Below are 272,184 nucleotides of genomic sequence, written 5' to 3' on the forward strand. Positions count from 1 at the left end.
TCTACAAGGAACTCAAACAAATCAGCAAGAAAAAAAAGAACCTCATCAAAAAGTGGGCTAAGGATGTGAATAGATAATCCTCAAAAGAAGATATACAAATGGCCAACAAACACATGAAAAAAAATGTTCAATACCACTAATGATCAGGGAAATGCAAATCAAAATCACAATGAAATACTACTTTACTCCTGCAATAATGGCCATAATCAAAAAATCAAAAAATAATAGATGTTGGCATGGATGTGGTAAAAAGGGAACACAAGGGTGGGAATGTAAACTAGTATAACCACTGTGGAAAACAGTGTGGAGATTTCTTAAAGAACTAAAAGTAGATCTACCATTTGATCCAGCAATCCCACCCAAAGGAAAAGAAGTCATTATACGAAAAAATACCTGCACACACATGTTTGTAGCAGCACAATTCGCAATTGCAAAAATATGGAACCAGCCCAAATGTCCATCAATCAATGAGTGGATAAAGAAAATGTTGTGTGTGTGTGTGTGTGTGTGTGTGTGTGTGTGTGTGTGTGTGTACACACAACATGGACTACTCAGCCATGAGAAGGAATGAAATAATGGCATTTGCAGCAACCTGGATGGAATTGGAGACCATTATTCTAAGTGAAGTAACTCAGGAATGGAAAACCAAGCATTGTATGTTCTCACTCATAAGTGGGAGCTAAGCTATGAAGACTCAAAGGCATAAGAATGATACAATGGACTTTGGCTTCTTGTGGGGATGGGTGGGAGGAGGGTGAGGGATAAACACAAATGACTACACACTGGGTACAGTGTACACTGCTCAGGTGATGAGTGCACCAAAATCTCAGATCAAAATCTCAGAAACCACCACTAAAGAACTTATTCATGTAACCAAATACCACTTGTCCCCAAAAAACCTATTGAAATTTAAAAATAATAGTAAAATTTTTAAATAAAGTCTATTTTAAAAAGAAATTTTCGAATTATTTAAATAATGAGAGAGAAAATAACAAATACTGAAGACAGTCAAAGAAGATTCAAAATATGGGTAATAGGAGTCTCCAAAGAAGAAAACTAAAACAAAAGAACAAAACAAATGCCAAAATACTGTAATTTAAGAAAACTTTCTTCAAATTAAAAATAAAAGCTCTGAAACTATATTTTAAAAGAACACACCATGTTGGATTGCAAAAATATAGTTAGATAAAATGAACAAGATCTAGCTGTTGATAGTACAACAGGGTGACTATAGTCAATAATAATTTATTGTGTATTTAAAAATAACTAAAAGAGTGGAATTGAAATGTTTGTAACACAAAGAAACAATAAATGCTAAGGTAATGGATACCCCAACTACTCTGATGTGATTACTACACAGTGTATGCCTGTATCAGAACATCATGTGTGCCCCAGGACATATACAGCTATTATGCACCATGATATTTTAAAAAAATTTTTTTGAGATGGAGTTTCACTCTTGTTGCCCAGGCTGGAGTACAATTGCACAATCTCGGCTCACCGCAATCTCCACCTCCCAGGTTCAAGCAATTCTCCTGCCTCAGCCTCCCGAATAGCTAGGATTACAGGCATGTGCCACCACACCTGGCTAATTTTGTATTTTTAGTAGAGATAGGGTTTCTCCATGTTGGTCAGGCTGGTCTCGAACTCCCAACCTCAAGTGATCTGCCCGCCTCGGCCTCCCAAAGTGCTGGGATTACAGGCATGAGCCACTGCCCCTGGCCTTAAAAATAAAAAAAAATAAAAAAAATTAACACGCCATGTAGGCCAGGCATGGTGGCTGACACCTGCAATCCCAGCACTTTGGGAGGCTGAGATGGGAGGATCACTTGAGTCCAGGAGTTGAAGACCAGACTGGGCAACATGGTGAAACCCTGTCTCTACAAAACATACAAAAATTAGCCACACGTAGTGGTGCATGTCTGTGGTCCCAGCTACTCAGGAGGCTGAGGCAGAAGGAGTGCTTGAGCCTGGATGCAGAGGTTGCAGAGAGCCAAGACCGTGCCACCATACTTCAGCCTGGGTGACAGAGCAAGACCCAGTCTCAAAAACAACAACAAAAATACCCAAAAAACAAAACAAAACAAAACACCATGTACCTGAGAATATTGACCCAGAATGACCAATATCACAAAATATTCAAATAAAATTACTATAAAGAAAAAAAGAAAAATCCCTTGACATCTAATCAAACAGTGAATAAGTTATAAGAGAAAGAAAATTAGATTATTCTGAAGCATTTCTATACCAGTGTTTCTCCAGAAGCAAATGGAGCACATATTTAAGATACTCAAAGAAAGAAAATGCAAGCCAAGGATTGTATATGCAGCAAAACTGACATTCAAGCGCAAAGGGCATAAACTGTTATCAACATATGCAAAAAAAAGTTGGGAATATTGGTCCCATGAACCCTTTTTGAGAAATATACTACAGAATGAGCTTCAGCCATGCAAAATGACTAAAGAAAACATTTAACATAATGACTGGTGATGAGTAATAAACATGCAGTTACAGTATTAGTTATATAACAAATACTAAATGAGAGCTAAAAGGGGAAGATTATAGTATACAATGGCTGATGTTCAAACAGTGTAGATAATTATTCTTAAACGGGGTAGAATGAGGATACAATATGCAGCAATGTTTTGTTTATTTGTTTGCTTTCTTTTGAGGTTTTTTATTGTTTTGTTTTGTTTTGTTTTTTGAGACAGTCTCACTCTGTCACCCAGGCTGGAGTGCAATGGAGCAGTCTCAGCTCACTGCAACCTCCACCTCCTGGGTTCAAATGATTATCCTGCCTCAGCCTCCCGAGTAGCTGGGACTACAGGCGTGCACCACCATGCCCAGCTAATTTTTTTGTATTTTTAGTAGAGACAGGGTTTTACTATGTTGGACAGGCTGGTCTCTAACTCCTGACCTCATGATCTGCCCACCTTGGCCTCCCAAAGTGCTGGGATTACAGGCGTGAGCCACCGTGCCCGGCTGCAAAAATGTATTTTAACTGCTCTCAGTAATAACATTGGTGGCAGCGGTATTACTATTATTCTGAGGGTATTTCATGTAAACATGGGATGAAGTAAATGATTATGGCACATTCTATCATGTCTTATGTCCTTGAGAAACAAGATTCTTGGTGAAAAAGAAAGGAGGTACAAATGTGATATAGAAGAGGTTGAATTTTATAACTCTGTGGTTATGAATTAGACGTGTCAATCTGAACTCAGAAGATACAGTCATGCACTACATAACAATGTTTTGGTCAACAACAGACCATATGTATAATGAATGTCCCAGGAGATTATAATGGAGCTTTCATATCATATTTCTACTTTACTTTTTCTGTTTGGCTACACAGAAACTTACCACTCTGGTACAACTGCCTACAGTACTGAGTATAGTATCATGTTGTATAGGTTTATAGCTCAGGAGTATTATCACATGTCACACAACCTAGACATGTGTCCATTTCACATAGCCTAGGTATGTGATATGTCCAAACCTAGGCTATACCATTTAGGTTTGTGTAAGTACACTCTGTGATGTTCACACAGTGATGAAATAGCCTAAAAACTTTTTCTCAGAATGTATCCCCATTGTTTAAGAGATGAGTAATTGTATTTTATCTCTTTTTTGGTTTGGATTTTGTTTGTTTGTTTGTTTGTTTTTTGAGGGAGTCTCGCTCTGTCACCCAGGCTGGAATACAGTGGCGTGATCTTGGCTCACTGACACCTCCACCTCCCAGGTCCCAGCGATTCTTCCACCTCAGCCTCCTGAGTAGCTGGGATTACAAGTGTGCACTACCATGCCCAGCTAAGTTTTTGTATTTTTAGAAGAGACAGGGTTTCACCACGTTGCCCAGGCTGGTCTGGAACTCCTGAGCTCAGGCAATCCACCCACCTTGGCCTCCCAAATGTATTTTATCTTTTAAAAGGAAAAAAAATGTACACATACATATAATATCTTAGCTCTGTTCACTAAAGGAGCCTGAAGATGATGACCAACCTAATAGCATTGATTATCCCTAGCACCCAGATTGGTTGAAATACTATTTTCCACTAAATAAAACTAAGACTTCTTGGGGAAATTGTTGATTCCTGATTTGGGGCAGAAAATGTGGAAAATGGGCCTGGAGCATTTTCTTACACTGGAAAAGAAGGAGTTACCAAGCTACTAAGGTGTAAAAAGGACTCAGTGCCAACTTGAAGGGGCTCCCATCAGCCAGAGATAGGAAAATTTGAGCTTCTAAAGGATAATAATTGCAATTGATTAAAACCCATCAATCAGTGAGTTAATAATGATATTTAAAATGATTTTTTAAAAACTAATGGGTAACCTTGAGAGAATGATATGAAACCAATTCATTATCTTAAATGAAGCATTTACTCTGCCTTCCTGTATAAACCATACCATGGGTAATCAAATACTAATGACGATATGTGTCTCTTTATAAAGGTACTCTATCTAATAAATGAAAAAATTAAAGAATTCAAATACCACCATTTTTCCATCCCTGATGAATTAATAAATGTAGGCATGTAGAATTAATGGCTGCTAGTATTACAAAAAGAAAGATAATCAGAAATTATGTGCCTCCTGATGAAACAGCACAGCAGCCCTGTAGTCCTGTCAAAGGTATTGAACCCCAGTCTAACCGAACCTCTGTATTCAGCTGCTCATTTGCAAGAAATACAAAAGACTACAACAATGTGTTGAACTGCACTGCAAATGTGCATCAGCAAATTCCAGACAGTGGGAAACTATAGGTCAAATGGTACAGGTCTTCAATAGATAAAATGAAAGAAAAAGAAAGGGATGGAGAAGGATTCTGTATATTAAGAGATTTAAAAGATAAATAATAATTTTTAGTAGGCGAAACTAAACTACAGTGCCTAGAAATGTACACTGATGTGATAAAACTACAAAGTAACATAAGGAAGTGATCACTGTAAAAAGTCAGGATAAGGACTTCTGCTTCTGATTAGGATGCAATACAGGGACCAGATTACCTTCCTGCTCAAAAGAACTAAAATACTAGACCAAATACATGGAAAGAAACAAATCTCTGTTTTCACACATTGGATATCTGGCTTCAAATAATACTGATCCCTGAGAGAGGGGTAAAATTGCCCCAGCTTACTCCCTGGAGAGAATATTCAGGCCAGAACACAGAGAAGGGGGACCCAACAGTCTCCTTGAGTTGAGAAGGCAAAGCTGGGAGTTCATGGAAGTCATGTGGCTAGGGTCCACCAAGCAAAGTACTGGTGAGGAGAGAGGTGCCCAGAGAGAGCTCCAGAGATGTGCATGCGACACCCCTTGTGTATTCATCAGCACATGTGTGTGAGGCAACTACCCAAAGCTTGGAAAAGAACCACTCAAAACAAGTAAGATAAACATTTCTGGAGGTTGCATAGAACCAGAAAAAGTCCATAGTCTCCTCTATCAGAGTGGACAACCTCAAAATTCATGAGGCATTGAGTAGTGAGGCAAAATCAGCCCTAGAACAAAAGCTGCTCTGATCCCACCTAACAAAACTTAAAAACAAGCATCAAAATAATTAAACTGTTTCCATAATGAGTAGACAGAGAAATGACACAAAAAATGATAGAATTAGTAGATAAGGACATAAAACAGTTATAATTATAGTCTATATATTCAATGATGCAGAAGGAAGATTGAGCATATAGAAATATGAAAGATTTTTTTATAAAGATCCAAATGAATTTCTAGAGATGAAAACTACAACAGAAGAGATTTTTAAAACACATTGGACCAAATGAACAGCATACTAGACACTGTAAAAGAGTAATGAACTTGAGGATATAGCAATTGCAATTATGCAAAACGAAACACACAGGAAAAAAAGACTGAAACAAATAAATGAAGCATCACTGAGCAGTGGGATAACTTCCAGCAGCCTAAAAATGGAGTCCCTGAAGGACAGAAAACAGGAGGAAGTAGGGCCAAAAAAATTTTTTTTAAAGAAATAATGGCTGAAAATTTTTCAAGTTTGGTTAAAATTACTGAACCCACAGATCCAAGAAGCTCAATGAACCCAAAGCACAAGAACCTCTACCAAGGCATATCATAGTCACATTGCTTAACACTGGTGAAAAAGATAAAGTCTTATAAACAGAAGAGGAACAAAGGTAAGAATATAGCTGACTTCTTGATAATAAATATATCTTGAAAATAATACATTCCAGAATACAATGAAACAACTATTTTTAAGTACTAGAGGAGGGAAAATAAGCTGTCATCCTATAGTTTTATACCCAGCAAAAATATCTTAAAAAACAAAAGTGAAATAAAGACTTTTTCAGGCATAGAAAACTGAAAGAATTTACTAGCTGTAGACCTGCACTTCAGGAAATGTTAAAGTCCTTCTGGAACAAAGACAATTATAACAGACAGAAATCTGGTCAATACAAAGAAATGCAGAGCACCAGAAGCAGTTAATATGTGGGTAAATATAAAAGTGGTTTTTAAAAAATCTCTTTAAGAGATCATTGACAGTTTAAAGAAAAAATAATAACAATGTATGATGGGGCCTATAACATATATGTAGAAGTTATAAATGATAAAACATGAACCTATGATAAAAGCCAAGGCAGTGACTACTCATTTGGGAAGCCAGGTGGTTTGAGCTGGTGATAGGGCAGATTCAGGAATTCCTGGAATGGCTGACAAGGTTCTATTTCATGTGGGTATTGGTTACAAACGTGTTCACCTTGTGATAACTCATGTTAAGCCATACATTTGTGTTGTTTTATAACACAAAATCTTTAAGAGCAATTGAAAGTGAATCATTTCATTTTTGTGAACTATATAGATGTGTAGAAGAAAATACAGAAAGGATATGAAATAATAGTAGTTATTACATGGGTATTGAGATTAAGGATGAGGACTGCTTTTCTATTTTTTCCAAAATGCCTATATAAATATTATTTACTTCTCTAATGAGGAAAAATAAGTAAAAACAAATATTCTCAATGGAAATACTTTCATTGTATATGTTTCCTTGGAAACAAAATTTATACCTTTGCACTTACTTCACTACCTTGTCTTCTTTGCTTCCATTTTTACATCAGTCCTGTCCATCCCTATCTGCATTGCTCTGTGGTATGTACTAGCAACCAGAATTAAGGAACTGGCAGGCATTTTTAAAATTTCGTGTACAGTCTAGGCACAGTACCTCATGCCTCTAATTCTAGCACTTTAGGGAGCCAAGGTGGGAGGATCACTTGAGGCCAGAATTTTGAGACCAGCCTGGACAACAAAGTGAGACCCTACCTCTACAAAAAATAAAATTATTAGCTGGGCGCAGTGGCTCACATCTGTAATCCTAGCACTCTGGGAGGTGTATCACTTGAAGTCAGGAGTTCGACACCAGCCTGGCCAACATGGTAAAACCCTGTCTCCACTATAAAATAACAACAACAACAAATTAGCTGGGCGTGGTGGCGTGCGTCTGTAATCCCAGCTACTCGGGAGGCTGAGGCAGGAGAATTGCTTGAACCCAGGGGATGGAGATTGCAGTGAGCCGAGATTGCGCCACTGCACCCCAACCTGGGTGACAGAGCGAGACTCCATCTCAAAAAATAAAAATAAAAATATAAAAATATTAGCCAGATGCAGTAATGCATGCCTGTAATCTCAGCTACTCAGGAGGCTGAGGCAGGAACATCGCTTGATCCCAGGAGCTCAAGGTTGCAGTGAGCTATGATTGCACCACTGCACTCCAGCCTGGGAAACAGAGCAAGACCTTATCTCTAAAAAAAAATAAAAAAATTAAATAATTAAACTTTTATGTACAGAATCAAAATAAAAACAGCTACAATTACACTTTTAAAGAACTTCTTGTTCTAGCTGATAATAATGTTTGGCTGAGAGACGGGAGGTGAAGAACAGTTATCTCGAAGCCAGTGTGCAATCTGCTACCCTGGAGATTTCTTTGGGAGACTTTGCATGGTTCAGAGGATCTTGTGATTGTTTTGTAAGCAAGGAGGTGCTGCATTTACAAATGCTGTAGAAACAGCTTTGTGTTTTTAATATTCTAAACAGAAATATAGAGTGCCTCTAAATTTCATCTGACAGAAACCTTATGCCTATATTAGCTGTATCCAAAAATAAGAACAAGCCTAAATGAAGACTGCTACAAACCTTTAGCATCAGCAAAAGGCTGTATCTCAAGGGAGAGAATATCAGCACAAGGAAAATACCAGGTTTAACTAGAAATCAGAGGACCTGATAAAGACATATCCTACTGCACAGTTAATTGCTCAGAGAGCAAGCAGGAAAGTGAAAAATATACCACTAATGTCCGTTGTTTGTGAATGGCTAGGGTTGGGTCAAGTAAGGCTAGCCATGTAGAATATCAGCCCTACTATTGTTCCCAAGAAAACACCGCACACATTCTAAAGATTAGCAAAGGGACTACAGCACACTAAAAAGGGGGGGGTGGTGAGAATGCCTCGTTTGATCGTTGATTTTCTTTTAATTTACAAATGTGAAAAGGAGTATAGTATGGTACATGGGATGTCATGTATTGTAAGTATATATATTGCAGGGTCTGTTTCATGGTAACAGAATTCAAAAATTAGGATTTTATCTAACCTTTGAGCAATGTAAGAAAATTTTAGGCCTGGTGCAGTGGCTCACACCTGTAATCCCAGCACTTTGGGAGGCTGAGGCAGGAGGATCTCTTGAAGCCAGGAGTTTGAGACTAGCCTGGGCAACAAAGCAAGACCCCATCTCTACAAATAAAGAAAGAAATGATAAATTTAAAAAAAAAATTGAAACTAGTTCCACAAGAGGCATTGGGGGCTATTAATTTAATTGAATCATTCACAGATATAACCATTTTAAGGGTATATCGGTGTGAGCTAAAGGTTATCTGGACACTCATTCTGTTTGGAAAATAGAAACATGTACACGTGAGAGTTACTCTAAGGGTTTATTCTAAAAAGAAAAAATCTGATGGGTGAACATTTGCTTCCTTGGGTTATGTGCCATAATGTCCCCAACATAATTTTCCTGAAAAATGACTATATGGGTTACCAAAACAAACATATACATCACTGCAACACTTTGTAGTAACATATGCAGTGCTTTAAGCCAACTCAAAGATGTATAACGTAGAACTGGAATCATTTCCTAGACAGAAGACCAATAGCAATAACCCTTAATAGCCCAGGGTCTCCAGGGGCACATTTAAAGCAGGATTCCTAGAGGCTGCATTTCGGCAGCCACTGTGGAATGAAATAAACACTTTGGAGCAGAGCAGGAAGTCCCGCTGTTCAGCACTAGCTGGTTTCAAGCCAACGGTTCCTAATCTCAATGAGCAGCAGCTGTCATAGCCATTCTGCAGGGATGTCTTTTTGAAAGTTCTTAAAGATCTTAATTGTGACCTTCCCCTCTGGCTCTAAGTAAGGTTCTTCTTGCTCACCTGTCATATAATTGGGAGCACTCAATTTCATGATCAGCAACACAAAATGAAGTGGAGAATACTCTCATCAAATAAGCTGGAAGAAAGGGACAATCAGAGAGACAGGCAGCATGATGTACTAGAAAGAGAAGTGGGCCTCCTGACAAAACCTGACACAAGGGACAGGCTGCTGCGACCTTGTACAGATAACTCATCGGTAAATCTACTTAACATGCCTGTTTGAAGAGTATTGTCTTAGTCCTTTTGAGCGGCTATAACAAAATGCACTCGTCCCTTGATATCCGTGGGGGACTGGTTCCTGAACCTCCTGTGGATACCAAAACTCGATGATGCTCAAGTCCCTGTTAAAAAATGGTGTAGTATTTGCATATAACCTAGGTACATCCTTCCATATAATTAAAATCACCTGTAGATTACCTATAAAACTTAATACAATTTAAATGCTAGGTAAATGATCATCATACTGTGTTGTTTAATGAATAATGACAAGAGAAAATTCTGTACATTTTTAGTACAGATGCAATAATTTTTCCAAATATTTTTGATCCCTGGTTACTTGAATCCACAGATGCAGAATCCACAGATATGAGGGGATGACTGTACCTTAGACTAGGTAATTTATAAACAATAGAAATTTATTGTTCACAGTTCTGGAGGCTGAGACGCCTAAGATCAAGGTGCCAGCAACTTCAGCGTCTGGTGAGGGCTTGCTCATCAGAGATGGCACCTTCTTGCTGCATTCTCACATGGCAGAAGAGAAGACAAGCTTCCTCCAGCCTCTCAAAAGGACACTAATCCCATTCATGAGGTCTCCGTCCTCATGATCTAATAACCTCCTAAAGACCCCACCTCTTTTAGTACTATTGCATTGGAGGTGAGGTTTCAACATATGAATTCTGGGGGATACAAACATTCAGACCACAGCAAGTGTCTTTTTATGAAAATAAGCATGTGTAAATAAGGCAATCGGGCTGTGTTAACTTCTCAACATAAAGCACACTTGCAAAAATTCTTAGTTGAATCACTTTGGAGTCTATTCAAGATAATTTCTCATATTAAGGCCTCAGCCTGCCATTCCAAAGATACCTTCCTGTGAACCTGCTCTCAGGCACTGAATGAACAGCTAGGCTGGCACAACAGCCACACCCCCACCTGGCCAACTTCCAGTCTCTGCCTCTAATCCTGCCTTCTCCCATCTCCACCTACTGAAATCCCATGCAGCCTTCCACATTCAGCTCTAATGCCATCTTCTTTATGAAATTTTCTATCAAAGGGGTGGGAGACAGAAAAGGGAGAGGGATGAGAGCCAGGGAGAGATTTGCTGCCACTTGATGGCTTTAGCTTTGCAAAGGCAGCAAGAAACACAGGGGCTTGAGTCTGAAAACCAACATTGTTGAGATTTCCCAACAGTGGCACAGGCACTAGAAAAGCAGTGGAAGCTTAGCCAGTGAGGTGTTAAAACACAGGCGGGGTGACCATCTGTCCAGGCTATCACAGACAGAATTTTCACCCTGGGTGGGGTTTACAAGGGATGACCCTACATCCCTTCCATGATTCTACGTTGTGTCATGGCCATGGGTTCCAAACAGTAAGTTTCAAGTTAGAGGCAAATCTTGTTGAAGTGAACGTTCAGTTTATGATTCTCTAATCTTACCTGCCCATTTTCTTGATACATTTTTTATTTAGAAAGAAATACAGGCTGCAGACTAGCTACTTGGGAGGCTGAGGTGGGAGGATCGCTTGAGCCCAGGAGTTCAAGGCTGCAGTGAGCCATGATTGCACCACTATACTCCATCATGGGGCAACAGAACAAGACTCTGTCTCTTAAAAAAAAAAAAAAAGAGAAAGCAACATAGCAGCATAAGAGCAAAGGCTTTAAAGTCAGCCTGCACATGGATATGAATCCTTGTCTTAGACAAGTTACATAACCACTGCTGGTCTCACTTTCCTCACCTGTGAAGTGGGCTCAATAATAGAACATCATAAGGGGTTGATGTAAGCAGTATATGAGCTAATACACATAAAGCAGTTAGTGTAGTATACAGCATATAGCATATAGCAAGCATGCAATAACAGTTCATTACTGTCAACATCACTACCATTATTAAAGTGCTTTGCAGGTCCTGACACATGGAAAATGTATAATAAATAACAGCTATGAAGATTTTAAAGTTTTTTTTGTATTATTATTATACTTTAAGTTTTAGGGTACATGTGCACAATGTGCAGGTTAGTTACGTATGTATACATGTGCCATGCTGGTGTGCTGCACCCATTAACTCGTCATTTAGCATTTGGTCTATCTCCTAGTGCTATCCCTCCCCCATCCCCCCACCCCACAACAGGCCCCAGAGTGTGATGTTCCCCTTCCTGTGTCCATGTATTCTCATTGTTCAATTCCCGTCTATAACTGAGAACATGTGGTGTTTGGTTTTTTGTCCTTGCGATAGTTTACTGAGAATGATGGTTTCCAGTTTCATCCATGTCCCTACAAAGGACATGAACTCATCATTTTTTATGGCTGCATAGTATTCCGTGGTGTATATGTGCCACATTTTCTTAATCCAGTCTATCATTGTTGGACATTTGGGTTAGTTCCAAGTCTTTGCTATTGTGAATAGTGCCACAATAAACATACGTGTGCATGTGTCTTTATAGCAGCATGATTTATAGTCCTTTGGGTATATACCCAGTAATGGGATGGCTGGGTCAAATGGTATTTCTAGTTCTAGATCCCTGAGGAATTGCCACACTGACTTCCACAATGGTTGAACTAGTTTACAGTCCCACCAACAGTGTAAAAATGTTCCTATTTCTCCACATCCTCTCCAGCACCTGTTGTTTCCTGACTTTTTAATGATTGCCATTCTAACTGGTGTGAGATGGTATCTCATTGTGGTTTTGATTTGCATTTCTCTGATGGCCAGTGATGAGCATTTTTTCATGTGTCTTTTGGCTGCATAAATGTCTTCTTTTGAGAAGTGTCTGTTCATATCCTTTGCCCATATTTTTCTTTTTTTATAGAGATGGGGTTTCCCTATGTTGCCCAGGCTTATCTCGAGCTCCTGAGCTCAAGTGATCTGTTCACCTCAGCTTCCCAAAGTCCTGGGATTACAGGCATGAGCCACTGCCCCTAGCCCATCAATAATATTATAATACATATAAGTTTATATATTAAATGCCATTCATTTTAAGTAAAATAAATAATCATTCATTTTAAAGATTAATTTTAGATTCATTGTAAATAAATGAATTTGTAAAGCAAATATTTAAAGACATCATTACAAAAGTAGAATTTGGTATACAGCCCCCCTCTGGTTAAGGGATAATAGCGGTTAGCTATTATCATTTTGTAGATGATAAAACTCAGAGATTCTATTAATTGCCCAAGGTCACACAGTGGAGAAACTAAAACTAGAACTGAGTCTTTGGTTTCTAAGCTCCTTCTTCCTTCCACGAACCATGCAAATAAAAATAAAATAAATTGGAAGTATGGTAGCACGCCAAGAGTTCATCTATTCATCCAGCTGAGAGATATGTTTCTTCCTCCACTGTTTAACATTTTTGAGGCTTTTATTGCCTTTATGTGAAAAAGACAAGAAATCTTTATTCTACATGTAATGAAGGATCTCCTCCAGTACAACTTGGCAGATTAAACACATGTAATGGATTAGTCAGGATGCAGATTCTACTGATAATGAATGAAATAAAATGGAGTTGTACTTCTCTTCCATATTACAAGAAGCATTAGAAGGCCTAGATGGCCAGGCATGGTGGTCCACGCTTGTATTCCCAGCACTTTGGGAGGCCAAGGTGGGAGAACTGCTTGAGGCCAGGAGGTCTAGGCCAGCCTGGACAACATAGCAATAACCTATCTCTTGAAAAAAAAGGCCAAGGCTAATAGGGTACCCTACAATGTTGGAAACTCATATCCTTCCCTTTTGGTGCTCAGCCTTTCCAGGATGCCACTCTCTTCTGCATGGTTGAGGCTAGCTCATCACTATAGCCATGTTCCTTCCAGGCAACAAGACATGCCTCTTGCCTTTAAGAGCATGATTTAGGGCCAGGCACAGTGGCTCATGCCTGTAATCACATCACTTTGGAAGGCCAAGGCAGGCAGATTGCTTGAACCCAGGAGACCAAGGTTGCAGTGAGCTGAGATCTCACCACTGCACTCCAGCCTTGGTGACAGAGTGAGACTCTGTCAAAAAAAAAAAAAAAAACACCTAATACAAACAGTATTTCACTGTAGCAAGCTGAAAGGATATGCTGCCAGGAATGAAGGAAAGAAAGATGTCAGCTGTTTGGGGTAGGAGTTGAGGGTGGCTCCTCAAATTTCCAGGTCCTCACAGGAGGCATGCTCAAGGTGGTGAAGACCTTCTACTTGCCTACAGTAACATCCTGCAGGAAGCCTAAAGGGGCATTTGCAAAGTCTCTGCTGCTTCCAGTCTGGTCATCCTGAAACTTCAACATCATTAGTATACATGATTGCAAAACCACCTTGCATAAGTTGCAGAATCTAACATCTAGGTCAAGGGTACAACTTCATACCATACCACAGCTCCATCTTGCTACACTGTTACCAGTTATACTGAAAATGACAGGCATCACCCATGCATAGTTGTATGGCAGCATTGTAGCAATATTACTAGGCACAGTTACCTCCAGCATTACATGGCCTGGGAGGTTGTGAACAGGATCTGCCAAAAAGCACAAAGATAGTTAAGCCAAAGTGGGTAAAAGGCAATTATTATTTTCAGGAAAAACAAATATTGGACAAGATAGGAAGTATAGTATACTATATGGCTCTGCTGCAATAACTATATGATCACAATCATATTAATTTAACCAAAAACTATGATATAACTATATCAAGGGGATAGGAAAAAAGGAAGTGGGAAGAAAAGAAAGAGTGTAAGAGAATTAATCCTCATTTCACAGTAATAAATCACTAGGAATAGTGCCTCAAACTGATAAGTCAAGAAACAGTGTTACATTCCTTTTTCTTTTCTCTTCTTTGTTTCTTCCCTTCCTTCCTTCCTTTATTTCTTTCTAGATGTATGTAGATAAATATCAGAAGAAACAGCTAAGAATTTACAGTGCTTACCTTTGGAGATGAGCAGTGGAACAAGAAAAAAGTGGAGCAGGAAAATGCTGTTTTTTGCTAAAAGCCATTTAGGATTATTTGATATTTAAAGCAAGAGGAAGAGGAGAAAACAAATGAGTATAGCATAAGTTGTGGTGAGTACTACAAAGCAAAGGTAAATGATGGCCCTAAGAACAAATTTAGCCCACAGACTATTTTTGTGCAGTACATAAGCTAAGAATGATTTTTACATTTTTAAATGTTTCAATAAAAATAAAACAAAGAGGCCAGGTGTGGTGGCTCCCACCTATAATCTGGGCACTTTGGGAGGCAGAGGCAGGCAGATTGCTTGAGCTCAGGAGTTCAAGATCAGCCTGGGCAACATGGCAAAACTCTGTCTCTACAAACAATGCTAAAAAATTCGCCAGGCATGGTGGTGCAAGCCTGTGGTCCCAGCTACTCAGGAGGCAGAGATGGGAGGATCACTTGAGCCCAGGAGGTTAAATCTGCAGTGAGCCATGATCATGCCACTGAACTCCAGTCTGGGTGACAAAGCAAGACCCTGTCTCCAAAAACACTTAAAAATAAATAAAAAATAGAAAAATAAACAAAGAATATTTGATGACACATAAAAATTAGGTAATATTCACATTTTATTTTTAAAAAATTAATATAAAAAATTCATTATTGTCCAACATTAATAGATGAACATTTATGATCAGTTTTGATTATAGCAAACACTAAATTTGACTTCCAACTGAGAGAAATGTTATAACCTCTAAAACAGAACTCCATTATTCTCACTGGTAGGCCTGTACTACAAAAAAAAATTGTACTCCATTATTATTATTATTATTATTATTATTATATTTAGAATTTTATTAATAAAAATGGTGGAAATTTGTTTTCTCTTGTAATGTAAGTACTTACATTATTTTGCCTCTTGGCTCACAGATCTAAAATATTCACAATCTGGCCCTTTATGTAAAAAGTTCGTCCATCTCTGTTGTAAAGGGAGGAATGAAGTTTCTCAGAGCACATAACAAAGGAACTAGGGCTCGGCTGTTAAGAATGGGAGACTGGGAAGGTCAGGCATGATGGCTCACGCCTGTAATCACAGCACTTTGGGAGGCCGAGGCGAGCAGATCACCTGATGTCAGGAGTTCGAGACCAGCCTGGCCAATATGGCAAAACCCCATCTCTACTAAAAATACAAAAATTAGCCAGGCATGGTGGTATGCACCTGTCGTCCCAGCTACTTGGGAGGCTGAGGTAAGAGAATCACTTGAACCCAGGAGGAGGTTGCAGTGAGCGCCACTGCACTCTAGCCTGGGCGACAGAGTGACACTGTCTCAAAGAAAAAAAAAAAAACACAGAACGGGAGCCTAGGGAAAGGCAAGAAGATGAAATGATTAGCTACCTTAAGTAGTGGAAATCCCTTTGAGAACCTGCCAAAACAAAGCATAAGATGGATCTTTTCAACAGAAATGCACATACATTCAACATTTAAGACCCTTAGTATCTTCCAAGAGCCCTAACAGATCTCAGTGGATCTTTAAGTGTCCAAGAGCCCTAGTAAGGGGAAGGAAGGAAGGAGGGAGGGAAGGAAGGAAGGAAGGAGGGAGGGAGGGAGGGAGGGAGGGAGGGAGGGAGGGAGGGAGGGAGGGAGGGAGGGAGGGAAGGAAGGAAGGAAGGAAGGAAGGAAGGAAGGAAGGAAGGAAGGAAAAAGATGGAGGCATAAACCTATGTGACAGCAAAGAATAACTGAGCTTCCTTTGTTGCGGGAAGTCAGGGACCCCAAACAGACAGACCGGCTGAAGCCATGGCAGAAGAACGTGGATTGCAAAGATTTTATGGACATTTATTAGTTCCGCAAATTAATACTTTTGTAGTTTCTTATGCCTGTCTTTACTGCAATCGCTAAACATAAATAGTAAAGATTTCATGGACACTTATCACTTCCCCAATCAATACCCTTGTGATTTCCTATGCCTGTCTTTACTTTAATCTCTTAATCCTGTCAGCTGAGGAGGATGTATATCGCCTCAGGACCCTGTAATAATTGCATTAACTGCACAAATTGTACAGCATGTGTGTTTAAACAATATGAAATCTGGGCACTTTGAAAAAAGAACAGGATAACAGCAATTGTTCAGGGAATAAGAGAGATAACCTTAAACTCTGACCACTGGTGAGCCGGGAGGAACAGAGCCATATTTCGCTTCTTTCAAAAGCAAATGGGAGAAATATTGCTGAATTCTTTTTCTCAGCATGGAACATCCCTGAGAAAGAGAATGCGCACCTGGAGGTGGGTCTCTAAACTGGCCCCCACCTGGGGCATGGTCGTCTCTTATGGTTGAGGCTGCAGAGGTGAAATAGACTCCAGTCTCCTATAGTGCTCCCAGGCTTATTAGGAAGAGGAAATTCCCGCCTAATAAATTTTGGTCAGACCGGTTGATCTCAAAACCCTGTCCCCTGATAAGATGTTATCAATGACAGTGGTGCCCGAAACTTCATTAGCAATTTTAATTTCGCCTTCGTCCTGTGGTCCTGTGATCTCGCCCTGCCTCCACTTGCCTTGTGATATTCTATTACCCTGTTAAGTACTTGATGTCTGTCACCCACACCTATTCGCACACTCCCTCCCCTTTTGAAAATCTCTAATAAAAACTTGCTGGTTTTTGTGGCTTGTGGGGCATCACGGATCCTAACAACGTGTGATGTCTCCCTCGGATGCCCAGCTTTAAAATTTCTCTCTTTTGTACTCTGTCCCTTTGTTTCTCAAGCCGGCCGACGCTTAGGAAAAATAGAAAAGAACCTACGTGATTATCGGGGCAGGTCCCCCAATATCCTTTGATGTGCGCTCTCTCCCCCTCATCTGAGTACTCTTCCCCAACCCAAATAAAACCAAAAGACCAATCCGGTGAGGTGAGCAGTGCTGTGTAGAGGCCCAGGAACAGAGATAGAAATTCCTGTATAAAAGGTAGGAACAGGGTGCAGGTAGAGAAGTTGCTGAGAGCCATACCTGCAGCAAATATGGAGAAGGCCACAGCTGAGTGGCTGCAGGAAGCCATGGGCTGCCTCCCATCCCCATTATTTCTGAAACCCATGCTCCCAGGGTGCCTTGGCCACATCAGTCTCCTATCCATGCAGCCCCCAGGGCAGTGTATGCCCTGGCCCACTACCCTCAGATACCCCAAGGGCTGAGCTGAGGCCCAGACCCCAGATGGAAAGGTTGGCAGCCCAAACTAGAGAGCAGCACTCCAGATGCAGGTGACCCTGCCTGTGGACCCCATGTTTCAGAGGTCCCAGGTAGACATGACTTTGGATGTTATCCCAGCCAGGATCCATCACATCATTTCTGATGCTTTTTGCAGCAGGGAGCTTGGGGGTCCACAGGCTTAGTCCAACTGTCCTGAGACTTGTCCATATAATGGGCATCCTGGACAGTGCCACTTCATCTCTGGCACCACTGCTGGGAGTAGCATTTTTGGGAAATAAAGCAGAATGGCATCTGGGCATCCACAAGGATGTATCAGGAAGAAAGGAAGGGTCCTCTTATCTTCAGAGCTATAAGCCTGAGACCTAAAACATATTTCAGTACCAGCTGTGTCCCTGGGTTGCCCCCCATATGAGCTTCAACTTATGCCATGGGTGGGAGGAATTGGCAGGATTTCTAGATCTGGACATGGAGATTTTTCACTTTGCAGGCCCGGCAGGAGATCCCACAACCATACGTTCACCAAAGTCTCACTCTGAGCCTCTGCATCCACTCTTCTGCCTGAGACCTCACAGACAAGAAGTAAATATGCTGTCTTAAAAATCTGTCTCTTGACGGATTCAAATCTTAAGACTCCCCCAAAATCCCCCAGAGAAGAAAAATAAGACCTCTGTCCACAGGGAGAAACATGGGAGATAAATATGCACTTAGAAGAACATAGAAGAAACTGTGAACTTTGGTCACCTTAAAAAGGACAACTGGTTGCCTGGGAGACTGATATAGTTTGGATATTTGTCCCTGCCCAAATCTCATGTTGAACTCTAATCCCCAGTGCTAGAGGTGGGACCTGGTGAGAGGTGTTTGGGCCATTGGGGCAGGTCTTTCATGGCCTGGTGTTGTCTTCAAGACAGTGAGTGAGTTCTCATGAGATCAGGTCGTTTACAAGTGTGTGGCACCTCCCCACCCTCTCTTGTTCCTGCTTTTGCCGTGTGATGCATAAGCTCCCGCTTCACCTTCTGCCAGGAGTGAAAGTTCCCTGAGGCCTCCCCAGAAGCAAAGAGATGTGGGCTCCATGCTTGCACAGCCTGCAGAACCATGAGCCAGTTAAATCTTTTTTTTTTTTTTTTTTTTTTTTTTTTTAGTTTTTAAATTTTACTTTAAGTTCTGGGATACATGTGCAGAACGTGCAGGTTTGTTACATAGGTATACATGTGCCATGGTGGTTTGCTGCACCTGTCAACCCGTCATCTAGGTTTTAAGCCCAATGTGCATTAGGTATGTGTCCTAATGCTCTCCCTCCCCTCGCCCCCCATCCTCCAATGGGCCCTAGTGTGTGATGTTCCCCTCCCTGTGTTATCATTGTTCAACTCCCACTTATGAGTGAGAACACGTGGTGTGTGGTTTTCTGTTCCTGTGTTAGTTTGCCGAGAATGATGGCTTCCAGCTTCATCCATGTCACTGCAAAGGACATGAACTCATTTTTTTGATGGCTGCATAGTATTCCACGGTGTATATGTGTCACATTTTCTTCATCCAGTCTCTCATTGATGGAAATTTGGGTTGGTCCCAAGTCGTTGCTATTGTAAATAGTGCAATCTCTTTTCTTTATAAATTACCCAGCCTCAGGTATTTCTTAATAGCAATGTAAGAATGACCTAATACAGAGACATAAGAGAAAGGGTCCCTTGGACTGTCTACCTTTGTACCATGTTCAAGTATTACTTATGTTTTTAAATATTTGAAAAGCAAAAATAAATAAAAAGCAAATAAAGTAAGACATCTGAGGAAGAAACCTGGTTTAGCTGATCTTAAGAATGGTTCAGAAAACTTAACTTAAGAAAGATGTTAACTTAAGAAAGATGTTTGGAGATAACTACTGACTCTTGTTAACCACTTTTCATGGACAATTTCAAGGGGATTTGTCTACCTATCACCAAGCCCTGAATTATCAGGTAGACCGCAAGTTTCCAGAGAGAAGAAGGCATGGGTTTTTGTACCTCTCCTGTGAACTAGCCAAGCCTCTGGAAGAGAATATGTACTTGAGAAATATTAGGTCCCATTCAAAAATAAATATTCCAAAGTAAGTAAATATTTAATACAGTAAACTGATCTTTGACAAAGGTGCCAAGAATATACAATGGGGGAAGGACAGCCTCTTCAACAAATGACATAGGAAAAACTGGATATCCACATGCAAAAGAATGAAGTTGAGCTTCCATCTTACACTACTCACAAAAAATAACTTGAAATAGATTAAAGACTTCTATGTAAGACCTGAAACTGTAAACATGTAGAATAAAACCTAGGAGAAAGCTCCTTGACTTTGGTCTAGGAAATGATTTTTTTGGATATGACCTCAAAAGCAGAGGCAACAACAACAACAAAAATAAACAAATGGGATGGCATCAAACTAAAAATCTTCACAACAAAGGAACAATCAACAAAATGAAAAGGTAACTTATGAAATGGGGAAAATATTTGCAAACCATATGTCCCATTAGGATTTAATATCCAAAATACATCAGGAACTCCTCATACAACTCAATAGCAAAATAAATAAATAAATAAATAAATAAAAATTAAAATTAAAAAAACCCTCATTTAAAAAGGGGCAAATGACCTGAATAGACATTGTTCCAAAGGCAGATAAATGGCCAACAGGTACATGAAAGGTGCTTAGCATCATTAGTCTTCAAGGAAATGCAGATCGAAACCACAAGGAGATATCACCTCGCCTCCGTTAGGTTAAGCTGTTATCAAAAAGACAAGATTAAAAGCATTGACAAGGATGTGGAGAAAAGGGACCATTGTAAGCTACTGGTGAAAATGAAATTTGATAGGGCCAGTATGGAAAACAGTATGCAGGTTCCTCAAAATTTTGAAAATAGAACTATCTTATGATCCAGCAACCCATCCTCTGGGTATATATCCTAAGGAAATAAAAACAGTAGCTTCAGATATATCTGCACTCCTATGGTCATTGCACCATTATTCACTATAGCCAGGACATGGAAACAACTTAAATGTCCATTGATGAATTAATGGATAAAGAAACTGTGTGTGTGTGTGTGTGTGTGTGTGTGTGTATGTATATATTAGGTTGGTGCAAAAGTCATTGCAGTTTTTGCCATTATATACAGTCATTAAAAAGAAGGAAAGAAGGAAATCCTGCCATTGGTGACAACATGGATGGACCTTGAGAGCATCATGCTAATAAGTGAAACAAGTCAGACAAGGAAGGAGAAATGTATAAGCTCACTTATATGTGGAATCTAAAGAAGTCAAACTTGGCCAGGTGCGGTGACTCACATCTGTAATCCCAGCACTTTGGGAGGCTGAGGCGGGAGTATCACTTGAGGTCAGGTGTTCGAAACTAGCCTGGCCAGCATGGTGAAACCCCATCTCTACTAAAAATACAAAAAAAATTAGCTGGGCATGGTGGTGCATGCCTATAGTCCCAGCTACCTGGGAGGCTGAGGCAGGAGAATGGCTTGAATCTGGGAGGCAGAGGTTGAAGTGAGCCGAGATCGCACCACTGTACTCCAGCCTGGGCAACAGAGAAAGACTCTAACTCAAAAAAAAAAAAAAAAAAAAAAGCCAAACTCAAAGAAACAGAGTAGAATGGTGGTTGCCAGGGGCTGGGAACTGAGGGAAATGAAAAGATGTTGGCCAAAGAGTGCAAACTTTCAGTTATAAGGAACACATTCTGGGGATCTAATGTACAACATGGTGACTAGAGTTAATAATACTGTATTGTTTACCTGAAGGTTGCTAAGAGAGTAGGTTTTAAATGTCCTCAGTGCACACACACAAAGGTAACTATGTAAGGTGACTGTGTTAATGATTGTGACAATAATTTCACAATATATATGTATATGAAAGCATCACATTGTATCCCTTAAATACATACAATTGTCCCTCAGTATCCACAGAGGATTGGTTCTAGAAACTTCTGCAGATACCAAATCCGAGGATGCTCAAGTCCCTTATATAAAATGGTCCATATTTGCATGTAACCTATGCCCATTATCTCTAGATTACTTATAATACCTAACACAATGCAAATCCTATGTAAATAGTTGTAATACTGTATTTAGGGAATAATGATAAGGAAAAAAGTCCCTACGAGTTCAGCACAGATGCAACTATTACAGGCCTAACTACATTTTCAAACCGTGGTTGGTTGAATCCACGGATGCAAAACCCATAGAAATAAAGGGTCAACTGCTGCCATCCCATTACTGGGCATATACCCAAAGGGTTATAAATCATGCAGCTATAAAGACACATGCACACGTATGTTTATTGTGGCACTATTCACAATAGCAAAGACTTGGAACCAACCCAAATGTCCATCAATGATAGACTGGATTAAGAAAATGTGGCACATATACACCATAGAATACTATGCAGCCATAAAAAAGGATGAGTTCATGTCCTTCATAGGGACATGGATGAAGCTAGAAACCATCATTCTGAGCAAACTATCACAAGGACAGAAAACCAAACACCGCATGTTCTCACTCATAGGTGGGAATTGAACAATGAGAACACTTGGACACAGGGTGGGGAACATCACACATCGGGGCCTGTCATGGGGTGGGAGGAGGGGGGAGGGATAGCATTAGGAGATATACCTAATGTAAATGACGAGTTCACAGGTGCAGCACACCAACATGGCACATGTATACATATGTAACAAACCTGCACATTGTGCACATGTACCCTAGAACTTAAAGTATAATAATAATAATAAAAAGAAATAGAGGGTCAACTGTACAATTTTATCTGTCAATTATACCTCAGTAAAGCTGGGGGTGGGAGTCCAGGAATAAATAGATAAACAGATAAATAGTTTGAGTATCTCTTTTCTGGCAGGGGTCAGGGGCTGGGGAGAAGTGGAGATAGGGCAGAGAGCCTTCCCTTCTTTTCCATTTCAATTTCTCCTAGCCTAGAATCTTCTTTTCTTTTAGTATTAATAGAAAGTTCTAATTTTTAATGAGGGCCATCCATGGTGCCTAGAGATAAAGTAGCCATGGTCATTCAAGAGTGATTCGTCCCCTTGTCCTCCAGAAAACAATCAAAGGCTTGAGATCAACCCCATGGGCCTATATCTACCCAATCAGAACAGTGAGTTATCACAGAGCCACAGCTCTATGAATGCTTTACTTGGATTTTTTTTTCCAGAAGGAACATGTTTCTCATGCAGCAATCTTAATAAATGCAAGTGGGCTCCATTTCTTGGCTTTGAGGTAATGAAAAATTAATTACCATACTTTACAAGTAATAGATTCCACTCACAGCACTCCTTTAGAAGTAAATATATCATAAATAGTTACTATTATACCAATGGTTGGTGGATTGGGCAGCCTGTCGTCCATAAATCTTTTTTCAACAGACATGTTATTTCTTCTGGGGGAACAAACAGATTTGTTTTAGATCAGAGAGTCAACTGACAGATGGCCTTTGTAAAAACACACCATTTGTATAAATAAATTATAGTTTCACTATGGTATTCTGCATTTGTGGATTTGGAAAATCAATGCCCCCATTCTCCAGACTGGGCCTAAACTGTAAAGAGCAATTTTGTTTAGGTGTGAGGTCACATTGCACAGATCTGCCAACACAGATGCTAAAGTCCAAACTCTCTGGATACTTGCTGCCACTTCTCATCACAATTGTCACAAAGAACTCTGCCTGGAGGTAACAGGATGATCTCCCAGAGAGCTCCGTAACCGATCAGAGCAAGTTACCAACTGGCACACTCCCCTTAGCTCTGGGCTCTGTTTCCATTAAACGTAATGATACCACATGCCTTATTTTCCTAACCACAACTTTGCATAATTGGGACCGACAGTGTATTTGTCTTAAAAACCTGAAACACTTCATTTTCTTTTACAATACAGTTCATCAGTTAAATACTAAACATTCGGTAGATTTCTTTAAAATCCAAACCAGCCCTAACTCTGAGCACACTGGAATCTCAGTCATTACTCATCTTACAAGGTATACACATGTAACATATGCATCAAATATTTCTTGATTCATATATAAATGTACATATCTAAATATGCATCTATACACACACATACCTACTCATGCAAATCCCCTTTCCCAGAACCAAAGAGTCAAGACTTAGTATCAAAAAAGACATAGTTTGTCACTGTTTTTAAGAACCAGGACTAGTAAAATGTTTCTTTTGGTAGGAGACCAAGACATTCATTTTAGCCAGAAATTATAAGCATAGTCTTTGTTGGCCTAATGATTGCCTGCGTGTCCTTTTTTTTTAAGGATATTATTCCCCCTCCACACATGATTAAGATCCTAAAGTCATCAGTCGTGATCAAGGAAATAAAAGTTTAACACCAATCATGTTCACTATTCAAAATATAAAAACAGGAAAGACTTTGTAAGTTTCCAGCTTAAACAAAAATTTGTGTGTCAAATTGCCCAGTATTTTCCTAGCTACAAGGTACTTTTGGACGCTGTGTTTATTCTTTCACAGGGTGGGATACTGTTAGTCTGGTGCTTTGTCTGCATTCATAACCTCAAGCTCCCACATTGCTATTTAGAGTTATACCAGTTGGTGCCTTGATAAAATTAATACAGTGTCTAGAGTTCCTAACTTACATCCAAAGAAGTGCATAAACCAATGATTTCCATCTGTTTCTATGACACTCCCAGGGAATCTCAGGTTACTTCAAAGGAGATCAGAAATTCCCAAATAAAATTAATTTAGATCTACAAATCTTACACATATACTTACATATGCCAGATATAAAAATATACCTACATGCACATAGTACTTCTGGAAGATGCAAAGTCAGGAAATTACTAAGGTAATTGCATACTAAGATCCTAGGAGGGTAAAATGATCACAAATTATAATATGTATCGTAAACTGATTAGAACTAATCATGAAAAATAAAAGTCCACTCAGTTTACACAAAATCACAAATTTGGATCAAGAAAAAGGGTTTGGGGGGTAAATCAATGAAGCTATTTTTGAAGTAGATGATTTTGTGGATGAATTACTAGCAACCCAATAGGATACAAATCTGATTGGATGACTGATTCATTTGATTCTTTTTTTTTTCATCTCTAAATTATGTACATGCCTCTCTCTAAATGGAGAAGTGCTTCATCCTGCATCTCAATAAAATTATTAAAGACATGTTTGCTGTAATGGAGTCAACTCACAATCAATACCTGTATTCATAATATTATGCACACATACAGGTCAAGGGTTAAGAAAATGTTTTCAGTGCAACTGTAATCAACCAACTCTCCTGTAATTAGGCTGTTTGCTGACTCCTTAGGGACATTTATTGGGAGGGGCCCAAGGGCCCCTCTTAGACTCAGATCATGTGACTGAGTGCAAAATTCCTTTGCTTAAAACAAATGCACTTCTCCACCTTCAGATTAAGGCAGTGATTAAGAGCATGGATCTGCCACTTCCTAACTCTATAACTGTGGGAAAGTTTCTCATCCACTCCCTGCCTCAGTCTGTAAAAAGGAGAAAATAGTGCTTGCCCCATACAAGTGTTGAAAGGATTAAATAAGTTAGGATAAAGTGCTTAGTACAGTGCACATAGTAAACATTCAATAAGTGTAAGCTCTTATCATTCTTTATTATTCAACTTGTCAGAGGTTCCCCGAGCTAGAGACCACTGCGGAACTCTAGATTACTTATCAACTTATGATCATGTTGACTTTTTAAAATGTATTTTAATTTTATATAATATTATATGATACTATCTCAGTGTTAAATTTTTATGTGTTAAATGTTTGGTATTAAACACACATAATTCAACTAGATCTGCATATTAAGTGGCGTATTTGTCCCCTATACATCCTGAAAAGTTTGGAATTGGCGGAAACTGCATTGACTGGGTATCTGGACATGCATTGGAGGATCTCCCACTAATGTCCTGCGAGGCCATGGCTGAGTCATTTCACCCTTCCAAATACCAGATTTCTTCCTATAACAAAGGTTTCGACTAGGTGAACTCTAAGAACCCTTTTATCCTAAGAATCAGAGTATTTTGAAGCTGACCTCCTCCTTGATTTTCTGAGTTATGACAGCATCATCTGTCTGAAGAAACCAACCAGTATGAAATGGGAGAATCCTAACCAGTAAATTTACTAGATCCAGCCTCTCTCAGGATAGCACATAACAAAATGCTAGAATGAACTATTATATAAAATTCACATAAAAATGACCACATATGCCACTTTTATTGGGAAATTACAAGGAGAATGTGAATCTAATATCTACTGATGAATTATTCAACTATATTTCAGTCAGCCTGGCTGACTGGATGACAGAGTATGAGTATTTTTCAAGCACTCATAGAAAACTCCTGAACTCTCTTGAATGTTGGCCTGATGGTTATTTCTGGTGAAGAATGGACACCTGAATGTATAAGAAGAGAGACCCTTTCTTTAGGAATGGGAAAGGACATCATTATGGGATGCCCCAGGGGATCATTTGAAACCCTTTAAATATACATCTTGGGGAAAGAAGACTTTATCCTGACTGGATATCTGACCTGGAAAATACCTTCCAAGACAAAGAACAGTGAGGTCATACACAGAGGGCGTGAAAGGCTTAGGAAAAGAGTAAAGGAAGCCCCAAGAAACAGAGACTGTTGAGTCCAGGGGAGTTTGAGAAGCCATAGGAGACTGAAATAGAGGTTTATGCATATGTTGATGATATATGCATGATTTGGAGGAAGTCAGAGAGAAACATGGCTGATTTCTCAGCAAATACACTTTAAAATGCACATGTTCTAAACCTAACCCGCTATCTATAAACGCCAGCAATAGCCATGATTAACTAACTAGTAGAGACGCAGAGGGTGGTAGGCATGAGTTCTTCCCACTCAGGCACTGGGAGGCTTTCAGTCACTCCAAAGTCCCCACTGCCTAAATAGTTACAAGTTTGTAGTAGCAAATATACACAATATTACCAAATGTAACAGCTTTAAAAATCAGCCATTTGGCCAAGGCTGGAGAATTCTGTTTGCATCGGTTTCTCTTTTTGGAAGGGATCAAAATGTTGCCTCTCACAGTCCTTTGACTGTAGGAGAAATCAGAGGAAACCTGGATGGTCCACAGCAAGTTAGTATTTCCCACTGAAATAAACACATTCTTTTGACTCCCCTCCAGCCATGGAGCCCTGGCCAACAACTCACAATACAAAGCCGAGACTGGCTTCCACTAGGAACACAGCAACTGCTAATCCCCATTATCACACCCGACAGTGTCCACCACACCCCCATAAAGATGCATTTTCTAGTAACTAATAAAAACTGGTCCTGAAGACAATAGCCTCGCGCTCATCTAAATACCCGTTGGGATATTGCAAATTAACACCTTGTAAAGCAACCCAATTAAAAATTATGCCCATACACACAGTCTCACCCACCAAAACATACATCTGCCTCTCCAAATATTATGCAACGCTGGATTCTAAATCGGTCTTAATTTCTAAAAAGCCTACAGGCACGGATATAAATTCTCAGTTCTCGTGGCTGTGGCCGCCCTATGCACTCTTCCCAGTGGTGGACACAAACGTTAATGTACTTGTTATTATTTAAGGACACAAAAATATAGAAGGTGGCATTTTTCGCTTTCCCCTTCGAAGACTCTCCCCAGAGCTGCCAGATGAACGCCCACGCCACCTTCTCCCACCAAAGGTGGATCCAGCTAACAGGAGACTGGATCGCGACCATAGCGCGTTTGTGCCCAGTTCTGGGGAAAGCCTCATCTTAGCGAGCGGCCCTCGGCTCGTCTCGCAGATCGGCCAAGTACGCGGAGGCCGCGCGGTTTCACCATTAATGCTCCTGAAGGACAATAGCTCATCAAATCCCACCGAAAGCCCCGGACCCGTCGCGGAGCCTGGGCTGGCGGGGGATGAGGCTGAGCAACTCCTCCTAGAGGTGGTTATGTGGAGAAGGAGCAATCCCTTCTCCCTCCTCCTCCTCCCCCCGCTACTATCCGCGGCCCAGAGAACTGCCGCTTGCCGCCATTGACACGCACAGATAGAACCCAAAGAAAGGCAAAGAGTCCTGCCCGGCACCGGCGCCGCGTGGGCCAAACCTGCGCCCGGGGAGGGGCGCGCAGAGGGCACCGGGCGCCGGGAGCAGGCGGCGCAGCACCAGGTGAGCCCGCCATGGCGATGGCATTATTGTTTAGGGTGCTCCGGGGTCTGGAAACAAAACGCGCCGCCGGGGCAGTGCAGGGGCCGGAGAGAACCACCTCTGCCTCTCCCCCGAGCCCCTGCGGGCGCACCCTCGATAGCCGACCCACCCCCTGCAAGAACAAATTCTTAAATCCAGCTGCCCAACTTGCTTCCTTGGGCGATAAAGGGGGGGCTGCTAAAGAAGTGGTCAAATTCCTGCGGCCAGCGAGGGGCCGGGGGCGTCGAGGGTACTGAGAGGGGAAGGAGGAGGGATGCGAGGTTCAGCAGCGGGCCCCAGGCGAGGCTGGACCCGGAGGAAGCGGAGGTCTCCTGGGAATGCGGAGTTTCGGGCGCAGGAGCGGGAGGACGGAGGCGCCCGGCCGCCGATGGGCACGGGGCGATGGGTGGGGGGCTGCGCAGGGCCCGAGGGAGCCCGGGGAGGGCCCCTCGGGGGCCTCTGAAGGTGCCCAGGCAGGGCGCCGGCGGCTCCAGGCTGACAATGGAGGGGGCGCGGAGCAGCCGGGCGGAGGTTAGGGACCCGAGTCCGGGGGCGGGCCGCGCCGGGGAAGGTCAGGTCGGGGACGCCGGGTGGCGGGGCGAAGGCTGGGGGTTGCTGCGCGGACACCCGGGCGCCGCGGGCGGGCGTGCGCCCCGGGGCCGGCGCGGAAGAGGGCGCGAGGCCGGGCACTCCCCTTCGGTTCCCTTTCCGGGGCGCCCGGTGCCGACGCGCGCTGCGCTTTCACCGGGAAATGGCGGCCCGGCCGTGGCTCGCCTGGGCAGTCTGGCTCCCGCTTTGCGCGGGAAAAAATAATAATAATAAAAATATCGAAAAAGGGAATAAAAGTAAACTGGCTGCGGCGCAGGAAAGGGCTCTGCCGGGCGCCGGACGCCGTGCGTATCGCTCGTGGGGCGCGGCGGTTGGGGACCAGCCCTGCCTCCCCCGGCTCCCAGCCTGCAGCCCCGGCTCACCTCAACCCCAGCCCGGCCAGCTCCCCGGATCGCCCGTGGGTGTCCTCCCCCGCCTTTCCTTGGGGGGGCGCCCTCAGTTCTTGCCCTCTTTGTTCCTTACAACAATGGCCAAAGGGGCATTGGTTCCCCAAGGGCCAAACGAGCTTCCTCCAGGAGTTTCCCGTCGCGTGCAGTGGACCACCGTGGGCCTGACTGAGGCCTGGTCCTTGCCAGGGTTTTTTGGCAACGGCCCTGGATGAGTGAAGGGATGAAAGGCGCGAGAAGAAATGGGCTGAGAAACCAAAGTGCGGGGCCCTGAGTGTTTGAGGGGACGCGATGGGAACCGTGGCTCCACTGCCCTGATTTCAAGGGCAGTTACCCTATCACAGCCACGCTGGAACGGAGGTGTCCTTCCAGCCTCTGTCCACCTCAGAGGAATTCAAAACAAGGGCCCAGTTCTAAGCCCCACAGACCCCAGGATCCCCTAGGGGCCATTAGTCCACCGCGGCAAATGGTTTCCTCACTTTGCTCATTTGTGTTTGTTTTGAAATCCAATTGTCACCTCACTGGGCTGCACAGTTGCTACTGAAACGGTTCAATAGGTGAGAGAAAAAGAAAACATTATTAAGAGCGAGAACATGTCTTCGTGTGTGTTGTTTTGAACCACAAACTAAGCTACACATAATTCTCAATCCGTTTTAACACACTTTTTATTTTCAAACTAAATGTTCAGAGCTCCAAGATTTGGAAACATACTGGTGATTTTTAGAATTGTTTTAGCCTAAAATTACATATAAATAAATAGAGGCACTGCCCGGCGGAAAAGTTTATCTTGAGTCGCATAATTCACATCTTCATAACCCCTCTTTCCTGTAGCCAAATTTCCTTTTAAAACATGCCCAGTTCTCCTCTTCTCTGGTTTTTCCTATCCTACCACAGTTACACCTCACCTGGATCCATTAATTGTCAGACTTTACACATTATTAGTGGTTTCCTCTATATCAAAACTGCATAAAAGAATTTACCTCCTTGAATCCGGAGTGTCCCTATGATTCTGACCCTACTCCCTCACCATTCCATCTTCTGTCTGGTTCCCAGGATTTTTAAGGCGCCTCTGGTCTGCCATTTCCCAGTGGGTGGGACACCCTGCTAGCTATTGTCTGAGACAACCACATCTGTTTTCACTGCCTCCTGCCAGCAGAACAGGAGGTGAGTCCTGTCTTAGGCAACTTTAAATGAAAGGTATCTGTAACTTGTTACTGGGGAGGGATGTGCAAAAATTCAGCCAACTTTCTTAAGAATGTTTTTCAACCTTAAGAAATAACCTCCAAGTTAGATGCAGTCTTGGTAAATGGAAAGTACATTGCACAGAGATTAACAAAGAACTTGTGGTTAGAGATCATTCAACAAACACTTATTGAGCACCAATTCTTTTGTTGTTTGTTTTGTTGTTGTTTTGAGATGGGGGTCTCGCTATATTGCTCAGACTGGTCTCGAAATCCTGGGTTCAAGGGGTCCTCCCGTCTCAGCCTCCTGAGTATACACCAATTCTTAAACACCTCTAGATAGGGAAAGAAATGAAATAAAATATAAGGAAGTCATTGGGCCCTTCTCTCATAAAGCTTACAACCCCAAGCCTAGGAGATAAAATATACATGCAGGTAAAACAAGGTAAAAAGTGATTTTGGCAAGCTAGTGGGAAAACAGGTACTTTCATATACTGCTGACTGGTGTGTAAATTGATATAACCAATTGGAAGAGCAGTTTGGCACTATAAAATTAATAATGCACACATTCTGTGACTCACCATTCCATTTCTCAGTATGTCACCCAAAGAAGCAGGCATCCGTGAGCTCAGCATGTATAAGGATGTTCATTGCAATTTTGGTCATTCTGAAGTAGAAAACAACCTAACAGCCATCAACAGGGAATGGCTAAATAAACTCTGGTGCATCTGTCTTCTGGAATATTAGGCAGCAGTTCAAAAGAATGAAGCAGATCTATACATACTGAGACAGAAAAAGATCACCAAGATGTACTATTAATGAAAAAAGCAAATTGCAGAACAGTACATACTATATGGTACTATTGATATTAAAACGATATAAAATTATACATCTCTATAAGTAAAAATTCATACAAAATGGACAGAAAAAGTATAGAAGATGCCCACTAAGAGAGACAAGAACTAGAGGAATTGTCAAGAAGGGCTTTAGCCATATCATTATTGATACCCATCCATAACCTTGTTACAATATTTGAAGTTCTGTAATTTGTTTTTTTTGTTTGTTTTGTTTTGTTTTGTTGAGATGGAGTATCTCTTGTCCAGGCTGGAGTGCATTGGCACAATCTAGCTCACTGCAACCTCCATCTCCTAGGCTCAAGTGATCCTCCTGCCTCAGCCTCCCTAGTAGCTGGGACTACAAGCTTGTGCCTCCCAAAGTGCTGGGATTACAGGCGTGTACCACCATGCCCGGCCAAGTTCTGTAATTTGAATTAATGTATGTCTTGCTTGGATAACTAAATACAAGTAATAATTTTAAAGTGATTGATAATACATAATGATAATACGTAATTAATACATAATGATATACACAAAAAATTTACTACAACAGTTTGTAAAGGGAGAAGAGAGTTTTGGACTTGAAGGGAGGGTGTTGGGCTAGGCTTCATAGTGAACGTGGCAGGATTTGGATGAAGAAGGGTAAGGGAGCGAGGCAGGTGGAAGGAAGCTGGATACAGATGCTGTGTTCCAGCTAGTCCTCATTCTTCAACATGATTATGAGATTCCCTTGCAAGGCTGAGAGTCCTGGCCTGGCCTACCCTGCCAAGGTTCAGGTTGAAGGATGAACTAAAAGAACCCTCACAATTTTTTTCATTGCCATTTAAGTCTGTGACTACCTTAAATTCTATATATAGAAGAAAGAGAAAAACAGCCAGTAGAGAAGTATATGAGTTCCAATATAGTATTGGAAGATCATGTTTTTAAAAGGAGTGTAGTGAAATCTTGAAGATAGAATTTTTTTCCCCAATATACACTGGGATGTATATTGGGAATTAGGTTGGAAGGAAAGATAAGTGTTTGGGAGGATAATTCATTTCCCCCAAAAAATCACAAAAGAGACCTTTTGAAACAAAATATTTAAGGCTGGTTTCATTTATTCAAACACTAGTTGAAGGAATATTTATTGAATATCAACTGTGACCTAACACTATGCTAGGTGGCATCTGGGGGTAAAACATGCAATAGCATGTTGGAAGAACAGCCCAGTTGCAGCAGTTGAGGTAAGGGGGCTGGTTCTAGTTTGGTCTCACAGGCCATGGACAAGTCATTCAATGAGCACGTTCCCTTCCAAGCCATTCCTTTCATTGTAGCTACATTTGGGTGGGGGTGGGGAGTGGGAGAATGCTAAATGATTGATCACTCAAGTCCCTTTCAGTCTTAGATTATGATTTTGTGAAATCCTGTGATTTCCAACATTGCAATGACTGTGAATTCAGGCAGATGGAATTTGGAGACTACAGGATTAGACCGAGGGGATCTGAAAGTGCCCAGCCTTGGGAAAAACAAAACTATTTGCTGTCATGAGGGTTCTCAGCAGATGATGTGGCTCTCAGGGTTTTCCTAGAGTTAAACTTTCATTATTACCCCTTTACACACATACAACCTCAAGTACCGTACTAATTGTAGCGGTTGGTTTTGAAATAGAGTGGACAAAGAGGCAGAAATATGCCCCAGAAAATGTCAGACTGAATTTCATGAAAATAGTTCTCTATAATGATTTCTTTTGTGGAAATAAATCACAGTAGTTAATGTTTATTAAATGTCTGCTACCTGCCAGGTACTGTTCAAGCACCTTACATGTATTAACCCATTTAATTCTGACAGCAGCCCTATAAGTAGGTACTATTACTACACCCATCACAGGAAAACGAAATGGTGGGGGGATGGTGAAGAACATGCCCCAAAGTCACCACACAAGGGACTCCAGGCCAGGCAGCCTGACCCCAAAGCCCTACATCCTTATGCCCACATGGTAAGAGCAAGGAGCTGGTAGCTTTCCAATGATTCTCAGATGATACTCAGCTTAATGTTTGTGTAGGCAAATTTTTATTTTCAAAACTTATTTGTCTCACTACTTTATCCAACTGTGACAAATGAAAGAAAGAATATGAGACTGAGCCACAGAACTCTGTACTTTAAACTGTCTTGTCACAAAGTATTAAATAAGATAAATTTGGTGGTTTCTCTGAAGCCCTTACTGTTCATTTATCCATCTCACCATCCATCATACTTTGCCCGATTTATTTGACTGGCATTGCCAATTTGGACTTGGAATGGAGTAAGTAATTCAAGTCAAAATTCTCATGCTTTGATAGAAATGTGTGTGGAAATATGCATAGACCACCAGTGTACAGACATTTACTCCAACTGATTCTGAAATGTCAGAAGGGTTAGATACATTGACCACATTTATTCACTCAAAGTTACAACACATGATCTGGCCAAAGATTTAGGGGTTGTTTCTGGATATGAAAGGCGGTCCTGATGATAAGAGTTTAGATGCCCAAATTTGGGATATTTCTATGACAACAGGATAAAAACAGCACAAGATAAAATCAAACTTACCCTGGAACCCAGGCCCCATGCTGGCTGGGCTGGCACTGCCAATTATATATATATATATACACACACACAGAATTTTGTAACTTGTATTTTGCGCTCCTGCCTTCACTGCTCAATAAGACCATTAAAATTCAATAGTGGTGGTGGACCACAAAGAGGCAAACCCCAATAGCTTATACAATATGCAACATAAACTTTTAGGTCAGGTGGTCATTCACTGGGTTGCTCATCCGAGTGGTAAACTTCCAAATTGAGCTTTCTTGCAGAATTTCAATGAAGTGATCATTGACTTAAGTCCCCCGTCCCCCCACCACCCCGCCAACAACCCTATCACGACTAAACTGAATTTTCACCTCAGCTGTTCCATAGTAAACAATGTAGATTATTGTTTTGGGGTGAAGAAAAGGCAGTCCTAGATATAAAATCAAGCAGATTTTTTCAGGTCCAGTTTTTCTTTTCTGTGGTTATCCTGGGTGAAGAAATAGCAACTTCAAAGGACAGATCCTGTGAATGTGACTTATTTATCCTGGTTGCTCTATCTCTGTGAATGTAAGTGACAGGTGGGGCTCAGAGGGAGTCTGTTTTGAGCATCTTATAGGTTGGAGAGGACCTCAGAGGTGAGCTGGTGCAATGGTTCTCAGGTGGGGCTCCACAGAACCCAGTGCTCCTTGGAGGCCCAAGGCAGGAAAGGTGGCGACCAAGCTGTTGAAGTTCCCAGGCACTTGCCCACTCCAGCCAGGACAGCTCCCCTTGCATCTGTTTTATATATTACAGTATAATTTCTTTTTTTTTTTTGAGACAGAGTCTCACTCTGTCACCCAGGCTGGAGTGCAGTGGCGTGGTCTTGGCTCACTGCAACCTCTGCCTCCTGGATTCATGATTTTCCTGCCTCAACCTCCTAAGTAGCTGGGATTACAGACATGCGCCACCACACCTGGCTAATTTTTGTGTTTTTAGTAGAGACAGCGTTTCACCACGTTGGCCAGGCTGGTCTCGAACTCCTGACCTCAAGTGATCCTCCCACCTCGGCCTCCCAAAGTGTTGGGATTACAGGCGTGAGCCACCACGCCTGGCCTCCTACAAATTTTTGTTCAAGCAAAAGGGGAACCCTACAAGGTCTACTGATTTGCCTACAGGCCACAGCTAGTCACAGCCAAACTGGAGGCTCCCTCCCCATGGTCCACCGCACCTTCCATTCTACCACCTTGATGCCCCCTTGAACTTTGGCAGGTTTCACCCACAGAGGGGATGGTGTGGTGTGGCCAGTGGCTGGTTACACCCACAGAGAGGATGGTGTGGTGTGGTGTGGCCAGTGGTAGCCCTTAGCTGAAGCAGCTGATACAATGTGCCGGGGCCCAGGAGCTACAGGGGACCCACACGTGCATAACCAGGGAGCAACACTGCCTGTCAAGAGCACAGAACATAGAACTGCAGCAAAAGACCCAAGCCACTTGTCCCCACAGTGCAGCCACTGCCTGAGGACTGACAGCAGGGCCAGGTGCGGTGGTTCACGACTATAATCCCAGCAGTTTGGGAGGCTGAGGTGGGTGGATCACTTGAGGTCAGGAGTTGGAGACCAGTCTGGCCCACATGCTGAAAACCCATCTCTACTAAAAATATAAAAATTAGTGGGGCACAGTGGGGGGCGCCTGTAATTCCAGCTATTTGGGAGGCTGAGGCAGGAGAATCTCCTGAACCAGGGAGGCAGAAGTTGCAGTGAGCCAAGATCGCACCACTGCACTCCAGCCTGGGCGACAGAGCCAGACTCTCTTAAAAAAAAAAAGAAAAAAAAAGGAAAGAAAGAAAAAGAAAAAAGGACAGACAGCAAGAAAAAATGGGTAGGGAGGTGCAGGCAGAGAAAGGGATGGAGGAAGAGGGGTTCCAGAGCAGTCTGTTGTTCTAGCTTTGAGAGCAGACAACTGGCCCCACTGATGAACTCAGTTGCTCAGCAAACATGGATGTCTCTGGAAGCCCCTGGTGGATCAGGCACACCAAGGCATACAGTCCACCTGCTGTCTGGTATGGAACATTCACTCTAGCCCCTAACGGTGCTCCTGCACACCTCTACTCCCATTTGGGAATCTCATCTTGGCTCAGACAAAGCCAGTGCCCTGCTCAGAGAAGTAAAGAAGGTGCTGCTTATAACAATAAACTGCATTACTAATTTGGATCTGTTAGATTTGCAGAAAACAAGATAGTTTAACCACTGTTATACTTGATAAAGAACTTATTTAAATTAAAAGAAAATCTTGGTCAAGCTGGTCTCAGTGACTCATGCCTATAATCTCAGCACTTTGGGAGGCTAAGGTGGGAGGACTATTTGAACTTAGGATGTCAAGGCCGCAGTGAGCTGATTGGGCCACTGCACTCCAGCCTGGGTGACAGAGACTCTGTCTAAAAAAAAAAAAAGAAAAAAGAAATATTGGTTTAAAGAAACCAGACTACTTTGTCTTTTTATGAAGGCCATCAGCATGTTAAATCAAGTTTATCCTTTCTCCCCAAAAGCAATTCATTCAATAAGGGCATGTGCTAAGGGGTTTTTCTTTCTTTCCTCTCCTCCCTTCTGAGATCCCAGTATAATTTTAAATATTGTTTATGGAAATCCCACTGTTCCTATTTGTCAAGCCTCAAAGAACAAAAAGACAAGAAGAGACCAGGCTGGACCCAGTGAGGGTGTTTTTGTTTTGTTTTCTGTGGATGAATAGATTCAGGAAGGCAAACTGGTTCATTTTCTGGTTGGCTTTCTTTAGGAATGCATTGCTAACTCAGATTCAAAGAAAACTAAAATTATTTTTATTCATTTCTCATCCAAGTACCACAGGTGGCCAAACGTATTTATATTAGAAAATAGCATAAGGCTAATAATAAAGAAACAAGCTACAGTATAGATCAACAACTTCTGCATTTCTCTTTTTTAAAATAACCACAGCTCAGGTTCAACAGAGACCACAAAACATGTTAAAATGTCTTAGTATCCTGCAGTAGCAGCAGATATCCTAAATCTACCCCTTAAATGCCCCTACCCCTTGTCCCCAGCTCCTCTAGAGTGACCACACGTGCTCTGCCTCTGAATGACAAAGAATGTGCCGGCAGTTGAACTTCCCACTACACGACGTGACTTGAAATACTTTTTTTAAAGGGAATGATTTGTTATCCAATAGTATAATTTAAATAAATTGGATTAATGCTTGGTTCTAACATTCATGGTTGGTTAATTTGGTTAATTTGATCTGCATGTCATTTTGATGAAATTGCATTTGATATAGCCCTTTACGTTATAAATTGTTAATGTGCTTTAACATATATGACGATAAAATTATTGACTATTCTCATTCACTTAAAGGTGGCCTTGAAAGAAAATGGTTTGGAAAGTATTATACTATAATGATTTGCCCTTGGAGTTCATAAATGGAAGTGTAATAGAGCCAGTGATTTAGCTCGTATTACTGAAAATGGTTTTTACAGCTACAAAATAATGCTAACAAACTATTATTATTTTAATACAGTACTTAGGGTAACACACCAAAATACAGTCAAACTCTATTAGGTGGGAAGCTAAGATTTTTTTCATACCCTTTAAAATATATTTCAATGTATAGTTAATATATTTATATTGAATCCCCTCATTTCCTACCTAGTTTTGTTTTATTTCATCTCAATGTATTCTCCCAAAGGATTATTCTGAACTGACAAAGATGCTTCATTGCAGTGTCTCCATCACTTTTCATAAATATTTGCAATATAAAATATTCTGAAGCACAATACCACAGATTAGGGAAATATCATAGAGGATAAAAATGAATAAATTGAATAAATTTCAGCAATTTTAAAACAGTACATGAGTCCATTAGGGATGACACTGTGAATTTCGTGTTCATGAAAACAAAGTTTAAAGATTTTTTTAAATTTCAATTCCATCATTAAAAGCTCTAAGATCTCTTATTTCTAGATTTAAAATAATGTATGATGAAAGCATTTTGATTTGCATACTTCTGAAGAGAATGATCTCGAAAGAGTGCTTTAAAATAAGCCGTCTTGTGAGTCTAGATCCTTTGTCAAGGTGATTCATCGGTGTGACCGAACCCCACCTGTGACACCCTGGCCTGTAATTATAGCTCCCAATCCTCAAATTACTGACTGCTGTGTCTTTTTCAAAGCCTCGTTGTAGAAGCTTGACTGTAGAAAAAAAATGGTCATTTAAGTCAGGATGCTGTTGTATGTTCTCACCCAGAAGTGGAAGCTAAACTATAAGGGTACAAAGGCATCAGAATGACATAATAGACTTTGGGTACTCAGGGGAAAGGTGGGAAGAGGATGAGCGATAAAAGACTACAAGTCAGGTTCAGTGCACCAAAATCTCACAAATCACCACTAAAGAACTTACTCATGTAGCCAAATACCACCAATAAAAAATTTAACAAAAACAAAATAAATAAATAAATAAATCAGGATGCTGGAGGTGTCTAATGGCCCACCTTGCTGGCTGGCCGAGGGTTTGTTGCAGCCCTCCACAGTTTACAAAAAAATAAAAATGTGAAAAAGTTGAAGTGTAAAATGTGGCTCACTGTATATCAGCTCCTTATACTTGATAAAGAAATTATTTGAATAAAAAGAAAATATTGGTCTAAAGAAACCAGACTATTTTGTCTTTTGATGAAGGCCGTCAGGGTGTTAAATAAAGTTTCCTGTTTCTCACCAAAAGCAACTCATTCAATAAGGGCACATGCTAAGGGGTTTCCTTTCTTTCCTCTCCTCCCATCTGGGATCACAGTATAATTTTAAATATTGTTTATGGGAACCTCATATGCTGCAATTGTGCAAATACAGACACACTGAGTTTGATTCTATTCTATTAAGGAGTCTTTATCGTCTCTTGATGCAAAATTTTATATTCTTCAATTATCTCAAGACCGGTTAGTTTTCAGTGACTCACCTGGTGATGAATGTGATCTTAATTTTTTAACACGACATTATTACTCAATTATAAAACAGTTGAGCTGTTTCTCCTCAGCAGCATACTCATTTCTAGGCTGATCCACAAATGACGTTTGTTAAAACGTTAAAGTAAAATGACATTTTCAGTTTCCAGTTCAAAATGATGGACTGAGCACATGTGCTTTCCTTCAAACCCCTCCTCTCCAGAGCCACAGAAATAATGGTAAAGAAGTACAAATAAAATAAACAATAACAAAGGGGTAGGGGCTGGTGTGGTTAGTCAACAGCAGATGGGAGATTTCAGGAAATTTCCAGAAGACTGAAAGTGCATAAGAACGTATGCACGTCACAGGGGAAGCCACAGCTGAGAGTAAAAGCAAGAGGGAACTGTGGCGAAGGTGGGGAGCGTGATAAGTGGGGACTCATTGAAGGCCTGTTTCCAGGACAGTTCGGTGAATTATCCTTTCTCCCTCCTTTACTACTAGAAGAGTTTCCAGCAATTTGGTGTTTAGCCCTTAAGCTAACAATCTGAGAGTTCTTCTCTAAAGCAATCAAACAACTACAAGAGGCTGGGCATGGTGGCTTATGCCTGTAATCCCAGTATTTTGGGAGGCCGAGGCAGGCAGATCACCTGAAGTCAGGAGTTCGAGACCAGCCTGTCTAACATGGTGAAACCCTGTCTCTACTAAAAATACAAAAATTAGCTAGGCGTGGTGGAAGGCTCCTGTAATCCCAGCTACTCAGGAAGCTGAGGCAGGGATAATTGTTTGAACCCGGGGGACAGAGGTTGCAATGAGCCAAGATTGTGCCACTGCACTCCAACCTGGGTGACAGAACAAGACTCCATCTAAAAAAAGATTAAAAAACTACAAGGCACACGTAGAATTTCTAGGATAAATATCACACCACAAAATAAACCTCCCTGCTCATTCTGGCATTTGGGGGTTCTCAGTTCCTAACTGGACACCCTAAAGCCATGCCTGCTGATGTGGTTTGGCTGTGTCCTCATCCACATCTCAACTTGAATTGTGTCTCCCAGAATTCCCACATGTTGTGGGAGGGACTCAGGGGGAAGTAATTGAATCATGGGAGCTGGACTTTCCTGTGCTATTCTCCTGATAGTGAATAAGTCTCACGAGATCTGATGGGTTTATCAGGGGTTTCTGCTTTTCCTTCCTCCTCATTTTTTTCTTGCCGCTGCCATGTAAGAAGTGCTTTTTGCCTCCCGCCCTGATTCTGGGGCCTCCCCAGCTATGTGGAACTGTTAGTCTAACGAAACCTCTTTTTGTTCCCAGTTTTGCATGTGTCTTTATCAGCAGTGTGAAAATGAACTAATACAACTAGTTCCTAACTGGACACCTAAAGCCATGCCTGCTAATTGAATGCATGCCCTGCACACACACCCGGAGATCCCAAACAGGAAGCATGCCCACCAACCAATGGTTGAAGAATTCAAGAAAGCTCTTCTATCTGCCTATAATCATCAACCTTGTCCTTCATTCTTTTTTTTTTTTTTTTTTTTTTTTTTTTTTTGAGACAGTCTCACTTTCTCGCCCAGGCTGGAGTGCTTGAAAAAGGATCGTTGCAGTGGCAGGACCTTGGCTCACTGCAACCTCTACCTCCCAGGTTCAAGTGATTCTCCTGCCTCAGCCTCTCGAGTAGCTGGGATTACAGGTACAGCCTCTCTAGTAGCTGGGATTACAGGCACGCACCACCACGCTCAGCTAATTTTTGTATTTTTAGTAGAGGCAGGGTTTCGCCATATTGGCCAGGCTGGTCTCGAACTCCTGACCTTAAGTGATCTGCCCACCTCGGCCTCCCAAAGTGCTGGGATTATAAGCGTAAGCCACCGTGCCCGGCCTTGTCCTTCATTCTTAAATACAAACGCATAACCAAAGATCACCAGACATTTAAGAAAAGCCTACATGGAAGTGAAAGATGAAAATCAATCAATCAATAAATAGAACAACTGCCTGATAAAATAATTTAGAGGACAGAAGATAAATTTAACACATTCTAATTAGTTTCAGAGAGATTTGAAGACATGGTACATTCATTAAAGTACAGGATGCTATACAAAAGGAATAATCTGAGAACAAAAAGAGCTCTTGGAAATTAAAAATATGATTACCAAAATTAGATAAAGACTGAAGAAAAAATAGAAGAAAAAAGATAAGAGACTTGGACTATTAATCCAGGAGATCCAATACCTGGTTTACAGGAATCTCAGTAAGAGACAAAGAAAGGGGGTATTGGGAGAAATAAAGAAATTGGCAGTGGGTTGAGGGGGGAGGGATAATCAAAGACATAATAGAAAAAAAAAATCCATGTTATAAAAGTCTAAGTTTTCAGGTTGAACCAACTTATTGCCAAATGCTGAGCAGGGTTCAATGACTTCAAAATATTGAAGCAAAATGATTTGGACACTAAAAATGATAATACTCTACTAAATGATAACCTAAAGATCGTTCAAGTAAGATAGTTCTGTTTCTATAAGAAAACAAAGTTTAGGCCAGATGTGGTGGCTTATGCCTTTAATGCCTGCACTTTGGGAGGCTGAGATGGGAGGATCACTTGAAGCCAAGAGTTCACAGGCGGGGGGATCACTTGAGGCCAGGAGTTCAAGACCAGCCTGGGCAACATAGTGAGACCCCCATCTCTACAAAAAAATCAGCTGGGTGTGGTGTACACCTATAGTCCTAGCTACTCAGGAGGCTGAGGTAGACGATTGCTTGAGCCCAGGAGGTCAAAGCTGCAGTGAGCCGTGATTATACCACTGCACTCCAGCCTGGGTGACAGAGCAAGAACTGTCTCAAAAAAAGAAAGAAAGAAAACAAAGTTTACTTCCCTGTCCTGTTTCTGAAGAGTTACATCAGGCGGATACCAACAAAACAAGGGAGAAAACCAAGAAAGAGGAAGTCATAGGGCCAAGGATGAACAGAGAAGATAGGTCCCAGAAAGACCAGTCCCAGGAAGACCGCTGGCTAAAACACTCCCATTCCAAACTGGAGCTGGAGGTCAGAGGGCTTTGAGAATAACCCCTCTGCAAACGGTTCTCTGGGAAAAACAGGGTCTCTACAAAGAACAATGTGATTGAGAAGCTGAGTGATTTTGAGGACATGGTAAAGGAACATCTTTTGTCAACACAGAAAAATATGGCCCACGTTCCTATTTGTGGATCCTATATTTGTGAATTTGCCTACATGCTAAAATGTATTTGGAGCCCCCAAATCAATACTTGTGGCACTTTCACGGTCATTCTAAGACATGCACGTACACAGAGCAGCAAAACATCTTAGTCGCCACAAGCACACCTTCCCCGCTGAGATTGCACCGGGTGACTGCCTTCTTGTTTCAGCTCACAATGCAATCAAGTGCCCTTTCCATGCCCTATTTAGTGCCATGTTTTTCACATGTTTGTGCTTTTTGTTGGTGATTTTGCTGTTTAGAATGGCCCCCAGGTGTAGTGCTGAAATGATGTCTAGCATTCCTAAGTGCAAGAAGGCAATGATGTGCAAGCTTCCTTCAGGCACGTGTTAACAGTGCTGTTGGCCAGAAGCTCAATGTTAATGAGTCAACAATATCTATTAAACAAGGTGTCTTTGAACACAAACACACATAAAACAAGGTTAAGTATTGATTAGTTGATGAAATCTTGTGACCAGAGGCTTGTAGGAGCCTAACCCTGTATTTCCCCTAAGCGCAGTTTTTCAGTTTTTGCTAATTCTGTGTTTCTGACTACTTTATAGAACATAACGACCGCACATATTGAGAATCAACTATAGTTAATAACTTCAGGGTTAGAGAGGAGCTATACAAGAAAGACATGGTCCAAATGTGAAGCCACGGAAAACGTGGAATGCTTTTGAACATTAGGTTTTCAGAAAAAAACAATTCATCTTGACATGAGGACTCAAGGATTCCGATGCTGGACCACAGAGAAGAAACTGTGATGCTAGCATCACACTTGATTCTGCAGAAAATATTTACAAATGTGATGAGCACTATACTCAGTTCTGCAGGGAACAATATTTAGAAAGTCTTAACCATGTAAATGGAGTTTAACTTTCAAAATAAATCTAGAGTCAAAATGTGAATGATTTTATTGTGATTATAGAATAAAATATATATGTTATGAATAGGACAATAGCAAGTATAGAAGACAGAAGTAGAGCTTAGGGAGGTGATGTAGGGAGGAGAGGACCTGGGAAAGATTAGGGCGCTCATATCCTCCTCTCATATGATGATGACATGAGAGATAATCCCCAAAGTTGATGAAGTCAGAAACAGAGATTGGAGTGTACAGTATTACTTCAAGTTTCCAAGGCGATCAGTGGAGGAAATAAAACTGAAAAAATAACTGTCAACAATTGAAAAGGGAGGAGGAAGGTGGGTTAAGGTCTCATCCTTCTTCGGCACAGATAGAGACTGTCTAAAAATGAAAATAGATCAAGAAGTGGAGGTATAAGCATGAGAGTTTTGGAGGTAGCCACCAGAACTGAAATTAACCCTTGTTGCCTGTACTTGTCTCTCTCAATGAGACCAATGAGTGAGAAACTGTTGCTCTTCATTTTATACATTTTGATTCCTTTTTGCTTTTTTTTTTACTATGTGCAAATATTCCTCAGATTTAAAGATAAACTCAAAATATTTAAATAATTTCTTTAACTTTCTTATTTTCCTTACTTTAGGGTAACCTTGAGCAAGTCAGAAGTATAGGTTTAAGCTTGTTGGTGGTGGGCCCTAGCATAGAAATTCCCTCACTTTCTCAGAGTTCTTAATGTCTCCAGCATGTTCTTGATACCACTAGGGCAGAGGAAATGCCTGCCTGTTCCATTTATGAAGTGTTGAGGTCCAAACAACTTAATAAGTATTCATGTTCTAACATCGTACTAGCCATATGGGAAAATAATACACATGAATTAAAAGGAAAAAGTATTCTTATTCTGTTCTTAAATAACCACAATGAATTACAAATAGGATGTGTACAGCTGTTGGGCACTGCACAGGTACCCAGACCTTGGAGTCAGATTGGACACTGCCACCCTCATTTTCTGTTCTGTATTGACTTTCACCCAACACTCGCTTTTAATCACAGCAACAGCCAAAAACCCAGCTTTGCAAGAAAAAAATGGCATCATCTAAAGGAACATAGTGCACCCTACTGTTGAAACTGAACCATCGGGAGCTGGTAGTGGTGGGGTCCCACAGAGGCCAACTATGGCTATATTCAAGGGAAAGCTTAAACCTTCCTGCAGTGCTTCTGTGGGTTTGTTGATTGCCCCAGTGTACCCTGGTGCACAGTTTGGGAACCATGGCTCTGACATCTATTTGAAACTTCATTTTGGTCTGTCAGGCAACTTCATTGGAAAATATTGGAGGACAAGGGTCATATAAATTTAACAACATCTAATGTAGTTTCTTGTTCAATAATAAATGCTCCATAAATACTGTCTTAGATTGAATCTATGATGGTATCGATTGCAAGATGCATACCAACTTCTAGAGACAGTAAAATGTTAAAAAATAAAAGTGCATCATAAAATCAGTGAAATACGGTAGTTATTTGAATAGTCTGGTGTGAGTTTATTGCCCATGTCTGAGTCAGTGCTGCAACTTCATATTTACCCGGTGTTACATATAAAATCTAACCTGTCGGTGTTGTTATGGGCTTAAAAGCCAAACCTAGAAATAAATTCTGAAACAACAGAGTCTGAATACGCCCTCTTCCCCAGCACACACAAGACCAACGATGTGCTTCCCGTTGCTGTGCTCCTGGGGGTTCGGGGGAACGAGCCAGGAGCCCTACATTCTCCCTCTTCTTCTCTGAGTCTGGAGTTTTACCTCCCTGTTTCTCACCGTTAACATGCTTGAAATGCTCTGATCCACTCTACGAGTAATTATAAGACTGTATACCTTGGTCTTTCTGCTATGAAAGGACAGGTACATTGCAGATTCAGGGTTTGTCTGGTTTCCTCTATAGCCCACGTGCATCTGGGAAAATGGGGCCACCTGAACAGAGCCGCGTGGCCTCCAGGGATTGCCCACATGGTGTCTCTGAGGACACCAAGAGCTGCGTCCAGCCATATTCTCTCCAAACATGTAAACTTAGTGTATTGTAGTCCTTAAGCTTTGCCTAATCAGAGGGAAATTGTCTTAGAGCAGAAATTGTTTCCTTCAGGCTAATACTTAAATGTAAACATTTAATATTAGCCTGAAGAAAACAAATTTTCACCTTGCAATGGTTCTTTTTAGACAGTAGGCCTACACCGAGACTCCAATTACCAGGATGTGGATAAAAACCCATTCAAGTTTTTGACTCCTGACTTCCCAAGATGGAATAGAGTTGGAGGAAAGGGTGGCCTGGGAAAGAAGGAAGTTCAGGGTTATAATTTATCATAACTCCAGGCATAATCCAGCACAGGCTTTGGGGAGAGGTGGTCTTTAGAAAGCAGGGTCTTCTCTGGAGTGGCCCCAGAGGCTCAGCACTTCCTCCCGTCGGTGGGCTCTGGTAGATGTAACATGTCAGCTCCATAAGCCCCTCCTTGCTTCCCCTAGGGATTCCTGGATGTGCTCTAATTCTTACTGTCTGTGCCCAGGGACCTCACAGCCCTGAGTCCCCAGGAGGGCCTGGGAGATAGGTGCCTGGCTGCTTAAATTCCGCACAAGACCTGAAAAGATGGGTTTGGCAGGCATAGAGAACTCTCCAGTCCTGCTTAAAATACATGCGTAAGTCAGTCCGTCTCACACTTAGACTTCAGATGGAGCTGCATCCCCCACCCAGGGGGATTTCCTCTAAGGCCCTCACTTAGAGGGAAGTCTGGAAGCCACAGAGGGAAAAACTTATTATAAAGTACCATGTTCAGGATGATTCTTACATTTAGGTACTTTTTTACAATGTGCAGGTGGTATGTTTCTCTACTTGTTCCTACTTTGATCTTCCTTACTTGGCTATTTTATCTTCATGAGTGTTGAGTTTTGTTTGTTTGTTTGTTTTTGAGACGGAGTTTCGCTGTCGTTGCCCAGCAGGAGTGCAATGGTACAATCTCGGTTCACTGCAACCTCCTCCTCCTGGGTTCAAGTGATTCTTTTGCCTCAGCCTCCAGAGTAGCTGGGATTACAGGCACCCGCCACCACACCCGGCTAATATTTTGTATTTTTAGTAGAGTCGGGGTTTCATCATGTTGCCCAGGCTCAAACTCCTGACCTCAGGTGATCCACCCACCTTAGCCTCCCAAAATGTAGGGATTACAGGCGTAAGCCACCACGCTTGGCCTCTTCATGAGTGTTTTAGGCATCCGTCCCCTAAAGTCACTTGCTTTTCTTATACTCCTAGTCCTAAGTTCCAATTTTTAGGGCAATTTGTGACTTCTCTTGGCAGCTAATAGTAGGAAAGTCCCTAAATGGCTTTATCCTGCACACCTAGTCATTCTCTGGCTGTTTTGAGGAAAGTGTGTGTGTGTGTGTCTGTGTGCATGTGCATGTGTGCATGTGTGTGAGCGCGTGCGTGTATGCGTGTGCACGTGCATGCGTGTGTGTGTGTGCGCGTGTGCACGTGCATGCGTGTGTGTGTGTGTGCGCGTGTGTGCACAGGGGGTGTCCCTGCCCTTGTGGTGTTTGTACTTCATGCAGCATTCTCTGGTGGAAGCATGGTAGGGAGAGATTAAGACCAGCCAGCACACACCATATTCACAGAGCACGTCCACCCTGTGATGGGCTTTTCAGGTGGTTTTCTTGACAACCAGACTTAGTAATCATCCTCCAATCCCACTTACCATTAACTGAGAAAAGCACATAATTGGCTTAGGAGAGTCACTAATGCACCTTTATGAGCCTGTGTAGGCTCTTAAGTCTTTAGAACCGACTGCTTAAAGAGCCTAAGCTTCTCTACCAAAATCATTGAAAAGTGCCTTTCAGAAAAATCAGGATGTTTAAGAGCAGAACAACTGTAAGGATGTTAGCCACCTGCCCTGTTTTACAGAGAAGGCCACTGAGGTCCAAATAAATAACATACGAAGCTCACATAACTACAGTCATGCATCACTTAACGAAAGGGGTACGTTCTGAGAAATGCATCGTTAGGTGATTTTGTCATTGTGCAAACAGCATAGAGTGGACTTCACAAACCTAGATGGTACAGCCTCCTGTACACCTAGGCTATAATCCTATGATCTGTTGCTTCTGGGCTACAAACCTGCTCAACATCTTACCATACTGAATGCTGCAGGCGATGGTGACACAATGGTAAGTTTTTGTGTCTCTAAACTTAGAAAAGGACAGTAAAATACAGTATAAAATGTAAACAGCAGTACACATGTATAGGGCACTTGCCATGAATAGAGCTTGCAGGACTAGAAGTACTCTGGGTGAGTGAGTGAGTGGTGAGTGAATGTGAAGGCCCGGGACATTATTGTACACTACTGTAGACTTTATACCGTACATGTAAGCTACTACATTTAAAAGAGAATATTTTCCTTAATAATAAATTAACCTTATCCAATAATAAATTTTCCAATAAATTATCCAATAATAAATTAACCTTAGCTTACTGTAATTTTTTTTACTTTATAAACTTTTTAACCTTTTTAAACTTTTTGACTCTTTTGTAATAACACTTAGCTTAAAACACAAATACATTGCACAGCTACTACACATATTTTCCTTCTTTATAGCCTTACTCTATAAGCATTTTTCTTTTTTTATTATTATTATACTTTAAGTTTATAAGCATTTTTCTATTAAAATTTTTTTTAACTTTTTAAACTTCTGTTAAAAAAAATAAGACACATACACATTAGCCTAGGCCTACACAGAGTCAGGGTCATCAATAACACTGTCTTCCACCTTCACATCTTGTCCACTGGAAAGTCTTTAGGGACAATAACACGCACGGAGCTGTCATCTCCTGTAATAATAATGCCTCCTTCTGGAATACCTCCTGAAGGATCCATTTAAGGCTGGTTTACAGTTTACTTTGTTTTTAATAAGTAGGAGTACCAGTAACATAGTCATTTGTTATCAAGTATTATATACTATACATAATTATATGTGCTAGACTTTTATATGACTGGCAGCACAGTAGGTTTGTTTACATCAGCATCACCACAAACACATGAGTAAGGCATTGTGCTACGCCGTTAGGATGTCACTAGGTTGGCCAGGTGTGGTGGCTCACACCTGTAATCCCACCACTTTGGGAGGCTGAGGAAGATGGATCACTTGAGATCAGGAGTTTGAGACCAGCCTGGCCAACATGGTGAAACCTCGTCTCTACTAAAAATACAAAAATTAGCCAGGCATGGTGGTGCACACCGATAGTCCCAGCTACTTGGGAGGCTGAGGCAGGAGAATCGTTTGAACCCCAGAGGCAGAAGTTGCAATGAGCCGAGATTGCACCACTGCACTCCAGCCTAGGGGACAGAGCAAGACTCCTTCCCAAACAACAACAACAACAACAACAACAACAACAAAAAGATGTCACTAGGGCATAGGAATTTTTCAGCTCCATTATGATCATACAGGACCACCGTCATATGCGGTCATTGTGGGGTGCATGACTGTAGTTATGTAGAAGCGGCGCTATGCCCAGGACTTTCTGTTCCGCAGTGCTGGGCTCCTTCCACTATAGCAAGAGCCACCTCCATTTAGAGCACCACAACCCAGCTAGCAAACACGTGCTATGTGAGGACAGGGACCACTTAGCAATGCTGTCTGTTTCCCCTCTTTCCTGCGACAGGGCTGACTAACAGCAGGCCCTCCATACATTTACCTAACACATAGTTGCTTGCTTCCTCAAAGAGAAAACCCCTACAAGTGGATTTATGAGAGTGAGCAGCCACAGACAGCAGCAGCACGGCAAAGGTGGGAGATCTTGTTTCTTCCAGATGAAGAAACAACGTGATAAAACAACATGGCAACATTGCCTGATCCCTGGGCCTTGCAGTCAAAGAGATAATAGTCTAAGGCACTTCTCTCATCTTTGCTTGTACCTAACTGATGAATAGCTACATCCTTTGGTGGCAAAACGACATATGAAGTATAAAATAGGGGAGTAGTAAGTACATATGAGCATTTTAAATAATGTATATGAAGTATATACTAAAATGCCCCAAACTTGAATCATTCACCTCGGGGACAGGTGAGAGTTGAGAAAGGGCTTTGTTGCTAATTTCAGAGCTTTTAATATAGTCTCCTTGGTCATAATGGAGTTATCAGATGCTTTAGAAAATTGAAATCTGTTCACTCTTTCACCTAGATTAAGTAAATCCTGGTTTTGTATCTATTTCATATTAACCAAGCATTCATTTAGTATCTTCTTCTGTCATATTTAGCGACTTTCTTGGACCCTCCTTTCCTTTGCCATCTTGCCTGTTGGTATGATGACCTAACCAGGATCAATGGATAGAACCAATTTCAATTTGTTCCTGACTTTCTCATTTTTCATCTCCAGAGGAAACGGCCCCTGAGAACGCCATTGACCTTGGGGAAGAGAGCTTTGATATATTAACACATTTCCTAGAAAATGTCATTTTCCTTTTCTTTGCTCCTGACCGTTTGTCCCTTGTAATTTGCTTTTACTTACTGAAGATTATATTCCATTTGTCGGTTACGGTACCCTGTCAACCAGCAGACCAAGCCTACCCAAGATCTACTACAATTTTCTAGATTGTGGGTGGGCTTACAAAGACTCTGTCCAGGAATATGTGATTATTTTGTCTTCACACAAAAGATAGCTTCCTTAAGCAACAGTGAATGTTTCTCTCTTAGTTCCTGGTGCTGAATTCACCTCTTTGTGCTGACTGTGAAGTTTCTCCCAAAATCAACCTGGATTCCTCATTCCAAGGAACAGACGCTCAGGCTGCATTATGGCTTTTCATTTGCTATGTTTGCATACCACACATATTCAGTAAAACTGCCTCTTCTGGCCTGTTTCCATTTCTAAGAGTGCTACATTATTGCAGGATTTAGAAAAGTGTCTAAAAAATACACATCAGCTCTCAGTTATGTCTGTCAAACCTAACGGATGGTTTGACTGTGTCCCCACCCAAATCTCATCTTGAATTGTAGCTCCCATAATTCCCACATGTTGTGGGAGGGACCTGGTGGGAGATAATTGAATCATGGGGGTGGTTTCCCGCATACCATTCTCGTGGTAGTGAATAAGTCTCACGAGATCTGATGGGTTTATAAGAGGAAACCCCTTTCGCTTGGTTCTCATTCTCTCTTGTCTACTGCCATATAAGACGTGCCTTTCACCTTCCACTATGATTGTGAGGCCTCCCCAGCCACGTGGAACTGTGAGTGCATTAAACCTCTGTTTCTTTATAAATTACCCAGTCTTGGATACATCTTTATTAGCAGTGTGAGAACAGACTAATACACTAACCATTATAATGGGCAAAGTCATATAAGCCAAGAGGAATTGTATTCGTTTTCTTATTGTTGCTGGAACAAATTACCCCAAACTTAGTGTTTAAAACAATACAAATTTATTCTCTTATAGTTCAGGGGTCAGAAGTCCAAAATTAGCCTTACTGGGCTAAAGTCAAGGTATCAGCAGGACTAATTCCTTCTGATGGCTTTGAGGGGAAAATCCTTTTCCTTCTGTTCTCACATCTCTTACTGCCCACTCTGACCCCCTGCCTCCGTCTTCTAAGGCAATTATGTTAGCCCCATCCAGATAATCCAAGATAAACCTCCCCATCTCAAGACCCTTAGCTTAATCTCATCTGCAAAGTCTCTGTCATATAAGATAACAGTCACAGGTTCTGGGGATGAGGAAATGGACATCTTTGGGGATCATTGTTCAGCTGACCACAGGACCGAGACCTCCCTATTCAGTGACAGTTTTCTGTGGCCTTTCCTCTTGAGGTCAGGCTGCTTTGGTGGGGGAGGGATGTTTGTGGGTGGGCTTGCCCATGCCCTTCAGAGACCCCATGCCTGACTCCGTGCCTCCTGCACCTGCAGTAGCAGCCAGGTTTCAGCTGCCTCCCCAGGGCAGTCAGAGGTGTCACAGTGGTGCCCAAGGGCCATGCCACTGTGCCCAAGATGTTTGCCAACTACCCTTCCTCAACTCTGTCTTCTTTCCTTTTTAGCATTTTGTTAGTGCCGGGAGGCCACTGTGTCAGCAAGCTGAGAGGGAAACTGAAGCAAGATGTCGGGCCGGAGTGGGAAGAAGAAAATGTCCAAGCTGTCCCGTTCAGCCAGGGCAGGTGTCATCTTTCCAGTGGGGAGGCTGATGCGTTATCTGAAGAAAGGGACGTTCAAGTACCGGATCAGCGTGGGCGCCCCTGTCTACATGGCAGCAGTCATTGAGTACCTGGCAGGTAATGAGGACACGCAAAGGAGACTGCCTGCTCCCAGGTCCCCACCCTCCCCTGGATCCCCCTCGCAGGCTGGGGAGGGATGCTCCAAATTGCCTTTTGGCTGGCTCGAGGCTACTGTGGGTGGTGACAGGGTTGCAACTGGCCTGCTTGGCTAAAATCAACTTCTGCAGACTTTAGGGGAGAGAAGAGGGTATAGGAAGGACAGGTGATCAGCATGGAAGGCAGAGAACCCACAATCAAGTAAGTGGCCCTCCTAGACCAGTCCTGCAAAAGATATGTCTTGCTTTAAGCGAATGCAATATGTAAATATCTAAGCTCCTGAAGAAAATAAACTGCAGGGAGAATGGGGGATTTGATATTCATTTTGTAAAAGGGAGTCTTTTTACATCAAATTGCTCATTAAACATTAGTTTTCCTGGTATATTTAAACTGGGACTCAGGGTCCATAAATAACATTTATCTCATCATTAAAAGCATCTTTCGGGTGCTGCCATGAAGCCGATGTAATGTTCTAATTTTGCTCTCCTTCACTGAGGTGATTCTCATCTAATAGGGGTGCACAGAAAATAGTTTCCCATATTTGTTGTTAAAGTTAATTTTTTTACTGAAAGATGAGATTTTGCTGTGTGTGTTCTTTATCTTAGTAACTTTCTCTTTAGCTTTTTTGTTGTTGTTCTCTTATGTCATAGTTAAATAGAAACCAAACTTTACAATATCAGGGGTGCTTTTCAGAAATATTTACAAATAAAATATATAAATATATATGTACAATAAGTATGATTTAGTCCCTTTTTGGGTAATAGCCACGAGCAACAATGTCTCTGACTTTGCCCAAGGTTAACAAATTCCCTAGACACCAAGGTTAAGTTCCTTGGAAATTCTGCCAGGTTAAAAAGCAAACCTCCCCAGATGGTCTAACACTGGGGAGGCAAGCCTCACTGCATGAAATCCTCTGGGCTGTGGCAGGGCTGGTCCTCTCTTCTGTCCCCAGATTCCTCTTTTCTGCTGGTTTTTCCTCTTTAGATGCTCAGTCCTGCCCTGCCGTCTTAGTCCCCATCGCCCACCAACCAACATTTATTGGTGAAAGGTTTTCCTTGATCCACGGATCCAAGGAGGAAATGTCCTCCCCCGAGAGCTTCCACCAGGCAGACCTCTGCATCATGAGCCTTCCTCTTATGAAATGAAAGCCTTGCTCCTGAGCTAAAAGTCCTTCCCTCCTTTAGGAGGTTGGGGAGAGCTGGAGGGCTCTGAAAAGCAGTTCTTTTCCAAGTGGGGTCACGCAGGGATCTTGTTGACAAGGGCAGGGTGGCACCTGAGACTCCATTCCTCAAACTCCCAGGTGATAATGATGCTGCTGGTCCAGGGACCACATGTTGAATAGCAAGATTGTAGCCAGCCTTTTAACCTCAAGCCAAAAGATGTGGGGAATGCTTGTTTCAAATGCAAGTTCCCGCCAGGCACCGTGGCTCACACCTGTAATCCCAGCACTTTGGGAAGCTGAGGCGGGTGGATCACCTGAGGTCAGGAGTTCGAGACCAGCCTGGCCAATATGGTGACACCCCATCTCTACTAAAAATACAAAAATTAGCCAGGCGTGATGGCAGCTACCGGGATTACAGGCCGGTAATCCCAGCTACTTGGGAGGCTGAGGCAGGAGAATCACTTGAACCCAGGAGTTGCAGGTTGCAGTGAGCTGAGATCACACCACTGCACTCCAGCCTAGGTGACAGAGCGAGACTCCATCTCAAAAAATAAAGGCCGGGCGCGGTGGCTCATGCCTGTAATCCCAGCACTTGGGAGGCCAAGGTGGGCAGATCACAAGGTCAGGAGATCGAGACCATCCTAGCTAACACGGTGAAACCCCATCTCTACTAAAAAATAATAATAATACAAAAATAAAAATAAAAAATAAAATGCAAGTTCCTAGATACACTCTCAAAGGGTCTGATTCACTGGATCTGGAGTGAGGCCAAGGAATCTGATGGGAAAACCTCCCAGCTGAGACAGGGAGAGAATAGACTTTGAGAAGAGTTTATGAGGCTTTAAAACAACCTGTTAGGTGTGTGTCACCCACTGGGACTGGAAGACACTGAGTTAACTCCAAGATCCCACAGCTTCCAGATGGGGAACTAGGACTCCCCCACGCCCTCGACCTCAAGCCACGCAGTTTTGCTGCCCTACACTACCCCAATATTTGTGTGATGAAAATAACTAAGTACTTCCTGTGCCTCCATTTGGCAAAAGTCTAATCCGTGCATATACAAAATTTGGCCTTTGGAATCCCTGGCATCTCTGTTAGTCTTTGGTTCAGATGTGTGAGATAAACGAAGCTTACCTCTTCCTGTTCGTTCATCCATTCAAAGAGCATTTGTTGAGCATCTCCATGTCAGCACACACAGTAAGTCCTTAGGCAGAGTTCCCGCAATAGAATTGGGCCATTTATACAGTGGGTTGAACATGGAGAGGATGAGCACCTGCAAGGGTGCCATTGCCAAAGTCCTCCTGCCCCCGGCCAGTCCCAGTGTCCGGACCATCCTGGGCCACGTGGAGGAGGAGAAGGTGACATTGGTGTCCTGAGGCCCAGGCCTGTCCTCTGTGTCCTTTCCCTCCCTTCTTTGTGCCCTTTCTCTCCCCCAAAGGCAGGCAGGCACTGAGTGCAGGCTCAGATGTCGGTTCCAATCGGGATGACTCATTGACCAGCTCTGTTACCTTAACCTCTCTGAGCTCCAGGTGTTTCCAGAACTAGCTCTTTTAACCTCATTCAATGAGCTAATATGTGTAAAACACCTGGCGTATAGGATGCACTCAATAAATGGTAATTCTTCTCCTCCCCCCTCTATTAAGAGCTGACAACATCATTCAGGACAAAGTATAAATGACTAATTCCATTAAGGTGGTGTATTTTCAGGCTGAATTTGCATTTTAATGAGACAAGGTGTTTTAATCCGAGGGAATGAATCATATTAGTGGAATTGCAAGCTACTGTTGAGTAAATGACATGGGGGATTTTAGTCTGTTTTTTGGTTTGTTTGTTTTTTAAATAGGTATCCATTGATTCTGTTTAGGGAAGGGGGGTCAAAGTGTGGAAGCCTCCTGTCACCCTTGAAATGACTTCCACATTCATGAAACAAATCTAGACTGAGTGCCTCATTTGAATCAGGTCTTGAAGATACAGCAGAAAACCAGCTAACTTGGTCCTTCCCATTGCTGGACTTAGAGCCTAGTGAGGAGGACAAGAAGGAAACGCCTCACAATAAGATCAGGTGCTGTCGGGCAGGGAATGAGAGGAACTTTGGGAAGTGCGGGTTGGGGGAAGGGCTGCCTAATCTAACAGAAGTGTTGTTAAGATCTAAACAAGGTTGTCAACCCTGCATTTTCTCATATCGATTGATTTCAAATCCTGATGCCTGGGTCCCACCCCCGAGACTCTGGGGTATTTTCTGTGCATCAGGATTCTTAAAAGCTCCCCCAGATGATTCTGATGGGTAGCCAGGTGGGGAAGGGAGTCAGCCAGATTCAAATGGGGGGGGGCGGGTGAACTAGGGGAAGATAGTAAGGGAGGTGGGGAGTAAGGGAGAAGACTCCAAGTTTAAAAGAGTGTGTGGCCCTTTCTAATGTGCCGAGAGCAGAGCTTGGAAATGGGAGGAGTGAGAGATGAAATGGGGGCAGGGCAGCAGGCGCTAGACTGTGACGGCCCTTGAAGGCCACGTTGAGGGTTTGCGCGCGCGCACACACACACACACACACACACACACACACACACACACACGGCAGAGGAGGCATCAGAGAGGTGGCAGCATCTGCGAGGCATCACTCTGGCTTTAGGTAGAGATCAGTTGTCAAGGAGCAAGATCAGATTCCAGGAGACCAGTGGAGTTGTTTTAGTGTCACTTTGTGAGGAACTGACAGTGGCCAGGACCAAGGGTGCACAGTGGGGATGGTGAGAAGAAATGGAAAATCTGGGAGCTTTCTGGAGGGCGGAGTCAGCTCCACTCCATAATGGATTGGATCCACAGGGAGGGGCATCAAGGATGACATGAATCTTGTAGGTGTGGACTAGCTACTTTCTCTCAGGCCACACTGCCATGGGGTGAGAAGTAGATTGAGGTGTGGACTTGGAGACAAAAGGAGTAGGGAATGGGTAAAAGAAGTCTGACCAGCTGGACGTGGTGGCTCACGCCTGTAATCCCAACACTTTGGGATGCAGAGGCAGGCAGATCACCTGAGGTCAGGAGTTCGAGACCAGCCTGACCAACATGGAGAAACCCCATCTCTAATAAAAATACAAAATTAGCCGGACGTGATGGTGCATGCCTGTTATCCCAGCTACTCGTGAGGCTGAGGCAGGAGAATCACTTGAACCCAGGAGGCGGAGGTTGTGGTGAGCCGAGATCGCGTCATTGCACTCCAGCCTGGGCATCAAGAGCAAAACTCCATCTCAAAAAAAAAAAAAAAGAGTCTTGCCGAGAGGAAGGAGAAGAGAGAGCAAAGCAGCTAGTGGATGGAGAATGGTGCCTGTACCTGAAGTAGGGAGCAATGGATGAGAACCAGGCTGCAGCAGGAGGGGCTCAGTTTGGGACCTGTTGAGCTTTGGTGTCTATAAGATGTCCAAGAGGGCTGGGCAGAGTGGCTCATGCCTGTAATCCGAACACTTTGGGAGGCCAAAGTAGGAGGACCACTTGAGTCCAGGAGTTCCAGACCAGCTTGGGCAAGATGGTGAGACCTCGTCTCTACAAGAAATTAAAAAATTAACCAGGTGTGTGCTGGGCACGGTGGCTCAAACCTGTAATTCCAGCACTTTGGGAGATCAAGGCGAGTGGATCACCTGAGGTCAGGAGTTCAAGACTAGCCTGACCAACATGATGAAACCCCATCTCTACTAAAAATACAAAAATAAGCCGGGCATGGTGGTGCATGCCTGTAATCATCCCAGCTACTTGGGAAGCTGAGGCAGAAGAATCACTTTAACCCAGGAGGTGGAGGTTGCAGTGAGCCAAGATCACACCATTGCACTCCAGCCTGGGGAACAACAGTGAAACTCCATCTCAAAAAAAAAAAAAAAAAAAAACCTAACTGGGTGTGGTGGCATGTTCTGAATAGTCCCAGTTGCTAGGGAGGCTGATGTGGGAGGATTCCTTGAGCCCCAGGAATTTGAGGCAGCAGTGAGCTATGATTCTACCACTGCACTCCTCAGCCTGGGTGACCAAGCAAGGCCCTGTCTCTCAAAAAAAAAAAAAAAAAAAAAAAGATGTCCAGAAGAGCAGAGTGGATAGAAATGCTGGATCCAGCCAGGCCTGAACCTAGATTCTGGTTCTGCCACGTATCAGCTATGAACCCTCAGGATCATTGCTTTACCACTCATGATGTTACTGTGAGGATTACATAAAATAATGCATGAAAAGTGCTTAGCACCGCTCGGCACACATGAGCAACTCCATCCATGTGGCTATTGCTCTTATTGAGTGAAGACCCCCTAGGTGTGTCAGGAGCTCAGGAGGGAGCTGTGAGCAGGAGGTTCACATCGGTGTGTTAAGGCAGTGGAAGTGAGGGAGGTCACCCAGAGAGAGCACAGGACCCAGCATGAGTGATACCAGTGTGCCCAGTGGGCCAGGGAGAGGGGGAAAGGATGGCAAAGGAGGCTGAGGAAAGCCAGAGGGTAAGGAGGAAAGATGTGAGCGTGTGACGCATCAGAGGCCAAGGGAAGGGAGGGAAGGCCAGGAGCCCCTAAGGGTCACGCTGATAAAAATCAGACAAGGACAACAGATCTAGCCACCTCAGGGTCATGGTGACCTTGGCAAGGACGGCATGGGAGGTCAGAACCAAACCACAGTGAGTTGAGAAGTGGGAGGTATGGACTGGGAGACAAAGGGGGTGGGGACTCTTCACACTCAAAGTAGTTATTAGAGCTGCCACCAGATCTTATGAATGAATGAAATGTAAAATGGTGCAGCCTATAGTAAAAATAATGTAATTGTACATTTTTAAATACCTAAAAGAGTATAATTGGATGGTTTGTAACACCAAGGATAAATGCTTGAGAAGGAAACCCCATTTTCCATGATGTAATTATTACACATTTAATGCCTGTATCAAAATATCTATGTACCCCATACATATATACACCTACCATGTACTCACAAAGATTAAAAATAAAAATGTATTTTTAAAAAAGAGTGCAGCCACTGTGGATAACAGTTTGATGGTTCCTAAAAAAGTTAAACATAGAATTACCAATACAACCAAGCAATTCCACTCCTAGCCATATACCTAAGAGAACTGAAAGCAGGGACTCGGCCGGGCGCAGTGGCTCATGCCTGTAATCCCTGCACTTTGGGAGGCCGAGGTGGGCGGATCACCTGAGATCGGGAGTTCGAGACCAGCCTGACCAACATGGAGAAACCCCGTCTCTACTAAAAATACAAAATTAGCCGGGTGTGGTGGTGCATGCCTGTAATCCAGCTGCCGGGGAGGCTGAGGCAGAAGAATCGCTTGAACCCGGGAGGCGGAGGTTGCGGTGAGCCGAGATTGTGCCATTGCACTCCAGCCTGGGCAACAAGAGTGAAACTGCGTCAAAAAATAAAGAAAAAAGAAAAGAAAGAAAGAAAGAGAGAAAGGACGCAAACAGATATTTGTGCAACCATGTTCTTAGCAGCATTTTTCACAGCAGCCGAAAGGTGGAAGCAACCAAGTGTCGATCAACAGACGAATGGATAAGCAGAATGTGGTATCTTCATACAATGGGCTGTTATTCAGCCGTAATATTTCAAAAAGGAATAAAATTCTGGTACATGCTACAACCTGGATGAATCTTGAAAACATTATGCATGTGAAGGATGGCAGACACAATAGGGCAATATCGTATGGTTCCATTTATATGAGATACCCAGAGTAGGTGATACCTAGAAGAGGTGAATTCATACAGACAGAAAGTAGAATAGAGGTTACCAGGGGCTGGGGAGAGGGAGGGAGAAAAGATGAGTTATTGTTTAATGGGTACAGAGTTTCCATTTGGGATGATGAAAAAGTTCTGGAAATGGATAGTTATGGTTGTGCAACATTGTGAATATACTTAATGCCATTGAATTGTATCCTTTAAAATGGTTAAATGGTAGATGTATGTTATGTATGTTTTCTTTTTTTTTTTAATCAAACACCTTGTTCTGCGAAGAGTTGTTGGGCCTCACCAGACCACCAAAGGGATTCCCAGCACCAACAGGGTATAGCCCCCCTGCAGGAGGGGGAGAGCTGGAAACACAGAGACAAGGAGCCTGGTGGGAAAGCTGAGCCCCCGGGGTCTCCAGAGCTGGCTGGAGGCCTTGGTCCCAGGTGGGGAGGCACCTCCTCCAGCTCCCAGAACAAGGGCTGCTGGGGACTGATGCAGACACTGCAGTATGCCCCTAGAGACAAGCAGCCCCCAGATACCTTCTTCCCACACACAGGCACAGCCTCTCTAAGTGACCCTCATTACACAACTCTTAAGTGACAGTATTCCACTCTTCTCTCCCACCCAAATCTCTGTGGCAAGCAGTGCTCTTCACCCCCACATGAACTGGATTCTCCTGCTGATGTCCTGGGGGCCAACGAGCCACCATCAGTAGGCTTCCCCTGGCCAGTCTACTGCTCCTGTCAGGTTTATGTCTGTGGTTTCTGAAGGCCCTCTCTCCCACACACTGCCTCTGGAAGGCAACCTGGGGCCACAGGCATGGCCAGGAAGAGAAGGCTGGGGACAACACAGTCAAAAAAGGAGGGCACAAATTCTCAGCCACACTGGGTGAGAGACAGCAGCCTGCCTCACCTGATTCTATGGACTGACTGACTGGCTAGCCCCAGGTTCACATGTGATCATGATGCCAGAGCCACAGTGTCTCTAGCCCCAACCTGGTGAAGGAGGGTGCACAGTTCCGCAAAGAGTGCATGCTCAGCTGCTCATCTAGAATGCCCCATTGACCTCCCAGAACGGTTATCACGTTCCTACTTCAGTTTCTTGATCTGCGGAATTGTGATAATGTTGGCCCAGTTCACATCTCCAATGTAAGTGAGGAAAAATGGACTGAAAAAACAAGCCCCAAATTCTGCAGTAGCGTTTTGTATGTGCTAACAGTAGATATTGATAGTATTGAGAAGGAATTGTTTATAATCATTTTGATGATGAGAAAATGTTCTGTCATATAATACATTTTCAACTGACCAGAACAAGTAGGTCTTAAAATAGGGCTGAATTTCAGGACATCCCATGAAATCATTGTGTATCATAGACACTTGTCATTTACATGTCATTTCCAGATAATTGGGTCTCACCACTTAACACCAAAAATTTTCTTATCTAATGATTCTCATTTATTGCATTTGTGTTTTTAAAAGATTACTTTGACCACCAGCACATGTGGCCGTGCAGGTTGTACACGGCACAAGAACACACATTTAAGGGAATATCATTCAAATCCTAGACTACAAAGATTTGTGTATTTATTATGAGAATTTCCAGCAGATGGTAGTAAAGAGTTTTGTTCTAACAAAATCCAGAAAGTAAAGCATCTTGCTGGGCATGGTGGCTCACCTTTGTAATCCCAGCTACTCGAGAGGCTCAGGCGGGAGAATCACTTGAGCCCAGGTTAAAACTGCAGTGAGCCTTGAGAGCACCACTGCACTCCAGCCTTGGTAACAGAGCAAGACTCCGTCTCTAAATATAAAAAGTGTCTTGAGGCAGGATTGTCTTTTCTTTCTTTTTTTTAGAGGCAGGGTAAGTTTTTGTTGCCCAGGCTGGAGTGCAGTGGTGTGATCACGGCTCACTACAGCCTAGACCTCCTGAGCTCAAGCAATCCTCCTGCCTTAGCCCCCTAAGTAGCTGGAACTACAGGCACATACCACCAAGCCTGCCTAATTTTTGTATTTTTTGTAAAGACGGGGTTTCGCCGTGTTGCCCAGGCTGGTCTTGAATTCCTGAGCTCAAGTGCTCTGCCTGCCTCTGCCTCCCAAAGTGCTGGGACCACACCCGGTTAGGAGCATCTTTTTCTAATTTGCACAAAGGTACCTATTGGGTCACCAGTGGCCTTGCTGGCATGGATCTGGAGAACAACAAAACTAGGGATGGGGAAACCATCTAGACACCCAATACAATTATCTGGGCTGGAAGAGAAGAGAGTTTTAACTCAGGCGATGGCAACAAGAAGGCCAAAAGTATGTGAGATTGATGAGGCTGGATGGACCCCATGTGGTGACTGGAAGGAGATGGGGAGTGGGAGAGGGAAGGATAGGGAATCACTCCCAGGTCTCTGGTAGGAGCCATGTGTGGATGGAGCTACCAGTTCTAAGGGCGACGAGAAACGCAGGTTTAGGGAAATGATTTTGATTTGGGGACTGATTTTGCTTTACCTGTGAAGCCCCCAGGTGAGGCTATCTGGGTGATATCATGGGAGGGCTGGAGGTGCAGATTCAGTAGTACAGACGGGTGGGTAGAAGCTGGAGCCATGAGTCCAGTGGGGTTTTCCCCAGAAGATTGCATGGCCCTAGCAGAGCAGAACGCACAGACAGAACCCCAGGGACACCGCCAAGCAGTGGGCAAGTGGACAAGGAAGAAAGGGCCTGGGAAGGAGACAGAGTCTTGCTCACTCCACCTCACCTGTCCCAACCCTATAATTAATGTGCTATTTCCCATCTTCTGTGGGCTGGAATATCCACTGTTGGTTTAAATTGTATACAAAATGAAAGGACATAGACTCTTCCAAAATAATGTGTATGAGCTTTACAGCATCCCTTTTGGCTAAAGAAATTCTTTTTACTGCTAGATACTCAGCTGTATTCCAGATGGTTACTATTGCTAGAAGTGTGACTTGTGAGAAGTGAGGGATTTGCCATAGAAGTCCCCACCACTTAACAGAATTATGATCTTCCCACAACATTTGCAGTAGAGTAAATTTAGTGCTGTATAAATCCAGTTTTCCTATTGATTGCCAATATAAGGATTTGGCAGGATTAATAAAATCCCCAAGATCAATAAAGTCACTCAAGAATGTAGCAAACTTTTATAGTTCATGGGACTATATTTGCCATAATAACATTTGAAACTATTAATGATGATTAATGTTTTTCTTGTTTCATTTGCTTTGATTTTTTTTTTTTTTTTTAGAGGCAGGGTCTCCTCTGTCACCCAGGCTGGAGTGCAGTGGCACTATCACAGCTCACTGCAGCCTTGAACTCCTGAGCTCAAACGATCCTCCCACCCCAGCCTCCCAAAGTGCTGGGGTTATAGGCATGAGCCCTGTGCCTGGCTAATGATTAATGTTATTACAAATATTTAAATGGTGAAGTCCATGTCTCAAGGATGTCCAGACTAAACATCCAAAAGAGATAAGAACTATTTGATGTAGATTTTCTGTGATGTATTATCTTTTTCTCTCTAAGGAAAAAAAAAAAGTCCTACCACTGCTTTTGCACTAGAACACATAATCAAGATTTTCTTTCTTATAGATTATTTCAAAAGAGTTTGTTTAAGAGCCCAGTTGCATGATCCCCAAGCATCATCTGCATTCCCTGAATTGTGCTGCATGCTGAGTCTCTGCCTTCAGTCTCGTCCTATGCTACGTTTGATTCCGGCAGATTTTTTTGTCTGTGAATGTCTGTGCATCTGTCTGTCAAGCTGAAAATAACCTGACCCTCATGGGCTTCCTGAAGACTCCAAATATGTAGTGCTTCCCATGGCCCTGCCTCTTATTGCTGACAGTTAATTTGATGAACTTGGGGAGGGCGCTTAATTTCTCCCTCTAAATGCAGGTAACAGGAGGCAGGAAAGTAATGATCCAGGATGCTAAATTCAATTCAGTTGCTCAGAAGCTTAAAATTGGGAGGCTCATTAACCCCCAGACCCATCTAGAAAAAGGGATGAGTGGAGTGCTTCTTCCTCCCATGTGTACCCCAGAAATGAGAGTCCCTTGAGATGGGCAGGGGCAGCACACTTCCCTTCACTGTGCACAATGGAGAGCTGCACATTTTAACCCAGAGACATAAAGCAAGCCTGCCGGGAACAGCGGCTCACGCCTGGAAATCCCAACACTTTGGGAAGCTGAGGTAGGAGGACCACTTAAGCCCAGGAGTTTGAGACCAGCCTGGACAACAAAGTAAAACCCTGTCTCTACAAAAAAATTAAAAATTAGCCTGGCGTGGTCACACAAGCCTGTGGTCCCAGCTACTGAGGAGGCTGATGGGGGAGGATCACTTGAGTCCAGAAGGTTAAGGCTGCAGTGAGCCATCACTGCACTCCAGCCTGGGTGACAGAGGTGAGATCCTGTCTCCAAAAATAAAGTCTATTTGACAGCTTTATAATTCCATTTTCTTTTCTTTCTTTCTTCTTTTTTTTTTTAAACAGAATCTCACTATGTCACCCAAGCTGGAGTGCGGTGGCCCAGTCTCGGCTCACTGCAGCCTCCACTCCCAGGTTCAAGTGATTCTCCTGCCTCAGCCTCCCAAGTAGCTGGGATTATAGGCGCACGCCACCAAGCCTGGCTAATTTTTTTATTTTTAGTAGAGATGGGGTTTCACCATGTTGGCCAGTCTGGTCTCGAACTCCTGACCTCAAGGGATCCACCTGTCTCTGCCTCCCAAATTGCAGGGATTACAGGCATCAGCCACCATGCCTGGCCACTCCATTTCCTTTTAATGGGCATCCTTTTGAAGAGAAAGCAAGGATTGGGCAACAGCCTGAAAGCACAAGCCTGCATATCTAATACCGCATTAATTTCATTTTTCCAGTATAATCCGTGGGTTCACAGACAGCATTAATTTCAAATACCCTATCCCACTGTCCCAACACACATGCTCACACTCCTCAAATTTTAGTGCCCCAATCTTTGATTCAGAAAACACGGTCACTGCATAAATGAATTGTTGGCAAACACAATATTCATTGCTTAATAATCTGGAAAAGATGTGAGAATGAATTTACAGTGATTTAGCACTTTTCTTTATGGAAATGCCTATGAATATTTAACTGTAATGTTTATTTTATTCTAATTTTTTTGTTAATCACATGTGCTTAGTTAATACGGCATATTTATGTCAAGTTTTTGTGATTGCCGTAGATTTTATGAATGATGGCAATTTCATGTGCTCTTTTATTTGAAATTAGGTTGATTGCAAAGACTCATACAAAGTCATCTGTTAATTTTAGGGCTTAGTATTTGTGCCATTGTATCAGCATATCCTCCCAGCACATACCCACATGCACACGCACACATATGCCTGCCTGCACACTCACACACACACAGTACATTCACGCACACACACACGCACATATGCCCGCCTGCACACTCACACACACACAATACATTCATGCACACGCACACACGCACACTTTCCCCCCTCATTATCAGTGAGACAACAACACATTGGCACATTCCTTCTAGCTTTCTAAGGGAAGGAATTTTTCTTTAAAGGCTCATTCGTACTTTTGAAGGCAAATTTGATTTAGCAGAACATCCTTCTAAAATTGAGGAAGAAACAAAATTAACAAAATAAAACAGAAGACGAAGGGGGAAAGCATATAGATAGTAGAAACCAATTCTACAGATTTCTTTTTTTACCCCAAGGTTTTAATAGCATGTGAAATAGCTTTAGGAAAATTTCTTCTTATCAATTTTTTCACATTGGCCAAGTGGCGTGTTTGTTAAAGTCAGCCATGCTAAAGTTTTGGGAAGTATGTGGAAGACCCCCAGGCTCTATGTGCTTTCCCACGCAGGTCTCCTGGCATTCCCTTTAGGAATTCACTTTTTGGGTTAACCATTTCCTCATCACAGAGTGTAAGTCAGTCCTTCCATCCACTTTTCTTTTAGGACAGGGAGGACCTAGGGCATTGAGCAAAGAGGAAAAGGAGAGTCAACCAGGCGCAGTGGCTCAGGCCTGTAATCCCAGCACTTTGGGAGGCCCAGGCGGGTGGATCACCTGAGGTCAGGAGTTCGAGTCCAGCCTGGCCAACATGGTGAAACCTCATCTCTACTAAAAATACAAAAATTAGCCAGGTGTGGTGGTGTGCGCCTGTAATCCCAGCTACTCAGGAGGCTGAGGCAGGAGAATTGCTTGAACCCAGGAGGCGGAGGTTGCAGTGAGCCAAGATCATGCCACTGCACTCCAGCCTGGGCAACAGAACGAGCAAGACTCCGTCTCAACAAAAAAGAAAAAGACAGTCTAAGAGAAGTCCAAGTGGGCACCCAGAACAGACTTTACCTACATCACTATTCTCTTCAGAGATGGCCCTGCGCCCCACAGACTGAGAGGAATTTAGGTTCTATAGCAGGATTCTGTATTGGTCAGGATTCACTTCTATAGACAGTGGCTTCAACAAGAGAGTTTATTTCACTCTCATACAAAAGAAGTCTAGAAAAGACCGTCTAGATTTGTAGAGACTCAGTTTCCTTCTGTGCTCTTGCTCTAGCATGCACAACTTCTTCTTCTTGGTCAAAGATGGCTGCCCAAATTCCAGCCATCGTGTCCTCAGCCTACCATTGGAAAGGAAAGAAGGGCACAGCCCCTTCATTGGTGGACACTTCCCGGAAGGACCAGACAACACAACGGCTTGCCTTCGTTGGCCAAATATTGGTCACAGAACCACACTTATCAAGGGAAATATAGTTTTCCTGCAGTTATGGGCTTGGCAAAAAAAAATCAGAAGTCCTGTACCAAGGAAGAAGAGGAAGAGGGAGAACCGATGCTGAGGGACAACCAGGAGGCTTTGCCACAGGATCGGATGACATCTTGCTAAAATAGCTTACTTCTCTGTGACCTGACTTATTTTTTCTTTTTTAAAATTTTTTAATTTTTTTAAATTTTTTTTTAGAGACAGGGTCTCACTCTGTTGCCCAGGCTGGGGTGCAGTGGCACAATCATAGCTCACTGCAGCCTTGAACTCCTGGCTGGGCTCAAGCGATCCTCCTGCCTCGGCCTCCTGAGTAGCTGGGACTAACTTGAGTTCTCTTACGCTTCCTGGATTTCTTTCCAGGCCGAGACATAGAAATCACAAATGAATGAATGTGATCAAACTTGAAGGCCATTTCTAAAGAAAAGCTTTAGCTCAGACCCCATTCTGTGATTGCCTGTTAATGCCTCCTTGTAATTTCAGCGGAAATTCTAGAATTGGCCGGCAATGCCGCGAGGGACAACAAGAAGGCCCGGATAGCCCCGAGACACATCTTGCTGGCAGTTGCCAATGACGAGGAGCTCAACCAGGTATGTCTGAAGCATTGAGGGAAGCCGTAGAATGGGTTTGCCAAACATGCTAACGTGTGGGCCTGGCTGGCCATGAGTCACTCCTGCTACAGTTCCCAATTACATTTATACAAAAAAAACTCAGGCCATATAAAAGAACAAATTCTGCTAGCTCTATCATTCAGATTCAAAATAAAATTGCCTCTGGCATAGATCTCATTATATATTCTAGGTCTTATCAGACCTTTCTTTTCTCTTTGAAGACAAGTTCTGTGTGTTGCTGAGGAAGGTGTGGCACAAATGTTATTCTCTTCACTTTCTTCACCCAGACTTAGTTGACAGTTTTTTCTGATGAAGGCAGAAGACTCTTTATATTTTAGAACTGACCCTTTATATTCTGAAACTGACTCCAAAGTCAAGCGAATACCCCCTTTTCACCTACAGTATATGTAAGGTGGTAGGTAAATAGTATAAGAATTTTTATTTCTGTTTCTTTTCATTTATGTTTATTTTCTAATCCCATTCTTCTCAAACTGTAGTGAAGAAGCCGTTTTTATGGCCAATCCATCATGGACTGATAATTTCCAAAAATGTAATAAAAATCACTAGAAAAATTAAAAAGCAAACTACAAGCCATAATTTTTTGTTATCAGATTCAACAGATATACAATAACTGTCAGTTTGCTGTGAAAGTTTCTAGATGCTTACTATACTTCTGTTGTCACTGATGGGTAACTACCAGTTCATGGGTGAGCTGTGGTCACAGACCATGCTTGGGGTAGTGTTGGTTTCGAATCTGCAGAATATATTAGTGGAGTAGTACGTGTCTGTTCTTTGCAGATAAATTAACTTATATTGATTGGGAGGAGCATGGCCAGACATACTTTACTGATGGAATGTATGTGCAAGCTTGTGGAGACCACTGGTTCGTCAATAACTGGGTCTAGTCTTTGCAATGACCTTTGAACCTCATTTTCTCAAGCTGCGCTCCCCACATGGGAAGCTCTTTATCCTGTGTTGTGTCTGGAATTCCAGAGCCCTGGGCAACATCCCTGGTTTCAACTTCTGTGTCCCTTCTATTTTGCTTTACTTCGTTTTGCTTTCTGTACAACATCACAGGATGCCTTGTTAACCTACAGAGAAATGCTCTACAACTGAAAGTGGGAAAAGCCAATTAAATGGTGTATTACGCAGTTTCTTTAGGAAAGCGGAGGCCACATTTAACAGTTAGAACTGTATTAAGTCCAGGCCAGGCGCAGTGGCCCACGCCTGTAATCCCAGCACTTTGGGAGGCCAAGGCAGGTGGATCACCTGAGGTCAGCCGTTCGAGACCAGCCTGGCCAACGTGGTGAAACCCTGTCTCTACTAAAAATACAAAAATTAGCCGGGGTGGTGGCAGGTGCCTGTAATCCCAGCTGCTTAGGAGGCTGAGGTAAGAGAATTGCTTGAACCTGGAGGCGGAGGCTGCAGTGAGCCAAGATGGCGCCACTGCACTCCAGCCTGGGTGACAGAGTAAGATTCTGTCTCAAAAAAAAAAAAAAAAGAACTGTATGAAATTGGGAACTCACAGGCTGCTTGCTACATGAGCGCATGCATTTCTCTCTTCAGCTGCTAAAAGGAGTGACCATCGCCAGTGGAGGTGTCCTGCCCAGAATTCACCCCGAACTGCTGGCCAAAAAGCGAGGGACCAAAGGCAAGTCGGAAACGATCCTCTCCCCACCCCCAGAGAAAAGAGGCAGGAAGGCCACGTCAGGCAAGAAGGGGGGGAAGAAATCCAAGGCTGCCAAACCACGGACGTCCAAAAAGGTAGGCCGAGGCTGCGTGTCCTGAGCCAGGCACTCCCACTGCAATGGTCTGAATGTCTGTGTTCTCCCACAATTCATATGTTGAAACCTAACCCCAGAGGCATAGGATTACGAGGTGAGGGCTTTGAGAGATAACTAGATCATGAGGGCAGAGTCCTCACGAATGGGAACAGTCCCCTTATAAAAGAGGCCTGAGGGAGGCAGAGGGACCCTTCTGCCATGTGAGGACACAGCTAGAAAGCGTCATCTACCAGGAAGTGAGCCCTTGCCAGACACAGAACCTGCCTGCTCCAAGGACTTCCTGCCTCCGGAACTATGAGAAACAAGTTTCTGGGCCAGGCACAGTGGCTCATGCCTGTAATCCCAACACTTTGGGAGGCCAAGGCAGGAGGATGGCTTGAGCCCAGGAGTTAGAGGCTGCAGTGAGCCATGATGGCACCACTGCACTCGAGCCTGGGTGACAGCGCAAGACCCTGTCTCGTAAACAAAAAAAAAAAGTGGTTTCTGTTGTTTGTGAGCCAGCCAGTCTATGGCATTTTGTTAGAGCAGCCCAGACAGACACTAAGACACTCACAGAACGGGAGGGAAGTTTAAAGATGAAACAATGACTTCGTAGCAGACACCTCTGAAGGACCGAGGACTCTTGCAGCTTGGTGCCGGAAGAAAATGACAAGAATGTACAAGTAAAAGAATAAAGGGCCTTTGAGGTTAGAGCTGAAATGGGTCTTCTCTAGGTTTCCAAACCCTAAGCAGGGATGGTTTTCAGATCCCTTTTACTACCCCCAGCAAAATCTGAAGTGAGCGATGATAGCCGGGAACCTGCATTTTATTTCTCTGCAGAGCTCTGTGTTGCTTTCCAAACAGCCTCTAGTCTCCTGCAGGCATTCCCTGAGTTCCGCCAGTGGAATTTCAGGTGTTTGGAATATACTTGATATACTAGGTGTTTGGGTTAGCTTGATATACTAGGTAGCTTAGCTCAGAGATGCCACTGATAGAATAATGTTTTCCTATGTTGCCCAGTACAGTAACCACTGGTCACATGTGGCTTTTTTTTTTTTTTTTTTTAAGAGACAGGGGTCTCACTCTGTCACCCAGGCTGGAGTACAGTAATGCAGTGGCGAGATCATAGCTCACTGTAGCCTCAAACTCCTGGGCTCAAGCGACCCTCCTGCCTCAGCCTCCCAAAGCATTGGAATTATAAGTGTGAGCTAAGGCACACAAGCCAAGGCTATTTGGATTTGAATTAAAACTAAATCAAATTTAAAATTCAGCTCCTTGATTGTACCAGCCACATTTCAAGCACTCAGCAACATTATCGAGGATCAAGACGAATATTTCCACAATCACAGAAAGTTCTATCGGACAACCCTACTGTAGAAGTTGTGGATGTTTCATTCCACACTGCCTCTGTGCCCCGAGAAATCCTGGGGAGAAAGAAGGCTAAGCAATGGGCTATCAACGGCCCCACCCAGCTCCGATGCTTGTCGTCGTGAGCTGCAGGCATTGAAATGAGCAAGGACAATGTGCTGGTGAACAGGGATAGGTGAGGACTGCAGGTATGTGTGAGCCCTTTAACACACTTTCTATTTTGCTATTTTGCGGTACCCTTTTCTTTCCTTATATTGCTGACTTTTGCTTCCCTCCTTCAAGAAACAGCAGAACACATCACCTAACCACTTCCTTTCATATTCAACTTGGTGGCAGCCGTGAGAAGAGCTTAATAAAGGCACCTCAGGCTTTTTCTGGATTGGTTCTCATCTTGCCTTTTGATTTTTACCGACAGTCCAAACCAAAGGACAGCGATAAAGAAGGAACTTCAAATTCCACCTCTGAAGACGGGCCAGGGGATGGATTCACCATTCTGTCTTCTAAGAGCCTTGTTCTGGGACAGAAGGTAACAAAGAGAATTGCCTTGTGCTATATTAAAACACTACTGTATTTTTATAACCTACTGTTTACAAGCAATGATGCCTCCTTTCCTCCCCTGATAATGATTTTCACTGCAGTCTTGAATTATTCATTTTTAAACTAAAGAGCTGTGGCAGTGTCAGCACTGTGAGAGTGAGAATTGTTCTTTTTTGCTGAGAATTGTTAACGCTAACGTTGGTCAGACAAGGGTGAGCATGGAAGCTCTTTCTGGTCAGTAGATAGGATGGCATTACTGGTTTTGCTGGGAATTCCCCACACCCCAGTTATTTCTACATCTGCCAAAAAAAAATCCATAGCTAACTTTCTCAGACAGCTTCTGAGAGGCCCATCTTACATGGTTCAATGTAATTTATCCAAGAAAGAAAATAGAAATATATGTTTCCCAAATATCCTTGGTATTAGAAATGAATTATTTGCCAATAATTCAGTCTGCCTGCCTTCCTAGGCTTTAGAAAGTAAACAAACAGGGCTATGCATTTGAACAGTCTTCAGCAACACAACAGCAGCCCAACCAGACATGCAAATAATTCATTCCTACAAGTGTAAAGTTTACTGAGCAGACAATTTATCTACCAAGTCAACTGGGGCTGAAATAAGACACCCAAGGAAAGAGTCAGTTAATCATATCTCTGGTAGCTGAATGTTTCCATCTTGACAACACAGTAAGCCTCCATTCAAAGAATTGGGAAGAGTATGTTCTAAGAAGAGCATCGGTGTGGCTGGTTGCTAATTCATCACTGATGAAAGCAGGGAAACAAAGAGGTGGAATTTATGTCCCGTCTCTGGCCTGTTCACTGTTACATGACGATTAGCTTTCTCTCACTTAGCTAAGGGAACATAAAGGTCTTGCTCACATGGGCCAACAATAGAGAATGCCCTCCATTCCACTCTACTATGAACACATAGGATAGCAATTCCCAATGGTAGCCCCAAGACTGTGGTCTCCAAAGGGCAAGGGAGCCAGACACCCCCAGGTCAGAATCCCAGAGCCCATTACTTCTCTCCAGCAAGGTTATTGGCTTCAGAGCCCTGCCCCACAAATTTTGGGTTCTTCTAGGGAGAATGCAGGATGCTGAGGGGAGAAGAGAGAGCAAGCCCTGGGCTTCCTTGCAGGAGCTGGTCAGAAGATATATCACTGAAAACTAAGGCCACCAGGGTTGGGAACCAAAGGCATGAGCTGTAAGGGAAAGAAAGAAAGGAGAGGGGGCCAGGCGCGGTGGCTCACGCCTGTAATCCCAGCACTTTGGGAGGCAGAGGCGGGTGGATCAAGAGGTCGGGAGATCAAGATCATCCTGGCTAACACGATGAAACTCCGTCTCTACTAAAAATACAAAAAATTAGCCGGGCATGGTGGCAGGCGCCTGTAGTCCCAGCTACTCAGGAGGCTGAGGCAGGAGAATGGCGTGAACCTGGGAGGCGGAGCTTGCAGTGAGCCGAGATTGCGCCACTGCACTCCAGCCTGGGAGACAGAGTGAGACTCCGTCTCAAAAAAAAAAAAAAAAGAGAGAGGGGAGGCCCTGTTCCAGGGAAGAAGAAATGGATTTGTTGCATGCTGCCAGCCCCAGAGTGGAAAGCAAATCCACTGAGCTCAAAGAGCTTGTTGCAAGCCAAACACCTGGGAAACTGGAGGTTGTCACTCTCTATACAGCCCCTATGTTGACATTGGGTATGAATAATTAAAGAGAATTAATGAATGCAAGTAAAATATGAGATTTTTCAACAGAATTTTATCTTTTCCACATTCACCACCTTTTCTTCCTAATGCAGCTGTCCTTAACCCAGAGTGACATCAGCCATATTGGCTCCATGAGAGTGGAGGGCATTGTCCACCCAACCACAGCCGAAATTGACCTCAAAGAAGATATAGGTAAGGTCCTGAGACTTCAGTAGAAGTGCCATAGAATAGGCCACTGTTCAGGCAAGTTCTTGTGAAGCTGATCATTGTCAACTGGCTATCCCTCCACTGGGGTCCCATGTCAAGCTCTGTCTTTATGTGTAGTTGAACAGTTTCACTAGAGAGAAGCTAACTTTGTTTTAATTCTGCATATATTTTTGAAATTTTTATTGGGGTATTGTGAAAAAGCAAATCATGAGCATAGAGCTTGATGAATTTTTCTCAAAGTGAACCCCACTTTGCAACCAGCACCAAGATCCTGAAGCAGACCCTTACCAGCACCCCAGAAGTCTCCCTCAGCCCCACTCCCAGTCAGTATTTCCTCCAAGGGTAACCACTGTCCTTTCTTATCAAAGCAGAGATGGGTTTCATCTGTCTTGAATTTTGTAAAAATGAAATCTTGTCCTCTTCTGGGTCCGACTCCTTTTGCTCAACTTAGTATTGTGAAATCTATCCATGTCGTTGAGTATGCTTGTATTCATTCATTTTCCTTGCTCTGTAGTATTACACTCTATAAATATATGACAGTTTATTGATCTATTCTACCACTGATGACATTTGGGGTAGTTTCCAGTTTGAGCTATAGTGAATAGTGCTACTATAAATATTGTTGTACATGTTTACATATATCGTAAGCTTAAATACTGAGAGTGCTATTGATAAAAGGGAAATGGACATCTAGAAAAAAATTAGGTTGTCCATTAAGCTATGAGCATTGAGTTATTTTTGCCTGTGGTTTGCCACCTGTCCCACGAGTAGCAGAGGGAGCTGTTAATAGCCAGGGTGGAGGAGCTTGGGAGGGTAAGCTGTTATGGGCGCTGGAAATAACAGCATGCTAACAGTCCCCATCCCATCCATTTTTACCAAGCAGAACTGCCTTAAACTGTCCACGGAAAGGGTAAAGTGAGCAAAGAAGGGGCTTTGTCTCTAGGGTACAGGGCTTGCCTGTGAGGGAGGCAATTTGAGGTAGATGCTAGTAGTTCAGCCCTGGGTGGTAGCACCAGGGGCCCCAGGCAGCTGGGCTCACTCAGGGCTTCCTCCTGGCATCAGAGGCCACTTGCTGTGCTGAAAAGGAGATAGGACAGCCCTGGGAAGAGTCAGCATTACAGAGAAACAGGTCTCCTTCCACTCTCCATGGAAGGACGCCCTCTAGTAGCCTTCATCTGGAGCTCTTTTAATAGGTGTCCTGCCTCTCACTGACACATTGCAGTGTTCATACTTCACACATTTCTATACTAATGAAATTCTTATGTCAGAAAAATAATATGCTTCTTTTTTTTAATTGGCATGGTGGCAGAGTAGAAAGAGCACCGGTCTGGGAGCAAAAATTCACGCTCAGATCCCAGCAGTGGATTCTAAGGCCAACCGCTTCAGGGTCTTGGGAGGAGAAATGGGCTAAAGGCAGTCAGGTGGTTAAGAGGGCAGGTTCCAGGTCGGCCTGCCTGGACTGTCCCAGCTTTTCTGAATTGCTTCCTAGCTGTGTGACCTTTGGCAGGTTTCTAAACCTCCCTGAACCTCCGTTTCCTCCTCTGTAAGGGAGGATAGCAATAGTACCTGTCCCATAGGGGTGCTGTGATGGGGCTTAGCACAGTGCTGGGCTCCTAGGCAGTTAGTCATTGACAGTTGTTTTATTGCTGCTGTGTTAGGAGGAGTCCCTCCCGTTACGATTCCATTTTCCACCACCATCACCCAAACTAACCATCCCAGCAGCCAAGGCCCTGCCTTACTCTTTTCAAAACATTATGTTATTATGAGAAAAGTCAAGCATACACAAAAAATAACAGAAAAGTATAATGAAACCCTATGCAATCAGATGCAATAATCACCACCCATGGCCACCTTTGTTTCAGCTCTTACCCCCTCCACATACTTCCAGACATCATTTTATCTATGAATATTTCACAATGACTTCTAACAGATAAGGGCTGTTTACTAACAACACAGCCACAATACATTATTGTACCTTTAAAAAGATAGCAATATCAACAAATTACCAGTGTTCCAATTCCAGTTACATCATAAATGTCAAGTTTCTTAAACATTTGTTTAAACCAGGCACAGTGGCACACTCCTGTAGTCCCAGCTACTTGGGAAGCTGAGGCAGGAGGATCGCTTGAGCCCAGGAGTTTGAGACCAGCCTGGACAATATAGTGGGACCCTCATCTCTTATAAAAAAGGGGGGCCCAAGTACGGTGGCTCACACCTGTAATCCCAGCACTTTGGGAGGCTAAGGTGGGCAGACCACTTGAGCTCAGAAGTTCCAGATCAACCTGGGCACATGGCAAAAACCCCATCTCTACAAAAAATACAAAAATTAGCCAGGCTTGGTGGCATATGCCTGTGCTCCCAGCTAAGGTGGGAGGCTGGGGTGGGAGGATCACTTAAGCCCAGGAGTTCTAGGCTGCAGTGAACTGTGATCATGCCACTACACTCCAGCCTGGGCCACAGAGTGCACAGAGTGAGACCATGTCAAGAAATTAAGAAAGGAAAGAAAGAAAGAGAGAGAGAGAGAGGGAGGGAGGGAAAGAAAGAGAAAGAGAGAGAGGGAGAGAGACAGAGAGAGAAAGGAAGGAAGGGAAGGTAGAGAAGGAAGGAGGGAGGGAAGGAGGGGGAGAGGGAGAGAGAAAGGAAGAAAGGAAAGAAAGAAAATTTGTTTATTTGATTTTGGATCCAAATCAGTCCACGCACTGCAGTTGGTTGATGAGTCTCTTATACCATAGGTTCCTCCTTCATCTCTTTCTTATTTCTTTGCAATTCATTTGTTGAGGAAGCTGGGCCATTTGTCCTATAGGGTTTCATGCAGTCCGGATTTTGTTGATTATATCCTCCTGGCATCATAAAACATGTTTCTTTGCTTTTTTATAACTTGGTGGTTGGATCTAGAGGTTTCATGAGGTGTAGGTTCGAAAACTTTGCCAAGACTCCTTGGTCAGCGGGGAGCGCTCGTGCCCGAGGAGGCGCGTCGTGCCTGGTTGTCTGTATTGGTGTGATGCTGGTGGCCATTGATGCCTCTTCTCTAGATTCCGCCATTTGTTAGGAGTTGCAAAGCTGTGGTATTCTCATTCTAGCATTGCTCCTTTCCTTCTTGGGAATGCTTCTGTAGAGAGAAACTACCTCTCTCCAGGATGCTTTTTTCTTAAAAGGCTTCAGTGAGGAGGGTGGATTCCCCTTGCCTTCTGCACATTCCCATTTGGCCCTTGACCTGAATGCAGAGGGCGCCAGTGTAGACCTAGTCCTCTGCTTCTCAACATGAACTGGCTACCAGCTTCAGTTACCCGGCCTTCTCCAGGCTTCTGGACCCAATAGATCAACAGTGTCCAGGGATCTGGGGGCCAGAAAGGAGTCTCAGAGGTACTGGGTATAATGCACAATCACCATTTCTCAGTTGCATCATGGAAACCCAAGAACATTAACAAAGAAAACCCCTCTGCACGCCCTCCCCCAGTGGACAGTGACCACTGGAATAGACACTTGTCCTAAACCAGCTGCACAGTGTACTGTGGCTGTCCACATATACTTGAGGCTCGAGTGTGGAGTGGGGAAGCATCAGCACCCAGGCCCTGGGGAAGACCATGAACTGAACCATAATAATAATGATGATTCATAAAGAGAGAGCTGAGACTTGCCGCAGACATCCAGATCACCAAGTTCATTCAAAGATGAAAACATCTGAAAAATGCCTCCTCTGCTGCCCCAAAGCTGCCGTCATCCCAGTCTGGACAAAACACCCATGTCATCTCAGAGACATGAGAGCTGGATGCACTGGTGCACACCGACAGGGTTTCTGTGGGGTCAGAGGTGGTGTCCTGTCATCTCCCAGGGGTTCCACTTGGCCTGTGTAGAAGTAAGAGCTGAGGTAGGAAAAAAAAGAAAGAGTGGGGCATTCCCCTAACATCAAAGGTTCAGGGCATCTCCCAGCAGGAAAGTCCTTAGAGATTAGCCTCTCTGCATTTCTCCATTGCAAACTGAGCACCGGGTTGGGGGAACAACATGCCAGGCTGCCCTGGGCCTCTGTCTGTCCTTTGACTCAAGCACGTACAGTATGTTGATGGCACTGTGATGGGACCAGGACTTCAGAGCTCTCCACATGAGTACTAAACCTGTGGGACACAACACTAGAATCTCAGTTTTTTGTTGTTTTGTTTTTAAATCATCTACAAGACTCAAGCCATGAGACCGCTTTATGGCCAAATCACCCCTTAAAAGATCCTTGGTAAAAGCTTGCCAATCTAAGTCTGCTAGACTGAGGCCCAGAGTCCCCTGCCTCCCCTGACCACTGGCAAACCAGGATAACAATTGGGAAGTTCAATTCCTAGTTTCTAACAGTGCTTTTGTTTTCTCCTGGCCTACTACAAATATGTCAAACAGTGTAATTAGATTGAAAAAACAACCACAGTGGCTTCCCATTGCTCTCCTTTGCAGGTAAAGCCTTGGAAAAGGCTGGGGGAAAAGAGTTCTTGGAAACGGTAAAAGAGCTTCGCAAATCCCAAGGCCCTTTGGAAGTCGCCGAAGGTAAGTGTGGAACTAGGCTCCTGTCACCAGCATGGCCTCACCCTCCTCTCTGGAGTCTCCAGCCTCACGTGCCTCATGCCTATTCAGCTTATGAGTCAAAGTATGCCATAACTAATCAGAAAGCTGTTTTAGCATCTCAGGTAATTTGGGCAGGCCCATAGAGATCCTTTCAGATGTCCTGGGGACTCCAATATGTTTGAATAATTCAAGTCAGTTTGCATCAGATCCCCCAAAATGGTCTAGAGCCATTGGGTGAACTTTGCATGTGTGTGATAAAATACACATACCATAGGACTTACCACTGGAACTATGTTTTGTTCTTTTTTTTTTTTCTTTTGAGAAAGAGTCTCACTCTGTCGCCCAGGCTGGAGTGTAGTGGCATGATCTCAGCTCACTGCAACCTCTGCCTCCCAAGTTCAAACGATTCTTGCGCCTTAGCCTCCCGAGTTGCTGGAATTACAGGCCCATGCCACCATGCCTGGCTAGTGTTTGTATTTTTAGTAGAGATGGGGTTTTGCCATGTTGGCCAGGCTGGTCTCAAAGTCCTAACCTCAAGTGATCCACCCGCCTTGGTCTCCCAAAGTGCTGGGATTACAGACATAAGCCACCACACCCGGCCGCTGGAACTATTTTAAAGCGTATAAGTCAGTGGCATTAAGTACTTTTACAGTGTTGTGCAGCCATCACCACCACCTAGTCCAGAGCTTTGATATCACCTCACAAAGAAACCCTGTTGGGTTGATCGGACTCAACACCAGGTCATGGGGGTGACAAAGTCCAGCGGAGTCAAAGGAATGAGAAAAGATAGTTTGAGAGAGAAAGTGGGTCCAGGGGGCTGTCACTAATGTGTGGAGGTTGTGAAGGCCCCGAGCTCTGGAAGCCCAGGCTATTTATTGGTGATCAAACAAAGAAACAGGTGATGAGGATGTGGGGGTCGAAAGGGCAAGCGCATGATCTACAGCTGTGACAGTTTAGCATTTCCTTTGAAGCATTTGGAACATATTCTGCTACTTGAGATAATGGAGAGCAGGTTCTTTTAACTCAAGATACAATCGATCCTGGGAGAGCAAGGAGCAAGAAGCCAGCAAGTCTAGACACATTCAGAGCCACGAGCCCTGGATTCTATCCAAGCCACGAGGGGTTTTATGCCCTGGGCTTAGATTATGGTGTGTCAGGGTGGCCTTCCACCCTTTGGCACAGAGCTTGGTGTTCCAAAGGCCACAAGGGGTTTTCGAATCTGGACCCCGGACATGTTCCAAGACTCTTTTACATTATGTCAGACATGCAAGCCCTGCCTCAGCTTCTCTCAACACTTAGCTTTTCCCCCAACAAACCCCCTAACCATTAAACAGTCATGCCCAGTGCCCCGTCAGGCCCTGGCAAGCACTAATCTACTTTCTGTCTCTACGGATTTGCCTATTCTGGACATTTCATATAAATGGGATCATGCAATATATGACTTTTCTGTCTGGCTTCTCTCACTTAACATTTTTTTCAAAGTTCATCCATACTGTAGCATGGGTCAGTACTTATTCCTTTTCATGGCTGAATAATATTCCATTTTGTTTAACCATTCATTTACTGATGGACATTTGGGCTGTTTCCGCCTTTGGTGATTGTGAATAGAGCTGCAGTGAACATCTGTGCACAAGTTTTTTTTTATCATCTCTTGTCCAGGATATTGGGCAACTTTTTGACAGGTGGATTCAACCTCAGATCCATGTTCCCACCCACACGACTCCCAATCAGTTCACTCCTTGTACCCTTAGTCAGTGCCAAGTGCCGCAGGGCTTCAGAAGAAAATAAAACCCACCACTGCCCTCAGATGCATAATTGGGGCACAGAGCAGGAGCCACGACCTCAGTGTAGGGGAGCGTGGGAGGACTGCAGTGAGGCTGTGAGACCCCTTGGGGGTGGGACACAGAGGGCAATAGGAGCACTGCATGCGAGAAGACGCGTGTCTTACATGAGCAGGGAGTCTTGGGTCAGCACGTGGGAGGAGAGAAACAGCAGCCAAGATGAGTCTGGGCCTGTGGGCTGTGCGAAGGGGTCTGGATCTGACCCTACATGGACATGAGGGCACTTGGAAGTTTAAGCAGGGGGCTGTCCAGATTAGACTTGATTGTTATAAAAGTAGGGCCCAGGCACTGTGGCTCATGCGTGTAATCCCAGCACTTTGGGAGGCTGAGGCAGGCGGATCACAAGGACAGGAGTTCAAGACCAGTTTGACCAACATGGTGAAACCTCGTCTCTACTAAAAATACAAAAATTAGCCAGGCATGGTGGTGCATGCCTGTAATCCCAAGCTACTCAGAGGCTGAAGCAGGAGAATCACTTGAACCTGGGAAGTGGAGGTTGCAGTGAGCCAAGATCGTGCCACTGCACTCCAGCCTGGGCAACAGAGAAAGATTCTGTCTCAAAAAAAAAAAAAAAAAAGAAGAAGAAAAGAAAAAAGTAATGGGGGCTTCCAGTCCAGAAAGAACAAGAGCCCACACTTTAAATCTCCACCCACTACTCCCCACAGGCAAAGCAGTAATAGATGCAGTGTCTCTTTAAAAACCCTAAGAGCCACACTCAAATATAAGATAAGCCTCCATGTAGACAGAGACAGGAGGGCTGCAGCAGCACCTGCAGGAGGCTGCCGCCCCAGGCCTGGGCTCCAGGTCTATAAGATGCAGAGTCGCTTCACTTTATACAGAGTATAAAGAGGGCCAGAGCCAGACTCACTGCCCAAAGCAAGGGGCTGCATGAGACTCTCGCGGCCTTTACAAGAAGCCAAAGCTCTAGCCACCACCCAGGGCTACAACTTCTATAAAAATCTGTCTTTCTAGGGTAGCAGAAGGGAGAAGAGAGCCCCTCACCTAAGCCCAGGGCCACATTGCCCACCGACTCAATGTTTGGCTCTACCACATCCCCGATATAACCATGAGACCAAGCCCCAACTCAGTCATCTAAGACGGCATCAGGACTGGGGGCCTGGGTGTGGGGAAGGTTCCCCAGAAACTGCCTGATAGGGTGCAAAGGAGAGGAAAAATAGCTGCTCTACACAGAATGAGAAGCTCCAACACACTTCTTTTTTAAATTATTTTTTAAATAGAGATGGGTTCTTGCTATGTTGCCCAGGCTGATCTTGAACTGCTGGGCTTAAGTGATCCTCCTGCCTCAGCCTCCCAAAATGCTAGGATTACAGGTGGGAGCCACCGTGCCCAGCACCAACACACTTCTAAACAGAGTTCCAAAGGCAGAAATAGAAAGTAGAAAAGCATTATTTAAGGAGATCGTAGCTGAGAATTTTCTAGGATGAAGCACGAGCCCTTAAGCTGAAAATATCAAGCAAAATACATGAAAATAAATCCAAAACCTGGAGTGTTGTGGTAAAGCCTTAGAAATTGAAAAATCAAAAGAAACCTTCAAAGTAACCCGAGAGGAGAGGCAGATCATTTGTAAAGAAATGATGGCTCTTCTACTGACAGCAGACTTCTCATCAGCAAAAAAAAAAGATGTGTAGAAACAGGAAAGAAATACCTTCAAAGCACTGAAGGGAAAAAAAACCTGTCAACCAAGAATTCCACATTTTGCTACACTGTCATTCAAGAATGAGGACAAAAGATGTACAATTTCAGACGTGCAGAAGTTGAGAGGCAGCAATCCAGACACTAGCTGGAAAGAATACAAAAGTCTGCACCAAGGAAATAGACATGAACCTGGAAGGAAGGAGAGGGCTACAGGACACAATTTTGAGCTAAGACATTGGTGCAAATATGTTAGGTGTAAGAAGCCATGGCCTGGGGCCAGTGAGTGTTAGCACCCTGGGAAAAATGGAGAAGGGGAGATGGTTCGCCACTGTCTAACACCACATTGCATTTCATTTAAAAACACCATCAGTTGTTAAGATATACTCTTATTGTATGTAACATTAAGAAAAATTAAATTTCCAAAATAAAGTGTCTAATAGGAGGCCCCACATAAAGCTGGGGCACATTAGTATAACAGCAAGCAAGACATGAACCCACCACGCAGAAAGGAGGAGCAAATATCTTGACCTTGGCATCCAGTGGACAGAGAGGAAAAAAAAAAAAAAAGCCTCACTAAAGAATTTGGCCAGGCATGGTGGCTCACGCCTGTAATCAAAGCACTTTGAGAGGCAGAGGCGGGTGGCTCACCTGAGGTCGGGAGTTTGAGACCAGCCTGACCAACATGGAGAAACCCTGTCTAGTAAAAATAGAAAAATTAGCTGGGCGTGGTGGTGGGTGCCTGTAATCCCAGCTACTTGGGAGGCTGAGGCAGGAGAATCACTTGAACCCGGAAGGCAGAGGTTGCAGTGAGCCAAGATCACGCTATTGCACTCCAGCCTGGGTGGCAAGAGTGAAACTCTGTGTCTAAAAAAAAGAAAAAGAATTTGAACCACAAGCCAGTGCTCCTGAAGATTTGCAGCCAGATCCAGTGCAGCTCAAAACCTGAGGCAGAGAAGAGAGTGAGACATAGCCTTAGTTTGGTAGTGTCCCCAGGTGACATAGAAGGAAATGTAATTTCTTTCTGGAAGAACTCAGCTCCAGGCTGACAGCAGTTCTAAGATGCTTCCTGATTTCAACAATATTAAAATGTTTAAACAAAAAAAAAGTGCATCTTAACATGGTTAAAACAGACCAACTGCAGTGCAGGCCCACCCTGTGGCAGGGGGTCAGGGAGGGTGGATCAAGAAAATATTTCAGGTGCAGAGTCAGTGAGAGGCAGCGATGCTGCATGTTCAGGGAGGCAGAAGCTGGAGCTAGGTAAGTCCAGGGTTTCCAGGGCTGAGCAAACTGATGAAAAGTCAGGACTTTCATTCATTTGTTGAATATTGGAGCACCTGCCTGCCAGTGACTGTGGCAGGAGCCAGGCAGCAGCAAGGAATACAAAAGTGCTTCAGTGAAGATGTCATCTGGGGCAGAACCAGTTCACGTTAAGCATCTACGGTGTGTGCTGTCGGGCGCAGGCATCGGGATGTGGATGTGATTGTAGGCCCTGAACACTCCTGAATTTTACAACCAGGCGGGGACCCCAGGGTAACACAGTACATCACTTAGCACAGCTGGCTGCTGAATTGCATGGCAGAGGCCCGGAGAGAATGGGCGAGGGAGTCAGGGACAAAGGAGGATAGCCAAGTGTGGAGACAGAGGTGCAGCCAGACCCATGTGTGCAGTGGACTGAGCCCACTGGCTGGTGGACGACTGGGCATCCAGAAAGAGCAAGAAATGGATAGACTCCAAGGGGAGAGGGGCCGACCATGAAGGGAGCCTGGGAGGACTGCAGTAAGGCCAGGGGGCAATCAGGAGCAGTTGCAGATTCTGAGTTTAAATGTGGAGTTTAAGGACCTTGGCTCCAGCAACCGTGTGGAGGATGGTTTGGCAGACAGAGGGCTGGGGCCCGAAGACCATCAAGAAAGCTGTATTGGATGAGGGTGGGGGTGGAGTGGGGGTGAAAATGAAGCACATGGGCCTGAAATGAGACAAGGCAGAGGAAACTGATGGTGTCTGCAGTGACAAAGAGGGGAAAAGGGGAATCGGGTTTCAGGAGTGAATGGCCATTTTACTGGGCACGTGTTAGCCCTGGGGCCCCAGAAAGGTCATGAGGTGCAGGTCCCTGTTGAAAGCTAAGGAGGAAAATGGCTTGCAGATGGCTGCTTAGGAGGTGGGGCTGCAGCAGAGAGAAGAGCACTGGGCCCAGACACGCAGGAAGAAGAGAGGCCATTGTGGGAAACTGAGGTGCTGTTAAAAGAAAACCCACAGTGTCACGGAAACCAGGCATCAGCAGTAGCAGCCTCTCAGCAGGACAAGGGGCCAACCTAGAGTCCCCTTTTGCTGTGGTGACTCCCAAGAACTGTGATGGCTCACCTGGGGGAAGGTTCTAGAAGCTCCCAGCAGCAGCACTGCCACCCTCAGAATGCAGGTCTTCACCAGGCAACATCACATTAGGTAAGAGAATGCCCCTAGTCATTATGTGGATAGGTGCTTATACCAAATACCAGGGTCACAACCCTTGAAATAACTTGACCCTCATCCTTGACACCTCTGGAGAACATTACAAAGCATTATGGCTACAAGCTGTGTTATTCATTTCCAGTTGCCATGAACATACTTTGTTTTGGACTGAAATGTCATCGTGCACTACCCTGAAAGTCATTTTTTACTTGATTGGATGTTTGACATTGCCAATAGGAACATATTCCTTTTATTTAAAAATGACTTTTGGCTGGGTGCAGTATAATCCTAGCACTCTGGGAGGCCGAGGTGGGTGGATCACTTGAGGTCAGGAGTTCAAGACCAACCTGGCCAACATGGTGAAACCCCATCTCTACTAAAAATACAAAAAATTAGCCGGGCATGGTGGCGGGTGCCTGTAATCCCAGCCACTTGGGAAGCTGAGGCAGGAGAATTGAATCGCTTGAACCCGAGAGGCAGAGGTTACAGTGAGCTGTGATCGAGCCACTGCACTCCAGCCTGGGCAACAGAGGGGCATCCTGTCTCAAAAAAAAAAAAAAAGACTTTACATTAGAGGAATACCATTCTGCTAGTAACATGATTATACTTTTAAAATATATGAAATAAATCAGCCATGACTGTAACAAGCCAAACTCTGTCCAGCATACAATAGCAGCCAGGTGCTCGGGAAGATGGCACCATGCAGGCAAGGCCCATCTCCAGGGTCCTTGGTTCTCAGCAGAGCAGCCTCCAGTTTTAGGGGCATCATTGTTCAGTCCAAAGAGGGACACTCTGCTTCTGGTGCACAAATATACGTGGTCGTAGAGTCAGCACGCATGGCGGGCCCCTACCCAGGGCCTCGGTGTATTGTGTGGCCTGGGTCCTGCACTCAGGCGTTCACGTGTGATGACACTGAGCCCCGTCTAGGCACTGGAAGGCAGGGAGCCTACAGCCTCCCCTGATGGACGAAGGGGTCCCTTGGATTTGGCTTCCACCCATGCGAGGAAGTGCAGTCAGTACTTCCCTGACACTGTGGACATTGCCAGGAAATACTTATCATAAACTAGGTGGGCATCATAGATTTCCAGTCAGTCTTTCACCTCAACCCCACACACAGCTCTGGAATACGGCGGACACACGTTTCTGTTACCAGTGCTGCCCCTAGTGGCCACGGACCCTTGCTACGCCGATTCCTGGGTTCCTGGAGGGGCATAGGGCGTAGACGGGCAGCGTGGGGGCAAGCATGGCTCATGGCTGAAGCTGCAGCTGCCTCAGGCAGATCCGAGGGAACTGCTCCCCTGGGGAGTCCCACAGGGACTTCCCTCGAGCTTAGCAGCCACGGGGCTTTATCAACTCTGTCACCAATGGGAACCACATTTAGGGGAGTAAACAGTAAAACAAAGGAGTATGACAGAAATTGTGCGACAAGGCTGGCCTAATTCAATTTCACAGCCCGCTTTTGAAACCCCACTCTCTGCAGGGCATGTGGAGATCATCAAATGGCAGTCCCTGTCAAGGAACTACACAATCAAGTTCAGTGGTTCTCAACTCATAGAAGGTCCTAAAATCACATAAGCATAAGCCCCTGCACCAGGCCTACTGAGTCAGGACCTCTGGGTGGTCAGTACCCTGACTCTGTGGGGCCCAGGCACAGCTATTTTTTAAAAGCCACAGTAGGCCAGGTGTGATGGCTCACGCCTGTAATCCCAGCACTTTGGGTGCCTGAGGCAAGAGGATCACTTGAGCCCTGGAGTTCAAGACCAGTCTGGGCAACATAGCAAAACCTCATCTCTATAAAAAAATTTTAAAAATTAGCACATGCCTGTAATCCCAGCTACTCGAGAGGCTGAGGCACTAGAATCACTTGAACCCAGGAGGTGGAGGTTGCAGCGAGCTGAGATCGCACCACTGCACTCCAGCCTGGGCGACAGAAAAAGACTCTGTCTCAAAAAAAAACTAAAAATAAAAAAATAAAAATAAAAGCCACTGTATTCATTTCCTGTGGCTACTGTAACAAATTACCACAAAGTTCGTGGCTTCAGACAACACAAATTTGTCTTACAGTTCTGGAGGCCAGAAGTCCACAATGAGTTTTAAGAGTCTAAGATCCAGGTGTTGGCAGGGCTGGTTCCTTCTGGAGGCTCAGGGAAGGATCCCTTCCTTGCCTTTTCCAGCTTCTAAGCTGCAACATTCCTTGGCTCCTGGCTGCATCGTTCCAATCTCTGTCTCCTTCATCCCACGGCCTTCTCCTGCCTTTGACCTCCTTGCCTCCCTCTTATCAGGTCCCAGGCTCACCCAGACAGTCCAGGATCATCTCCCCATCTCAAGAGCCTTCACTTAATCACATCTGCAAAGTCCTTTTTGCCATGTACGGGAACACCCACAGGTTCCAGGGAGGAGGACGTGGATGTTTTGGGATGCCATTACTTTACCTACCACAGCCACCAGAGAGGATCTGACGTGTCCCTTTAGCTAGGAACCATTGTGAGGAGGTAGCCCAACCCAGGGACTACTTGGCAGACCATATGAAAATGGCGCATCAGAGCAGCATTAAACGCTTCTACCCAAAGCTTGTGCTAACTGTGCAAAGCGATCCAGCCCAGCTCTTGCTCTCGTTAAACATAGTCCACATCAGGAGCACAGGATGCTGCCCAGCCAACGTCTCTATCACTGCCTTATCTCCAGATCTAACAGGTACCTGATGAGGTTAGGCTATAACCTAGGAAACCTTAGGAAATAACCCGAGGCATTTTCTCTCCTATGTCCCAGCCGCCGTCAGCCAATCCAGTGGACTCGCAGCCAAATTTGTCATCCACTGTCACATCCCTCAGTGGGGCTCCGACAAATGTGAAGAACAGCTTGAAGAGACCATCAAAAACTGCCTGTCAGCGGCGGAGGACAAGAAGCTAAAGTCCGTCGCGTTCCCGCCTTTCCCCAGCGGCAGGTAAGATGCAGTTCCCCTGAGTTGATTCCTCCGGCTTTTTCCCTGGAAATCAGCTGCTCCCCCACTTACATCTCATCTGGGTGTTGCCAAGGGCTGCCAGCACAGCCAAGTATGCTGACCAGATGACGGGGCAGGAAACCCGGTTTTCATCCTTCAGAAACCATGGGGAAGCGAGCCCACTGGCTCTTACGCAGCAGGTCTTCCCCGGCTGGGGCCAGCCCCAGTGCCTCCTTGATGTTAAAGCCCCAGGAGGAAGGCAGCCCAGGGGAGGAGCGGGAGGCAGAGGCCAGCTGGTGTGTTATTTTTTGAGAGCTTTCCAGGTTCAAAGTCCATATTCCCACCAGCTGTCCATGTCCAGGACACATGATCAGAAAACGCCAGGCTCGAAGGCCTTGCTACTCAGAGTGTGGTCCATAGGCAGCAGTGACCGATGTCAGAATGCAGAATCTCAGGCCCCCCATCTCCGACCTCTGGCTCCAGAATCCCCAGAGAATTCCATTGCTGCTCTGGGAGACTGCAGAGCCAGGAGTTCAAGGCTTTGATGAATACACCCAGAGAAGTGAAAATCTGTCCCCGAGTGATTGCTGAAAAGGAGACTGGGCAATGACTGGATTGTCACAGATCCCAGCTGGGCATTGTTTCAGATACGTAATGAGGATATCTGCTGTCACATAAAACATATCCTTTCCCTTCATGCCCCTAGCCAATCTATTGCTTTAATTTTGAACACCTTCTCACCTTGAGAGCTGTCCTTTATAATATAGCTATGGTTCATAGCTGTGTCCTGGGAAGCCCAAGAGGAAAATAATGAGACCTAGGTTCCTGCTGTAATCACACATCAACCTAGGCAAGCAGCATTGAGTCTCAGCATTCCAGGCCCAGAGATGCTGTGAGATGCATTCTTTCATCAGTGGAACCACGGCAGTGCTGTTCTGTGCTGGAATACATGCGATGGGGAAGAATTCCTATTAACAGGCCCCTCCTGGACCTGCTCCAGGGGTCTCTGTGGCTGACCCCTAACGACCATTCTGGCTGTGTCCCTGGAAGCTGGTGCTGTGGCCCAGCCTGGTGGATGGCACTATCAGTAGCTCCCTGGAACCTGGGGCCTTTAACAAACTTTCATTAACCCCGCCATGCCTGGAGTCACAACGCTGAAATTACATGGGCCTGTGCCTATGAAATATTAAGTGCATAAAAAAGGACTTACGAAGACAGGTTTGGAGCATACATTTTTGCCCTTTACTAAGCAATTGGGTTAGTATATAAACCAGTTTGGAGGGAGCCAATAAAACTTCTGTTTGCTTTTTTGAAGACCAGGTATTTTTAATGCTGAATGGCTAGCATTTTTAAAGCCAAGCTTGACTTGGTCAGGTGACATAGAATCAAATACAGGGAGATGGCACGGTGGCTCACACCTGTAAATCCAAAAGCTTTAGGAGGCTGAGGCAGGAGGATCACTTGAGGCCAGGAGTTCGAGACCAGCCTGGGCAACATAACAAGACCCATCTCTACAAAAAATTTTAAAAAAAAATTTTTTTATAGGCACGCGCCTTTAGTCCCAGCTACTTAGGAGGCTGAGGCAGAAGACAGATAGCTTGAGCCCAGAGGTTTGAAGCTGCAGTGAGCTATGATCACACCACTGCACTCTAGCCTGAGTGATGGAGCAAGACTTTGCCTCTGAAAAAAAAACTAATTTAAAAAAAGTATAATAAAAAATAAAATACGGGGCACTCTTCACTTGGCCAGCCCTGTGACCTTGACTAAAATCACTGTGCTTGGCAGGGCACGGTGGCTCACACCTGTAATCCCAGCACTTTGGGAGGCCGAGGCAGGCAGATCACCTGAGGTCAGGAGTTCAAGACCAGCCTAGCCAACATGGTGAAACCCCGTCTCTACTAAAAATACAAAAATTAGCCAGGCATGATGGTGCACACTTGTAGTCCCAGCTGCTTGGGATGCTGAGGCAGGAGAATCGCTTGAACCCGGGAGGTGGAGGTTGCAGTGAGCCGAGATCGCGCCACTGCACTCCAGCCTGGGCAACAGAGAGAGACTCCATCCCAAAACAAATAATTTAATTAAATTAAATCATTGTGCCTCTCCGAGTCAGTGTGACACCTATAAAGTGGGGGGCAACATGCCCCACCTGCCACCCCCAGGCTGTCCCTTTGGCTAGGGTCAAAGGAGATCATGCATGGACTAGCCCTGCACACAGCAAGGCCGCACACAGCAAGGCCCCACCCAGTAAAAACAAAGGCACTTCATGCTCCCATGGGTCCCAGGGACCAAAATGACATCAGCTCTTCTTTTGCTTTGGCACAGAAACTGCTTTCCCAAACAGACTGCGGCCCAGGTGACCCTCAAAGCCATCTCAGCCCACTTTGATGACTCGAGCGCGTCCTCGCTGAAGAACGTGTACTTCCTGCTCTTCGACAGCGAGAGCATCGGCATCTACGTGCAGGAGATGGCCAAGCTCGACGCCAAGTAGCCGCCGCACTTTCCAGCAGGGATCGGAGGACGACCCGAGTCCCAAGAGTGGGGTTTTGCTTTTTAAAAGGAGAGAGGAGGGGTGATGGCAGGGGAGTGGAGGGTGGCCGGGCAGGTCCTGCCGGCGCAGGGAGCCCTCTGCCCTTCACACTGTCCTCCAAAAGAGCCTCCATCTGTAAGGAAGCAGGTCTCCGCGAGGGGTTTCTTTCCATGTGTTTTCCTCCTGTTGTTTTAGAACTTTTTTAAAAAAACAGACCTCGTTTTAGATTTATAGCATTGACTTTTACACACATTCACACAAGAAAAAAATCCTTTCAAAATTCTTAAATCTTCTGTTCCTCCTTTTTCCAAGGGAAGAGGGCAAAAAGTGGCCTGGGCTCTGTTGGTGTGCGTGTTCCGTGGCGGAGAGAAGAAAATGGGAAAGACATCTCACTGGTGCTTTTCTCTTTTGTTTTAGTGCCCCCCGCCCCCATCCCTATAATATCTGTAACTACTCCTAAAAAGGTTTTGATTCAGGCTTTTTTTTGGTTTCATTTTGTTTTTTTAAGAAAAAGAAAATGAAAGGAAAAAAATAAAAGATCCAGTGTCTTTCTTACAACATATTCTTTTATTGCAACATTTTCCTCAGTTTGGAAAACTGTGTCCCCACACGTAGGTCCTTCTAGAATATTGTAAGTCAATAGAAGAAGGCCTGTCACTCACACACTGGGATTCCCACCTCGCTGGACCCCAGGTCAGATAGCACCAGGGCCTGTGTTTCTTAGGCCGAAGGTCCTGCCTCCGGGAAGGTGGGCTTCCCTTCGTGGTCCATAAAGACAGATACTTGGATGCAACCACCAGGGGAACAGCCATCCTCCAATAGAGGCACACGACTCACTTAGGCCTGGGCGACAGCCCCAACGGGATGGCCTGAGAACCCCAGAGAGGCTGGTGTCCCAAGGACTCTGCCCGAGTACCCAGAGGCCACCATCAAAAGGGAGCAGGGAGGGGCAGGGTGGGGAGTTGGGGCCTGAATTTCTTCAGATGAACTCATCAACCACTTCTGCTATGCAGATTTAACCCAGGCAGTCCAAGAGGGGCTCCTCTGGATTGGAAGATCTCTCCCAAATAGAGGAATCATTTATATACCGTAACATAGTCGGTGGCAGACATTAGTGCCCAGCTGGGCCTCCAGACAAGTGACCCTGGGGTTGGCCAGGAAACCAGAAGCACAAAACCACAAAGTCCCTCGAGGGCCCTCTCCCCATTCCCAGCATCAGCTGGAGTTTTGTCACTTACAAATCTGCCCATAAGTAACCTAGAAATATGCTGGGGGTCACCCGCAGAAACCCCCTCTGCTCGCTAATGGGTAAGCAGACGGCACCCCGCAAAGAGTCACATTATCTGCCCTTCCTTAAACACCTCCAGTGGCTGGCAGACCAGGCTGCAGTCTCAACCCCTGCTAGCCGTGTAAAAACGCACTCTGTCAGGGTGGGGTAACCAGAAGAGCACATTCATCTAGCTCTTTCTTCTTCAATGAAACCTATGGTATGGAGTAGGATCTAAAAGTGGAAATGTGCTGGCCGCAGTGGCTCACGCCTGGAATCCCAGCACTTCGAGAGGCCAAGACGAATGGATCACCTGAGGTCAGGTGTTCGAGACCAGCCTGGCCAACACGGTGAAACCCCGTCTCTATTTAAAAAATACAAAAATTAGCCAGGCATGGTGGCACGTGCCTGTAGTCCCAGCTACTTGGGAGGCTAAGGCAAGAGAATCACGTGAACCCAGAAGGCATAGGTTGCAGTGAGCTGAGATCGTGCCACTGCACTCCAGCCTGGGTGACAGGGCGAGACTGTCTCAAAAATAAATAAACAAACAAACAAATAAAGTGGAAATGTAGGAAGGCCATGAGGCTTAAGGAACACAGGGATTATGCACCTGTTAGCAAATTGAAAACAAGGCTCCTGTGAAGTCCCTGGTTGTTGCAGAATGTATGGGCTCCCCGACCGTGTGATGGCAGAGATTTGGGGTCCTGGGCCTCTCTCCACCTCAGGTCCCTCCTTTGTTCTCAATGTGCAGCTCTCCTTCCTGCCCTCACAGACAGACACTGGCCACCAGAGCCCAGCAATCTGCCCTGCTCTGAGAGCTCTAAATGGCACACGTCGTGACCACAAGCACGTACACACACATGCACATCCCAGAGGAGGCAGGTGCAGAGGAAAGGCTGGCTGTGGCCTCCCCAGCACCATGCAGCCAGCACACATGAGCCGCTCAGCCAGTACCACAGCAAGCACACCTTCCAAACCCAGAAAGTATCCTCTAAGGGGGGTATTTGTTTAATGCCTCTCTCTCTCCCATTTTTGTTTTATACAAGTTGCATTTCTAGCCACCACATCATTGGCATCTTATTCCAGAAGAATAGCATTAGTTCTAGCACTTGCCAGGCGGGTGCCATGCGCCAAGCAGTCCGTACGCCCACCTGCTGCGGTAGTTCTCCCGCCTGGCCTCTCCATCAAGGTGGAGACTGCCTCATGGTTTTCCAGCTCGTAGAGACGAACAGGTCCCGGCTCTTGGTCAGCCGAACCATGAGCCGGCCCACATAGAAGCCACTGATTTGGCCCACGCCGTCATTTCTCCCCATGGACAGGAGGAACGTCAGTGCACCTGCAAGCAGAGACACAGAAACAACCAGAACCTCACTGAACCTCCTGGGGCTGCACCTCCCAGAGTGCCGATCCTTCCCGAGGCCTTCAGACTCAGGGCCGGAAATGTGAAATTGCTTTAGGAAGGTGGGTGAGACCCTGATTTTTTTTTGTTTGTTTTTTTGAGACAGAGTTTTGCTCTTGTTGCCCAGGCTGGAGTGCAATGGTGTGATCTTGGCTCGCTGCAACCTCCACCTCCTGGGTTCAAGCCATTCTCCTGCCTCAACCTCCCGAGCAGCTGGGATTACAGGCATGCACCACCACACCTGGCTAATTTTGTATTTTTAGTAGAGACGGGGTTTCTCCATGTTGGTCAGGCTGGTCTCGAACTCCCGACCTCAGGTGATCTGCCCGCCTCGGCCTCCCAAAGTGCTGGGGTTACAGGTGTGAGCCACCGCGCCCGGCCTATTTTTAAAGAGCTCTAAGGGGATGTTTCCATCACCAGCTTGGAGAGTTTGTTCTAGTGGCCAGGTATGGGATAGCCCAAAAAGGCTTCCCCATGTTTAACCCCAAACTCTATTAAAACTGCAAAGCACATGGGGCCTCTCTTACCCGGCTTGTAGGCCTGGAGAGGCCGCTGCTTCACAGAGTTGACGATGTTGGCCACGGCGATGTTGGCGTGGAGGCCGGCAAGATAGGCCATCTTGGGCGTCCTCACGTCGGCACAGTCACCAATGGCGTAGATGTTGCTGTGGCCCTCCACCTGGAGGTGCTCGTTCACTCTCAGAGCACCACTGCTGGCCAGTCTGCTCTCTGCCAGAAGAAATGACACCGAAACCAAGACACTGAGCTGCTGTGTTAAGTGGCCACCAGGAGGAGGAGAGGGCGAGCTCTAGACGCTGGTCAATAGGTGCTGGTCAGGTCACCCTCCTGAGGCATGACCACCCCCTGGAGGTGCCTGCTCTAGAGGCCACCCTCCCACCTAATTTATTCCCCCCTGAAGTCTCTACCTCACAACTCTTCCTGCAGAGGCAAGGTTGCCAATGCCAGAGTGGAAATGGGTCAAAATACCAACAGGCCTCCTTTTAGAAATGTACATAACTCTCAACAAGTTACAATGATCAGCTGAGTCTTGAATTGACTTTTGAATGTAAGTGAGATTTTAAAAATAAATGCAGGCCAGGTGTGGTGGCTCACGCCTGTAATCCCAACTCTTTGGGAGGCCGAGGCGGCCAGATCACTTGAGGCCAGGAGCTCAAGACCAGTCTGACCAATATGGTGAAACCCATCTCTACTAAAAATAGAAAAATTAGCCGGGCTTAGTGGCATACAGCCGTAATCCCAGATATTCGGGAGGCTGAGGCACAAGAGTCGCTTGAACCCAGGAGGTGGAGGTTGCAGTGAGCCAAGATCACGCCACTGCACTCCAGCCTGGATGACAGAGCAAGACTCTGTCTCAAAAAATAAAAATAAAAAACAAAACTGAAGCATTAAAAATAAATGCAGAGCTTTAATAAATGGCAAACTGCTTTTTTAAAGGGACTTTTAAAAACTTGTATTTGAAAATACAACATTAGGACAATTTGGTATTAAATTCTGGGATCTCTGTCCATTATAAGCCCTCAATCCCACTGCTACACACAGCCTGGACTGGCTTCCTTTTCCTGGGATTGGATCATTACTTCCTGCTGGACACAAGGCAGGAACTCCTTGTCAGGGAAGGGCATTTGGGAGTAAATGACAGGGAATTGAGGACACAAAGCAACCACCAGGCCTGGCCACTGAGTCTCCTGCTCACAAATGGAGGCTTAAACACACATCAGTCCACCTCTGCCACCTCCAGCCAGCTAAATACGCAAATACTGAGCTTTAAGAAACGAGGCCATGTTACCAACCCCACTCCCCGGTCAATCCAAGCTCAAGAGACCAAATGTTTTGATCTGGGTTTGGGGGCAGCAGCACGCCTGCCAAGAGAGGAAGGCCTGACCCTGAATTTCCTCTGTCCTCAGGTGAGGGGGAAAGAAACACCACCAACCTTTGTCATCTCTCTGACGCCTGTTCCCATCTCTTACCACTAGGGGGCGGCCCTAATTTCAGAAGATTCTGGTCACCTTGGCCACCTTGGCCACCTGGGGCCGAGCCATGGTCACAGCTGAGGAGAGCTCAGCAAGGGTGGACCCTCACTGAATTTAAAGTCTGAGCTGTTGGGAAGAAAGGGGGAAGGCAGCAAGGTGTGGACTCCTGGGGGCAAGCACTGCAGGGCATTCAGAGGGTACTGGAGAGCAAGGAGGCACAGGGGAAGCCCGGCTGGGCACCTGCTCACCAAACGCTTTGCGGTAGGCGGAGCTGTTGATCTTGATGCCGGTGCAGAGAATCACCAGGTTGGTGGCCACCTCTGTGCCTTTGTCCGTCTGCACTTTGATGTACTCTCGATACTCATTGAGAGGCAGCTCCTCCAGATTGCTCACCCGCTCACCTAGAAGGGGGTTCATGACCAGGAGGCTGGTGGGGACAGGGACCCCATCAAGCCTGGACCCCAAGCCAAGGCTAACCCTGGGGAGGGCCTGGACCTCTGGGGCCCAACTGGGCAATGGCTGCACCCTGTCTTCCCACCATGCCCCTCCCTCAGTCCACTCTATGCCCCACAAAGCTGATCTGGACATCTGGCCCCGAGGGGTCCCTCTGGAGAAAAGTTCCAGGAAGCCCCTGGAGGGAAGTGAGGCTGTTTCCCAAGAAGTTCTCAGAAAAGCTGTTTAATGGAAGACCTCAGACGCGCCTCTTATGAGTGCCAGCCGTGCCATCCTAACTAGGCAGGACGAGCGCTCCAAGTGCACCACGACAAAGGGGAAAGCCAGAGAAAGAGAAGCCAGCTCGCTACACTCACTGCCTAAAGTGACAGTGACGGCAGCACTCCACAGCCAGTTACCAAAAGGAGGCTGAGGCAGCCATGCGGGCCCTTCACAGGACAGGTGCCTCACCCTCCCGCAAACAGTGAGGGGGCTGGGGCCCCATGCAGTGAAGTGTAGGGGCCACAGCGCTGGAAGAGAATCTCACTTTCCAGCATTTGCTGGGTGGGTCTCGTCCCCTGCTCTACAAGAAGGCCACACTCCTCACCACTCTCAAAACATAAACCAATAAACCTATTCCCTCGACCACAGAGACATCCTATTTGGGGCAAATCCTTCAGATGCACCCAAGAAAAATCATTCAGCAGACAGGCATCCCACCATCTGCACTGCATCCAAAGCAATAACCAGGACATGGAAATCCCGTAAGTACCAGGCCCTCTTCCCTGCCCAGGGACGGGCACAACTTCCAGCTGGTCAAGGCTCAGATGGGCTTTGATGTTCATGGCCTCTTCTGAGCGCTTCATGCTCCACCCCAGGACACAGTGGAAAAGAGAGAGCCTGGGGTGGACCGTAGCCACCCTCCTGCTGGAAGCAGTCACCAAGCCTCCAAGCCACATCTCACCAGGCCAGGGCAGGGCAGGGAGGGAGGTGAGGGTGCACGTACTCAGCAGCAGCTGCACGCCCTTCCGGAGGAGGATCTCCCTCACTTCCTGCCGGACGGAGGGCAGGAGCTCCTTGTCAGCCAGGGCCACTTGGGAGTGAATGAGAGTGACCTGAGGACAAAACGACCACAGGGCCTGAGAAGGAGCCCCCAAGTCTTCAAACACAATCATTGCACGAACGTCCACCTCCACTCATACCTCCAGGTTACAGATGAGGAAACTGAAGCTCCAGAGAAGTAATCTGTCCAATGCCAGGACCAATTAGTGGTGAGCTGGGCTTAAGCCCACATGTTCTAGACTAGGACTCTTTCAGTACCCTCCTGCCACACCCAGGCCAGAGGACTACCAATATGCCAACATGTCACAACCTACACCTCACCTAGGGCCACCTGGAAAATTATCTTCAAGCATCCTTGGGCACTTATAATTATACAAGCCATGGGCATTCCAACAGTCAATCAGACTGATGTCAACATTAAAGCTTGTTTAAAATTAGTGCTTCCAGGCATGTCTACTTGCTGTCTGGGACAACACAGGGAAGCGTCCCGGGCACCTCATGTTGCAATCATGTTCAAAGCCTGGGCTTTGGTATCAAATTGCCTGGGTTGAAATCCCATCTCTGATACTCACTTGGACACCTCCCAAAGGCTCACTAACATGGGCACAATAGCCCCACTCATAGGAATTTTGTAATGATGAGCAAAAAAATACATACAAAGCATGTAACTCAGCACATATTAAGTCCTTAATAAAGGGTGGCTGCTACTACCCTTACTGTCTACAAATCCTAAACATGTGGATATTTTACTGAGTTACTTGAACTTTTTTACTACTTCAGACTGGTCTGACCCCTGTGAAATAAGAAGAAAAGTATATATTGGTCTCTGCCCCCAGTTCCTGATGCAGAGCTCTTAAAACCCTTGTAAATTGGGGTACTAAGAATCATTTGTTCTAATATTTGGTCCTCATTGCCGGTTCTTGATACAGAGCTCCTGAGATCTTTGTAATGTCCTGAGTGATGGGAGGGTCTGACGTAGAGCTCCTAACTCCTTGGATGCTCCTGGGTGATGGGAGCATCTTTTGTTCTAATGAAGCTACTCCTGATGGGCTCCTGGATGATCGCTGGTCACCAGAGAGACCAAGCCAGCTTAGAAGTCTGGAACTTTCAGCTCCAGGGACGAGAGGGGGCTGGAGATTGAGGTCATAATCAACCTTGCCTACCTGATGAAGCCTCCATAAAAATCCCTAAAGTACAGGGTTCAGAGAGCTTCCAGGTTGGTGAACATGTCCACATGCCAGGACAGTGGTGCACCCCAACTCCATGGGGACAGAAGCCCCTGTGCTCAGGACCCTTCTAGACCACGCCATATGTGCCCCTTCATCTGAATGTTCATTTTTATCCTTTAAAACATCCTTCGTCATAAATCAGCAACAGCAAGTAAACTGTCTCCCTGGCTTCCATCAGCTGCTCTAGCAAATTATTTAACCCAAGGAGAGAGTCATGAGAATCTCTATCTTGCAGCCAAGTGGGACAGAAGCGTGGGTAAGCTGGGGACCTATGGACTTGCAACTGGTGTTTGAAGTCGGGGCAGGATCGTGGGACTGAGCCCTTGACCTGTGGGGTCTGCACTAACGCCAGGTAGTGTCAGAATTGAATTGAACTGTAGGACACCCAGCTGGTGTCAGAGAATTGGTCAGTGGGGGAAAAACCCACACATCTTATCCCAGAAGTGTGGAGTGAGTAGAGAGAAAAACAGTTTGGTTTTTCCCTATAGAACCTTCATAAATCAAAATGAATGAATGTAACTAGATCAATCACTCATCATAATTTCCAACAATTTGTCAGAGAACAGCCATATAATTAAGTTATCCTCTATTGATTTTTCTTTTCAAAACCAACCTGCCTTTCCCTGAGGAAAAAAGATCCATTCAGAGGCCCCACATGGCTCTCAGAAGCCGATCTGGCTTCAACCGCAAGCAAGCTCTCGCCTAGAGGACCTGTAATGACGTTTATCACTCAGCCCTTGCCAAGCCTGGACAGGGTGCCAGGATTTCCTCTTTCTCGCTAGGTTGCCCGGTAGGATCTCTGTCTTTTGAGCATGAGAAAGCAACAGGGCAGGCTGATGTCCCCTCCCCGTTCCCACCCATGGGCCGAAGGCAGTGCTGTTCAGTCATTGCCCAGCGTGGGCAGAAAGGGCTGTGCTGCAGGCTCCCCACCACCATGGGGCTGCTCAGAGCAGGGGCTACCATATCAGGCAGAGACCAAAGCAACAACTGAAGGTGTCTTTGTCCAAGCTGGTTGCCAGCAAGAGGTAATCAAATATACATTTGTATCACAAAGGCCTGAATTCTGAAGGTGACACAGAAGTTCCGCTTTTGCAAGGTATTGCCCCTGGGCTTGATCCTCCAAGTTGGAGCAGAGGGCAGGACCTTTCCTTGAGAAAGGACACACCCTGAGCAGCTCCGTAAGGTCAGGTGCAGCAGGATCCCAGCTCTGCAGGAAAAATCCCCTATAGAATCGCACCTTGGCACAAAACAGAAATATACACTCCCAGTTTATATGAATAGAGCTCCAGACTTCTCTGCCCTGAGCAAATTCCTGATGTTCCTAAGATAATGCAGAAAAAAGCCAACCACTTAGAGCTCCAAGGCAAGGCAGCCTGGCTCACCTCTTTCTCAGGATATTCTGTTTTAATCTCTGCTGCCATCTCCACTCCAGCCGAGCCTCCTCCCACCACCACGATGAACCGTGAGCGCTGGACCTGGAGAAGAGGACATGTGAAACAGGGACATATGAAACACACCTACACATCCACCTCTGTCTGCTGGTTCAGCCTGTGGTGTGGCTCCCTGGGCCAAAGGAGGGCAGAGAACCCTTTCCACATTTTGAGTCCAAATGTGCTTCCTCCCACCCACCTCGCAGAATCGCTGTGGAAGATCGTGGATCTAAGCCTGCTCTACAAAACAGAGCCTTATGAAAACAGGAGTGGAAGGGACCCGTGAAAAGCCCCAGGAGAGGAAAGTCAGAGACATACCAAGGGCAACATGAGCAGGTCTAGGGTGCTCACATCCTGGCTCCAGCAGCAAGTTCAAGGTCTCTTCCCAGGAAAGTCTCTTCCTAGTGACTCTCCAACTCTATGGCTACAGCCAGCAGCTCTGAGTACCCCCGTGGCCTCCCAGCTGCAGGCCTAGGCATCCCCAAGGCTGTCCCTCCATCTGCCCACACTGCCCCATGCCTTCAGTGCACAGCTCACCTGCCTCACCATGTCCTCATAGGCCTGGATAGCAGCCTGCTGGCTGGAAACCTCATTAAACTTGCCTGGGAAGGGCCCAGTGCTGCCCGTGGCCAGGATAAGATGAGAGAAGGGCAGGGCCTGAGAGAAACCAAAAAAAAAAAAAGATGAGGGTAGGGCAGGGTAGGGCAGGCCTAGGCCTCTGCATCCTACTCCCGGCCTGCCAGCCGGGACAAACCAGGCAAAGAGGCCCCTCTAGGCACCCGAGGCAGCCCCCATGGGAGGGGGTGAAACCACCATACTGGTTAGCCCAAAGGATGGCACTAGAACCTGGGGAAAGACCTAAGGAAGTAGAGTTTACCTCCGCGTGGAGAATGTGGGGGCAACTGGAGCCACCCAGCATGGCAGTGGGAGGGGTGCCTGGAAGCAGGAGGCAGGGCTGCAGGATAGGACACTGCCCACGGGAGTTAGCTCAGAACCTCCCGGGTGTTTTAGAAGAACCCTCCTCCTGCCTCCGCCAGGAAGAAAAGAAAGGGAAAGAAAGAAAGACTGATCAGTAGTGGCATCACATCTGTGAACAGCCACTGCACTGAGCAACATACCAAGACCCCATATTAATTTAATTTTTAAATTAAAAATAAATAATAAAATAATTTAATTTTTATTAAATATTTTATTAAAAAATAATTTATTTTTTTTAATTAAAAATAAAAAAAATTTTAGGCCGGGCACAGTGGCTCACACCTGTAATCCCAGCACTTTGGGAGACCAAGGCGGGCGGATCACCTGAGGTCAGGAGTTTGAAACCAACCTGATCAACATGGCAAAATCCCATCTCTACTAAAAATACAAAAATTAGCTGGGCGTGGTGCCATGCGCCTGTAATCCCAACTACTCAGGAGGCTGGGGCAGGAGGATCGCTTGAACCTGGGAGGCAGAGGTTGTGGTGACCCGAGACCATGCCATTGCACTCCAGCCTGGGCAACAAGAGCAAAACTCCGTCTCAAAAACAATAAAAAAAATTTTTTTTTAATTAAAAAAATTGTAAACAAAGAAAAGGAAATCTTGTTTGGAGCCTAAATATATAAAGTTGACAAAAACAGAGCTGCTCCAATGGGAGGGGCTGGAGGGCCTGGACTCCACTCAGCCCCTACTTTCCCCTGAACCTCCAAGATGCCCTCATGGAATCTTCCAGGGCTCTGAAACGCATGGCTGGAGACTGCAGGACTAGGGGACACTCAGTAATCTTTCCAACCAGGAAGCTATCTGGCCCCATTAATTCAAGAAGGGCTGGGTCACACTAAATCACAACTCATCAAGCAAAGGAATTGTGTTTCCTTTTGTCAATGCCCCCTTAGCTTCAAACACCAAATGGGGCTGGGCTGGACGTGACACTCATCCAGAGCTGGTGGCAGCTTGTCGATGGAGCTGAAGTCATGGCAGGTGTGTTCCAGGCTCCATGATGCACATGTGAGGTGGGGGAACACACAAATGAGTGAAGGGAAACCTCTGCCCCAGTGACGTCCCGATCTGGGGGATGTGGGACCATGCGTGTGCCTTTTTGTTCTAGACAGAGCCGAGGGCTGGCCAGGCCTGGGAGTTGTCTGGGACGCTGGCTTTTAGAGCATGGGCTCTGGGCTAAAATTGCATGGGTTCAAATCCTAGTTCAGTCTCTTACCAGCTGTGGGATCTTAAGCAAGCCATTTAACCCTTTAGCTTCTCTGTAAAATGAAGTTATACCACCTTCACCATAGAGGCACGGTAAACATTCATGAGACTTACGTAAAGGCTACAAACAGGGCCTGGCATGCAGGAATTACACAAGAAATATCTGCCACCATATTCTTGTGGTTGCTGTGGTCAAGCCTTTGTTTATGAGGAATCCGCTATCTGCCTAGCACCAGGCAGGGCTTGGGGCTCACAGACAGCATTCTCTTTTTTTTATTTTTATTTTTTGAGATGGAGTCTCTGTCTGTCACCCAGACTGGAGTGCAGTGGTGCAATCTCAGCTTACTGCAACTTCCACCTCCGAATTCAAGCAATTCTCCAGCCTCCTGAGTAGCTGAGATTACATGTGCCCACCACCACGCCCAGCTAATTTTTGTATTTTCAGTAGAGACAGGGTTTTGCCATGTTGGGCAGGCTGGTCTCAAACTCCTGACCTCAGGTGATCCGCCCGCCTTGGCCTCCCAAAGTGCTGAGATTACAGGTGTGAGCCACCGCCCCCAGCCTAGCTCTCTCTTGACCCTGGAGGATCCCGCCCAGGCCCTGCAGAGGGCCCTTGAGCCAGCTGGCAGCCGGGCTGGCCCTCACTCACCTCGCCGCCCTGCAGCAGCACCGTCTGGTTCTTCAGGTCTATCCCCACTACTAGCCCCTGCCGGAAGTTGTCCTTGAAAGTCACCGAGTAAGAAATGAATGTCTTTTTGGCGAACCCTGGGGAAGGGACACAGAAGAGGTCATAGGGCAGAGCCAGGCTGCCCACGGGAAGCCAGAGTGACTCAGAACCTTTCACGAGCTGCAAACCAACAGGGGTGCCCTTGACCAAAGCGTCGGGCCATTAGGTATGCCTGAGGTACCCCTACTTCCTAAAATGCCAATCTGGGCCTCAGACCCTCAGAAAAGCTCAAGCTTTTACTTCTAGGGTCTCATTATGGTGGCTACTTAAGACCAAAGACCTTGAGCTTCTCCAGAACTTGTCTGACAGTGGAATGCAAGCACTTGGCCCTAAATGGAGAAAACCACCCCCAGCCCTAAAATCAAGCCCCAGAGCAGAGACAAGACCCCCCTCACAGAGACAGCCCCAGACGGGAGCACGTTACCTGTCTCCACGGAGGCTCGGAGGGCAGCCACATTGTGGTGGAAGGAATCCTTCATGTCCACCAGCATGAAGGGGACGTTCAGGGCCTGCAGCTGGCTGGCTGCTGCGATCCCGCCAAAGCCCCCACCCACAATCACCACGTGCAGAGCTCCCGATTCCACCGAGACCTGGGACCCCATCTCGAATCAGGCACTGCTGGGAAGAAAGAGGAGAGCATATCAGAGTCAGGGAGGCTGGGAGGGCTGGGAGGACCCACAGTGAGAGAGGCCTCGATCATGAATTGACCTTTTTAGATGAGGTAAATCTTGGATTAATTAAACTCCAATTTTATAAAATTTGAATTAAATTCAGAAGGAACAAGGGGGTATCCCACTTCCAGCCCATTCCCCAAACACCAAGTTCCCTTCTCCAGAGGCATCCGCTGTTATGTAACAAGTTTGGATGACTCCTTCCAGAGATAGTTTATGCAACTATAATCACGATTATTTTTTGCACCCATTAAACAAAGTGTTCTGCACATTTGTTTTTTACTTGATATATTCCATCAAAGACTTTTGGGAGAGATTGCAGTGGGGCAGGAGGAAAAAAAAGACTTTTGAAGAGGGGAATAATGTTCACTCAACAACATATATGAATTGAACTCCTGCTTTTTGACATGCTCTGTGTTGTGTATCCTGTGGTCAGACAGGCAGATATGGTCCCTGCCTTTATAAGGGCAGACCTTACAAAGTCAAAGAACCAGGTGGGCAATGTCAATGACGTAAGAAGCTGGGAAAAGGTGCAATAACAAGAAACAGTGGGCACACCTGTGGGGAACCGGCAAGCATAGGCCACATCTAAAAGAACAACAAAAAACATTCTTTAAGCACTGCACTAAACAAACACCGCAACCAGATTCAGCCCAGCTCACAGGTCACCAACTTAAGATCCAGGTCTAAGGAGGTCAATTAGCAGGTTACAACAAGAATCCTGCAAAATTCTGCTGCTAGGGTTTGAATATGTCTCCCAAAAAGGAACAGTGTTGAGAGGTGGGGCCTAATCGGAGGTGTTTGGGTCATAAGGTCTCCACCCTCATGAATGGATTAATACCAATTATAAAAGGGCCTCTGAGGCTGCAAGTTTAAGCTCTTCCTCTTTCTCACTCTCTCTTTTGCCTTCCACCATGGGATGACTCAGCATGAAGGCCCTCACCAGACACTGGGCCCTTGATCTTGGACTTCCCAGCCTCCAGAACCATGAGCCAATACATTTCTGTTCATTATAATTACCTAGTCTGTGGTATTCTGCTGTAGCAGCAGAAAACAGACTAAGACAAATGTGGTGTGAACTAAGACTGTGATCATGGAGTAGGAAGGAGGGGCCACAGCCGTATGCTACAATGCCTGGTTAATTTTTTAATTACTTGTAGAGATGGGGCTGGGTGTAGCAGCTCACGCCTATAATCCCAGCACTTTGGGAGGCTGAGGCAGGAGGATCTTTTGAGCCCAGGAGTTCCAGACCGGCCTGGGTAACATAGAGAGACTCTGTCTCTACAAAAAAAAAAAAAAAAAAAAAAGCCAGGCGTGGTGATGGGGACCTATAGCCCCAGCTAATTGGGAGGCTGAGGTGGAAGGATCACTTGAGCCAGGGAGGTCAAGGCTGCAGTGAGCCGTAACTATGCCACTGCACTCCAGCCTGGGCCACAGAGTGAGACCCCATCTCAAAAAAATAAAACAATAAAAATAATAAATATTGGTAGAGATGGGGGTCTCCTTTTGTTGCCCAGGCTGGTCTCAAACTCCTGGGCTCAAGTGATCCTCCCACCTCAACCTCCCAAAGTGCTGGGATTACAGGCATGAACCACTGCACCCAGTCCCCATTTCTTTGTATGACCTCAAGATGGTATATAAGCTTCTGTACCTCTTTTGGGGGTCGGGTCTTCCTTCTGAAGGCTCCTGTGTACACACACATTAAATAAATTTATACTTTTATATTTGTATAAAGTTGCCTTTTATCCAACTCAACAGCCTTGGGCCCTACAGCAGCAAAGTTGCCTGGGCTCCCCAAGCCAGCCTGGAAGGCTGGTAAACAGGGTTACCTGTGCATCCCAGAGTCTGCCCCAGACAGAGGAGGGCCCAGGGGCTGGCCTGGGGCTGCACCAGAGGCCTTGCCTCCAGCCCAGCAGAACCCCAAATTAGGATGCTTGCAGTGTTGGCCTCAGGCAGGCAGAGGGCTGCTGGTGTGGGAGGAGCCGCACAGCCCACTGAGGGGCACTCTTGACTGCAGCTGAGACCCTGAGAGGTGACAAGCAATCAACCCTCCTCCTGGCCTGTGCTGAGCCCTAAAGAGAGGCAGAAATAAGCCAGGCTGCTGGGGGGAGATGCTGAGAAAAAGAAACAAAGCTCACACTATACAGAAAGCAGCCCCAGAGGCTCAACAGCTGCTGTGGGCTTCAGGAAGGGGGACTGGAGGGGGTGTCAGCGAAGGAGGAAGTAGACTCTGAGGCCAGCCTTCAAGTATAGACATCAAGCCACTGAACAGGCTCATAAGGAAGTGTGTTCCAGCTCATCTGGGACCCTCAGGCCGCTGGAAGGCCACTGCACTGCCCTGATCATCTTTGCGGGTCTGGGACACAACCCCTTCCCTCTCTGGGCCTCAATTTACCCCCTATAATGGGAGGGGACTATAAGGCCCAACCGGCTATAATATCCTGAGATGTCCTTATACACACTGGTTTCCAAGACATGGTGGTGGTTCCCCAAGACGGTCCCCAAATCATCCCACACTTATGGGGCAGCTTTTGGTTAGAACTCCGGGCACTGTTCCCATTGGTGTTCAAATGCCCACTGCCTAACTTCTCCCCTGGGGGCGGACAGTATAGCGGACGGAGGGCACTGACACAATGGATTGGAGGGAATTTAAAGTTGTTTCTCGTGGGTCAAATGGTCCCCAAAGCATTGAGGCTTGAACATACCCATTTCATAGATGAGGAGGCTGAGCCCTCGTAGTGATTAGGACCCAAGACAAGTCCCCCAGCAGGCAGGGCCACCCTGGCTCCTCTAAGCCCTCAGAAGGGTTGTCTAGAGCTAATCCCAAGCGTACCTCAGGCTGAATCTGCCAACTGGGCCAGAAGGGAATGTCTCCTAGAGACCAGGACCCAGGAGGGCCCACAGGCCCAGCCAGAGGTAGCAGTGCACACCAGGAGCTGCGCAGGGCCTGAGAATGTAGGCAGTGATGAGGCAGGCCGTGGGTGGCGTGTGTTTCACCAGACCCTGGCAGCGTGGAACCCTCTGTGCTGGGTCTTACCCTTGGGGCTGTCAGCCAGGGATGAGGTCAAGAAAACACCCAGAAAGCCCCACTTCCAAGTTAGCTGGGCATGGCCCCTGAGAGGGGCTACGCAGCTGGCCGGGGATAGGGACAGGGGAGCCCACTGTGCGTCAGGTCACACTGGAGCACCCAGGGACACTCAAAAAGGACAGCCTAGAGCCCTGAAAAAGAGCTGAGATCAGGGGGCCTTCCTAGCAGAGGAAACAACTTGGGCCAGAGGCCCAGTGGCAGGAAGGGAGGAGGCAGGTAGAGTTCAGGGCACCTGTGGCAGAAGGTGGAGAGGCTTAGAGGACAGGTGACAGGGGCCGACAGACAGACAGCCTGCCATGCCAGGGCAGCTTTGACAACCAGGTGGACATACAAGCCTGCTCCGGGCCCTTCATGGGATTTCCTCCAGGGAAAGAAAGTCTAGTGACCCCAGAGTGGACCTCAGGGGCAATGAGTTGACCAAAGGAGCCGAGCCCTTGACCCCCAGGCCCCTAGTATCATCAACCTGCTTCCCCGAAAGGGCAAACTCTTGCCTCACCCAAGGAAGGCAAATTGCTTATCTGGGGTTCCCTGTGAAGGGCCTGGGGCCTGAGGGGACACCCAGACAGAGCAGGGCCAGGGAGGGGAGGCACTTTTCCTCTTCATGCTGCCTGAGGCCTCTCCTGCAATCTGCTCTCTCTCTCTTCTCTCTCCTCTACTGACCCCTGCCACCCTTACTTGTGGAATAGGGAGGCCAGTGACTCTCCAGCAGATTTCACCCTGCCTCTTTGGCAGCCCCTTGCCCAATACTCTTGGACATGCCGACTCTCTTTGGCTCTGCCAGTGTCGGTTCTTGCCTGGCCCCAGAAAACAGTGAACTCCCCTCTGCTTGGCCATGATCTACTTGGCCAGACACCTAAAGCAAGGGCTTAAGCCATGGAGCTGCATTTCCAGCCACACACCCTGTAGGAGATGAAAATGCACGTATGGAATTAGTGGATGCCCAGTTGTATGTTCTAACATAGCAGTAGTGCTGTGCAAACCTCCACCTGTGTGACACTCCATCAATCAATGGAAACTGCCACCAATGAGAGGCTACAGGATAAAATATTATAAACCCATACAATGCAGTACTGTGTAGCCAGTTGTTTTTAAAGGGTGAGTGATGTTTTGTTTTGTTTTTGAGATGGAGTCTCACTCTATTGCACAGGCTGGAGTACAGTGGCTCAATTTCAGCTCACTGACTGCAACATCTGCCTCCTGAGTTCAAGCAGTTCTCCTGCCTCAGCCTCCCAGGTAGCTGGAACTACAGGCATGTGCCATCATGCCCGGCTAATTGTTTTTTGTATTTTTAGTAGAGTCAGGGTTTCGCCGTGTCGGCCAGGCTGGTCTCGAACTCCTGACCTCAAGTGATCGGCCTGCCTCGACCTCCCAAAGTGCTGGGATTATAGGTGCGAGCCACTGTGCCCAGCCTGTGAATGATGTTTTTATACAAAAAGTCTGTCCATGAAAAAGTCAGGCAAGGGCTGGGTGTGGTGGCTCCTGCCTATAATCCTAGCACTTCGGGAGGCAAAGGCAGGAGGACTGCTTGAGCCCAGGAGTTTGAGGCTGCAGTGAGTAACTTTACCTTTGCTCCCTCCCACAACACACACACACAAAGACACACATACACAATCTGATTTACACAAAACATGTTTTCAAGGTTCATCCAAGTTGTAGCATGTATCAGTGCTTCATACCACTGCACTTCAGCCTGGGCAACAATGTGAGACCCTGTCTCAAAAGTAAAAAAAAGAAAAGAAAAAGTCAGGCAATATTTATTTATTTACTTATTTTTAATTTTCTTAGGGACAGGGTCTTGCTCTATCACCCAGGCCAGAATGCAGTGGCATGATCATAACTCATTATAACCTTGAACTCCTGAGCTGGCTAATTTTTTTTTTTTTTTTTTTTTTTTTTTTTTTTTTGTAGAGATGAGGGTCTCACTATGTTGCCTAGGCTGATCTTGAACTCCTAGCCCCTCAAGGGATCCTCCTGCCTTAGCCTCCCGAAGCACTGGAATTACAGGTGAAAGCCACTGTGATTTCGAGCTGTAGAAAAGATTCAATGAGATCATTTATGTAAAGCATTTTAGCATGGTGCCTGGCACACAGTAGCAATGAATACACAGCAGCCACATTTTATATATATATATATAAAATATATGTTGCAGATTAGTTTGCCCAGTCCCAAAAAGTCAGGCCACAGAACCACATGAAAGATCTAATCCCATTTATGGCCAGTAAGACACATCCACCTCAGTATGTATACACATATACAGGTAATGATTACAGCAGTTAGCATCTGTTGCACTTTTGCCCATATCTTCGATTTAAGGTATGAGTTTTTTCTCCTTATTTTGGAAAAAAGTTCAACAACTTGCCCAAGTTCAATTCTCAACACATCAAACCTGCTCTCTGAACCAACGTGCTAATAGTGGTCATAGATGATGTTTTCATTTTCTTCCTTAAGCTTTTGTATTGTTTGAATTTTTTTCAAACAAGCATATGTCATTTTTGCAGAAATAATGTCTTTAATAATAGGACAGACCGCTTACCATCTAATTTTTTAATCAAAATAGAATTCACATATACAATTTACCACTTAAGATGTAAGTTCACAGTGAGCTATGATTGCACCACTGCACTCCAGCCTAGACGAGACCCCATCTTTAAAAAAAAAAAAAAATGAGATGTAGGCTGACTCACACCTCTAATCCCAACACTTTGGGAGGCCAATGCAGGCAGATTGCTTGAGCTCCGGAGTTCCAGACCAGCCTGGGCAATATGGTGAAACCCCATCTCTACAAAAAATACAAAAATTAGCCAGGCATGGTGGCACATGCCTGTGGTCCCTGATATCAGGAGGCTGAGGTGGGAGGATCGCTTGAGCCTAGGAGGTCGAGGTTGCAGTGAGGCATGATCATGCCACTGCACTCCAGCCTGGGCGCCAGAGCAAGACTCTGTCTCCAAAAAAAAAAATTTTTTAATTTAAATTTCAAAAAAGATGTAAGTTCAGTGGGTTTTAGTGTATTCACCAGGTTGTGCAACCATCACAACTATCTAATTCCAGAACACTTCCATCACCCCCAAAATAAATCCTGTACCCCACCTACCCTAGCCCTGGGCAGCTACTAATGTTCTTTCTGTCTCTATAGATTTGTCTGTTCTAGATAATTCATGTAGATGGAATTATACACTATGTGGCTTTTTGTTTGTGACGTCTTCCACTGATCATCATGTTTTCAAGGTTCATCCAAGTTGTAGCATGTTATCAGTGCTTCATTCCTTTTCCTGGCTGAAAAACAGTCCATTACTGGTGTATGAATAGACCACATTTTGTTTATCCACTCATCAGCTGACGGGCACATGGGTTGTTTCCACCTTTTGACTATGTGAATAACGCCACTATGAACATTTGTGTACAGGTTTTTGTGTGAACCAGTCTTCAGTCCTCTTTAGTATATATTTAGGTATGGAATTGCTGGGTCATACAGTAACTTGAAGTTTAACTTTTTGAGGAACTGCTAAATCCACCATCTGATTTTGAACTGAACACCAAAGCCCCAGTGGGAATCACAGAGAATCTTAACTATGTCTGTCTAGGTTCAAGAATGTTAGCTTAAAAGAAGGCCTAAGAGAGCGGAACAAACCCTGATTGTCCAGGAACTCCTCAGTAACTTTACCTTTGCTCCCTCCCACAACACACATACACACAGACACACACACACAATCTGATTTACACAAAAATGTGCTCAGTCAATCCTGTTTTCTCTGCCAAGAGCATCCACCCTGATCTCAAGGGTATTATTCCACAATAAGCAGCCCATAGGACTACTGAAAAACCAGGAAGTTACATTTATGCCAAAGCTGTTCAGAGGTTGTGCCTCAGAAGACACACAGCAGGAACCGTGTGGGCTCTGATCAAAGCAAGAATGTCATCCCAGAGTTGCTCCAGTATTGCTTCACAAATATTACAAATAAAACACGATGCTTTTTGAGTCGTCATGGCTCACACAAAGGGTAGGTTTCAACATCAGCCTCTGGAGAGCCACATTCCCAGAGTGGCCGTCCCGGATAAGAAGGCCACTACAGCACGACTCACAGCACCATGGAGGTTTCCTCCACCTGCGGGACACAGCAGGATGGAGAGGGTTGGGCGGCCTCCCTTCCTGGGACACTCCATGGCCAGCCCCTCAGGGACTACTTGAAGAACAGAACCCCCAAAAGACCAGTTTCTGAAAAGGGACTCAAAGTCTAAGGGAGGCAGCCTCCTTTTATCCCCAGGGGAGGGCAGCTCTGGGGCAGACAGGTTCATCTGGATGTCATATTCACTCCCGCACAGAAAACCTAGGCCAAGCAATTTGTCCATCCTCCTCAGAGCCAGTTTTGTGGTCCCCATGGTCTGCCCACCACCTGTACCCGGACGCTGGCTTCATTTGGCCACCAGACAAAAGTCAGGCTGGCCCTGGAGTCCACCGGCCTGCCCAGCCCATCACTTCTGGGCTAGGTAGTGCTAAGCCTGCCCAGCCCACCCTGGCTGGGGCTCAGTGACCTCTTCTTGGTGACACACTGTGCTCCTTGGAGAACTCCTCTCTAGGTGCTGGGGTGAGGGCAGGTGTGATCTGAGATCCCGGGGCTCTCTGGCAGGTGCATGCACGCACACTGGAACCTGATACAGGCTTTTGAACACAGGTGCACAGTCCAGAAACCTGCAAGTCCCATCCCAAACTATATCTGACTCTCTGCCCTATGCCTGTCCTCCTACAGGATCATCAGCCCCCAAGAGACCTCACCCCTCCCCATCCTCACCTTAAATTCCAGGGTCAAAAAGACTCTCCTTGTAGGGAAAGGCAGTGTGTTGATCAGGTGGTATTGGAAGGAGAGCCCCAATATAGGCCACTAATTCAGTTCCAGGTGGACTGCACGCGTCCCATCAGAGTTAGTTTACTCACCGCTTGTCTTTGTCCCTGCAGCACCCAGAGCTTCGGGAAGGGAGAAGCAGTCTTCCTAGTGCTGCACCCCCTAGCTCCCCCGAGCCTATGGGCACTGGGTTGACTCCAGTTTCTTTCCTCTTAGAGACTGAGGTTTCTCCCTTTCCTCTCACACCTGCTTCTGTCCGGACCGGCCGCTTCTACCCAGCGGACCCTCGGACGGTCCTCGCAAGATCCGGGTTACACCCGCCCCGTGTTCCCTCTTCCCCGGTTAGCCCTTCCCGGCCTAAGCCCATCTTCCTTAGGAAAACTTAGCAGGGATTTAGGGGCCAAACCAGGAGGGTGGAGTTTTCTTTGCCCTCGGCCAGGAGCAAATCTCCCTGTTGCGTTTTTTGGGGGAGACGGAGAGGGGCGGGCCTGAGCCGAGTATACCTCTCCTCGCAGCGCCACAACTGCGCGCACCGACCTCCCCACGCCAGACGCGGCGTGAGCCAGGCCTCTGATCCGCTCGCCCCTCTTCCGGGTCCCCGTCCCGCCCGGGGCGCCCGGGGTCTCGAGAGCCCGCCTGGCGGCGCGATCTCACCTGTCGGCCGCGCCCGCGCGCTCTCGCTCCGGCTCCCGCTCCCGCTTGGTCGTCTTCCCGAGTTACCGACCCGAGGCGCTCCCGGGCGGGGCGTGACTCAGCACTCGTGCTGGTCCCCGACCCCGCGGCAACGCCCCGGCCAGGCCCCGGAAACGGTCCTGGCACGCTGGGGCTGGTCTCCGAACGGCCCGCCGGACTAACCTTGACCCTGAGCGAACGGCCTTGAACTTTGAAACAAATGCTCCCATGGCCAGATGTCGCCTCTCCGGCTCCTGCCAGCACCCGCGCCCCAGTCCTGCCGAGCCATTCAGACTTGGTTTAAAGTGTCCTTTCAGCATACTTTAAAGCAAAAAGAGAGAGAGAGAGAGAAAGGGAGGGAAGGAAGAAAGGAAAACAAGCGTCCCCCTGTTCCTCTGATTTTCTCGAGGACACCTTTAAAGCCACTGGAACCTTGGAGAGTGGGGCTCCCCTCACACGTTGGGCGCACTGCCAACATCCTTCCTTCAGACATACACATAATAATTCCGCAAACCCTGTTGAGCTCCTACATATGCCAGGCACTGTGCTAGGCGTTGGAGGGATAACTTGAAGAGAAAACAGACAAGGTTCCTGCTTTCATGGAGGCGACAGTCTGGGAAAAGACAGATATTAAACACACCACCAAAAAATACATGTATAGAGAAAACCAAAACCATGTATCACCAACTGCAGTAAGAAAGATTGGGCATGGCCAGGCACGGTGGCTCATGCCTACAGTCCCAGCACTTTGGGAGGCCAAGGCGGGAGGATCGCTTGAGCCCAGGAGTTGGAGACCAGCCTGGGCAACATAGCGAGACCTACAAAAATTAGCCGAGCTTGTTGGTGCACACCTGTAGTCCCAGCTTCTCGGGAAGCTGAGGTGGGAGGATTGCTTGAGCCCAGGAGTTTGAGGCTACAGTGAACCATGATCATTCCACTGCACTCCAGCCTAGGTGACTGTGAGATTCTGTCTTGAATAATAATAATAATAATAATAATAAATGAAATGAAAAAATAAAAAAGAAAGACTGGGGGCAAAGGAAGGGTGCAAATACTTCTCTCCAAGGATGAGAAAGAGGTAGATTTAGGTAAAGAGGAAGGAAGTGTGGTCTGGATGTGCAAAGACCCACAGGCAGGACAATGACCTGGAAGGCAGTGTATTGCCAGCTCAAATCAGACCAAGCTAACTCAGCGAAAGATAAGCCATCTCCATCTACTTACTGCAAATATTAGCACCTACTTTAAGAGTTGTGGATAAGGGCCAGGCACGGTGGCTCACGTCTGTAATCCGAGCACTTTGGGAGGCCGAGGTGGGTGGATCACCTGAGGTCAGGAGTTCGAGACCAGCCTGGCAAACATGGTAAAACACTGTCTCTACAAAAAATTAGCCTGGCATGGTGGCACATGCCTGTAGTCCCAACTACTCAGGAGGCTGAGGCAGGAGATTCACTTGAACCGGGAAGGCAGAGGTTGCAGTGAGCGGAGGTCATGCCATTGCACTCCAGCCTGGGCAACAAGAGCGAAACTCCATCTCAAAAAAAAGAAAAAAAGAGTTGTGGAAAGGCCTCAATGAGATCATTTTTATAAAGTGTTTTAACATGGTGCCTGGCACACAGTAGCAATGAATACACAGCAGCCATTTATTATAGATATTTTATATTGCAGATTATTTTGCCCAAGGCAACCAGAATGATTTATTTCTGATGAAAAATCCTACTCATCGTCTTAGAAAAACAATAAGCTAATATTTATTGATCACGAACTAAGTGCTTTGAATGCCTTCTCAAGTTTTTTTGTTTTTGTTTTTTTCACAAAGGTCCTGCAAGGTAAGTTTTATTAATCTCCATTTTGCAGATAAGGAAATTTAGGCTCCTAGAGGCTAAAGAATTTAGGCAAGGTCCCTCAGCTAGTAAAGCAAGGGGGTGGGCCTACAATGGAGGTCTGAACCATGACCCCTTTTTTGGGGGTAGGGGGACGAATCTGGCTCTGTCGCTCAGGCTGGAGGGCAGTGGCATGCTCTCGGCTCACTGAAGCCTCCACCTTCCAGGCTCAAGCGATTCTCATGCCTCAGCCTCCCAAGCAGCTGGAATTACAGGCACCTGCCACCACGCCCGGCTATAGTAGAAACGGGGTTTCACCATGTTGGCCAGGCTAGTCTCAAACTCCTGGCCTCAAGTGATCTGCCCACCTCGGCCTCCCAAAGTGCTGGGATTATAGGTGTGAGCCACTGCGCCCAGCCTGAACCATGACCTTAAAGCCAGGAAACCCCTCAGCAAGCATCATCCCTAAGGAGCCAGAGGGCACTGCTCAGGCAAAGCAGAATCTCAGTTGTGGGGAATTTACTGGACATGTACCCACTAAGATGTGACACAGAGAGGTGAACAGAGAGGCTACAGCCTGCCCACTGCACGGAATCAGCCCTGAGGCTTGGGAAGGTCATGGAAGGCTTTGTGTAGAAGGTAGGCGTGCAAGGATGAAGGGGATGCCAGCTGGCAGGATGCAAGGAAAGGACTCCAGAAAGAGCAGGACAAAGATAAAGCTGGAAGAGAGGCGAGAGAGGTGTGAGGTGGCCCAACACTGGGCTCAGGTGTGCCAGGGCTGGTGTGGCCCATCTCTAAGGACCTGTCCCAAACCATGAAAATCTTTTTTTTCCTTAAGACCTGCTACAAAGCAACAAACCATGAAAATCAAGGAATTTTTCTGATTATCACTCTATACTTTCTTGGCAACCAGAAGACACCTCCATCCAGGAGAGGGGACATGGTCTCATGCAACCCCTCCAGGTAGCTCACTGCACACCACTCCTCTGGTCCCACCCAGCAGTGCCCATAGCTTTGGAACTGAAAATCAGGGCTCGCTGCCTAAAAAAGGGCTTTTGTCTCTGAAATTCCAAGTGCCAGAGGTAGCAGGTGGTTAGGATGCTGAAAAAGTGGCAAGTTCATTCCATGGAACTTTGACGGTTAGTGGGGAGAGCAGGCAGATTGTCTAACATGACGGAATCTAAGAGGAGGAAGCGTTGCTGGCTCTCTGCTGTAATGAGCTCAGCCAGGCCTGTGGGTACTTCCTTACAGACAACAGGTGGCTTTTCTGCTGGCTCCCAGGGCTGGAGGAGCTCCAAGGTACTGGGTCATCTCAGGAGCCCATAGAAACAGAGGCAGTATGCCCACTTGAAGAACAGGCAACTCTTAGATCTGAAGAGCCTGGTAAATGTTCTCCTTTTTCCATACGTAGTTCCAACGAAATTTGTAAGCTTCAAAGAAGAGAGGAATATCCTCGTTTCTTCCTCTCTCCCCCAACACATGGTTTGGTATAGTGTTCCCAGCTAGGGAGAGGCTATATTAATGAAGGTAAGTTCTGCTGCAATGACCAATAGATTCCAAATGTAATGGCTCAAACACAACAGAAGTGCATTTCTTGCTAGGGCATCAGTTCCAGGCCAGTGGACTGGTTTATGAGGCTGTCTCCCTTCACACAGGCATCCAGGGACCAGGCTAACAGGACATGGCAAGTGAGTGCCACTCATGGTCCCAAATTAGATATTTGTTTTTCTTTTTTAGAAACAGGGTCTCCCTCTGTCACCCAGGCTGGAGTGCAGTGGCATGATCATAGCTCACTGCAGCCTCGAACTCCCATGCTCAAGCCATCCTCCTGCCTCAGCCTCCCAAGTAGCTGGGACCACAGGTGTGCACCACCATACCTGGCTAATTTGTGTGTGTGTGTGTGTGTGTGTGTGTGTGTGTTTGAAGAAACAGGGTCTTGCTATATCGCCTAGGCTGGTCTCAAACTCCTGGGTTCAAGCCTCCTAAAGTGCTGGGATTACATGCGTGAGACACAGCACCTGGTCTCAAATTAGGGAGCTCGTCAGTTCTACCTCCTGTGTTGTCACTTGATCTCACCACCACCAGTCCTGCCTCAGCCATATTCTCTCTCACCAAGCCACTGTAACTGGTCCCTGGGCCTGTCTTGCACTTTTCCAATTTTCTCTCCACAAGGAAGCTGTGCCACACTTCCTTGTCCCAGCTCCTGCCACTCTCAGCCTGGAACACTCTGTTTCCAGTCCACTTGGTAAACTCTGAACTCTCTTTTCATAGTTCAGAGCCTGAATCACCTTGAAGCCTTACCTGACCCACCCCTTCTGGGCCCCCAGACATACTCTTCCCTGGACAGAGCTTCCCTGCTTATTGCACTAATGGGCTGACACATCAGTCTCCCCAGAGTAGCCTGTGGGTGCCTTGATGCCTGTATTAGTCCGTTTTCACGCTGCTGATAAAGACATACCTGAGACTGGGATGAAAAAGAGGATTAATGGACTTACAGTTCCACATGGCTAGGGAGGCCTCCCAATCATGGCAGAAGGCAAGGAGGAGCAGATCACATCTTACATGGATGGCGGCAAGCAAAGAAAGAGAGGGCTGGTGCAGGGAAACTCCCACTTTTAAAACCATCAGATCAGTGAGACTTATTACGGTCACCAGAACAGCACAGGAAAGACCCAGCCCCACGATTCAATTACCTCCCAACAAGTTCCTCCCATGACATGTGGGAATTGTGGGAGTTACAATTCAAGATAAAATTTGGGTGGGGACACACCCAAACCATATCAGTACCCACACGTGCAAGAATAAACCCTCCTCCCCGCCCACCGCAACCCCCTCTCACAGCAAAGTCAGACCTCAGATCTAGGATTCTGCTACCATTAACTTACTGTAGAACTTCTCTTAAACTAGCCATGACCTCTGGACCCATACCTAATCTGTAAAGGGAGGAACAACCATCCCAGGAGTGTTCTGTGATTGCCCCGTGTTTTAGGAAAAACTCTCCTCAAATCGTGTTTTTCCTCTACTCTCATGCCATCACAATCATCAACACAGAAGACTTCAGTGACCAAATGTGTGTGGGGTTTCCCCACCAAAAGCAGTGGACATCAGCCGGGTGTCCTCTAATTCAGTTCCAACACTATCTACCCAGAGACATTGTCAGACCCCACAGGTTGAGGGTTCAGTCTCCAAGACTGCCCCCCTCAACCACACCAGGCACAAGTCTAGGCCTCCAGAACTTCTGACCAACTGGCTTCAAGTTGAGTTCCCACGACCTCCTTTTTGGGTTCAATTAATTTGCTAGAGTGGATCACAGAGCTCAGAGACACACTTACTTATGTTTACCGGTTTATTATAAAGGATATCGCAAAGGATACAGATGAAGAGACGCACATAGAGCAAGGAATGAGGGAAGGGGAAGGAGTGCAGAGCTTCCGTGCCCTCCCTGGGCACGCCACACTCCAGGAAGTGCCAGGTGTTCAGCTATCCAGAAGCTCTCTGAACCCTGTCCTCTTGGGTTTTTATGGAAGCTTCATGACATCAGCATTCCTTCCCCTAGGATTGAGACCCTCTCATAGGAAGGTCTTTAGGACCCACTGTGAAAAAGGTGGGCGAACATTAGTGAAAGGATACCCAGAGGTCAGAGGCCTGTCCCAAGCCCTAACATACCCAGTATTCTAACAAATACTGGAACAAGGACTATGAGAGTTACGAGTCAGGAATGCTGGATGAAAACCAATATATATCATAACACCACACCCAGCATTGGCACTCAGCACACAGGTGTTAGAAACAAGTTACTCCTAAGCACTCTTCCTGCGTGGCCTCCGCCCCCAGCCGCCCCTCACAGGGCTTTCAGCCTGCCAGTAGAAATCACTCGAGGGCCCACACATGCAAGGCCCTGGGCACACGGCACAGTCCTGACTCAAAGAGTTGGCCTCAGCTCCTGGGGGTTGCCCTGGCCTCATTCACCCTTGAACTCCCCAACTGCCACCCACCTTAAGCATTCTTTAAGCATGTGCTGCCAGGTCAAGACCACCACCTTCCGGGACCTGCAAGCCCCACCCAGCTCTGACTGGCACATGACCAGCTATGAGGGCCAGTCTGGCAGGACCGTATCCCGTGAGCTCACACCCTGCTGAGAAAACAGCACAGAAAGGGTGTATTTCTGGGTTGGGCACAGTGGCTCACACCTGTAATCCCAGCACTTTGGGAAGCTGAGGCAGGAGGACTGCTTGAAACCAGAAGGCTGAAGCCAGCACGGGCAACAAAGCAATACCCCATTTCTACAAAAATAAAAAATTAGCCAGGCGTGGTGGTGCACGACTGTAGTCCCAGCTATTCAGGAGGCTGAGGCAGGAGGTCTCCTGGAGCCCAGGAGTTTGAGGCTGCAGTGAGCTGTGATCGCAACACTGCACTCCAGCCTGGGTGAGAGAGCAAGACCACAGCTCTAAAGAAAAAAAAAGAAAGGAAAGGGTGTGTTTCTTTGCCTGGTACTTGCCTATTCCCAGTTCAACTCCTGAAAAAACGAAACAATTTGATATATAAATACAGAGGTTTTTCAATAGATCATGTTTATTCCCAAGCCCCAACCAGACATGTTCTACCCCTCAAGATCCCTGAGACCCAGGCTGTGGGCTGGAAAACGAAGGCACAGTGTCAAGAGCGCCCCTGTTGGCATATGAAGACCCAGGAGTGCTGACCTTCAGGGATCTGCCTGCACTGCCCATGGGCCTGGCACAGCAGGAGGCACTCCTGTTTCTGTCCCTTCTGTCTCTGGTCTTCAGAGCAAGGTTTCAGCTGAGATGCTAAGGAAGCTGAGTCCTTTGTCAGCCCTGACTCTGACTGAGAGGCAGACAGGAGCCAAGGCCCCATTGAAGCTCCAGGATGACGATGGCCCTCAGGGGAACAGACGCAAAACCAGGCACGGGCCTGCCTTCCAGCTGGCATCTACCTGTCAGGCCCAGAACTTCTGTGCAGTTGGAGTGGGCTCCCCAGAAGGAAAAACAATACAGCTGAGTCTAGTGCTAGGGGACAGAGAACTGGGGGCTCAAGAAAGCACCCCAAAACGGGCTGCCAGGTTAAGGATCCATGGGGCTGAAGAGAAGTTTGCCCCAGAGCCCAAAGCCCAGTCTGCAGTCAGTGGGTGGAGATGAGAGGCAGCCCGGGCCCCTGCAGGGGCTGGGCCCTGAATCCTGAGGCCACTGTCACCTCAACATCACTTCCTACAGCAGAAAAAGGTCACTCTTCTTTCCAAAGGTGGTAACACAGCCTCAGAGCTTGCTCCGCGGGGCCTCTGCCAGGGGCCGCTGCAACCGCCACACCACCCTGACTGGCTCAGCAGCGCGGTCCAGCTCACGGAGGCCACCCAGGTCGTGGGTCTGGCTGTACAGCTGCAGGGCCGGCTGGAGCACCGTGATGGGAATGCTGAAGTTCAGGTGGGGGTAGGTGGCCCCCGTATTATTGTCCCGGGTGTTGCTGGTGATTATGCCTGTTGAGGAGTCAGAGAGCAAAAGAGGATGTGAGCCAGTGGGCAGAAAGGCTGGAGAAGGGAGGAGGACCATCTCCACCCTGGAGCCCCCAGGGCCTGGTAGGGCTGGATACCACCCCACATGGTGACAGACGCTGAGCTTCTAGACATGAACACCTGCTGCCCACACCCTTTCCTGGCTTTACATTTTCTCCTTAACACTCTCAAAATCTAACACACTAGATAGTTCACTTATTTCACTTGTTATCTTTCTCTCGACCTAGTGTCAGCTCCATAAGGGCAGGACTTTGATGTTTTGTTCATGCAGTCTCCCCAGTACCTGAAACAGTGCCTTGTGCCAAGTAGGCGCTCAACAAAGGCTTGTTGAATGAATGAATGAATGAATGAATGAATGAATGAATCAGACCCACAGACATGTTTTGTTTGGCCTGCTCGGTGCATGGATGTGTGTGTAGTTTTTTAAAGATAATTTCAGACATACAGAAGTCTTGCCTAAATATTGCAGAATTCTATATACCCTTTGACCAGCTTTCCTTTATGTTCGTATCTAATGTCACCAAAAAATATTTATCAAAACCAAAACATATACCTTGGTAGAATACTGTTATTAAGTGAACTACAGAACTCATTGACATGAGTTGCACTAGTTTTTCCACTAATGTCCTTTTTCAGTTCCAATATCCAGTCTAGGACTCCATATTCCATTTAGTTGTCGCATCTCCCAAATCTCCTCCAATCTGGGTCAGTTCCTCAGTCTTTCCTTATCTTTCATGGCCTTGACATTTTTAAAAGTGCAGGTTATTTTATTTATTTACAGTTTTTTTTGTTCTTGTTTTTGTTTTTTTAGAGGCAAGGTCTCGCTCTGTCACCCATGCTAGAGTGCAGTGGTGGGATTATAGCTCACTGCAACCTCAACCTCCTGGGCTCAAGTGATTCTCCCGCCTCAGCCTCCCTAAAATATTTTGTAGAGATGGGGCCTCACTATGGTTGTCCAGCTTGGTCTTGAACTCCCAGACTCAAGCAATCCTCCCGCCCTGGCCTCCAAAAGTGCTAGAATTACAAGTGTGAGCCACCATACCTGGCTTTTTTTTTTTTTTTTAAATAAACACAGTTTATTTTTTTGAGATGGGGTCTCGCTCTGTCACACAGGCTAAAGTGTAATGGTGACCATAGTTCACTGCAGCCTTGAACTCCTGGGCTCAAGTGATCTTCCCACTTCAGATTCCTGCAGAGCCAGGACTCCAGGCACATACCACCATGTCTGGCTCAGGTCAGTGATTTTAGAGAATGACCCTCAATTGAGGCCTACCTAATGTTTTCTCATGACTATTGGGTTGGTGCAAAAATGAATGCGGTTTTTGTCATTACTTTTAATTGTTTTCCCATTACTTTTAATTGTTTAAGGTTACACATTATTGGGAAGAATACCATAAAAGCCATGTGTCCTTCCCAGTGTCTCAGCTATCTGATGTCTGTATGGAGTACTTCTGACGTTCACCTTGATCACTTGGCTGAGGTGGTATCTGCCAGGCCTCTCCAAGGTAGACTTAGTATTTTCCTTTCTTTTTTTTTAATTAAAAAAAATTTTTTTAAATAAAAATAGAGGCAGGGTCTCACTATGTTGCCCAGGCTGGTCTCGAACCCCCATTTCAAGTGATCCTCTTGCCTCAGCCTCCGGAAGTGTTGGGATTACTGGCACGAGCTACCACACCAGGCCTAGACTTACGGCTCTAAATATTACTTACGGCTCCAATATTTCCTCTTTGTAAGTACTAAATATTTAGAGGAAATATACTAAAGTTATGCAAATACAATTTTACTTGTATACTAGGATGGAACAGATAAGTAAACATATTGTAGACAACAAGAGCAAGGTTTTTCACTACAGGAGAAAGAAGAAACAAGGAGAGTTAGACTGGACTGGAGTTGGAGGTTTCTAGATGAACTCATGTTTTTTTCTTTTTGACAGCTAAACAGACTGTTTTTTAAAAACCTGAATGTTACCAAAATTTAAAAATTGATCGATTTAACGGCCACATGTATTTTTTTAAAAAAGCTTTACATGTCTTGTGAAAATATTAGAATACCAGCCAACGTTAGGCCCATCCTCCTTCATGGCCACAGTCTGCAGCAGCTGAGTCGAGTGCGCTTCAGTTTAGACCCCTCCCCTCCCCTCCCTGTTGTCTTCTCATTCATTTGCTTTACCTTTCCAGCCTCTGTTGGCTTTTGAGTCTGTGACGCTTTGACTAATCCAACTCCTCAATTTCACAGATCAAACCAGATTAGATTAGTAGCAGAGAAGGGACCAGAGCCCAGATCTCTTTCCTCCCAGTCCAGCATCCGTCCCTCTCCACCATCAGGAGAACAGCCTGCAAACCTTCGCTAGCTCACTCATAATGCCCACCATTTTCCCAGGCAGAGGGTGCACTGGGGCTGGCCACAAGCACTCATGGGGTGGGACTGAGGTTCTGGCAAGTGGGAGGGCGGGAGGGGGCCAAAGAGCTGGTTACCAAGGAGGTTTCCTGAGTGGTTGGAGAAGAGGGGTCCCCCACTGGAGCCGCTGTGCACAGCACACGTGGTCTGCAGCATTACGGGCGTGCCATTCACCTGCACCACAGCCGAAAGGATGCCTGAGGTCACCGAGGGCCCGCAAGCCTGGCCAAAGACGCCAAAGCCCACCACACTCACAGCCTCGCCTGCCAGGGAAGGAAGGAGGGTGAAGCTGGGGACACCTGTGTTACAGAAGGACTCACACTCCCTAACTCCCATCCCTACCCTCTCCAAACATTCCAAACCTCTCCACCCTTCAAGTTTCTGCTCAGATACTCCTGCCTCCAGAGAGCCTTCCCCATGTCCCCTGGCTAGAAGAGGCTGAGAACTCCACTGAGCTCCTAGCACTGTATCTGCATGACCACTTCTGAGCAACAGGCTGTTCCCTAGTCCTTGTTCCCTGGACAGGCGGGGCAGTGACTTTTAGGAGTTCCTAACACCTACCTACATGCTCAATAAATGTTTGTGGAATTCACACCCATCTCCTCCTGGAACTCCTAAGAAGTCTCTTCGTGAAAAGAAATGGTGATGATGGCTATAAGGCAGCCATGACCTTCCTTTTCCAAGTGCAGGGTATGGGGCTAAGTGCTTTACAGGCAACGTCGCACCCAGCCCTCACAACACCCAGAAACAGGATGCATTAGCCCCATTTCAAAGACGTGGAAAATGAGGCAGAGGACAGTTAACTAGCCTGTCCAAGGACATGGGACTAATAAGTGGCAGAGGAAAGATGCCCATCCAGAGCCCCTGGACCCTTCATCACTGTATCACACTGCCTCCATGGAGTGCAACATCAGTACTTATGTGGCAGCATCACAAAGCCTTTTACCCAAATCATGCCCCTGGAGCCTTGAAAGTGCCACATGCCTCTCTGACCAGCCTGAAGTGTTAAGGAACCCCAAAGGCCCAGCATCCTCACACTACATTGCTGCAGGCACTCGGGGAAAGGGCGTGCAGCATTATCCTTTCCAGGGCACTCCACGTGCCCCACCAGCACAAAAAGGGAGGCCTCCAAGGACCTTGACCAATGCCACCCTGACTTCATGAGAATGCCCAACACTGATTCTCCTTCCTGAGGCCCACCCTAGCTCAGAGGGGCCCTCCTTCAGGCTGCGCCCTTCGTCCTTTACCTTCATGGAAGTGCTCAGCGGGCACAGGGATGGGGACATCATCCAGGTCCTCCTCCAGGCTCACCACTGCTATGTCATAGGGACATGTCTCCTGAGTGGCAAATACCACATGGCCCCAGATGGCCACACTCCTGGGAGCAAGGGAAACAAATGACAGGCTAGCTTTCTGACTCCTCAGTACTTGGGAGAAATCAAGGAGCTGAGAGTGACAGTAAAAGTCAGAAGATCTGGGTATCAGCCCTGAATCGACCAGCAGGCAACTCCAGGCAAGTCATGTAACCATTCTGTGGTATCTCCAAAGGTGGTTGACAAACTGTGCTACTTCTCTAAAGCTTCCTGTACCTGAATAATCAACCTGACACTTAGTGAGCACTGTGGGCCAGGTTTGGTGTTAGTGCTTTGTGGACATCACTTTATTTAGTCTTCACGACCCTATAAACTAGGCACTGGCATTATCTCCATTTTAGGTGGTATAACTGAGGCCCAGAGATGCTCAGTAACATTCCCAACACCAAACAAAGTGGGAGGAGCCAAGGCAAACACAACACTTTCCTTCACTGCCTCGTTGATACCCACAACAATCCCGTCAGTTGGTGGGGCAGATATGACATGGTTTCACTCCTCTGGGTCCCTATTTACATACATGCTAACACTTCTGTAGCACACTACGTGACAGGCTCCGTTCCACGACATTTAGCATCAACTCCCAGGGAGGCAGCTTAGACAGATTAAGTGACTTGCCCGGGGTCAGACAGGGGCGTCCTACTACACACTCTGTAGGGGTAGCTTCCAACAGACCTGGCAGTCTCCTTAGGAGCAAGGGGCATGTGGGGGGAGTGGAAGGAATCTGGTGGGGGCCACACACCATAGGCAAACCTTCATCATCAGTCTTCCCTATAAAGTCATGGCTGTCCTATAGGCCACAGTGGGGACACCTATGGCAAAACTGGGCAGTGTTACCCACACCTGGCTAAGCTTGGGGATTCAGGAAAGAGATTTGGAAAAGCCTGGGCTGAACCACGTACAGCTGCGTGGGCCACCCCCCTACCTTCTGATTAGGTAGAAACTCACGTTTCACTCAGACGGGAAGCTCTGGCTAAGCACTAAAAGATGGATAAAATTAACATACCCATCTCCTTACCCCAGGAGAGCACCATCCTGGGCCTCTGGGACCTTATCACTTTCAGAGGAGAAGCAGCAGGGTTAGGGAATCTCTGTTCAAAGGGCCAGAGAACCGAGGGGTATGGCGTGCAGGGCTATCAGACAGTGAAGCTGTCCAGAAGAAACTCAGCCTTTGAGGGGAGCTCAAAGATGCCCAGTTCCGGATTCAGGGTGTCCCACAGTACCCAAATCCAGAGCTGCTTCGAGCTTGACACCTTGCCCCAGATTCTCCCCACAGGGGTTCTGGGTATAAAGGATGAGGGGAGGGTTCCAGGTCTCTACCCACTACACGCCCAAAGCATCCGCGTGACACAAGAAAGGCCTGCACAATACTCAAGAGTATTAGGGCTGGACCCAGATCTGAGACCTGGAAAGGGATGAAGTGGGGTCAGCCCTGCGGGCTTACTTGGGGGTGGTGGAGCGCACCAGGACCCTGGCTGCTTCCCGAGGGGACACGTGCCGACAGGTCACTACAAGGCGGGGTGCCACAGCCACTCCGGAGCCCCATACGGTGCCGCACTCCACCAACACTGCCGCGGCTGACCACAGGGGCCCGGAGTCTCGGAGGGGCAGACCCCACGGGACGCCCACCTCTGGCGGCAGGAGGGCGGCCAGGGCAGCGGTGCTGTGGGGCAGGCGGCGAAGCGCGTAGCGGGCGGCGCGGAAAAGGGGGGCGGCGGCGCAGAGCAGCGTGAAGCCCACCCATTCGCCGGCCTTCCAACAGAGCGGCGCCACCACCAGCGCCACCAGCGCCCCCGCGGGCCGCGCGGTGAACACGCCGCCGCCCTCGGTGCCGGGCAGGCAGCGTGCGTCGGTGAGCAGCAGCGGGCCGGCCACGTTGCTGAGCACCCCGCAGCTCAGCGTGTTGAGAAAGATGTCGGGGCAGAAGGCGCCGAAAGGGGAGCCGCAGACCAGCAATGGCGCGCCCTTGGGCACGGCCCCGAGAGGCGACACCGCCATGGCTGGCCCGCGCTCCTCCTCCACCTCCTCCTGGCCTAGCCGCACGCCCAGCAGCGCAAACCAGCCCAGCGCTCTCAGTTGATCCGCCTCCTCGTCCTCCGACACTTCGTCATCCCGCGCCGCGCTCGAGAAGCGCCACTGTTCCGCTGCCTCGTCACCGAAGAGGCGCGCGAAGTGGGCCCAGAAGGCCGGGCAGCTCAGCAGCAGTAGCAGCTCAGCGGGAAGCCGGGTCTGCAGGGGACGCCCGCGGGACGGGGCAGGTGGGCCGGGCTCGAGGCTCGCGCACTGGGGCGTGCACAGCCCTGGGCGGCCCCGCTCCGCGCCGCCCCCGGGACCCGCGGCCGTTGGGGCCCACTGCACATGCAGGCGCAGGTCGTCGCTGCAACTGTCGCCAGGCAGGAAGACGGCGCCGGCCGCGGTCAGGGCTTCGCTGCCAGCTCGCAGGAAGGGGACGAAGATGCCCCCGTGGCAAAGCACTAGGCCCGGGCTACGGCTCAGGATTACCCCGCTGCAGCTCCATGGGCCCGCCTCGGGCTGTCCGGCCCGGGAGGCGCTCACCACGCAGCCCGCCTGCTCGGCCGCCCTCATGGCAGACCCCCACTGCCTTCTCATGGCCTCTAGGCCGGACACTCGGGAGCTTCTCCGAGAAACAGCGAGCTAGCGAGCGAGGACCCCTACCCGGTCCGGCTGAACCTGCCTAGCGCCACCCACAGCTGGAAGCGAGAGGCGCAAGCTCTGACTCAGGTCTTCCTCATCGAGTCCGATTGGCTAAGCCCCAATTGACCCGACCCGATTGGCTGGGCTTGTGCCGAGCTCTGATTGGCTGCCTATTCTGATTTTTTTTTTTTTTCCTTTCCCCGCCCTCGTTAGTTTGTCCAACCGGTGGGACATAATCTGCCCCATTCCCCCGGATGAGCCCCGGGGAGAGTAAGAGGCGTGCGGCGTCACGAGGAATCGGAGGAGAGGAGGGTGGGTCCCTTCAAGCCTAGTCTCTTGTTTGCTGGAATGTGGGAAAGGAAATAGAAATGAGGGCTGACGTGCCTAGATTTGCCCAGGCCACGACAGTACCTGTGAGCATCTGCCCAGGTCTAGGCGACCTTCAGCCTCTGACCCTTGGGATAATATGGACCAAGGAAATCCTTGGCCAATTCAGTGTTTTGAAAATTTAAAAGTAAACCCTATAGCAATCCACTAGGGGGCATGGAACTCTCAAGATTACTCCTAGGATTTTTTTTTGCTGCCAAAGCCCCAACACAAATCTCTGAGAAACTGGATTTGCTGTAAATTAAATTGCCCTTTAAATCGACTATGAACAGTAGCTGAAATCAAAAATTTTAATCATACAGGCCTATATTTTACAGTGTGCACATTTCACATAACATAACCACCAGCCAGGATTTATCTAGGCCAGGGTCCAAATACTTTCTGTAGAAGGCCAGAATGGAAACAGCTCCAGTTTGGGGGGACCATACAACGTGTCTCAAATAGTCAACTCTGCAGCTGTTGCATACAAAAGCTAAAGGAATGGCAGTGGCTGTGTCCCAATAAAAAGATACAGACATTTAAATTTGAATTTCATACAATTTTTTGTGTCCAAAAATAGCATTCTTTAAATATTTTTTCCAACCATTTAAATGTGTAAAAACCTTTCTTTGCTCACAGGCCATACAAACACAGGCAGCAGGCCCGATTTGACCCACAAGGCATAGTTTACCATCTCTAGTGTACACTAACATAAACGTCTCTACTTTTCCAAAGAAGTACGCTTTAGGACAGAGGAGGATGAACGAGTATGTCGGGGGGTGGGGGGGCGCGGAGCTTCATGATACCCTCAATCAGTCACCACAAGCTAGACAGTTTACAAAGGTCTGCTTTATCACTGAATTGATAAAATACACATTATTTTTTATTTATTTATTTATTTATTTTATTTTTTTGAGACGGAGTCTCACTCTGTCGCCCAGGCTGGAGTGCAATGGCGCGATCTCCGCTCACTGCAAACTCCGCCTCCTGGGTTCACGCTATTCTCCTGCCTCAGCCTCCCCAGTCGCTGGGACTACAGGCGCCTGCCACCACGCCCAGCTAATTTTTTGTATTTTTAGTAGAGACAGGGTTTCACCGTGTTAGCCAGGATGGTCTCGATCTCCTGACTTTGTGATCCGCCCGCCTCGGCCTCCCAAAGTGCTGGGATTACAGGCGTGAGCCACCGCGCCTGGCCACCATTAATTTTTATTAAGGTTACTGTATTGCTTACTATATACAATTGCTACTGAAATTCTCTAATCTTTCTGCCTGAATTCTTTAAATAAAGTTAACACTGCTTGGTATAACCCCAGCACAACACAGGATAATGCTCCCAGTACTCCCAGTGACACAAACCTGCTAGAGAAAGGAAAACGATTATCCATGATAGTATGAGGCAGGAATAAAATTAGGCCATCTTGCCATAGCAGGCGGTCTTCTTTTGGTTCTATGACACAGAAGGTGGCTTGATCACAGCACAATTTCTTTATCCCAACTTCCTAGCAATCAAAGAGTTTTTCTCTTGGTGGAGCACAGGGGCTCACACTTGGAATCCCAGCACGTTGGGAGGCTGAGGTAGGAGAATTTCCTGAGCTCAGGAGTTTGAGACCAGCCTGGGCAACATGATGAGACCTTAACTCTACAAAAATTTTGAAAACTAGCTGAGCACGGTGGTGCAACCCTGTGGTCCCAAGCTACTTGGGAGGCTGAGATGGGAGGATCACTTGAGCCCAGGAGGTCAAGGCTGCAGTGACCTATGTTCATACCACTGCACTCCAGCCTGGGCGACAGAGTGAGACCAACTCAAAAAACAAACAAACAAACAAACTTTCTCTCTCGAGTCCAGTGATTCTCCCTCAACGCTCAAGACTCCAGCATGAACTGTTAGGCACTGGGTTTTTCTGTGTTTACAGCAGACCATGGTAAAAAGAAGTCCCAAGTCACAGCCAGAACAGCCAAAGTAAGATCTGTTGAGTGCTAGGCTCATGGACTGAGCCTAATCTTATTTTCCACTCTGCCTCAAACAAAACCAACTCATTTGCCCATACAACCCATGGCATCCTTTCACAGTAACAAAGACAACAGGACACCTCCAGTACTTTTTTTTTTTTTTTGAGATGGGAGTCACCCAGGCTGGAGTGCAGTGGCGCGATCTCGGCTCACTGCAACCTCCGCTTCCCCGATTCAAGCGATTCTCCTGCCTCAGCCTCCTGAGTAGCTGGGATTAAAGGTGCGTCCCACCGTGCCTGGCTAATTTTTGTATTTTTAGTAGAAACGGAGCTTTGCCATGTTGGTCAGGCTGGCCTTGAACTCCTGACCTCATGACCCGCCCGCCTTGGCCTCCCAAAGCGCTAGGATTAGACATGAGCCACCGCGCCCGGCAATATCTCCAATACTTTAATACTTGGTTGAAAAGAACCCATTGCACTGTTTCCCACTGTTTGTCCCAGTACTTTAGTTTTATGATCTCATTTGGGTTTTTGTAAAAGCAGGCTTCCTACAAGCCTAGTAAAGGAAATTCTTTCTTTCCCATTTTGCCAAATGTAGCATTTAATTGATTTTTTTTTTTTTTTTTGAGCGAGAGAGAGTCTTGCTCTGTCACCCAGGCAGGAGTACAGTGGCATGATCTCGGCTCACTTCAATCTCCACCTCCTAGTTCAAGCGATTCTCCACCTCAGCCTCCAGAGTAGCTGGGAGCTACTCCATGTACCACAATGCCCAGCTAATTTTTTTGTATTTTAGTAGTGATGGGGTTTCACCCTGTTCCCCAGGCTGGTCTCAAACTCCTGAGCTCAGACAATCCACCCACCTCAGCCTCCCAAAGTGCTAGGATTACAGCGTGAGCCACCACACCTGGCCAATTCTAATTCTGTGTAAAATGAGTGAAACACAGCTAAACTAGAACTAGTCCTTGCTAGCATGTTAATATAGATTTTGCTCAAACATCTGCCATCCCCATCCTGTTGCAGAGATGACCAACAACCCTGGGTCCACAGCATGTTCCAAATCTCTCAAGTAGTACTAAATCTATTACTTCTAGTACCCCAGCCTTTTTCCCCCTCCTGGTGGCAAAATTCAAGTATCTCACACGCACCCTAAATGTCTCTTCCTCTATGCAGGGAACTTTTGGTTGCCTCCCCAAATAAACGGCATTGTTCAAACTCAGAGCTCAGAACAAACCAATGAAAAAAAAAAAAAAGGAAATAGCATATTTGTTTTAACTTTTTATTAAAATGCTTAGGATACAGATTGACTTTCTTTCGTAAATGACTGTTTTACTTTTCCTGAAATAGGACATATATGCACTCTGATAAAACAGAATGAGAAGTCATAATTCATGGGAATTCCTATACAAGGTGCTGATCCTGTGTTTGGAGCTGAGCTCCTCACAGCAGCTTCTTTCAGCTATCTTATAGGAATAGTGTTCCGTGGGGCAAGAAATACATTGGTTCTAACTGATTTTCAATCCCCTTTCTCCAGTGGAATAAACCACTTTCACAAAGAGCTGCCCTATGTATAACCCACAGATTTCTAGCTTGCAACAAAGTGACAAGGGACAAATAGGGGGAAAAAAAATTAAGAAAACTAACACTGAAGTAATCATACTTCTCATGTCTCCGAATAGAGAAGTATGGGGGACCTTTAACCAAAGGAAATTAAAAATATGCAAGTTATATTACCTAGTTCATTCACTGTTAGCTAGATTTGTTCACTTAAGGCTTTAGCCTCTTTCCAAACCAACAACTTTGTCTTAATCCAGCTATGTTTGCTAATAAACGAAATGCATGCACTTCCCACATATATACTTCACTGAGCCTCTGCATTCAGTACCTGGCAGTGAAAAAGTATGCTTTCCCCACAAGTCAGTACTGGAGAATAAGAATGAGAACTCCAACTAAAGAACAATGCCTCCCTCACCCCAGTAATGTTATCCACATTTTCCCTACCCTCACATTAGAATAAAGACATCCTCCCAACTTTTCATCTCCTATCTCCAATCTGTTCATAGGAGATATATCTTTTGATCTTTTATTATAAGGGTAGAATATAGATTAAGATCATCAAAATCCAATTTCACATGTGGCACTAGGAAAATGGAATGCTATAAAATTAATCCCCATCACCCAAGTAGGGATGCTGGTGCTTTTATACTGAGTCTTTACTGCCAATAAGTGATGCTGCCTCCAAAGGAACAGCTCTACAGAAAGTTTTTGGGTTAGTGTTTCCCCAGCTTATTTCTGCAATGGAGAAAGACAATTTCATACCAAAAAAAAAAACAAAAAAAAAAAAACAAAAAAACCTGGAAAAGCTACAGATGTTAACCTTTAAACACCAATAAAATAGGTGTCAAAGGAGAAAAAATGTAAGAAAAAGAGCTCACAAACAGCCTGAGAGACCAAATTCTGCAAATGGAAATTTTAAAGCCCACTGAATACATTTTTCATGGATCCAAACAAATGCTACAATACTTTTAAGTCCTCAACTCACAGAATTAAGAGCCCTTAAGCTGTTAACTTTGTCCTGTCTTCCTATTCAGAAAAACGTCCCCGTAGAATCTGTGCAAAAGTAACTGATGCACCTGCAGTATGTGACATGAGAGATGTTCTCAACTCTTTTATGAGGTCAAAGTCACTTTTGATAACTGAAAACGAAAAAGGAAGGTGCTATAGAGAGAAATTAAATTTCACAAAAGTATAAAAGCAAAGACTGGCTAAAATCTGTAACTTCATGAGTAAGAATAACAACAATAACCCATTCTATAATTAACTCCTCCACAGTGAACAATCTGCTACACATTCCTTGATGAGGAATGACCCTAGCTTACCACAGTGGAAACCTGCCACAACTGCAAGGCCGGGGTTCTGCCCCTTTTCTAGTTCTCTGTGCACAAGGTTATGCCACCTACTCCAAGGCAGTCAGAGAGACAGGTGAGCTCAGGGGAGCTTCTCTCACCAACCTGCTAACTCAGCAGAAGTAAGTTCAACCAAATGAGCTCTGGCCTCCATATCTGTTCATAATTTTATGAAGTATCTAAATGTCATTCATTAGTTTAAAAAAAAAAAAAAAGAATAGAAAACTCTGGACCAAGTAAATTGTGAACTCAAAAAGTTAGGAGGGATACCAATTACATTAACAACACTTTCTTTAAAAAATAGAATCACTTTCTTTTGAATCAACCACAGTGGTGAGACGTGTTTTTCTTTTCAGGTGCCCCATGATGGCACACAGCTTTACCCGGCAAATCCTGCCAGCTTCCAAGTCCCAGGATACTGACCTGCACCAGCACGTGGGGCAGCATTACCTCCCAACAGTGTGGAGAAGAGCACATGTCACCACTGGGCAATGAGAGAGTTGACAGAGACTCTTGGCTTCTCAACGCCAGACATGGTTGGAGAGCTTTCCTTGTTCTATTAGAAAAGTTCATGAGGAAGCTGTGAATAGGATCAGTCCAGAGAAGTAAAACTCTTTTATTTTCACCGTCCAAACATCAGTCAATATACTGGGAGAGCCAGCGGAAACCCTCGCCGTAACCTTGCCTCTTGAGCACACTGCACATGAACACTTCCATGGGGCGAGCATTCAGCTCCTTCAGGGTCACATTCCCCTAAAGGAGGCAAAACCAAGAAAGGCCTGTTAGCATCTCTGTGGTGGAAAAGATTGAAAGGACGATCATTACAATCATTTTATCCATTCCTTAAAAGCAAACCTAAGTAGGTATTAATTACAGAAATGTGGTCAAGGCCATATAGATGACTTCCCCAGGCTTCGTGTTTTCAGGATAGAATAAGCAGCACAGTTCTATTCCCAGCCTTTCTCTCTCTGAAGAGCATTTGCTTTGAACACCCAATATTTATCTGTAAAGTTATGGCAGCAAACCAAGAAAAAAGCCACTGGGACTTATGGAACCAGCATGCCCTCTGATGCAGAAAAGAGGTCTGGGACTGTTTAAAAATAAGGACATTCTCATTAACAAAAGCATGCAGAAATAAACACTCATAACAGGTGGCACTGAAGAAATGAAGAATTCATGTGTATTTAATACTGATGCAAAAGAGGAGAAATTAAATGAAAGGAAGTATTTCTATAAAGAAACAGATAATCAAGAAGAGGTGAGACTAAGGAACCATGTAAAAAAGTCAGAAAGTTATCACAGAAAAGGAAGACATTTAAAAACTAAATATGCCAAAACCCCAAGCTAAAAAGAACAGTAAGATTCCTGCTTAACTTTATCTGATCTAGATTTTCTCTCTCTCAAGCCTGCTTTTCTACAAGAGTCCTCCTTCCAATTGAAGACAGTAAAAACTATTGATTTGGAAGACTCAAGTTCTTTTTCTGGTTTTATCACTGACTTGCTGTGTAGACCTGAACAAATCACTCTCTGTTTCTTCCTCTGCAAAATGCGGCCAACAGTCCTACCTCTCTCAGCAAGAAGCAATGAGGATAATCAAGTGCTTTGATTTCAATGCTTGGAAAGTGATTGAAATGATTATTTTTCTTCATAACCTGCAAACTCCAGTCCAAAAAAAAAATTATTTTCTGGCTAAAAAGGGCTATTTCAAAAGCAATTTCTCAGAATCAAATTTGAAAGATAATCATAAACTCTTAGAAGAGTAAATCTGCCTTTTCTAGAAACCATTTCCTTCTTCCTCAACTACCTGATGAATGAATCCCATTTAAAACGTTAAAAAGAACACACTCCTGCCTCTAGTGAGCTTACAAAATACCCACAGTAAAACTAATCCTAAGCCTGGTTAAGCCTTTAAAAGAAAAGGGTAATCTAGATAGCGAAACATCATGTTTTAAAAACTGTTAATGTCCTTTATATGTAACCCAAATATTTTTCTCTTACCTTTCCTGTGGTCTGTCCATAAAGCCCAAATATCTCACGGAGTTTTTCTTCACTGATTGCATCTGTTCTGTCAATTTTGTTACCCAAGATAAGGATTGGCACATTGGATATTGTTTCATCAGTCATTAAAGCCTAAAGATTGAAAAAAAAGAAAAAAAGAAAAAAAAGAATTAAGTGAGGAATCTACAAAAGCCCACCAGATAATAAAATTCTGACTTCCACTAATCTTTTAAGGCATTAATGTAAAGTGAAAATCTGATCAACTTTATACCTGAGTGATTAAAGATTCACCTTGACATTACATAACACCCATGACATTAAGTAAAAATCTCCTAAGTGCCTCGAAACAGTTGCAACTTTAGTCTATTTATTTACAAGGCAGCAGAACTGCCCCAATATTAACTTTTGAGCTAATCTGCTCAGCCACAAACTATCCTCAGGATGTCCCTCAGCAAAGTCCTACAAGAATGAATGCTCTGGCTACAGAGCCTCAAAGATGACTACAGGAACTCCCCAAGTATTCACCAAGTCCCAATGTGTGCGAAGAACTCTCTCAGGCATTGAGAGGAATACAGTAGGAAGGGTAACTATCTCAGGCACTGAGGATACAAAAGGAAGCACATTCCTGTCCTCAAAAAAATCCTCACTCTATGTTCACATTATGTTTTTTTTTTTTTTCTTAATCTCAGCTCACTGCAACCTGTGACTTCCAGGTTCAAGCGATTCTCCCACCTCAGCCTCCTGAGTAGCTGGGACTACAGGCATGTGCTACCACGCCTGGCTAATTTTTGTATTTTTTTAGTAGAGATGGAGTTTTACCATGTTGGCCAGGCTGGTCTCAAACTCCTGCCCCTCAAGTAATCTGCCAACCTCAGCATCCCAAAATGCTGGAATTACAGGCATGAGCCACCAAGCCCAGCCACATTTATGTTAACAAAGCCAAGTAAGAACACAACATAGTGGATAAGTGTCACAATGAATGGGAACTGAATATTAACATTAAGACAAGTTCAGGGAAATAAAATGGCAATTTTGGGCTCGAGCAAAGTCTTAGAAAAGATCTGGAACCTAAACAGGGCTCTAAAGGAAGGGCAGGGTTTGGATAGGTGTAAAGGAGAAGTAAGAACACAAGCAACGGCTTTGCATTAGGACAATAATTCAGGAAGCCACACAGTACTGCATGGCTGGATTCAAGCATTTAGATAGACATGCAGCGACAAAGTAAATGGATGAGAAGAGATGACTCACATTAGGGGCCAGTGTGAGAAGTGAGCTGCAATATATCCTAAAAGACCACAAATCCAGAAGTTAGTGAATAAAATCTTATTTTTCAGTATAATGAATTCACAAATAGTATCTATCTGTGGTGTTCATGTAAGAGATCATGATCTAGCTTAAGGCAGAGCATTCAATGAATACTGCAGGAGGCATTTTGAAGAAACAATTGAAGAGACCAATGTCTAAATGATTAAAAAAAAAATTTTAAAAAGACAAATGAGTCAAAACTGGCACTGATTTCAAGCCTGGGAATCTAGTTGTCACCAATAGGAAAGCTAGGGGGGAAAGCAGAGTTAAAGAGATAAAGGGGAACGTACTTTGACCATCTGGAATTCCAGGAAATGTTACACAAAATTAGAATAAGAATGTCCTTCATTCATTAAGCAACAACAAAGTACCTAATGTGTCTAATGCTTTGCTAGGTGCAGGGGTTTTGCAAAGAAATAAGACACAGTCCCTATCATGTTAGTTCATAGTCTGATGAGAGAGAACTATAAAAAAAATCAATAAAGACAACAGACATTGGTAAGGTGGGAGTCTAACACAGTCTCAGAGGTCAAGGGAGGCTTACCAGAAGCAGTCATATCTGAACTCTGAGGTCTCTTATAGAACATTTTAAAATTTGCCGACAAAGTGAGGGGTTGAGGAGAGGTACAGGTGAAAAAGCCAGGCAGTAGCTACTTGTGCATATTCAAGGATGGCTAAGTTGTTTGTTTGGAATATAGTTCAAGGTAGGCAGTAAAAAGAAACAGAGGGAGGATCATGAATGATCCTATGTGCTATGCAAAAGATTTATAGATTTTATCCTGAAAATGATAGAGAACTATCAAAGGATATTAAGTAGGGCAATGAAGTCTGAGAAAGTTCCTTCTAGCATTATGGTGCATATCAGGGTCATGGTAGGATTTATATTAATTCACAGGTTTGTGGACTGCATGTCCAGGTAGGTGGTGGGTGGGAAAGACAAATAGTTCCATTCTAGGAAAACAGAATCAGTAGTAGGAGTTGTCGAGAGTAGGCAGGATTAGGTATGAGATTAGAGCTCAGGAGAGGTCTAGAGGACAGAAATGCATTTGAGAGTCACTGACATGTAGGTGCCAAATGAAGGGAGTAGATGGGACCAGCCTAGGAGAAAGTACTCTGGAGAACACCAACATTTAAGGACTAACCAGAAGAACTAGTGCTTCTCAAAGAGACAGAAGTATCAGCCAGAGAGGTAGCTCCAAAATCAAGAGTGAAAAGAGGACTTTAAACAAAGAGAATGGAGACCATGCATGGTGGCTCATGCCTGTAATCCCAGCACCTCATGAGGCCGAGGCAGAGGATCACCTGAAGCCAGGAGATTGAGACAAGCCTGGGCAACATAATGAGACCCTGTCTCTACAAAAACACTTTTTAAAAAAAAATTAGCTGGGTGTGGTGGTGTATGCCTGTAGTCCTAGCTACTTGGGAGGCTGAGGCAGGAATATCGCTTGAGCCCAGAAGTCTGGAGGTTACAGTGAGCTGTGATTGCACCATTGGACTCCAGCCTGGGCCACAGAGGAAGATTCTGTTTAAAAAAAAAAAAAAAAAAGCAAGGTAAAGATTGCGTGGCAGGCAATTCTACATGAGGCTGGAGCTATAGATGTGAGAAACATACTTAGAAATAAATTCAAGACAGGTTCAAGTTGCCAGAAACAAGAATGCAAGGAGTTATAAATCAAAGAGAAAGAAGAGATATAGGGTAAAGGAGTAGGGATAACAAAGCCAATAGTATAGAAACCATCAAGCCAAGAGAAAATGCAATGTTGACAAAGGAGAAAACTTGAAGTGAGTCCTTAATAGTATCAAAGGATGTATGCAACCAAAACTGAAGACTGAGAACAGACCATGAAGGTCTGGCAAGTCATTCAGTGGGAGGGTGGGTAGGCACAAGCTGAGAATGCAGATTCAAAAATGTAAAGAACTCTAATATCGCTTTTAGGCTTTCACTATGCCAACACTACTTATAAAGAATTACTGTTCATGGGCCAGGCGCGGTGGCTCATGCCTGTAATCCCAGCACTTTGGGAGGCCAAGGCGGGTGGATCATGAGGTCAGGAGATCAAGACCATCCTGGCTAACATGGTGAAACTCTGTCGCTACTAAAAATACAAAAAACTAGCCAGGCGTGGTGGCACGTGCCTGTAGTCCCAGCTACTCGGGAGGCTGAAGCAGAAGAATCCCTCGAACCCAGGAGGTGGAGGTTGCAGTAAGCCGAGATTGTGCCACTGCACTCCAACCTGGGCAACAGAGCAAGACTCCGTCAAAAAAAAAAAAAAAAAGAATTACTGTTCATGACACGTGAAACGGAATACTATTAATTATGCTGGGACAACAGGCATAAATGAGGAGTATCCTGAGCAAACTTGGCCATATAATCACTGTATGATAGAAACAACAGTTAATTTATTCAAGTTTGAGCTGAGTTTCCTCAGGACATTGAAAAGCAATGTCTTAGATTTAAAACATTTTCCTCCTGCAACTAGGTCTTTTTGCCAAATGTTAACCGGAATGACTAATTATTGGCACTACTGAGCTATATTCCTTAAAAAAAAATAGAGGCCAAAAAAGGACAAAATATACATTAAAATACACATTAAAGGACAAAACATACATTAAGCTCAACTTTGGATTCCACGAGGCGAGAATGATCTGCACAGTCCACCAGAAAGACAATCCCATTAATTGCTGGGAGATAATTTTTCCAAACCCGACGTGCTAAAAAACAAAGTTTGTAGTTGCATGAGTAAAAAATATACATTGTGAAAATGAATAACCTAACGGTCTATAAAATGGACAAATCTTGGTCGGGTTTCAGTAAGATTAGACTCTATGGATTTCTCCAAGTTCTGGCCAGTATTAATTCAGAACAGAGGATGCAAACTGATGGTCCATGAGCTGAACCTGATTTTTGTAAATTTGAAAATCAGAGTTTCTGCTTTTTTTGAAAAACTGCAACATCTGGCAATCCCATGCCTACTTATCCACGTGACAATTATCAGCAGGAACTAAGCAGTGGCTGCCCCTTCAGATGATGTCTGAACACTTTTGCTTGACAAAATTTCCCTGCTGTTTTACAGTCAGCCAATTTTACTCACTTAAATGACTTGCCTTGCCCCTGGGGCCAAGTCTAGTTTGCAACCTCTGAGTTAAAACATCAGGATACAAATTACTTGTCCATGTAACTTTAGTCCCAGTTAGTTTCTAGCCAACTTGTGTGTAGGCGTCTTGACACATTCCTCTGCTCAGCCCTTAGGGAGACTAGGCCTGACAAGTGGTTCAAGGCCCCAGGCCAGTTATCTCAACCTACCATATTTAACCCAGCATGCCTTATAAATATTACTTGGTTTTTTGCTTGTGACATGAAACGATAAAGGCTGGGAAGCAGTGATTTAATTGTACTATCATTTCTAAGCCATTAATTTCTAGCCCTTGCAATAGAATGAATAACGAACCATCTCTACATCAGTTAATAATGGTTACCTTTAAAGAGTGGAGCTAGGAAAAAGAGGTTGAAGGAACTTTCCATTTTACTTTCCGTAGTTCTATACTGATTTTGTTACATCGAACTTGCTCTCCTTTTATAAGTTAAAATTTTTAAGTTATACAAAAAAAAAAAAAAAAGGAAACCTCCAGATGTACAGTATTTTAGTAACTTTTATAAAATGGTGGCTAGGTTATTATGTAAAAGTGTTTTTGTTAAGTAGATTATACTCAGTCAAATAAACAAAACTAATTACATCAATACATTTCCCTTCTTACTTTTAACAAAACCTGAAACCTAAATTTATCACACCAAACAATCTACAATTCCCAGTTCAGGTATATAAAACCATCTGGCGTCTGGTCCTTCTACATTCTCCAGATGGTCTAGGTTCAGTCTTATCTTGCTCTGAATTTAAATTTGTAAGCAGTTACAAATCCTTTTGTGGAAGCAGCAGAAAGGACACCATATACCCATTCTTACCCAAATGAAAAAAATACAAGCTCCTTACAGAAAAAAAGGAAACAAAATCATTTCTAATCCCTCTATCAAAACGCACCCCTTGTCAATATTTTGATATTTTCTTCCAGTCTCTTTTCTTTACTAGTATTTTATGTGATTATGATCATAATATACATGATTTTTCAGGGCATAAATATTAAATATATTAATTAAAATGTAATTATATGTTAATGAAATCACTGACTATAAAATTATTAGGCTTAACAACTAGAAATGACCAATGTTATATTTTACTATACATTTTTTTAAAACTGTATTAGGCTGGGCACAGTGGCTCACGCCCATAATCCCAGCACTTTGGGAGGCTGAGGCAGGTGGATCACCTGAGCTCAGGAGTTGAAGACCAGCCTGGGCAACATGGCGGAAACCCAGTCTCTACAAAAAACAGGTGGGAGGATTGCTTGAGCCCAGGAAGTAGAGGTTGCAGTATGCCAAAATTGTGCCACTGCACTCCAGCCTGGGCAACAGAGCAAGACCCCATCTCAAAAAAAAGAAAAAAACGGTATTAGCTCAACCTAATGTTTCAAAACAAGACTTCTCCACTCAGTGTAATAACAAGTAAGTAAATCTGACAGAATCTCAATAGTTCCTTTTCCCTACTTTCCCAGAATATTTATTCTCACATCTTAAATGTTTTACTCCTATACCTACGGTCTTGTCAAATGTGAACTGAGTGCCCATCAGACAAAGATGACACTGTGTATGTCTCTAAACACCTGATAGTAATCTGGAAACCAAAGACATAGCCTGAGTAGGCAAAAAGCACTTCTGAGGAAAGCAAAAAGGTAGAAGGAAATGTTCCACCAACTGTCTGAAATGGATAGAATATACAAAATATCAACTTGTATCAGATAATCACACATAGTCACCATATTACTTTTGCAACTTTTGACAAGTCTGAAATTACTTATAAATATTTAATTTCCTACATACTTTCACTCCATTGAATAAAGGATGCAAAAATGACTTCATAACTAGATATATGATACCATATACCTGGTCAAGATGAAAAAAATGGTATAAAAGAGATTATCAGAACAACTGACCAAAAAAAAAAAGGAAATACAGAGTGGATAAAAATAAAACTTCCTGGATTTGATAACTATTATGATTATATACAAGGAAATATCTTTGTTCTTAGAAAATGGCACTAAAGTATTAAAGAGTAAAGGGGCATGATATGCTCACAAACAGTTCATAAAAAATAAGCATTAATATGTATTATGTAGGGAGGAGGAGACTAACAAATTTGGGCAAAAGATATAGAAGAAAATATACTGGCTTAGGGCAAGCCTAGTTAAAATGATGAAATAATTACTCTTGTTGAAGCAATACATATATCTTTTAACATATTTTCCAGTTACAAGGTAAATTACATTAATAAGTAAAAATGTAGTAAAGATTAAAATGGCAAGATGCTGTCCTGCTTTGTAAAAATTTTCAGTCAAGATTTGAGTTGAGTTTGGCTATATCAGGCAAATACTTAAAAGTTCATGAATAGTTATACATTATGGCTAACTTTATCCCAACTCAATAGGGTAATATTGAAGGGGACTTCTGTGTATTATTTAATGCAACTTTTGACAAGTTTGAAATTACTTAAAAAAATAAATGAATAAAACAACTTCACTAAAGTAATAAGATCCTAATTCTAAAATGTAAGTAATTTAAAAGGTAAAAATGACACACTGCTTTTAAAAGGAGCTAGGGGGCACAAAAAAAATAAGTCAATAAACATGCTTTCCACTGAGTCATCGCTTACCTTGCTCGTGCCCACCAAGATCAAAAGTTGTAAAGGTCATTCCAGCAATTGTTAGCTCTTCTGATGCTGAAAAAATGTTTAAAAAGAAGAAAAAAACTTGTCAATTCAACAACCCCCAACTACTAGTACTATAAGCCAGTATCAATGCTTTCACCTTGTAAAGAAAAAGATACAAGAAGTTGAGTGTGGTGGTACCCGCCTGTAGTTCCAGCTACTCAGGAGGCTGAGGGCAGGAGGATAATCTGAGCCCAGGATTTTTGAGACCAGCCCAGGCAACGCCCCACTCCCAACAAAGAAAAGGAATACAAGGGTGAAATGTTCTTAAACTATTCTAAAAGCCAAAGGTTTCTTTTCTTCCAAGCTATTTTCCGCTTCTTAGAAGTAGGTATAGGAGAGGTGTCCCTTTACAGGACCAGTGACAACAGATAATGACAAAGTTCCAGAGGTTTAGATCTGAAAGTACATAACCTGAGTGTGTCTTACAGAGAACTTTCTCGTATGAGTTGGCTTTTGGGACTTCAGTTAATAAAAGAACTCCACCAACTAGGGATTCATCCTCCACGCCTAACACTGACCTTTAAAGATCAAAAGGTCACCTGATATTTTCAAACCTACTCGGATGTAGTGTTGGAACATGTTGGCCCAATCTGTCATCTTTGAGCATGTGAAGAAGAGTGGTTTTGCCTGCATTATCCAAACCTAAGAATACAAGTTTTCCAGATTTCTTGTACAGTCCTAAAAGAGAAAAAAATTGTTAACACATTTGCTCTCTACAGACCAAAGCCTATTTGTAGTTAAATTACTGAAGGAAATGCACAAACTTTGAAACCTGTATTTCAAGGAAATGGCTTTACCTAGGAACTGGAGCACACTGCTGAAGCCATTGTAGATCCACTCAAAGATGAAAGACATTATTAATGCTTACTACCTGTATAAAATATGAAAGTAGCAAACATTAGCTTTCTGAATGACAGTACAATTGTGGAGAGGTTAACTCTTGTTCCCTAGCCATGATGCACATTTATAGTCCCATGTTTTCGGGAATAAGAAAGCAGGCCAGGCATGGTGGCTCACACCTGGAATCCCAGCATTTGGGAAAGCCAAGGCAGGCGGATCACTTGAGCCCAGGAGTTCACAACTGGCCTGGGCAAGAAAGCTGGACTCAATCTCTACAAATAACTAAAAAAATAGCTGGACATAATGACACACACCAAAAGTCCCAGCTACTCAGGAGGGTGAGACAGAAGAATTACTTGAACCCAGGGGTTTGAGGCTGCAGTGAGGCATGACAGTGCCACTGCACTCACTTGGGCAACAGAGGGAGACTCTGATAAAAAAGACAGGACAGGACAGGAGAAAGGAAAGGGAAGGGAAAGGGAAAGGGAAAAGGAAAGGGAAAGGGAAAGGAAAGGAAAAGAAAAGAAAAGAGAGGGGAGGGGAGGCGGAGCAGGGGAGGAGGGGGAGGGGAGGAGGGGGAGGGGAGGAGGGGGAGGGGAGGAGGGGAGGGGAGGAAGCAAAGTAAAGAGAAACTAATATTCTTTCTTGACACAATTTTGCAATCTGGAGGAGAGTCTAGAATCCTTATATGTGCAAAAATAACTTGTTTCCTAATAGTTTTTGATCTATGATACTCAGAGAACTAGGAGTTAAAAATATAAAGGCATACCTCATTTGATGATACTTTGTGGATCCTGAGGTTTTCTGGTTTTTTTACAAATTGAAGGTTGGAAGCAGCCCTGAGTTGAGTAAGTGTATCAGTACCATCTTCTAACAGCATGTGCTCCCTTCATGTCTCTATGTTACATTTTGGTAATTCTCACACAATATTTCAAACTTTTTCATTATTCTTATATCTGTCATCATGATCTATGATCAGTGATCTTTGGTATTACTAGTATAATTGTTTTGTTGTGCCACAAACCACAACCATAGAAGACAGCAAACTTGACTTCCTCCACAGTCCTGCCCCCACCCCAAGCCTCCCTATTCTCCAAGTGAAAGTAACAGGTCTCTCCCTTGAAAGCAAAAGTTAGAAATGATTAAGCTTAGTGAGGAAGACACATCAAAACCTGAGATAAGCCAGAAGCTAGGCCTCTTGCACTCAACAGTTACCCAAATTGTAAATGCAAAGGAAAAGTTCTTGAAGAAAATTAAAAGTGCTACTCCAGCAAACCCATGAACGTCAAGAAAATGAAACAGCCTTATTGCTGATAAAAAATAATAATAAAATAAAAACACGAGGTAAAAAAGCAAGTGCTGATGTAGAAGCTGCAGCAAGATAACTGATGAAGGTGGGTGGCTACACTAAACAACACATTTTCAATGTAGGCAAAACAGCCTTCTATTTGAAAAGCCATCTAGGACTTTCATAGCTAGAGGGGAGATGTCATTGCTTGGCTTCAAAGCTTCAAGGGGCAAGCTGACTCTCTTGTTATGGGCTAATGCAAGGTGACTTTATGTTGAAGCCAATATTCATTTACCATTCTGAAAATCCTAGGACCCATACTCATTTACCATTCTGAAAATCCTAGGACCCATACTCATTTACCATTCTGAAAATCCTAGGACCCATACTCATTTACCATTTTGAAAATCCTAGGGCCCTTAAGAATGACACTAAATCAGTCCAAGTGGAGCAAGTGAGCGAGCAGAGTGGTTGTGTGGTTGCGTCTCGGAAACCAGTAGCACTTGCAGCATGGCTGACCAACTGACTGAGGAGCAGATTGCAGAATTCAAAGAAGTTTTTTCACTATTTGACAAAGATGGTGATGAAACTATAACAACAAAGAAACTAGGAACTGTAATGAGGTCTCAGGCAGAATCCCACAGAAGCAGAGTTACAGGACATGATTAATGAAGTAGATGCTGATGGTAATGGCACAATTGACTTCCCTGAATTTCTGACAATGATGGCAAGAAAAATGAAAGACACAGACAGTGAAGAAGAAATTAGAGAAACATTCTGTGTGTTTGATAAGGATGGCAATGGCTATATTAGTGGTGTAGAACTTCATCATGTGATGACAAACATTGGAGTGAAGTTAACAGATGAAGAAGTTGATTAAATGATCAGGGAAGCAGATCCTGATGGTGATGGTCAAGTAAACTATGAGTTTGTACAAATGATGACAGCATAATGAAGACCTTGTACAGAATGTGTTAAATTTCTTGCACAAAACTGTTTATTTGCCTTTTGTTTGTAACTTATCTGTAAAAGGCTTCTCCCTACTGTCAAAAAAAAATATGCATGTATGGTAATCAGGACTTCATTCCTCCATGTGTTCTTCCCTTACTGTCATTGCCCTGAAACCTTATTTTAGAAAACTGATGAAGTAATATGTTGCCTGTGGCTTACTCCGGATATATCTAAGCCCTTCTGCACATCTAAACTTAGGTGGAGTTGGTCAAATAAGGGAACATCTGGGTTATGCCTTTTTTTAAAGTAGTTTTCTTTAGGAACTGTCAGCATGGTGTTGAAGTATGGAGTTGTAACTCTGTGTGGACTACGGACAGCCAACAATATGTACTTAAAAGTTGCACTACTGCAGAATGGGTGTATTATCCAGGTACTCCCAGGTACCTCACACAGTTTTTTCTGTACTGCTGGTCCTGTACCAGAAACATTTTCTTTTACTGTTACTTGCTTTTTAAACTTTGTTTAGCCACTTAAAGAAAATGTGCTTATGGCACAATTTGCCTCAAATCCATTCCAAGTTGTGTATTTGTTTTCCAATTTAAAAAATTACAATTAAAAAAAGAATTATACTAAATCTACTCTGCCTACCACACATCTGTTTACAGCATGGTTTACTAAGTATTTTAAGCCCACTGTGAAGACCTATTGCTCAGAAAAAAAGATTTGAAGATATTACTGCTCATTGACAACGCACCTGGTCACCCATGGGCTTTGATGGAGGTGCAGAAAGAAGTTAATGTTGTTTTAATGTCTACTAACAACATCCATTCTGCTTCCCATGGATCAAGGAGTATTTTCGATTTGCCAGTCTTTCATTTAAGAAATATATTTCACAAAGCCATCAATGCCATAGACTGATTTCTCTGCTGGATCTGGGCAAAGTAAACTGAAAACCTCCTGGAAAGGAGTCACCATTCTAGGTACCAATAAGAACAGTTATGATTCACGGGAAGAGGTCAAAATATCAATATTAACAGGAGTTAGGAAGACAGTGATTCCAACCCTCGTGGAAAACTTTGAGGGGTTCGAGACTTTGGAGGAAGAAGTAACCTTAGATGTGGTAGAAACAGCAAGAGAACTAGAATTAGAAGTAGAGCCTGAAGATGTGACAACTGCTGTAATTTCATGATCAAACTAATGGATAAAGAGATGCTTCTTATGGATAAGCAAAAAAAGTGTTTTTTTTGAGATGGAATCTAGTCCTGGTGAAGATGCTATGAATACTGTTGAAATGACACCAACGATTTAGAAAATTACAAAAACTTACTTGAGTTTACATAAACTTACTTGAGCAGCAGCAGGGTTTAAGAGGACTGGTTCCAATTTTGAAATAAATTCTGCTTTGGGTAAAATGCTATCAAACAGCATTGCATGCTACAGAGAAATCTTTCTTGAAAACAAGCATTAACTGATGCAACAAACTTCCTTGTTGTCTTATTTTAAGAAACTGCCACAGCCATCCCAACCTTTAGCAATCATCAACCTGATCAGTCAACAGCTATCAACGTGGAGTAACATGGAGGTAAGATCCCCAACCAGCAAAGAGGTTATGACTCGCAGAAGGCTCCGATGCTTGTTAGCATTTTTTAGCCATAAAGTATTTTTTAAATAAGGTACGTATTTTCTAAGACATAATGCTACTGTACACTTAACAGACTACAGTATAGTGTAAACGTAACTTTTATGTGCACTAGGAAACCAAAATATTCGTGTTACTTGCTTTACTGTACTTGTTTTATTTCAGTAGTCTGGAACTAAACTCACAGTATATCCGAGGTATGCCTACACTTTCTTTTACTGTGTGACTTACTCCTCCAGGCAGCGGTTCATTCACATTCCCTAGACATACGACTGCTGTCATCCAGTGAAGAACAACTCTAGGAAATCAGTCTCATCAATAATGTGAATCAGAATGCCACTTAGATGCACTAAATAGAAAATAAGAATGAAAAGCACATTGATTTGAATGAAAAACATATTAATCTATCCTGTAAACAACTCTAAAAAACAAAAGTCACCCAAAATTCTACTGGCCAGCACCACTTGCCCTGCTCCATTTACCAATGCTATCTCAATATTTAATCATTTTTGCAGACACGGGTCTCAATTTATAAAAAGAAATGACATCACTATTTTAGAGAACCATTAAGGGATAAGAAGAGAATCTTTTCATACATGAATAATCACACCCAAACTCATTTTACAAATAGATTTTCTTAAAATAAGAATACTTATTCAGGCCGGGCCCCCGTGGCTCACACCTGTAATCCCAGCATTTTGCAAGGCTGAGGTGGGGGATTCCTCCCTGACCTCAGGAGTTCAAGACCAGCCTGGGTAACATAGAGAGACCTGCATCTCTACAAAAAAAAAAAAAAAAAAAAATTAAAATTAGCCAGGCATGGTGGCACGTGCTTGTAGTTCCAGCTACTTGGGAGGCTGAGGCAAGAGGATTGCTTGAGCCCAGGAATTTGAGGCTGCCGTGAGCTATGATTGTGTCACTGCACCCCAGCCTGGGTGGCAGAGCAAGACCCTGTCTCAAGAAACAAAAAAACAAAAAAAAGAATACTTTTCAGGATATAGCAGTAAGTTCCCAAGCCAGTAAATAACTTAACTGGTACTGATATTAACACTACTTTTTCTATTGTTTCTCATAGCTATCAAAAGCTACTAAAAGGTTTACATATATTGGTAATAAGCAAAATGACCTCTGAATGAAATTAAGAGGGTAGGATCTAGACACACTGGTGGGTTTTAAGGTTTCTCAGCATTGTCTGGCCATGCTGAATTTTTGCTTTAGTATCTCAGATACGGTGCAGAAAAATGGAAGGTCCACACTTTTACTCCTCTCCATCAGCAGGAGCATCTGAACACAGGGCTTTATACTAGATATGACCAACTGCATTCAAAATTTTCATGAACAGTAACCAGTAAAAGCATAACCCACAAAAAAATCCCCTTACATTCAAAGAATGCCAGATGAAGAATAAAATGAACAGCTGGGTGCGGCAGCGCTTGCTTGTAATCCCAGCTATGCAGAAGGCTGAGGCAGGAGAATCGCTTGAACCTAGAAGGCAGAGGTTGCAGTGAGCGGAGATGGCTCCACTGCACTTCAGCCTGGGTGACAGAGCAGGACTCCATCTCAAAAAAAAAAAAAAAGAGTAAATTGAAAAGTAGAGCTGGTATGTTTTTCATCCAATTACTGGGTTTTTATCAGGCCCATGGCCTAATCTGTAAATTTTAGGGCCTAATTAATATTTATTTTTCATGGCCCTTACCAAAGACAGCCAAATAAAGTTTGGCAGTTTGGGTGGATACATACTAGGCTCTTACGAAAAAATACTAAATGAGGTGATTTCTTTTTTGCCTTTTCAATAACAAATATATTTCAGCAGAAAGACCGCATTTATCACATTAACTAATAGTTTTCTCTGGAAATTGAGTCCGCACTTTAAGGAGTCCAACAACTTAAATATACTTAATAAAGCTCCTGTGCTGAAATTCCCATTTACTGTAAATAAGTAAAAGAACAATGTGCCCTTCCTCTGCAACTCCCTCAAACCAAACATCCTCCTATACTTTTCTCAATCTACTGCTTGGAGAAGCACAGCTCACCTTTAGAGCACACCCCTCATTAAGGTCATTCCCACTCAGATCATTTTGGAGGGAAGAATTAAAGCATCCAAGTAGCTAAATCCCGGCTGCTGCTGATTTGTATGCTCCAAGGGAGGAGACGGCTTAAAAGCAGGAGTGTCAAAGGAAAATAAAATGGAAAATTAAAGTAGTTCAATTGCCATGAAAAACTATTTAAAGTGTGGCATTTTCTCCTTTTCACCTTTGCAGAATTCATCTAGTTGAAAATACTTGGCTCATGCCTGTAATCCCAGCACTTTGGGAGGCCGAGGCAAGTGGATGACCTGAGGTCAGGAGTTCGAGATCAGCCTGGCCAACATGGTGAAACCCCATCTCTACTTAAAATACAAAAATTAGCTAGGCATGGTGGACGCCTGTTATCCCAGCTACTCGGGAGGTTGAGGCAGGAGAATCACTTGAACCCAGGAGGCAGAGGTTGCAGTGAGCCGAGGTCATGACATTGCACTCCAGTCTGGACAACAAGAGCAAAAACTCCATCTCAAAAAAAAGAAAGAAAGAAAAATTTCTAAAGTGATGTAAACATTTTTTACAAGTCTGTAAAGTATTGACTGAAAACCAGTGTAGTACAAATGTATATAGAAGTGTTGGGTTGTAAAGGAGTGATCAGAGTGGAGGCTGAATGAAGAAACTCTTCAGGTGAGCTAAAAATAATAAAAACCCTTACTAGATCCAAAGAGTCGGGTTGCACTGCTACCCAAAGTTAAGAAAATGCCCCCACCCCCCTTTTCTTAAGACAGACCAAGACTCTGTCTCCAAGGCTGAAGTGCAGTGTTGCCATCATGGCTCACTGCAGCCTCAACCTCCCAGGCTCAAGAGATCCTCCCACCTCAGCCTCCTCAGCAGCTGAAAATGGCCTTGGTGGCTCCTCTCTCCTTAAGATCTTAGGATTTGTACCAACTCATCAGTAGTTTTACCATCTGCACAGTACTTGTACATCTCATTTCATCCCCACACCAACCCTACCAGGCAAGGATCACTGGCCTCATTTAACAAGATAAAGATGAGGATACTCCTAGTTTTGCCGAGTCGTTTAAGACGGCTCAGTTGAAAAAGTAATAGTGCCAGGGCTTAAACCCTCATCTCTAACACCAAAGCCTAAGCTCTTCCTGTTAACAGTACATAAAATTCAAACCCAAACCACAAAATTACTGGAAAAAAAAAAAAACCTAAAACTTCTTTAACCCACCAACTACACAGAGGATGATCTTCCGAAGTTCTCTTCCTTACAACTCATCACATCTTTTGAATGGTATTTTAATAACTAGCATTCTATTTATTTTCTATTCTTGGTCCATTGTACCACCTTACGAGAAGAGTAATCTAAAATTTAAGGTAGGTCTCTAAACTATCAACAAAACACTATTAATGTACCTAAAATGAAAACTTGCGAATTCCAGGGCTAAATGATTCAAACAAATGTTAATAGAAAAGGAGGGCACCAATCTGACCATTAGCCAATTTAAAAATTTATGCATTACTTGTTATACATAATCAGGACAACTTTAAGACGCCATTCCAGGCAGATTTGGGGTAGTAGGCGGCTGGCTTTTAGCTAACTCTGCTTAGCTGCGGGGTAAATGTCAAAGGTCAGCCCCATGGCAAATCTCCCTAAGCCCCCTGTCGCAACCGAAGCCGATGGAATCAACAAGATAAAGATGCTCCTGACCCACTGGCTAGAATCGTGAAGAAAACGCTAATCCATGTCAAATGCACATAAGGAAATTTTTCCATGCAGAGACCAGACAGGGGAAAAGGGGAAGGGGGAAGGAGAAAATACAGGATTCGACCCGGGCCATCGGAAGACAACCGAGCGCTGACTTGGGGGTAAGCCCTGGACTAGGGGCCTGTAGACCAGGTTCGAGCGCTCACACTCGCTAACTGCGGAGCCTTGGCCAGCCTCAGTCTCCGAGTCTACAAAACAAGGATAATCAGAAAGGGCTCCCACCCGCCTCACCGAGGGCTGTGAGGCTCTTCCGAGACAGAGGACATGGAGCCATTTCGTAAACCGGAGCGCACGGTACAGACAAGAAACTGTTATCCGGCCCAGCAGCTGCGAGACCCCCGAGCGGAATGCAGGTGGACCCCAGGCAAAGAGGACAGCAGGGGACGGAGCAGATCTGGCCAAGTTGTCCCGTCCCCGCCCAGAATCAGCCCCGCGGCCCCACAGAACCGCCTGCGTGTCACTTCCCCCCCCAACCCCGCCAGGGCCAGCCTCCGCTCCGACCTCCCCGCCTTCCGTCCCAGCCCCTCGAGCCCCATCTCCCCTCCCCGACGCGACCCTCAGACTCACGGCCTGAGGGGCTCCTCCGGCAAAACAGCGGCTGGCTCGGACCCTCCCTCAGAGCACACTAACCAGCAGCACCCGGGACCGCCAGCTACTCGCCGGATGTACGTCACACCCCTCCCCGGGACTTCCGGGCGCGTAATGGGCCCCGCCCCCTCACAGCGTTACGCCTCTCTGCCCCGGTGCCGTCCCACCAGCGACTCGGACCGCGGAGGGGCGGGCATAAGGCGTGACAAAGCGCGCTCGGGGTCTGGCCCCGCCTCGGCCCCGCCTGCTCCCGTCTGGCTAGCTGACCGCGCGAGACGTGGCAGCGCCGGAACCCTGGGTCCGGGGCTGGGTCCTGGAGTCCCTGAGCGGCCTGGTGCACTCGGGATCGCGGCTTCCCATTCCAGACGCAGCAGGAAAGTCAGAAGTGGGTACCGACGGTGACATAGGTCCTGGGAAAGATGAGTTGACCTTGGGGCCCTCCACTTGAGGTGGATCCCTCCAAGCTTTTGCTTTTTTTCTTCCTTGCTTTTTTTTTTTTTTTTTTTTTTTTTGAGGCGGAGTCTCACTTTGTCGCCCAGGCTGGAGTGCAGTGGCGCGATCTCGGCTCACTGCAACCTCCACCTCCCGGATTCAAGCAATTCTCATACCTCGGCCTCCCGAGTAGCTGGGACTACAGGCGCATGTCACCACACCTGGCTAATTTTTTTGTATTTTTACAGAGACAAGGTTTCACCGTGTTGGCCAGGCTGGTCTCGAACTCCTGACCTCAAGTGATCCGCTGGCCTCGGCCTTCCAAAATGCTGGGATGAGAGGCGTGAGCCACCGCGCCCAGCTGCTTTTGCTTTGAGTCGCACTTCCTTGCCCTGGGGTGGCCTATGTTTTAGAAAAACAGAAAAACAGCTAATATTTATTGTGCACTTATGTTCCAGGCAGAGCACTGGGTACTTTGCACGCTTTGTCTAATTTCACCGTCATTGGAGTCCTGTGACTCCAGATGCTAGTATTATCCTTATTGACAAATGAGAGAGCAATGTTCAGAATAACCTACCATGCCCAAGTTCACACAGCTAAGTGGCAAAGCAACGTGTTCACCCCAGTATATTTCGCATGCATTTTCTCATTTAATTCTCAGGACAGTCCCACGAGATTGGTACTATTATTACTCTCATTTTACAAATAAAACAGTCTAATGGAAAGATGAATGACGTCTGTGGGTTCATGAAGATCTCAATTCTCCTTTAGTAAAATTTAAATTTAACGTAATCCCAATAAAAGTACTAATAGGATTAATAGGTTGTGTGTGGTTTAGTTCTTTTTTTTTAATTGCCCTATTTGTTCCTAAAATTCGTATAGAAAACCAAACAAAACTAGTCCAGAAACAGGCTTTCAAAATGAAGAACAAGGAGGTGGGAACTAACCCTGTTGGATATTAAAACATATTATAGAGCCTAAGTTATTAAAACTGGTGTGCGTGCACATGCACAAACACACACACAATAAAAACACAATGGAACAGAGCAAAGTACAGAAATGACTAAAGTACATGCAGAAATAAAACTAAAGTAGCACCTGGGACTCCAGCAATACTCAGGGAGCTGAGTGGGCAAGCTCACCACCCTCTACCCTCCGCTCATCCTGGGGTCTTAGATGTTGAGTTTGAACCCTGTCCTGTCACAGAAAGGTGTCAGGCCACTTCTGAGCCTTCTCACCAGCTTTAGCTAAACCAGGGACAATGTGTCCGTGGGGCTTGGAACCCCTTGTGCATCCGGGAGACACAGATGCAAGCCCAGTGCAAGCCAACACATTGGATTACTGGCTTTGTTGAGAGCCTGGCTGCACGAGGTGGAGGTGTCTGAACCACAGGATGGCTTGGGAGGCTGGGGAAGGAGGGAACATGCAGGCAGATTCTCAGAAAAGCCGCAAACTCTACTTACCTAAAGGCTTGAGCAAGTTGACAAATGCCCCAGACCACCATGTACCCACTGTAAAATGGGTGAAACAGGCATTGTTGTGCACATAGTTTTTCCAGAGTACCGTTTTCAATAAATGATTCTGTTATGTGTTGTTAAATAAATTAATAAATAATAAAAGGGGTTGAGACAATTGGGTAGTCAAAAAAACCTACAGGTTGAATCTCCAAAAAGTTTATTACTCTAAACAAGTTTCAAGTGATGAAAAGATGTGTGTATTTTGAAATGACACTATAAAGGTACTAGAAAAACAGAAGAAAGTATGGATTCCTTATAATTTTGCAATGAGAAGACCTTTCTGGGTATGACTGAAAATCTAGACCGGGCGTGGTGACTCATGCCTGTAATCCCAGCGCTTTGGGAGGCTGAGACCGGCGAATCACAAGGTCAGGAGTTCGAGACCAGCCTGGCCAACATGGTAAAACCCCATCTCTACTAAAAATACAAAAAATTAGCCAGGCGTAGTGGCAGGCGCCTGTAATCCCAGCTACTTGGGAGGCTGAGGCAGGCGAATCGCTTGAACCCCTGCGGCAGAGGTTGCAGTGAGCCGAGATCACACCACTGCACTCCAACCTCGGGCAACAGAGTGAGACTCCATCTCAAAAAAAAAAAAGAAAGAAAGAAAAGAAAATGTAGATGCCATAAAAGAAAAGATTGACAAATTTAACTACATAAAAATTAAAAACTTATATGGCATAACAACAATCATGACACCATAAGCAAACTCAAAAGACAAATGACAAGTTGAGAAAAATAATCACATCATAGGCAAGTAAGAAGTATTAAAAAGACTAACAACACAATGGGAAAATAGGCAACAGTTCAGAACAGATAATTCATAGGAAATGAAATAAAAATGACTTTTCTTTTTTTTTTCTGAGACCGAGTCTCACTCTGTCACCCAGGCTGGAGTACAGTGGTGGTCTCGGCTCACTGCAACCTCCGCCTCCCGGATTCAAGCAATTCTCCTGCCTCAGCCTCCTGCATAGTTGGGATTACAGGCATGAGCCACCGAGCCTGGCTAATCTTTGTATTTTTAGTAGACATGGTCTTTGTATTTTTAGTAGAGATGAAGTCTCACCTTGTTGGCCAGGCTGGTCTCAAACTCCTAACCTCCAGTGATCCGCCCGCCTAGGCCTCCCAAAGTGCTGGGATTACAGGCATGAGCCACAGCGCCTGGCCCAAAAATGACTCAAGCATAATAAAATAGTAATAGAAATATAGATACTATAGAAAATATAAATATAGATATTATAGAATAATAGATATAGAAAATATATAAATCCATTTATTTGTCTATGTATCTCTGTATAGTTATATCTATACTGAAATAGAAATCGATTTTAAAAAATAAAAGATAAATTTAAAACTTACCGAGATACCATTTTCACCTGTCAGATTGGCAAAAGTTCACCAGTTTATTGGTGGGAAGGCTGTTTCAGATAGAGAAGTCAGACTGGGCATGGTGGCTTATGCCTGTAATCCCAACACTTTGGGAGACCGAGGCAGGAGGGTCGCTTGAGCCCAGGAGGTTAAGGGTACAGTGAGCCATGATTGCACTCCAGCCTAGGCAACAGAGCGAGACCTTGTCTCTAAATTAATTAATTAATTAACTAAATCAAATACAGAAGTCAAGAAAGGCCCCACCCAGGTGCTATTTGGATAAGAACATGAAGGACATTACATGGCTGTCAGGGTAGACTGTTCCAGGCTGACAGCAGAGGCCCTAAGGCAGGAGTGTGCCTGGCAGTTTCCAGGAACATCTGGGAGGCCAGCGTGACCAGGCAAGGTGAGCAACAGAAGGAGTGGTAGGAAATGGGGTGAGGTGTTTGTGGTCAGAACTGTGGAGGTTCTGGGGTTCTACCTAACTTGCAGGTTAACAGGTTAGCCTGACACAGTCTCAGATGCTGGCAGTCACAGGACTCCTGGATCAGAGATAAACTATTTTATTACTTCCGGCATAGCGAGCAGCATGAACTTCCTGTTTGTGTTACTTCCACTTGCCCCTTCCTCCCTCCTCCTTTCTGAGGACAATGGGGTGACACAGAGCAGTCTGAATGGACACTGCCCATTCGATGGTGTGCAACACAGCTGAGGAACCCAGAACTTAGGGAACCCAAATCTTTCATAATGGCTGCAAGCGGACCTGCCTGAACTCTGACCCAGTGGGAAATGGTATGACACTGGGCAATATACAGACCTGTCCCCTGCACCAGAGGGACACTGTCTTCCAAGCCTGTTCATTATATAAATGTCCTTCAAAAGATAGTCCAAACAAAGGCAGCTGGCACCTCTGTTTGAAAGAAGTGCAAAAATCAAAGAGCTTCATGGAGAATTGTCTCTTAACAGGAGGCAAATCTTGAAAGCCTTGTAGGTGAGGACTTTAGCTTTTATTTTTGGTGACCTGAAGAACCAGTGGAGGGTTTGAGAGGAGGCATCTTATGTAATTCTTCCCCCGACTGTATGCTTACTCCCTTACATATTCTCAGCATTAGATAGACAGGGTTATTCCCACCCTTGCCAGCATCTGCTTTCCCCCTTTTCTCTTTGAGTACCTCTTTCTCCCTTCTTTGCAGAGGCTTTTTAGGCTTTGGCTCTGGTGTGGAGGAGCAGTTTTAGTGATAACTTTGCAGATCTTCTCTGTGGTTTGTCCTTCACCTTGGCTTTAACTCCCTTAGCATCCCCTTCAGCCTTTCTCTTGGGCTTGATGCAGTGGAGGTGGGGAATACGCACTGCCTGCAAGGATGCAGCCAATACCAGCTTTGGTTTGTCCAGGAGTTGCTGTCACTTGTTCTTCATATTACTCTTTATTTTTCCTTTTTTTATCCTGCTTGATAAAAAATCTTTCTTATTTTTTAGAGGCAAGTTCTTGCTATGTTTCCCAGGCTGGACTCAAACTCCTGGGGCTCAAATGATCGTCTCGCCTGGGCCTCCCCAAATGTTGAGATTGTGGGCGTGAGCCACTATGCCCAGCTAGCTCTGGTTTTTTTTTGTTTTTTTTTTCTCACTCTGTGCCTTAGGCTGGAGTGCAATGGCATGATCATAGCTCACTGCAGCCTCAAACTCCTGGGCAAGGGATCCTGCTGCTTCAGCCTTTCGGGTAGCTAGGACTACAGACGTGTGCCAGCATGCCTACCTGATTTTTAAAAAATATTTTGTACAGATAAGTTATCTCTATATTGCCCAGGCTGGTCTCAAGCTCTTGACCTCAAGTGATCCTCCCGCCTCGGCCTCCCAAAGTGCTGGAATTACAGTCATGACACACTGCTCCCAGCCCTCTGCTCTGCTTTTTAATGTGTGTTAAATGCATTGGTTTGGTAAGCATAGACATTTAAACATATTTAAATGTAGACATTTAAAACATTTAAAGTATTCCATGACTTTCATGACCCTCTTTTGGCGTATCTTCAATTTGACAAGTACTGGGCATCTTGAGAAATTCCATCCCTTCCTGATCTTGGAAAATCTCAGCCTGAGAAAGCCAGGATGCCGGCTGTGTCCTGCCTCCACAGCTCTCACATCAGACCCAAAGACCAGAAAAGTGGTCTTTAATTTCCTCACTCCCCAGAAACAGCACTGCTTTCTGGAATTCTCACCTACCTCCACTAAAATGGGGCATCCAAATGGAACCTTAAGATGGTTCGGGCCATGGCTGGTCGCGGTGGCTCACACCTGTAATCCCAGCACTTTGGGAGGCCGAGGCAGGCGGATAATCACGAGGTCAGAAGATTGAGACCATCTTGGCTAACACAGTGAAACCCCGTCTCTACTTAAAAAAAAAATACAAAAAAAAAAAAAAAATAGCCGGGCATGGTGGCAGGCGCCTGTAGTCCCAGCTACTCCGGAGGCTGAGGCAGGAGAATGGCGTGAACCCGGGAGGCGGGGCTTGCAGTGAGCCGAGATCACACCACTGCACTCCAGCCTGGGCGACAGAGCGAAGACTCCATCTCAAAAAAAAAAAAAAAGAGTTCAGGCCAAAGGTCTCACTGACAGTACGCTGCCACCCTGGAAAGAAGGGGACTTGCCCAAAGCCACACAGCAAGACATTCTGGAGCCAGGTATCCAATCCAGGTCACTTCACCCAATCCCCAGCTCCCTCCCTTGCCCAGGCCACTCTTCCTGTTCTCTTACTTCACCTAGGTCTGACCTACTTCCACCACCTCTGGAAAGTCCCCCTTGCCTCTGGCCACCGAGCAGCAAGCAGGACAGGAGCTCCTTTGCTGGTTCTCCTTGGATTGTCCTTGGGTACAGATCACGGTACCACCTCACAGAAGTGTTATGTGAAATCACATTTGTGAAGTGCTTAGTATAGTGCCTGATACACACAGGGACTCAGTCGCCTCTCTGTCATGTCGGGAGGGCCTTCCTTCTTAGACAATTCATGGGACTCTTCTCCCTCGCAGACCACAGCAGCAATTGGAATTTAGTTCTCAGAAGGGTTTTTCTAGGAATATTTCCTTCTTTAATTGGTTAAGCTGGCCTCTGGGGTTCCAGGGAGGGTGACTAACTCATCCCACTCTTCCCAGGACCAACTGTTTTTTTTTGTTTGCGTCTTTGTTTTTGAGACAGTCTTGCTCTGTTGCCCAGGCTGGAGTACAGTGGTCGATCATGGCTCACTGCACTTCGACATCCGAGGTACAAGCAATCCTCCTGCCTCAGCCTCCTGAGTAGCTGGGACCACCCGCACACGCCACCATGCCTGGCTAATTGTTTAATTTTTTTCTAGAGATGGAGTCTCACTGTGTTGCCCAAGCTGGAGGCCAGAGCTCAAGTGATCCTCCTGCCTCAGCCTCCCAAAGTGCTGGGATTACAGATGTGAGCCACCAAACCCAGCCTTGAGTTGTTTTACAAACTGAAAACCCTGCATCATGGGAAGCACTCAGCCCTTATTCCTGGGTAGACTGGACTGCAGAAATTCTCCTGCCTAAGCACACCAGGTGACTCCAGCTAGTCTTTTTTTTTTTTTTTTTTTTTTTGAAACGGAGTCTTACTCTGTCCCCCAGGCTGGAGTGCAGTGGTGCAATCTCAGCTCACTGCAACCTCCGCATCCCGAGTTCAAGGGATTCTCCTGCCTCAGCCTCCTGAGTACCTGGGACTACAGGCTTCCGCCACCATGCCCAGCTAATTTTTGTAATTTTTGGTAGAGATGGGATTTCACTACGTTGGCCAGAATGGTCTCTATCTCTTGACTTCGTGATCCGCCCCCCTCAGCCTCCCAAGGTGCTTGGATTACAGGCGTGAGCCACTGCACCCAGCCTAGCTAGTCTTTTTTTTTTTTTTTTTTTTTTTTAGATGGAGTCTTGATCTGTCCCCAGGCTGGAGTGCAGCGGCGCGATAGCAGCTCACTGCAACCTCCACCTCCTTGGTTCAAGTGATTCTTCTGCTCAGCCTCCCAAGTAGCTGGGACTACAGGCACGTGCCACTATACCCAGCTAATTTTTTTGTAATTTTTTAATAAAGACAGGGTTTCACCATGTTGGCAAGGATGGTGTTGATCTGTTGACCTCATGATCGGGCTCCCAAAGTGCTGGGATTACAGGCATGAGCCACCGCGCCCAGCCCCATCTAGTCTTTTTAAAGCAGGATAGAGATGATAGAGGCTAACCTATGCTACACCTGCCTGGTGTCCAGGAGAAAAATAACCTGTAATAGTAATGGAATTCCACTGTACAGGCAGAGTTGGGGGAGATGACTGTGATCTCTTTTGGTGCTAGTGTTATGGATGATTCATATTTGTACCATGATGCAAACATACATTAAAAGTCTAGTCATCGGACACTTAACATTGGTTGAGATGGTTAAAAAAATCTAGTCATCAGAAACATTACAGGTGAAAAGTACAGTTGATGCATCTGTTCACCTTACAGGGTGAACGTAACACCTACAACATACTACATTGATAATAGTGACACTAATTTAATCATAATTTCTAATTAAAAAGCATTAGTTGAGGTCTCCAGCCAATTCAAGAAGCACTGAGTATGCAACAATAATAAAACTATCTTTCCTCAAACTGCAGAAATCCCAACTACCTCCAAGCAAAAAAGGAGAAGAGAAAAAAAACCTGAATGAGGAAGCTTTATAAACTTGCCAATTATCATGTAACAGCTAGCTAGATTTAGTGCAATACTGAATTTGAGTAAACTCCAGTAATGTTCATGTTTTCCTTTGTGAATACTGAATTATGGTGATAGATTGGTACATAACTATTTGCAAGGAAGAAATGGAAGAGACTATTTGCTTCTAGGAAGGAGTGAAAGAATTTGCAGTTTTAGGCCAGACACAGGGGCTCGCACCTGTAATCCCAGCATTTTAGGAGGCTGAAGTGAGAGGATCACTTGAAGCCAGGATTTTGAGACCAGCCTGGGCAACATAGTGGGACCCCACCTTTACAAAAAAAGTTGTGCATTTTTAGATTAATTCATTCATTCAATATTTATGAAACACATGTTATATGTGAGGACCTATGCTAGGCACTGGGAATAGGTAATGGGGAACAAAAGAGATGGGGTCCCTAAACTCATAGAGCTTACAGTCTAGCAGCACTTGGAGATCATCTCCTAGTTTTTAATTTATTTTTAATTTTTTTATGTGTATATTATGTATTTATTTTGTGACAGGGTCTCACTCTGTCACCCAGGCTGGTGCAGTGGCACAAACACAGCTCACTACCTTGATGTCCCAGGTTCAAGTGATCCTCTCACCTCAGTCTCGCAAGTAGCTGAGACCACAGGTACATGCCATCATGCCCTGGCTAAATGTTTTTTTAAGAGATAGGGTCTTGCTATGTTGCCCAGGCTAGTCTCATACTTCTAGGCTCAAGGTATCCTCCAGCCTTGGCCTCCCAAAGTGTTGAAATTATAGGTAAAGCCATCTCACCTAGCTGGCCCCCTAGTTTTAATGGCCCAACTGGAAGACTTTCTTACCCCTCAGAGGCTTTTGGACCCCGCTTTAAGAATCACCACACTGGGCCAGGTGCAGTGGCTCACGTCTGTAATCCCAGCACTTTGGGAGGTTGAGGCAGGCAGCTCACTTGAGCTCAGAAGTTCAAGACTAGCCTGGGCGACATGACAAAACCCAATCTTTACAAAAAACACAAAAATTAGCTGGGTGTGGTGGTGTGCACCTTGTAGTACCAGCTACTCGGGAAGCTGAGGTAGGAGGATGGCTTGAGCCCGGGAGGTGGAGGTTGCAGTGAGCTGGGATCACTCCACTGAACTCCAGCCTGGGTGACAGAGCCAGACCCCATCTCAAAATAAATAAATAAATAAATAAATAAATAAATAAATAAATAACTACACTGCTTTGTAGTCTCCTTTACTGCTCCTATGGTGCCACCCAATAAATAGCTGAGAAGATGAAGGTGTCCAAATGGCGTGTCATACCAGGGCTACTCCAGTATTTATAGAGCAGTCATACACTCAAGAAATACACTTAAATATTTTCTGATAAGAAGAGTTTAAGGGTAAAAAGTGGATATGTTATCAAACAGCATTCCACATAACTAACATTCCTTAAAATTCTTCTGTACCCATTACAGAAATAAAACCATATTCTTTTCTAATTTGAAAAACTCTTGATGCCTCTTCAGGGCCTCTTTAAAGTCCAGGATCTCCTTAGCAGGGGAGCACAGAGCCTTTGTTAAGCATGAAGCTCCTGCTTCTTTTCTTGCCTGCCCTTCTTCTGTTCTCCAACTTGTACCCAATGTCCCAGCTTTCTAGAATACACTAGGGTTCTGGAACATATCACATGGAGTGGATTAAGCATTCGTGTTCAACAGTACATCCCTATTATCTTTATATCAGTTTAAAAGAATTAGGTACACTGACAAAGTAATAACATGAGATTTCAAAATGTATATAAAGTATAATCTTATGCCTCTTCAAAAAACACACACACAAAATTATACTTTTACATATGTTCAAATATGTGTATAAAGACATAGAGAAAAATCTAGAAAGATTTTTATCAAACTGATAACAGTGTTTATAAGAAGGGAGTGGGATTAACAGCAATCAAGATAGAATTTTTTTTATCTGTATTTTTGAAATTTTTAAAAATGTATTTTAATCTTTTGTAGAGGTGAGTTCTCACTATGTTGCACAAGATGGTCTCGAACTCCTGGGCTCAGGGGATCCTCCCATCTCAGCCTCCAAAACTGCTGGGATTACAAGCATGAGCCAGTATACCTGGCTGAAATTTTTTAACATACTAGTATTTGTGTAATTTAAAAAATAAACAGGCTGGGCACGGTGGCTCACGCCTGCAATCCCAGCACTTTGGGAGGCCGAGGCAGGTGGATCCTGAGGTCAAAAGATAGAGACCGTCCTGGCCAACATGGTGAAACCGCATCTCTACTAAAATACAAAAATCAGCGGGCATGGTGGCACACGCCTATAGTCCCAGCTACTTCGGAGTCTGAGGCAGGAGAATTGCTTGAACCCAGGAGGTGGAGGTTGCAGTGAGCCAAGATTGCATCACTGCACTCCAGCCTGATGACAGAGCAGGACTCTGTCTAAATAAATACATAAATAAAACAATAGTGAATACATGACACGATGCATTTGTCAAAAGCCATAGTCCATTATAGGACAAAGATTGAACTTTAACATATGCAAATTTTAAAAAATCCTTTAGAGATCAGGGGATCCTAGAAAAGATGCAGAATCTGAGAAAAAAAAACTATATTATAAATGTATGAACAACCTTACTGAAGCAGGTAGGCAGAAAAGGTGCTGAACTTAGTCACTTTGGAAATGACTGAAGTCTGTAAGACTAAAGGCAAAAGGAATACACATAAACACTATATTCCAGTTGATCAGGTTGTTTCCCACAGGGTTTGTAAAGGCCAACAATTTGGAAACCATTATAAAATTTGGAAACCCCTATGTATACTGGAATTTACCAATTAAGCAAATGGATGGTGGATGATGGGAGCAGGTGAAAACTCACTGTTGGAGTGTGAGGTTATAGATAAGCGAGGAGAGAAGAGGCTACAACGATCCATGTAGTAATGGATTGGAGTTGGAGATATCAGTATGAATTCATGCTTAGTGTGATATAGACAGAAATGTATTTATAGATATGTTTATATATATGTCAATATACACATATATATTTCCTTGCTATGTCAGCAGAGAAGGCATAGAAGCAACAACAACTCAGTAGCAGTGAGCACCCTAGTGCCCAGATCTTGGTTTCTAATACCATTCTCCAAGGAAAGGAACCAGGGCTTCTTGGGAAAATGACTGATTCTAGGGCTGGGGCAGGGAATATACAAGATGAGCCTGGAACACCTTGTGCCAAAAAGTATAGAAGTATCCCCATATCCAAAAAACACCCAGAATGAGGGGATCAATGAGACAAGCAACTGAAAGAGCTCCCAGTGGCCAAAGCTGGCATAATTTAAGCAACAAAATAAATTTTAAAATAGCTTTGGATTAGAACCTAAAGTATAAGATAGATATCCATGAGTCCATATGGACATAAATAAATAATTGACTGAATAGATAGCTGGGCATGGTGGCTCACATGTGTAATCCTAGCATTTTGGGAGGCCAAGGTAGGAGGACTGCTTGAGGCCAGGAGTTTGAGAAAGCCTGGGCAACATAGCAAGACCCCCATGACTACAAAAAGCTTAAAAAATTAGCCAGGCATGATGGTGTGAACCTGTAGTCCTAGCTAGTCTGGAGGCTGAGTTGAGAGGATTGCTTGAGCCCAAGAGGTCCAGGCTGCAGTTAGCTATAATCAGGGCACTGCACTCCAGCCTAGGTGACAAAGCAAGACCCTGTCTCAAAAACAAAGAAACAATAAATAGATAAATGAAGAAGAACAGACATATCTTCCATGGAGAAGAATTCCAAATAATTACGGTAAATAGTCTACCCTCAAGGAGGTGGAGTGTAATTCCCCATCATGTATGGGCTACACACAGTGACTTCCTTCTAAAGAGAACAGTGTGGAAAGGGGATGAGGGGGAGAATATCATTACAGCAGAGAAACATGACAATCACAATCTCAGCCAGGTGATGAAGTTTAACACCTCCAGTGATATGCCATGTTGATAGTACATGCCCTTCATATGATATGATGAGAATATCACTTTATTCGTATGATCTTCCTCCTCCCAACACATATCCCCAGTCTAATCATGAGAAAAATACCAGACAAATCTCAACTGAGAGATGTTCTATAAAATACCTGACCATACTCCTCAAAGATAGAGTCATCAAAAATGAGGAAAGCGGCCAGTTGCGCTGGCTCACGCCTGTAACCCCAGCACTTTGGGAGACCAAGGCGGGTGGATCGCCTGAGGTCAGGATTTCAAGACCAGCCTGGCCAACATAGTGAAACCCCGTCTCTACTAAATACAAAAAATTAGCCGGACATGGTGGCACATGACTGTAATCCCAGCTACTTGGGAGGCTGAGGCAGGAGAATCGCTTGAACCCAGGAGCGGAGGTTGCAGTGAGCCAAAATTGTGCCATTGCACACTCTAGCCTGGGCAACAAGAGTGAAACTCTATCTCAAAAAAAAAAAAAAAAAAAAAAGGAAAGTCTAAGAAATTGTAACTACTAAGAAGAAAATAGGAGATAGGACAACTAAATATAGTGTGGTATCTCACCCTGGCACAGTAGCTCATGCCTGTAATCCCAGCAGTTTGGGAGACTGAGGCGGGCAGATCACCTGAGGTCAGGAGTTCGAGACCAACCTGACCAACATGGTGAAACTCCATCTCTACTAAAAATACAAAATTAGCCAGGTGTGGTGGCATACACCTATAATCCCAGCTACTTGGGAGGCTGAGGCAAAATAATCACTTGAACCCAGGAGGCGGAGGCTGCAGTGAGCCAAAGATTGTGCCATTGCACTAGAGCCTGGGTGACACAGCAAGACTCCATCTCAAATAAATAAATAGAGTATGGTATCTCAACACATTAAAAGATATTAGGTAAAAAACTAAGGAAATCTGGGTCAGGTGCAGTGGCTCACGCCTGTAATTCCAGCACTTTGGGAGACCAAGGCGGGTGGATCACCTGAGGTCAGGAGTTCGAGACCAGCCTGACTAACATGGAGAAACCCCATCTCTACTAAAAAAATACAAAATTAGCCAGGTGTGGTGGCACATGCCTATAATCCCAGCTACTCGGGAGGCTGAGGCAGGAGAATCAATCGAACCTGGGAGGTAGAGGTTGCGGTGAGCCAAGACCGCGCCATTGCCCTCCAGCCTGGGCAACAAGAGCAAAACTCGATCTCAAAAAAAAAACAAAAACAAAAACAAAAAAACCTAAGGAAATCTGAAAAAAGTATGGGCCTTAATTAATAATGTTGACATACCTCAGGCTAGGAGTGGTGCTCACACCTGTAATCCTAACACTTTGGGACACCAAGACAGGAAGATCACTTGAGCCCAAGAGTTCACGATCAGCTTGGGCAACATAGTGAGACTCTATCTCTACAAAAAAAAGCCAGTGTGATGGCGTGCACCTGTGGTCCCAGCTATTTGGGAGGCCGAGGTGGGAGGGCTGCTTGAGCCTGAGAGGTTGAGGCTGCAGTGAACCAAGATCGCACCATTGCACTCCAGCCTGGGCAACAGAACAAGACCTTGTCTGAAGAAAAATAATAAAAATTTTAAAAATTAAAAATATATATATTTTAAATGTATCAATATTGATTCATTAATTGTAACAAGTGTACCATAGTAACGTGAGATGTGAATAACAGGGAAATGGGGTGGGGCACACAGCAACTTTCTGTACTACTGTCTTCACAATTTTTCTGTAAATCTAAAAATGTTTTAAAATTAAATTTTTATTTAAACATAAATTAATAAAACTACTTCAGTCTCACCTCTCCCCCACAAAGAACCTTTGTTGGGGACAGCAACTGTCAAGGGGGAAGGATAGAGGCAGAGGAGCATAGGCAAGAAAAAAGAAAAAGATTGAAAGGGAGAGAGACTAATAGAGACTAATAGATTGTGTGTATCCATTTATGTTAAATTACAACTATCTGTGGGGAGGTAAAAGATTATAACTTTTTTTGAAAAATGGGTTCTGGAATCAGACAACCTGCATTTGAGTCTCAGTTTTTCCACTAACTAGCTCTGTAAATTTCAATAACTTACTTAACCTTTCTTTGTATAAAATGGATAATAATAGTGTCTACTTCATTATAGTGCCTCCAGTCGTTAACACAGTTCCTGGTATGTGGGGGGTGCCTAATAAAATTTGTTCAGACCTGGTGCGGTGGTTTACACCTGTAATTCCAGCGTTTTGGGTGGCCAAGGCAGGAGGATCACTTGAGCCCAGGAGGTCAAGACTAGCCTGGGCAACACAGTGAGACCTTGTCTCTACAAAAAATAAAATTAGCTGCGAATGGTGGCACATGCCCATACTCCCAGCTACTTGGGAAGCTGAGGCTGGAGGATGGCTTAAGCCTCAGAGGTTTACGCTTCAGTGAGCCCTGATCACACCACTGCACTCTAGCCAAGGGGACAGAAGGAGATCCTGTCTCAGAGACAGAGAGAAAGAAGGAAGGAGGGAGGGAGGGAGGAAGGAAGGAAGGAAGGAAAGAAGGAAAGGAGAAAAGAGAGAAAGGGAGAAGGAAGGAAGGAAGGAGAAAAGAAGAAGAAGGAGGAGGAGGAGGGGAGGAGGAGGAGGAGAAGGAGGAAGGAAGGAAGGAAAAAGAACTTTGTTCAATAATTGGCTGAGTGAATCAATGCATTAATACATAATTTATTTGGAGATTAAATAAGATTATATAATTTTAGTTTGCTAGCACAAACATTCAATAGATGTTGAGTATTACCATCCACATCCTCTTCAGCCTTTGGACTCCTTCCTGCCTCTGTACCTGTGAACAGGCTACCACTCTGCCTGGAGCACCTTCTACTTCTCCATCTTATTTGTCAAGACCCAGGTCAAGCAAGCCTCTATAGTCAGCCTTTCCCAGGTGGTCCTTCCCCACATTGCCTGCCTGCTTCCTTCCTATCACTGTAATACGTCTAATGTTCATACCTAATGACGAGGGGTGTGTAATGGCTTTGTCGATATATAATTCATATACCATAAAATTCACCCATTTAAGGTATACAATTCAGTGGTTTTTAGTACATATTCACAGAGTTGTGCAACCATCACCACAATTAATTTAGAATATTTTCAGCCGGGTACAGTGGCTAAGATCTATAATCGCAGCACTTCGGGAGGCTGAGGCGGGAGGATCGCTTGAGCTCCAGAGTTCAAGACCAGCTAGGGCAATATAGTGAGACCCCATCGCTACAAAAAAATCAAACAATTAGCCAGGTGTGGTGGCTCACACCTGTGGTCCCAGCTACTCAGAAGGCTGAGGCGGGAGGATGGCTTGAGACTAGGATGTCAAGGCTGCAGTGAGCTATGATCACACCACTGCATTCCAACCTTCTCTAAAAAAAAAAAAAAAAATTGAATATTTTCGCCATTTCAGAAGGAAAACCTGTTAGCAGTCACTCTACATCTTCTTTCACCTCAACCCAGCCTCTGGAAATCACGAGTCTACTTTTTGTCACTATAGATTTGCCTATTCTAGACTTTCACATATATAGAATCATACACTGTTTGTCCTTTTGCGTCTGGCTTCTTTCAATTAGCATAATGCTTTTAAGGCTTGTCTGTGCTGCAGCATTATCCGTGCTTCACTCCTTTTTATAACTGAATAATATTCTGTGGTATGTATACACCAAATTTTGTTCATCCATTCATTAACCGATGGATATTTGGGGTGTTTACACTTTTTGGTTATTATGGATAATACTCCTATGAATATTTGTGTACAAATTTATCTGTGAATGTATGTTCTCCTGGCTATATATCTAGAAGTGAAATTGCTGGGTCATATGGTAACTCTGTTTAACTTTAAAAATATATATATATACACATATATATTTGTTTTTTCTTTTTAAGAGATAGGGTCTCTTTCTGTCACCCAGGCTGGAGTGCAGTAGTGCAATCACAGCTCGCTGTGACGTTGAACTCCTGAGCTCAAGTGAGACTCCAGCTTCAGCCTCTCAAGTAGCTAGGACTACCACCATGCTTCACTAATTTTTTCTGAGACGGAATCATGCTCTGTTGCCCAGGCTGGAGTGCAGTGGTGTGATCTCTGCTCACTGCAACCTCTGCCTCCTTGGGCTCAAGCAATTCTCCTGCCTCAGCCTCCCAAGTAGCTGGGATTACAGGTGCCCACCACAACACCCAGCTAATTTTTGTATTTTTAGAAGAGATGGGATTTCACCATGTTGGCCAGCCTGGTTTCAAACTCCTGACCTCAAATCCACCTGCCTCGGCCTCCCAAAGTGCCGGGTTTACAGGTGTGAGCCACCATGCCCGGCCCATGCCTGGCTAATTTGAAACATTTTTTGTAGAGATAGTATCTCGCTATGTTACCCAGGCTGGCCTCAAACTCCCAGACTTAGGCGATCCTCCAGCCTCAGTCTCCCAAACTACTGAGATTACAGGTGTTAGTCACTGTACCCCATCTATGTTTAACTTTTCGAGGAACTGACTAACTTTTCCAAAGTGGCTGCACTATTTTACATTCCCACCAGCAGTGTATGAGGGTTCCAGTTTCTCCACATCTACAATACATGCTGTTTGTTTGTTTGTTTGTTTGAAACAGGGTCTTGTTCCGTTGTTTTTTTTTTGTTTTTTTTGAGACAGGGTCTTGTTCTGTTGCCCAGGTTGGAGTGCAGGGCACAATCATGGCTCTTTGCAGCTTTGTCCTGCTGGGCTTAAGCAATCCTCCTACCCCAGCCACCCAAGTAGCTGGGACTACAGGCAGGTGCCACCACGCCCAGCTAATTTTTACATTTTTTGTAGAGATGAGGTCTCATCATTTTGCCCAGGCTGGTCTCAAACTCGTGGGCTCAAGTGACCCCCCCAACCTTGGCCTCCAAAAGTGCTGGGATTACAGGTATGAGCCACCATGCCCATGATAGATTTTTACTACGAGTAGCACCTTACTAGTGAACCCCTTGAAGGCAAAGAGAGTGTAATTGTGGTATTCAGCCACCCCGGCTGTTATTAGCCCAGTGCCAGCATAGGGTCAACTTGCAACACATGCTCACCAGATAGCAGAAAGCCCATCAGGTCCACATTCTGCTGCTAGTCGGGGGCTACTAGGAAGCAATATTCAGAGTACAGAGTAAGACACATGACTCAGAGAAATTCACAATATAGAGAAATGCAAGGTCCGCAGGAAAAGTTTAGTCTTCACCATGAAACCAAGAAAGCCTCTTCTTGGCGTTGTGCTCGCCACGTGCAGTCCACACCCCAGCCCCACCCGAAATCTTATTAGAAACGCACATTCTCAGGTGCCACCCCATATCTAGGAGATCAGAATCTCTGGGCAGGCGGCCTAGCAATTGGCTTTAACAGCCCTCCAGGTAATTCTGATGTTTGCTGGAGTTTGAGAAGCACAGTGTTACAGTATTCTTTTAAGGCTGAATTAGGCATTGTTAGGAGGAGGGGGAAAGTGGCTTTAATAAGCCAAGAGGTTTTAAAAATTTTTTATTATGTTCAAAACCCTGAGATTTGGGGCACTCTCATAAACAGGCGGGCAAGCCGGTAAGATCTTTCTGCAGGGCAATTTAACACATGTCCAGATCTTTGTCAGTGTGCACACTTGTTGACCCTGCACTTCCACTTCTAGAAATTTATCCTCAGGAAAAAAGCCAGAGATATTCTCTGAGGTTTATTTATAATGACGTTCTCTTATTGCAGCATTATTTAAAATCAGAAGAAATTGGAAATAAACCAAAAGGTGAATCACCAGAGACTGAATACATGAACTGTTATCTTCATTACATAATTAATTGAGTCATTTTGTATAGTATTGAATATCTTTATAAATGAAGAAGAGTTCACATTTAAGTTAAAATAAAAGGTTACAAAGGTGTAAATCAATTTCCCCATTTTTAAATTTTATTTTATTATTTTATTTTATTGTATTTTATTTTGAGACGGAGTCTCACTCTGTCGCCCAGGCTGGAGTGCAGTGGCGCTATCTTGGCTCACTGCAAGCTCCACCTCCCGGGTTCATGCCATTCTCCTGCCTCAGCCTCCCGAGTAGCTGGGACTACAGGCGCCCGGCACCACGCCCGTCTAATTTTTTGTATTTTTAGTAGAGATGGGGTTTCACCATGTTAGCCAGGATGGTCTCGATCTCCTGACCTCGTGATCTGCCCGCCTCAGCCTCTCAAAGTGCTGGGATTACAGGTGTGAGCCACCGCGTCTGGCCGGCTATTTTTTTTTCTTTTTTTTTTTTTATTATACTTTAAGTTTTAGGGTACATGTGCACAACGTGCAGGTTTGTTACATATGTATACATGTGCCATGTTGGTGTGCTGCACCCACTAACTCGTTATTTAACATTAGGTATATCTCCTAATGCTATCCCTCTCCCCATCCCCCCACCCCACAACAGGCCCCGGTGTGTGATGTTCCCCTTCCTGTGTCCATGTGTTCTCATTGTTCAATTCCCACCTATGAGTGAGAACATGTGGTGTTTGGTTTTTTGTCCTTGCAATAGTTTGCTGAGAATGCTGGTTTCCAGCTTCATCCATGTCCCACAAAGGACATGAACTCATCATTTTTTATGGCTGCATAATATTCCATGGTACATATGTGCCATATTTTTATTTTATTTGAGACACAGTCTTGCTCTGTCGCCCAGGCTGGAATGCAGTGGTGTGATCTCGGCTCACTGCAACCTCAGCCTCCCGAGTAGCTGGGATTACAGGTGCATACTACCACGTCTGGCTCATTTTTGTATTTTTAGTAGAGATGGGGTTTCACCATGTTGGTCAGGTTAGTCTAGAACTCCTGACCTCAAGTGATCCGCCTGCCTCAGCCTCCCACAATTGCTGGGATTACAGGCGTGAGTCACTGTGCCTGGCCTGTTTTAGAAATATACATATATATACACACACAAAGACATGTGTCTCTATCTACAATTGATTCTTGCTATTTGCAATAGTTATGTTCTATAAAGTCACCCCAAACATTGAGTCTGCTTCCCTCTGCTGTTCCTTAGGAAAGAGAATTTGTTCAAAAAGAAGGGAGCCCAATTCTGCATACACTTTCCCCCTCAAATTCTTCCAGCAGATTTCTTTGTGGTTCCTACTGGCAGAGATTGCAGCCAGGCATGGTGGCTCAAGCCTGTAATCCCAGCACTTTGGAATGCCAAGGCAGGAGGATCCCTTGAGCCCAGGAGTTTGAGACCACCCTGAGCAATATAGAGAGACCCCATCTCTACAAAAACTAAATGAATGAATTAGCCAGGCATGATCGTGCATGCCTGTGGTCCAAGCTATGCAGGAGGCTGAAGTGGGAGGATCACTTGAGCATGGGAGGCTGAGGCTACAGTGAGCCATGATCACTCCACTGCACCCCAGCCTGGGTGATAGACCAAGACTGTCTCAAAAAAAAAAAAAAAAAAAAAAAAAAAAAAAAAACGCTGGGCACGGTGGCTCATGTCTGTAATTCTAGCACTTTGGGAGGCCAAGGTGGGCAGATCACCTGAAGTCAGGAGTTCGAGACCAGCCTGGCCAACATGGCAAAACCCCATCTCTACTAAAAATACAAAAAATTAGCCGGGCATGGTGGCACTTGCCTGTAATCCCAGCTACTTGGGAGGTAGAGGCAGGAGAATCACTTGAAACCAGGAGGTGGAAGTTGCACTGAGCCGAGATTGCACCATTGCACTCCAGCCTGGGTGACAGAGCGAGACTCCATCTCAAAAAAAAAAAAAAGATTGCACACCTGTGACTGAGCACTAGACTAGGACCCTGAGGGTGCCCGAGGACTTGTTCTACTTTCTGTAATAATGACCTTAACTTTCTAACCCTGCACACTATCCCCATGGCAGGAACTGTGGAGATAAAGCTACAGCAGGACACAGCATGACATTGTGAGGTCCCACCTTCCCCTGTCACATCCTCTGACAGAAGCTATGAACACATCCTGACATGGTGAAGGGTCATGACCAGTCTCTGCAGTCTGCAATTTCAGAATCATGCAAATATGGCTTTGAACTTTAATATCAGTTTCCCAATCACCCACCTTGTCCAGTTCAGTGGTAGAGAGGGGTTTTTTTCCCCCACTGCATCCTGCCCCACTGGACTATATCAAAACCGTGGGGATGTGACATCTTCCACATTAAAACATATGCACAAGGTAGGAGCCCACTACCTTGTTATCCAGAATAAGGAAACCAAGTCCCAGAGAAGTGAAAAGACCTGCCTGATGTCACAAAGGAGCCAGGGCCAGCATGTAGGTCTTAGGACTTCCAGCACAGAGTTCTTCCCCAGAGTGTTCTCAACTTTAACTCCAGGAGTCTAGTGGCACAGTCATGACATGGAAGCCACCAATAGCAACTTGCCCTGAAATAGCACATTTTTCCTTCAAAATTCATGGAAAACTGGCATTTAAAATTGTAGCCTATGGCCGGGCACAGTGGCTCACGCCTGTAATCCCAGCATTTTAGAAGGCCATGGCAGGTGGATCACCTGAGGTCAGGAGTTGGAGACCAGCCTGGCCAACATAGTGAAACCCCGTCTCTACCAAAAATACAAAAAAGTAGCCAGGCATGGTGGCAGGCACCTGTAGTCCCAGCTACTTGGGAGGCTGAGGCAGGAGAATTGCTTGAACTTGGGAGGCAGAGGTTGCAGTGAGTGGAGATCATGCCACTGCACTCCAGCCTGGGCAACAGAGCGAGACTCCATCTGAAAAAAAATATTTTTTAATTTTTTTAAATAATAAAACTGTAGCCTATGAAGAACCTTGTCATTATTCACTCCCCAGTAAAATGGAAGCCCCAGGGCTTTGCATGGTGTCTACCCTGTGGCTTCAGTCTCCTTTGGCACACACTCTGTGTCCCTGTGGGGTGTAGAAATCCCAGTGTGGAAAGCCATGCACAGTGCCACGTGAAATGCCCACGCAGAACCTCTCTGTGGAATCAGGCAGTCACTAGGCTGCTGACTTTGTCACCTTGAGGAGCACAAAAAGGCAGTCCTGTTTGAAAAGCCATTCGAGAAGCAATCGGAAGGTTATTAACAGAGTTCCTGCTATGGGCAGTGCGGGACGTCAGGGGCATAAACATGACTGTGACATGGCCCCTGCTTGTGAGGAGCTGGCAGACTAGTCAGGGATATAAGTTCTGAAGTCACAATCCACTTTCATGAGGAGAGACAGAGAAGCAAGGAAATAGACTTGAATGTGCAGGAACGGGGCACAGCACCTCTGCCTGTCTCAACAGGGAAGGACAGGAGGACAGGCCCTAGGAAGAGGGCTCCGGTGCGTGGGGGCAGTGACAAGGAGCCACATGTCACATTTGAACATCCACACTACGGTGACAAGTCTGCTTTAAGCCAGAGGAATGTTGGAGCTGGAACAGGCCTTCCAGAGTACTTGGGTCAACCTCTTCTTTTGCAGGTGTGGAACTCATGTGCTGAAGGTGATCCAGCTAATTAAACCAGCATCACATGGCTTGCTGGGTGAACAACACAAAGAAGAAGAAGACTAACTCATCTCTTTGCAAGTGCCATGGGGCTAGGATCTGCATTTCCAGCCCCTAGCCTTGTGCCAGACCCAAATAAGGAGCTCAGAGACCTCGGGTCACCACGCAACCTTCCCGGAGCCAAGTTCATCATAGTAACACTCAGCTCAGGTTTGCTAAGTGAATTCGACAGGTCCAAGTGGGTAAAGCCTATAGCACAGGGCCTGCATTTAGGAAGTGCTCATAATTGGGAGCTATTATTGTTGTTGCTTTTGCTGTGAGTAGATGTTTGCTGGATGATCTCACACTGATTATATTAAACCCCACTGAGAAATCTTTTGCTGATCTCTGGCATTTATTACAAGAGCAGCGGTTTCAAACATCAGAGTCCTGGTTGAAAAGTGGATTTTAGGCTGGGTGCAGTGGCTCATGCCTGTAATCCCAGCACTTTGGGAGCCTGAGGCGGGAGGATCACTTAAGGTCAGTAGTTTAAGACCAGCCTGGCCAACATGGTGAAACCCCATCTCTACTAAAAATACAAAAAATTAGCCAGGTGTGGTGGCGTGCGCATGTAGGCTCAGCTACTTGGGAGCCTGAGGTGGGAGAATCACTTGAACCTGGGAGGTGGAGGTTGCAGTGAGCTGATATCGTGCCATTGCACTCCAGCCTGGGCGACAGAGTGAGATTGTCTTTAAAAAAAAGTGTATTTTAGGGCCCAGCACCTCCCAATTCTGATTCATTCGGCTTTTTTTTTTTTTTTAAACAGATAGCTCTGGTGGTTCAGGGACCACTTGGAGAAAGTCTGCCTTAGAGAGCTGGCAGCATTTATATCACTGGGTGTGCTGAACACCATTCATCAGTGTTCTCCTACTTCACTGATTTTTTTTTTAAATAAAATAAGGCATACTGCATATGCTTTTAGAAAAATAATTCCGAGAGTACAGAAGCTTTTAAAGAAGAAGGAAACTCTCTGACCTTATCTATTCCTTGCTTACTCCACAGTCCCACTCCCCAGAGGTAATCATTGTTAACTGTGGTTTTAGATTTCTTAACTGTGGTTTGGATTTGGATTTTCATTGTCTATGCTTATAGAAGCATATCTATTGATATACGTCTTTCCTCCAAATGCTCCCTTTGTAAAAAACACAAATAGGATCATATGATAGAGCAGGGATTGGAAAATGTTTTCTGTAAACAGACAAATAGTAAATATTTTTGGCTTTTGGGGCCATATGGTCACTGTCCTAACTACTGAATACTCCACTGTAGATGGAAGGCAGCCACAGACAATTTGCAAATGAAAAGATGTTGGCTATGTTCCAATAAAATTTTATTTACAAAACAGGCAGCAGGCTGGATTTGGCCCACAAGTCATAGTTTACCACTATAGAGTACTACAATTTTCTCTCCTCACTTATATATTTTGAACATCTTTTCCATATCAGTCCATGCAGTGATTTCACTCTTTAAGTGCTGTGGGTATGAGTAACAGATTCAGCCATTCCTCTGTGGGGCAGTTAAGTACTTTTCCAGATTTTGCTATTGCAAACAAAGCTGCTGTATACTATGTGTTTGGTTGACTGTTCTGCAGAATGAATTCTTAGAATTGCTGAGTCAAAGATTAAGTATGAATTTAAATTTTTGATAGATATTGCCAAATTGCTCTCAGACTTCTTTTTAAGTTCAGATTGCCACATAACCTTGTGATTCTCATTGCTTAACCTTATTCCTGGCAAGTATTTCCTTAATTTAAAGGTTTTGTAATAATCGGGGAAAGATCTCAAAGATCAACAGAGGTAGCAATGAACTATATAGCAATTGATTCAAATTTATAACTCATAAAAACTTTTCCACCATGGCAATTTGCACAACATTCTTATTAATGCAAAAGTAAATTCCTTTCTGCCTTGAGACTCCCAGGAAGCAGTAGGAGCAGCTTTTTCTAAATGTAAAGAACGTCATGTGCAAAAGCACAAGTTAGGCCCTTGTAGAGCAAATACGCTTATCAGATTGAAAATAATTGCCATCAGAGCAGCAGCACGTGTAGGCCTGGGCTCAGTGGTGAGTGATTTGGGTTCTCATTCAGACCCTTTACATAACCAGGCCAAGGCATCAAGTTTCCTTACCTGGGAAAAAAAAATGCATTGATCACACTAAGAGTTGTTGAGATCACAACTATAAACAACCAGGCTTCACCGAACGCCCACTATGACATGGACAGTGGGCAAGCTCCTTCACGTATGTTCCTGCCAATCCTGTGACGCAGATGGGAAAACTAAAGCCCAGACATGTTAAGTACCCACTAATAATGATTGTGAAGGCAGACAAATAACATAAAGCTAGTAGGAAAATCCTTGGTCTCAAGGTCAGATGACCTGGGTCTAAGTCCTGCTTCAGCCACTTACTGACTTTGGATAAATTTAAGTGACTTTGGCTAAATTACTTAGGTTCTCTGCATCTTTTACTTATAAAAAAAAAAAAAGAGGCTGGGTGTGGTAGCTCACATCTGTAAACCCTGTAAACCCAGCACTTTGAGAGGCTGAGCTGGGAGGATCACTCGAGTCCAGGAGTCTGAGGTTTGAGACCAGCCTGGGCAATATAGTAAGACCCCATCTCTACAAAACAATTTAAAATTTAGCCAGGCATGGTGGCACATGCCTGTAGTCCTAGCTATTCAGGAGGCTGAGGTGGGAGGATCGCTTGAGCCCAGGAGTTCAAGGCTGCAATGAGCTATGATTATACCACTGCACTCCAGCCTGGGCAACAGAGCAAAACCCTAACTAATAAATAAATAAGAAGAGCTTATTTCTCTCTGTGTTAAATGAGATGTGTCAAAATACCTGGCACTCTCACAGTTATTTCCTTTACTCCATGGTAAGACTGGACTTCCTTACCACCTTGAGGTCAGGCATGGTCATTCGGCTTGCTCTAGCCAGTGAAATGTCTGTGATGTGCGTCACTTCTGGGCAGAAGCACCTAATCACCAGTGCAAGGCTCCACCGCTTTCTTCCTCCGAGAGGCTGATCGACATGAGAAAGCACGTGTTAACACGGAGGCGTGATGCTAAGCTATCATAGGGGAACAGCTGCCCACAAGCAGAGCCTACTTTATGTGAGTGAGGAATCAACTTTTGTTTCCTTAAGCCATTGAGATTTGGGGGGATTGCTGTGCATAACCAAGCCCATCCTACTGTCAGGGTGACCTCATCTGTCTTGCTCAACACTATATCCCCAGTGTCTAAAACAGTGCCTGGCAAACTCAAATCTCAAGAAGTGTTCCTAAGAGGGCTGTTCCAGGAATTAAGATTTCTTTTGGCTTTAGTACCCAGTTAACTTTTATCTAGCATGGATGATGAAAAAGAGAACTTTCCAAACACCCAAAGCTTCTCTTTGAGAGTTACGTGTTGTGTCCCACAAAAATTCATATTGAAGTCCTAATCCCCAGCACCTCAGAATGTGAGGTGTTTGTGACCCTCTTTTTTTTTTTTTGAAACGGAGTCTCGCTGTTGTCACCCAGGCTGGAGTGCAATGGCGATATCTCAGCTCACTGCAAACTCCACCTCCCGGGTTCAAGCGATTCTCTTCCCTCAGTCTCCCGAGTAGCTGGGATTACCGGCGCCAGCCACATGCCCGGCTAATTTTTTTGTATTTTTAGTAGAAACAGGGTTTCACCATGTTGGTCAGGGTGGTCTCGAACTCCTGACCTCAGGTGATCTGCCCGTCTCAGCCTCCCAAAGTGCTGGGATGACAGGCATGAACCACCGCACCCAGCCTGTGACCCTCTTTTGGAAAACGAATTTCTTGTCTTTAAGGTTGCTGAATATAGGTCCCCAATCTCTTCTGCCTTGTAGGGTTTCTGCTGAAAAGTTCAGTTAGCCTGTTGAGGTTCCCTTTGTAGGCAACCTTCCTCTTCTCTCTAGCTGCCTTTAATATTTTTTCTTTCATGTCAACCTTGGAGAATCTGAGAACTTGGAGAATCTGAGGACTATGTGTTTTGGGGATGGTCTTGTATAGTATCTCACAAGGATTCTTTGCATTTCCTGAGTTTGAATGTTGGCTTCTCTAGGGAGGTTGGGGACATTTTTGTAGACGATATCCTCAAATGTTTTCCAAGTTGCTTCCTTTCTCACCCTCTCTTTCAGGGATGCCAATGAGTCATAGATTTGGTCTCTTTACAAAATCTCATATTTCTCAGAGGTTGTGTTCATTCCTTTTTTTTTTTTTTTTTTTTTTGAGATGGAGTCTCGCTCTGTCGCCCAGGCTGGAGTGCAGTGGTGTGATCTCGGCTCACTGCAACCTCTGCCTCCCGGGCTCAAGCAATTCTCCTGCTTCAGCCTCCTGAGTAGCTGGGACTACAGGCACACACCACCACATCCAGCTAATTTTTGTATTTTTAGTAGAGATGGGGTTTCACCATGTTGGCCAGGATGGTCTTGATCTCTTGACCTCGTGATCTGCCCACCTCAGCCTCCCAAAGTGCTGGGATTACAGGTGTGAGCCACCGTGCCCCGCTGTTCATTCGTTTTTATTTTTTTCATTTTTGTCTGACTGAGTGAATTTGGAGAACCAGTCTTCAGGCTCTGAGATTCTTTCCTCAGCTTGGTCTATTCTGCTATTAATACTTGCAATTGTATTATGAAATTTTTTAAAAAATTTTTTATTTCCATAGGTTATTGGGGAAAAGGTGGTGTTTGGTTACATGAATAAGTTCTTAAGTGGTGATTTGTGAGATTTTGGTGCACCCATTGCCCGAGCAGTGTACACTGCACCCAATTTGTTGTCTTTTATCCCTCGACCCCCTCCCACTCTTTACTCCCTGAGTTCCCAAAGTCTATTGTGTCATTCTTATGCTTTTGCATCCTCATAGCTTAGCTCCCACTTACGAGTGAGAACATACAATGTTTGGTTTGGAAAACAAATTTCTTACTCCAACAAAAATAAATCACTTATATACTACACATTACAATGACTGAGGCATTGTTTAAAAATAGAAGCACTTATAAAAGGAATAAGAATGTGACCCTTGTTTGGAAACAGTGTCATTGCAGATGTAATTAGTTAAGATAAGCTCACACCTGTAATCCCAGCACTTTGGGAGGCCGAGGTGGGTGGATCACCTGAGCCCAGGAGTTCAAGACCAGCCTGGCCAATATGGTGAAACCCCGTATCTACTAAAAATTAAAAAATTAGCAGGGCATGGTGGCGGGTGCCTGTAATCCCAGCTACTTGGGAGGCTGAGACAGAAGAATCGCTTGAATCCAGGAGGCGGAGGTTGCAGTGAGCCGAGATTGCACCACTGCACACCAGCCTGGGCCACAGAGTAAGACGCTGTCTCAAAAAATAAATAAATAAATAAAATTTTAAAAATAAAATAAAATAAAATAGATAAGGTCATGCTGGAATAGGATGGACCCCTAATCCAGTATTTCTGGTGTCCTTATAAAAAAGGGAAATTTAGACACAAACAGGCACACAGTGAAATGCCATGTAAAGACTGGAGTTCTGCTGCCACAATCCAGGAACCACCAGAAGGTACGAGAGGCCTGGAACAGACCCTTCCCCAGTCCCTCCAGAGGGAATACGGCCCTGTCAGCACCTTGCTCTCTGACTTCAAGCCTTCAGAACTATGAGACAATACATTTCTGTTGTTTAATGCATTGTTTGCCACTTTGTTATGGCAGCACTAGCAAACAAATACACAAGTATTATACATTTCCTTGCTTTAACAGAGGAGTGACAGCTTTCTGCAGAGGATCTTGCACAGAACTATTGCTAATATTTCCTCCTGTACTATTCCATCGTCTTTCCTTTTCATAATATGGGTAATTCCTATCTAGGAGGCCAATACATGTGAGGTCTCTCACATTGTATAATCGTCATTAGAAAACTGACTTCTTACCCCTACAAAATTGAATCATTTTATAAATCACATATTACAATGACTGAGACATCATTTAAAAATAGAAGCACTTATAAAAGGAATAAGAAAAACATTATTTAAATCCAGGCCAGGCATGGTGGCTCATGCCTGTAATCCCAGCGCTTTGGGAGGCCAAGGCCGGCAGATCACTCAAGGTCAGGAGTTCCAGACCAGCCTGGCCAACATGGTGAAACCCCATCTATACTAAAAATACAAAAATTAGCCGGGCGTGGTGGCAGGCACCTGTAATCCCAGCTACTCAGGAAGCTGAGGCAGGAGAATTGCTTGAACCTGGGAGGCAGAGGTTGCAGTGAGCCAAGATTGTAACACTGCACTCCAGCCTGGGTGACAGAATGAAACTCCATCTCAAAAAAAAAAAAAAAAAAAAAAAAATCCAAATGTGGACTGGGCGCAGTGGCTCACACAGTTTGGGAGGCTTAGGCAGGCAGATGGCTTAAGGCTAGGAGTTCAAGACCAGCCTGGGCCACATGGTGAAACCCCACTTCTATGCAAAATAGCTGGGGGTGGTGGCACGTGTCTGTAGTCCCAGCTTTTCAGGGGGCTGAAGCAGGAGAATTGATTGAGCTGAGGAGGTTGAGGCTGCAGTCATGCCACTGTACCCCAGCCTAGGTAACACAGTGAGTCTCAAAAAAAAAAAAAAATTTTGAATGTTGGTGACAGGATGCATAGATCTGTTTTTCCCTGCTTCTCCATGCTAAGCACACTATAAACCCTGAAAATGGTAAGAGAGACGACCAAAGAACTCTGAAAGGTGGTAAGAGGGCAAACTGGTTTGGGACCCTAGGATCAGAGGCACAGCACACAGCAAGGCACATGCATCCTGTCACCCAGCCTCCTGACTTAGCAAAAGGCTCATTTCTCCCCTGATCAAACGGGGTTTGTTCTGGTGAGGCTGACACCACTGGCAAGGGAGATCAACTGGGAGCCCAGCCAGAATCAGGCAACCAGGGGAGGGACTCTCCTCCCTGCAAGCCCTGAGACACCTTTTCCACCAAGAGCTACAGAGGCAGGTAGGTGGGCAGGCTGAACTGAAGGAAAGACCGAGCTATAGCAAGTGGCCTAAAGCTTCAGGAAGCTTAATTTCTGTGGCCCAAGACTCTCTCCCCAATTCAGACACTAGGGCAGCAGGGGTGGGGGACCAGTTGGGGGACGCCCCCTTCCACCACTAAAAGACAACAATGAGCCCCTTCAGGCAGCACCAGCAGGAATAAACAGGAGCCCAGTAGCACTGGAGAAACCATGCAGACCAAGATAACCCTGCAAAGCTGCTGAAAATTAAACCGCCACTGGAACCACAGACCACAACTGTGGACCAAGACCCATGTGCCAAAGCTAAACAGAGTGCTGCCTGCTAAAATGAAGGATTTAAATAGGACCTACAGTCTCCCAACCTAATAGACAAAATGTCTCCAATATTATTGACGACCACCCATCATAATAAGAGCCAAGAAAATCACAATTCATATGAGAAAGGGCAATCAACAGATGCCAGCACTGAGGTGAATCCTGATAGGGATTTTAAAGCAACTGTCTTAAAAGTGCACTGTCAATTCAAAATTTGGTAGAAACAAATTAAAAAATAGAAAATCCCCGGCCAGGCATGGTGGCTCACACCTGTAATCCCAGCACTTTGGGAGGCCAAGGCGGGCAGATCACTTGAGGTTGGGAGTTCGAGACCAGCCTAACCAACATGGAGAAACCCCGTCTCTACTAAAAATACAACATTAGCTGGGCATGGTGGCGCAAGCCTGTAATCCCAGCTACTCGAGAGGCTGAGGCAGGAGAATCACTTGAACACTGGAGGTGGAAGTTGCAGTGAGCTGATATCGCACCACTGCACTCCAGCCTGGGCAACAAGAGCAAAACTCCGTCTCTAAATAAATAAATACATAGAAAATCCCCCAAAATGGAAGTTAGGTGACAGAGGATAGAATCAATGAACATAAGGACATAACAGAACTCAGCCAGGTGAAAAAGAAAAAGAACAGAAGCTTCTGACCCAAGGGTCAATAACAAAAGATCTAACATTCATATCAGAGTCCCTGAAATAGAGAGGAAAGTAGGACAGAAAGAGTATTTGAAGCCGGGTGTGGTGGCTCATGACTGTAATCCCAGCACTTTGGGAGGCCTAGTCGGGCTGATCACCTGAGGTCAGGAGTTCAAGACCAGCCTGGCCAACATGGCGAAACCCCATCTCTACTAAAAATACAAAGATGAGCCAGATGTGGTAGTACATGTCTGTAATCCCAGCTACTCAGGAGGCTGAGGTGGGAGGATCACTTGAACCCAGAGGACCAGGCTGCAGTGAGCCGAGATTGTGCCATTGCACTCCAGCCTGGATGACAGAGTGAGACTCTGTCTCAAAACAAAAAAAACAGTATTTGAAGAAGTGGCTAAAAATCCCTCAAATTTGGTGAAAGATACAAACCTACAGATCCAAGATGATGAGCAAATCTCACAGGATAAAGTACTAACACATCCATAATTACCTAAAAAGCCCCTGAAGGGCTGCCCTGGCCAAGGAACCTCAAATCTTCAGTTTCTCAGAGATCACAGCTGGGGTCATAAGCTTATAGTTGGGATCTTCCTTATAGGTTGTCATAGGTAGCTTTGTCAAACAAGACTAGGTTATTGAGCTTGTCCCGAACTTTGCCTTTGGACTACTTCTTTTCAGCCTTGGCCCCAGATCTGTTCACTGGGTCTTTTTCTTGGTTGACTTTCTGGCATCTTTCTTCTTCTTGTGGTCTTTGGGAGGCATTGCAAAGCTCAGAGTGCAGTGGCGACCTCTGCAGCTTTACTGAGATGTTGGACTAAAAGGAAGCACTGCTCAGGAAAAGGCCAGAAGCCTCCCGCCGCTGTGAGTACTTCTGGGGCAAAGGAGGCAGTGTGGATTAAAAAATAAAAATAAAAATAAAGACACTTTTATGCTGCTTATAAGAAACTCACTTCAAATTCAACATAAATAGGTTGAAAGTAAAAGAATAGAACAAAATATACCATGCAAACATTAGTTATTTTTTAAAAATGCAGGAGTAGCTATATTAATATCTGATAAAGTAGACTTCAGAGCAAAGAAAATTACGAGTGACAAACAGGGACATATGTAATAACAGAAAGTTCAATCCACCAGAATATATAGGATCCTAAAATGTACTCACCAAACAACAGAGCCTCAAAATACATTAAACAAAAACTGATAGAGCTAAAAGTTCAAAGGCCTCTATGGTTATAATCAGGGAATTCAAAACCTCCATTTCAGTAATTGATAGAACTACTAGAGAGAAAATCAGCAAGGGTATAGAAGATCAGAACAATACATAAACCAACAGGATCTCACTGACATAAACAGAACACTCCACCCAACAATAACAAAACACACGCACCCATGAAACACTCTGGACAGACCATCAAACAACCTCAATAAAAGAATCAAAATGATAGCATGTTCTCTGACCACAATGGAGCCAAACTAGAAATTAGTAACAGAAACACATTAGGAGATGTCTAAACACATGACTAGAATTGATCTATAGATTTAATGCAATGCCTACTAAAATCCCAGTACGATTTTTTACAGGCATAGACAATAGACATAGCCAAAACTTATTCTAAAATACATATGAAGATGCACAGGCCCTAGTTATACAATCTTGACAAAGAAGAATAAAGTGGGAAGAATCTATTTGATTTTAAGGCTTACCATGTAACTATAGTCATCAAGAGAGTGTGGTATCGGCAGACAGTCAGACATACAGATCAATGGAATGGAACAGACGACCCAGAAATAGGCCCACACAGATATGCTCAATGGATATTTGACAAGCGTGCAAAACAATTCAATGGAAGAATAAGCTTTCAAAAAAATGGCGTTGGAGCAACCGGACATCCATAGGAAAAAATGAACCCATACCTAAACCATAAACCTTATATAAAAATAAACACAAAATGAATCATAGGCTTAAATGTAAGCTATAAAACTTTTAGAGAAAAACACAGGAGAAAATACTGTGATCTAGGGCTAGGAAAAGTTCTAACTTGATACCTAAAGAATGACCATAAAACGAAAATGTGGTAAGTTGGTCTTTTTAAAAATTAAAAGATTTTGCTCTGTGAAAGAGTATGTGAAAAAAATGAAAGAACAAGTTGCCAACTGGGAAAAAAATGTTTGCAAACCAAATATCTGAACTCTGAAGGACTCCAAAACTTAACATTAAAAATGAAACTAAACAATTTTAAAATGAGTAAATGACATGAACAGACATTTCACCAAACAGGATATACAGGTGGCAAACAAGCACATGAAAAGATGTTTAACATCATTAGCTATTAGAGAAATGCAAATTAAAACTACCATGAGATACTACTACACACCCAACAGAATGGCTAAAATAAAATATAGTAGGCCAGGCAGGGCAGCTCACACTTGTAATTCCAGCAGCACTTTGGAAGGCCGAGGCGGGCGGGTCACTTGAGCCCAGGAGTTCGAGACCAGCCTGGGCAACATGGTGAAACCTCATCTCTACAAAAATTAGCTGGGCATTATGGCACACAACTGTATTCCCAGCTACTTGGGAAACTGAGGCAGGAGGATTGCTTGAGCCTGGGAGGTGGAGGTTGCAGTAAGCCAAGATTGTGCCACTGCATTCCAGCCTGGGTGACAGTGAGACCCTGTCTCAAAAAAAAGAAAAAAAGGCAAACCAAATGCTGGCAAGGATGTGGAAAAATTGAATCACTCCAACATTGCTGTTGGGAACGTAAAATGTGACCATAACTCTAGAAAATTTGGTACCTTCTAATAAAACATGCATCTATCATGTGACTCAGCAATTACACTGCTAGAGATCTGAGAGAAATGAAAATGTTTTACGTTGACGTGAAAACATGTACAAATATGTTCATTGCAGCTGTATTTGTAATAGCCAAACACTGGATCAGCCCAGACATCCTTCAACAGGTAAAACAAAACATATCATGGAAAGTACTCAGCAATAAAAAGGAATGAATAAAAAGAATGAAACATTGATATATGTGGCAACTTGAAGGAATACCAGGGAATTACACTGAGTGAAAAGCCAATCCCGAAAGGTTACATACTGTATGATTCCATTTATATAATATTCTTGAAATGACAAAATCATAGAAAAATGGAGGACAGATTAGTGGTTGCCAGGGGTTAAGGATGGTGGTGTGCAGAAGACAGGGGGGAGGTGGGTGTGATTATAAAAGGGCAACACGAGAGATCTTGTGGTGTTGAAACTGTTCAATATCTTATAGGATACATAAACTTACCTAGGTGATTACACTATAGAATTATAAATTATATAGAATACATCATACAAATATTCATTAATACAGTGAAACTAGGAAGTCTGAATATGATTGGTGGATTTGGAGTCTGTATATGATTGGTGGATTATATCAAAGTCAATGTCCTGGTTGTTATACTATAGTTTTACAAAATCTTACTTTTAGGAGAAACAGGGTAAGGTATACAGAATTATTTGAATTATCTCTGAATTACTTTTTTAGAACTACATGTGAATCTATATTCATCTCAATAAAATTTTCATTAAAAAAATCTGAATGGGCTGGGCACAGTGGCTCACACCTCTAATCCCAGCACTTTGGGAGGCCGAGGTGGGTGGATCACTTGAGGACAGGAGTTCGAGACCAGCCCGGCCAACGTGGTGAACCCCGTCTCTACTAAAAATACCAGAATTAGTCAGGCATTGTGGTGCATGCCTGTACTCCCAGCTACTTGGGAGGCTGAGGCAGGAGAATCACTTGAACCCAGGAGGCGGAGGTTGAAGTGGGCCGAGATCACACCACTGCACTCCAGCCTGGGCGACAGTGAGACCCTGTTTCAAAAAAAAAAAAAAGAATCTGAATGCATACTACATGCCATTACATGAATAATGTCTGTTTCACAGATGAAGGAACTGAAGTTGAGTGGTTGGTAAACTGACGTAAGATTACAGAGCTAGTAAGAAGATGGGCTGGCATTCAAACTGGTTTGTTCAGCTGTTAACTTAGAATATAATATAAATGACTTAAGCGTCCAATTAGTTGACTGAAGAAGTAAAAAAATAACTATTAATATATAACTTCAAAGGGTGAGCAACATTGTGCTTTCTGCTAATATGATATAAATTTAAAAGCTTTTGCTTTAGAATGGTATGCTAGGACTTATGTACTAGAGCATAGTATCAAGAGTACTATAAATATAAGCGATTTCTTCGTCTAATAATTATAAATTTGAATTATAAGACTATCAACAGAAAACAAACACCAAAAAATACCCATACCTACTTAATGTTGGCTTCAGATTAAAATAAAAATATCCTAAGCCAAGTTTCAGCAAAATAATTTTATTTCCTAACATATGGTAACATATACACCCAATATGTGCTCCCCTTGCACATCTATTCACAAGTGACTTCCAAATGACAACTGCTTTGATATTTAAGCATGTGCTAAAAGTTATCTTAGTTGAGATATGAAAAATGCTTTAGATGGATAACATTCTGAGTATATTGGATTAGTCACAGCAGAATTTACTTTAGTTAGATGAGTTCTACAAATTTAAAGCTTTGAAAAGCTACTACTTTTACTTCTAATACATCCAGATGAACACGATGTAGCAATATCAGCTTGTATTCCAGAGAAATCTCATTAGTTTTTCTGGTGATGGAACCACTTATCCACTGTATTCAGAGAAAAGAAAAACAAATTAGAATTCCTGTTGAGAATCAAAAATACACCTAACATATAACAAAGACTAATATACTTGCTTTAATGAATCCTACTATGAATTACCTGAAAATTAACAGGCATACATACAAAATTTCTCTACAGCAAATGCAGGTGTTTTCTTTTGGGCTTCCTTACACTTCATGCTAATTGCATAGTGTGATTTTCAAACTTTTTTTTTTTCTTTTCGAGACAGGGTCTCACTCTCTTGCCCAGATTGCAGTGCAGTGGCAGCAATCATGGCTCACTGCAACCTCCATCTTCCAGGTTCAAGCAATTCTCGTGCCTCAGTCTCCCCAGCAGCTGGTATTACAGACGTGTGCCACCACATCTAGCAAATTTTTGTATTTTTTTTTTTGTAGAGACATGGTTTCTCCATGTTGGCCAGGCTGGTCTCGAACTCCTGGGCTCAAGTGATCCGCCCGCCTCAGCCTCCTAAAGTGCTGGGATGACAGGTGTGAGCCATCACACCCAGCCTTCAAACTTGTTTTTTTAAGTGGCAGAATCATTTTCTTATCAGAAAAATCTTACAGAGAATTCTGACATCTAAGGAGGAGAGAACTGTTTTCTGGGTGAAGCAGCCTGTGGCCAGGTGGGAATGTGGAGATCAGCCCACTCAGGGTGCCCTCCAGTGTCCAGCGGGCACCTCCATGGAACTCAGAGGGGCACAATGGGTCATGGTTTGGAAACCACTGTGATACAGTGTGGCACTAAAGGTGGTATGTAGCAGCTCATCTTCCTTCCCACGTACACTACAGAATTCTAAAAATGCTTCTCTTCTCACCCTTCTTCCCTCTCTTCCTGTGTATGTTAAAAATATGTACGTGGCTGCGTGCAGTGGCTCACGCCTGTAATCCTAGCACTTTGGGAGGACAAGGTAGGTGGATCGCCAGCCTGGGTGACATGGCGAAACCCGGCCTGATTAGTGTTCAAGACCAGCCTGGTTCGAGACCTGGTTTGAGACCAGCTTGGGCAACATGGTGAAACTCTATCTCTACAAATCATAAAAAAATTAGACAGGTATGGTGGCACATGTCTGCAGTCCCACCTATTTGGGAGGCTGAGATGGGAGAATCACTTTAACTTGGGGGGGGGTTACGGGTACAATGAGCTGTGATTGTGCCCCTGCACTCCAGCCTGGGTGACAGAGTGACAGCCTGGGTGACTCTGTGTCAAAAAACAAAAAACAAGCCAGGTACAGAAAGACAAATACCACATGATCTCATTTATATGTGCAATATAAAAAAGGTAAATTCATAGAGGTAGAGAGTAGAATGGTGGTTGCCAGGAGCTGAAGGATGGGGAAAGGGCAGGCGATGGTCAAAGGGTACCAAGTTTTAGTTAGACAAAAGGAATAAGCTTTAGTGATCTATTGCACAGGATGGTGACTGTAACGTCTATTTCAAAATTGCTAAGAGTAGATTTCAAATGTTTTTACCACACACCAAATAATGATTAAGTATGTGAGGTAATGATTTCTTAATTAGCCGGATTTAATCATTCCACATTGTAAACATATATCAAAACATCACACTGTACCCATAAATATATATAATTATCATTTGTCAACTAAAAATAAAAGTAACATAATTTTTCCATAACTGTGTAATGTTTAATGAAATTTTACTGGAATAGAAATCTTACCGTCTGTTGGTACTGTGCAGGCAGATTCACAGGGTGGTGGTAACTAAAATATAAAATATTAAAATCTATTAGTCTAATCTCATTTTTTAAAAAGCTAAAAAGGTATACTGACAAAAATTTAAGAGAATCTGAAGACTATCCCAAATTTTAGGATCTAAACATAATTTATAATATATAGGAACAATAGAAGGTTTGCTCTACTGCTGAGATGCTAACAAATTCAAGCCTCTTGGACAGTGCAGTGGCTCATGCCCATAATCCCAGCAGTTCGGGAGGCTGAAGTGGGTGGATCACAAGGTCAGGAGTTCAAGACCAGCCTGGCCAAGATGGTGAAACCCCGTCTCTACTAAAAATAAAAGCTGGGCGTGGTGGCGGGCACCTGTAATCCCAGCTGCTCGGGAGGCTGAGGCAGAGAACCGCTTGAACCTGGGAGGCGGAGGTTGCAGTAAGCTGAGATTGCGCCACTGAACTCCAGTCTGGGCAACAGAGCGAGACTTGTCTCAAAAAAAAAAAAAAATTCAAGCCTCTTGACTTTTTATGACATGCAGAATAATAAGAATGTTTTTTGAAATAATAAAAACTGATTTATGCATATATAACAATTTTATATATACACACATATTTATAAAATATGGGCAGTGTTCTCACTGAAAAATTATAATAGTTAACCACTGGCTTTTCCCTTATAATTTTTCTTATTTATCTCAACTTTGTCGGGATTCATACATAAATAAAGATAAAACTAAATGTACTGGTTTCATCATTAAATTGTCCTTTTTTCCTTGTTCTACCCCATTTACAAGGCAGTAAAAAAGTCAGACCTCATTTTCTTTTGTTTTCCTTATTTAATATTATAAATGAAAATAATTTAAGATGATCTCGTTCAATCTTTTGGTTAATCCAAACCAAATAATTAAAAATAGTACAAAAGCAAAATTATTGCTTTGACGGGTGCTTTTACTACCTCACATGAAAGCCTTTCTTAGATTATAAATCATTCCTGCAATGGTACCTAAAACTTGATACCTTCCTCAGTCCTTGCTAGAACCAAGTCAAGTAAATTTCCATTGATTCTTTTGCGGAAATGGCTTATGATGGGTCATAGGCACACAGGTTACTCGGTACATTCTGGAACCATTCTGATTTTTACAAATCTTACTACCATGCTATCTGTCCAACTTATGATTGATTAGAATCACTCCCTCAGCTTCTCCCTCAGTCAAATGGCCACTTGCATGTGTTCATGGTTTCTAATTTCAAGACTCCACACAGTAACATGCATACAAAAGGCACTCAAGTATTTGTCGAAACAAGTACTTCCTCTCCCCATTTAGCATCATAGTTTTTAGCAACCAGGCTTGTTTTTTTTTTAAGGAAACTTTTACATACAGCATCCACAATGGCTCTGGCAGCATCAGGATCACACTTGAAGGGGCTCTCAGACACAGTTGTATTCATGCTATTAAATAAAACAAAAGTAGTCATAAGACAAAATAACAAAAATTATCTCTTAAGAGTTAAAAAATGAGTTGAAAGTGGTTGACCAGGTGATATTCAAGTTTAGTTTAGTCGAAAGCTTTTTCACCTACATTTAACATTCTAATATGTATTTTGGCAAGGCATAGCTATTCTTGTGATCAATTTTATTCAAATATCTTAACAAGTTCGGATTTAAGAAACTGAGATTGGGCCAGGTGTGGTGGCTCACGCCTGTAATTCTAGCACTTTGGGAGGCTGAGGCAGGCGGATCATGAGGTCAAGAGATCGAGACCATCCTGGCCAACACGGTGAAACCCCATCTCTACTAAAAATACAAAAACTAGCCGGGCGTGGTGGCGCATGCCTGTAGTCCCAGCTACTTGGGAGGCTGAGGCAGGAGAATCGCTTGAATCTGGAAGGCGGAGATTTCAGTCAGCTGAGATCGCGCCACTGCACTCCAGCCTGGTGACAGAGCAAGACTGCGTTGCAATAAGGAGGAGAGGAGAGGAGGGGAGGGGAGGGGAGGGGAGGAGAGGAGGGGAGGGGAGGGGAGGGGAAGGGAGGGGAGGAGAGGAGGGGAGGGGAGGGGAGGAGAGGAGAGGAGAGGAGGGGAGGGGAGGGGAGGAGAGGAGGAAAGAAACTGAGATTGAATGCTTTGTAATTCTCACTGAAATAGCTAAGAAATGTGAATTGAGAAACATATCTTTCTTAATTGGAAAAAATAATGAAACAAAAAAAAACCCAGTTCCTGTAGTGTTGGTGAGACATCTGAAACAGACACTTCTGGCAGAAGTCCTGGTTCAATCTTTCTGAAAAATATTTCTGTAAAATGTATCCAAAACCTTTTAAAAAGCTCATAGGTCTTGATAGAGAAATTCCACCTCTAAGAACCCAATCCAATACTGAAACGGTAATTTACAAAGGTGTTTACCATATACTATTTCACTATTAATAGTGGTGAAAAATTGGAAGTAACCAAAATGTCCAATAATAAGAAATGATTAAAAATAGTTTATCCTTCTTTGCAGGGATTTAAAAATAAAAAGGTTTATCCATAAAACATATTATACAGAGATGGAATATTATATTATTAAAATATGATATTTCTAGACTGGGCATGGTGGCTCGCATCTGTAGTCTAAGCACTTTTGGAGGCTGAGGTGTGAGAGGATCACTTGAAGCCAGGAGGTCAAGATCAGCCTGGACAACACAGCAAGACACTGTCTCTACAACAAATTTAAAAATCATCTGGGAGTAGTGATGCGTGCCTGTAGTACCCAGCTACTTGGCAGGCTGAGACAGAAGGATCACTTCTTTGAGGTTACAGTGAGCTATTATAGTAACACCGCACTTCAGCCTGGGCGAGAGACCCTGTCTCTAAAAAAAAAATTATATCTTTTATGACATGAGGAAACGCTTATTACATAGTGTTAAATTTTAAAAATCGTAAGACAAGTCGTGTATATAATACAATCCTAATATGTTTTTTGTTTTTTTTTAGCCCACTTTAGTCTAAAATATGGATCATGTTTTAAAAATACATTTTCTTTTTGTTTATCCGTAGTTCAAGTTTTCCTATATATTAGTCATTATAGTACTAATATAATATGTGCCCAATTAGAAATATTCCATCAAGGCCGGGCGTGGTGGCTCACGCCTGTAATCCCACCACTTTGGGAGGCCGAGGTGGGCAGATCATGAGTCAGAGGTTCGAGACCAGCCTGGTTAACACGGCAAAACCCCGTCTCTACTAAAAATACAAAAATTAGCCGGGCGTGGTGGCATGCGCCTGTAATCCCAGCTACTCAGGAGGCTGAGGCAGGAGAATCTCTTGAATCCGGGAAGCGGAGGTTGCAATGAGCCGAGATCGTGCCATTGCACTCCAGCCTGGGCAACAAGAGCAAGACTCTGTCTCAGAAAACAACAACAACAAAGAAATACACCATCAAAATGAAAAATGAATCATCTTTGCTGACCTGTTATTTAACATACATTAAGACCATTTTCATAGAAATCGTAAGATACGAAAAAATAGAGAAGTTAACTTAAAAGCCAAATTTTTTTCCTTTTTTTTTTCTTTTGAGACAGGGTCTTGCTCAGGTGCCCCAGCTGGAGTGCAGTGGGGCAATCACAGCTCACTGCAGCCTTAATCTCCAAGGCTCAAGTGATCTTCCCACCTCAGCCTTGCTACAGGCAAGCGCCACCATGCCTGGCTAATTTTTTTTTAAATTTTAGTAGAGATGAGGTCTCACTATGTTGCCCCCACCAGTCTCCAATTCCTGAGTTCAAGTGATCCTCCTGCCTCAGCCTCCTAAAGTGCTGGAATTACAGGAATGAGCCATATAGCACCCAGACAAATGCCAACTCTTAGGACTGTACATTTTTACACATATAACTCTTCTCCATTTTTCTTCTGTTTATTGGAAGGACAATGTTTTCATTTTATAGAACATTATCCTGACACAGAATAGAAGATTTCTGGGAGAATTATTTTTGTACATTGGCTGTTTCTCGTACTCTTTTTTTTTTTTTTTTTGAGACCGAGTCTCGCTCTGTCGCCCAGGCTGGAGTACAGTGGTATGATCACGGCTCACTGCAGCTTCAACCTCCCCAGGCTCAGGTGATCCTCCCAACTCAGCCTCCCAGGTAGCTAGGACTACAGGTATGTACCACCATGCCCAGCTAATTTTTGTATTTTTTGTAGAGACAGGGTTTTTCCACGTTGTCCAGGCTGGTCTTCAACTCCTGGGCTCAAGCAATCCATCCACCTTGGCTTCCCAAAGTGCTGGAATGACAGGTGTGAGCCACCGCACCCAGCCTTGTATCTCTTTTCTAAGTGAAAGTAACAGTACAGTGTCTTATGATTATTAAAACCTTTTCTGCAAGCTGGTCTGCTTTGTGTGTTAAACATGCAAAGTGTTTACACTTACCAACTGATTCCTTTTCCATTCGTTTTCTTAGTCACTAATGCTTTCCAATGGTCATGAGTGCTTTTAATAATATCAATGGCAAAGTCCTATAATTTGAAGAGATTTGCATTACAATGATAAAAAGGTATTATTTTCCTATTATCAACATTTCCCCAAAGCCTGATACTTTGTCTCTTCTGAATCATTTCCTTATTCTAAAAATAGAAGAGAATATTAAAGTGAATAAATAAACACCAAGACTGTGTTATGTTTCCAGACTTTTGTGAATCTTTAGATGGTAACAATATGGTTAAATTATAAGTCTCAATACAAATGAGCCTAAAGCTACAGTTCTGAATGACATATTACCTTATCTTTAAATTCTGCATTAAACGCAAACTCATTTTCTGGTTTTCCATCAGGAACCTTATACCTTCTAAACCAGTCCACAGTAGCTTCTAAGTAGCCAGGTTTCAGCCGTTTGACATCATTGATATCTAAGAAGAGAAGAAGCATAAGATGACAGTGAGAATGATTTTTTTAAAAAGAAAGAAGAGAATAAGCAGATTTCAAGATGCACAAATAATTATACACTCAACAAAAATTCCAAGTACTTATTTTGAAAGAGCTGTGGAATGACTTATCACGGAAGTTCAAGATAACGTTGGAGCGAAGCCCCTTGTTGAGAAGAGAAGCCATACACATATACATTGAAAGAAATCATCTAGTATCTCTGAATAGCTCTGACACTAAGTACAGAGAACAATCAGTACAATAGTAATCTCTGTTAGGTAAGGGCAAACAGCTGGTGGCTACATAATGAAACAACCAGTTTGGCAAATGTAGATAATTCCTATGAGAAGTGTACAAGATACTGAAAAAGACAGAGGTTATCTTTTTTTTTTTTTTTTTCAGAGACAAGGTCTCGCTCTGTCATCCACGCTGGAATGCAGTGGCCCGAACAAGGCTCACTGCAGCCTTGACCTCCAGAGTTCAGCGATCCTCTCACCTCAGCCTCCTGAGTAGCTGGGACTATAAGCATGCACACGCCCAGCTAATTTTTAAATTTTTTTAGAAATGGGGTCTCGTCATGTTGCCCAGGCTGGTCTCAAACTCCTGGGCTCAAGCAATCCTCCTGCCTTGGCTTCCCAAAGCACTGGGATTACAGGCTTGAGGTACTATCCCTGGTCCAGAGGCAGAGGCTATGTCAGAGGATCACAACACTATTACATACTAAAAGATAAGAAAAATAGATTAGATTGATATCCATTGATGGGTTACGTATTAAATGTGACTAGACTTTGCTGGATAGTACAGGCACTGTACATAACAATACTTTAGTTCTGGCTGACAGAAAAGTGCACTGCTTTAAAAATTTTAAGTTTCTGTATAGCCATCAACAATGGCTAGCCTCAATGTTATCAAACTGCACTTCAAATAACAAACTCCTGCTCAATGCAAGCAAACAGAGATACACATCCTAAAAAGTCAGTTAGGAAAAGTATTATGGGGAAGAGAAATATATTCAACAATAACAAAAGCTTATTTATATTTGTATAAGATAACATTGCTTCACTCCAATTTATTTTTTTTTTTTTTGAGAAGGAGTCTCGCTCTGTCTCCCAGGCTGGAGTGCAGTGGCGCAATCTCGGCTCACTGCAAGCTCTGCCTCCCGGGTTCACGCCATTCTCCTGCCTCAGCCTCCTGAGTAACTGGGACTACAGGTGCCCACCACCATGCCTGGCTAATTTTTTTGTATTTTTAGTAGAGATGGGGTTTCGTGTTAGCCAGGACGGTCTCGATCTCCTGACCTCATGATTCGCCTGCCTCGGCCTCCCAAAGTGCTGGGATTACAGGCGTGAGCCACCGCGCCCGGCCGCTTCAATCCAATTTATAATCTGCATAAAGAATAGCATGCATTCTATTATCATAATATCACTAAAAGTATGGAAACTTTACAGAATGCACTGGGAAATGTTTAAGCACTAGTAAATTTCAAAGAACTTATAATTTACATGAAATGTGTCACCTGATATAGAAATAATTTGGAAATCCAGAAATCCAACATGCAAATGTTGATGTTTTCCAATACCAGAAACTAATTCTCCAATTATTCAGACACCAACTGAGTGCTCAGTAATTCACTGTGATTCTGATACTACCTACCTGGAGTTAGCATCAGATCTCAAAGGTTAGGGGCTCAGTCTCACAAGACTGCCCCACTTCAGATGCCTCCTGTACTTTTGACTATCAGCTATAAATTAGGGGTTTCTACAATCCTCTCCCCAGGTCCCCTAATTTGCTAAAATGGTTCACAGAACTCAGGAAAACACTGAAGTTTACATTTCATTATATAAATACAACTCAGGGACAGCAAATGGAAGAGATGCACAGGGGCAAGCTATAGGATGGACAATAGACACTGTCTTAGGTTGACATTAGGGAAAGCTGCATACTACTTGCGCCATGGGACCAGCCACCCCGAGAAAGTTTTCAGGGTTCTAATAACCTGAACTGCAGGAAAATAATGCCTTAGTAAATGAGTGCTGACAGAGTGATGGGCTTGGCTTCACTAATCGTGGCCACAGCATGCCAAGTTCTCTTGCATAAGAAGCACGTTGGAAATGCACACACGGACCAACAGAAGAGAGCCGTACTACCAAGTAGTGAACAGATGGTGTGAATGCACTCTCACCTTTCAAAATTGAAACGAAACATTAAAGGATTGGCATTCTTCCAGTCCTTCTTCAATGAATTAACACAGATGCAAATATACATCACATCATTTTGAGGGAACATGCTCTCAAGGTGACTCTTATCACTGCTGACATTGACCTCCATCACCTGGCTGAGGCAGTGTTTGTCAAGTTTCTCTGCTCTAAAATCATCCTCTCCTCTCCCTTACCCACACTGTACTCTTTGGAAGGAAGTCACCAGGCACAACTCACAATTAAGGACCTCCTTGAGAATGGAGTATCTGCATAAATTATTTGGAATTCTTCTGCTTTGAGATTTGTCTATTCTTCCTCATTTGTCTATTTATTCAATCATTTATTTGTCAGTATAGACTCATGGATATTTATTTTATGTTCCAGGTTATATTACAATACTACTTTATTTTCTTGCTCAAAGTGTTCTAGCTTTGGCAACTCCTATGTATGTACCCAATAATAAAAACATAAGTCCACACAAAAACTTGTACAGGAATTTCATGGCAGCATTACACAGCCAAAACAACCCAAATGTCCATCAACTGATGAATGGATAAACAAAATGTAGTATATCCACACAATGGAATAATATTCAACCATAAAAAGGAGTACTGACAGATGCCACAATATGCAATATGGATAAACCTAGAAAACATTATACTAAGTGAAAGAAACCAGAAACAGCAACAACAAAGATCCATATATTGTACCAGTCCATGTATATGCGATACCTAGAATAGGTAGAATAGGCAAAGCTATAAAGACAAAAAGCAGATTAGTGGTTGCCAGGGCCTGGAGAGTAGGAGGGAATAGGGAATGACTTGAACTAGTGGTGATGGCTGCACAACCTTGTGAATGAATGAAATGCCACTGAATTTCACACTTTAATTAAAATGGTGAATTTTATGTTATGTAAAATTTACCACCAAAAAAAAAAAAAGGGAATGAAGTGCTGATACATACTACAATACGGATGAATCCTGAAGACACTTACTTCGCTAAGTGAAATAAACCAGACACAGAGGGCACCTATATGATGCCATTTACATGAAATAACAGCATAGGCAAATCCATAGGCACAAAGTAGATCTGCAGTCATCAGGGAGTGAGGGAAGGGGGACAGGGAGTGATTGCCCATGGATACAGGATTTCCTTTGGGCTGATGAAATGTTCTGCAATTAGAGAGTGGTGATGGTTGTACAACTTAGTGAATATACTAAAAACCACTGAATTGTACATTTTACAATGGTGACTCTTTGATATGTAAATATCTCAATTAAATGTTTTAAAATAAATAAACATACCAACTGAGTGCTGGTATGTGGGGAAGGAAAGGACCAAAAAAACAGTAAGAACCTACCAGATTTTTTCTTTCCTGGAATGAAGGAGAAAGTTTACTTAGTTAATTACAAGTGCAGTCGTAGAAATAATGCTTGTCCAGTGCTTTGTTCCTCCATCCTTTAACAGTTTGAAGGTAAGGGCTTACAATTCTATCATTATAGGTTAAGTATGGTGGTGCTTATGAATTAATTAGAAAGACTTCAGACTTTTCAAATTTTCTTACCATTATAATTGGCTGCATCAGGATCATCCACATTAATGGCAATGACTTTCCAGTCGGTTTCCCCTTCATCAATCATAGCCAATATGCCTAGAACTTTCACGCCAATTATTTCACCTCTTGCACATACCTGAGAGTCAATAGCCAAAGTCAGGACAACATTACAGAACCACACTCTAGAAGACAGTTTTACTTGGCTAACAGGAAATAAGAAAGAGGCCAAGTTCTTGAGAATTTACCTGAAGATTGTTCCTTTAAGCAAATTTTAAAAACCTAAATGAGTAAATGTTTCATCAGTCCTATTAAAGTTGAAAACAGGACTTATAGGTCCTATTTTCTTCTAGGTCATAGGGAAACCAGTACATAGCTCAGGGTAATCAATGTTTTTTGCACTGTCATTGATTATACTGAAGAATAAGTCCTCCATAGTCTCAAATACGTATCTTAATATGCTTTACCTTTTATTTTATAAAAGTCATGAGTTAAGCAAGTCATACGATGACTTAAAAACTTTATGACTTAAAAAACAAAATGATAACTTTGTTTTTAGTTGTTTCCTATTTCTCTGAGCCTGAGAGAGACATAAAGAAATAACTATAATCAGAATCTTAGAACAACCCTACTTGATGGAGGAGTTACTACCATGGATCTCCAACTCATGAGGTTATTTGGTTCGGGTCAATTTACTGATCATTCTAAATTGTTAAGCAAGATTTGCCATGTATTGAGAGGGAATTTCCCTCCTGGTACCTTTCACCTATTGACTAATTATCCATCTTCTAAAGCAATGCAGAACATGTCCAGTTCTTCTAGATATATGTTCAATCATACATACATAGACACATTTTTTTCCAGACTAGATTTAAATGTAAAAATTATAATATACAAATGCTTAAAATGCAAGAAGCCTTTAATACCAAAGAGACATCATTATTTCACTAATATTCATGCATTTTATTCACAGTATTTTTTAAAGTATGAAATTTGGTATACTTCATTAATATCTCAACACTAAAGAAAAAAATGTCACATTTCATTACCTTGCTTCCAATTTCACACACATCAATTGGGTCATTGTCACCACAACAGCCAGTATGTTTATCATTGTGCCCTGGGTCTTCCCAAGTCTAAAAAAAATAAGACAGTGTATATCATTCCTATACATACTGACAAAATGGATCATGTTGAGAATAACAGATAACATCCTATGACTCTTCAGCTACTTTTTTCTCATTGTTTTAGTTCTTTATTCGCATTTAAGAATCTTAACTATATACAAGAGTTTCAATTAAATGCTGTAGCTCCTACTACACATCTAATGCTAAACTAAATTTAAGCTTTAAAACAGATAATGATCCTATTTAAAACAAGCAAAAGCCAACTACTCAATAACTGAGACAATAGGGAAACACAAATATAGACCCAAACGTTTACTTTAAAGACGTGTGGTTTTAGGCTGGGTATGATGGCTCATGCCTGTAATCCCAGCACTTTGGGAGGCTGAGGAGAGTGGATCACCTGAGGTCAGGAGTTTGAGACCAGCCTAGCCAACATGGTGAAACACTGTATCTACTAAAAATACAAAAATGAGCCAGGCGTGGTGGTGCATGCCTGTAATCCCAGCTACTTGGGAGGCTGAGGCAGGAGAATCGCTTGAACCCAGGAAGCAGAGGTTGCAGTGAGCCTAGATCATGCCACTGCACTCCAGCCTGGGCAACAGAGCAAGGCTCAATCTCAAAAAAACAAAACAAAACAAACAAAAAAAGAAAACAAAACAAACAAAAATGTGTGGTTTTTTTCTTTTTCTTTTTTGTAGAGACAGGGTCTCACTATGTTGCCCAGGCTGGTCTCAAACTCCTGGGCTCAAGTGATCCTCCCACCTTGGCCTCCCAAAGTATGGGATTATAAGCATAAGCCACTGTACCTGGTCTTAGATTTTCTTTATAATAAATTCCCAAAACAGAAGTAGATAGGCAATAATAGTAAAATGGAAAGGTTGTTTTTCTTCTTCCTTTTTTTGCGACAGAGTCTTGCTCTGTCGCCCAGACTGGGTGGAGTGCAGTGGCGCAATCTTGGCTCACTGCAACCTCTGCCTCCCATGTTCAAGCAATTCTCCTGTCTCAGTCTCCTGAGTTGCTGGGATTACAGGTGTACGCCACCATGCCTAGCTAATTTTTGTATTTTTAGTAGAGATGGGGTTTCACCATGTTGGCCAGACTGGTCTCGAACTCCTGACCTCAGGTGATCCTCCCACCTTGCCCTCCCAAAGTGCTGGGATTACAGGCATGAGCCACCACACCCAGCCAAAAGGTTATGTTCTGATGTTAAAAGTATCATCACTGACCAGGAGCCCGGACTGAAAAGTTTAATCAGAATTTTCTAGAGCTTTACATGACTGGTTTTCTTTCCTTCCAAAATTGTAAGCCAGAGTCCTTGCAGAACATCTCACAAAAGAACTGAAAGCCTGTGCTAGCCAGGATGTTAGGTTTAAAATGTAGCTGTTGCATTGGTTCTTTTTTCCTCCAACTAGAACACGTTACTCAGATTTGTTTGTCTACTCAGCTGGAGTAAAGGCAAAAAGATAAATGAGAAGGGGGATAAAGGAAGACCACATCTAACAAATCCAACATTAAGAAAGCAAAATCCAACCCACAGAAGAGTAAGTATTTCAGCAATGTTCTCCTACAAGGATGATATATCAAGGCTAAATACTATTAATAAATCAATTGAGGCCGGGCGTGGTGGCTCATGCCTGTAATCCCAGCACTTTGCAAGGCCGAGGCAGGCAGATCACAAGGTCAGGAGTTTGAGACCAGCCTGGCCAATACAGTGAAACCCTGTCTCTAATAAAAATACAAAAAATTAGCTGGGCGTGGTGGTAGGCGCCTGTAATCCCAGCTACACAGGAGGCTGAGACAAGAGAATCAGTCGAACCTGAGAGGCAGAAGATGCAGTGAGCCAAGACTGCGCCACCGCACTCCAGCCCGGGCGACAGTGCAAGACTCCGTCTCAAAAAAAAAAAAATTTCAATTAAAGTATAAGGTGAAACACTGTAATTAAGACAAACAAATGACTTTGTGCTTACCTAACAAGCTAGATGGGTCAGACCTATGTTCTACTATCTTATGGGTTGTTTCATAGTACGTTCCATTTAACAGACTTCATTGTTAATAAAAACAAACCATTTATCAACAGCAAAAAAATTAAACTGAATATTTAGTTAGTGTCTCAGCATTAAATTTTAAGTGCCACAGCACTGGCCTAGCCAAAATAGAATTAAATAGATGTCATTTACTCATTATAGATAAGATCCTAGTGATTCTTCACTCAAATATCAAATAAGAACCTACTACATACTGACATTGTGCTGGGAATAAATTGGTAAACAACCCTTCTCAAAAGGTTGACTATTAGGCCAGACATGGTGGCTCACACCTGTAATCCCAGCACTTTGGGAGGCCGAGGCAGGCGGATCACAGGTCAGGAGATCGAGACCATCTGGCTAACACAGTGAACCCCGTCTCCACTAAACTGCAAAAAATTAGGTGGTGGACACCTGTAGTCCCAGCTACTTGGGAGGCTGAGGCAGGAGAATGGCGTGAACCTGGGAGGCGGAGCTTTTGCAGTGAGCCGAGATCACGCCACTGCACTCCAGCCCGGGTGACAAAGCAAGACTCCATCTCAAAAAAAATTTTTTTTAATTAAAAAAAAAAAAAGGTTGACTACTTAAGAAAACATGATCCTCTCATTACTTTACCACAAAGAGCTTGACCTGAAGAAGAGGGAATCAAAACTCTAAACATAAAGTCAGCAGCTATGACAGCTTGTTGTGTGCAGGTATTAAGCGCTTTATTTTTTGAAATAACCATACCACCTACATACTGTGAATAGCTCAGGGAGGCGATATGGACGTCTCAAGGAGAAAGAAAGGGAGGCAAGTTAGGTAAGCTAGGAAGTGGCCATCTTGGGATTTGAACTCTGGTCTGTCTGGTGCCAAAAATCAGTGCTTTTGACTACTACCATACACTCTTTCTTGACTGAACAGACTTGCAACTCAGTCTGTAGAGAATTTATATAGCTTATAACCAGTCCAAAAAAGAAGAAATATTTCAGGAAAGAATAAACGTTCAAATCTGAATTTAAACATTGTAAATATTTAGTTTATCTTGAAAATAAGTTATTTAAGGAAGCATTCTGAGTTAATTATCCCTTCTTATGTTTTCAAAATCTACCATAGAAAAAACTCTCCACAGGTATTCAAACCTTTTTTACTAATAGCAGTAAGTTAATATTTAGTAAGCTAAAAAGTACATTGTCAGCAGTTGCATGAAGACATACCTGAGGGATGGCACCATAGTTCCAGATATATCCTTTATACGGGAACAAATTCGCAACATAGCGAAGTTTTCCTTTTTTCACATCTTGTTTAATAGGGTTTAAAGGGTCCTTTGTAGCAATCTGAAATAAAAAAATTTCAAATCTTTGCATATTTGGATGTGAAATACTATTCAAATAAGGATCTGAGGAAATGAATTATGGTACCTATGTTCCCTAATTCCACTTTAATGATATATTTTATCCCTAACACTTTTATAATTGAACTAAGGTGTTTCCATAATCAGCCATTAAGTGAAAGGTTATGTGAGGTATAAAGGAACTATCAAGAAGGGAAAAAGAACATTTACTAATTCTAGAAAGCAAAGACTAAAATTAGCTGGAATAAATTCTAATGTTTGAGTAATAAAAATACCACAATTTTTATTAAAAGGGCAAAATAAATATTATCCAATTTTAGTTTTCCTTCACAGAATTTAAAATTATTCAAATACTTGGGTATTTATTACACAAAAAAAGTGATTACTGTTAAGAGTTTGTGATATAAAATATGTTATAAATATCCATAACAAAAAGGCAATGATGGTAGGTATCACCAGAAAGAAACTAACACCACGCAACTGAAATTCCAATGAGAGTATCTGTGGCTGGGGTGACTAAGGAGGGGTCAGTGAAGGGCTTACAGAGAGTAAGAGGAGAAAAAGTAATTCTAGGCTTTGGGAACATCGGAAGCAAAGATGTTGGGAAGAAAAGTTTGGGGCATATTTGTAAACAGTTGAGTTTAGCTGGAGCCCAAAGGGAAGACTAGTAGGCAATGGGAGATACAACTAGAAAATAGACTGGGACCAGACAGAGAAAAACCTTGACGTTCAGATGGTTCATCCTTGATCAAGTCAGTGTGACTAGATCAAAACCAATATCCTAGGTCTGACTCAAATGTAAGGTGAAACATTACCTCCATTTTTGCATTAGACCAGCGTGGTACTTCAACTACCATGTGAAACACATCCTGAAAAAACAAAGAGAAAGTGAGATGGTCACAGGAGCCAATTTGTTCTCTGAGGGAGCATGCACTATTTCTTCCAAAGTCAAACTGTTCATTGTATCAGATCTTTGAAGTCAATTGGATTTTCAACAAAATGCATCAAAAAAAGAGAATGATGGATGAAGAAATAACGCAATTATAGGAAAATATTCATTATAGAATCAAGGTGGTCAGTATATGATTGCTTACTGTATAGTTCTTCTTAATTTTTATTTACTTCTAAATTTTTTATAGAGGCAAGGTCTTACTGTGTTGCCCAGGCTGGTCTCAAACTCCTGGCCTCAAGTGATCCTCCTGCCTCCACCTCCCAAAGTGCTAGGATTACAGGTGTGAGCCATCTTGCCCAGCCAACTTACTATATAAATCTTTTAACTTTTCTGTATGCTTTAAGTGTTTCAGAATAAAAGCTGACAGTGGAAAGAATGTTCCTAGGAAGGAAACAGTTCTTAAATAAACGTAACAGAACCTGTATCTCTGAAGAAGACCATCTTCAAAAGACTCTCCAAAGGCCAGTGTTATTTCCTTCAGAGACACTGCAATTACTCAAAATGTTTTTGGAGCTTCTATTTCAGAGATGGTTTATAAGACAAACCCCAAGTCAGACTAATTACTTGATCATACTTTAGTTTATAAGACGAACCCCACATCAGCCTAATTACTTGGTCATACTTTAGTTTTAGCATCAAACAAAACTCATCAGCTTCATTATCCACATTATTCTCCCAATTCGGCTGTTTTTAGAAATAAAGCCCCCCTGAAAAGGACTTTGACCTTGAAGATAAGAGAATATGCTTTAAAAATATTTTAATCAATGATAGTTCTACTGTAATTGGCTTATAGCCTTAAACTGACTACTATAAAATGGATGATATATTCAGGGAGTAAATTCCCAGATGTGCAGTTTAAAAACACAATGAAAAAACAAACCATACTTTGCCAACCCATTTTGCACACTGGAGTTAAATATGCCATAGGTTATTTAATTAAACTTGAGCTTTAATTATTCAGAATACTATTTTTTTTCAAGGAATAGAACTTTAACTGCAGTTTTTCAGTTTTTAGCCTCTACAAAGGGCATAGATGAAGCTAAATCTGCAATTACTGTTTTCTGTCACCCAGGCTGGAGTGCAGTGGCACAATCTTGGCTCACTGCAACCTCTGCCTCCTGAGTTCAAGTGATTCTACTGTCTCAGCCTCCTGAGTAGCTGGGATAACACAGGGGCGTGCCACTACACCTGGCTAATTTTTGTATTTTTAGTAGAGATGGAGTTTCGCCATGTTGGCCAGGCTGGTCTCAAACTCCTGACCTCAGGTGATCCACCCGCCTCAGCCTCCCAAAGTGCTGGGATTACAGGTGTGAGCCACTGCACCTGGCCTGCAATTATGCTTATAAAAAGTACTTTTTTTTTTTTTTTGAGACAAGGTCTCACTCTGCCGCCTAGGCTGGAGTGCAGTGGTATGAGCTTGACTCACTGAAGCCTCAACCACCCTGGCTCAAGCAATCTTCCCATCTCAGCCTCCTGAGTAGCTGGAGCTACAGATGCATGCCACCACATCCAGCTAATTGTGTGTGTGTGTATATGTATATATGTGTGTGTGTGCATGTATGTGCATATATATATAATTTTTATATATATATAATTTATATATATTATATATACAATTTATATATATTATATATACAATTTATATATTATATATAATTTATATATAATATATATAATTTATATATAATATATAAATTATATATATTATATATAATTTATATATAATATATAATTATATATAATTTATATAATTTATATATGTTATATATTTTATATATAATATATATAATTTATATATATAATATATATTATATATAATTTATATATATTATATATATTATATATAATATAGATATAATTTATATATTAGATATAATTTATATGTAATATATAATTTATATATTACATATAATTTATATATTAGATATAATTTATATATAATTTATATATTATATATAATTTATATATAATTTATATATTATATATAATTTATATATTATATATAATTTATATATATATAATTTTTATATATATATATATTTTTTTGTAGAGATGGAGCTTTGCCATGTTACCCCAGACTGGTAAAGTACATTTTAAGAACTTAACTTAAAATGAAAATCACTTGGTTACACCACTCTTTAGAATTACTTCTTTGCTACTTTCCATCAAAAAACGGGAACTGATAAGCCACAAGGGAATAAGTCAAAGGTTTCAAGTCAATAATTACCTTGCTGCTACCAAGCAGAAAAACTACACTGATTTTGATTCAAAAGTGTAGAACTTCTGTCATTTTAAGTTCCTGCTGAAACCATGGGAGACTAAAGCATCCATAGGTTTCTGCTCCAAGCCTCCTGATACCTCACCTACCCAATACAACATAAAAGCCAAAAGAATGGAGATATTACTTAAATCTAGGACTGAAGAAACTGCTCTATCCCTGTTTCCCTCTAAAATAACCAGATGGTTTAGAAAATGTAACACTAATTATTAATCCTGGGTAGAAAACCTCAGAACCAATCTTTGACTAAATTTCACCTTGCCCACTAGGTTTTCAAGTATTTTGTCCACTTCTCAGGTGTAAAAACGAGAGATCTGTAGGTCTGTGAAAAGAACAAGTCAGGGCTTTCGGTTTCCAGCAGCAGTACCCTAAAGATTCACAAGATGGAGCCGTTACGACATGAAAGATCAACTGAAGAGCTCTCCAAGATTAGCTGTTAATTTCGTTAGAACACCACCAAATGAATACATTGCTTCAAGAAAGATATAGCAGATAGAGCTAAAATAACTAATTCAAAGTTTAGAAACTATATTGAACACTTTAATAGCAGTAAATGACAAATATGTATAGACCCTCAAAACAGTATTACCTAATAACATAAATCTACATAATTAATAGGAAGGAAAAAAATAACAAGGAAGAAAACATCCTTCAGAAAATGGTAAGAGAATTCTGCTGCGAACAAAAGCCTGAAGGTCTGGTGCTTTTTAGAAATTAGCTGGGTGAGGCCGGGGGTGGTGGCTCACACCTGTAATCATAGCACTTTGGGAGGCCGAGGTGGGCGGATTATGAGGTCAGGAGATCGAGACCATCCTGGCTAACACAGTGAAAAACCGTGTCTACTAAAAATACAAAAAAATTAGCTGGGCGTGGTGGCAGGTGCCTGTAGTCCCAGCTACTCGGGAGGCTGAGGCAGGAGAATGGCGTGAACCTGGGAGGCGGAGGTTGCAGTGAACCGAGATCACACCACTGCACTCCAGCCTGGGCCACAGAGCAAGACTCCGTCTCAAAAAAAAAAAAAGAAAAAAAAAAAAGAAATTAGCTGGGCGAAAAACAACAAGGAGTACCTGCAAAAGCCAGAGTCAATTCACTGATTTTTTTCAACAAATATTTGTTGTGAACCACCAGGATGTGCCAGGCACTTTTCTAGGCTCTGAAGACTAGCAATGAACAAAATAAAAGTTCTTTTAACTCCCAAAGAGTTGGATTTCCAAATCAGGTACTTCCTGCTGGTAGCATTGGTGGTTCAGGGGTAGAATTCTCGCCTGCTAAATCAGGTACTTCCAGTTTGTAGGCCTCAGGCTACAGCTTGGGGTGAGTGACTCATCTGTAAAATCAATGTTTAGCACACTTTTTTTTTATTATACTTTAAGTTTTAGGGTATATGTGCACAAAGTGCAGGTTTGTTACATATGTATACATGTGCCATGTTGCATGTTGGTGTGCTGCACCCATTAACTCATCATTTAGCATTAGGTATATCTCCTAATACTATCCTTTCCCCCTCCCCCCACCCCACAACAGGCCCCGGTGTGTGATGTTCCCCTTCCTGTGTCCACGTGTTCTCATTGTTCAATTCCCACCTATGAGTGAGAAATGCGGTGTTTGGTTTTTTGTCCTTGCAACAGTTTGCTGAGAATGATGGTTTCCAGCTTCATCCATGTCCCTACAAAGGACATGAACTCATGATTTTTTATGCATGGAATACTAGCACACTTTCAAATGCATGTAGATGCTGTAGTAATACTTATCTCAGCCAGGCGTGGTGACTCACGCCTATAATCCTAGCACTTTGGGAGGCAGAGGCAGGAGGACCGCTTGAGGCCAAGAGTTCAAGACCAACCTGACCAACATAGCAAGACCCTGTCTCTTAAAAAACATTTTTTTAAAGAGAGAGAGAGAGAGACGGGGTCTCACTCTGTCATCCAGACTGGAGTACAGTGACGCAATCATAGCTCACTACAGCCTCCAACTCCTGGTCTCAAGCAATCCTCCTGCCTCAGCCTCCTAAGTAGCTGGGCCTACAGGTGTGCACCACCACACCTGGCTAATTGTTTTTTAATTATGTTTTTGGAGATGAAGTCACACTATGTTGAGCAGGCTGGTCTCTAATTCCTAGCCTCAAGTGATCCTCCTGCCTATGCATCCCTAGTAGCCGGGATTACAGGCGCAAGCCATCCTGCCCAGCTCTGTACTTGTAAGGAGGGGGTGTCCCACATACTTTAGCAGGAATTACTACTAAAGAACAACCTTCTTCTAGACATCTGGCTACAATTCAAAGAGTTGCTACTAGGTGAACAACAGTGATATTTAAGATTTTTCAGGGCAACTGATATGAGAAATTCAATGAATTTTATAGCAACTCCGTTGCTATAAAAACTATTACTGTTTTTATGCATTCTAATGATTCCAATATTCACGCACTTAAAAAATACTGATTTTAAGAAATTTCGTACTACCCAGTTACAAATTCATTCCTTCTTCTTTAATCCCAACTGGTTTCAGCTTTTACTTAGCTGGATCTTGGATTTACTATCTTGTTACTCCCACTGTTAGGACTTCCCAGAACTCCATCCTCCAATCCTACCATGCTTTGGAGTCTCAGTCATTGCTCTGGCATCAGAGCTCTCAGCTCTCTGTTAACAGTTTCAGAAAAGAAGGAAGTTAAGTCTCCCTAGAGGGATGATTTTGATAAACTCAATAATTACCTTGCTGATAAACCAGTGGGGGATACGGGAAAAGGCAAACTATAACTTTAGCTCTTGTTCCCAAAGTCAGAAATATAACTGTCTATTTCAGGCCAGGTATGGTGGCTCGTGCCTGTAAACCTAGCACTTTGGGAGGCTGAGGCAAGAGGATTGCTTGAGACTAGGAGTTCAAGACCAGCCTGAGCAACATAGACAGACCCTGTCTCTACAAAAAAAAAAAAAAAAAAAAATCTATTTCCCTTCCCAGATTTACAATCATTTTATCAAGTAGTCAAGATGTTACAACAAAACGTTAAAGATGTCCAGATTCTAAGGAAACTGGAAACTCAACAACTCTACATTATGTCACTCCATTAATCAAAAAGATTTAAAATAAAAATGTTTCAGGAATAGAAGAAATATCTCCTATATCTTGGTTAGGCTTGTAACTTCACTAATTAAACAGGAATATTAATTACAGTAGTATGGTGAGGCCCCGTCTCATCTCCAAACTGGTTAGGGTCTTATGGACCAAGTCAGTAGTCTGACAAGTTGTTTACTAATGAATAGGCTATGGCCATTTGGTAGGCTGTTATTACTAATGCAGTTAAGTACATATATAGGGAACATGCTCTTAATTTAATTACAGCACATCTTTAAATCCTAGCAGTTAAGTTCAATGTGTCTTTATTGAGACTTTTTTCTTATTTATTTATTTTATTTTATTTTTTGAGACAGAGTTTCGCTCTTGTTACCCAGGCTGGAGCACAATGGTGCAATCTCGGCTCACTGCAACCTCCGTCTCCCGGGTTCAAGCAATTCTCCTGCCTCAGCCTCCCGAGTAGCTGGGATTACAGGCATGCACCACCATGCCCAGCTAATTTTTGTATTTTTAGTAGAGACAGGGTTTCTCCATATTGGTCAAGCTGGTCTCGAGCTCCTGACCTCAGGTGATCCACCCACCTTGGCCCCCCAAAGTGTTGGGATTACAGGCATGAGCCACCGCGCCCAGCACTGAGATTTATTTCTAACCCTGGATTTGGTAAATTCGATGAACTATACTACAGAATTATACCAAGTGGCTGACATTAGCATTTTCAAGTTGACTCATTGTGTGTTTCTCTAGATAACTTCAGAAATCTAGTAAATACCAGGCTTAGAAAGAAACACAAAAATCACCCTGTGGTCCTACCACTCTTATTTATTTATTTATTTAGAGACAAGAGTCTCACCTGTCACCCAGGCTGAAGTGCAGTGGCATGATCTCAGCTCACTGCAACCTCCGTCTCCAGGGCTCAAGTGATCCTCCTACCTCTGCCTCCTGGACCACAGGCACCTGCCACCACACCCAGCTAATTTTTTTTTTTTTTCTATTTTTGGTAAAGACAGGGTTTCACCATGTTGCTGAGGCTGGTCATGAACTCCTGAGCTCAAGCAATTCGTCCACCTAGGCTGCCCAGAGTGCTAGAATTACGGGCATAAGCCACGGCACCCAGCCCACCCTCCATTTTTTAATCTTTATTGTTTTGCAATAAAATTTGGAGAAAAAACAGTAGAGGTAGAGAGAATTTTCTTCTAAATTTATCTAGAGCATAAACATAAAGCAAGAAACTAATCCAAACCAAGCTTTAACTTTTTTTTTTTTTTTTTGGAACTTATAGACTAGTTTTGGAGTATAAAATCCCTATCAGAAGAGCTCATGTAGTTAAAAGAAAATGTTCCATCCCCATAAAGATGCTTTCGAAAAGGTATACCAGATTTCATCATTTCCAAGAATACTTTATCTTATTCACTGCTCACCAAATGACAATGGCTCTTAACTCTAAGTTTTGGCTGTAAAGTTGGTTATATGATTCTAGAAGGATATACTCTAAGTTGTTAAAAGTATATGGATACCTGAAGTATTTCATCGACAGTGACAGAAGTCTATTTGAGAAGCTATCAGAAAGAAATACGATGACCGAAGTTCACACTGTTGTGCCCCTTATTCACTTAGAATTGTGACTTAGCAAAGAAAGACATGACTTACACCAACCCAAAAAACATTTGTTCAACAAATTGTGTTAAGATTCCAAGGGAGATCATTAACTTATTAAAGTAAAGAAATTAAAACACATACACACAAAACTTTTAGTAATACTCATTTGTTTTCCAGTTACATAGATTTTCTACTCATTGCAGCTCAAACAAATGCCTGTATTTGCTACTACACACTACCATATGTACCTGTGTAGAGCAATAATTTAATTTGTCATGTCATAATTAAGAATAAGCTGCTGGCCGGGTGTGGGAGCGCACACCTGTAATCCCAGCACTTTGGGAGCTGAGGTGGGTGGACTGTTTGAGCTGAGGAGTTCGAGACCAGCGAAAGCCTGTCTCTACCAATACAAAAAAATTAGCCAGGTACGGTGGTGTGTGCCTGTAGTCCCAGCTACTCAGGAGGCTGAGGTGGGAGGATTGCTCGAGCCCAGGAGATGGAGCCTGCAGTGAGCTAAGACCACAGCACTGCATGGGTGACAGAGTGAGACCCTGTCTTAAAAAAAAAAAAAAGAAAAAGAAAGAAAAAGCTGCTATTTTTGCTATTTTTTCTTTTCAGATAAGCTTTATGATGACTAAATTTTGAAAACAGATATTCTAAGCATAATCTGTTTATTTTCCTGTCTTTACAAAATCAAGCAAAAGGGTCTGCATTTCCAGTTGTCAAACTTTTCTGTTTTGCAATGACTAATAATTTTGACCATGGAAACTTCCCCAAGAAAAACGCATTTATGCCAAATTGCAGATAATATTCTGTTAAGTTTCTGAAGCATCAATCTATTTGATTAGAGGCTTGACTTTCTTTCAGAAGGGGAAAAAAGAAACACATATTCCATATTTATATATGCTTCTATACACTCCCAACAATCACCTGAAAAAAATAGAACCCTACATTGTCAGACATAGAATTTAACATGAAAGTTTAAGATATGGAATAGAAAAATATCTGATTTCTAAAACTAAAAAATCAGGTCATGATATTTGAGCACTTTAAGATTTAGAGAAAGCTTTTATCTACCCAGTGTTTCATACTGTTTATACCATGTTTTGGAAAATTTCTGGTATCTCAGAAGTTTTATGTTAGAAGATACTCTGAGCTATAGGTGCTTTTATATTTGATCCTAAAATTGACCCAGAGCAAAGGACATCCCTACAATTTAAAAATATCCAGTGAGCCCTTGCCTTTACCTTCTCTACCCACTGGATTCGGAAATAATCAAAGCAGGGTACGCGAGTCACAAGATTTTCCAGAACTGGCTGGACTGATTACCTAATGATATGCCAAACTGAATATCCACATTAAAAGGTCCTGATATGGGTTGGACACAGTGGCTCACGCCTGCAACCCCAGCACTTTTGGAGGCTGAGGTGGGCAGATTGCTTGAAACCAGGAGTTCGAGACCAGCCTGGGCAACATAGGGAAACCCTGTCTCTACAAAAAAATAGAAAAATTAGCTGGGCGTGGTGGTGTATGCCTGTGGTTCCAGCTATTCAGGAGGCTGGAGCAGGAGGATCACTTGTGCCTGGGAGGTTGAAGCTGCAGTAAGCCAAGATCATGCCACTGCACACCAGCCTGAGTTACAAAGTGAAACCCTATCTCAAAAAAAAAAAAAAAAAAAAAAGGTCTGATATGGATATGAGCCATTGGGCATTTTTCCTTAGTCTGATATCGATATGAGCCCTTGGACATTTTTCCTTAGTGGAGCTGACTGAGCTGTGTTAAAGGTACATGCTCACTAGATCATGACATTCCCTCATTATCATCCCTCGGATGACTGACCATATTAGGAATAAAGTCCAAGGCCAAGCCCGTGAGAATGTATTCATGTAAACTTAATCACAATAGATTTTTTATACAAAAGAAAGAAAATCACACTCTAATGAATCAAGTTAATTAGATTTTTTTTTTAAGGCTATAATCCAAAATGATGTCTACCACACCTTTATTTGTGTTTTAAACAAGTAACTTCCTTTAAAACAAAACAAAAGAATTCCTTCCAGCCTCTCAGGCAGGATGCCTTCTGCCCAAGGTCCACTGAGGTCTAGACTACTGGTAAAATCCAGAGTCATAAGAGCTTGTGCTTTTGAGCTGGGACAGGGCGTGCCAAGGGCAGAGTCTTCCTTTGAGTAATCCACTTTATAGACACAACCAGTCCCTTATAAGACTTCAGTGTCTGAGAGTAATCTAAGTGAACACACTTAACAGGACACCAAAATGTAGCCTGTTTCCTATTTTGGAGTAACTTGAAGCAGCAATAAGAGTAGGTACCAAAACATCTATGATCATTCTGGTCCTTGGTAGGAATACAGTCACTTAGAACACTGGGAAAATAGCTCTATGTCAAGAAAATGTTTTCCTACCTGTAGCATACCTGTATGCCAGGGTATTATCAATAAACTTAGGGTCATCATTTTATACCTCTTCATTGCTCAAAATGGTCTGAGATGCTACAGTATGATATACATGCTATTATACAACAAGCAGATAATTCAAGCCAACCCAATGGGGCCAATTGAAGAGGGAAGGATTCTGCAGTTTATATCAACTCCCAGGAAATCAGATGTAACAAATTCGAGTTTCTGAATAAATACCACTCTGACACTCCCACAGGAAAAACACATGCCAATTAGAAGTCCCTCCTGTATTTGCGGCACATAATTGGCCTAGGGCTGTTTGCTCCATTGCCTCTAATTGGAGTCTTACCCAGGAAGGCTCCTGGGAAGCAATGCAAAAATTGGAATTTCAGGCAGTACAGAACTGCAGCAAACTTCCTGGTAGAAGTGCAATGAATGTGTCTATTTCTATCTAATAGTCAGGCCCAGAAAAACAGTAAGACAGCACACACAAGAACAAAATTACTATTATTCTAGATGTGCACTGCAAAGTGATGTTCGTGTTGTATATTGACATCTAGCTAAAGAAGGTCAATAACCTATGTAACTCTTACAACTCAAAAACCTTTGTACTCAATGTGAATCAAACTTCCTTACTGAAGGAAAAAAACTGAAAGGTAGAAAAAGAATAAGATATTTGTCCTTGTGTTAAGTTGCTAAATACAGTACAAACTGCTTCCATTGGAAAGGAGACTAAGAAGAGATGTGTTTTTTAAAATGACTGTTTAAAGTTGTTCTTATAACACATGTTCTTTGTAAAAAGATTAGACAATATAAAAAGACAAAAATGAAAATAAAACCAAGAGTCACTGGCAGTCCCACGAATCATAACTATTTTGATATATATTTTATTGTTATTTATTTTCCTAAGACAGGGTCTTGCTATGTTGCCCAGTCTGGTCTCAAACTCCTGGACTCAAGTGATCCTCCCAGCACAGCCTCCCAAGTGGGATTACAATTGCCCCACACTCAGCTATTCTGGTGTATACAGTTGTAGACTTCTTTTTCCCCTAGAAAAGTAAAGACTTTTACAATTTGTGGTAAGCCTACCAATCTGTATTAAAGTTAGGTTTCTTCTCACTGGTGTATACAGGAACAGCTATTTCCTTTTAGAAGTCTGTGTGCCTACCTGTATTAACTCTATCTTAACTGTGCAAATCTTAACGGTACTAGCCCGTTACTAAATTTTCCTATACTCATTGAATAATCTAGTTTACTTTTACTGTTTCATAAAGATCCCACAGCCAAAATTCTGTGCTGGCTACCTGGTTTATTTTAGAACCAGTAATGAAGTATTACGACTTTAGTTCCAAATACACATACAAAAAGGACCAATGTAATTTTTTCTTTTTTCTTTTTCCAAGACAGATTAAATACTTTTGCTTTTACTCCTCCTCTCCTTCCCCAAATTATATTTGCTCCTTTAACTAAATAATCTAGTTTTAAGACTAACTTCTTATTTAGTCAATGGACCTTTTTTTTTGAGACAGGGTCTCACTCTGTCACCCAGCTGGAGTACAGTAGTGCCATCTCGGCTCACTGCAACCTCTGCCTCCCAGGCACAAGCGATCCTCTCACCTCAGCCTTCCAAGTAGCTGAGACTACAGACACATGCCACCATGCCCGGCTAATTTTTGTATTTTTTGTAGAGACAGGGTTTCACCATGTTGCCCAGGCTGTTCTTGAACTTCTGGCCTCAAGCCCTCCACCCGCCTCAGCCTCCCAAAGTGCTGGGATTACAGGCGTGAGCCACCACGCCCAGCCTAATCAACAGACCTTTAACTCACAGCACAACGAGGCATTTTAAGCACTTGTTGAGAGACATATAAGAAAATTCATATGTAGAACTAGCTGATCTGAGTAAAGAGACTGTGTCCAAAAACAAGGATGCCTTACCTTATCTGCATAAATTGGAATATCATGAAATGGAGATATATATTGTCCTTTCTCATTTTCTGCAAAATAAATTAGAAAAAGTTATTACTATAATTAATTGTATTGCTAAATGCCCACAGTACACATTTTTTTTTTTTTCTGAGATAAGGTCCCTTACTCTGTCACCCAGGATGGTGTGCAATGGTGTGATCTTGGCTCACTGCCACCTCTGTTTCCCTCTTGAAGGCTCAAGTGATCCTCCAGCCTCAGCCTCCTGAGCCGCTGGAACTACAGGCATGAGCCACTACACCTGGCTAATTTTTGTGTCTTTTGTAGGGAGGTGGTGTTGCCATGTTCCCCAGGCTGGTCTCCAACTCCTGAGCTCAAAGCAGTCTGCCCACCTCAGCCTCCCAAAGGGCTGGAATTACAGGGGTGAGCCACCGCACCCTGCACCCGACCAGTACACATTTTTAAACCAAGATATTATTCTTACACTAGAAAAACTGTTTGTACACTTCACTTCTCCTGACTGTACTCCCAGGCTAGGCTGGGTTTACATCCTATGCACTCTGTAGGCATCTAATAAGTACTAATCTCTATAGTGAGAGCAGAGACTACTGAGGACACAAAAGGCGATTAAATTGTTTTGGACTGATCTTACATCAGTTAAGTTTACAGAACCATTATGAAGTACTTGGGAGGAAGGGAGGGGACCACTTTACTAAACAATGTTGCTAAAAGTGGTGTTCCCGGAGACAGCCAGCCATTTTAGATTATGACTTTCTTTAAGGATAATCAAGTTGCAACAAACATCTTCACAAATAATTTCTATTATATTCTAGATATATATTACTAATATATTCTAGAGGCCTAACTATAGCCAAAAAGTAATTTTAAAACTTCTTCAGTATTCTTTAGGCAACCTACTGTCCACATCGCATCCCTTCAAGTTTAAAAATCAAAGTGGAGGCCAGGCACGGTGGCTCACGCGTGTAATCCCAGCACTTTGGAAGGCCAAAGCAGGTGGATCACTGGAGGTAAGGAGTTCAAGACCAGCCTGGCCAACATGGTGAAACCCTGTCTCTACTAAAAATACAAAAATTAGTCAGGCATGGTGGCAAGTGCCTGTAATCCCAGCTACTTGGGAGGCTGAGGCAGGAGAATCACTTGAACCCGGGAGGCTGAAGTTGCAATGAGCCGAGATCATGCCACTGCACTCCAGCCTGGGCAACAGAGCGAGACTTTGTTTCAAAAAACAAACAATAAAACATAAAAGTCCCTTTAGGGCCAACTGTGACTTTGCAGTCTGTCCAGCCCTTTATCAGTTTTAAAGAAATTGACAAATGTAATATTATAAAGCTTAAAAAAGTTTATTTCTATTAAGGAAGGATAAAGCACTTAAAATTTGATAACTATATAGTGGGTTCTAATTATTAGTATTTCTTAAGTTCCAGAGAGTTCCACTTGATAAAAACAGTTACTTCAGCTAGTGCCAAATTCTAGGAGTAGCTTTGGTCTCCCATAACGGCCACCAAATATTAATTGCAAATAAATAACCTAAGTAAAAGCAGTGTGTTTGTTCTGCATATATAGCTTGAAGATCCACCCCTCACCTTCAAACCAGACAGTCACCTCTGTAAGCCTTTCCTACAGAGAAATTCTGGAGCCAACATTATTTCCAGAAAAACAGTCCCATGAATTATTAGTCAAAAGTTACTGGACTGTCCTTGCTGCTTAATTGCAAAATTAAATAAAATGGAGAGTGGGGGGTAGTTCTCACCCTTCCTGGATTTTACCTGATAGTTAACCTTTGGCTAGATGTGTGAGCTTTACAGTTCACTTTCCTTTTCCTCCCGCACCAGGCTACTTTTTGTTCCTTCAATGCCTATTCATTCGTCTCCTCTACTCCCCGCTTCCCCTTCCTTCATACACCAACTCAGAGTTCGAGGCACCTGCCCATTTCCTTCCAAATAAAACTGTAAAGAGGTTAAAATAGAAGCGCCTGTGGTGACACATTTATGAACGCCTCCGTTATCGCCCATAATCTACTCCTAGTAGCTGGGGGTGGGGGGAGTAAGAGGATAAAGAAAAACCCTAAGTAGCTTTCCTCCACCTACAAGGCCAAAAAAAGGTGGTGCCCTAAGGAGCGTGGAGGGCGCCAGCATGCAGCCTCCCGGTTTCCCCGTGCAGCCCTAGGTGCAGGACCCGGGGTAGGTACCCCCTAGACGCCGAATCCTGCAAAGGTAAAAACTTGGCACTTTCTCAGTCATGTTTCCAGATTGACGTCATCTGTTTGATTTGAGGGAAACAGCTTTCTGTTTCATAAGGAGCATTCCCAGCATCGGCGCTGAGGGAAAACAGGCGGCGCAGAGGCAGGAGCGCGACCGGGACCCCGGAGGACCGGTCCAGCGCCTTCACAGACGGCTCCCGATCCGGGCCTCAGTTTCCCCGTCTGTAAAACGAGGGGGTGGACTTGGCTCCGCTCAGCGCCGATAATCTGAGCTACGGCGGCGGAATTAAGGTCTTTAGGAAGTCACTGCCCCCACCTCGGAGTCGCCTTTTCTCCAAACTGAGCAATCCTCTTACGGGAATTATGTTACTTCCAAGCACCTTTCTAGGGTGGGTCGGTGATTTCCTTTTCCCATCAGACCCTGTCAGAGCCAGACACCTGCAAAACTAGCTGGGCCCAGGTTCGGGTACCCCGAGGCGTGAGAAAGGGACCATCTCCGTTCAGCGGGGAGGGATGGCCGAAGGCGACCCTCGCCGCCCCGACCGGCGGCGGCAAGTATGCAATGTGAGGCCGGCCAGGCCCCACAACGCGCCCGAGGAGACGGGCCCGCGTCGGAGACCTGGGGCCGAGCGCGGGCCGCACCCTCCCGGGGAGGCAAGGCCCGAGAATGAATGGGCGGACGGGCGCGGAGGGGCCGCGGGCCGCAGACACTCACTGAGGAAGACTCGGTACTCCAGGGAGAAGGGCGCGGCGCGCTCCTCGGTGCTGAAGCCGTTCATGGTGCCGGAGTCCTGCAGCCGCCGCTGCCACAGAGCCACCAGCCCGCACGCGGCGCCGACTGACAAGGAGAGAGCCCCGCGCCTGCGCACTGCGAGCACTGGACCGGCGGGCGGGGCGGGGAGCGCCTTTAACGCGGCTCCGCTAGTGTTCCCACCCCCGCCGGGCCAACCCCGTGCGCAGGCGCACTCCGCCAGGCCCGGGCGTCCGCACTCCCCAGCCCCGCCCCTCGGGCCCAGCCTCCGCGATGGCAGCTAGGGCTCAGAGGCTGGGCCACGTGGCTGGCGCCGGCGCTGGTTCTGTTCCTTCGGCTTTGGGCTCTGACCCAGGAGGGCAAATGCGCAGGCTCTAAGCTTGGACTAGCTAGGAGTTGACCGCCGACCACGCACACAGGGAACTCACCTTTGATTCTCACACACTCCTCCCCGCAGTCCTATTCCTTATCTCAAATGGCGTTGATAAGTCACCTGCTTCCCCAGACAGGCTCTGCTTGCGGTCTTAAAGGTGAGCATTTTTCTGATCCGTCGTAACAAAGTTGAGCCATATTACTGACACCCCTAGTGGCTACTAGTAAGGTACTCGCTTCTCCACTTTCTATAATCTCTCTCACTCCATTGCTTATCTGGGAAGTGAAGATAATAATATAACTATTTCATGAGTTACTGGGATGATTACCCGAGTTAATACACGTCAAATGCCTGAAGCAGAGCCTGTATCTTTGTAAACAATCTGGAAGTTGTTACTGTCACCCTCCCCAGTGGGGGAGGATTTACGCCCCGGGCCCCCCGCCCCCTCCATCCCCCTGCCACCCTACTTAACCCACCTGGGTCTCCAGGGGCTACAGATGGAAGCACTGGGAAGGTCCAGGCGTAAGCTAGAGTCCCGTGAAGGAGTGTTCTCAGGGACAGGCTCTTCTGATCTTGATTTCCTGTTTATATTCCATCATATCAGGCCAGACCCCAAAAACTAAAGACTGATTGAGGCAGCGGGAAAATATTTGCATCACTTACCTCCCCAGGAATACATGTAAAAGAAAAAAAGTATATCCACAATCCTAAATATAAATTAGCAAATTATTATTCACATTTCAAAGAATGCCTGGTTTTATTTATTTATTTATTTTAATTTCATGGTCAGGATTTCTTTAAATAACTTTTTCTAGAGCATTAAAGATAATGTGCCTTAATGACATTTTGAATTAAACTCTTTTTTTCAAAACAATGTCTATTGTAAAAAATGAATATTAAATGAAAACCTAGTAAGATCTCCAGTTAGTTATGGTGTCCCTCCCTTTGTCTCCATCCAACTCCTAAACCTCAGTGACACCCATTAATTTTCAGAAGGCTATGATTCACTGATTTTTTGAACATTTCACCACACTGTTTTACTGCCGTTAAAACAGAAGGGCAGGAAAAAAAATTAGCGAAGCAATAGTTTAGTCAATAATTAGGGTCAAGGCCAGGCGCGGTGACTTACGCCTTCAATCCCAGCACTTTGGGAGGCCGAGGTGGGCGGATTACCTGAGGTCAGGAGTTGGAAACCAGCCTGGCCAACACAGTGAAACCCTGTCCCTAATAAAAATACAAAAATTAGCTGGGCGTGGTGGCACGCGCCTGTAATCCCAGCTACTCGGGAGACTGAGGCAGGAGAACACTTGATCCCGAGAGGCGGAGGTTGCGGTGAGTTGAGATCACGCCAGTTCATTCCAGCCTGGGTGACAGAGCGAGACTCTGTTTCAGAAAAAAAAGTAGGATCAGGTTCAAAGAATATTTTAAGGGGATGCTCTTTTGATTGAACTGCTCTATCACTTTTCTGCCTTCGAGCAGATGGAACCAATTTTCTTGGAAAAACCCAGACTCTCATCTGTGACTGACTTAAGAAGACAGCAGTGATGCAATAATAATGTTCTACATACACTTTCCCTTTGCCTCCTGCCAGCTCAGAGCAAGATAATAATGTCTCACTGACCTCCAGACTTGTACACTGGCTCTTATTTCATCGAATGTATTCAGAGAGCCAGTCATTATCAGCTCTGGTAAAACACCCAGCCCTGGTGCATTGTAACTTTCCTTTGCAGGCAAGTGTAGTGAGCCCATAGGCCCAAAAGGACCTTGGTCTACTATGTCTCCCTAGGGCCTAGCACAGTACACAGCCTAGAGTAGATGTTTAGTGAATCTTTGCTGGACGGATGGGTAGAGGAATTAATGTAAAGGTGGAAAATACCTTCTTAAGTACATTAGTTTGACAAAGAAGGAGTCCATCTCTTCTCAAATATTATCTTTCTCACTCAGTGACCAAATCTAGTGGCACTTTTCAGTCCATATCCTGTCCCCTTTGCTGTGGGTGACCCTGTTGGGTGTCTCTAATTTCCTTCTTTGGCTTGCGACTACATTCTCTTCTTTTTTTTTTTTTCTTTTTCGAGACAGAGTCTCACTCTGTCACCCAGGCTGGAGTACAGTGGTGTGATTTCAGCTCACTGCAACCTCCACCTCCAGGTTCAAGTGATTCTTGTACCTCAGCCTCCTGAGTAGCTGGGATCACAGGCATGCACCACCATGCCTGGCTAATTTTAGTATTTTTAGTAGAGATGGGTTTTCGTCATGTCGGCCAGGCTAGCCTTGAACTCCTGGCCTCAAATGATCTGCCCACCTCAGCCTCCCAGAGTGTTGGGATTATAGGCGTGAGACACAGTGCCAGGCCACGACTACATTCTCTTCTTGTGTTCTTCCTACTTCTTCTTTTTTTTTTTTTTGAGATGGGGTCTCGCTCTGTCACCCAGGCTGGAGTGCGGTGGTGCGATCTCGGCTCACTGCAACCTCCGCCTCTCGGGTTCAAGCAATTCTCCCACCTTAGCCTCCAGAGTAGCTGGGATTACAGGCGTGTGCCACCACGCCCAGCTAATTTTTTGTACCTTTAGTAGAGACCGGGTTTCACCATGTTGGCCAGACTGGTCTCGAAGCCCTGACCTCGTGATCTGCCTGCCTCGGCCTCCCAAAGTGCTGGGATTACAGGCGTGAGCCACCACGCCCGGCCCATTCCTACTTCTTTGCTACTCATTTCTCATTCTCCTTCTCAGCCTTCATTTCATCATCTTAATCATCATTGTCTTTCTTATTTCTCATGTTCTCTCTCTCTAGAGCAATACTCTCTGTCTAGATTATCTCATGTATATCTTTGGTGTCAGCTACCACCTAGAGGTCCTATAACATGAAAACTTTCAAATCTATAACTTAGTCTTATTTAACACTTACTGTGGTCATGCTCTGTGATAGGTGGGTAGGGATGTAGCCCTACTAGGCCTTATAGTCAGAACTTATAGTCTAGAAGAAAGACAGACTTCAACAAATAATTATAATAAATTTGGGTGAGTAGAATGATATAGGAAGTACAGGGCATTACATTATGGGAGCAGAAAACCTCTTCAAGGAAGTGACCTGTAACCTGCAATCTGAATGATGACATGGAATTAATAAGGCAAAGGGGACAAGGCAAAAGCCAGAAAACGGTTAGGTTAGACTAGGCCGGGCGCGGTGGCTCATGCCTGTAATCCCAACACTTTGGGAGGCCAAGGCCGGCGGATCATGAGCTCAGGAGTTCGAGACCAGCCTGACCAACATGGTGAAACCCATCTCTATTTAAAAATATACAAAAATAAGCTGGACGTGGTGGCACGCACCTGTAATCCCAGCTACTCAGGATGCTGAGGCAGGAGAATCTCTTGAACCCGGAAGACAGAGGTTGCAGTGAGCTGAGATCACACCACTGCACTCCAGCCTGGCAACAAAGCAAGACTCCGTCTCAAAAAAAAAAAAAAAGAAAGAAAGCGGTGAGACTAGAGAAATAGTCAGGGCCAAAAGCTAGAAAGGCTTGGAAGGCATGATATGAGGATTGAACTTTCTCCTAAGAGCAATGGGAAACTTAAGAAGGGTTTTTAATGGGAAAATAACATGATCAGAATTGCATTAAGAAAAGGTACTATCAGCAGCTTAGAACTTGGATTGAGGTTTAGTAAGACTAGAGGCAGGGAGACCAATGCAGTCCACTGCAGGGCCCCAGATGAAAGGTGATGGTGGTTTCCTGAACTTGGGCTGCAAAAGAGAAGGCTGATTACAGAGCTGTGTTCAAGGTAGAATCAATGGAATTATTGATTGAATAGTGTGGAAGAGGAGAGAGGTGGAGATCTGAGGATGAGTCCCAGGTTTCTGGCTACAAGAACTGGTTGAGTTGAATGGTATGTCATTTACTGAGAGAGAGTGGGTGAGATGGAGGGTATTAATACCAAACACTCCTAGCTCCCTGCCCAATGGCCATATGACCTTCTCTTTTCTAACAGAATCCTGATTTTGTTCAAGAGACCGGATGTGGTGGTTCATGCCTGTAATCCCAGCACTTTAGGAGGCTGAGGAGGACGGATCACCTGAGGTCAGGAGTTCAAGACTAACCTGGCCAACATGGTGAAACCCCGTCTCTACTAAAAATACAAAAATCAGCCGGGCGTGTTGGCACGTGTCTGTAATCCCAGCTACTCAGGAGGGTGAGGCAGGAGAATCGCTTAAACCCAGGAGGCAGAGGTTGCAGTGAGCCAAGATCACGCCATTGCACTTCAGCCTGAGCAACAAGAGCAAAACCTCTGTCTCAAAAAATAAATAAAATAAAATAAAAAGAAGCCACTCTCCTGTGCACACCTTTGCCTCAGGGCAGCCAGCCCTTCCTTCATCTTCATGAAATGAAGTTTTGTTTGTTTGTTTGTTTGTTTTAGTATTTATTGATCATTCTTGGGTGTTTCTCGGAGAAGGGGATGTGGCAGGGTCATAGGATAATAGTGGAGAGAAGGTCAGCAGATAAACATGTGAACAAGGGTCTCTGGTTTTCCTAGGCAGAGGTCCCTGCGGCCTTCCGCAGTGTTTGTGTCCCTGGGTACTTGAGATTAGGGAGTGGTGATGACTCTTAATGAGCATGCTGCCTTCAAGCATCTGTTTAACAAAGCACATCTAGCACCACCCTTAATCCATTTAACCCTGAGTTGACACAGCACACGTTTCAGAGAGCACAGGGTTGGGGGTAAGGTTATAGATTAATAGCATCCCAAGGCAGAAGAATTTTTCTTAGTACAGAACAAAATGGAGTCTCCTATGTCTACTTCTTTCTACACAGACACAGTAACAATCTGATCTCTCTTTCTTTTCCCCACATTTCCCCCTTTTCTTTTCGACAAAACCGCCGTCATCATCATGGCCCGTTCTCGATGGTTGCTGTCTCTTCGGAGCTGTTGGGTACACCTGCAGAAAGGCTGTCACTTCACACTTGGAAGATTGCACAGCGGCCATGCAGAGGCGCTCCTCACCTCCCAGACGGGGCGGCCGGGCAGAGGCGCTCCTCACCTCCCAGACGAAGGGCGGCTGGGCAGAGGCGCTCCTCACTTCCCAGATGAGGGGGCCAGGCAGAGGTGCTCCTCACTTCCTAGATGGGGTGGTGGCCGGGCAGAGGCGCTCCTCACTTCTCAGACAGGGTGGCCGGGCAGAGGCACTCCTCACCTCCCAGATGGGGCGACTGGGCAAAGGCGCTCCCCACTTCCCAGACGGGGCGGCTGCCGGGCAGAGGCACTCCTCACTTCTCAGACGGGGTGGCCGGGCAGAGGCGCTCCTCACCTCCCAGATGGGGCGGCTGGGCAGAGGCATTCCCCATTTCCCAGATGGGGTGGCGGCCGGGCAGAGGCACTCCTCACATCCCAGACAGGGCGGCCGGGCAGAGACGCTCCCCACTTCCCAGACGGGGCGGCCGGGCAGAGGCACTCCTCACTTCCCAGACAGGGCGGCCAGGCAGAGGTGCTCCTCACATTCCAGATGATGGGCAGCCGGGCAGAGGCGCTCCTCAGTTCCCAGACGGGGCGGCCAGGCAGAGGTGCTCCTCACCTCCCAGATGGGGCAGCCGGGCAGAGGTGCTCCCCATTTCCCAGATGGGGTGGCAGCTGGGCAGAGGCGCTCCTCACATCCCAGACAGGGCGGCCGGGCAGAGACGCTCCCCACTTCCCAGACGGGGCAGCTGGGCAGAGATGCTCCTTACTTCCCAGATGGGGCGGCCAATCAGAGGCACTCCTCACCTCCCAGATGGGGTGGCCGGGCAGAGGCGCTCCCCATTTCCCAGATGGGGTGGCGGCCGGGCAGAGGCGCTCCTCACATCCCAGACGATGGGCGGCCGGGCAGAGGTGCTCCTCACTTCCCAGACGGGGCGGCTGAGCAGAGGCACTCCCCACTTCCCAGATGGGGCGGCTGCCGGGCAGAGGCGCTCCTCACTTCTCAGACAGGGCGGCTGGGCAGAGGTGCTCCCCATTTCCCAGATGGGGTGGCGGCCGGGCAGAGGCACTCCCCACTTCCCAGACGGGGCAGCTGCCGGGCAGAGGCGCTCCTCACTTCTCAGACGGGGCAGCCGGGCAGAGGCGCTCCTCAGTTCCCAGACAGGGCGGCCGGGCAGAGGCGCTCCTCACATCACAGATTGGGGCGGCCGGGCAGAGGCATTCCCCATTTCCCAGATGGGGTGGCAGCCAGGCAGAGGCACTCCTCACATCCCAGACAGGGCAGCCGGGCAGAGATGCTCCCCACTTCCCAGACGGGGCAGCCGGGCAGAGACGCTCCTCACTTCCCAGATGGGGCGGCTGCCGGGCAGAGGCACTCCTCACTTCCCAGACAGGGCGGCCAGGCAGAGGTGCTCCTCACATTCCAGACGATGGGCGGCTGGGCAGAGGCGCTCCCCATTTCCCAGATGGGGTGGTGGCCGGGCAGAGGCGCTCCTCACATCCCAGACGGGGCGGCCGGGCAGAGGCGCTCCTCACATCCCAGACGGGGCGGTCGGGCAGAGGCGTTCCTCACTTCCCAGACGGGGCGGCCGGGCAGAGGCGCTCCCCACTTCCCAGACAGGGTGGCTGCCGGGCAGAGATGCTCCCCACTTCCCAGACGGGGTGGCTGTGCAGAGACGCTCCTCACTTCCCAGACGGGGCAGCTGCCGGGCAGAGGCGCTCCTCACTTCCCAGATGGGGCGGCTGCTGGGCAGAGGCGCTCCTCACTTCCCAGATGGGGCGCCCAGGCAGAGGTGCTCCTCACATTCCAGACGATGGGCGGCCGGGCAGAGGCGCTCCCCATTTCCCAGATGGGGTGGTGGCTGGGCAGAGGCGCTCCTCACATCCCAGACGGGGTGGCCGGGCAGAGACACTTCCTAGACGGGGTGGCGGCCGGGCAGAGGCTGTAATCTTAGCACTTTGGGAGGCCAAGGCAGGCGGCTGGGAGGTGGAGGTTGTAGCGAGCTGAGATCACGCCACAGCACTTCAGCCTGGGCAACATTGAGCATTGAGTGAGCGAGACTCCGTCTGCAATCCCAGCACCTCAGGAGTCCGAGGCAGGCAGAACAGGAGCTGGAGGTCAGGAGCTGGAGACCAGCCCGGCCAACACGGTGAAACCCTGTCTCCACCAAAAATACAAAAACCAGTCAGGCCTGGCGGTGTGTGCCTGCAATCCCAGGCACTCGGCAGGCCGAGGCAGGAGAATCACGGGAGCCCGAGGCAGGGAGGTTGCAATGAGCCGAGATCACGGCAGTACAGTCCAGCCTCAGCAACAGAGGGAGACCGTGGAAAGAAAGAGAGAAGAGAGAAGAGAGGAGGGAGGGGGAGGGGAAGTGGGGGAGAGGGAGAGGGAGAGGGTTGTTTGTTTGAGATGGAGTCTCCCTCTGTCACCAGGTTGGAGTGCAGTGGCGTGATCTCAGCTCACTGCAACTTCTGCCCTCCTGGGTTCAAGCGATTCTCCTGCCTCAGCCTCCCTAGTAGCTGGGATTACAGGCGCATGCCACCACGCCCGCTAATTTTTGTATTTTTAGTAGAGACAGGGTTTCACCATGTTGGCCAGGATGGTCTCAATCTCTTGACCTCATGACCTGCCCGCCTCAGCCTCCCAAAGTGCTGGGATTACAGGCATGAGCCACTGCACCCAGCCAAGGAATGAGTTTTAAATGAGCAAAGACAATCATGATTGCCAGTGATTTTTTTCAGTCATGTAAATGTGATACAGTACTGTCCCTCTAGCAGGGAAGGCTGCTAGAGGGTTTCTGGAACATTTTTCCTTTATCTTAAGAAGAGTATAGTTCTGGATGCTTGTTTGAAGTCACAGAGATTTGGGGGATGTTCGTTACAGCAGCATAATCTAGCAAGAGCTGATTAATACAAATGGCTAACAGTGCTGCAGTTTTCTTATGAGATCTCCACCATGAGGAGAGTTTGCCTGGGAACCCAGCTGCCATGCAGAAATCAGCAAAACAGAAAGATGGAAATAACTTGTGTTCTTAAGATATTATTGGCCGGGCGCAGTGGTTCACGCCTGTAATCCCAGCACTCTGGGAAGCTGAGGCGGGTGGATCACGAGGTCAGGAGATCAAGACCATCCTGGCTAACACGGTGAAACCCCGTCTCTACTAAAAATCCAAAAAAGAAAAAAAAATTAGCCAGGCATGGTGGCAGGCGCCTGTAGTCCCAGCTACTCGGGAGGCTGAGGCAGGAGAATGGCGTGAACCCAGGAGGCAGAGCTTGCAGTGAGCCGAGATCGTGCCACTGCACTCCAGCCTGGGCGGCAGAGCAAGACTCCATCTCAAAAAAAAAAAAAAAAGATATTTTTGAGCTACTGATTTAACTAACCCCGGAACTACTTTGCCTCTGAACTTCTTGTCTCATTAGATAATAAATTCCTTGCAGTTTAAACCTGTTAAATGGAAAGTTTCTATGGCTCAAAACCAAAAATATCTTGGGTAAGACAGACTGGTAGCTTGAAAAAGGAGTGAAATTCTGACACATGCTACAACATGGATGTAACTTGAAGACATGAACTTTCGCCATGTTGGCCAGGCTGGTCTTGAACTCCTGGCCTCAAATGATCCACCCACCTCAGCCTCCCAAAGTGCTAGGATTACAGGTGTGAGCCACCGTGCCCAGCCAAGACTACATTCTCTTCTCATGTTCTTCCTACTTCTTTGCTACTCATTTCTCATTCTCCCTCTCAGCCTTCTTCATTTCATCGTCTTAATCATCGTCTTTCTTATTTCTCATGTTCTCTCTCTCTCTAGAGAGATACTGTCTGTCTAGGTTATCTCATGGATATCTTTAGTGTCAACTACCACCTAGAGGTCCTATAACATGAAAACTTTCAAATTTATATTGAAATCTGTTATTATGTTCAGTGAAATAAGCCAAACAAGAAAACGGCCAATAGTGTGTACCTCCACTTACATGAGGTACCTAGAATAGTGGAATTCATAGAGACAGAAAGAAGAGTGGTGGTTGTCAGGGCCTGGAAGGAAGGAGGAAAAAGTAGTTATTGTTTAATGGATGTGGAGTTTCAGTTTGGGGAGATGAAAAAATTCTGGAGGCTGGGTGCCATGGCTCACGCCTGTAATCCCAGTACTTTGGGAGGCCGAGGTGGGTGGATCACTTGAGGTCAGGAGTTCAAGACCAGCCTGGCCAACATGGCAAAACCCCATCCCTAATAAAAATACAAAAAATTAGCTGGGCCTGGTGGTATGCACCTGTAGTCCCAGCTACTCGGAAGGCTGAGGCAGGAGAATCACTTTAACCCGGGAGGCGGAGGTTGCAGTGAGCCGAGATCGTGCCACTGCACTCCAGTCTAGGCAACAGAGTGAGACTGTCTCAAAAAGAGAGAGAGAGAGAGAGAAAGAAAAGAAAGAAAGAAAATAAGTAAGTTCTGGAGATGGATGGTGGTGATGGTTGTAAATATGAGTGTTCATGCCACTGAACTGTACATTTAAAAATGGTTAAGATGGTTAAAAAAACAATTATAAAAGCAAATATATCTTTTTTCCAAACAAAGTTTGAGACATCTGAGATTAAGTTACTCCAAACTTTGTACATAGGATGGTGTATCAAGTAAAGTCAACCAGAGAAACAAAAGCTACTCAAAGTGTTTAAGACAGGAACTTTAAGGCAGGGAATTGGTCAACAGGTAATAGAAGAGTTGAGAAACCAAATAGAGATTGGCAATGGCAGGAAACCACTATCATCTTTAGGCTGGAAAGATGGGAGGAAGAGGCACAGTCACCCAAAGGGAGGAGCGCAGGGTCTCTGGGTGGAGCTGGCAGCACAGTGGGCCTGTTCATCTGTACAGAGTTGCTGCTGGAGATGCTGCCTAGGGCAGAAAAGGAAGGGAGACACACCCCTTCCCTTCCTCAACCACTCCAATCTCCTGCCTGTGTCTCCATTGGCTGGGCCCCAGTGGAAGCCAGCTGTGTTAGTCAACTTTTACCTGTTTATGCTGCTGTAACAAACAATATAAGAAATCTCATTTGCTTATGCGAATGAACACATATTTCTTGTTCAGGTTAAATGGTGGTGACAATGGGTCAGCTATGGTTCTGCCCCATCTGCCTTCCTGTTCAGCTCAGGCTGAAGAAGTATCCACCATCTTGGTCTTGCTGCAGAGGGAAAAAAGAAATGGCAAACTGTACAATGGCTCACAAGCTTTTGCTCAGAAATGGTATATGTCACTTTCACTCATTCTATGCACAAAGTCTATGACTTTGGGCATGGACATATGAATACTTCTCCTCTAGGGGGAACTACAAATGCATAACCATGTTTAAGACTGTATAATCCTCTTACAGGGAGAGAAGCAATCAACTGGGAACAATAATACCCTCTATTACAGCCCACCTTCTTAGTCATAAATGTTCATCTCTCCCTTTTCACAGGAAAAATATACTCACTCTCCCTAAAGAGTAACGCCCGAAAGTCTCAAACAATCATGGTATCAAGTTTAGTATCTCATGATAATTTCCACATTATGTCCAGATACTGCTCCTCTTCATCCAGAGATGTATGAACTCAAAAATAAGCAAATGTTACCTATCACCCCACATCTATATCTTTTTGTTGTTGTTGTTTTTAAGACAGGATCTCACTCTGTCACCTAGACTGGAGTTCAATGGCACAATCTCAGCTTATTGCAGCCTCAACTTCCCAGGCTCAAGTGATCCTCCCACCTCAGCCTCCCAAGTAGCTGGGACCACAGGTGCACGCCACTACACCCAGCTAATCTTTTATAGAGAAAAGGTTTCCCTACCCCACATCTATATCTGACATGCAATGGCCAAAGACAGAATAAGCACTGAGATTAACACTCCCATTCATAAACAGAAAGAACATCAGTGGTTCTTAGAATTCCAAATCTTTCTGTGTCTAGGAAATGTTCTTTCATTTGGTCCCAGTTCAGCTACCTGGAAGTAGCCCCCGTTATCATTCTTCGGGGCTCTTGGCTTTACCCTCTGCATTATCCTTCTTGGCCATATCTATTATAGAAAATATCCACTCCATGAGGATTGAGTCGCTTTCTCAGCCTCCTTCCTGCCCACAGAAACTTCAGAGCCCAAAGGTTTTTCCCCAACAGTCATAGTCCCTTTTAAGCCAGGCTGGTGTGTCTTTGGCTTCACAATGCTCTTGAAAGCTTGGATAGTGCTTTACCTGTCTGATTCTAGTCAAAACTGTGTGTCAATCACCACACCTATAATTCTTTGCTTTCTGGGCATAATTACTAAGGTAACTTGAACAGGCTTCCATGGGAGAACCATGCCTTTGGTCTGTTTTCCCTGAGCCATTTTATCCAACAAAGGACTCACTAGGAGGTGTTGCTCAGCCCCTTGGTCTGTCCCAAGGCTAAGTTTTAAGTTGAGACTTAATCAGCTTCGTAAATCAAAGCATTTCTCAATATCTGCCTTTATTGGTTGGAGATGAACAACAGTTGCATCTATCAACCCTGGAACTTCTGGATTCTCTCTTTTTCCTTTCATCCCTGCTTACAAATCACCAAGTTCTTTTCTGAGTTCATCTGTTTATTGTGGAATCCTGTCAAACGCAGCTGAAAGCAACCAAGTCACACTAGTAATAATCTGTTTCCCACCTCTCTAAAATCATAAGCTATTTAGTATATTGTTTGTCTTCCAGGTGGTCAAAGGCTACATTTTCTTTGCTGCCTACCACTGGGCCCCAAAGCCAACAATACACATTTTAGGACAGCATTCTGCTCTTGGTACCAATTGCTCTATTAGTCAGTTTTTCTAGAGAATATTGTGGTAACAAACAACCCCTTCCCCCAGTTCAAAAGTGAATTCACCATTTCTCCCTTGAGTCTTCTATCTCAGTTAATGAGGCAGTATCTGCCCAGTCAGCCAACCTGGAAGTTCCTCTGGGCTCTTCCTGGTTGATCTCTGCAGCAGCCACTGGTGGTACCCACCTAACACCTGTTCACTCTCTCTTCCTCCTTTCTAACAGTACTCTGCTCAGAGACATGCCTCCACCTACCACCCCTAACTCAGTGCCATCCCCAGCCCTGGACAAGGATCCTGATCAGTCTAAGTTCATCACAGTTGTTTCATTCCTCATGCCCGTGACTGGTTTGGTCATGGGTATGTGACACAGTTCTGGCCGTAGCAATGTAAGGGAAGTTGTGAAAGAGGCTTCTGGGAAAGGATCTCTTGCATCTATGAGAGATACATAGGAGGAGGCCCGCTCTTCTTCTGTTGGACATTGTCATAGAAATTTGCCAACCACTGCCTTACAAGCTGGAAGAGAGGTAGACTTAGGTAATATTGATAAATCTACAATGAAGATGCATAGTGGGAAAACTTTAACTCTTGATGGTGTCATTAAACTGCTGAATTAACAACCCTGGAGCTTCCCTGCCTCAGGTCTTGTAATGTGAGATAATAAATTGACTTTGTTGTGCTGTCCTGTTTAAACCAGTTTGATTCAGGGTATTCTGTTTCTTGCAGCTGAAAAACATTCTAATGGATACAACTTCTCAACAGCCTTTCACCCTTCCCCCAGACTAATTAAATTGGGGATTGACTCTAGGTCCAGGGTGGGCATTGATTTGTCCAAATCATTACAATCTCATCCTCATTAACTGTTCAGGAACCCCATCCCAGAACATGGGATTGAGAATGTGGCATTCCCCTGGCCTTAGGGATGGGTTCAGGAATAGGTACCTCACCTAATAATTTGAGCCATTGAGAGTTTGCCACTGCTTGCTCTTAGAGAAACTCATGATGATAGAGATTCCTGTCCCCTCCCCGCTTCTCCGAGTCGATGTAAACAAGGAAGCAAGGAGCTTTGATTGCTAGTGGCCACATTCTACACCCTGAGGGAAGCCAGACTGAGGATGAAGGTCACGTGAGGTAGATGGAAGAGCAGAGGAATGGAGATGACCTGGGTCCCTGAAGACATTGTTGAGCCCCTGGACCAACCAGTCCTCTGCACTTAGCTGTTATGTGAGCCGTTATATTCTTTTTAGTTTAAGCCAGTTTGAGTCAAGTTTCTGTTACAGGCAACTAAAAGCATCATAGGTGATGACCCATCCTGCCACATCCTCCCAGGCCAGGCAACATTGAACTGATCTGTCAAACATCTCTTGAATTTGTTGTTTCTTCTCTATCCCTATTGCCTTAGCCAATCCCAGATTTCTCATCTGAATGCCTGTAAATACCTCCGGCCTTACTGGCCTCCAGCTCCCTTTCCCTTTAGTGTACTCTACATGCTGCCAACATTAGCTCTAGAAGATGAAGGTCTCCGTGCATCCCTTTCCTGCTTCAAGCCCTCATCTCTAAGTGGTGGTCCCAAACTCAGTCTCTAAGACTTATTTCAGGCTTCTTATGGGAACCCTTTTCTGACACCCCTCTGGCTGTTCCCTAACTTTTTTGACCGACCATGGTACCTGATTGTAGGTTTTTCTCTTTTCTGCCTCTGCTCACTGGACTGTGGAGAGGTCCAATGTTCCCAGACTCAACAGACACTAAGTATGTTGAGTTCATGTTAACATGCTAGAATTAAGTTTCACCTAAACTGTCACAAATATTTATAAACGTGGAGTTAACAAAACAGGTAATTTGGTGTTGTGTTAAGAACACTGGTCTGCCATCCACAAAGCCTAAAATGTTGTTTTGCTGTCAACACTTAGGAGCTATGGGGCTCTCAGTAATATGCCTTCGCCTCCATGCAACTTAATTACCCATCCGCAAAATGGAAATACTGCAGTTATGTTAGTGGTCACATAGCCTACTCTCTACCTTTTTGGAAAGGATTGCTATTTTGCCTGAAAACTTCATTCACAGTGAGGAAGCAAAAGGGAAAAACTACTAATGCAATGGAGAGTAAAAAGTAAACAACTCTTTCATAATGAGTTTATTTTCCATAATTTATAGCATAGGTAACAGAATCATTTTGCAAAGACACGGACTAGAGAAGAATAAAAGAGGCAATTATGATCATTAGAGGTGGCTTCGGAGGACCACGAGACAGCACTATGGACAAACAAAATGCACTACACAACATACTCCTCCTGGGGGGCAGTCAAAACACAGAAATGTAGATCGCTCAGTCACTGAAACAGATTGACTTGGCTGTTCTAACTTCCACACCGAAAGGAAGACAGGGTGGTGATGGGGGGAGAGTGATTACTCCTCAAACAGAGAGTGATTTAACACCACCACTGGCTATGTGACAGATAAACTAATTTGCCCAAATCACTAAGCTTGGGTTTTTCCACCCACATTAATTTGGTTGCTTGCACATGACAACAGCATCATTTATTGGTGACAGGATTCAAAGACCTAGGCATTGCAGCTAGCAGGAGAACACAAACAACTCAAGGCAGGACGCTACAGCCAGTTCAGCAGCTTTTGCTCCTTCAGTGACCACAGTGCAGGGGAGCCCGTGGCTGCTTTGAGGGCTTGATGTGGTATTGAGTCAAACTAAATTTAAACCTTTTACCTAAACTGCTGGTATTCCTTCTATCCCAAATCTTTGGAAGCCATTGAAAGTGATGCAAATGTGTCTCATGGCCAAAACAGCAGCCTGGAGCCTGTGGCTGGCTGGTTTTATTTTTAGGATTATGGGAGACCTCCATCAAGCCTCTTTCTTTTACTCTGAACCTCAGTTTCCCAGATGTAGGAAGGAGAGACCACAGCAGCTTGGGGAATGGCAAAAACCTGGGCTTTGTGGTCAGATAGACTAAGGTTTGAGTCTCACCTTCAGGACCTCCTGGTTATATAACCTCCAGTAAGTTACTTTACTTCTCTGAGCCTTGCTTTTCCAATCTTTTGTATGGGGATAATAATAAATACCTGCTTAGTTAATTACTTCATTCATTCAACAGACATTTATTGAGTGCCTCCTATGCACCAGGCAATATCCTACCTGAATCCACAAAGGTAAGTGAAATAGACATAGTTCCTGTCCTCATGGAGCTTATGGTCCACTGTGAGAAATAAATAACAGACACAAAGTACGTAGTATTATGCCTGGCGTTTTTTTTGTTTTGTTTTGTTTTGTTTTTTTTGAGATGGCGTCTCACTCTGTTGCCCAGGATAGAGTACAGTGGCGCTATCTTGGCTTACTGCAAACTCCGCCTCCCAGGTTCAAGCAATTCCCCTCCCTCAGCCTCCCAAGTAGCTGGGATTACAGGTGCCTGCCATCATGCTTGGCTAATTTTTGTATTTTTAATAGAGATGGGGTTTCACCATGTTGGCCAGGCTGGTCTCGAACTCCTGACCTCAAGTGATCGACCCACCTCGGCCTCCCAAAGTGCTGGGATTACAGGCATGAGCCCCCATGCCTGGCCTATGCCTAGCTTTTAATAAACACTGAATACATGTTTTGAGTTAACCAGAAGTTTAATTATTGAAATTCAATAGCATTTTGATATCTACTAATTCCTTTTTCAGTTATCCCACTCCTCCCTTAGAACCTGTGTACATGATGCTCTCTCTGTCTGCGTTTGTTTCTTCCCCAGCTAGTCACATGGCTCCCTCTCTCACTTCATATCTGTACTCAAACATCACCTCCTCGCAGAGGCCATTCCTATCCATCTGTTCAAATAGCCCTCCTACTTCTATCACACTATATACTCTTACCTTGCTTTAGACCCATTCTTAATGGATTTAAAAATCATTGGTGGAGCATGGTGGCTCGCGCCTGTAATCCCAGCACTTTGGGAGGCCGAGGCGGGCGGATCATCTGAGGTCAGGAGTTCAAGACCAGCCTGGCCAACATGGTAAAATCCCATCTCTATTAAAAATACAAAAATTAGCTGGGTGTGGTGGCAGATGCCTGTAATCCCAGCTACTCAGGAGGCTGAGGCAGGAGAATCGCTTGAACCCAGGAGGCAAAGGTTGCAGTGAGCCAAAATCGCGTCATTGCACTCCAGCCTGGGCAACAAAAGCAAGACTCTGTCTCAAAAAAAAAAAAAAAATTATATTCACAAAAAAATCCCTTAGAGTTAGGGCAAATTTTTGTGCTAAAGTCTCTACAATAAAATATTATTATTATTATTATTATTTGAGATGGAATCTCACTGTCACCTAGGCTGGAGTGCAGTGGCGCCATCTTGGCTCACTGAAACCTCTGCCTCCCAGGTTCAAGTGATTCTCCTGCCTCAGTCTCCCAAGTAGCTGGGATTACAGGCGCACATCACCACACCTGGCTAATTTTTGTGTTTTTGGTAGAGATGGGGTTTCATCACGTTGACCAGGCTGGTCTCGAACTCCTGACCTCAGGTGATCTGCCCACCTTGGCCTCCCAAAGTGCTGGGATTACAGGTGTGAGCCACCGCACCCAGCCAAAATCATGTTTTTAAAAGAAAGATTTGAAGATACTTTACAATAAAAGATATAAGAATGCAGTAAGCACACAAAAAGATGCCCAGCATCACTAGTCATCAGGGAAATTTTCTTTTCTTCTTTCTTTCTTTCTTTCTTTTTTTTTTTTTTGAGACAGTCTTGCTCTGTCACCCAGGTTGGAGTGCAGTGGCGCAATTTTGGCTCACTGCGTCCTCTGCCTCCTAGGTTCAAGTGATTCTCGTGTCTCAGCCTCCCAAGTAGCTGGGACTACAGGTGTGTGCCACCACGCCTGGCTAATTTTTGTGTTTTTAGTAGAGATGGGGTTTCCCCATATTGGCCAGGCTGGTCTTGAACTCCTGACCTCGGGTGATCTATGCACCTCAGCCTCCCAAAGTGCTGGGATTACAGACGTGAGCCACCACACCTGGCCTGGAAATTTTCAAAAGGCTAATACTGCTAAGTGTTGGCCAGGATGTAGAACAACTGGAACATTCATACACTGCTGATGGGAGTACAAAATGGTAGAGCGACTTTGGAAAGCACTTTGGCAGTTTCTTATACAGTTAAATTTTACACAGACCATGCAACCTACCAATCTCGATCCTAGGTATCTACCCAAGAAAAATGGAAAACATACATACACATACATATAAGGACTTGTACATTAATGTTTATGGCAACATTATTCATAATAGCCAAAAACTGGTGACAACCAAATGTCTATCAACTGATGAATGGGTAAACAAAATGTGATCTATTCATACAGTGGAATAGTACTCAGCAATCAAAAGGAAAAACTACTGATATATGCTACAGCATGAATGAATCTTGCAAACATCATTTTAAGTGAAAGAAACCAGACTGGCTGCAAACTGTCTGATTCCATCTACATGACATTCTGAAATCAGATCATCGTTTTCTGGAATCAGGAGCGTGGGAAAGGACTGACTATAAATTAGCACAAGGAAACATTTTAGGATGATGAAAATATCTTCAGTGTGGTAGGGACATAACTATATACAACTGTTAAAACTCGTCAAGCAGTACACTTAAGATGGGTGAATTTTTTCATATTCAAGTTCTGCCTCAATAAAGCTGTTCCAAGAATGTTAAATATATTGAGAGATATATGCACAGAAAAGGACGCTATACTTGTCTCTTGCGGTAGGATTTTGGGTGCTTTTCATTTTCTTGTCTTTGCTTATTGAAATCTTGTAAAATTTCCACAATGATTATGTAGAGCTTTTGTAGAGAGAGAGAAAAACAACAATAAAATGCCATGATCATAAATAATTGGGTTATTCAACAAGGAATGTATTGTTCATTCAACATTGTTCATTGTAATGAAGCCCATTTAGACTGCCTCCTTCTCATCTATCTTTCATCAGTGACACTTCTGAGGGGTGAGCTGAGGAAACGGGTGCAAAAAGGTACAGAGCTTAATAGCAATCCTTTGTCCATCCAGCCCTGGGCTTGGCTCTCGCCTTGCTTTTTGGATGAATACACAGTATACTAATGATAGGGGGGCTCTCATCTTCCTTTGCCAACTTCACCCTCCATTCCAATGCAGATCAGCTCATGCGTCCTCCAGGCCCCAAGAGAGACTCCTCAGCACAGGGCTGGGCAGACTGTGGTTTGTGGGGTCCAGGCCCGGCATCCGCCTCCAGCTCACATTGGTCTGTTGGGTGCTGCCTGGTCTTGGTAAAGTCAAGAGGCCATACATCAGTGGAGAGCCACAATGAGGGTGACCACTCATGCCGCACATGGCAGGACAGGACACAGAGTCCCTCCAGGAGGCCCTCTGGGTGGGGATGCTCAGTGTCAACAGGCCTCTGGCCCTTTTCCCCCATCACGCATCCCGTTCATCTCCGAACTTGCCGCTTATGAAAGGGCAGTCACCTTAGGAAACCCAGCCAACCTGGAGGTGGAGGATGGCGTGTCAGGAATGGTCCACACCGCTTGCCCTTGGGTGCCTAGGCTGCACAAGGCCCCGTCAGGGTCCAGGTGTCAGAACATAGGAATCCAGTGAGGATAATAAATCTATAATTATAAAATAGCTTCATAAAAACATCTTGTAGAGGAAACATACAATTTTCTAGCCACTCTAGTCAGGAAGTAAAGCCCAGCAGAAGCCCAGAGCAGCTGGGGTGGGCACAGGGAAGTGAGACACATCACAGCTGTCCTGGAAGCCTCTGTTTTGTCAGCCATAAAGGGTAAGTTGGGAGAGACCCTGGTTCCCAACCTGGGGTCTCTGTCCTCAGGATTCACACAGGCACTATTGTCAGGAACTACTTCTAGCATCTAAAAACTCCATACATTATTCACAGTAGCCAAAAGATAGAAACAACCTAAGTGTCCACTGATGGATGAATGAACAAAATGAGGACTATCTAGACAATGGGATATTATTCAGCTTTTAAAATGAAAGAAATTCTGACACATGCCACAACATGGATGAACCTTGAAGACATTATGCTAAGTGAAAGAAGCCAGTCAAAAAGGATAGTATTGTATGATTCCTCTTGTATAGAAGTACCTAGAGTGGCCAAATTCACAGACAGAAAGTAGAATAGTAGTTACCAGGGGCTAGGAGGAGAGGGGATGCGGTGATATTGTTTATAGATACAGAGTTGCAGTTTGGGATAATAAAAAATTCTGAAAATAGATAGTGGTAATGGTTACACGACAATGTGAATATATTTAATTCCAGTCCGGTACACTTAAAAATGGCCAAAATGGTAAATTCTATATTATTTATATTTTACCACATCCACAAAGAAACGAACTCCCCGCATACCCACAATGTCTCACTGCTTCATTAAAGCATTGTCATGCCTGTTATCACTCAGCTCTGAATGGGTAGGTATAGCCTCTGATTGATTTTTTAGAAGAAACAAAAATAACAGCAAAATATGTTAGTTGTGACCTTCAGCGAGAGCTGAAGGAGTTTTTTGGGCAGTTATAACCTTTCAAAGCATGACATCTTTTGGGGGAAGACAAAGGGGCTGTGATGGAAAGGTTGGCTTGAGTGAGTACTTTGGTATCCCTACCCGCCCCCAGCCTCAAATGCTGATTTTGTACTTGGGGAGGCTATGCTAAAGGAGAAACACACCCCAGAGGAGACACCAGGTGGTGGCTTCAGACAATTCCCACCCAGCCATAGGGATAGGCATTTTGGGTTTGAGACGGCCCTTTCTCTGGCTTACTTTTAGAGCCTGGAGTCAGACTTCTTCACAACAAATAGCCCAGAACCAGCTGGGAACTCTCTGGCCCATGTGACACATGGCACTGATACAGTACCAGAAATGCATGGCACCAGCTAATACCACTGAGGGGCAGGATGGCATACTCTCTCTCAGACCCTCATCCATCACCCCCAGAACCAGGACAAGGTCATGATGGCTCTTGGCAGCCTGCTCAGCACCAGGGCAAGAACAACTCAGGCTGGACATTACGAGAGTAAACACAATAGATTTCTTTCCCAGACCAAGAGCTTGGGCACCAGGAGTGGGCATTCTGGTTCACTGTTAGGCAAAAAACCTTTGGGGAAATTACCAGCTCTCCCGTCATCCCCACCTTCCTTGAAAGGCAGCATGCAGGGTGGGAAGAACAATCAGAAGACAAATTTTAATCTAAATCCTGCCCCTCTGTGGCCCTGGAAACTTGGCCCCTTTGAGCTTCAGTCACTTTGTGAAATGACAATAACATTCAATCTCCTTCAACCTCATTACTATGGATTAAATGAGACGGTGTCTGGGGACATGCCTGGAGAATGTATTGTACAACTGCTTAGGAATTTTCTTCTGCCCCTAAACCTGGAACTTAGAGTGGAGCAAACAGTAAACAGTCACTGTGTGTCGGTTAAGGGAACAGAGCCTCAGAGCCCCGACCCCTGGAAACGTTTCTTTTTTGTTTACTAAATTTCTAGCAACACCGTGTTTTCTACAGAGGTGGGGGGAAATGTCCAGTTAAGTGCAAGATGAAGGGGCCTGTGAAAGGACCCTCCAAGGCAATCCCATGTGCTCCCGTCTCCTGGAAAGAAGCCACATTTCTTCAAGTTGATGCAGGGGTGTTGGGGGAAAGCCAGAGTAAACAGGGCTCTCCTGGTACCTCCTTAGAGTACACAAGTCATTTGTGCTGGGGAAGAGTTTAGTGTGTGTCCTTCAGGAGTCTCCAAATGGCACTCCGGCTGCAGCTTCAGTTGACCAACTTCTCCCTCCCAGGAAGCAGGGAGGAGAGAGACCTTGGGCAAGGCTTTGTACCTGCAGCCCCAGTGAGCAGATGTGTTTCCCAATGTGGAAAATGCATACCGTGCTTCCCCTTCCTCGTTGTCTATGAGTACGTAAAAGGACACCTCCTGTGGCCCTGCAGCATTACAATGTCTGTGGCATTGTAAGTTCTTGCCTTGGTCTGGGAGTCCCTCCTCTGTTCTCTAAGCTCAGACCCAGAGGGCAAGACCTAGAGTGCCCTGCAACTGAGGCAGCCTCCCCAAGGCTCGTTCTGAAGCTGCCGTCCTCTGAGGACGATGGCTTCTTGGAACTTCTTGGAACAAACAAGACAAACCAACACATTAGAGCCGGCAGCGGGGGCACACCATGTTCTTCTAGAAAAGGATCAAGGGGAGTGGCTTCAGTAACGGAACATGAGGGACTCCCTCACATGGACACAAACCATCAAGGGACAGGCCGGCTTTGCTTTTCGCTTCTTCCTAGCTGCCTAATTAGGACTTACTCAGTTCACAGTGTTCTACCTTACCGGGCCCTCTTGGAGCCAGCTGGAGATGATAAAAACCACACAGGTATTGGAGTCAGATAGCTTCACATGCCATTTCCACCTGAGAAACTTGGGCGAGTCACATCTCCTCTCCAGGCCTCAGTTTTTGCATCTGTAGAAGGAAGAGAAGAAAACCTATCTCCAAAGCATTGTGACAATTCAGTGAGATGATGTTTGTCAAGCCCACCACACAGGGCAAATTGGTTCCTTCCCGTCCCCCGCATTTGCCTCTACTGAGGGTGAAGGCAGCAGAGAAGACATCACCAGCAGCTGCCCACCACTGCCTGGCTCTGGAGAGGGAGGGACCACGCATCCTCACCTAACCACACCAGGCCGCTATCGCCCGCATGTATCTCGTGTCCAATCGGAGCCCTGAGGCAGCGTCCCGCCCTCCCTGGACCCCCTCAGATATCCCAGGCTGGAATGGTGAGGGGCAGGTGGGAGCAGCCAGGCCCTTCCCTGGGCAAGCCGTGGTGAGCCACCCGCCCATTCCGCAGCGGGAGGCGGCCGGGCCTGGGGGCCCCACTGCTAGGGCCCGACTCAGAGGGCAGCCCGGAGTCGCTGGGCCGCACCACCACGAAGACCCGCCTGTGCAGAAGCCCGCCGGGCCGCTCGGAGTAGGCCTCCTTGTGGCCCCCCCACGGGCGCGGGCAGAGGCGGGCGCGGAAGGCGGCCTGGAAGCCGCGGCGGAAGTTCTCGTTGAAGTAGCCGTAGATGATGGGGTTGGCGCTGCTGTTGAAGAAGGCCAGCCAGTGCGCGAAGGGGAAGGCGTAGACGGTGACCAGGTGCAGCTGCGACGCGCTGAGCTGTCCGTAGTCGATGAGCAGCAGCAGCGCCCAGAGCGGCAGCCAGGACAGCGTGAAGAACAGCGCCACCATGACCAGCATGTGCACCACGCGCGCTCTGCGCCGCGATGCTCGCCGGTCCGCAGCCTCCTCGCCCCCGGGGGCCGGGCCCGGGGCCTGGCAGAGCTTGCGCGCGATGCGGGCGTACATGACCACGATGAGCGCCAGCGGCGCCAGGTAGATGTGCGAGAAGAGCACAGTGGTGTAGACCCTGCGCATGCCCTTCTCGGGCCAGGCCTCCCAGCAGGAGTAGAGCGGGTAGGAGCGGTTGCGGGCGTCCACCATGAAGTGGTGCTCCTCACGGGTGACGGTCAGCGTGACGGCCGAGGGACACATGATAAGCAGCGCCAGGGCCCAGATGACGGCGATGGTGACGAGCGCCTTCCGCAGGGTCAGCTTCTCGCGGAAAGGGTGCACGATGCAGCGGAACCTGCCGCGGGGAGAGAGAGAGGCGGGATCTGGGTGGGTCCTAGGGCCCCTGCGAGGGAACGGCGGGTGGGATGCGGGCACCTGACCTTCATCATCGCATCTAGGGCGGCGTCGAAGAACAGCTCAGACCTGAATTGGCTGAGTAGTCAAAGAACAAAGGCAGCTACAGGATTTATGAGAAGGGAGGAGGAAACCGCAGATCGTGTGGGAATAATGAATCCTGTGTGCACTTTTGCACTTTTCTCCTTTTTTTTTTTTTTTTTTTCCTGAGACAGGGTCTCCTTCTGTCGCCCAGTCTGGAGTGCAGTGACGCGATTACGGCTCCCTGCAGTCTCCACCTCCCCGGCTCAAGTGATCCTCTCCTCCCACCTCAGCCTCCTGAGTAGCTGGAACCACAGGAATGCGCTGCCACGCCGGCTAATTTCTTTCAATTTTTGGAGAGATGAGGTCTCACTGTGTTGCCCAGGCTAGTCTCAAAGTCTTGGGCTCAAGCTATCCTCCGGCCTCGGCCTCCCGAATTTCTGGGATTATAGATATAAGCCTCCTTGCCGGGCCATTTGTGTACTTTTGGGGGTCAACTGATTAGCTGGCAGCTAGCAGAGCGATCAGAGTGCGCAGTCTGTCCTTGACAAGGACGATTAGGTGCGTCAAATAACACAGTTTCTGTTTATGGATTCTCCAGAAAACCTCAGGAGGTCAGATGTAGAGCCTACATGTCAGGCTGTCCCTATGTCATCTTGGCCATAATATCAGTATCTCTACAATGCAAGGACAAGTCTGCACCATTTATTTCCTCATGAGGACAACTCAGCATCTGTTATTACACCCTTTATTATTTTTTAAAGGTGAGGCCTTTAAGATAGTTACTACACTGTTGATTTACAGACAAGGAAACTGGGACTCGAGTGTTAAGCAGTTGGCTCAAGTTCACATAGCAAGTTGCAAGGACCAGTGTTGAACCCAGATTTGTCTTGCTTCATATGCCATATAAACCAGTAGCTGTAAACCCTCCATGTGCATGAGACTCTCCTGAAGCATTTCAACAACAAAGACAAAACCCGTGCCTATTTTTTCAGGCCAAGGATTCCAACCTAATTAGTCTAGAAAGTGGTTTTAGCATTATTTGTTATTTGTTGTTTTTGTTTTTAAAGCTCCTGGGGTCAGGTGCCATGGTTCATGCTTATAATCCCAGCACTTTGGGAGGCCAAGGCAGGAGGATCACTTGAACCCAGGAGTTGGAGACCAGCTTGGGAAACATGGTGAAACCCCATCTCTACCAAAAAAATTAACCAGATGAGAGGATGCTTGCCTATTCTTCCAGCTACACAGGAGGCTGAGGCAGGATAATCACTTGAGTCCAGGAGTGTAGGGAAAAGAAAGAGAAATCAGACTGTTATTGTGTCTGTGTAGAAAGGGAAGACATAAGAGACTCCATTTTGAAAAAGACTTGTACTTTAAACAATTGCTTTGCTGAGATGTTGTTAATTTGTAGCTTTGCCCCAGCCACTTTGCCCCAGCCATTTTGACCCAACCTGGAGCTCACAAAAACATGTGTTGTATGAAATCAAGGTTTAAGGGATCTAGGGCTGTGCAGGACATGCCTTGTTAACAAAATGTTTACAAACAGTATACTTGGTAAAAGTCATCGCCATTCTCTAGTCTCAATAAACCAGGGGCACAATGCACTGCGGAAAGCCGCGGGGACCTCTGCCCTTGAAAGCAGGGTATTGTCCAAAGTTTCTCCCCATATGATAGTCTGAAATATGGCCTCATGGGATGAGAAAGACCTGACCATCCCCCAGCCCGACACCTGTAAAGGGTCTGTGCTGAGGTGGATTAGTAAAAGAGGAAAGCCTCTTGCAGTTGAGATAGAGGAAGGTCACTGTCTCCTGCCTGCCCCTGGGAACTGAATGTCTCAGTATAAAACCCTATTGTACATTTGTTCAGTTCTGAGATGAGAGAAAAACCACCCTATGGTGGGAGGTGAGACATGTTTGCAGCAGTGCTGCCTTGTTATTCTTTACTCCACTGAGATATTTGGGTGGAGAGAAACATAAATCTGGCTTACGTGCACGTCCAGTCACAGTACCTTCCCTTGAACTTAATTATGACATAGATTCTATTGCTCACAGGTTTGTTACTGACCTTCTCCTTATTATCACCCTGCCCTCCTACTACATTCCTTTCTGCTGAAATAATGAAAATAATAATAAATAAAAACTGAGGGAACTCAGAGACCGGTGCCGGCGCAGGTCCTTGGTATGCAGAGCACCGGTCACCTGGGCCCACTGTTGTTTCTCTATACTTTGTCTCTGTGTCTTATTTCTCTTTCTCAGTCTCTCATCCCACCCGACTTGAAATACCCACAGGTGTGGAGGGGCAGGCCACCCCTTCACAGGAGGTTGAGGCTGAGACTGCAGTGAGCCATGATCAGACCACTGCACTCCAGCCAAGGCAATAGAGCAAGACCTTGTCTCCAAAAAAAAAAAAAAAAGCTCCTGGAGAAGTCTACTGTGCAACCAGAGTTGAAAACAGCTGCTGTAGGTGGAGGTAAAAACCTCCCCCTGCAGCATGGTTCAAAGATGATTGCTCAACTGCAAGCTCTTTGAGGGCAGATGCCTTGACTTTTCATCTCAGTATTCCTAGGGTGTGATTAGATAAATGCATGAATGACCAGAGGGGAAGTTACTCAAAATACTTTCTGAGGCTAAGTTTCCTCATCTGTAAAATGAAGCCCATAGTATGACCTACTCTGTTGGGTAGTTGTGAAGATTAAGTGAGATGACACTGACCACACTTCTTGAGACATTTCAAATGCTTAATAGTGAGGAAAAAGGAGGGGCTCCTATTCCCCAGAATGGCTTCCGTCATCTACTGATGCCAGAAAATAGAAACCTGAAGAATGTCCAGTCAATCTTACTTGTTTAATGGAGGGGAAAGCTTGCCCAGTGGGGGTCTTATGGTCACATGGCTGTTTGGAGTCAGAGCCTGCCCTGGAACATAGGTCTAGAGCTGACTCTCAGTCAAGTGTCCTTTCCACTTCACTACACTGTGTCCTGCCCTCCTGCCAACCCAGTTTTTGGCCTGATAGCCTGACCTTTTACCTCTCCCACAGCCTGACTCAGGCCTTGTTATCTCAACCTATATGACTTTGACCTACTGGCTTCATACTTCACATACTCAAGAAAGCTCCAGAGAATAGTGGCTTATGTCAGCACTTTGGGAGGCTGAGGAGGGTGGATCACTTGAGGCCAGGAGTTCGAGACCAGCCTGGCCAACATGGTGAAACCCTTCTCTACTAAAAAGACAAAAATTAGCCATGCATGGTGGTGCGCACCTGTAATCCCAGCTACTCCGGGGACTGAGGCACGAGAATGGCTTGAACCCGGGAGGCAGAGGTTGCAGTCAGCCAAGATCGACATGGCCCTCCAGCCTGGGTGACAGAGCAAGACTCTGTCCCCCCCTCAAAAAAAAAAGAAAGAAAGAAAAAGAAATTTCCAGAGAATAAATAATTCTTAAAGCCTGTAGTACTGGCTATGAATGCAATAGCAGTAAATGGGTGGAGGAGAATCTTGGGGTAATCTGGGCAGGCTTCCTCGATGAGGTGGGACTTGAAGAATACTGCAAACACCACTGGGAGAAGTTGTACACTCTCATTTCCTTCAACAATGATAACAAAACAAAGGTCGATGAAGGGAAGGGACTTCTCCTGATCACCCAGCTAGTTAGTGGCCTTGTGGAGAGTAGAACCCACTTCATTACTCCAGCTGCCTACTTCACTGAGTTACAAAAAACTGGGCTTGAGGTGGAGAGAGGATCTGAACACTAGATTCCACAAAGGGCAGGGCTAAGATATGCCTGTGCTGGGGAGAGAACAAGGAGGAGGGGATGGGTGTGCAGAAGAAACAACATACTATTAGCAACTGATATTTGGACTCTATGCCAAGAACTGTGCATAAGCTTTTACAAGCAGGAGCTCACTGAAGCCTCCCAACCATCCTGTAGGGTAGCTACCATTTTACAGATGAGACTACAAGGGCTCAGAGTAGTTAGGTGGCCACCCAACATGACACACCAAGGCAGGAGTGAGCAAATCTCCAGCTGATCTGTCTGCCCACCTTTCCCTGGGGTGAAGCACCCAGAGTGTGCCCTTCCACTGCTAACAATGCTGTAGGGGAGGAGCACTCATGTAGTGCAATATGGAGGCCTCCTGGGTTCAGTGCTTTATTGATTGCAAGCCTCCTTCTCCCTGGCTCTGCTCCATACCTTTGGCCACATGATAGATTTATACTTACCAGGGAATCTGATGGAATATGAGGCTGAGAGACCAGAAGGGGTGAACGTGGGGATTGAGTACAGCCTGGGCTGCCGGGAACCAGCAAGGAGCCAGTGGGGACAGAATAAGGAGCAGGGAGAAACCATTCCTCCCCAGCCATACCGTGACCCACCCATAAGCTGGCCCCCTTAGCTCTGGCTCACCTGGCTCAGACTTAGAGGTGGCAGAATTCCTGCTGCTCAGGAAATGAGGACTGCTCTTGAGCTCCTCACAGGCCCCAGGAATCCCAACAAAAGCCAACCAAGGCTACCTTCAGGCCTTCCAGAAGGGGGTGGTATTGTCCTCATCAGGTTCCCCAAGTTTAGGGAGAGGGGAGCTGGGCCCACAGCCCTTCTCCTTGTGGCTCAGGATTTAGCCCCACTTACCATGGTGCAGCCCCAGCCTTCCAGCCAACCCAGCATTAGAGGCAGTGGCTCCTCTTAATGCCAGGCCCTAGTTGGCTCAGGCATAATCCAGCCAGGAAACCTCTCACCTTTCCACAGCAATGGCCACCAGCGTGAAAACGGAAGCCGACACAGACATGCCCTGCACCAAGCCGCTCATCTTGCATGTGGCATTGTCGAAGGGCCACCCTGCAATGACAGAGGCCCCCACAGAGTGAGAGATGCCCACACATCAAGAGCCAGAGACTGCAAGCCCTCTAAGCCAGGTCCCCTCTGAGCTTGGATCTTTCCCCCATGACCTGCTAGGGGTTATCTGGTCTCTGCTTGCAGACTTTCAGAAATGAGGAACCAACCAGCCCATAAAACCATGGACAGTTCTCACTACAGTCATTTATACAGTGCATTGGTTCTAGGACCCCCAAGTATTCCAAAATCCACACATAATCAAGTCCTGCAGTCAGCCTTGCAGAACCTGTGTATAGAAAAAGGCAGCCCTCTGTATATACATGGTGATATGGTTTGGCTGTATCCCCACCCACATCTCATCTTGAATTGTAGCTCCCATAATCCCCACGAGTCATGGGAAGGACCCATGGGAGGTAACTGAATCATGGGAGTGGTTTCCTCCATGCTATTCTTGTGATGGTGAGTAAGTTCTCATCACGAGATCTGATGGTTTTATATGGGGCTTCTCCCTTCACTCAGTTCTCATTCTTCTCTCTCTGCTGACTTGTGAAGAAGGATGTGCTTCCCCTTCCACCATGATTGTAAGTTTCCTGAGGCCTTCCCATCCCTGCAGAACTGTAAGTCAAACCTCTTTCCTCTATAAATTACCCAGTCTCAAGTATGTCCTTATAGCAGCATGAGAATGGCCTAATATACACGGGTTTTGCTGTGTTTTTAATCTGCATTTAGTTGAAAAAAACCCTCATATAAATGGACCCATGCAGTTCAAACCCATGTTGTTCAAGGGTCAACAGTATTAGTGAGATTTTCTTTATGTTGACCAGTGATTTCTTTCCATGAGCTTTAGACCGTCCAGCCCTGCCTGGCTCTCTGCTCCCATAGCCCTGTCTCGGGTTCTAGGCCGGTGGTTCTCGACACTGGCTGCTCACGAGAATCATCTGGAGAGCTTTGCAAAGAACAAATGCTCAGACCCATGCCAGGCCAGTTACAATCAGAATCTCTAGTGACAGGACCCAGACATCAGTTGTTGTTTTGTTTTGTTTTGTTTTGTTTGAGATAGGGTCTTGCTCTGTCACTGAGGCTGGAGTACAATGGTGTGATCATGGTTCACTGCAGCCTCAACTTCCTGGCTCAAACGATTCTCCTGCCTCAGCCTCCTGAGTAGCTGGAACCACAGGCATGTGGTTTGCAAAAAGCAAAGTATAAAGACTATCTGTACTATATTACCCTTCATGTAAGAAAAAAGAGATTAAGAAAATATGTGGTTATTTTCTCATTGTACCAAAGAAATACAGAAAAGATAAATCAGAATAATGAGATTAGCTATCCATACAGAGAGAAGATAAGAACTTGGGTAGAAATAATGGATGAATGGGATAGGTGAGATAATGAGAGTGATGCCTCTCTGAGTATATCTTTGTATGGTTCTGACTTTTTAGAATCATGGCAATGAATCACTTACTCAAAATAAATAATTAACATCTATCAGGATGTGGTTGGGGAGGGGGGACCCAAAGTAAAATACAAACATTAACAAATAAGTCTAATTATATTACAAATGAATAATATTGTATTTAAATTGAATAATATTTACACTGAAGGGGTGAAGAAGGAACACACGAACTGGAGTAACTTTGCAAAACAGTATTTTGACTGTATACTATAACAGCAAAAAGAACTGTATACAAATTCTATACTGTCATTACTAAATTTGTATATTCTTGACAAAACTGAATAAACTGGATCTAATTATGGGAAAATATCAGGCAAACCCAAATCACAGAAGTATGTTAGCAATAATGAAACTACCTTATGTGTATACTAAGATTGAACAAATAAGTAAATATGTTGTAGATAAATACAGCTAGATTTCTCACTGTCTGAAAATGAAGTTACCATTAAGGAAGAGGGTCAAGTTAAAATGAATCTGTGACAGTGGGTTAGAATCAGAGGTATCAGTCTGAACTCATGTTAATACACATACAGATGGACAGATATAGAAATAAAGATATGTGTGTTAAATATTTCTGTTAGTATATGTATATTTCCTAGCTCTGTCCCTTGAGAGCACCTAGAAGCAATGACACCCCAATACCCATGAGCACACCTAGAACCCAGATCTTGGCTTCTAAATACTATTCTCAGCCAGGCGTAGTAATCCCAGCACTTTGGGAGGAAGAAGCAGGAGGATCGCTTGAGCCCAGGAATTCAAGACCAGCCTGGGTAATATAGTGAGACTGTGACTCTACAAAAACTAAAATTAAAAATAAAATTAGTCGTACATGGTGGCGCATTTCTGTAGTCCCAGCTACTGGGGAGGCTGAGGTGGGAAGATCTCTTGAGGCCAGGAGTTTGCGGTCACAGTGAGCTATGATCTCACCACTGCACTTCAGCCTTGGTGACAGTGCAAGACCGTGTCTTTTTAAAAAGCAACAACAACAACAAAAAAACCCCTGTGGAACTATACACTTAAAAAGGCAGATTTTAATGTATGTTAAATTATATCTTAACAAAAATATTTAAATGTAAAACATGCATACATTCACAGCATATTTTCTTTTTTCGCCCAGGCTGGAGTGCAGTGGCGTGATCTCGCTCATTGCAAGCTCTGCCTCCTGGGTTCACGCCATTCTCCTGCCTCACCCTCCCGAGTAGCTGGGACTACAGGCACCCACGACCACGCCTGGCTAATTTTTTGTATTTTTTAGTAGAGACGGGGTTTCACCGTTTTAGCCAGGATGGTCTCGATCTCCTGACCTTGTCATCCACCCGCCTTGGCCTCCCAAAGTGCTGGGATTACAGGTGTGAGCCACCGCGCCCGGCCATTCACAGCACATTTTCAAAGAATGCATACAAAAGACAGAAATATAACAGAATGGCTGCCTATGGGTCAGAGAAGAGATGTAGAGTGGAATAGGTATATAGAAGGAAACAAATAAACAAAAGAAGAGCTTTGCAACAGAGTGAAATCACATAGTGCCATGAACTGTAAACTGAATGAATGGTTCAACCTTCTGTATGTGAGTTAAAAAAAAACAAAACCAACACAAAACAAAACAAAAAGAAAGAAAGGAAGAAAAAGCTGGGCATGGTGCCTCACTCCTGTAATCCCAGCACTTTGGGAGGCTGAGGCGGGCAGATGGCTTGAACCTAGGAGTTTGAGACAAGCCTGGGTAACATGACAAAACTCCATCTCTACAAAAAATAGAAAAATTAGCCAGTGGTGGTGGTACACGCCTGTAGTCCCAGGACCTGGGCTCAGGGAGGTCGAGACTGCAGTAAGCCATGATCGTGCACTACACTCCAGCCTGGACGACAGAGTGAGACTGTCTCAAAAAACAGAGGCCAGTGCAGTGGTTCATGCCTGTAATCCCAGCACTTTGGGAGGCCGAGGCAGGCAGGTCACTTGAGATCAAGAGTTCAAAACCAGACTGGCTAACATGGTGAAACCCCATCTCTACTAAAAATACAAAAATTAGCTGGGTGTGGTGGCAGGAGCCTGTAATCCTAGCCACTCGGGAGGCTGAGGCAGGAGTATCACTTCAACCTGGGAGGCGGAGGTTGCAGTGAGCCGAGATCCCAGCACTGCATTCCAGCCCGGGTGACAGTGAGACTCCAAAAAAAAAAAAAAAAGAAAGAAAGAAAGAAAGAAAAAATAGTGAAGCTGTGTGAAGTTTTATTTAATTGCAGAAGATTCTATTAGAAACAACATAAATACAAATCAAAATAAATTGTAGTACATCCATACAATGGAATTCTAAGCAGTTGGTGAAAATAGTGAGAAACTTTTATTTATTAATATGGGATAACAACATGTAAGTTTATTTTAATGAATCTTTTTTACAGCATACATGGTATATTTTTAAGTGGGGTGTGGTAGGAAGTAAAAGTACGGGACTGGCTGTTTGGAACCTTAGCATGTCCTTAATTTGCTTGCACTCGCATAAAATAGTGTTTGAAAGAGACACAAGAAACTGGCAACACTGGTTGCCTCCCAGGAGGGAGAGGAGCTGGGAGGCCAGAGGACAGGGGCGGAAGGGAGATTTTTCACTGGAGAATTTTGGTAGTTTTTGACTATTGAACCATCTGAATGTTTTATGTATTCAAACAATATTTTAAATATGAGTGTATGAAAAAGATGGGGAGACGCCACCTTAACCAGCTAGTGACCTCATTATATCACTGTTGACTGGTATGCATGTATTTATGTGTATGCATGTGTGCATCTCTGCACATGTGTGCCTGAGTACACGTGTGTGTGTCTATGTGTTGGAAAGGAGAGGAATGCAGTTTATGTTCAGCATTGGCAAAGGAAGCTGGGACTCAGCAGTGGGTAATGGTTCCACCAGACAAAGCCGGTACTGTGGAGGGGAGCTGACTCTGCACTGGCTCCACATCCTGGGTCCTAGAACCTACAGAAACGTGGGCTGTGGCTCCCTCTGCCCCGAGTCAGTGAAGTCACTCTGAATAGGGCTGTCCAGGCTCTGGATCCTGAGGACCAGTGAGCTGCTGGAGCTCTGAGCTCAGAATCTGCAGGCTCAGACCTCTAGGGGTCTCCATATCTCTGAAAACCAGTCCCTCACCTGGAGTCTCAGGTTGGTGGAAACTTGATTCTAAAACAAGAAAGGCCAGTCGCATGAGAGAGTAGAGAGTAGATGGCGCTGTTCTGACATCTGCAGGATGCACCGGCAGGAATTTAGAGGTCAAGTGGTCCACTGAGTGGCCGGCCAGTCCCTGCTTAGACACTCCAAGGGACAGAGAGCTCATTACTTACAGGCAGGACTCTCTTCTGTGCCCTGCTCAATTTCCAGCTCAAATGAGTGGAGTTTTTGTTCCCGATTCAGAGGAAACCTGCCTCCCTTCCACTTCTCCCCACTGGCTCTAATTCTGCCCATGGGAGCTCCGTGAGAGAGTGGGACTGAATGGTATAATACAATAATTAGAAGTATGGGTGTGAGAATGTTGACCTTGACACCTATTAGCTGTGTAACTACAGACCAGTTTCTTAACCACTCCGAGCATGTTTCCTCTTCCATAAAATGGGGAGGACCATAAACTCTACTTCACTGGATTGTTGTGAGGATGAATTAAGATAATGCATGAAAAGTAACACCATGCCAGGCACAAAGAAAACAGGAAATTCATTAAATCTCTTATTTCTAGTCTAACTCTTCAGCTCCAAGACTGTCTTGAGAGTTCGAGACCATGGCATGGCCAAGAGGCCAGCCCAGCAATGATATCTGTCTTCTAAGCTTTGATTTCCAGCCTTATCTGAGAAGTTGAAGTGGGGGGTAGGGGACACTCCTGCTGCCAACTGCCCGCACTCACCAGTGATGAGGTTGTCCACAAGGGTGGTGGGCATGCAGAAGATGCCCACCAGCAGGTCACTGACGGCCAGGTTGAGGATGAACATGTTGGTGACGGTACGCATGTGCCGGTTCTTGAGCACGATGAAACAGACCAGGGTGTTGCCCACCATGCAGAGCAGGAAGATGAGCGCATAGGCCACAATGAACATGGCCGCCACAGGGGAGGTGTGCTGATAGTAGGAGGAGAAGGTGAGGTTTGCAGCCGGGGTGGCCTCAGTGTTAGTCCCATTCTGACTTAGGGGCCAACTGCTGTTGGGAGGCTGGGAGGGCTCCCCTAGGACCAAAGGAATATATTGGTCAGGACCTCAGACAAAGAAGAGATTACTGATTTCTCACCACTAATGAGACCCTCTGTGTGCCAAACCTTAACCATGCCCTGGTCCCCCAAGCATGTCCCCAGCTCCAGTTGCAACTTGATGCACTGATCCAAGACTTTCAGCCTACAACCACTCAAACCCTGGTCTTGTACTTCATGCCCTGTCTTGCCCATAACTCATTCTCCAATGTTGGTTATTCTTTATTAACTCCCCCATCCCATTTAGGTTCCAACTTTCTTGGCCCTGCTGTGTGCCCAGAGGCTAACCTCTAAGTTCTGCATTGCCCTGGTTCCCTTGTCTTCTGGCTTCTAGCTGGGTTCAGCCAATGCCAGGCCCTGAAGGAGATGGGAGGGCAGGAGCAGAGAGAGAGGTCAGGGTGTTTGTCTTCTGATTCCCTTCCTGCCTGGCCCAATTCTTTCAGCAGCTGTTTTTCCCTATAGCCACAGCCTGCTCCTATTGGGTGAGTCCCCTTTCATGGCTCTAGCCCTCGCCTGACTACAGTAACACTCTTCCCTCTCCTTGCACTCAATGGTAACAGCTTCCTGTGGTTGTGAGTCCCTGGGTGCTTCACCGTTTCTGGCTGGTTCTCTTAACCCTCCCTTCTTCCATTAAACTCTATTCAGTTAAACCCTTTCTGAGTGCACCATTTGTTTTCTGCTGGGACCCAATTATTATACCCTCAAACTCTTTGATGTCGTTCCCCTTCATCTCCTCCATGGAACTTGAGTTGAGAAAGGCAAGAAGGCAGTAGAGAAAGGGAGAATGAAGGGGAACTGTGAACCAGGGCTAAGGAGAAGAGGCACGTCACATTCAGTAGAACATCCAAAGCAGAGGCTCCTGCTCAACCTTTGCCTCCTCCCATCCCATGATCAGCTGTTCTGCCTGCATAGCATTTAACACAACACTTCCACATCTATTATTTTATTTAGCTCTCTGAGCCATCCCATGATGTAAGTCATTAGGTATTAGCCTCATTTGTTTTCTTTTGTATTTTTTTAAACCCTCATTGAATTACCCTAAGGTGTTAGCTTCATTTGAAATGGAGGTCAGAGAGGTTCCATGACTTGCTCAAGGTCCTCCAATGATGCTGCAGCACAGCTGGCCCTGCTCTGTGTGTCTGTGAATTAGGACCAGGCTTTGGTGTGTGTTTCCCCAGGCTTGCTTCGAAGGGAAGGCTCAGTGTCCAACCACAGCTCTTCTGGGAAGTCATTAGTTGGGGTGACTCATGATATTGTGTCATAAACTCTCCTCCTGAGGCCTGTTCCAGGGGATGAAGAGTCCCTGTGGAATCTTTCTGTTACACCCAGAACTCAGCCACTGGCCTGGAGGCTCAATGGAGGCTGGGGGCCTGGAGGTTAGAGACCCTCAGAGGAGCAGGGCCAGCGAGCTGGCATCATCAGGGCTGCAGGGACCAGCAGGGGGCACTGCGGTGAGTGTTGGGATGGGGCAGAGGGACTGCGGCGGGAGGCGGACAAGCTGCAAACTTCCTGTGCCCGATGAGAGATGATACTCCCAGGTTTAGGCCTTCCAAGGACTTCCAACTGTACTCAAACATCTTTATTTTAATATGGCACATGTCAAACATGTAGAAGAGAGAATATTGTAATAAACATATGCAAGAGTATAAAGTTTAATGAGCTGTTATTAGAGGGAATCATATAAAGAACCCCCATGTATACATCATCTGCTTTCAACAGTTATCAACTCGAGGCCTGGAGTTGTTTCATCCATATCCCCACTTCTCTTTGGATTATTTTGAAGTAAATACCAGACATTACTTCCTTTCATCCATAAATGTTTCAGTTTGTACCTTTAAAAAATAAGGACTCAAAAAAACAACATGAAAATATGTGGTTTCCATCATTATCAAACCTAACAAAATTAACAATTATGTCATTATATCATTAAATAGCCAGCATCCAGCAAAATTTCCTGATTGTTTCATAATTTTTTAAATAGTTGGTTTGTTTGAGTGTGGATCCGAGCAAGATTTCTGTTTCTATTACCTATTATTATGTTGTGAACCACCCCAAAATTTAATGGTACAGCACTGTGGCTTGGCAATCTGAGTAGTTCTTCTTCTGGTCTCTCTTGGATCTCTCATGCAGCTGCTGTAGTTATCTGCTGGCTCAGCTGGGGCTGGGAGGTCCAAGGTGTCCCTCACATGGCTGGTGATTAGTGCTGGCCATTGGCTGGGATGTCTCAGTTCTCCACTTAGCCTCTCATCCTCCAGGAAGCTAGTGTGGGCTTCTTCAGACAACAGTGGTCTCAGGGTTCCAAGAGAGCAAGAAAAGAAGCTACAAGCTTCTTAAGTCCAAGACTCTGGAATTTTCACATCACATCTGTCACATTTTATTGGCCAAAGTAAGTCACAAGGGATGCCCAGGTTCAAGTCAGTGGATACATAGTTTCTCCTCTTGATAGGAAGAAAAGCAATATAGCATTGCAGAAGAGGTGTGGACATGGAAGTGTGATTCATTAAGGTCCATTATGATAAAGTCTACCATCATCCCCATATTGCATTTGGTTGACATGATGCTGAAGTCTCTTTTAGTTCACAGGTCCCCAGTATGTCTCTTTTCCCTTCTGCAGTATGTTTGTCATATGGACTGAGTGGTTGATCTGTAGCACTTCTGCAGGCTGGATTTTTCTGATTGCTCCCTCATGATGTCATTTTACATGTTCTGCTCTCTGTCCCCTGTATTACCTGTTCTTGGTAGTCAGATCTAGAGTCTTGATCAGATTTTGTCCAGTGGCCTTTCTCTTTGTGGTGCTGGCTCAATCAGGGGGCTCAGGTGATGTGCCTCTGCCTCCTGGGCTCAACCAATCCTCCTGCCTCGGCCTCCTGAGTAGCTGAGACTACAGCCGTGCACCACCAAGCTGGGTTAATTTAAGGTTATTTTGTAGAGATGAGGTCTCACTATGTTGCCCAGGCTGGTCTTGAACTCTTAAGCTCAAGCAATCCTCCTGTCTTGGCCTCCCAAAGTGCTGAGATTACAGGCATGAGCCACTGTGCCATCAGCTTTTAACATAATATTTTCAGCAGACACTAAGGATTATTGCCTAGACTCCCCACTGCATTTTTTCTTTTTTTGAGACGGAGTCTCATTCTGTTGCCCAGACTGGAGTGCAATGGCTTCGATCTTGGCTCACTGCAACCTCCCCAGTAGCTGGGATTACAGGTGCATGCCACCACACCCAGCTAATTTTGTATTTTTAGTAGAGACGGTGTTTCACCATGTTGGCCAGGCTAGTCTCAAACTCCTGACCACAGGTGATCCATCTGCCTCAGCCTCGCAACCCTCATTGCATTTTAAATACAATCCACGCTCCTTACCAAGGCCTCCAAAACACTTCATGGCGTGATCCCTGTTGACATCTCTCTGACCTCACCCAGTGCCACTCTCCCCTTTGCCCATTATGCTCTGGTCACTTTGCCATCTGTTTAGCTCCTCACGCACTCCTGCTTCTTCCAACCCCAGGGCCTTTGCTCGTCCCTTCCTTTGGCTCTCAGCATAAATATTGTCTTCCCATAGCATCTGGTTTATGTTCATCAATCTGTCAATAGTTTGTGTGTTTCTAGGTTGATTGTCTTTTTCCCCATGCTTGACAGCACCTGCAAAGCAAGAATCTTCCCTGTCTTGTTGGTGACAGTGTCCTCAGTGTCTTGTCAGTGCCTGCCCAAAGTAAATGGTTCAATAAACAGCTAATAGTTATGGAATAAATAAATATCTGTAGGAAGGAAAAAAAGAAAGGAAGGTGGATCCTGATATCAGGTGAGAGGGTCCTGCTGCAGGCAGGCAGTGCTGATGTTGGAAGGCCTTCTCCAGACCCCTCCAGAAAGAACCCCCATGCGAGGCGTCACTCATCCCAGCACCTGTTGGGAGACTTGCTTACCCCTGCCGAGCCTCAAAATTAGCTCTGAATCATCTCTCATGACTGGGGGAATCTGTGGGTGTGGATGGGCAGAGGAAACTGCCAGAACCTTTCAGGCTAGACTCCAGTCCATTTCCCCCACTACCCTTCACTTGGCCCTCAAGTAAGCTCATCTTCCGAAGTCTGTCCTGAGAAGTACCTGGGAGTGACCCTGCCCATTGGTAGAGCCTCAGCCGAGCCTGGGCATCATTTCTAGACATGGCCCAGATTCCAGCACTGCACGTGAATCCTTTCTGGAGGAGGAAAAACTCCTTCCCATTCCTGGCAATTCCACTGGACTGGAGGCAGGCAGGCCTCCCACCCCATCTGGGCTGCATGCTAGCAGCCAGAGACCTCATTGACATCTTGGATTTGTCCTCCTTGGGATCTTCTAGGTGCCCTCGTAATTACAGCCTGTGAAATTTTCATTCTTGAACCCAGTGAAGCCATTCCTTTACTGGAAGAGCTTCCCCATCTCAGGGTGTAATATTGGTTGATCTCCGGGGTACCCAAGAGAGATCAGGGTGTGTGGTTCTCAAAGTGGGATCCCAACCAGCAGTGTCAGCATCACCTGGAACTCATTAGAAACAGAAATTCTTGGGCCACAACCCTGGGCTTGGGAACCAGAAACCCTTGGGACTGGGGCCCAGCTATCTCTGTTTTACATTTTGAAGCATCCTTCAGATAATTCCAATGCACACTTGTGGTTTGAGAACCACAGAATTAAAAGCCTTGAACCAAAGACACCTCGAGTGGATACACAGAGTCTGGGAAGTCCCAGCCCTTCTTCCTGCCTCCTTACCTCTGTGCAAACTCAGCATTCTCATATTTAAAATAGAAACACAGGCCAGGCGCCATGGCTCGCCCCTGTAATCACAGTACTTTGGGAGGCCAAGGTGGGAGGATCACTTGAGCTCAGGGGTTTGAGACCAGCTTGAGCAACAGAGTGAAACCCTGTTTCTATAAAAAATTTAAAAATTAGCCAGATGTGGTGGTGTGCGCCTGTAGTCCCAGCTACTCTGGAGGTTGAGGTGGGAGGATCGCTTGAGCCTGAGAAGTCAAGGCTGCAGTGAGCTATGATTACACCACTGCACTCTAGCCTGGCTGACAGATCAAGACTCTTTCTCAAATAAAAAATAAAAAATAATAAAAAAAATAGAAAATAAAACAGAAAAACAGACATTTTCTAGGTGTGACCTAGGGTAGGTCATGTCATCTCCCTGGAAGCCAGACTCCTCATTGGTAAAATGGAGATAAATGAACACTTACCAAAGAAGGGCTGTGCTGAGGCTTCAATGAGATGACGTGTGAGAACTGAGAGCACATCGTACACATGGCACTCCATGTGAGGCAGCAGCAGCGGGGCTGATAGTTCTAAGCCACACAATGGATGTGAGCATAATTTTTTATAATACAAACTGAAAGAAGTGTGAATAAGAAAAAAATCCCTGGCCGGGCGCGGTGGCTCACACCTGTAATCCCAGCACTTTGGGAGGCCAAGGCAAGCAGATCACCTGAGGTCAGGAGTTCAAGACCAGCCTGATCAACATGGTGAAACCCCATCTCTACTAAAAATACAAAAATTAGCCAGGCGTGGTGGTGGGCGCCTGTAGTCCCAACTACTCAGGAGGCTGAGGCAGGAGAGTCGCCTGAACCCAGGAGGTGGAGGTTGCAACGAGCTGAGATCGTGCCACCGCATGCCAGCCTGGGCAACAAAGGGAGACTCTGCCTCAAAAATAAGAAAGAAACAAAGAAAGATGAAAGAAAGAAAGAAAGGAGGGAGGGAGGGAAGAAAGAGAAAGAAAGAAAGAAAAAGAAAGAAAGGGAGACAGAGAAAGAAAGAAGGGAGGGAAGGAGGGAAGAAAGAGAAAGAAAGAAAGAAAGGAGGGAGGGAGGGAAGAAAGAGAAAGAAAGAAAAAGAAAGAGAGAGAGAAAGAAAGAAAGGAGGGAGGGAGGGAAGAAAGAGAAAGAAAGAAAGAAAGAAAGAGAAAAGAAAGAAAGAAAATAATAGAAAGAAAACAATCCCTAAATGAATGAGCTTAACCCAGAATCAGTCTGGGTGTTTCCCTGAGTTCACAGGCCTCCCACTGATGGCTTCATCCTTGTTACCATTTGCTTGCTGATCCTGGGAACACGTGGGTGCCCCACCTCTTCCTGAGAGGCTGCCAGTGAACCCAGGCCTGGATGCAGAGGCGCTGGACCCGCTGAAGAACACAACACAGGGCTGCCGAGTACATGCAGCACGAACAGGACTGATGGCTGTTAACTACACGAAACAAAAAGTTCAAGTTCATTTGTAATCTAAGCAATGCAATTTTGCTTTGATTGTTGGGTTAACCTTTTCATCAAACAGATTTTTGCTTGGATTGTTTGGTTAAACTTTTCGTCAAACAGATCGGCAATGACTGAAGTATTCAATAAGGGCCAGAGCATGGATGTGCCCTGTAGGGAGGGGTGCAGGGTGAGGGGACAACAAATCAGCTCTTCGCAGTCGAGGCACATCTGTCCAGAGCCCTAGTGAGGGACCCGCCCCCAGATCCAGCCATTCCAGTTCTCACGGTTTACCCTAAGGAACAGAGTGAGGTCTCAGGATGAGAGGGAAAGTATTGACGATGGCACGTGGTAATGGTTACAAAATAGCATGTACATGCATTATAAGTCTGTACTCTGTATAAAAAGTGTATCTTTATGTGAACTGTAGGTGAACAGAAAAAATAACAATGTTTGTCCACAAGGGGTGGTGTTTCCTCAAGTGATTTTTATTTTCGGTTTTTCTAGCTTGCATTTAACCTTTCTAATCAGAAGGAAACTGATACGTGTGATAAAATACTGACGATGTCACTGGTTCTTGGCCCTGACTCATATCAAAATCACCTGGCTTTTAACAATACAGATCCTGCCCCTTCCAACTGGATCAGAATCTCTACAGGGTGGTAGGGAGGGATGGATGATGGGCAGGGGATGGGGTTGTTCAGGCACTGGTATTTTTCAAAAAACTCCCCTGGTGATTTCCATGTGTAGCCGGATTTGAGAACCACTGAACCATACAGCCCCTGCCCTCCCGCCACTCACAGTCAAGTTTAGTGTGGCTTAACATTTTGGGGGTCATCAAATTCTTTAAGACTCTGATGCATTTTGATTCCTTCACAGATGCTTTCCTAGGGCTTCCTTTTGTTATGCCAATCAATGGTTCCTGTCTGGAGGAATTTATGGTCTCCAAAAGCATTGGATCCTCTCCCAAAAAGAGCCCCGGATTTTGGCACACACTTTCAAGGGAGTGTTGGGCATCAGGGTTTGGGCTCACCCTGCATCCATGACCCCTTCTTTCTCAAGTACTGATTTTTCCCCTGGGGAGTCAGCCTCCTCCTCACATGGAGCTTTTGAGGGACCGTCCATCAGGAGTCTGCACCAACCCCTGGCCAGAGGATGCCAATCAGACCTCTTCTGCTTTGGATTTGCCTCTGAGTCTTCGTAACACAGCTTTTCCTTCCATTGGATGACCTCCCCACACCCTTCCAATGGATTCCCAGTGTTGGTTAGGTCGGCCAGCACTCGTTTCTGTTGCTTGTAACCCTAGTGTCTTGGTGAATACAAGGGGATTCAAGTTAGTCATCCATGGACCTCCTGGGAGTCTGCAGAGTCCAGGTTCAGAATCCCAGGGTCAGAGAAAGTGTTAGAGATGGGCAGGGGTAGCACCATAGACCCCCAAGTTTCCTGTTCCCTAGATTAGATGTTTGTGCCCACCTCCCTCCCCAACACCATCCCACATGCTGTCTCTTAACAGGCCATGTAATCTTCCACGGAGACTGTGCTAATGCAGAGAGGAAAGGACACTGGCCTGGGAATCAGAAAGCGTGGCCTTGAGAGCTGGCCCCATGGTGGTCACTGACTGCATATAACAGAGGTTGGGGGCTGGGCACAGTGGCTCATACCTATAATCCCAGCACTTGGGGAGATGGAAGGAGGCAGATCACAAGGTCAGGAGTTCGAGACCAGCCCAGCCAACATGGTGAAACCCTGTCTCTACTAAAAATACAAAAAATTAGCCGGGCGTGGTGGCACATGCCTGTAATCCCAGCCACTTGGGAGGCTGAGGCAGGAGAATTGCTTGAACCCGGGAGGTGGAGGTTGCAATGAGCTGAGATCGCACCACAGCGCTCCAGCCTGGGCAACAGAGCGAGACTCCATCTTGAAAATAAAAAAGAGAGAGAGAGGTTGGGGGCTGGGAAACTTGGTTTGGAGAAGAAGCTTGGGAACTTGTCTTAGAGCTGCTTTTGTACAATTTTTAAAGGGAGGTATAGTTAGTTTGGGGTGGCTGGGAGACTGATGATAGTAGACCCTAAGCCCCCATGCCACCTCTTGGTATTCCTAAGAGAACTGGGGAGATCTACTTCATCCCTGTGTTCTCCTTGGCTTTCGAATGTGGATGACCTGGGCTTCCTGCCTCTCCCAACATCATGGAGTTGTTAATACATTCAGAGAGACAGCAGAGTAAATTACAAAGGGTCTTGCAGAACTTCATACTGCTTATTGACTGCATTAGCTATGTGCCAGGCAGCTGTGGGGAACCAGGAGGTCGCAGTGTGGTTTCAGTTCATTTGGGTTTGTTCCCAGGGAAGCAAGCCTTGGCAAAAGCTTTCTTAGCACTGCTTAGGAAAGTAAAAGGTGGATGTGGCAGAGGATCTAGGAGGAAGGAGGCCTCTTGAGAACTACAACCTCCTACTGTTCCTCTTGCAGGCTGAACCAAAGCCCCTCCATCCCAGGCACCCACCACAGCAACATGGATTTTGCAAGCCTGACCTCTTTTTGGTGAATGAGAGCAGGTTGCCCTTCCAAGAATCATTTGGATTGGCAAAGGCCAAAGAATTTGAGGGCTGAGTTGCTAATACAGCCATCAGGAGCCCCCAAATGAGCACCTCTTTATACTTCTCTTCTACTCTGAGGCCTTTTTATTTCTCCTTACTTCCTGCAGGAGGTCTCTGGTTTTACCCATCAAAAATTGTATTCAGAAAAGGTTCTGATACAAATCATTTACCTCATAGTGAAAACTGAACTGCCTTTATCACATACTGAGGCTGTACTCTCAGTCTATTTAAAAGAATTCCAGGCCTTAGAGAGTGGTTGTGGAAGAGGCTTAAGGTGGGAGAGGAGGGGAAAGTAAAGGGAAGGCGGGGATTTCCCTCTCTCTCTTGGAAAGGCTAAACATATGCCCTGGAGCACCTTTCCGGGTTCAATGGCTGGCTGCTTCCTCAAGGTCTGCAGGTTCAGTTTACCTGCAGTGCTGGCCACATTTCACGTCCTGCTTCAGCTAAGTGTAGAGATTTTTTTTTTCCTTTTAGTTAAACTAGAAATGTCTTAGGAGTAGAAAGCATGCCTTGTTCAGCTTGAAATGCTCCTCATTATCTGGCACAGGGCCTAGAACATAAATATGATTAATGTATGTTGATAAGTTAGGTACTAAAGGCTATGAATTCTCCTAGACACACTGCTTTAGCTGTATCCCATAGGCGCTATTAGATAGTATTTCCATTATTTTTGAAATTTGTTTTGTACAACATCAAGATATCTCTGACAAGGAAAGGAGAATTATCTTCATTTCACAGGAAAATCAAAACTCAAAGACAAAAAGAGACTTGCTCTAAGAATACAGCATGCAGTAGTGGTAGACCTCCAGATTTTGCTGGGCTCTGGGATTCAGGGTGCATCAAATAAGCCAGGACGCCTGTTCTGAGTTTGAGCTCCTGCTTAGGCTCTGCCATCTCCATCCATTTTCTCATCCTCTTTGGGTATCATCAGGTCACATATAAAGACCTCTAGGGTCCATTAGCAGCAATTAGGGATCCTTGATTTGGAAGGAACTTTGCCTTCCTGAGGCTTCTGCTACAAAGCTGACACTTTATGAACAGTGCATGTATCACCTAAAACCTTGCCTAAAACCAGGCATACAGTGGCCAAAGGCAGAACCGGGGTCACTCTGTGCTCAACTGAGAAATAATAGAAGAGGACACCTAACCCCTTTGAGATCCATTACCTCCTAACGCGGCATCACTGCTTGGAGTCCTAGGTTACTTAACGTTCTCTCTCTCCCCATCCCTAGCAGAATCTTCTTTTAGGAAATATTCTGATAAACTTGTTCACATGGATGAGGAAATGACTCATAACAAAGCGCTGTGTCTCTTTTAGGCTTTTGCATTTCAAAAGGAGTCAGACATTAAATTAGAAAAAGGAAAGCTCTAATAATGCAATTTCAGTTATTAACAAGAGAGCTACAAAAAGCTTTTGAGCATGAGAGATCGAATTTAATTCTTTATGTTTGTATCTTTTTTTTTTTTTTTTTGGAGATGAAGTCTCACTCTGTCGCCCAAGCTGGAGTGCAGTGGCGCGATCTGGGTTCACTGCAACCTCCACCTCCCGGGTTCAAGCAATGCTCCTTCCTCAGCCTCTGAGTAGCCGGGATTACAGGCACCTACCACCACGCCCAGCTAATTTTTGTATTTTTAGTAGAGACGGGGTTTCACCATGTTGGCCAGGCTGGTCTCAAACTCCTGACCTCAAGTGATCCGCCTGACTCTGCCTCCCAAAGTGCTGGGATTGTAGACTAATTCTTTATGTTTGTGTCTTAAGGGAATCTGATAGAAGTTAGCTGTGTTGTCAGTTCCACTCACTGTTGCTTCAGTTGCTTCATTTGTGAACTCAGAGTTGAGCAGCCACTTACATAGACCGCCTGGCTCTAACAGCCCAGAGTTTTTACAGTAGAATGGGCCACTCAATGATTGTAGTAGAAATACTTATTGTAAGTATATCTCCTCAACTCATTGCTGGAAGCAGGACAGATTGTCATCAGACAGATCATGGTCCCAATGAGAACCAGGCCTACACCCATCTGGCCTCTGCCTCCCCAGCAGCAGCTGAGACCCTTCCCATTCTTCCCTCCCAGTAAAACAGGAAGGCATGGAAGGTCTTCAGGACAAAGCTGGAAAGCTAGATTTCATGGAGGCTGCAGCCCCACAGTGTCCCCAGAATCTAGACCAGTTGTGCAGACCTACTGCAGTTCAAACCAGGGCAATCTGTGCCTCCTGGGCCTCAGTTTTATCATCTATTAAATGGGGGTCTTGTCTCCCTGCTCAATTCCCAGGCTGGTGGGCAGCCCCAGGATGATGATATGCTTTGTGGAAAAGGACAGGGCACAGAGACTCTGGCAGGAGCATTTCCAAGGAGCATATGGAGAAGCAGCATCCATCTGGACCTCTAAGATCTACTGTGTCCTGTGCTGGAGGGACACCAGCTGGCATGGTCCTGTCCCCTCTTCTCTCCAGTGACCCCCTTCCTCACATGGCCACTTCCCCATAGCTGTGCCCACTTCCAGCCAGTGCGGGTGTATATCCTCCCAGCCTTTGGGCCTCTCTCAGCCACAGAGCTTCTGGGATGAGTAGGCAGCTGTGGAGGCCCCTGGGGGCTCCCAGAAAGGCTGGTGTTGGGCTGGGGTGGGGCTGGGGTCAGGCTGGGGAGCAGATCTGATTTGCTGCCCTTCTGCTGACTTGTCCCACAGCATAACATCACAGTTAAGGCCCAGAGGGGAAGGCAAATGAGGGTTACTGCCCGGCTAACCATAGCAACTCTGCAGGGGGCTTGGCAGACTGCAGTGTCTGTCTCTAGATGTTGGGGGAAAGGAAGTCTTCTGGGCCCTCAGAGAACCCTCCAGGCCATTGTTTTAATCCAGCCACCCAATAATTATCTTTTCTGTCCCCTAGTCAGTCATGAGACCTGTCAGCCTCCACTTGCTCAAGCTGGATATGGGAACTGGTGAGGAGACAGATGCTGGGCCAGCCCTGAGTGATAGAAAGTTCTTCCTGAGGTTGAGTTGAATTGTCTTACTGCAACCTTCCCTCACCAGTCCCAATTCTGCTCCCAGGAGCCAGAACAAGAGTGAACCCCTGTCCCCAAATCATCCCCCTCTCCCCACGTCCCAGGGTATCCAGCAAGAGGGACTCCAGACCTATCTCATAGTCAGCCTGTTTTGGGACCTCCCCTACCCACCCCCCACCCTGCCCCGTAACTTTCCTGAAGAATAAAAGCCAGATCTCCTGCATCTTGAATGTAAGCCATTACTTTTTTGAGACCTAAATTCAGGACTTTACATTTCACTTACATGTACCTTTCATTTTCTTGGTTTTAATCCAGCATTTTGGTATGTTGAATTAACCTTAAATCTTGACTTTATTGCCTTGTGGGTGTTACAGCTCCTAGCCACAGATTTGATAAGCATGCCTTTTATTTTCCCCCTAAATTATTAATTAATGTCATATCAGGGTTGGAGTTCTAGGGACCCCTAGGCTGCTATCAAACCTTTCATAAAGCCCCCATTGTTGGTCCTCCAGTATCCCTCCTACGTCTCTCAATCAATTCACAAGTTTTTTCTGAGAGATCTTGGCAGTGTCCTGATGAACTTTCGTATTCATCATTTTTCCTCTCAGAAACCCATTCTGGAAGAGGAAATCTGTAGGTTTAGCTTGATTTGTTCTTTTGTTTGTTTTTGGAAATATTATTTAGTAAAACGTGCACACTGTGAATAGCTATGTAAAATTAACAGCTGGATAGAGTTACAAAAACATTTACCAGCCAGTTGTGTCTTATGAACAGTTGCTCCAAATGGTATTGACATGATTTTTATATTTTTTTAGATTTAAAATAAGTTTTAAGTTTTTTATTGCAAATTGACAATTTATAATTATATAAATTTTTGGGATAAAAAGCGATGGTATAATTTATGAATACAAGGTGGAGTAATTAAATCAAGCTAGTTAACATATCCATCAAATACTTAACATTTTTTGTGGTGAAAACATCTGAAATTTAGTTTTTGTTTTTGCTTTTTTTAAGTAAGATTCACTCTTTTTTTGTATGTGTGACCGAGTCTCGCGCTGTTACCCATGCTGGAGTGCAGAGATCTTGGCTCACTGCAACCTCCACCTCCCAGGTTCAAACGATTCTTATGTTTCAGCCTCCCAAGTAGCTGGGATTACAGATGTGCACCACCACACCCGGCTAATTTTTGTATTTTCAGTAGGAATGGGGTTTCACCATGTTGGCTAGGCTGGTCCCAAACTCCTGACCTCAGGTGATCCGCCTGCCTCAGCCTCCCAAAGTGCTGGAATTAGAGGCGTGAGCCACTGCACCCAAACTCAATCTTTATTTATTTATTTATTTATTTTTAAGATGGAGTCTTGCTCTGTCGCCCAGGCCAGAGTGCAGTGGCACAATCTCAGCTCACTGCAACCTCCACCCCCTGGGCTTAAGCAATTCTCTTGCCTCAGCCTTCCGAGTAGCTGGGATTACAAGTGTGTGCCACCACACTCAGCTAATTTTGTATTTTTTAATAGAGATGGGGTTTCACCATGTTGGCCAGGCTGGTCTCGAACTCATGACCTCAAATGATCTTCCCGCTTTGGCCTCCCAAAGTGCTCTGACTACAGGCATGAGCCACTGCACATGGCCCTCTTGGCAATTTTGAAATGCACAATACTCTATTATTAACTCTATGCACCATGCTGTGCAATAGAATTCAAAAAAAGAAAACCATTTCTTCTGTCTAACTGAAATTTTGTACTCTTTGACCACCATCACTCCATTCTCCCCCACCACAGAGCCACTCTACTCTCTGGTTCTATGAGTTCTATAGTTTTAGATTCAATATATAAGTGAGAACATGTGGTATTTGTCTTTCTGTGCTTGACTTATTTTACGTAGTATAATGTTCTCCAATATTGTCCGTGATGTTTTAAATGACACAATTCTGTCTTTTTAAAGGCTGAATGGTATTCCATTGTGTTTACATACCCCATGTTCCTCATCCATTCATCGGTTTATATACACTTAGTTGATTCCATAGCCTGGCTATTGTGGATAGCGCTGCAATAAACACGGTGGTGCAAACATCTCTTCAAGTAACTCATTTCAGATTTTGGGGTAAGTACCCAGAAATGAACTTGCTGGATCATATGGTAATTCCTTTTTTAGCTTTTTGAGGAACCTCCATACTATTCTCCATAATGACTGTGCAAATTTATTACATTCCCACCAACACCACACAAGGGTTCTCTTTTCTCCACATCTCCAACAACACTTACTTATCTTTCGTCTTTTTGGTAAAAGCCATCCTGACAGGTATGAGATGATGTCTCATTGTGGTTTTAACTTGCATTTTCCTAATCATCAGTGATATTGGGCATTTTTTCATGTACCTGTTAGCCATTTGTATGTCTTCTTTCGAGAAATGTCTATTCAGATTTCTTACCATGTTTTAATTGGGTTTTTTGTTTTCTTGCTGTTGAGTTGTTTGAGCTCCTGGATTTGTTCTTAGTGAGTACTAATATAGGCTCCTAATGAACAATACATTATTTTCTTTCTTTTTGAAAATGCTTTTTTGTTTTGTTGTGCTTATTATAAAAGAATTCTAGGCTGGGCGTAGTGGCTCACACCTGTAATCCCAGCACTTTGAAGGGCCGAGGTGGGCAGATCACGAGGTCAGGAGTTCAAGACCAGCCTGGCCAACATAGTGAAACCCTGTCTCTACTAAAAACACAAAAATTAGCCAGGCGTGGTGGCACATGCCTGTAATCCCAGCTACTCAGGAGGTTGAGGCAACAAAATTGCTTGAACCTGAGAGACAGAGGTTGCAGTGAGCCGAGAACACGCCACTGCACTCCAGCCTGGGCGACAGGGCGAGACTCCGTCTCAAACAACAACAACAACAACAACAACAAAGAATTCTGGGCACCGCAAAAGAGAGAGTAAACATGACAGAACCCTCACATCCAGAGATAACCCCTATGTTTGTGATGCTCTCTGCCTGCCACATCCCATTGGCCCAAAGATTTCAGCTGGGGTGAATGGTTCCTCAAATTTTTAGCACCCCACCAGGTCTGCACCTGGGAGTCTCTCTGCTCTGCTTCCTCTGAAGTCACAAAAAGGGACAACCCAAAACTGCAGGAGTGGGGCAATACCAGACCAGTGGGGAGGTGAAGCAGCCACCTCTTAGGTGGGGCAAACCTCGGGTTCACTCTGCACTTTTCTCAGAGTGTCCCCAGCAGGATAGAACCCCCCAGTTGCCCACAGCTAAAACCAGCTCATTAAGGCACTCATTTCTTGCCTTTTCTCCCTTCTTCATCTCACTCTCCTCATTCCCTCACTTCCACTGCCCGGCGTCATCTCCCAAATAGACTCCCTATATCCAAGCTCTTGTCTTAGGGTCTGCTTTCAGAAGCAGGAGAATCAAACAAAGATGTTAGTGACTACCTCTTTGCGTATACACTTGTATATGTATATTTCCAATAATAAACCTATGTAATTTTGCATAAAGGGGATCACACTACACATGCATTCAAAAACCTGTTTTTTTTTCTAATTACTCACAGTGGGTAGTGAACATATTTCCATGTCAATAAAGAAAATCCTAAGCACAGTTTTTAATGTCTGCATAGTATGCCATTGCAGATGTGTCTCATTTTTTATTTAATTTACATAATTTATGGCTATCTGGATGGTTTCCAATTTTGCACTGTGATGAACATGCTCAGGCACACATCTTTGCAAGTGTGCAGCTCAGAATTTGAAAAAATTCTGAGCTGAGGGAGTGCGTTGTTGTCTCCTAAGTGTACACTGTGTTTGGTCATTTCTTCTGGAATTTTAATAGAGGTCAAAACTAATCTTAGCAGTGTAGAGGCTTTTTAGATAAAAAATTTATATTTCCCTTTTTTGAAAATCAGGACATTTGCCCATCTTCAGTTTTCTGGCACTTCCTTCATTCTCTGTAGTTTCCTCAAAAGCAATGATTATATCTGTAAATACCTCTGGGTCGCTGGGATGTCATATGTCTGGGCTTCAATGAGTGAGCTCATTGTAGGTAACTTGATGTCTTCTTCCTATCGCTTGACTATCTTGGGTCTCAATTTCCTCCTTATCCTCTTTATTCCACAATTTGAAGTAAAATTGCCTGTATCTTGCTCTGCCTGCCCTCGAGCCTAAGCCAGAGCAGATTCCTTCTTGTTATTCTTAGACTTTGAAAGCTTTTTGCTCTTGTCTTTGCCAATTTCCCCCGACTTCTGTTCACTGGAGCTTCAGGGCTTTGCTAACGCCATTCTTACAGATCTGCCAATCTTCCAGATTCCTCTTGGGTTATTGATTCCTTCTTGCCTCTTTTATGTGTGTGCTTTTCATACCCTGGCTCATTGGAAAACTACAAGTGCAGCCTCACAAGATTTTCTATAAAACTTGATTTTATTTTTTAACAGCAGTGTTTGCAATTACCAATTGGAATTTTGGGGTTTTATTACCTCTTGCCACAGCTGCCTCATACTGGCGTGTTGTACAACATATCTTATTTTATCCTCACAGACACTCTCTGAAGCCAGCTGAATGTTAAGTTCCCCCATTCGATAGATGGGTGACCAGTGGCACAGAAAGGTTTAGGCACTATCTCAAAGACACCCAGCAAGACAGTGGACGAGCCCTTGGTTTTCCAGTTTCTTAGCCTAAATATGGTTCCCCTTGTCCACAATGGCTGAGAGAGGGTTCTGGTAAAGTGGGAGCAAGCAGCCTTATGCCTTGGTCCGCTATCCCTTAAAATCCTGAAGGTAAGGTCCATAGTTCACTCTCCTTTCCTTAGGGAGAGAAATTCTCTCTACATGGGGGATATCACCTCTAGAATCCCATCTCCCCAACAACCCCACCCCTTCAAGCAGACAAAGTCGGTGACAATTCTTCTGAAGCTAATAGCCAAGCTGTCCTCATCTGGTCTCAAATGATTCTCTGCTCAGACAGCAGGGATTGTGTGTGTGCACACACACAACAGGGACTCTCTCTTTCTGTGTGTGTGTGTGTGTCTTGTACATGCACACACATATGTACAACACAAATACAGAGGCACCCCAGGTCTTTCTCTCTCTCACTCTCTCTCTCTCTCTCACACACACACACACAAGCACAACATGAATACAGAGGCACCCCCAAGTGTTTCTCTGCCTGTCTCTGTCTCCCTCTCTCAGTGTCTGTCTCTACGTCTCTGTCTCTCTCTCTCTCTCTCTCTTTCACACACACAGGCACAACATGAATACAGAGCAACCCCAGGTCTTTCTCTCCATCTGTCTCTTTCTGTCTGTCTGTTTTTCTGTCTCACATACACACGCACACACACACACACCATGAACACATGGGCACCCCAGGTCTCTCTCCCTCACTCAGTGTCTCTGTCTCTGTCACACACAGAGTGTCACAACGTCTGGCTCTGGACAGCCATGGGTGATCAGCTGCCCGGCCCCTCTCCTCTCCCTTCGCCCCATGCCCCGGAGTCGGTACCCGGCCCCACGGCTGGCCCCCAGCCCCAGGACCACTCACCCTCCATGATGCCCCCAGTTGCGGGCTCCGGCGGTCTCCGATGGCGGGAGGCAGCGGGCCCCTTCGGGCCAGCGGGCAGAGGGACGGTCTCCGGGCACTTGGTTGCGGGCTGCGCCCCTGCCTCCGCGCTCCGCAGGTCCGGTCGGTCCGGGCAGAGGTGAGCAGGGGGCGTGCGCTCCCAGGCCCCAGGCCCTGGCCGGTTTCCCTCCCCTCGGGCTGACTGGCTCCCGCGCAGCGCTGCTGCCCGCAGGGCTCAGCCGCCCGCCGCCCCTCGCCTCCCGACCAGGGGAAGGAGGGGGCTCGTGAGGCGCAGTCGTCATGGCACCCGCGCACCTGTGCCCGCCGAGCGAGGGCGCCCCGGGCCCGCCTCCCGCATGGCGCTCTCTCCACAGAGCCCGAGCGCCCCTCCGAAGTAGGGGACACACCCCTCCTCCGACTGCAGCCCTGGCAGCGGCGTCCCGTAATTCCCCACCTCTCTCCCGTGCCTCATATGCCAGCCTCTGTCCCCACTCCTCATCCTTGCCCACCCTAGCCTGGGGTCCAGCACTCTGGGCCTTCCTGAGAAGGGGATGAGAGGTAGCTGTGAAAACAGGAGGGCTTCGGGAGGGAGGCAGGGGGGAGCCCCACCAGCTCCCGGCTCTCCCAGGAGAATGGGGACAAGGTCTGCTAGGTGACCACGGCTTTGAAATTAACCAGTTCAGGCATTCACCGGGTGGTACCCTTGGAAAAGTTTCTTATAATAATACCTGTGGCTGAGTGTGTTTCTGCATTTGTAAAATGATTTTGAGGGGAGTAAATGTGATACCAAAGTTTCAGCCCAGCCCATAGTAGATGCTCAACAAATGGTTCCTTGAGCTGAATTGGAGAATACTCATCTCCAGTCCCTGTCAGGCACCCAGCAGGCACCACCATAAATTTTTGCCACATGAATAAAGATCCCAGGTTCTATCTGCACTCCTGTGTTTTTCTTGCAGCACTGTTTACAATAGCTAAGATTTGGAAGCAACCTAAGTGTCCATCAACAGATGAACGGATAAAGAAAATATGGTACATATATGTAAATGGAGTACTATTCAGCCATAAAAAAGAATGAGATCCAGTCATTTGCAACAACATGGATGGAACTGGAAATCATTATATTAAATGAAATAAGCCAGGCACAGGAAGCAAACGTCACATGTTCTTACTTATTTGTGAGATCTAAAAATCAAAACAGTTGAACTCATGGACATAGTAGAAGCATGTGGTTACCAGAAGCAGGGAAGGGTAGTGGGAGGATAGGGATGGTTAATGGGTACAAAAAAATAGCTAGAAAGAATGAATAAGACCTATTATTTGACAGCACAATAGGGTGACTATAGTCCATAATAACTTAATTGTATATTTTTAAATAGCTTAAAAAGTATAATTGGATTGTTTGTAACTCAAAGGATTAGTGCTTGAAGGGATGGATACCCCATTCTCCATGGTGTGCTTATTTCACATTACATGCCTGTATCAAAACACCTCATGTACCCCATAAATATATACACCTACTATGTACCCAACTATTTTTTTAAAAAAGATCCCATGTTCTAGGCAGATGAAAGAAAGTGAATGGTCTATTCCTTCCTCTTTTAGGAGTCAGGAGTTTGCTCACTGGACACTGGGGAAACAGTTGGCATCAAGATGCTTCCTAGTCTCACTTCTTTCCCTAGTTCCTCCTCTGTCCAGAGCAGTGGGCAGAGTCTCACAGCTAGAAGGTCCTTAGAGGTCACTGAGTCTAACCCTGACCCAGAGCGGGCATCCTGACCCTAATCCCCAGCAAGAAGTATCCCCAGCAATGGGTACCTCTGCCATCATGTCCCTCTCTCTTTCCCTAGGGCAGCCCTTCAGAGGTCAAGTGGGAGGGAAGTTTCTCCTTCAACACTGCTGTTCTACTGGAGAAACACAATAATTTCACTGGGCTTTTTTCTTTCTGTGACTTGCCTCAGTGTCTTCATCTGTAAAATGGGCATAATAATGGCACCTATGTCCTATAGTTGTGAAGATTAAAGCAGTTACTATATATAAAGCATGTGAAACAGTGCTTTGCATATAGACAGTACGCAAGAAATATTATTCATCTAATCACTATCTTGAGTCCACCTCCCTGTAGAAGTGCTCACATTTCTTGAGGTCCCTCTGATAAAACCCAGAACTATGTCAGGTCATATTAAGCCCCCTTGAGCAATGCAGAGTTTGAGGCACTGTGCTGTAAAGTCTGTATAGCCCAGCACTACCATTTAGAGTTGGTGTGCTTTGGGAAATTTATATGTCTTTGTGCCTGAGTTTCCTCTCATCTACAAAATAGGGATAATAGTACCTACCACGTAGGGTTATGAGAATTAAATGAGTTAATATATGTAAAGCACTGACAACAGTACCTGAAACATGTAGGTACTCAATAAATATGAGCTACAATTACAGGGGCAATAGAGTTTTTTTGTTTTTTTTTTTTTGACAAGGTCTTACTCTGTCGCCCAGGCTGGAGTGTAGTGGCACAATCTCAGCTCACTGCAACCTCTGCCTCCCAGGTTCAAGTGATTCTCCTGCCTCAGCCTCCCTAGGAGCTGGGATTACAGGCATCCACCACCGCAACCAGCTAATTTTTTCATATTTTTAGTAGAGACGGGGTTTCACCATGTTGGCCAGGCTGGTCTTGAACTCCTGACCTCATGTGATCCACCTGCCATGGTCTCCCAAAGTGCTGGGATTACAGGCCTGAGCCACCATGCCCAGCCGGGGCACTAGACTTTGAATAATACAGTCTCACTTTTTCACTTTCTTCCCTTTCCTTCCTTCTTTCCTCAGCAGCCACATCATTCTAGCGCCTTGTGGTCAATTGCTCCACCATCTTTTTTATTTGAATAGTTCCAGATCATAGAGCCTTTTCTTCCTTTTCCCTCCACTTCTACAGACATTTTTCTTCTACCATTAAAACCTTCCTATAGTGTCAAGTCCACGTGGTACCAGACAAAACAAATTTCGTGGATCTAGCCTTGGAGAGCAGGCAGGGCAGTGTGTCTGAGTGTGAATTCTATCTCTACTATTTGTTAGCTGTGTGACCCAGGGTAAGTCACTTAAGCCCTCTGATATGGTTTGGCTACGTCCCCATCCAAATCTTACCTTGAATTGTAGCTCCCATAATCGCCATGTGTTGTGGGAGGGACCAGGTGGAAGGTAATTGAATCATGGGGGTGGGTTTTTCCTGTGCTGTTCTTGTGATAGTGAATAAATCTCACAAGATCTGATGATTTTATAAAGGGCAGTTCCCCTGCACATGCTCTGTTGCCTGCCGCCATGTAATAGGTGACTTTGCTCCTCCTTCACCCTCTGCCATGATTGTGAGGCCTCCCCAGCCATGTGGAACTGTGAGTCCATTAAGCCTCTTTTTCTTTATAAATTACACAGTCTCCAGTATTTCTTCATAGCAATGTGAAAATGGATTAATACACCCTCTAACCTCATTTTCCTCATTTGTAAAATGGGATTTATACTACTTTTTCTAAAGGCTGCTGTGTGGATTAAAACAGCATTAAATACAGTGCCCTTCCTCATCCCCAAAGTCATGGGTGGAGGCCGAACAGACAGATTGGGTAAAAGTTGCTCCATGCAGATAAAGAAAAGTGCCCCCTCTCTTTCTCCTCCTGTTGTGGACTGAATTATGTCTCCCCAAAATTGATATGTCAAATTCCTAACCCCACAATGTGACGGTATTTGGAGATAGGAAGTAAGTAATTAGGGTTAAATCAGGTCATAAAAGTGAGGCCCTAACGACATAAGGTGGGTGTCTGTATAAGAAGAGAAAGAGACTGGGTGTGGTGGCTGACACCTGTAATCTCAGCACTTTGGGAGGCTAAAGCGGGTGGATCACTTGAGCCCAGGAGTTCAAGACTAGCCTGGGCAACGTGGCAAAACCCTGTCTCTATAAAACATATGAAAAAAATATATGTATATAGCCAGGCGTGGTGTTGTGTGCCTGTAGTTCCAGCTATTCAGGAGGCTGAGGTGGAAGGATCACTTGAGCTCAGGGGGCTCAGAGGCTGCAGTGAGCTGACATCACACCACTATACTCCAGCCTGGGTGACAGAGCAAGACCCTGTCTCAAGGGAAAAAAAAGAAAGAAGAAGAGAAGGAGACACCAGGAATTTACATGCATAGAGGAAAGGCCATATGAGGCCACAGCGAGCAGGTGGTCCTCTGCAAGCCAAGGACAGAGGCTTCAGGAGAAACCAAGCCTTTCAGCACCTTGATCTTGGACTCTAACCTCCAGAACCGTGAGAAAATGAATTTTTGTTGTTTAAGCCAGGAGTGTCCAAATTTTTGTTGTTGAAGCCCCAACCCGTGAGTCACAGCCTGTTAGGACCTGGGCTGCACAGGAGGAGGTGAGTGAGCATTACCGCCTGAGCTCCACCTCCTGTCAGATCAGCAGCAGCATTAGATTCTCCTGGGAGCGCAAATCCTGTTGTGAACTGCACATGCACAGGATCTAGGGTGCACACTCCTTATGAGAGTCTAATGCCTGATCATCTGATGTGGAACAGTTTCATCCCCAAACCATCAGCCCCCACCCCCGAGTCCGTGGAAAAATTGTGTTCCACAAAACCAGTCCCTGGTGCCAAAAACGTTGGGTTTAAGTCTGTGGTATTTTGTTATGGCAGCCCTAGCAAACCAAGATACCTCCCTACCCCAAAGCAGCTCCCAGGAAACCTAAGGCAACATTATTCTCCATTGCAGATCATGCTTTTCTCCAAAGTTCACCTGACTGCAGGGCTGGGGCGCTTCTCTGCCCTGAACCTTGGATGCAGAGTCTTTCAGTCAAACAAGTCACCATTGCTCCTATCTTACAGATGAAGCCATCAAGGGAAATGCCTTGCCCAATACTACACAGCTAGAGTGGAAGAGAGAGGAGAGGAGGCCAAGAACACTCCCTTGGACTCCTTGGGCACTGGCCCTGCTGGACCTTAGCGCTGCCTCCCTCAGCTTTTTTGGCCCTTTGGGAGAGCATCTGAGAAAGCTAAGAGTGCACCCATCCAAGGTGTAGAAGCAATCCCTGTCCATCTCAAGGAGCCCCACCACCTCCTTGGCCTGCAGGGTTTCCAGCTGCATGCATTCTGCCCAAGAGCTTGACCTGCACCTTCATCCTCAGGGGAGCTACTCCCCATCCCACCCCACCTCCAATAGCTACAGCTGGGCACGTGTGCTGTGGCTTAGGGAGCCTTTTTGCAGAAAGCCCCACCATCCTGGAAACTGATTTCCATCTGAAAAGCTAGATGCCAGGAGGTGGCAGGAAGAAAATGGAATTGAGAAGTTCTTTAAAAGGGGAAAGCCTCCTGTGCACACTGGAATCCATGTGGACACCTGCTTGGAGAAGCATCTAAAAGGAGCAGTGGAGGAGGAGGTGGAGGGTGATCTCAGAATCAGACTTTCTCGGGAGTAGTGAGGGCAGCCAAAGGAGACAATAGAAAGCCAGAAATCCAGATATTTATTTATTTATTTATTTAGAGACAGAGTCTCATTCTGTTGCCCAGGCTGGAGTACAGTGGTACAATCTTGGCTCACTGCAACTTCTGCCTCCCAGGTGCAAGCGATCCTCCTGCCTCAGCCTCCCAAGTAGCTAGTATTACAGGTGCGTGTCACCACGCCTGGCTAATTTTTGTATTTTTAGTAGAGACAGGGTTTCACCATGTTGGCCAGGCTGGTCTTGAACTCCTGACCTCAAGTGATCTGCCTCCCTCGGCCTCCCAAAGCACTGGGATTATAGGTGTGAGCCATTGTGCCTGGCCTCCAGATATTTTTCATAAAAAATTTCAGCTCCCAATTAAAAAACGCTGGGCAACAAATTCACAATTATTTTTAAACATGGTACAGGCCAAACAATGTATCAATGGGTTGAATTTGGCTCTAAACCCTCTTGCAACTTCTTAACGTCTCTAGAGACCAAGAATTCTCAATCCTGACTGCACATTAGAATTGTATAGGGGAGCTTTAAGAAAAATCACTGGCACTGAGCCTCTAACGCAGACTAATTGAAGCTCACTTGATTCTGTGGAATCAGAGCAATTCAATTGTATTCATCTCTGTTTGGATAGGGTCTGCACATCAGTGATTTTTCAAAACTCTCCAAGTGACTCTGATGTTCAGGCAAGATAGAGAATCACTGCTGCAAACCTTCTCGGCTTCTCACCTGCCTCAAGGGTCCTGGTCTCATAGAGCTTGTGGTCAACTGCGGGAGACATGAATGAATGAGTGAGTGAATGAATGAATGATGACCTTGTCTGTGGTCCACACACCATACTCTCTCCAGTGATCTCCCCAAATCATGCCCCTCACCGTCCATTTCCATTCCCCCGCAGACTTCCAGGTACTTCCTGGTTAAACCCAATCTCTTCCACAGGCCACCCAAGATGCCCACGGCCCAGTCCTTGTCCGTTTCCCCACCCTGCAATCCTACCGCTTCTCCCTCCCACCTGACCCGCTCCTCACTGAGCACCTTGCTGTTCCACTAACTGCTCCGCGCCTTGGCATGTGCTATGCCCTCTGCCTGGCTATCTTTTGGTGCTCCCTCTCCTGTCCCCCTCCTCACCTGCCCATCAGCCTGTCTCTTGTCCCATCCTCTCTGCTCCCACATCTAGAATAGCTCTTAGATCAGTGATTCCCAAACTGCTGCACTTTAGAATCTCCTGGGGAGACTTGAAGTCATCACACCCCATACCAATAAAATAAGAATGTCTCAGTGTGGGAACCAGATCAGTTTGTTAGTTTGTTTGTTTATTCCAGCCTGGGTGACAGAGCAAGACCCTGTCCCAAAACACCGTGGTGTGATCTTGGCTCATTGCAACCTCCGCCTCCTGGGCTCAAGCAATTCTCCTGCCTCAATCTTCCAGTTAGCAGGGATTACAGGCACATGTCACCACGCTCGGCTAATTTTTATATTTTTAGTAGAGACGGGGGGTTTCACCATTTTGCCCAGGCTAGTCTCGAACTCCTGACCTCAAGTGATCCACCTGCCACGGCCTCCCAAAGTGCTGGGATTATAGGCATGAGCCACCATGCCCGGTCCCAGATCAGGAGTTTTTAAAGATTCTCAGGTGACTCCAATGTGCAGCAAGATTTCAGAATTACTGCCTGGGACATTCCAGTCATATTTCTCTTCCCACGCGTTTCCCCGGCTAATCTATGAACTTCCCACAGGCTGTGTGGTAAATAAGCAGAAATTTTTTTTTTTTTTTGAGACGGAGTCTCACTCTGTCACCCAGGCTGGAGTTCAGTGATGCAATCTTGACTCACTGCAACCTCCACCTCCTGAGTTCAAGCGATTCTCCTGCCTCAGCCTCCTGAGTAGCTGGGACTACAGGCGTGTGCCACCACACCAGCTAATTTTTTGTTGTTGTTGTTTTGTATTTTTAGTAGAGACAGGGTTTCATCGTGTTAGCCAGGATGGTCTCGATCTCCTAACCTTGTGATCCGCCCACCTCAGCCTCCCAAAGTGCTGGGATTACAGGTGTGAGCCTGAAATTTTTTTCTCATGGTTATGGAAGCTGAGAGTCCCGGACCAAGGTTCCGGCTGACTTGGTTTCTGGTGAGGGTACTCTTCCTGACTTGCAGACACCCCTTCCCGCCATGTCCTCCCATGGCCCTTCCTTGGTGTGTGCACACAAGAGAGAGAGGAAGCTCCCTGGTGTCTCCTTTTATAAGGTCACTAATCCAAGGAGATCAGGTCCCCACCCCAGGACCTCACTTAACTTTCATTACTTCCTATGGGCCCTATCTCCAGTCACATTGTGGGGTAGGGCTTCGACATAGGAATTTTGAGGGACACATTGAGTCCCTAATGCCCTCCAAGAGCAGAGACCCTTTCTCTTGCACAGCAGTAGGCCCCGTCCTAGCATCCTCCCTGGTCATAGGCCCTCAGTGGGTGTTGATGGAACCCACAAGGCCTGTGTTGGCCTCATACACACACTCCTCATCCTCTAAGCAGAGTCGGAGGTGTGTTCTGAGATGCCTGAGAGGGTTGGTAGGTACCCGGGAGAAGGGTTGGCATGAGGCTGAAGACAGCCCTGTGGGATACCTCCCCTGTGGTGGGGAAGCCAGGCATCTCCCATGGAGACTCAGTCTATCTCTCGCTGGCTGGAAATGCACACGGGCCTTTGGGGCAAGGAAGACCATTGGTGTAGCTACCATTTTGAAAAGGCACAGAATCCACAGGAAAGGGGGGGTCTCCGTGTGGTGAAAATATGGCCCCTGGAGTCAGACCCCCAGCACATCCCCAGCATTTTCAGTGTGTTTGTTTATGGTGGTGTGAAAGGAGGGACTGTCCCCTTGAAAAGCAAGGCCAGGGGAGCTGCAGAGAGGCTGAGACCTAGGCAGGAGTGGAGTCCCTTCCTAGGAGCCAGGAGGCATCCCTCCGTCTCCTTAACCAGCCTCAGAGGAGCAGTTGCTTCAAAAGGTTATAAAATGCTTATTAGTCAGCTCTCCCTAGGGAAGCAGGTCAGCGTCATTATCTGCATTAATAAATGACAAGTGAGGTTTCCAATGGCTGATTCACTTCCACAGCACAGCCAGGGCAGCAGTGGCCACAGAGGAGATGCCAGGAGTGCCACGTAGAGGAGCTCCCAAACCCCAGCGCCCAGTGAGGGCCACAGAAAGAACCCAGAGCATGCAGCCAGGAAACCTGGGCATTCGTCTGGGTTCCACCAACTCCCTGCACATCCTTGGGTGGGTTGCTCCACTTGCTCTTGAACACTGTGGAACATTCCCTCTAGAACTCGGGGTTCCCATCTACGAAGCAGAAGAAGTTTGGATCAGAACTTTTCCCCTCTGACAGCCCACCTTCTCCTCTGGAGAATCTGCATGCAGGGAGTCTTCCTAGGGTGGACTGGGATGCCCTGAGGAACTCCAGCTCTCTGTCTTAGGTTCTGCACCCTGGATGCAATGAGAGCTTTTTGGGTGAGCACTACTAGGTCAAGAAGGATTCAGGCCACTATATCAGGAAAAACACATCTCTACAAGGTGGTGGGAAAGTGGTGAAGCCTCTTGGGAAGAGGTGGGCAGTTATCTGGGATAGCTGGGGCAGCCCTGGGGCCTCCTCCAGCTTAGATGGGGCCTTCTGTAAACCATTTCTTGGGCCCTGGATACCAATTCTACGAGACATGGACTCTGCTCTGGATTTGAGGCTGGGCATGGTGGCTTACACCTGTAATCCCAGTGCTTTGGAAGCTGAGGCAGGAGGATCTCTTGAGGCCAGGAGTTTGAGACCAGCCTGGACAACATAGCAAGACTCCATCTCTACAAAAAAATTTAAAAGTTAGCTGCGGATGGTGGCACGTGCCTGTAATCCCAGCTACTGAGGAGGCTGAAGCAGGAGGATCGCTTGGGCCCAGGAATTCGAGGATGCAGTGAGATTGTGCCACTATACTCTAGCCTGGGCAACACAATGAGACCCCGTCTCTTAAAAAAAAAAGGCTGGATTTGGATCTGAATTGAATCTGAATTGTGCCCCCAGCCGCCAGCCTCGACTAATGTCGATCTTGGCCAGGCTGAACACCTCCTCTCCCCAGATTCTTCACCTATATAATTGAAATAATAGTAGCTGCCTCCTGTGTTGCTGTGGGGGTTAAACGAGGTGAGAAGTGGGGAGCACTTAGTGTGGTCACAGACACCTGGTGAGCTGCTGGTGATGCTTTTCACTTCCTCTACTCTTTTTTGACACCTCTGGTTTTTTCCTTTCACTTCAAGCTTTGGGTGGCTCTTGCCTTTCTCTAACAGAAACACGGAGCAGCTGATAAATTTGGTCCCAGGAATGTTAACGCTCAAGATACCCTCCCAGGGGAATCTGTTACAAGGAAATATGACCCAAAATCTAGAAAAGAGACAAAGATGATAACTGCATTGTTCAACAGGTCTGCCTGTGAGAATGTACCACTGTAACTTTGTTAGTTACTATTAATTAAAGGCACAGACTCTGTGAGGTTACTTGTTAACTTATGGATTCCCGTCCGGCAGAAAAAAATAACCCCAAGTTGACTTTATCAGCTGGCAGGACATTCATGCCCACAAATCACATGGGAATCCTGTTAAAATGCAGATTCTGATTCAATAGGCCTGGGGAGAGACCCAGACAATACAGTTCTTTTCTTTTTTCTTTTTTCTTTTTTTTTTTTTTTTTTTTTTGAGATGGAGTTTCGCTCCTGTTTCCTGGGCTGGAGTGCAATGGCGCAATCTTAGCTCACTGCACCTCCATCTCCCGGGTTCAAGCAATTCTCCTGCCTCAGCCTCCCAAGTAGCTGGGATTACAGGCTCACACCGCCATGCTCAGCTAATTTTTGTATTTTTAGTAGAGACGGGGTTTCGCCATGTTGCCAGGCTGGTCTCGAACTCCTGACCTCAAGTGATCCACCTGCCTCAGCCTCCCAAAGTGCTGGGATTACAGGCGTGAGCCACCGTGCCCGGCTGACACTACAGTTCTAACACACTCCCAGGTGCTGTTGATGCTGATCGTCTGAGGTCCACACTTTGAGTAGTGAGGGCCTGGTCCACTAGGAATTCCCTTCTGAATCCTGGCAGGTGTTAAAATAAGATCATATGGACAGGGCAATGCCTCATCAACAGCAGCAGTCTCATCCTGGTGGGCTTTCAGGCACAGTGGCAGGCTAAGGGACAGCATTGGGGACTGACTGTTCTCTCTCAGCTCATGTACACTGACTCCTGGCCACTCCACTTAGGAAAAGCCCCAGCCACAATACCATGGCTTGTGAGTGTCTGGAAAGACCAAAGTGAGGAAGACTTCCTGGTGTTTTTCAGTCCTTTGGAAGCAAACTCTGCTGGTGAGCACAGGTATTTAATATGGTACCTGAACTTGGGCTGGGAAGTGGATATCACACGGCAGTTCTTTCACAAGCAGAGGCCCCCAAGCATCAGTGCATATCAACCACCTGTCCATTCAGTCATTCAGTAAACATACATGTGTACCCACTATGGGCCAGGCATCACTCCAGGTGCTGGAGACACAGCAGAGACTAAGAAGGACAAAGATCCTTCCTTCATAGGAATTTTATTCTAGCGAGAGTAGACAGACAAGAAGCCATAGATATAAGTAAATTATAGCGTATATTGGAGAAGCACTATAGATAAAGGGAAAGGTGAGCAGGTTAAGGGAGATAAAAGTGACAGAAGTGCAATGGGGCAGGCTGCAGTAGGGTGGTTAGGAGAGACCTCGATTTGAGTAGACTTGAAGGAAATAAGGGAGTTGGCCATGGGAATATCTCGGTGGGTGTGTGAGGGCTGTGGGGAGCAAATGCGAAGGCCCTGAGATGTGAACACATGTGGGGTGTTGGAGGACCAGCTGGAAGCCAGTGTGTCTGGAGTACGAAAGAGACCACAGAAGTAACAGAGGGCGGGTGACTCCAGAACTCGAAGACCATGGCAAGGCCTGGGCTTTTATACTGAAATAAGTGGAGAGCCATGGCAGGGCTCAGAGCAGATGAGAGAGTTGGGATTTAGAAGGATCCTCTGCGTGCTGTGTGAAGGATGAATAGGGACCTTTTAAGGTGCAGAGGTATGAGTCCTACTTCCAGAGTCTGGTTTAATGGGGCTCATATAGGCCTGGTAATCTACATTTGAGAAAGCTCCCGTGATTGGTTCTCTTGGAAATAGTCCATAGATGCAGCACCAGCCCTAGCACAGCGCCAGGTGGCCCATTCACAGTTTTCTATGCAAATGGTGCCAGTTACTGAGGCTGCATTGTGAGTGACACCCCCTGCAGTCATGCACTGGGGCAGTCCTGCAGAGTCCACCCTGGAGGGCACCCCAACTTAAGTGCTTCCCAGCTACAGGAAGCAGGGTGCCCAGGTGCTTCTGCTGGCATGAACTTGAATGTACACACATAGGGTAGCAAGGGCTCCAGTTGGCTCCCAGCCAACGCCTTGAGTACTTCTTCATCCTCAAAGGCCTGAGACAGAGCCTTTGTAGATTCCTGAACTATGAAGATGGAGGGAGTGGGGAACTGTCAATCTTCTCATCCTCTGTGGGACTAAATCTCCCATTGGCCAGATGAGCTCCAGGTATGTGTGGCATGCAGATCTGCACGGCACTGAGAGAGGTGAGGTTCTTATCTGGGCACTAAAGGCTGTGCCCACACAAGGGTGGGCATAAGCAGATGTGAGAGGAAACTCTCTGGAGTGTGAACTGGGCACCATGCTGATGCACTTACCTTTGTCACCTGTTCTTAACCCTATGGGATTAGGAAAGGCAATGTTGGCACCCACTTTATAGATGAGGAAAGTAAAGCTTCAGAGAGGTCTTTTCACAGGAATGGGTTGGTAGAAGGACCGTGTCAGCTAAAGAAAGCAATCAACCACTTCAGTCCAAGCCGGCCTCCTGAGGGACCCGGGGCTCACAGCAAAAACCTGGAACTTGCAACCCAGTTTAAACCAATCCCAGCCCTGCTCCTTCCTAGTCACGTGCTAAGCCTGTTTCTTCATCCATAGAGTGGGCACCAAGAGGGGTGATGTTAACAATAAATGAGAAACACACTGCCCAGGCGTGGTGGCTCACACCTGTAATCCAGCACTTTGGGAGGCTGAGGCGGGCGGATCACCTGAAGTCAGGAATTCCAGACCACCCTGGCCAACACGGCAAAACCCTGTATCTACTAAAAAAATACAAAATTAA

At 44.9% G+C, this 272,184-nt stretch overlaps 6 protein-coding genes and 1 pseudogene across 30 annotated transcripts; 2 read left to right on the forward strand and 5 right to left on the reverse strand.

The window, feature by feature from the left end:
• Window positions 1–27,555: 27,555 nt before the first annotated feature.
• MACROH2A2 (macroH2A.2 histone) lies at window positions 27,556–87,092 on the forward strand. Its single transcript, XM_001170543.5, has 9 exons — window positions 27,556–27,917; window positions 50,543–50,773; window positions 64,881–64,987; window positions 66,575–66,772; window positions 68,555–68,665; window positions 70,468–70,567; window positions 75,017–75,106; window positions 83,836–84,010; window positions 86,330–87,092. The coding sequence occupies exons 2-9, from the start codon at window positions 50,602–50,604 to the stop codon at window positions 86,493–86,495; spliced, it is 1,119 nt and encodes a 372-aa protein (XP_001170543.2). The 5' UTR covers window positions 27,556–27,917; window positions 50,543–50,601; the 3' UTR covers window positions 86,496–87,092.
• A 1,694-nt stretch (window positions 87,093–88,786) lies between these two features.
• Window positions 88,787–112,690, reverse strand: AIFM2 (apoptosis inducing factor mitochondria associated 2). 9 transcript variants are annotated; one of them, XM_054659674.2, is made up of 10 exons: window positions 104,700–106,932; window positions 103,937–104,040; window positions 98,679–98,869; window positions 98,177–98,292; window positions 95,881–96,000; window positions 95,296–95,388; window positions 92,629–92,737; window positions 91,439–91,591; window positions 89,728–89,928; window positions 88,787–89,137 (listed from the first exon to the last, which is right to left on the reverse strand). In XM_054659674.2, the coding sequence occupies exons 3-10, from the start codon at window positions 98,854–98,856 to the stop codon at window positions 88,986–88,988; spliced, it is 1,122 nt and encodes a 373-aa protein (XP_054515649.1). In that variant the 5' UTR covers window positions 98,857–98,869; window positions 103,937–104,040; window positions 104,700–106,932; the 3' UTR covers window positions 88,787–88,985. The 9 variants fall into 9 exon arrangements, with proteins under 9 accessions (XP_054515649.1, XP_063637926.1, XP_063637927.1 ...); XM_063781856.1 differs by lacking the exons at window positions 103,937–104,040; window positions 104,700–106,932 and adding an exon at window positions 107,506–112,690 and having other exon boundaries at window positions 92,395–92,737; XM_063781857.1 differs by lacking the exons at window positions 103,937–104,040; window positions 104,700–106,932 and adding an exon at window positions 107,506–112,690 and having other exon boundaries at window positions 92,395–92,737; window positions 98,679–98,872.
• A 1,207-nt stretch (window positions 112,691–113,897) lies between these two features.
• TYSND1 (trypsin like peroxisomal matrix peptidase 1) lies at window positions 113,898–123,929 on the reverse strand. 3 transcript variants are annotated; one of them, XM_016918493.4, is made up of 4 exons: window positions 120,079–123,929; window positions 118,512–118,642; window positions 117,342–117,527; window positions 113,898–114,831 (listed from the first exon to the last, which is right to left on the reverse strand). In XM_016918493.4, the coding sequence occupies exons 1-4, from the start codon at window positions 121,242–121,244 to the stop codon at window positions 114,614–114,616; spliced, it is 1,701 nt and encodes a 566-aa protein (XP_016773982.3). In that variant the 5' UTR covers window positions 121,245–123,929; the 3' UTR covers window positions 113,898–114,613. The 3 variants fall into 3 exon arrangements, with proteins under 3 accessions (XP_016773982.3, XP_016773983.3, XP_016773984.3); XM_016918494.4 differs by lacking the exon at window positions 117,342–117,527; XM_016918495.4 differs by lacking the exons at window positions 117,342–117,527; window positions 118,512–118,642.
• Window positions 123,930–124,866: 937 nt separating this feature from the next.
• On the reverse strand, window positions 124,867–144,848 carry SAR1A (secretion associated Ras related GTPase 1A). 15 transcript variants are annotated; one of them, XM_063781861.1, is made up of 10 exons: window positions 144,710–144,816; window positions 141,729–141,832; window positions 140,579–140,696; window positions 137,239–137,308; window positions 136,427–136,500; window positions 136,188–136,307; window positions 135,573–135,638; window positions 132,419–132,522; window positions 128,506–128,637; window positions 124,867–127,260 (listed from the first exon to the last, which is right to left on the reverse strand). In XM_063781861.1, the coding sequence occupies exons 5-10, from the start codon at window positions 136,482–136,484 to the stop codon at window positions 127,144–127,146; spliced, it is 597 nt and encodes a 198-aa protein (XP_063637931.1). In that variant the 5' UTR covers window positions 136,485–136,500; window positions 137,239–137,308; window positions 140,579–140,696; window positions 141,729–141,832; window positions 144,710–144,816; the 3' UTR covers window positions 124,867–127,143. The 15 variants fall into 15 exon arrangements, with proteins under 15 accessions (XP_063637931.1, XP_063637932.1, XP_063637933.1 ...); XM_063781862.1 differs by having other exon boundaries at window positions 140,533–140,696; window positions 144,710–144,811; XM_063781863.1 differs by lacking the exon at window positions 137,239–137,308 and having other exon boundaries at window positions 144,710–144,829.
• LOC100609075 (calmodulin-1-like) lies at window positions 138,268–138,709 on the forward strand (annotated as a pseudogene).
• Window positions 144,849–178,483: 33,635 nt separating the features above from the next.
• Window positions 178,484–209,097, reverse strand: PPA1 (inorganic pyrophosphatase 1). The gene is made up of 11 exons (XM_001164495.7): window positions 208,829–209,097; window positions 205,905–205,963; window positions 194,476–194,529; window positions 193,524–193,643; window positions 190,226–190,312; window positions 189,189–189,315; window positions 185,283–185,410; window positions 184,935–185,020; window positions 181,915–181,984; window positions 180,526–180,568; window positions 178,484–178,835 (listed from the first exon to the last, which is right to left on the reverse strand). Exons 1-11 carry the CDS (start codon window positions 208,890–208,892, stop codon window positions 178,804–178,806), a joined length of 870 nt encoding a protein of 289 aa, XP_001164495.2. The 5' UTR covers window positions 208,893–209,097; the 3' UTR covers window positions 178,484–178,803.
• A 13,999-nt stretch (window positions 209,098–223,096) lies between these two features.
• NPFFR1 (neuropeptide FF receptor 1) lies at window positions 223,097–248,240 on the reverse strand. The gene is made up of 4 exons (XM_063781868.1): window positions 247,369–248,240; window positions 241,827–242,141; window positions 236,402–236,501; window positions 223,097–231,594 (listed from the first exon to the last, which is right to left on the reverse strand). The coding sequence occupies exons 1-4, from the start codon at window positions 247,442–247,444 to the stop codon at window positions 230,724–230,726; spliced, it is 1,362 nt and encodes a 453-aa protein (XP_063637938.1). The 5' UTR covers window positions 247,445–248,240; the 3' UTR covers window positions 223,097–230,723.
• Between the last annotated feature and the right edge of the window lie 23,944 nt (window positions 248,241–272,184).

The sequence above is a fragment of the Pan troglodytes genome, chromosome 8, assembly GCF_028858775.2.
Source record: "Pan troglodytes isolate AG18354 chromosome 8, NHGRI_mPanTro3-v2.0_pri, whole genome shotgun sequence".
NCBI classification, from domain to species: Eukaryota; Metazoa; Chordata; class Mammalia; order Primates; family Hominidae; genus Pan; species Pan troglodytes.

Coding starts and splice junctions, on each gene's coding strand:
- MACROH2A2 (XM_001170543.5), top strand. CDS start 50,602: ATGTCGGGCCGGAGTGGGAAGAAGAAAATGTCCAAGCTGTCCCGTTCA. Junction 66,773..68,554: donor AACCACGGACGTCCAAAAAG/GTAGGCCGAGGC, acceptor TTTTACCGACAG/TCCAAACCAAAGGACAGCGA. Junction 70,568..75,016: donor TGACCTCAAAGAAGATATAG/GTAAGGTCCTGA, acceptor TCTCCTTTGCAG/GTAAAGCCTTGGAAAAGGCT.
- AIFM2 (XM_063781856.1), bottom strand. CDS start 98,856: ATGGGGTCCCAGGTCTCGGTGGAATCGGGAGCTCTGCACGTGGTGATT. Junction 98,293..98,678: donor CCGAGCCTCCGTGGAGACAG/GTAACGTGCTCC, acceptor TCCCTTCCCCAG/GGTTCGCCAAAAAGACATTC. Junction 96,001..98,176: donor TGCTGCTGCAGGGCGGCGAG/GTGAGTGAGGGC, acceptor GGTTTCTCTCAG/GCCCTGCCCTTCTCTCATCT.
- TYSND1 (XM_016918493.4), bottom strand. CDS start 121,244: ATGAGAAGGCAGTGGGGGTCTGCCATGAGGGCGGCCGAGCAGGCGGGC. Junction 118,643..120,078: donor GTGCGCTCCACCACCCCCAA/GTAAGCCCGCAG, acceptor CCTTGCTCCCAG/GAGTGTGGCCATCTGGGGCC. Junction 114,832..117,341: donor CCACTCAGGAAACCTCCTTG/GTAACCAGCTCT, acceptor ACTCCTCAACAG/GCATAATCACCAGCAACACC.
- SAR1A (XM_003312599.5), bottom strand. CDS start 136,484: ATGTCTTTCATCTTTGAGTGGATCTACAATGGCTTCAGCAGTGTGCTC. Junction 135,639..136,187: donor TGTTCCAACACTACATCCGA/GTAGGTTTGAAA, acceptor ACATTTTTTCAG/CATCAGAAGAGCTAACAATT. Junction 132,523..135,572: donor TCTTGGTGGGCACGAGCAAG/GTAAGCGATGAC, acceptor TTTGTTTTTTAG/CACGTCGGGTTTGGAAAAAT.
- PPA1 (XM_001164495.7), bottom strand. CDS start 208,892: ATGAACGGCTTCAGCACCGAGGAGCGCGCCGCGCCCTTCTCCCTGGAG. Junction 189,316..190,225: donor TGTGTGAAATTGGAAGCAAG/GTAATGAAATGT, acceptor ATTGACTCTCAG/GTATGTGCAAGAGGTGAAAT. Junction 185,411..189,188: donor TGATGCAGCCAATTATAATG/GTAAGAAAATTT, acceptor TTCTCTTCTTAG/ATATCAATGATGTCAAACGG.
- NPFFR1 (XM_063781868.1), bottom strand. CDS start 247,444: ATGGAGTGCCATGTGTACGATGTGCTCTCAGTTCTCACACGTCATCTC. Junction 242,142..247,368: donor CTCAGCACAGCCCTTCTTTG/GTAAGTGTTCAT, acceptor CTTTGGTCCTAG/GGGAGCCCTCCCAGCCTCCC. Junction 231,595..236,401: donor GTGGCCATTGCTGTGGAAAG/GTGAGAGGTTTC, acceptor TCCCCGCGGCAG/GTTCCGCTGCATCGTGCACC.